This window comes from Myodes glareolus, chromosome 11, assembly GCF_982192425.1.
Source record: "Myodes glareolus chromosome 11, mMyoGla1.1, whole genome shotgun sequence".
Taxonomy (NCBI): domain Eukaryota; kingdom Metazoa; phylum Chordata; class Mammalia; order Rodentia; family Cricetidae; genus Myodes; species Myodes glareolus.
The window spans coordinates 49,406,819-49,688,272 of NC_142036.1; the positions used below are offsets into that span (position 1 = coordinate 49,406,819).

At 48.2% G+C, this 281,454-nt stretch overlaps 2 protein-coding genes and 2 long non-coding RNA genes across 20 annotated transcripts; 2 read left to right on the forward strand and 2 right to left on the reverse strand.

Annotated features, from left to right (window-relative positions):
- The first annotated feature begins 22,552 nt into the window (after positions 1-22,552).
- On the forward strand, positions 22,553-150,501 carry Sptb (spectrin beta, erythrocytic). Its single transcript, XM_087911741.1, has 36 exons — positions 22,553-22,715; positions 78,805-79,006; positions 97,648-97,799; positions 99,419-99,592; positions 100,348-100,439; positions 101,412-101,492; positions 101,817-101,932; positions 102,401-102,513; positions 103,534-103,721; positions 105,443-105,560; positions 106,088-106,246; positions 107,104-107,406; positions 107,996-108,146; positions 108,908-109,778; positions 111,183-111,320; positions 117,306-118,062; positions 118,422-118,624; positions 118,728-118,818; positions 119,995-120,141; positions 121,604-121,867; positions 122,185-122,391; positions 122,759-122,848; positions 124,847-125,125; positions 125,762-125,892; positions 126,791-126,995; positions 127,225-127,599; positions 128,996-129,240; positions 130,584-130,722; positions 131,136-131,220; positions 132,188-132,384; positions 132,653-132,702; positions 133,188-133,263; positions 143,867-144,126; positions 146,843-147,016; positions 147,321-147,363; positions 147,567-150,501. Exons 2-36 carry the CDS (start codon positions 78,859-78,861, stop codon positions 147,726-147,728), a joined length of 6,984 nt encoding a protein of 2,327 aa, XP_087767867.1. The 5' UTR covers positions 22,553-22,715; positions 78,805-78,858; the 3' UTR covers positions 147,729-150,501.
- Positions 150,502-152,044: 1,543 nt separating this feature from the next.
- On the reverse strand, positions 152,045-195,267 carry Plekhg3 (pleckstrin homology and RhoGEF domain containing G3). 17 transcript variants are annotated; one of them, XM_087911737.1, is made up of 19 exons: positions 194,977-195,267; positions 169,334-169,723; positions 167,734-167,831; positions 166,424-166,493; positions 166,105-166,151; positions 165,853-166,003; positions 165,632-165,763; positions 165,285-165,467; positions 165,034-165,126; positions 164,677-164,763; positions 164,440-164,473; positions 163,993-164,091; positions 159,880-159,969; positions 159,421-159,459; positions 159,014-159,036; positions 158,141-158,482; positions 157,527-157,640; positions 153,807-155,229; positions 152,045-153,422 (listed from the first exon to the last, which is right to left on the reverse strand). In XM_087911737.1, the coding sequence occupies exons 2-19, from the start codon at positions 169,682-169,684 to the stop codon at positions 152,677-152,679; spliced, it is 4,122 nt and encodes a 1,373-aa protein (XP_087767863.1). In that variant the 5' UTR covers positions 169,685-169,723; positions 194,977-195,267; the 3' UTR covers positions 152,045-152,676. The 17 variants fall into 17 exon arrangements, with proteins under 17 accessions (XP_087767863.1, XP_087767859.1, XP_087767866.1 ...); XM_087911733.1 differs by lacking the exon at positions 194,977-195,267 and adding an exon at positions 190,877-191,053; XM_087911740.1 differs by lacking the exon at positions 194,977-195,267 and adding an exon at positions 187,635-187,762.
- A 50,511-nt stretch (positions 195,268-245,778) lies between these two features.
- On the forward strand, positions 245,779-249,419 carry LOC146892364 (uncharacterized). The gene is made up of 2 exons (XR_015004421.2): positions 245,779-245,999; positions 247,565-249,419. It is a non-coding gene; the product is annotated as an uncharacterized LOC146892364 (long non-coding RNA).
- A 20,255-nt stretch (positions 249,420-269,674) lies between these two features.
- On the reverse strand, positions 269,675-277,584 carry LOC146892365 (uncharacterized). Its single transcript, XR_015004329.2, has 3 exons — positions 277,493-277,584; positions 270,890-270,973; positions 269,675-269,780 (listed from the first exon to the last, which is right to left on the reverse strand). It is a non-coding gene; the product is annotated as an uncharacterized LOC146892365 (long non-coding RNA).
- Between the last annotated feature and the right edge of the window lie 3,870 nt (positions 277,585-281,454).

A 281,454-nucleotide genomic window follows, 5' to 3' on the forward strand; every position in this document is an offset into this window, starting at 1 on the left:
CAAGGACCACAGACACTTAAAAGCCTGCTTTCTTCTTTTGCTCAGACTAACTGCCCACAATTAGCTCACTTTCACCTCAGAGCAGGTTCAAGCTAGACTAAAGGCATTTTGTAAACAGACCATAAGTTTAAAACCTTACAGCTGTGCACAAGGTCAGAGTCACAGATGTCCAACCTAGGCTGCTACACAAAGCACCCTAAGAAATCATGCCCATTCTTCACTTGCCAGTCTGTTGACAATAGACCTATGTCTCAAAGTTTGGCACTGAGCACTGTGCGCCCCCCTTCCCCCACTGTCTGGTCTTACTCTTACTCCTGTAACCTTGGAGCCCTGTGTTGCCATGGTGATGGCTCAGTTCCCTATCGTTTACCCTAGGAATGTGCTTTTGACCAGTAAGAGGTAACTCTTGTAATTTCTTCAAGGCTCCTGTAGGAGTTTTTAGGTGAGAGGAGAAGAAGAGAAGAAACTAGCAAGGGTTAGAACGAGGACAGGAGAATTCAAATAGAAGCAGAACAATAAAGAGACTGATTCAGAAAAGCACATGTGAGAGAGAGTTTGTTCACCCAAAGAAAAAGTCCTTTTCACTTGTTGTAGCTTCCAATCTGAACCCTAAAGTGAGTCTTGGGACTGGACCACAAAGGCTCTTGTTACAGTGCTGTAGCCTGTAGGAAGTGGGATCCAGACAGACATGGATGACAGGGAATGTGTGCCTGGATGATTCTGTGTGGGTGGATCCTGAGAGTGAGCACGTTGATACAATCCTGGAGAGAGCGAAAGAATAAAGAGCTGCTCTCCTCTAGAGCATGGCCCTGGAAAGGTTCCTCAGGGCCAGAAACAACAGAGACCCTTTGCAAATGCTACTTCACAATTGATCACAGATTCACAACAATGCTTCTGACTCTTTGAGTACCTTTCTCCTTGTGAACCAGAGGGAGTCATGGCCAGGTTTGCAAGAATTAAGGTATACAGTGGACATATATGTGGTGGACAGTGCCAAGAATCTAACAGTAGGTAGACATCTCAGTGCCCCACCACTTTAAAATCCCACAATTTCCCATTCTCTCAGGGTAAAGATAAAATTCCTTGGTACACATTTATAGGCTGTTAAGATGTGGCCAGTTGCCAGGTGATGGTGAATCATGCCTTTAATCCCAGCACTTGAGAGGTAGAGGCAGATGGATCTCTGTGAGTTCGAGGCCATCCTGGTTTACAAAATGAGTTTCAGGACAGCCAAGACGATTAGACAGAGAAATCCTGTCTCAAAAACCAAATTATAATAACAACAATAAAAACCAGAAAAGAAACAAGCCTTGGCCAGTCTACTTCTGCAGCCTCATGCCTTACTATTCTGCACTTCTGTGCCATTGCTGTGAAGAGACACCACAACCACAGTAACTCTTATAAAGGAAAACATTTAATTGATATGAGATTCACCTCTGTATGCTGTGAATGTTTTTATTACCATTGGTTAATAAAGAAGCTGATTTGGTCTATGGCAGGGCAGAATAAAATCAGGTGAGAAATTCAAACAGAAATATATATAGGGAGAGTATGAAGAATCAAAGAGATGTCATGTAGCTGCTGATGGAGAAAGACACCAGAACACCAGAGCCTTACTGGAAAACCACAGCCTTGTGGTGATACATAGATGACTAGAAATGGGTTAATTTAAGATGTAAGAGTTAGTTAAAAGAATCCTGAGCTAATAGACCAAACATTGTTGTAATTAATATAGTTTTTGTGTGAATATTCAGGTCTGGGCAGCTGGGAAATGAACAAACAGCCTCTGTTTATAAATGACACCCAATGTTTGGCAAGTACATCCACATAAAGCCTAAGAAAGCTTTAAAAAAAAAGTGCTTCTAGACCCACAAAAATAAGAGTCAATTGGAGCGTCCTGGTAGCCACATGTTTTTCAGATTGGCTCTGTCTGTTGTCAGTGAACAGGGCCACAGCTTCTTTAAAGAGATGGCTTCCTGACTCAAGCAGCAAAAACTGCTTGCTGGTTCATGCGGGTGGCAAGAATGGCTCTGAATCTTTCCGGAGGTTCTGCTTGAATGAGGTTTGTGGGCAGCATGGGCCAACTGCTTCCCAGATTTGAGGTGGTGAGTGTGACTGCCACCAGGTGGTACCAGAGCTGGTAGTGGCTACCTCTGCCAAGAGAGGCGGAGCCAGCATCAGGGCTGCCACAACCACACTGCTTTGAACTACATTATTTTAAAATGCTCATTGTCAGAAAAGAATTTCACTTGAGTCCAAATGGATCAAAGACCTCAACATAAAGCCAGCCACACCGAACCTTATAGAAGAGAAAGTGGGAAGTACACTTGAACGAATTGGGGACCACTTCCTAAATATTACCCCGGCAGTACAGACACTGAGAGAAACAATAAATGGGACCTCCCGAAACTGAAAACTTCTGTAAAGCAAAGGACATGGTCAACAAGACAAAATGACAGCCTACAGAATGGGAAAAGATCTTCACTAACCCCACATCAGACAGAGATCTGATCTCAAAAACATACAAAGAACTCAAGAAATTGGACACCAAAAGAATACATAATCCAATAAAAAATGGAGTACAGACCTAAACAGAGAACTCTCAACAGAGGAATTTAAAAATGAAAGACACTTAATGGCTGAAAGACACTTAAGGAAATGTTCAACATCCTTAGTCATCAGAGAAATGCAAATCAAAACAACTCTGAGATTCCATCTTACACCTGTAAGAATGGCCAAGATCAAAAACACTGATGACAACTTATGCTGGAGAGGTTGTGGGGAAAAGGGAACACTTCTGCGTTGCTGGTGGGAATGCAAGCTGGTACAACCCCTTTGGATATCAGTGTGGTGATTTCTCAGAAAATTAAGAAACAACCTTCCTCAAGACCCAGTAATACCACTTTTGGGTATATATCCAAAGGAAGCTCAATTGTGCTACAAGGACATGTGCTCAACTATGTTCATAGCAGCTTTGTTTGTCATAGCCAGAATCTGGAAACAACCTAATTGCCCCTCTACTGAAGAATGGATAAGGAAAATGTGGTACATTTACACAATGGAGTACTACACAGCAGAAAAAAATAACGACTGCTTGAATTTTGCAGGAAAATGGATGGAACTGGAAAACATTATTTAGAGGGAGGTAACCCAGACACAGAAAGACAATTATCACATGTACTCACTCATAGGTGGTCTTTAAACATGAAGCAAAGAAATCTGGCCTACAAACCAGAATACCAGAAAACTTAGACAACAATGAGGACACTAAGAGAGACGTACATAGATCTAATCTACATGGGAAGTAGAAAATAGAAAACGACAAGATCTCCTGAGTAAATTAGGAGTATGGGGGAGGGCTGAGCGGGGGAGAGGAGAGGCAGGGAGGGGAGCAGAGAAAAATGTAGAGCTCAATAAATATCAATTAAAAAAACTGAAAAAAAAGAATCCTGAGCTAATAGGCCAAGCAGTGTTGTAGTGATATAGTTTTGTGTGAATATTCAGGTCTGGACAGCCAGGAAACAAACCAGCAGTCTTGGCTTACATTTAATAGGGACTTGTGTTAATCCCATCAATTGAAAATCAAACCACTACCACAGCTTAAATCCAAATTTGAAGCAAGGTTTAATTAAATACTGGCCAAATGGATGGACTCTGACCAGGTCCATACCCAGGTTCCCGGGAAATGATCCAGAATCAAGTGTGGCAAGGTTTTCCTTAAGAAGGAAAACCCATAATTAATTGCATTTACCATCAAGTCCAACGAGGGGCAAGCATATATCCTGACACATTTCCTGTCTATGTCCCTCCTGCCCACATGTGATCAAGCACATCCGGTGCAGATAGGTCAAACAAATTTGTTTAGGGGCATGAAAACATGTGAATGAAAGGCCCAGGGCAGCTTGGTACATACCTGCCAAGACAGGCTCTATAGAGACCCACCAGAAAGTGGGCCTGAGTCTCAGTTTACCCTAAGGCAACACCTGATTCCAGGAAAGACCACCAACTGGGACGGCTCAGGCACCATCTCAGAACAGACCAATCAGCATCCAAAGGATTATACCCAACGTTCCAACAGTTGGAGATAGAATCATCTAATGTCCCTTACCCCATCTCCTTTTCTCCGGAGCACCCCTAGACAAATGTCAGCCAATTGGGTGTTCTGAACCTTAGAAACACCTCACCCCAACTACTATTATGAAATCTCTACTATTATGAAAGCCCCACCCCAGGTGAACTCAGGGTTCTCTGATAGTGCCAATGCATTAGACACATGGAGAGTTTGAGTTCAAACTTGAATAAGAATAAAAGCTCTTTGCTTTTACATACGGGACTCAGTCACCTGGTTGGTTTTGGGGGGACTCTGTGATCTGGGCATAACATGGCTTGCTATCTCCCATAAACAATAGCTTCTAGCGTTTCAGGAACTATATGTCCTTGGGCAAGGGGCTTGCAGATCAGAGGCATTTTTGTTTCATGGATCTCTAAGGTATAGTAATTAAAACTTACAATGTAACTTTGGCTCTCACACTTGCTTACAGTTTCAAAGGTTGAGTCCATTGTCAGCATGGCGACATGCAGACAGACTGGATCTACAGGAGGCAGGAAGGAGAGAGACACTGAGCCTGGCTTGAGCAGTTTTTTTTTTTTTAAGCATATCAAAGATTTATTAGGAAACACTCATGAATTACAACAAGGTAGAGAACTGTTGAGGTCTTCCATTTTGCCCTGGGGTGAATGGAAGCAGCGGTCTCTGACTACCATCCAAGAGAGTGTGTGAGACCTCTCCTCTTCCTTGTAAGAGAGTACATCTTCAGACAGAAGTCACGCTTAGGCTGGTACCCCAAAACTATTGATAGAATGAATTCCCACAATACTTCCCCATTTTGTCTAAATAAGGTTCTAAATCTAATACAAAACTATATATAACAAGAACACTTATCAAGTATTGTCAAGTAGAAAGAAATGGCAGTAACATACCCAAAAGTAGAACTATAACCAACAAGAACATCGGCTTGAGCATTTAAAACATCAAAGCCCTCCCATACTTTCTCCGACAAGGCCACACATCTCCCAAGAGTGCTGCTTCCTATGACCAAGCATTTGAATATGTGAGCCTATGGGGCTCTTCCTGTTCAAACCACCATACTCATTCTCAGCTTCTAGTCTAGCAAATTTTCTCACGGCCTTAACCACACCAAATGCTTACACGTCTCCTTTCCGGTCTTCTCTGCACTCTTCCCTCTGCACAGAACTCCTAGCCAGTCTCTCAGGCATGGCTCAGACGTCACCTCTTTTATATAGTTGGTGTTTGAGCATCCTAGTCATCCTGAGTGTGGAAACCAGACCCCAAAAGGCACATATGACCATAAGTGTGCCCTCCTATGTGATGTACAACACTTTGTCCTATTATGTCATCATGCTCACCGCTTAGATATAAACTAAGAATGGAAACTTGTCTCCAGCTCTCCCCATTATGTCTGAAACATACTGAGTGCTCTCTAACTATTCTTTCTCATTGTTTACCAGAGTTGAAAACAGCTTCACACCTCCTCCCGCCTTGTCTCAAACTCATAGCTGGCATTCCACCTGTCTCATTCAGACTTCACTCTAGGTCCTTGTTCTCAAAGTGAACTTGAATTTTAGAAGGAAAATAAATTTTAGAAAGCATTTAGATAATATGCATACATTCAAATATATATATATATATATATATATATATATATATATATATATATATATATATATATTGAGGGGACTGAGAGATGCCTCACTGGGTAAGGACATCAGTCATACAAACCCAATGACCCGTGTACAATTCCCAGAACCCACATAAAATTCAGGATCTGTAGCCGGGTGGTGGTGGCGCACGCCTTTAATCCCAGCACTGGGGAGGCAGAGGCAGGCAGATCTCTGTGAGTTCGAGGCCAGCCTGATCTACAAGGGCTAGTTCCAGGACAGGTTTCAAAGCTAGAGCGAAACCCTGTCTTGGAAGAAAAAAAAAATTGTGGATCTGTGGTATGAATCCATAATCCTAGCAATCCTCCAGTGAAATAGGAGGCAGAAACTGGAGAATCATCTGGAAGCCAGCCTGGACTACACAACAACCACAGAAGCAAGATGCACTGCCTCATGTAGAAGGCAAGGACTTTGGAAGGTTGAACTCCGACTCCTACGTATGTGCTACCCCACATGTGCACACACACAGCTAAATTTTATAAACTAAATAAAATATGTACTAAAACGCTTGAGCCAGGTGTTGGTGGCACATGTCTTTCATTTCAGCATTCTCCGGAAAGAGGTAGGTGGGTTTCTGCGTTCAAGGCCAGTCTACAGAGCGAGTTCCAGGACAGCCAGGGCTGTGTAGAAGCTCTGTCAGGCATGTGGGGGCGGGGGACAAAAAAACAAAAAAATAAACAAAGCAACAAAATGCTTGAGCTTGGCATAGTGGCTCATGCTTGTATTAGAACTTGGGGAACTGAGACATGGCTACAAACTGGAGGCTATCCAGAGTTACATAGTGAATTCCAGGCCAGCCTGAGCTATCTAGTCAGACCCCATCTCTAAAAATGTCTAGCAACAAAAGAATTAAAGTCCAATGAAACTTGAATAAGTTCACCGAGAATGAGAATTTATGGCTGCCCTGTCTTCATGGCAAGGGGAACAATGTGTTCTGATGTCACATGCTGTAACACCTTATCACTCTCTAGGAAGCGATCTATAAACCTGGAGTCTAGCTTGTCACCTCATTCCTGGAAGGTCAGCAACACCTCCTGATTTCACTTAGCCCCAGTGTGGCAGTGCTGAAAAGGTGGCAGAATGTGTAAGAAGTGAAGTCAGGCAGAAGGTAGGTCATTGGAGCATCGCCTTTGGAAGGCAGAGTTCCCGTGGGACCCCGCTAGCAGGGTGCTCCAAAACCGAGTGACCCTGGACCCTGCATCTCCGCTTTCCTGTGTTGTCATGGACTCTCCCTCTTACCTACATTCCCACAATGATGGCATCTGGCATGTTTTGATGTAGTCAAAAGGCCCACCATGGAAATGAATAGACAACCAGAGCCCTGTTCTTGGATCTCCAAATAAACTTCTTCTGTTTAAAGTACCCAAGCTTGGGTATTTTATTACAGCAACAGAAAACTAAGAAAAACCATTTATTGCTTTGAATGGAAGGAGCGTTGGTAACTCCCCCAACAGTAGCCTTTCCGTTCTCCCTGACCAACCAGTCCATATCCGAGACACAGTCACCAGAGAGCCTTCCATTTCAGAATAGATGGTATCTAAAACGCAAATATATATGGAAGAGGTAATATGACAGTATTAAAGCTCAGGGATTTAATCCATATGACTGGTGTTCTGGGTACTGTCTTCAAGACTCAGATTCTGGGGAAGGGGAGAAGACCCAGAGATCATAATATATAACAAAAAATATAGATTTGTTGTTGTTGTTGTTTTGTTTTTGGCTTCCTAAACAGGTTTCTTTGTATACCCCTGGCTGTCCTGGAACTCACTCTGCAGACCAGGCTGGCCTCAAACTTAATAGAGATCTGCCTGCCTCTGCCTCCCAACTGCTGGAACTAAAGGAGTGCGCCACCACTTGACTTAGGCAGAAATTTGAACATATCTTAGGTGAGCTTTGAATTCCCTATGTAGCCAAGGGTGACACTGAACTTCTTATTTTTTTGTTCTGTTTTGAAATTTTATGTGTGTTGGTGTTTCCCTGCTTTTAAATCTGGGCTTTGTGTGCCTACAATACCCACAGAGGCCAGAAGAGGGCAATGGATCCCTGGAACCAGAGTTAACAGTCGGTTGATTGTGTTCTTAATCTCTGAGCTATCGCTCCAGCCTGACCCTCACTTCCAATCTTCCTGCCTTAGCTGCCTACGTGCTGGAATTACACGCATGCACCACAACTACCAGTTTATATGGTGCTGAGGATTGAACCTGAAGATTTCTGCAAGCTAGGCAAGCAAGCACTCTACCATCAGAGCTGCAACCACAACCCTTAGACAGGAAAAAAAAAACAACCCATACATCTGTCACAGTAAAATCCAATGATATATATTACTTTAATACTCACCTTTTGAGAAGTGCCAGTAGAAAATACTTAATCATAGTTTGCTGTAATTAAGGAATCATATTTCAACGACAGAAAACTGTGTATGCAGTGGAGACGCTGCAGTCTTAAAAGTGCAGCGGTGTTTCAGGCAGCGTTGGTGCAAAGCATGCAGTGTGCATGCTGAGAACCAGTAAAGCAGTGAAGTCACATGACACATCACAGACAAACACGGTCGGCGACACCTCGGACTCATTACATGTTCGATTCTGAGTTAAGAGTTGCACCTGGGGGCTGGAGAGATGGCTCAGAGGCTAAGAGCACTGACTACTCTTCCAGAGGTCCTGAGTTCAATTCCCAGCAACCACATCGTGGCTCACAGCCATCTGTAATGAGATCTGGTGCCCTCTTCTGACCTGCAGACATACATGGAGGCAGAATGTGGTATATATAATAAATAAATAAATCTTTTTTTTAAAAAAAAAAAAGAGTTGCACCTGGCATACTCAGAAACCCTTCGCTGCTGCTGAGTCTTTCGTGACCCTCAACCTTGGTTCACACTGGGTCATACTCCACAGTTTAAGAGTCTGGTGCTTAGAATATTTGACTAGAGTCGTGTGTTTACTGAGCCTGCTGATGTCATGAGGCAGTTTACACCGAAATAAAAATATTGGGCCCGATGTTTACAGATGAAATCTCTCTGGGAACTGAAGTCCAGGGGAGTGGAAAGCAAACATCTGTCTGTCCTCCTTAGGAAAGGCAGATGAACGCTGCCAATGCTCCTTAGTTATCCGTTGACGGGGGACTGGAGGAAGCTGAGTAATTAGAACAAAACGATATTCCCTCCAAGAGTTGGGTCTTGGCTTACCTCATGTCAGATTTTGACCTGATGATTTTCTCATTTTCCATTGAGTATTTGCTCCTAGGACACGATTCTGTCCTAATTGTCTCTCTCCAGAGCTCCTCTTTTTCCTGGTTTGTGTTCTAGGCTATTTTCAGAGCCCATGCCACTCTGTCTGATGTCTTTTTCTGTTCGTCTCTCTCCTTCCTTCTCTGCTTACTGGTATTTCAGCAGGAATGACACTGAACAGGGGTCAGAGGTTAATTAGGCAAAATGAGCCAAACAAATCAAGACGTTCCAGTATTTGGTTTGGGGTTCAGTAGCTACACTAGCAGCGTTTCCTTAGATATGGGTTTATTTGGATGTGATTTACATAAGCCCCGGGTTGGAGCCTTCACCTATGGTCAGTGTGACAGCAACGCAAAGCGGTGCTGTTGAGACAGAGACCAAGGATATTACTAAGTGACAAAGCAGGGGGGCAGACCATGTGCTGGTCTGCATAAAAATGCCGAGGACAGCTTTTGTATTGGTGTTTCTAGGAACACAGGGGCTTTAACTTTCTACCAGCATGAGAACTGGGTGGTGAATTCACTGCTTCTGACAACTTATAACTCATGTTTTATTCCTAAATAACAGATTCAGAAATCACCATGTGAATGTTTTTAGTGTATCCTATGTGTAAGACACTGGCAGGGACTAGGTAGCAGGGAAAATACATGGACTGGTTTCAGATGATTTGTGGCCATGAAGAGGAAGGGTGTATGTAGTTACATACAAATACAAATACATACATGTATTTGGTTTAACAGACCAACAAAAACTGCCAATAATGCACTCGGAGTGGTAAATAAATACTACATTGGCAGGGTGATCATATGGCCCGTTTTGTCGTATTGCTCCAAGTTGATGGAAGTTTTGGATTAAGTATAATTGTGTCCCCTTCAACACTCAAACACCACCACCTAGGTGATACATCATGTGCTTACTGAGGGTGCAGATGTTACATTTAGAAACTTAAGGGTGAGGGTATTTCTCTGTGGTGAGGGGCACGTGGTGAAGAGTTTAGGGACCTGGTGGATCTTGAGTCAGTGCCTGAAGGAAGAGTTAGGGCATAAGCTAGAAAAAAGGAGAAGAAAAGAAAAAAGTAAGGATCAGGAATGGCTTACAGGGAGCTATTAAAAAGATATGTAGGTGCTGAGAGGAAAGGCTCAGTAAAGTTCTTGTTTGTAAGAATGAGACCTGAGTTCAACCCTCATGTGAAAATGACAGGTGTTGTAGCTCACGCTTGCAATTCCAACACTGGAGAACCAGGGTACTGAGGATCCTTGGGGTTCACTGGCACCCAGTTTAATCTCCATAAGCTCCAGGTCCAGGAGAGACACTGCCTTAAAGGAGTAAGTAGATTTCATTTCTAAGAACCATATCACCCAAGTTTGTCTTCTGGCCTCCATATGCCTGCATGTATTTATGCACACATTACACAGAAAAAAGGAGGAGGAGGAGGAAGAATATGGAGAGGAAGAGGAGGGAGAAGATGGAGGAGGAAAAGGAAGAAGAAGATGAGGTACGAAGAGGAAGAAGAAGATTGAGGAGGAAGAGGAAGATGGAGGAGGAAGAAGATGAAAGAGGAGGCACAGGTTACATCATGTCTTCTTGAGTGTAACCCTTAGGATTGTGTGACTGTGGACTGTAAGGGAGGCGGAGGCAGGCAGATCTCTGAGTTCGAGGCTAGTCTAGTCTACACAGCAAGTACCAGGTCATCCAGGGCTGTTACACAGAGAAACCCTGTCTCAAATATGCAAAAATAATTCATTTTTATTTTTCTATCTGTGTGTGATATGCATGTGTGAAGGGACATGTGAGTGCACACTCATGTCAAGGCCCGAGGCTACTGTCTGGATTTTTTTGTGTGTGCGTGGTGTGTGTGTGTGAAGACATGTGTGCGCATACACACATGTCAAGGCCCTAGGCTACTGTCCAGATTTTTCTATGTGTGTGTGTGTGTGTGTGTGTGTGTGTGGTGTACATGTGTGAAGGCATGGACATACACACATGTCAAGGCCATAGGCTCCTGTCCAGATTTTTCTATGTGTGTGTGTGGTGTACATGTGTGAAGGCACGTGTGAACATACACACATATCAAGGCCCAAAGCTACTGTTCAGAATCATTCTTTTTTTAAATATTTATTTATTATGTATACAATATTCTGTCTGTGTGTATGTCTGCAGACCAGAAGAGGGCACCAGACCCCATTACAGATGGTTGTGAGCCACCATGTGGTTGCCGGGAATTGAACTCAGGACCTTTGGAAGAGCAGGCAATGCTCTTAACCACTGAGCCATCTCTCCAGCCGCCCAGAATCATTCTTGATCTAGCTCCCACATTCCTCTTTGAGGCAGATTCTCTCAATAAAACCCAGAGCTCACAGGTATGGCTAGTCTTGCTAGAAGCTTGCCCTGGTGAGGCTCTGGGGCATTCTTTCCCTGTCTGTGGAAGCTGAGAATTACATACAGGCCACACAACCACCATTTATGTGGGTTCTGAATCAGAACTCCCATCCTCCTGATGGTGCAACAAATGTTTTAACTATTGACCTATCTCTGCAGAGCCAATGTTTTTATTTATTTAAGATTTATTTTTATGTTGGGTGGTGGTGGTGCACACCTTTAACCTCAGTACTTAGTAGGCAGTGGCAGGCAGATCTCTGTGAGTTCGAGGCCAACTTGGTCTGCAAGAGCTAGTACCAGAACAGCTAGAACTGTTAGATAGAGAAACCCTGTCTCAAAAAACCAATATACATATAAATTTTATTTGTATGAGTGTTTTGCCTGCAATGTAAGTAAGTGTGCTTCACAGGTGTGGTACTTGAGGAAACCATCAGATTCTCGGAACTGGAGTTACAGGTAGCTGTAAGGTAAAAAGTAAGTTTGGGGACCCAAACCCATGGAGGCCCTCTGCAGGAGCACCCAGGCTCTTGTTCTTAACTGTCAAACCATCTCTCCAGTCCCAAATGCTTTTATTTTTATTTTCTGTTTTATATATTCAACTGTCTGTGACTCCAGTCCCAGGGGATTTGATACTTTCCTACAGGCATACATGCAGGCAAAATACCAAAATACCAGAAAAATAGAAATAAATCATTAAAAAAGAAAGAAGACTATGTGTTAAAGTCCGTCACTGTGGCACGTTCCTTTAATCCAGTGCCTGGAAAGTTAGGGAGCGAGATTTGGTGTTCAAAACCAGCCTGGACTGTATAGCAAAATGAAACCAAAAGAATAAAGATAAAAACAAAACCAAAAATAAAAAAAAAAACAAAAAACAAAAAACCATTATGTGTTCACTACAGATTGCTAGGGGTAGGCTCTCTTCACCATTTAGCCTAGTTTATTGAGCACTCAATTCACAGATTTCTGTGCTTTTATGATCTTAATGCATGTTTACAGCAATGTTAATAAGTTCGTTTATAGCCCATTTTATCAATTGAGAGTTCTTAAGTAGCAAAGCACTGTAACTATATACAGTATAACTATTTACCTTCATATAAATATCCATCACCACGTCCCCACCCAGAGAGAGCATGGTGGAGAATGCTCCTAGCTTTCATCAGGTTCTCATGGTGTCTATCACTCAGAAAAGAACAATAGCTATTCATTTTTCCCTTCTTGAGACAGGGTCTCATAGCCCATATTGGCGTTGATGTGATGCCAACCCTACCCATCCTCCCAAATCCTGAGACTGCAGCACGGGCCACCAGCCTTGCCGTAGGTTTTTTTTTTTGTATCAATTTATTCTTTTTTTTGTTTTGTTTTGTTTTTTTGTTTTTTTGAAAGTAATTTTATTAAATTATAAAAGTTTCCGTTTCTGCCCCTCTTCCCAACACCCTCCCACTCCCCCCACTCCCTCTCCTCCTCCCTCTTCGTCCCTTAGGGCAGTCAGGGTTTCCTGCCCTGTGGGAAGTTCAAGTTCCTCCCCCCTCCCTCCAGGTCCAGGAAGGTGAGTATCCAAACAGACTGGATCCCAAAAATCCAGTATATGCAGAGGAAACAAGTCCCAGTGTCATAGTCAATGGCTTTTCAGAAAGACTCCGGGCCAGCCACATTCAGAGAATCCGGCCAAATTCCGAGAATCTGGTTAGATCACGTTCTCGTTCAGTCCCAGTCCAACTGGCTTTGGTAAACTCTCATTAGATCCGTCCCCTTGTATCAGTGGGTGATAGCATCCCTCGCAGTCCTTATTTCCTTTTTCATTTTCTTCGTCCTTCTGCTCCTCATTTGGACCTTGGGGGGCTCAGTCCGGTGCTCCAATGTGGGTTTCCGTCTGTATCGCCATCCTTCGCCAGATGAAGGATCTATGGTGATAAGCAAAATATTCATCAGTATGGTTATGGGCCAAGGCCGGTTCAGGCACCCTCTCCTCTGTCCAGAGAACAATCTGGGGATCTCTCCTTGGACCTGGGATCCCATATATAATCACTTGCCGTAGTTCTTGCGAATTCGTAAGGACACCTATGGAGCTGTTTCCACTTTGTGCTTACTGACTCCTTGGAAAGGATCTTTGAAAGTCTCAGCCGTTGTTCCACAGCGGGATCAGCCACAGATGTCCCTCTCGTGTCAAACCCTGCCTTTTGCTGGACAGAAGGACATCATGCAACAACAGCAAGAGAAGGGTGCCCAAAGGCCCCCGACTTCGCCGTCTGCTCTCTGCCATTTGACAGCCAAGGCCTCTGCTGATTGCGCAGGAGGCTTCTACCAGTATTCAGTCTCCAAATTCTGCAAAGAGCCCTGCTTTCTCTCACCAACACCCTGATGCCTCCCACAGTACGAGTCTGCCTTAGGAAAAATGACGTCATTTCCTGAAGGACAAATCCTGCAGGTCCAGCCCCTGGACCCGTTAGCTTTGGAAGTGAACTTCTAGCTTATTGCTCAACATTTCCTTTTCAGTTATGTGTCTGCAGACACGCTCTCGGTCTCCCTTGCTGATTAGTGATGATTTTTTTCTGCATCTTTCTATCTTATTCCCTTTGGAGTCAATCCTCCCTAGTGACTCAATTTAGTTAATGTTCTAATTATTGCGACTTCCACTCCTGCAGACTTCCCAAGCTTTCACATCAGTGCTTTTTCCATATGATAAAACCCCATGAACAGGACTCCGAATGGTCAGAAAAAGGAAACAGTCATTTAATGCAATGGGCGCTACCTCATTTGCCCCCTGTCCTTTTTGCTTCAACTTTCTTGGCTCCCCTGGAGCTTCCTCGGCGGTAATTTCATCAGCAAAGAATTAGAGCTGAGCTGTGGCACCAAGGCGCTGCCTGAAGAGGCTCGTCTTCTGATAGGCTCCATCATATCATCACAACAAATGAAAAAGACTTATACTAGGGAAAGCATCATCCCTTAGGGAGGAAAATAATGTCAATCTCCCAGTAGTGATTTGATTTGGCCTGATGGTCTTACCTTTTCCTCAAACCTTCAAAGTTTAGCTAGATGTGATTAGACATATGGTATAATCTACATTGCAGAATAAAAGAGTTAAGTGACCCACGATAGAGTATTTGACCTGACATTTTGAAGCAGTCATTCTCAGCCGTGACTGCACACAGGAGACCACGTGGAGGGCTTCCAAACACTTGGTGTGCCGGTCTTCCCACTAGAGGTTCTGATCTAACTGGTTTAACTGGCCGCTGGAGACTCTAAAAAGCGACTGTAGCTGTAGATAGGTTGGGGACCACCACACTAAGCAGCCATAGAACCAAGCGTCAAGCCGTAGAACCAGCCACTGTGAACAGCGTCATAATACTGTCAGAAGACAGTAGAGGGCAGAGTTGACTTAAATTTATATAGAGATAAATCGTCCTTGATAGGACATAGCTACTAGTTAGTAAGGTAATCTTCACAGTGTACTGAGCGTCTTTTTGTCATGAGTGTTTCTTTTATGACTAAAGTCAACTCACTTTCTACACATGAGAATTTCCTTGGGAGCCTCAGGGTGGCAGCTGATGAACAAGGTCATTAAATATGATATCACACGTCTGAGCGAAAGGCAACACTTAATGATTATGCTGGAATAGCAGAGGTAAGCCAGGATGGGCAAAGGGGATGTATGTCCACACTGTGGTCACTGCAACATGGCTTTGCTAAGAAACCTAGGATAAATAAAAGTAGCTACATAGAGGTGTTGCTGTTAAACTCTCCAGTGTTATCTTTCTGTGTGTCCGTCTATCACTGTTTCCCATCATACCAGACACTACAAGACATAGAGAAGAAATTCTTAAGTGTTAGATATTACATAAGTCAACTGAGAAAGTCAGTTTAGGATTTTACTCATAAATAAAAGGTACAAATTTTCCTTTAAAAGCTTTTCAGAGAGCAGGCTAGAGACACATCGTAAGCTAATAATGATCCTACCCTATATGTAGGCTGTCTTGGACTTAGACTGCCTTGGCTTTATTTCCTGCCATGATCAGTGCTTAGTATGCAGGGCCAGTAGTCTTCCTGAGAGGCTGAGCCTGAATCTTAGAGATTGCCCTTGTAGGCGTAGCTTCATCACCACGTGCTTTCTCTACCTCTGTATAACTGGTGAGCCCCAAAATGAATGAAGGAGTTTCTTCAGATACGGAAGGCATGGTGCGGCTTGTGGAGAGCGAACACCGTAGGACAGATAATTGAAGTCAGTCACAGAGGCATCCCTTGGAGCACATTAGACACTTAGCCACAGACCTTTCGTCCCACACAGAGACCTCCTGCCGGGTGTTGCAACCACGTGCCACAGTTTTTAAATGACAGCTCCAGGAGTAGCTATATTTAACTGTGTCCCAGACAGAATCTGTGTATGTGCACGCACACGCGCGTGTAATTATACACATGTGCATAGAGGCCAGGGAGGGTGTTGAAAGCCTTACAGCTGTTATCAGAGGCACGTGTGAGCTGTGGTTCACGGGTGCTGGGATCCAAACTCCGATTCTCATGACTGAGCAACAAATATTCTTAACCACTGAGGCATCTCTCCAGCTCCCACTTGGAGCCCTTTTTGAAAAGTTAATAACATATCATGACATTCCCCCTTTTAAGTGATTATGAAACTACACCCCCACTTAAATTAACATTTCTTTGTGTGCATACATGTCCCATAATTGGTTTTAAAAGGGAACTGTGTAGACCAATTAAATTTCAGTAGAGTTCATCGCTGCGAAACAAACAAAATTGGTCCTCAAATAAGGCAGCTCTAAGGACCAGGGAAGGTTCTGAGAATTCAGTCAACGCTGTTAGCCAGCAAGTACAGGGAAATGGAAGCGAGGCATAGAAAACAATTTACAGGCTACATCTTGGGCTCAGCCAGCTAGGTGCTTAGCTTAACTAATTTAGTCCTTCCCAGGCTTCCTGCCACCAGCCAAAGCTGATTTGCTGTGATTCAGCTCTCCGTTGGTTAGAATGCTGGGCCCAGTGCAGGTGTCTGCTCCAAGGTTCTGGACTCCCACATACTGTATTCAACATCATTTTAACCAATTTTGATCTCAATTTTTAAAAAAAATTCCATTTTGAAGAATATTAATATTGCTTGCCCTTTTTCATTATTATCAACAATTTCATGGATAAACATCTCATAAATTCTTAGTATAGGTGTAAAATACAGAAAGCTTGATCAAGCTGAGAGAGTCCTTAGAGTCTAAATAGTTCAATGTCTTGGTTTTGTGGCTGAGAAATTGAACCATCGAGAGCTTAAGGGGAGGCAGAGCCTTTTGAGTCTCCATCTACCTGTCTTTGGAGCCTATGCTGATACTGACTATAAAATGCTATTAAATGATAAGTATTGCTGAGTTTTCTTTCTTATTTTTATACCAAAACGTTGGACTTTAAAAGCTAACTCCTTCCCAAGGTCATTTGCCTCTAAGGGTTTGTTTTTAATCATGGAATAAAGTACTATCGTCTTTGGGATGCCAGCATCAGTTGTCCGCAGCACCTAAAGTCCTCTGAGGCAAATGTCTACTGACTTCTGGCAGTACTTGGTGGAGGGAAAGGGCAGTCAAGAAGATCGGCAGTGGTTGGATTAGTGATGGAATACCAATGCTTATTTACAGCCTCCCAGACATTCCAAGAGAAGGGTCACAGCTTTCAGTTGATGTGTCTGGAAGGCAAGGCTCTGGGTGCCAAATGAGACACATGTGGATCATTTCCATGGTGGTGGGACGATGCATGGAGCACGGAGCTGTTACTGTACACATGCTCGGTATAATTTAGGGCTAAATTCTTGAATGAACCGTTGACTTCAAGTAGGAGACAATAATATGAACCCTCTGAATTAAGTATCATGAGAACCTGCCTAAGACTCAAAGTCCCACTGTGACTCAGCATCTATACTCCTAGCAGGTTGGGAGCTGAGGCAGGAGGATTGCTGTGAATTCTGGGCCAGTCTGAATAACAGAGTGAAACTCTAAATAAAAATAAATCAATAAAGAAAGAGAGAAAAGAAGAAGAAAGGGAATAAGAGGAGCAAAAAGTGAATTACCACTTCCTGAAGAAATAACTCTAATAAGCATGAGTTTTGGAGTTCAGTTGTCTTTGGGAAGTTACTTAAATTTTAGTGTTCTTGACTCAACAGTGAAGATAATAATGGTAACTCGTGTTGAATACCATACCTATGAAAGCCAGCTCTTCTGAATTCTAGGAATTATACATTTTTGTATTATCTAAACTCCATATTTTATATCTATAACTTTTATAATTGTTAATCTATAATTATAATTGTTATTATAATTATAATCTATATAATTGTTATATATATATAAAACTTTAAAAAACACACAAAACAATTTATTTAATGAAAACAAAAACATTTGAGAAGGAAAATAACTTTTTAAAAATGGAACTTGCCAAATGGTGGTGGTGGTGAATGCCTTCAATCTTAGCACTGGGGAGACAGGTGGATTTCTATGAGCTCAAGGCTAGCCTGATCTACAGAGTGAGTTCCAGGACAGTTGGGGCTACACAGAGAAACTCTGTCTTGTAAAACAAAAACAAACAGACAAACAAATAAACAAAGAACTTGCTAAAGAAAAAGAAAAGAAATTAGGAGTTCAGGCAAGAACCAGCTATATCCTGTATGTATTCTATAAAATACACCATATTTAAGCTGAATTGTAGTTTCTTACAGACTTCAAAACATTGAGGAAGTACTCAGACAGAAGCTGAGCAGCTGTAGAAATAACCCACAGAATAGAAAGTGAAATTAATTTGCAGAGGTAATGGAGCTTTTTATGGCCGATTCTTTCCAAACTTTATTGAAATTTTCCCAAAGGTCTTGGTTAATATTATGAAATAAAAATACTGTGAGTTTGGTAATTGCTTACTTGCAAACAAAACAATTAACAAGACCATTTATGCTGGCAACAATTATCACACACACAGAAAATTGTTTAGTTAGTTGAATTGTTAGAACAGTAGGATAGCTCTCATTTTTTATTATAAACTCAATTGCAAATTCTTTAAATTTGTTTATTTTATGTGTATGAATGTTTTGCCTACGTGTATGACTATGCATGACTGGTGTTCTCAGGGCTCAGAAGAAGGCATTGGATCCCCTACAAGAGTAGTGAACCACTCACTATGTGGGTACAGGGAAGGAGGCCTGGGTCCTCTCTAAGAACAACATGGACTCTTACCTGCTGAGCCATCTCTCCAGCCACCCCAAAGTCAATTTTTAAATTATAGAAATTCTTCCTGTGGTCTGAGTTCCTGTTTGATAAATATTAATGAAGGATGAAAAACAGGTTTTGGGACCAGGCTCTCCTGATTATCCACATAGAGCGTATCTACTCTGTGAAATCCGCGAGATAGTCAATGCTAGAACATTAACTCCTTCCTTATAATGCATTTTGACCTATATTCCCGTGTGCTCAAGACCTAGCATGCTGGAGCGTGGGGATGAAGGGGTGACCGTCTGAGGGTTATGATTGGTACTAAGAGAGTAGAGCGATGAGAGACAAACGCCACCTGAACCATGGCTGCTCATTTGACCTTGCTATTCAGGAGGTACAAGAAGCTCACATAAGTGAGCTGGGTGGTAGTCATGAATGCAAGGACTCTTTCATTTCCCCTGTTCTCACCCACAGACAGTAGTTAGGCGTGGATTTGCCGAGGTGGGGGAGGGACCTGTAAAATTCAGCCGCAGTATTGTCAACTACATCTCAAAGAATGTGAATTCATTTAAGTAACCTTATTTGACATAAATAGAAAGGGAACATCATGAAAAAAAATCACATATAACACATAGATAAGCAGGGCAGGGAGAAGGCTTTTAATTACTTCTCTGGTTGGTCTTCAAGATCGCAACTTCTTTTACTTTCTTGATTTGTTCATTTATTCACCCATCGTATCTTTACTAGGTTTGTCTCATGTGTCAGGCACCATGCTAAGTGCTTGGAACTAGATCCTGAAAGTAACAATGGCTTGATCTGGTTTCCTTCTTAGAGTAGAATTTGCCTGTGGTGTGAAAGAAGAATTGAAGGAGAATGACCTGTGGGGAGCGGTCAGGAGACTACATAGGCAACCAGGATTTCTGATTGAGGCATCTGAAGGCAAAGGCCCAGTCCCCGGCCTCTCTTGGTTCTCAATGGTGTGAGTTTTGAATTAGCCTTACGGCTTCTTTGCCTTTGCAGATTGTGAAGGATGTGGAGTCCTTAGGTAATCCCAGATAGGAAAAGGAAAATCCAGTTTAGTCTCCTGAAATGCAGCTCAGGGAAAGTGCATGTTAGAATCATGAGTTTTTCAATTCCTTCAATATTGTTACTGAGGATTTGAATTGATCAGATTTGACTTGATATTTGCCTTTGAGTACCTTTCTAATATATCTGTTCATGTTTAATTCAAAGTGATTCATTTAAATAGCTTTGGTTTTGTGATTCAATAAAAGTAGACTGGGCAGCACAAATTAGTCTTAAAGGGTTGGGGGAGGACATGAAGTTGGGTAGGTAGGGAAAGGGGGGTGGATCTGAGAAGAGCTGAGGAGGGGATTGAATATGATCCAAACATGTTATAAGAAACTCTCAAAGAACTCAGAGAGAGAGGGAGAGGGTATGAATGATGGGTGAGAATAGCAGAAGTTTCCCTGTAGTTAGATGACTCTAGTGTCCTTACTTGTTACTTCCATCCTCTCCACCCCACCTATTGCTTTCAGCTAGAGCTGGCTACTCAGACTCCCTCCCACTCCTTGACTGACAGCTTCTACTACAGTCTTAAGTACACACATTCCCTTCAGTCCCAGAACTCTTCCAACGCTGTAGATTAACTGGGAAGCTTGGGAGGAGGTTCAAGGTGTCAACATGGGCAGGGACAGTCCCTTGACCAATAAGGATGAGTGTCCATCTTTCTCTCATGTGAATAATTCTCAAAGACACTCTGTAATCCTTGAAGTAGGTCCCTGAAGGCTCTCTTCCTCAAGCATGACCTTGATAGTGAACCAGTCTATTAGTGTTTCCTTTTCCCCCTTTCCACCATCCCTTTTGGGGCGATGCCCTTTTTCTCTGCACCTCTAGCCTTCCTTTCTCATTGGGCTCTGATTTATCCTTTCTCTGTAACTCTATTAGCTGGGATGCATTTGGGGATGTTGTCAGGATAACAGGATCTGCAGCAAATGAGGTTGTATTGAATTATTTATCATTCAGCAAAATGAAGATAGGCATGGTAGACGAGCTGGTTTGTAAAATCTTGGGGCAATCCTTCTGCTGCTTTGGAGCTTTCACGATCTTATTTTTTTTTCTTGTGGTTGAAAATTATAAATTTAAATGCATGTGCAACCATTCAGTTTTGAGCCACAAACCTGCAGCTAAGAATTATCTGTTTCCTGCAATATACAATTATGTAGCAGAAAGTCAGCAATTCTGGGATTCATAAATTTATTTAATAAGTTTAGTCACACGGGGTTTAAAAAACATAAATGCATAATTTCCTCTTTTTTTCCTTTCAAAAATAGATCATAGGATTTCTACTCGTGATATGCAAGTCTCAGCTTTTGAAGTTGGCCTGTATTTGTTTTTTGGTTTTGCCAGAATTTGGTTTTTTAAAAGACAGTTTTTAAGTCAGTAACAAGCAAAGCAGATTATTTGGGATGCTGTGGAATCCCAAGGCCTTTGGAGTGCTAAACGTGGGCTTTACTGAAGAGCTACAGTCCCAGCTCCCTACCAAGTACACTAGATGTCATCCAGCTGGGGGGAATCGGGAGGGAAATCACTGCTAACCTCTAGGATGACCAGATCCATTATATCATCTTCCTTATAATATCTGGGCCATTAGGGAATCTGGTACATAATAAGGACTCAGGCAAAAGGAGAGTGGAGTCCTGTGGCTTTGTAATACCTGTGGATTTTGTCCCATTTTGGATTTCTAACTGTCCAAATACCTACTCTCAAAAAGTGTGACTGCAGCAGGCAGTGAAATATCTTTTGCGTACCTTTAATAGGCAAACTAAGATTGAACATCTGGCAGTTGAAATCCTTTGCTGATGAATCCTAGAAAACAGCGTAATTATATACCCAAGCAAACAAGTCAAGAATAAGGCTGTTTCTTCTTAAGAATTCTTGGGAGCATCAAAATTAAAAACTCCCTTCTGCATCTACGCTCTTTATAATCGTCACTGCTGTCTCCATTACACCTGTGATTACCTCGGTTGATGGTCCGTGAGGGATCATCCCAGGCACAGTGTGTGGAAAAATAAATATGATGAGAGGCACAGCAAGGCGCACAGCAAACCTTACAGAGCAATGACCTTGTGTTGTTGAGAAGTCAAGGAAACAGCCTGCCCTGCAAGCCGCCCTTGCTTGTCTGTGTCACTCTCCCTAGTCGATCGGAGATGCCATAAGGTTCTTTCTAGGCATCTTTGGTTCTGGCCTACTGTACCCTACCCCACCAAAGCTAGCAGTTAGAAAGCCGAGCTCTGCCCTGAGACTCGGGCTCACCGGAAGGTGCAGGTGGGCTGGTGTGCCCACTTGCCTGTTGATTACGGCCGCTGCAATGTGCGCGCCACCAACCTGCATAGCCCGGTTCTCCCGGGCAGTACTAGGCTTGAAAGCTGGAACCGCGGCCTCGAGCCCGCAGGCTGGGGGCGGGGGCCTCGGCCCAGTGCCCACCCCCTGCGCTCCCAGCGTCTGCTCCTACTACCAGCGGGTTGTAGCCGGCCGGGAGCGCGCTTTCTAACGTAACCGGCCCACGGGAACAATCTGTCCCTTCCAACCGATCTCACGAGGGGCGCAAACTGCGCGGAAGCCCTCCTCACCTACCCTACGGCCTAAACGGGTCTTTCGATGTATATTCAAAACCAGATCATAATCTGCAGGGAAGCAGAGCGGGAAAGGCTGGGAGGACTCCTTTTCGCCGCCAGGCTTGCCGCTCCGGGCACATGAATTAGGCCCGAACTGCAGAGTCGAACCCTTTTCCCTAGGTTAGGGGCTCGGGGTGTGCAGGATCAGGGGAGGTGAGCAAGAACTGGGGCGCCCCTGGTCCCGGCGGCGGCGGCGCTAGCGGCTGGGCAGGTGCCCCCGGGCGCGCAGGCTGATTGGCAGGTGCAGGAGTGGGTGGGGAAGGCGGGCCTGGCGCTGCGGGAGGCTGCGGCCCCGCCTCCCCGCCCCCGCCGCGGGACTATCTGGTCCCGGCAGCAGCGATGTCCCCCGGCAGGAATGTCCCTCCTCAGATAATGTTATTTATATCTCTGGGCGGGTCCGCGGCTCCGCAGCACCAGGCGCCCGCCGGCCACTGTGCCAGGAGCCCCGTGCTGCCCTCCTCCCCCTGCGCCGCCGCCCCCGGGCTCGGGGTGGCCGCCGCTTCAGCCCCAGCGCAGGTGAGTCCCCGAGGGCCGCGAGGCGGGAGGGAGCTGGGTGCCCCGGAGCCAGCGCGGGGAGCACGGGGCCCAGGTGGCGGATGACGCGCCGGCCCTGTGGGGGGCCTGGCCCCGGGTGCCAAGCATGGAGCGGGAGGGGTGCGGAGCTCGGGAGGCCCTGGCGGCTGCGGCAGTCGTCACCCCGGGACGCGGGAATCCGCGTGGGCTTCGCAGGCGCTGGGCGAGCGGGGCGGTGCTAGCTTTGGGAAGCGGGCTAGTAGAGTGTTACCCTCGGACTCTGAGAGAGGGTTTGGGATGTGTGTGTGTGTTCTCGCCTCCCCCAGGACCCTCGCCTGGGAACATGGGGGGGGGTGCCTATCATCGGTCCGACGACTGCCCGCGCCTGTGCCTTCCGTTGGCTTCTCAACCTCCGGGCGTGTCGGATCCTCTTCTGGAACTTGGCTAGCTCGCTCTTGGCTGCCCAGCGCCAAGGCTGGGAGGACAGTTCAGGGCAGCAGAGGGGGCTGAGCCTCTGGACGTCGGGCAGTACGTGCAGGGTGGCCCTGTGTAGACCGAGAAGGGAAAGATCAAGTGTCCCAGAACTATACTTCAAGGACCCCCCGCCCCCATCCCATTCCGTTTGAGCTCCTATTCTCCAAGCGTCTACTGCCCACTCGTACCCTTCGTGCCAGTTCCAACAACTTGGCTCGAAGAAATAGCAGAAAGTGGAAGAAATAAGAGCTTTAACACAACCCTCAAATCCCACCAACTTACCCAGACTTCCCAAAGGGATAATAGCTGCGAGGCTTGAGTACAGTTTCCGTGACAACAAGCCTTAGGTAGGGCCTTGATTTATAGCCTATTAATATCCAAACCACTGTTTTCAGTGAGCAATTAGAGGTGCTAGGAGTTAATAACACCCTTAACTCACTGAAGAAGCATGGAAAGAAGCCACTGTTTTAGATGCATCCGGCGCGGTGGGATGGGATTATACAGTGACGGTCTCTTTTGCTGAGAACTTCAGTGGGGACAGGATATGGCTGTCACCTCCACGCTAGGAGGCAGCCACGCAAAACCCCTGCCTGTGGAAATCAGGATGTATATAGTTCGGTTTCCAAGGGAGGTTATTCAGGCAGCTCCAGAATGAGAGGAGTCTTCAGAGGGGATAAAAAAAGAGAGAGAGGCACATTATTTAAGCTGTCCTCCTAGGCTCCCCTTAGCTTGCACAGATCGCTCAGAATTTTATTCTAGAATTCCCTTTTTACTGTTCTATGACTATGACTCGGGGTAGTCATTTCCTATTTCAGGATCAGACTTGCATGCTTTTCCACTGAGCCCTGGGAAACTCTTACACCTGCAAAATGTTGCTTAATGTATGTGCTGGCTGGCTGCTCTGCACCCCCAGCGGCTGGGGAGCTAGCTAACAAAAGGGATAGTAAACTCAGAACAGAGAAGAGCCCACCGACCTTGAAATGAACTTACTCCAAAGGCCAGCCGTTTATTCAAAGTGTTTTCAAATTCCAGTGTGGAGTAAAACACAGTTGGAAAGAGTTGGAAGGAGATGGACCCCTTTGCTGTTGCGCCCCGGTTTATCAGTGGCCCAATAGCAGTGGCTGGGAACAAGCCAGCACTGTTAATCTTGAGTTCTCGGGAGACACAGAGTCCACTCATGGAATTGAAAGCACCCAAAACCTTCCAGGCATTCAGGCTGGGCCTTGTTGCACAGGCATATCAAGTTTTCCCGAGTGACTTGCCCAGTGGAGAGCTGGGATACCACCTTTTGCTCCAGTCATTGCTCCTTCCAAGTGTTCTGAAGGTGTCCCTTAGTAGAAACAATGCCTATTGGATTGTTAGCTTGGGGGTAAAGGCATAACCGGAGACTGACTCCCACCTGTGATCACATTTGACAAAATAAACATGACTATTTCAGGCAAACTAGGTGTGAGCGAAAGCTTTGAACTAAAGGCAGTCTGCCACAGTTTTGGGAAACAGTAGGTTTTCAGTTAAATAGAAAGAACAACAACTTTCGTTTTGCCTATCTTTTATGTATTTGTGGCTGGCTAGTAGTGGATTCTCAGCTAGTCTTTGACCAAATAAGAGAAGGAATGAATGACCAGAGATCTTTTTTATATCGTTGTATTAATTGTCAATTCTGCAAGGTTACTCATACTATCCTGTTTTAAAAAGTGAAGAGACAGGTCCAGTGCAATGGCTCAGTGGTAGAGGTGCTTACTCTACAAGCCTTGTGATGGTCCCCCCCAAAGTTGTCCTCCAGCCTCCACAAGTGTCCATGCACACGCGCGTACATACCATAATAATAAATTTTCTTAAAGTGAGGAAATAGGTTCAGGGAATTCAATAACTTGTTTGCATCACGTAGATAATGAAAGAAGAGGTGAGGCCAGGATTCGCGCTCCATTGCTGGCTCTGTTGTCTTTTTCAGATTAGACACTGCAGGGGATGTGGTATAGCTTGGGAAGATTGGCTGTAGCATTTTCCTTTAATTGTCGCGTTCTTCATTCCTTGACCCTCAAGCCTTAGCTGTGCTTATATCAGAGAAGTTTAAAATACATTGTCTCATGTCAGAATTGAGCATTTATTTGCTCAAAAGTTCTTTAGTCTGGCCTATTATTTTCAGGTCATTGTTTCAAGGACAGAATTATGATTTTGGCAATAGATCTAAAAAAACAAAACAAACCAGATTTCCTTTCAGTCCTGGAAGTGGCCAGAAGGGTTTGATGATGCGCAGGGCCAGTGTGACAGGACAGGGGATGACTATAAAAAATTCATGAGGCAGACAGGGATGGGGTTGGAAGGGACCTTGGAGGTCACTCACTCTAGCCTTCTGTTTATGTGATCGCTTGCTTAAAGACGAGACCTAGCTGCCGTTCGCCTTGTCATATTTATTCCTTCCTTCCTTTCTGTCACTCCAACCCATTTCTTCCCTGTAGTTCCTTCTCTCCCATGGCAAAAGAGGTTCGTTTCCTACAGTTCTGTCCATTCACACCACTGAGGTTTCATTCCTTTGGGGGAGAGGAACAAGAACATATTTTAATGTTCAATACTTACAGCTTAGTGAGATTCAAACCAGGAAAGAAAATGAAAAGGTACTGGGGTAGGAAAAGGAGAACGTGTTTGTGATAATTAAATGCTAAACTGCTCCCTAATTTCCCCATTGCTTGTTAACTCTCTCTCTCTCTCTCTCTCTCTCTCTCTCTCTCTCTCTCTCTCTCTACCTATCTATATATATATAAACCCCACAAAAAGGTATGGACATTCCATTACCTACAGACAAATATTAGTATGTAGCATTTCTGGAGGATGAGAAACAGCTATAGGGATTGTCAGGTACCTGTTTGGTTTTTTGTTTGTTAAAATTTTTTGTTTCTCATGCATGTGAATATTTAGCCTAAATATATATATATATATATATATATATATATACATATATGTGTACCACATGTGTGCCTAGTATTGTGTGGGTCCAGAAGAGAGTACTGGATCCTCTGGAACCGGAGTTAGACTCTTTGTGTGTGCTGGGAACAGAACCTGTGTCCTTTGCAAGAGCAGTATACACTCTTAGCTGCTGGGTCATCTCTCCAGTACTCAGATACCTATTCTAATCTAACCTAATCTCCAAATTGCTCATGAAGAATAAATTGTTTCAAACTCGAGAAACAATGTTTCAGATTGTGTCCAAAATCAAACCCTGCCCAAGACACCAAAGGCAGAAAATGTGACCAGGGGAAGTGTGGAGTATTATCAGATACCTTTGTTCATTGTCTATGTCTATGATGCTTTCTTCATCAACCCCGGGCTTCAGGTTAACACTTATCAATTGAGCTGGGAGCATCAGGAATGAAAATAGCTGTTATGTGGGCTTATGAGAAATTTGATTTTATAATGATGCTTGGCAGGAAAGTCCGTGGATACTGGACTCTGAAGCCACGCAGGCAGATGTGGTAAGACAAAAATAAGGATGAGGATACAGGCGCGTGGGTGTTTCATCTATAGAGCAGTTTGGACTTTTGGTCTTTAGGGGCAGATGTTTTGGGCTACTCTCTTGTAGGGAAGGAACATGGGAGGAAGAGCGCCTATGTGGGCCTGTGCCCTGGGTTGTAACTCCTAACTCTGTGTTTGTTGGGGTCATCAGACACGTGTCTCTCCTCTGACAGCCCCAGGAGGTGTGGGTCTCTTGAAAGATGGAGTTGGAGATCAAAGGAGAATTGAGGAAGCAGTCAGGGGCTTTCACTGCCAGATCTGCCTCCTCTCACTGAATAGTCAACTCCCGGTGGTAAATATTTAGAAAATGTCATAGCATGTTTCCTTTGGTTGCTCAGTTTATTTCTTAATTCACAGCCCAGCAGTCTGAGTTCTCCCATTTTCAGCCAGCCTTAGTCGAGCAACAAATCGCCAACAAATCACCAGCCTTGCAGCTCCCCGAGTTGAAAGGCTGAAGCGCAGTCACAGACAGAATGCTTTCTCAGTGAATTGTTTGGCTGGCTTCTGACATCCCCAGACCACCTCTCATTTCATTCTTCCCTCTTGGTTGCAGGAAGTATTACAATGCTGTCTTCTTGCTGCCTCAGCAAGGCCCTCCCAGGCTTTGCTATAATGTTTTATTTCCATTATATCGGTGCAGACCTGGCTGAAGGTATAATTAAAGGGCAATTAAAACTCAGACATATATCATGTTAACAGTGGGACAAAAGCAGGTTCCCTTTCTTTCATTTGAATGTAGCAAATGAGTAGAAATGGGGCTGGAAGAAAAGACTTTGCACTGAATTGGCCTGGGATCCTGCAGGATATTTATGAAAAGAGGAACAGGGCACCTTGACAGTCAAAGAACAATAATTGCTTTGAATTATAGTCAACTCTGAAGTTTTCACTATTGGGAAAGAAGCAGAAGCTTGGATAGTCTTGAAAATGAATAAGTTGAAAGTCTTTCTCTTTGTACCAGACATAAATATGAACGTGTCTCACGTGAGGATCCATAGCCTTTCAGATGAAGCCAGGTGCATTTAAAGTCTTAACTTGTGAGGATGGAAGAGCAGTCTGGGACCTCATCCTGTCCCCACACTCAGCTCTTGACTCTTTCCAGAAGACCCTTAGCGAAGAGTGGTGAACCAGCCTCCCTTTCCAGCTTGTTTCCTCGGGGACACAAAGACAAGACAAGACCTTTCCCAACCCTGAGTCAGAAGTCATGGAGGCTTCGCAGGAAAGATCTGAGAAAGCAATTGAAATCTATTGAAAGAGAACAATAGGGCAGGTACTGTGTACCTCGCCCTAGTCTATATGTTCCAGGACGCAGAAAGCGGGCAGATGGAGGTCCACTCACTACGGGGAGGTAGACCTGCAAACAGGCGATGGCGAGGTAGACTTGGGGAAAATGGTGTTCCCGGGCAAAGGGAGATCTGACTCAGGTCGGGGTGTTCAGGAAGGCTTTAAAAAGTGCCAAGGGCTGTAGGAAAAGGGAGCCTGGGAGAGGGCATGGTGCAGGGTTGTAAGTGTGTGGTGCCACACAGATGGGCAGTAGAGCACCATCACATTCCAGAATGAGTAGTTCCATGTGGCTGGAGTGTGGCCACACAATGAAGATGGTTTCGGGTTGCTTTGTTGAAGAACTTCAGACGTTCGTGTTGAAATCAGTGTATGCTTTCAACTGGAGACATGTGTGTCAGAGGGACCTGAGCAGATCCTTGTCGGGACAAAGCTCTTTAACAGTGGGAAGAGGAAGTGGATTAGAGTCTGGTACAAGGTGCACTTATCCTAAATCAAGGGAGTGATCACTCAGATAATGTTTAGCCGAAGGGCTTTTAGGATGTCTTTGTTATCACTTCATTTTATCTTAAAATGACCACACAAGATATCTCATTATCCTTCCTTTAGAGTTGGGGGACTGAGCTAGAAATGTCCCCAGGGTTGACATCTGAACTCTCTATCACCCTGTTTCCTAGCTCCATTGCTGGAGCCTTGTCTAGGTTCATTTCTTCCTATCGAATATTCTGGACTTTGTGGCCAAGAGTAATTTCTCTCTTCCTTCAGCAGAACTTTCCATCTGAGTTTATTGGTTTTGGAGAGAGGCATAGAGAAGCTGGTGGTAGCATTTACATTCTAACACAGGCACAAAACCTCAAGAATGGCCCTACAGAGTATGTTGTAATGGTGAGGCAAAGCACAAATTAATGGATTACCAGCAGATACCACAGATAATAAAATGATGGGTTTTTATGTTTATCGATGCTTTGACTTTTCCAATCCTTTATCCCAAGTTTGCTGTGCATCTTTATACTTCTGTCCCATCTGGGACCTCACAAATCTCTTGTTTTTCCCAGTGATGTCAGCTGCTTTTGGCTTGTACCTCCCTCAACCTCCAAAAGAATATTTAGTGAGTTCTTATTTACTTACCAACAGATTCTAGGCTCAGGATACCACAGTGAACGTGGGAGGGAAAAAAAAAGTCTGACATCATGGAGTGTATATCCTCATTGGGAGAGACAAGAATTATTTCACATCGCCAAGCAGCGAATGGACAGATCATAATATCGGGTGTGACGGGAAAATTAAGCACCATGAAGGACGGTGGTGGTGCACGCCTTTAATCCCAGAACTCAGGGAGACAGAGGCAGGTGGATCTCTGTGAGTTTGAGGCCAGTCTGGTCTACACAGAGAGATCCAGGACCACCAGGGTTACATAGAGAAACCCTGCTTGAAAAAACAAAGGAGAGGAGGGGGAAGGAGAAAAGGTTCTGTTGGATGGGGTGGTGATAAGGTTTCATCTCAGCAGAGATCCAGATGAAGGAAAAGGAGGTCATGAGGGTATTTGGGAGTGGAGATTCAGGTTTTAGCTTTAGTCCGAGGAAGATAAGAAGTCACTGAACGTTTTGGACAGAAAAATGACCTGTACAGGTTTGTATTTCAGGAGGTTCTATCTGGCATCCAGAGGACTGATTGTGGGGGACAAGGGTGGAAGCAGGGAGCTCAGTGAAAATGCCTGCTATCTAGGTGACAGACAAGGAAGGCATTGGGGTGAGGGAGGTGGTACTGTGTTGTTGGATTCTGGGTGTATTTGGAAGGTAGGACTGATGGGATTTGGATAAGGAGGGTAAGAAAGAAAAGAATAAATCAAGGATGATGCAATTGTTTTGGGTCTGAGCAAATGTCGAAATAAAAAGACATTGAGATAGTGATACTTTTTTTTTTTTTAAGTGTAGTCCAGGCTGGCCTCGAACCCCAGATCCTCCTGCCTCTGCCTCCTTTAGCAAATCCTACTGGCCTGTGCCACCAGAACTGGCTAAGGTGATACATTTTATCAAACATACATGAGTCTATTATTTCAGACTTCGAGTGGGGAGATCAGAGGACAACTTTTGGGAATCAGTTCTTTCTTTCCACCGTGGTGGGTCCTGTCAGTCTCGGTGGCAAGTGTTTGTTTCTTTAAGACTCATTATGCAGCCTAGGCTGGTCTTGAATTTGTGATCCTTCTGTCTCAGCTTCTCCTTTGCCGATACTGTAGTACTTGGCTGCTAAGAAATTCTGAAGAGAAGGAACTAAAGTAGGAATTGCAGCCCTGGGTCATGCTTTCCGACGTAGAACTTCCATTTGCGACTTCCAAACAATTGCCTATTTTATTTTTACCTTACAATTTTTGTAATTGATCTAAGTTGTTTTTTGCTTGCTTGTTTGTTTTGTTTTGTTTTTTGAGACAGGGCTTCTCTGTAGTTTTGGAACCTGTCCTGGAACTCGCTTTGTAGACCAGGCTGGCCTTAAACTCACAGTGGTCACCTGCCTCTGCCTCCCAAGTGCTGGAATTAAAGGCGTGCACCACCACTGCCCCGCTAACTGATCTAAGTTTTATACTGACTAGTCAATTTTTGTTGGTGGCTTGAGATGAGATCTCATTACGTAGTCCGGGGGCAGGTGGTCTCAAACTCACAATCTTCTTCCTTTGCCTCCTGTGTACTGGGGTCACAGATATGTGCAACCTTGTTCAGCTGCTTTCTAGTGTTGTCTGATAGACGGTGCTGGTATACAGAGTTAGATTAATGGAAAATAGCCAGGTGATAGCTAATCACAATGCTTCCTTTCTAGTGGGTTACAAAAGTGCCCTTTCCCAGGGCACTGGATATTGTTCCTTTAGTGGTTTTCAACCTGTGGGTCACGACCCCTTTAGGGACCAAATGACCCTTTCGTGGGGGGGGTGGGAGGGGGGAAATTGCTTATCAGACCTCCTGCATGTCGGGCGTTTACACTATGGTTCACAACAATAGCAAATTACAGTTATGAAGTAGCAAAGAAAATAATTTTATGGTTGGGGGCACCATGACATGAGGGACTGCATTAAAGGCTCACAGCGTTAGGAAGTCTGAGAACCTCTGCTCTAGATAAAGGACTTGCTGATATACCCCGATTCATGCTCTCCATCTCGTCAGTGGCCAGGATGGAACCCAGGGCTTCCTCCCTGTGAGGAAGAACAATTCTGCCCCTCAACCACACACATCCAAGGCACTATATCTGCTTGTCAGAAACAAAGGTTTGGCTTTTTGCCCCTGGATGATGAAGAATAGTTATTTCATGGGCATGGCAACCATGCAATTAAAATGTTTTTCTTCCTAAATGATGATAAATATGCTTGACATAAAGTTTGTTATTCAGATAACGTTTAAGTATACAGTTCAGTGGCAACATTGCATTCACATTGTTCTTCTGCCACCATCTCCATCCATCTCTAGAGCTTTTTCTCATCTTCCCAAACGCAAACACCATATCCACTAACTCCATTCTCTCTCCTCCCCATCCACAGACAGACGCTTGGGTCCCTTCCAACCTTTGCCTATTGTAAATTGCACTGCTGTGAACATGATATCACCGTGAAAAATGTATACATCTCCTCAAAATCCTGTTTTTCCTTTTGGCTATATATCTAGAAGCAGAGTTGCTGGATCATCATATATTCTATTTTTAAGGGCTCCAGCTATCCACTTTAATATTCCCTTCCTCTGTTTAATATCTGCAAAGGGAAGAGCGAAAAAAATGTATCAATATCATCACGTTGGTGGTCACACAGAACCTAAATATTATTTGAGATCACTGTCTTTGGGGAATAACTTGTCCAAGCTCCCAAATGTGTCCATAGATCAGTTTGTCTATTTTTAGGCTGAAGACACTTAGAGGACAGGTAAGTGTTTATTTTGCTTCACAGACCATATAGCCAAACTCAGGTAGGGAAGGTGTAAATATTATAGGAAGATGTACGTCAGCCAAGCAGTCTCCTTGAGCCAGGTGATGAGCATCTGGGCCGATTCCAGCTCTTTTCTCGTTCTGTTTGCCCTTGAGCAAGAGCTCCCTCTTTCTCTGACATTCCCAAGGTGTATGCGTGTGTCACCTTAATGTTTATCATTTCCCTCAAAATTTTCCGTACAGACTCTTTCAAGCTTACATATTGCCTCCTCTCGACCGCCTTGCTGGTGGCCCCTTCCCTTGCTAGGCCTCAGGGCAGCATCAGGTGCTTACCCCTCATTTCCAGGGTACTTTTCTCATTCCTTAGCTACAGGATGATCCATTTGCCATCTGTCAACTTGCCTTCTATACTATTTGGTCAGGTTTCTTGAGATAGCACATGAACTCTATCCTTCCTTCTTTCCTTTCTTCCTTTCTTCCTTCCTTCCTTTATTTTTTTCTAGTTAAAAAAAATATTCCTGGTACCTAAAGCACCTAAAACCATAGGTTGGCACAGAAGGGAGTGGTTCAAAAATTTTTATTGACAAAAAAAAAAGACTGAATATTTAACATTATGTGTATCTCTCTCTCTTTCTCTCTCTCTCTCTCTCTCTGTGTCAATTTTGTGTATATAAGTATTTTGCTTTCATTCATGTCTGTGTACCACATGTGTGCCTGGTGTCCGTGGAGTTTCAGACAGTGTGTGAGCCTCCTTGTGAGTGCTGGGAATTGAACCTGGGTCATCTGGAAAAGCGGCTAGTACTCTGAGCCAATCTTTCCACCACAAATTAATATATATTTTAATTTGGAAATGAATTTATAGTAACAATAAGTCAACATTCATTGAGAACGTATGTGCTAGTCTAGATAGTATGCTAAAAGTTTTCGTGTATCTATCTATCTATCTATCTATCTATCTATCTATCTATCTATCTATCTATCTTTTTAATCTATCTATTTTTGAGACAGAGTTTCTCTGTGTAGCTTTGGAGCCTAACCTGGAACTCTCTCTGTTTGTTAGGCTGGCCTCAAATTCACAGAGAGCCACATGACTCTGCATCCCGAGTAGTGGGATTAAAGATGTGCACCACCCACACCACCCAGTTCATATGTATTTATAATATCATATATGTACTATTATTATCCTAATTCAACAGATTAAAAAAAATCAAGGAGAGAAGTTAATTTACCCACTAAAGTTAAAGCCAGACTTGAACTTACATATATTTATTCCAAAGGACTGGCTTTGAACCATTGTGCTTAACCAATGTGGAGGCTAACATTGCAAGACTCTCAATTTCAAGGATTCTTTGCTTTAAAGTCCTGCATTTTTAATAGCCTCGAATTAGATAGGTAATTAATTGCACACTTCCACATGCTGCTTTATATTTGCAAGGATTTAACCTCATAGGCTTGAATCCCTTTGTTAGCCTTTAATAAATAATTGATGTTCTGAGTCCTACTTCCGATGTGGTCCTTTGACATCTGAGGATAGAGATGTTGATTAGTAGGGTGCAATCTACCCGTGGTTGTGAGGCAGCTGCAGTAAAGCTGCTTTAAGAAAAGTCAGAATTATTGTTCAGGCAGTGGCTCCCACGACGCCCAATAATCCACGAGCATGCTCAGTCTGAAACTGGGCCCTGCCTTGGACTCTGCCACCTGGGTTCCCTGTTCCTCTCTTATTATCTTATTATGCTTTCTAAAATTTCTTCCTTCCTTCCTTCCTTTCTTTTTTTTTTTTTTTTTTTTTTTTTTTTTCCGTGACAGGGTTTCTCTGTGTAGCTCTGGCTGTCCTGGAACTCACCCTGTAGACCAGGCTGGCCTCAAACTCACAGAGATTCACCTGCCTCTGCCTCGGAGTACTGGGATTAAAGGCGTGCGCCACCACTGCCCAGCTATCATACTTACTCTTACATTTTTCTCGGCCTATCCCTTTCTATGAGCTATTAATTGTCGGGGTTGCCAGCATCTGCAGCCTGACCTGGCCTCCGCCTCCTTTCTCAGCCCAGGTGTGCCCCACAACCTTCTGGCTGTCGCCTTTCTCCCTGCTGTCTGCATTTGTTGGTGGCTCCTGTTCTCCCATGTCCCCAGATGAAGACCTCGGCAGCATTTTCTTTTCAAGCTTTCGCATCCACCTGGCCTCCAACTTCTGTTCAGTTTTTCTTGCAGACTTTCCAAATTAGTTTCTGTCTCTCCGTGTCCACCATTACATTACGTTTGCATAACTGGTTTTCCATCTTTGCCTCCTCAATCCATTCCACACCTCACCTTGGAATTATTCTTTGAACTATGAGTCTGATCAAGGCATTTTACCACTTTTGTTTGGCTAAACTTGGTTTTTCAAGACAGGATTTCTCTATGTAATAACCCTGGTTGTCCTGGCACTCACTGTGGAGACCAGGCTGGCCTTGAACTCACAGAGATCTGCCTATCTCTGCCTCCCAAGTGCTGGGATTAAAAGTGTTCACCACGACCATCCGGCCATCTTACTGTTTTATAGTTCTTAAGTTCTCCATTGCCCCCAAGCACAATATAGAGAGGAAAGGCTATGGCATAACCCAGTGATAGAGACTTACCTAACTTGAGTTCAGCTCCCATTGAGGAAATAGAGTTCAGCGGAACAGCAGAGCCCTTCCCGGTCTGTGCCTATCTTTCCCAGACCCATCTCCTCTTCTTTTCCCACTCTGGAGGCCTGTGACTTTGCTCAGCTTGAGATATATTCTCATACCTCTGTGCCTGTGTTTCTCCTGCAGTTTGTCTAGTCCTGGGATGTCCGCCCATCTTTGTTAGCCACAGACTCTGTGTGTTGTGCACCTGAAGACACCACCCAGATAAAACCCTCAGTTCAGACTGTGAAAATTTCCTGAAATCTCTCTCTCTCTGCCCTAACTTGGGAGACATGTTTTTCTTCTCTGTTGGTTCTTAACACTGCTCGGTCATGTGTAAGACTCTGCTAGGTTACGAGTTCCTTTGTAGAGTGGACAAGTGTCTTGTTCCCATGGAGACTCCAGTGCCTGGTTCATTCCCGGCTCATGGGTGATAGTCTAGACCTGCTGACTGAATTGGGTAATGGAGGAGCTTTCTAGAATCTTCAGCTCTGCGCTAAACCAAAATAGGCACCCGCAGCGGTCTCTGAAGACAGGCCAATGGAAGATGCTAGCTGTTCATGAATGAGGCCGAGGGTGAGGACTGTTGACGCTGTCAGTGGAGGCTCTTCCCACCTCTGCCTCCTCCAGCTGCTCTCCCCGCATTGGAAGGAAAAGGAACAGCTGGTTCTAACAGGCATGCATCATCAGAACATGTCTATTGCTAGAAAATTGATTCATCCAGCATACAGTCCCTCTTACCTCATTTTTCAGTGGATGCGTGGTGCTGACCCCCCAGACTGCAGTGGTGAAAGGCTCTTTGATGATTGCTTCAGATGCAACCTTATCATGTTGGTCTTAGAAGGGGAAAGAGTTAAGAGAAGCATTTCAGGAAAAAGCCAACAATTCTCCTCCAACATGCCTGTATAGAATTTTTGATTTTTCTGGGTCCATGGAACCTGCTTGGCTGTTTGCTCGTCTGTAGACACAAAGTGGGAGCTGTGTTGTATTGGTATAGTGCTTACTTGGTTGCTTTTATTCTGCTCTTTCTGCCTTCCCCATACAAAGTGAGTTTCGCCAGTGGCTGGGCTCACTAGCATTCCGCTGGCTCAGGCCTTTGAGTGTGTTTTGTTTCTTTTAACAAAACTCTCGGTCATGGGCACACTCCTACTCTCGCCCCATTCTGTGCCCTGTGACAGATAGGAGCTGGCGTTTGAATGCCAAAGTCAGTGAGTGGAGTTAGGAGTCCTTTGTAAATATGTGTAGGGTCTGAGATGAACTGGTCAGCAGAAGACCCTCCAAGACTTTGCAAAGATGTCCTCGGGATAAAGAAAAACAGAGGACAAAGTCAGACTTTGTGATGGAGTCTTGGGGGCAGAGAGGTAAAGAAGGGGCTCAGCCAGGGTAGTTGGCTAGAATCTCATTGCGTTCTGAGGGGCGTAATAGTGAGGCCAGTGGTAGATAGCAGCCAACACCCTTGACAGGGGGAGAGTAGACTAAGCTGCAAATAGCTTCTTGAAGATCTAGAAAGCCATGAAAAACAGTGATCGTCCTGTTGGGACACGAGGAGCCACAACAGGGGTCACTGGTGATAGTCTGGCTGCTGATGTCTCGGCTGCATGCCATTTGAAGGACCAGTCCTGTGTATGTTTGGAAATGGTTTCTATTGTAGTGTTCTGGTTGCTCTCTGGTCTCATGTCTCGTATAAATTCTGGGCTCCTACATAGACAGCTGGTATATCAAGTTTGCCTTTCTGTATGTGCTGACTGAAACGGCTGGGCTGGAAGAGGGTCCTTCGCTATGTGGAGTTCTGAGAAGAATGGAGGTGTTTACAGGTGCGGGGAGTGAGGTACCATCCTAGGACCCGCACCAAGAACCCTGGGAGAGGAAGTAAGTATCCTCCAAGACAGAAACCCATACCTACGAGGACAAACCAGGTCATTTGCATTGCAAAACTGGGTGAAGTCACTTTGCCCAGAGACTGGAAAAATACTCAGCTGGTCTAGTCCAGCTGGGCTCTTCTTGCTGGGGCTACGTGAGCTCAGGGGGTGTGTACCGTACGCAAGTTAACACGGTTCGGCACTCTCAATGTAGCAATTCCTCTGGCAGCCTGGGCTCGGCTGCTCTCACTGCTTCTGACCCAGAAAACATTCGGAAAATGACTGCAGTGAAGCTCTCGGCTCAAGGTGAAGCTCCCAGTCCAGGTGGGGGAGGGATGCAGACTTGCTCCCCAGTGTGGAATGCTTCCTGCCTCTGCTGGGAGCCAGCTTTGTTTATACTGTGACCCAGAGGAAGTCATTTTACATCTCACCCTGCTTCCACCAGCGAAGAGCGCCTACTGCTTGTTTTGCATAAGCCTTGCGCCTCCTCTGCAGAAGAGACGCGGAATGAACCCGGAGCTAACAACTCCTGGCAGTCGTATGTCTTTGCAAACGGCAGAGTCTAGTGAGCAGTGCCTTTGGATGGCAAGTGATCATTTCAAACTACACTCGGTTTCTGTCTATAAAACAGCAGGGAGGCTTTTTCATTGAATTGCCAAGAGGATGGAGAGGAAGTTGCATCTGCATTGCTTCTTTCAAAACCTGATGCTTTGAGGTGTCAGAACTCCTCAAAGAAAGAAGTAGGTGGATACAATGTACGCAAAGCACCTTGTCCACATATCAATAACCTCAGAACCCTCCCTGGGAACATCTGATTCCACTCTTTAGGTTCTTTTTGTTTGTTTGTTTTGTGTGCATTTTTTTAAGTTTTATATTTTTTACACACACACACACACAGACACAGGGTTTCTCTGTGTAGCCCTGGCTATCCTGGAACTCACTCTGTAGACCAGGCTGGCCTCTCACAGAGATCCACCTGCCTCTGCCTCCTGAGTGCTGGGATTAAAGGTGTGCACCACCACCGCCCAGCACAAACTTATTCTTTTTAATTTTATTTGTATGGGTGTCTCACCTGCACGTGTGCCTGTATATATACTACGTGTGTGCCTGGTGCCCATGGAGTCCGGAGGAGGGCATCCACTCTCCTGGAACTGGAGTTCCAGATGGCTTTAAGCTGCCATGTGGTTGCTGAAAATTGAGCCTGAGTCCTCTGCAAGAACAACAAGTCCTCCTAACTGCTGAGCCATTTTTGGCCTCTTAATGTAAAATATTTAATAAGAAGGGAGGTAATTTGACTGAAATCGCCAAACACGTAGAACTCTTTTTGTTTTATTTATTTTTGTTTTTGTTTTTCGTTTGTTTTTGTTTTTGGAGACAGGGTTTCTTGTGAAACCCTGGCTCTTCTGGAACTTGCTTTGTAGAGCAGGCTGGCCTCGAACTCACAGAGATCTGCCTGCCTCTGCCTCCCATGCTGGGATTAAAGGCATGTGCTACCACCATCCAGCAATTGTAGGACTCCTAAGTGAAACCCAGGTTCTCTGATTCATGCCCTACACCTAGGCCCTTCCTCCTCCTCTGCTCTTCTGCCCTTTTCCTTCTTTGTCTTTACCATTCTTTTATTGTTTGTTTTTTTTTTTGTCTGTTTGGTTTTTTTTTTTTTCAAGAGTGGGTTTCATTGTGTAGCTCTGGTTGTACTGGTACTCGCTTTGTAGACTAGGCTGGCCTCAAACTAACATCCATCTGCCTCTGCCTCCTGAGTGCTGGAATTAAAGGCGTGCATCACCATTGTCCGCTTGTCTTAACAATTTTTAACATTTGTTTGTTCATTGGTGTGTGTGTGTGTGTGTGTTGGGTGTGTGTGTGTATGTGTTGGGGGTGTGTGTGTGTGTGTATGTGTTGAGTGTGTGTGTGTGTGTTGGGTGTGTGTGTGTGTATGTGTTGAGTGTGTGTGTGTGTGTTGGGTGTGTGTGTGTGTATGTGTTGAGTGTGTGTGTGTGTGTTGGGTGTGTGTGTGTGTGTTGGGTGTGTGTGTGTATGTGTTGGGTGTGTGTGTGTGTGTGTGTTGGGTGTGTGTGTGTGTGTGTTGGGTGTGTGTGTGTGTCTGTGTGTGTGTATGTGGTGTGTGTGTGTGTGTGTGTGTGTGTGTGTGTGTGTGTGTTGGGGTGTTGCTCATACCACTGTGCTCATGTGGAGGTTGGAGGACAACTTGTATGACTTACTTCTCGCTCTCTGTTCTGTGGCTCCAGGAACTGAACCCAGATGGTCAGTCTTGGTAGCAAGTGACTTTCTTTACCTGTCAGTCCATCTCTCGGGCCCTGTGTCAGACCCTGCCTTTACTAGTTTGCTTTTTTTAAAAACTAGCTTTTTTTGTTTATTTTTTATTTTTTAGAAATTATAACATGAGCAGATGCCCATGATGAAAAGAAATCAAACAGAACGACGACCACTACCAGCAAATTCTTCTATTTCCTTGCTAAGCATATGCTTATAGCTATAGATCTGTGAATATTTGTGTAGGTGGATGTCTGTGTGCACACAAATGTGTGTGTGTGCATGTGTGTTTGTGCACGTGTATGCATGCGTGCTTGTATACATACTCATTCTTTTTTTTTTTTTTTTTTTTTTTTTGTGAGACAGGATCTCACTGTGTAGCCCTGACTGGCTGGAACTCATTCTGTAAACCAGGATGGCTTTGAACTCACAGAGATCTGCCTACTTGGCCTCCTGGGATTAAAAGCATGTGCCACTCCTGGCCCTATGTATTCATTCTTAACAGTCCATAGTATGTTAAGATCCTTCTATCTCTTCGTGATAAATTTTTGTCCCGTAAGCAGGACTCTAGAATCTGAGTCCTAGATTATTGATGTTGAAGTAAGAATCTCTCTTTTTAACAGTATCCAAGAAGGAAGCCTCTGACAAGGTCATGTGGCCCACACGGTTGGAGAATTCTGAATTTCTGCTTTCCTTTGTTTCTGCCGCTAACTCCTAGCTCACTAACTCCTGCTCCTGGGGCCTGCTAGGAGCTTCAAGTGCCTTGACTCCTCAGTTTGCAAGACAGTTAGAGAATGAGGTATCCTCATTTCCGCTTTGCTGATGGAGAAACTGAGTCTAGGTTAAGCCAAGTCTACTTGAGGTCACACAGTCAGTTGAATGCCAGACTCCTGATATGTAAAGAGCAAAGCATTAAAAATCTAGTTCCTCAGCACTGGTTGTTTTAAACATAGCTAGTAGTTCACCATGAACACAGCCATGACATGGAGAGCAACATAGCAATGGAGCTGAGACAGACATGATGGTTAGAGCCTGTGAGACAAACAGCCACTCTTCAGACGTGTGCTCCTCTGGTGTGTGCTAGGCCGTGTGGGAAGGACAGAGGTGGCTGAGGTACAGTCCTGGCTCTTGAGAGGCTTGTGTCAGATACAAAGCAGAGTCAGGCAAGCACTGTGGCGGGGCTGCAGCGCACTCCACGGTGCCAGGAAGCCAAGCCTGGTTTGGGCTAGGGACTCAGAGAAGGCAGACTTTGCCAAAGAGAAGCCATCTGCATTGGCCTGAGAAACAAGTAGGGGAGCTGGCATTTAATGGGTCAAATGGAATCTGGTTAGTACGGGAGACACTGGCCAAGGATGAATGGGAAAATATCTTGATGGAGGAATGCGAAGGTCTATAGCAGTCCTTGACTTCGGGACTGACCATGAAAGAGTGAAAGAGATTATAGGTCCTTGGGATAGCATCAGGATTTGGATTTTTATTTTTATTTTTATTTTTGAGACAGATTTTCTCTGTAGCTTTCTTTGGAGCCTGTCCTGGAACTCACTCTATAGACCAGGGTGGCCTCGACCTCTCGGAGATCCGCCTGCCTCTGCCTCCCGAGTGCTGGGATTAAAGGCGTGCGCCACCACCGCCTGACTAGCGTCAGAATTTTATAGAGCTTATTTTTGAGGCTTTAGTAGAGCAGCACAGCCACTCATACACCCTTGACCAAAGAGCGAACCTCCTCTAGCAGGGATGTCATCCTTTTCTGAGCCTGTGAGGGAGGAAGGAGACACGGCATAGCCAGCCAGAGCCACCGAATCAACCCTGATGGTCAATTGAGTGACAGAGGCCACGGTCAGATCACCTTCGCATCCGCTGTGGAGTTTTTAACAGGAGTTGGGTGTGTGCTAGGATGTCATGGAGAAATATAATGAGGGCCCAAGAGACTTAAACTGGGGCAGAAGGACTGGCACAGAAGAAGTGAACACAAGCTCCTGACGAGCAAGTGTCTGGACTTTCTGTTGGGGGTAGGTCCCAGTGTCCGTCTTTATAGTCTTCATTGCGTAAAGGACCAAAGGGTACAAGCTAGAAGTGTCTTTTATTAAGCGTGTATTGCCATCCAAAAATATCTGAAAGAACTGGGCATAGCGGCGCACACCTGTAATCCCGGCACTAGGGAACGGAAACAATAGGATCAGGAGTTCAAGGCTAGCCTGTGCTCATCTTTAAAAACCCAAACAAAACAAAACAAAAAGTTTTTTTGGAAAAGATTTTCAAATTTTTCTTAATTTTGATTTTGCAATATTCATTTTGCTGTCAAGGGAGTCTGTCCCGATCCTTCTAAAAATACATGAAAAGCAGGTTTTTTTATTTTTACTAGTGTAGGGTCACTTTAGAAGGGGATCAGAGGAGAACATGAGCCTCGAGGAAGGCCTGAGCTTGTTGCCGCACAGCTGGTGGCGAGGCGGTGGGAGAGCAGCTGAATGCTCAGTCTTCTAGCTATGGTTTCCAAGAGCTTGGCATTGCTAACTTCTGCAGGTTTAAGTCTAAAAAGAGTCAGTAGCTCTGGGCATGGGGAGAGGATACAAAGACAGAATACACCGTTGACGTGTTTGGTGGGAAATCTCAACAGTGTGTGCCTGGGGAACGCTACCTGTGAGTCTGGAGTTAGGGAGAGGTTGGGACGGGCTGGGGTGTCAATTTAACAGCCCTTAGCCTGGAGAAGAGGATGGGACCACATGAGCAGGGACCTTGATTTTGAGTAATGCCTCCATTTGGCATCTTAGTTGAGGCAGAAGACCCAGTAAATGTGACTGTGACAAACCAATACTGCGAGGATGAACACCTAGGAAGATCAGAACGCTGGAAATCCAACTTCAAGAAATGGAGGCTCATGCAGGTGAAAGGTCACCCCGTTAGCTTTACAAGAGCCTGCGGTGACCTTCGAGAAGGCAGCGGAGAAGGATCTACGTTTGATTATTAGGAATTCCAGAGTAAAAGCCAGAGGGATTCCCACCTGCTTTTCTGTAAACCTGATGGAGGAAGATCCTGTGAGACAGGTCAAGGGGAGTTCTGTGTGTGGGGGGCGAGCAAATGAGGTGGAAAGACTATAGCCTCAGGGACAGGGTCAGTGAACAGCGCTGGGGGGCGTGGGCGTGGAAAGCAGCAGCGGTGAGGAAGCTCACAATATACAGCTCTGCTGCAGACGGAGCCCCTACCGCTTGGCAGGTGGCACCGTAGTAGGAACAGCGTGTGGTGGGTACCATGGTTGGTAGCACAATATCGTGTACTCTTACATAGACACTCAAGGGCAGAGACTTTTTGTTCCTTGCTTGTTCTTCATGGCCAGAGGCTATGTTTGTCAACAGACCAATGGGCATCCTGAGGAGGATTTCTTTTTTTCTTTTTTTCTTTGTTTTTTCTTTTGAGGGCTCCATTGTGAGGCATTTGAAAAAGAAGGTAATGTGTTAAGATTCAAAACACAGTTAGCCGGCGAAGAACCATTTTCTCTATCACATATCTGCACCTACCTAGGCATTCGCCCCACCCCCTTCCACGATCCCTGGCTTCCAGCTGTTTCTCCTGAAACTACAGGCATGTAGGCTTTTACTGGGGCTCATCCTGAGCTGCTCAGTGTTCTGTAAGCGGGATGAACATATGATGATCCTTTAGGGGAAACAAAGGGGCTCATTCAACGAGTCGGTGAAAGATGAGTCTCCTGGTGGTTGGCGATAAGAGAGATCCTGTTTCCTGCGAGCTCTCTGGGTGTGAATCCACTTTCTTTGCTTGGTCCTGTCGCTGAAGGAGTTCCCTCTTGCCTAATGAACAGGGGGGCTCTCTGTTAAGAAGCCCAGCTCCTAGGAGCCACCCCAAATTCTGTTCTGGGGTAGGAGAGGAACCCAAGTATCAGGCCATAGTCAATATAGTTATCTTTAGTTTCTAGGAGTTGAAAATATTTTGTTTGTGGGGAACATTAATTCCTTTACGCTTGAGGCTATTTTATCCTTTTCTCTTTAAGATGAGACAGAAATCACCTTTTTATTGGTGGCTTTTTCAGGAATCCTTCTTTTGACTACTAATATGACACTACGTTTTACTAATGTAAAATACACTAGAAACTACATATATAGAAATCATTAACAAACAAAAATTGGCATCTTTTACCTTCCCTATCCCTAAATTATTATTATTGTCAGTACTATTTTTCTTTTTCTTTCTTTTCTTCTTGTTTGCTTTGTTTTTGTTTGCGACAAGATTTCTCTGTATAACAGCCCTGGCTATCTTAGAACTCACTTTTTAGACCAGTCTGGCCTCAAACTTGGCAGAGATATGCCCACCTCTGCCTTCTGAGTGCTGGGATTGAAGGTGTGTGCTACTACCACCCGATACATTATTTTACTTATCATTGCATTTCTACCTATGTGTAACTGTGGGTCTGCTTTCTACCTGATGGTTCTGCTGTGTAGAAGAGCCGAGCTTCATCAGCCCATGCTGATGTGATGTCTACTTGGGTCGCTTTAGTTTCCTTTTGGTTTGGTTTTAACGAGTAATATGGAGCAGGTCTTTGATTGATAGGGATGGGCATGGCTTGTCTTGGCTAGGAGGGCTTAGTAAAATGTTTTATTGAGGAAGGAGAAAGCTGATCTGTACAATCCCGCTGTTCTGTCCCCACAGGCAAATTAAAAAAAGACTTTTCCTGGGGCCCAGGGGAGTCCCTGCCCCTTCTCCCAGGCAGGAGCCAGGCCTGAACTTATTCTTATAAAGCTTCCTTAGTCCAGGTGACCTCATTTTGCCTGGCTTTCCTGCCTTCCCTTCTACCTGCTCTTGCTGACTTGGTGTCCCCTTACTCTCTAGCTCCTTCCTCATCCCCTGCTCACCTGTGGGTGCCTGGGTTTGGCTTACCTGTCCATCCCTCATGAGGCCTCCGGCTGCCTCCTTTCCATCTCTTTTTTACCTCTGCCTGTATTTCTTGATTTCTCCAGAGGGTGCCCTTGTTAGAAACTGGTGACTTCTCCTGCAGTCTGCTCTGTAAAAACACATTGAACCGCTGCTTCCCCACATCACCTGCCCTGCCTGCCTTTTAAAAGATTTAAATAAAAGTCCAGCTTAAGGCAGCTGCCCACGTGAGCAGCCTCCTTGTCTGCTGTCACCCAGCACTCCTTGCCCTCTGTCTGTGGAGCAGTGAGTAGTAAATTTCCATTCTTCCCGTGATGGCTTATTTCTAGTAGGAGCTCCTGCCTTGTGGCATGGCAGAAAATGTCCTGTGTTGGCTACAGTCTTAACTGCCTTTGAATTGGGGTTCTGGCACTTGCTAGCTGAGTGGCCACAGCAGGCCATGTGATCTTTGAAAGCTTCATTGTCCTCCTAAGTCAACTGGGGAATAACACTGTCCACCTGACTGATAGGTGTGTGCCGCGGTATGGACAGAAATGTGTGTCAGATGCCTGCCTGGCATGTGGCCAGTGAGCCACAAATGCTAGTTGCTGGTGTCCCTGTAGCTTGGATTTTCTTTATCAAATTTGCTAGTGTGGAGCTGATGTCCTCCTGTGTTGTAAAGGATCAATGTGTCCAAGGTTCTTGGAGCATAAACATTTTGACAGCTAATGCTTCTCTTATTTTTGGCAACAGTCAATAAAATGGTTAATAAAACAAAAATCTAAGATGGGAATTCTAGGATGGGAATTCAGATATCTGAAGTTCCCTGTCTCTCTGTGGTTTTTTTTTTTTTTTTTTTAATCTCTAGACAGTTATACTATGTAGCCCTGGTTGGCCTGGAACTCACTATGCAGTCTGGGGTTAGCTTCAGACCACCTTCAAGGTGGTCCTCCTGCCTCTGCTTCCACAGTGCTGGAATTATATACAGGTGTGAGCCACCACGCCCAGCAATAATTTGTAATGTCCAGAGATTAGCTTTTGCTTTCACACTCAGTGGCTCCCAGGATTTGAGCTGGACTTTTTGGTTTTTGTTTTCTTGTTTCTCTTTCTAAAATCCTACAGTTGTTAGAAGATGTTCTTTGTGACTTAATTATGGACACAAATGTGCACCATGGAGCGTCTCGGCCATGACTTTGCTGGCTCGTTCAAGGCTTTGTCCTAGATTAGTACAGCAGCAGCGGTGTGTGCCCTGGTTGCTTGCAGGAGACGTGCTGCATGCTGGGGTTTCATGCTGGGTGCTCTGAGTTCCTTGGCTGGAGGTCCAGTGTTGGTTCACTGGCTGCAGAAATGAAGAGCTTTGTTCCCTACGCACAGTTGTCAACATGTCAACAGCAGCTGCGGCTTGCGTGCAGTGTTCGAGTCAGTGACCTCTGACTGTAGCTCTGCAGTGCTTGAGAATAAGTCGTCCCTCCTCCGTGTATGTGTGAGTGTGTGAGTGAGTGTGGTGTGTGTGTGAGTGAGTGTGCATGTGTGAGTGTGTGAGTGAGTGTGGTGTGTGTGTGAGTGAGTGTGCATGTGTGAGTGGTGTGTGAGTGTGTGTTATGTGTTAGAGTGTGTGCATGTGTGAGTGGTGTGTGATATTACTGTGTGTGACTGTGTGTGTGTGTGTGCATGTGTGACTGTGTGTATGTGACTGTGTGTATATGTGTATTTTTATTGTGTGTGTATGTATGTATATATATACATATATATGCATATGTACAAATATGCTTACCTATACAGGTATGTAGCGGCCGGAGGTTGATGTCGGAATGTTTTCTTCCGTTACGTCTCTGCCTTATTATTTGGGGAACTTGGAGCTCACCATTTCAGCTGGATGGGCTGACCCCCAGCCCCTGGGATGTGCCTGTTTCTACCCCTCTTCCACATTGCTGGGGTTAGAGGCAGGTTCTGCCATGTCCAGCTTTTTATGTGGGGGCTAAGGGTCTGAACTTGGATTTTCATCCTTGGACAATAAACAGTTTGCTCACTGAGACGTCTCCCCAGCCACACAGACCCTCTTCAGAAACAGGGTCTCATGTAGTTCATGCAGGCCTGGAACTTGCTGTATAGCTGAGGATGACTTTGTTTATGTTGTTTTTATTTTCTGATTTGCTGTGTAGCTTTGGAGCCTGTCCTGGAACTAGCTCTTGTAGACCAGGCTGGCCTCGAACTCACAGAGATCTGCCTACTTCTGCCTTCTGAGTGCTGGGATTAAAGGTGTGCGCCACCACCGCCTGGCCTAAGGATGACTTTGAAGTGTTGGTCCTCCTGCTTCTGTATCCCAGGTGCTGAGATCACAGGGGTACGGTGACGATAGGGATTGTACCCAGAACTTGCTGCATGCTAGGCAAACATTGCACCAGCTGAGCGACATCTAAACATCTGCTTTTAAAAGAGCCCATCTCATTGGTCAGTCTGCCTCATCCCCCCAGTATTGGAGATTGAACCCAGGATTTTGCATAAGCCAGGCAAGCACTCTACCACTGAACTACACCCCTCACTGCTGGAGGCATCTTGAATCCCTGGTCATGGTGGGCATTCTGTGGGATAGGTAATTGTCCAGCATGGAGAATGTATTTTGCTTGGGAGGTGATGGTAACCTCAAGGCATATGGCTTGCAAAGTCTGCTTCTGCTAATAGTTTGGGGGCAAACTGGGTAGTAGGGTCCCTTTCTTCTCAAATAGACAACTTTGTGAGTGTGTGAAGCGATTTGCCCAGGGAATGGATCCCAAAGTTGTTGACTAGTCTGAATTTTCCCTTCAGAATCTTGGAGCTCTTGCTTCCTGGCTGCACCTGGCAAGGCCACACGGGTAACCCTATGTTTGTGCTGTAAAAGTTGGACTTCTCATGAAAGGGAAGGAACTTGGCTGTGGTCGGGTCGGCAGGATGTTCCCTCTCAGGTGGCAGGCAGCTGGAAAGCGTCCTGGCAAGGGAGGGTCAGGAAGGACTCTTGGTCTGACCTTGTAGACTTGTGAGTGTCAGAAGCTTCCTTCCCTAGGACAGAGCTTCCCACCGAAACCACAGCAGTGCTGTCTCCTGAGCGAGATACTCGGAGAGCCAGTCAGCCTTCTGCTTTCACTCGGTTTTCTTTCCCACTCCAGCCGGTGGAGCTACAGAACCTAGCATAAGTGCACTCCGTTTTCTTTTTGGAAATGTCTATTCTTTTCTTCACCGCTTTCCCTCTCATTTCTTTTCTTTCATGAACCAAGCAAGGAGGCTCCAAGGCCAGCTGGGGCGTGTGTGTCCTTGCCATCTGCCAGACCTCCCTCCTCGGGTTGGGGCCTGGGTGGTGGCCAGTGTTCCTGCGGCTCTGTGTCCCAGCCTGTGAGCCTTTCTCAGTGCACTGAGCAGGTGTCCTCCTGGGGGGCCTGGCCTCCTGAGATCAGCCCCTGCTGCAGTGCTTCAGGAGGCACTGGGGAACTCCAGGAGACCCCCTCCCCCAACCAGAGAGAATAAGCAAATATCATGTCTCCTCTGTGGGTGCCCAGACATACCCTTCCACTCCTTTATTGAATATTTGGTTGCATGGATTTCGTGACCCCCCAAATAGCTCCAAGAATTGTGTGGAAGAATTCAAGTCTGGAGGCCACCGAGAAGGGTTTTCATTTTGCTGCAGGCAATTGTGTTGAGCCAGAGCTCAGGAGACTCTATCTGGGACCTGGTGAGAGAAGTATTTCATCTAATCCTGCCTAACACCCTCTTCTCTCGCTCCAAACCCCAAAGAGTAACTAGTTAGTGGAGGTTAGTAGGGTTGGAGATATAGTTCAGCTGGTGGAGTGCTTGCTTGGCATGTATACCACCATGGGTTTGATCCCTAGCAGTGAAATATAAGCGTGTGTGTGTGTGTGCGTACACACATACACACATATTCACACACGGATTAGAGCCTTAGTTCCATATTTCACAAGAAATTGTATTAGAATGTATTTTCCTCTGGTACTGGACCAAGATCTTGATGCTGGCGCCATCTTTCTTTCTTCTTTGTATAGATGCATTGTTGATCTTCTTTCTCCCTTTTATTTGCTCTCTTTTTTCGCCTTTCTAAGATTTTGCCTCCTCTGTTGACTCCAAAGCCCTTTACCCGATAGGTAGGTAGAGTGTTGCTTCCCCTTCTCCTTCCTAGAGCCAACTGGTTCCAGGTGTCCCTGCTGTCATTTGACCAGAGTGGTTGTAAAGGGCACCTGCTTTCTGGAGAGTTGCCCTAAGTTAAGGGCAAGGGACCCAAGGATGATCTCATTCAGGTGCCTCTTTCGGAAGAGATGGTGGAGGAGCCAACTCTGTCCTGGGGACACCAGCAACCCTTGCAGCCAGCCTCTGTGTGGGCACAGGCATGTTGTTTCCTTACCAGGAAATTGTAGCGCCTGCACTACAGGATGGTACACGAGCTGGGAACTAAACTGGAGACTTAAAAACACACACACACAGACAGACAGGGACACGGGTCATCCTTGATACAAGAATGCCAACTTTATTGTGCTCAAGGCAGCTTATATAGTGTTCTGGCCACGCCCCAGCTCTCGGGATCTTTCAGCTGCAGACCCATCAGAAATCACTCCCCTGCCATCAGGGTCTCGTGCTCAGAGCAGCTGTAGGCTGCTCAGAGCAGAGGAAAACAAGTTGTTGACAAGAAATTCAGGGTCTGGTGGTCTGCAGTCCCCAACAGGAAATGGTACCAAATGTCTCGATTTCCCTTTTAATGACACACAAAGCTGTTGTCAGGTTGAGCTGGAGTGAGGTTGAGCCTCCCAGCATCCTGGAGAATGGGCTGTGGAAGAATTTCAAGAGATACCCTCTTGTCTGTGTGACTTTTTGTTAATTCTACAAATGCCAACTGAAGCATCACTGAGAGCTGTACCCTCTGCACCACTATGACATGGTTTTGCCCAGACTTTACATTTTCTTAAGTACCCACTCTTGGGTAGTAGACATAGGAACTGCCTACCAACTCTTCAGACCTGGTATACAGGTCTCCAGTCTTTCCCTCTAACTTGCTATTTTCCTCTAGTCTTTAGACAAGGCTGGTTTCATTGTTTTTGCTGATGCTGGGGTTGTTTTTCCCTCTGATAGAAGCATCATTTGTCCCTGGGTCACTGTCTAGTCACCCCCCCATACTTCCACCTGATGTTTTGAAGGAATGGGCTGTGTTCACTAGTCGATTGTTACTTAAGTCACTGGGCATCTATCCCCTCTGTTTGCCACCGTTACTGTGGTTCCAGTTGGGAACAGATCAGATTCTCTGGGACGGTAGACACTGTTGTTCGCCCCCTGGTGCTGGCAGTTTCTTTTTTGATAATCGCATCTCCTGCTTTGTTCTTGTATGGATTTTTTTGGCATAGCCTAAGGGAGGGGTTCCCAGAGGTCACACTCAGTTCCCATCCTGGGCATCCTGTACCTCTTGTGAGGTGATATTGCCTACTCTGGGTGTTTCTGCTACCACCTTAGCGACAGGTGACTGACTCTACTTTCTCTAGTCTTCAGCCATCTCTCTAGGCACTAAGACTTGGACAGCTGGCTGCAGGCTCAACGTTTCTACGCAGACATCCCCCAGGATGCCCGCGATGGCAGTTGTGCACCTGACACAAGCCCTTTCCCCCTTCTTTGTCTGTCCGACTCTTACTGATTCCACAGGACTCCATTTAAAGGCTACTTGTCCAGGAAAGCCGCCTCTGCCCCAGGCGAGGGGAGGATCTTCAGTTAGCATCCTCCTAATAGCTGTGCCTGTCTGCAGCACTTTGCAATTGGTAAATTACCAATTATTTCTAATAATTCACTGTCTGCTAATCTCCCTCACTGGACAGAAAGCACCACAAAAACAAAGAGCCTTCATATTCTGCCCCATTGCTCTGTTGCCAGCACCCAATTCTCCTGCTCACACAGATCCATTTTACGCGCCATCCCTTCTAGTAAATGTCTTCTTTTCCTGTCATTTCCACACTGGTGATGGAGCCCCTCCCCCATCTCCCCATCCCACTACTTAGTCCCCCAAGTGGATGAGTCCTTTGTCACTCTCCCCTGCCATTCCCAGCTACCCACTAATATTCTCAGCAGTTTTGTTATCAGCCCTCACCTTGTCTTGCCCGTACCACCTGATCTCGATGATCACACTTTTTGTTTGTTTGTTGGAGACACGGTTTTTCTGTGCAGCCCTGGCTGTCCTGGAACTCACTCTGTAGCCCAGGCTGGCCTCAAACTCACAGAGATCCACCTGCCTCTGCCTCCTGAGTGCTGGGACTAAAGATGTGTGCCACCTACCACCCGGTTCACATTTCCCTTAATTACTTCCCTTGCCTCTACTCTTGGCCATTTCCCGTTTAAATCAACCTCTGTCTCTACCTACCAAAGCAGTTTTCTCAGAAACCAAGCCTTCCCTTAGCATTTCACTTCCAGCCCTCCATGTTATTCGTCTGTTTCTCCCTGTTCGTGTCTTGGCCCTCACCACGCTGCTGGCTGCTTCCAACTTCTGTGAGTCACACTGCTCCTTCCTTCCGCCAGGGTTTCTGTTGCTTTGACTTCCTTTTCCTTGAGATGCCCTCATCTAGTTTGCCTCTTCTCTTTCTCCATCGTTGACTCCTTCCTTTTTTTCCTTCCTTTTTTTTTCAAGCCAGGTTCCATGTAGCCCAGGGTGGCCTCAAATGCACTCTGCATCTAAACAGTGACCTCCCGATCCTCCTACATTCACCCCCTGAGAGCTGGAGCTACGTTCCTGTTCCTGTACCAGCACACCAGGTTTATGCAGAGCAGGGGATCCATCAGACCCCGGGCCCCACGTTTCTATTCTTCCTTCTTGAAGACTCTGACTCCACCTACCATCCATACCTTCTGCATGTTCTGCTATGCTGCACAGACCCTGGGTATTTCTCTATTCTTGTCTTATCTTGTGATTTCCAAGACTAATCTGTTTTTACAACTGTCTCAAGCACAGGAACATAGTTTTTACTTGTTGGCTGGTTGGTTAGTTAGTTGGTTGGTTTGTTTTTCAAGACAGGATTTCTCTGTATACTCCTGGCTGTCCTGGAACTCGCTCTTTAGACCAGGCTTTCCTTGGACTCAGAGATCTTCCTACTGCTGCTTCCTGAGTGCTGGAATTAAAAGTGTGCACCACCACCACTCAACTAGGAGCTTGGTTTAAAAAAAAATTTTTTTTTGGAGCAGGGTAGGGGGAGGAGACAATATCTGTAGGTCAGAAGGCACTGGGTTATAATAATCTTTGTAACTCCCGTGCCTAGCAACACGCATCACCCTTTTAAAGAATGAGTGAGTGAACCCCCAGCAATGGGATCAAGGTGTAGACTCATGCAATGACTACTGTTGACATTAACAGGTATTTTTTACTCTTTCCAGGTCTCAGGCATTATTTTAGGCTAGGCATTTACATATATGAAGTGTTTAATCTTCACAACAGTCCCATAGAGTGGGTGATCTTCATAGTCTCATCTCATAGATGAGATGAAATTGCATTCTTTTGTCTAAGCTCTTATAGCTGATAAGGGACAGAGCTGGGATTTGAACCTCATAATCTACACTGAGCATTGACTCTTGGTCCTTGCACATGCGCCCTGGCACAAACACGCCTACCCACCCATACACACCGCACATCCCCCCACAATAATAATTTTTAAATTAAAAATAGGAATTAAAAAGCGCAGACATTGTCTACTATTCCGCTTCTTCTAAGAACCGGCTGTTCACGGGAGGGTGGAGGACTAGTGCCCTAGCTCGGGTCATGAGCACAGTACAGGTTCTGCCTGCGACAGAAGCTCAGGGTTGGGAGGGCGCCCTTGGGAAGGGCCTGAAACTTAAAGAAATCTGCAGGTGCTTCTCTGCTGACATAATGGGGTGAAAGGTACTGTAAAAAAAAGGGGGGGGCGTTTAAAAATAGCTCTGAGGTCAAGTCAACCAGCTCTGGGATCAGGTCAGAGAGTTCCTAGCTGGGATTCCAAGGAAGCCATCGTGCGGCGGGGTGTCTGAAGAGGACCTTCTCTGGAATCACTGTCTACCCATCTGATGCCCCCTCTCTCTGTGCCGCTGGTGGTGAACCATGTAAGCAGTCAGTTTCTCACCCTCCATAAACTTCAAACAGGTACAGAAGCGGGGGGTAGCAGGCCGTTCCGGCAAAGGGCCGGAGAGTACAGGCCACATGTGGTCTCTGCCAAACACTCTTGTTTATTTTACAGTCCCTTAAAAACCTAGAATCTGGGCATGGAGAGATTAATAGCATTTGTTGCTCTTGCAGAAGACCCAAATTCGGTCCTAGCCATGTGTGATGGGGAACCCTTGTTGACCAATTATCTTTAAGAGGTGGGACCAAGTTAGGGTGTAGTTTCTGGGACCCAGAGAAAAACATCAAAACAGCATGTGACCCAGGTGCGCTTCCTCTGTGTGGTTCCCTCGCAGCACAGCTGACCTTGGACTTCTCGTTCCTGTTTTGTGAGTTTGCTCCTTATCATAAATAAAAATATTATTGTTTTATCTTTTAGCTAGCCAGGTTATTTCCCGAATCGAGGTAACTTCTACACATGTGATGTGTCACAATCATCCATAACTCTTCTAGTTCCGGTGGAACTTAACACCAGGAAGACATACAGTACACATCCACATAGATGGGCAAACCCTTATGCACATAAAATAAAATAAACATAACAAAAATAAAAATCTAGACCCCACTGTGTGCTGTGGGCTGTAGCGAAGCAGGCTGGGCACTGCTGCTGGGTGATTCTGATTTCAAAGCCATCCTTCCAGCTGCAGCTTTGGGCTCCACCATGAGCAAAGTAAGGTACCCAGTCTGGCTTGTGCTGCACTTTTGTGTTAAATACCATGCACATCCCACATGTGACATGAGAAAGGCGTGTGTCAAATCTGGAGCCCAGGAACATCTGGCTACACTTGAGGTGGACACAGCCCCTTTTCTAGACCTCTTGTCTGTAGTGGATACAAAGGTTGAGAATAGAAGATATTCTTCCTTTATTCCAAGGATGCGTCCTCTGTGGCTGTTAAACAACTAGCCCTTATCTTCCTTACCACTTTTAACTGAAAAAAGTATATGTGTATGTATATATATTCATATATATGAATATGCAAACACACATAGATAAATAGATGACTAATAGGTAGATGATAGCTGAATAGATAGATAGATAGATAGATAGATAGATAGATAGATAGATAGATAGACAGATAGACAGGTAGATTGATTGTCGGGGGCTTAGATAGATGACTCAGCTTTCTGCCAAGTCTGAAAACCTCAATTCAATCCTTCTGGCCCAAAAAAATAAATAAATGTAATAAAAATGTATAAAAAGAAAATGTTGGAACTTCTCTATAGCGTGTAACTAAGCCAAAACCCAACTTTGATGGATCATAGATTGGAGCATGGCAAATAAATTAAAAACAACTGGACTCCACGTGCTGGTAAGTGAAGGAACGGTAGGCTAGTCCCATCATTGTAAGGTGCATAATAACTGACCTAGAGATACCGATGAAAATCAGAAAAGGGGCTTTTGTGTCTTACATCTAACCGCTTATTTAAACCAGCAGACAGCCAAGTGGTGTGATGGATGGTGTTGAAAATGATCCCTCAGGAAGAGAGGGACAGTGGTCATCCTCTCAGAGCATCTGGCCTGCTCCCTGCATGGACCGCTCTCATTAGAGAGCTCTTGCTCGAGGGAAATGAGGGGAATTAGGAGCTGGCATTAAGAAGAGTGGAGAAAATGAGTGTGTCTCTTTGTAATGGGATCCACAGTAAAAATCTAAGGCGTATGAGGGGGGAAACAGAAAAAGTCAGAAAAGATTCCGACTTTCATTGAAGGTAAAATAGGAGGAACCATCTCTCTCTGTCTCTCTCTCTCTATCTGGTTTAAATGGCAGGGAAGAAATGAAAGCCAAATATAAAACATTAATGTGAGGGCTGTGAGTCACTCGGAGAGATTATCAAAGGGAAGCATGGGCTCCTCTATTCTCAGACTATATTTAAAAGTGACCTTGGATGATTGATCAGTGTAAATATCAGGAGACGCAAGGGAGAACAGCGCTGCAGAGTTGATCGCCTGGCTCTGCTGCCTGTGGATTGTGGAGGGAGTGGGGGGGGGGGCGCCTTCCCTCACTACAGAGTGCTGGGGTTGGGGGTGATGAGAAAGGGGGAAAAGCTTCACCGCAGCGAAGGGAGGGTAGCTCCACTCGCCATGGACTCCGCAGTCAGTTTCAAGTGGTTTATTTAGAATCTGCCCGGAAAAGAAGGGATACAAGTCAGCATTTCCCACCAGCTGGCCTGCTGTCTCAGGGTGGTAAACGCTCTCATCTCAGACAGAGGTTTCTGCTGTTCCGCTTGCTGGTTGGGCTGAGGGGAGGCGACCACTGAACTTCTCAGCCAGCTACCCTCATGTGTCAATCTAGAGGTCTGAGGCACGGTCACTGTGGCTTGAGAGGGTAGCAGCCAGCCTTGGGAGTCTTTCCATTTGTCTACTGGGGTTGTCATGGCCTGAGGGCTCTTCTGTGCTTGAGAGAGACTGTGGATACTGACTGCCCATGGGACACATGCTCTCATGTGGCTAGGATTTTGGACTTGAGGACTTTTAGGAGGAAGAATCAGCAGCCCAGTTAGGCCTCCTCACTGGCCTGCCACACAACGGTTTCCTACTGAAATTTCGTTTTCTGGAGCTTTGAGGATTAAATGCTCAACCCAGACCTGATTAGGCCTCATGCCGCCAGGCGCGGGAGAAGTGGGAGGAACCACATCCTGAAGCAACTATACATACAGACTAATGATTTTTTGATTGCTAAACAATATTAAGGAGACGGACTGGAGAGATGGCTCAGTGATTAGAAACATTTGCTGCTCTTGCAGAGAACCCGAGTTGGGGTCTCAGCATCCACATCAGGTGACTCATAGCTGTCTATAAATCTTGGATCTGATGCCTCTGGCCACCAAGGACACGTGCATACATGTGGCATGCACACATACCCATAATTAAAATTAATTAAATATATTTTAAAAGTGAAAAAAAATGCAGATATCCCGGCATGGTGGTGTACCTGTAATCCCAGCACTTAGGAGGTTGAGACAGGCAGAAAGTAAGTTCTAGGATAGCCTGGACTATTATACAGAAAATTCTAAGAAACCTTGGAGTACATAGCAAGACCCTGTCTCAAAACATGTACAAACACATGTCAAAAACACGAAGATCAAAATCAAAAATGAAGAATGGAGCCGTATAGGTGGGCGTTTGGCTCCTGGTAGCTCAGTGGACTGTCCGCAGACCTTAACATACATGCTGCCCCATGCCCTCCCCCTCCTGCTCTGAGGCTGTGGGGAATCCCTGATGTCCCTTTCACCTTGTCAGCAGAACTGCAGACCAGATCGGGATCAGCTAGTTGAGCTGACTTCTTCCTGTTGTCACTGTGCAAGAACGTGTAGGGTCAGTGGAACCACGCCCACCTCGGATATAGGTTTAGACCCAGTTGGAAGGATCGTGAGTATGGCTCACACGGGACCTGAAGAGACTCAGCCATAGGCTCTCCCTGCTGTTGTCGTTTTATAATGTGACTGTGGGTGTATGAGGGCATGGGATACTGTCTACTTTTGCCCATAGCATTCAGCCCTGAACTTCACAGGTGCTCAATAAATATTAATTTAATTCATCAGCTGCTACAAGGCAGGTGCACCCTTTCCTCTGCTTTGCGTTTTTCATCCAGTTACACATTCTGAAGAGCTGCACCTTGCAGGAACCTGGGTCCTGCTCTTGGTGGAGCTGCACGGTTAATGCCGCCGCGTATTGTCTGCTGCAGAGTATGAGAGCCCCTTAGCCTTGTACAGATAGCCTTGGTTTTGAGGGGGCTTGCTACTCCTCCTGACTCTCCCACCTCTGATGTTTGCTGACTCTTTGACTGGAGAATGAGGTCCACTCCCCGCTCCACTTCTGGGCCAGGGTGTTTAATTACTGTGTAGTCTTTGTTCTGTGGTTGAGATCAGGCTTCTCTGTGTCGGGAGAAGGGAATTCCAGTCCGCCTGCTGCATTATAGTCGGGTTACTTACCACAAGTCAGGAGTAACAGTTCTCTGCTTTCATTCTGATCGCAGGTGATACAGGGACGTAGCCTCTAGTGTTTCACGAGGGACCTTAGGCTGTGCCTGCAAGCATGCTTCACGGTGGGTGGCTTTCAATCTCTTAATGATCAGGAAGGCATTACATGTTTTCTCTGCATTCCGTGGTCTACCTACTTTATGCATAAAATGTGAAGCATCTTTTAAAAAATCAATATTGGCCCCAATGTCTAACCGTGGGTATTTAATAAATAATTTGCATGCATTAAAAATATAAGTGATAATTTTAAAAAAGACTCAGAAGCCAAGAAAGTAGATGAACCCGGGGCAAGTTTATCATTTCACAATGTCAGAAACACATGTGAGAACTTTTAAGCCTTAAAAAATATCATTTCATGTTGTCAAAGCCTGCTGCAGCTCGGCAAGGCTATGAGCTCAGAGATCCTGCTGTCTCCTAGTGCTGGTGTCACCAAAGGGCCATAGGACGCCTTTGGTTTCATCTCTAGAACCCTACAGTTTGGCAAAAACATCCTATGTGGAAATTCAACACAGTGCTTAGAGGATATTTATGGAATGAATTAATATTACTGGAAGCCTAGCAAGCTCTGTTTTTGTTTTCTAGGTGTGGGGCATGAGGGGAATGGCAGGCATTTTCAGGGCATGGGTAGGACGGTAGCTTCGTGAGTCGGTTGGCTGCATCCAAAGCCTCTGCTGCTCTGCGGTCAGCGTGGACTCAGGACCTACCAGCCGTGCGTCTGTTCACAACGTATGTGCCAATAGGCAGACACAGAATTATCAGTCTTTTGGCGGGCTACATAGCCGCTCGTGTTCAAAAGCACCAACTAACTCTCTGGATATTTCCTGATAAAGATGTGTACAGGCAGTGAGCGTAGAAAGCAGTGTGGGGCAGGAAGAGATAAGCAGGGGAGCGGGCCAGTTCTGCCACACCTAGATAATGGCAAGGACTCAGAGAGGCGTACTACATGGCGGCTGCCCCAGTCTGTCTTGGTTAGTGATGTGGCCAGGAATGACTTGGAGCTCCCCCTGTCATATGTGCTTTCTGTCACTGTGTCCCTTTAACAAGGGGCGTGCGGTATGAGAACAACAGTTCAAGGACACAGACTCTGGGTATTATGTCTGTTGGGCTAGTAACGCGAATCACCCAGGTTCTTTAGGAACAACAGATTCCACTCCGTTTCTGAAGCAGCATCCTGTGGTCACCAAAGGAACTGGGCACCTTTCCCGCTGCAGAGATCAGGTGGAGCCCCTGGGTATTGTTTGGATGGGTATATTTTAGAAACATTTGGTTATTTTTGACAGAAATAGTGTTGGGGCAGGGGAGGAGAGTAAGTCTGACTCTTCCACATGGGAGGTATTTACAGCAAGCACCAGCATCCCCTTTCCAGTTCTTGACTCTGAAAGCCCTCCTAAGTGTTACTGTGAGTTATCGGGCTGTCAGTAAAACTGAAATTTATCAGCAGAGTCAGTTCATTCCCAGATGATCCTGTGAGGCCCACAGCAGGTGGGTGGAGGTCAAACTTCACCCTTTCCTTCTTTTCTTCATGTGGCCTTGGGCAACATCCTTCCCTGCTCTAAGTCTCTCCGGGTATGAAGTAGAGCAAGTGAAAGACACTCGTAGGGGCTGACATGTGACTTGGTTGATGGAGTGCTTGTCTAACGTGCATGAAGACCTAGATTTGATCCCAAGACTGACTTAATTAACTAGGTGTGGGGCAGTGCACATCTGTCCTCGCAACACTCAAGGAGGTGAGGCAGGAGGATCAGAAGCTGAAGGTCGTTCTCAGTTACATAATGAGTTTGAAACTAGCCTTGGCTACATGAGACTCTGTCTCCAGATCAGACAAAAGTCACTCAAAAGAGTGCATCACTAGTAAAAAGAAAGTGTGTTAGGCATTTAGGGTCGTTTTACCCAGATACTACATATGAATAGTATTGCTTTCAGAGATGTAATCTATAGCTGTCTGTTATTGGAGATCAACTTCCTGTTGTGTATTGGGGCTTGATCCCTTTATGCCTATGTGGATAGTTTATGACAGGGATAATGGCATAATAAATGACATCCGTTTATTGGCAGTAAAATTGGCAAGTGTAACTAGAAAGACACAGTGGGTTTTATAGCTGGTCATGTTTATGCCATGACTCTGGCCAAGCAGTTCTTAGGGAGAAGGACCATCTCTTGCTATCCATCATGCGGATTCTCTCCTCAACTGGGAGGCACGATTCTGAGTGTGGATAGAGCCCACTATTGTTGGATCTCAGCTGCAGTCTTTTTGATCGGGGTTTTCAAAGGGCTTGGCATACACCACATTGATGATTAAAAACGATCTAATAAAATAAATTAGGTTGGCAGGAAGGAGACACGTCAAATTGACTGTCCCTGTATAAACACAGGCTAAACAGTTCTGTTCTGGAACAGTGGCCTGGTGGTGAGAGCTATGTATAGAGTCCTAGCAAGACTAGGAAGCCTGGGGTTTTTGTTGTTTGTTTGTTCTGTTTATTTTATTTTATTTTATTTTATTTTGAGACAAAGGCTCAACATGTAGTCCAGGTTGGCCTCATACTCAGGACCCTCCTACCTGACCTCCAGGACACTGGGGTTTATAGATGAGAATGGGCAGCTTCTAAATGGAGCATGGAATGGTTTGGGTCAAAGCCCATGAGTTGATGCCAAGGAGAACAATGGTGGTTTCTCTGGGCCTGTCAGCTGGGTGATGGGTGTGCTGCTGAGGTGAGCCAGGCAGCATTCCTCCCTGCAAACCCCATCCTCCCTCTCAGCCCAGCTTTCATGGTGGACTTGGTCTGAAGGGAGCCATCAAGCCAAGCCTGAAGCCTGGACTAACAGGACGTCACAACTGGCCTTCCTGAGCCTCAGAGGCCATGCAGTGAAACAGGCATGGAGCTGTCCTGGTGCCGTGACCACAGAGACATGAAGAGACAAGGATGGGGAGGCTTTCCTGTGAAGAATTGTGGCAAACATTTGGATACTGTTTCTCTTTCCTTCTAGTGTACTAAAACCATGCTTTCTTTTGTCAGACGGGAAATGGGGTTGGTAACAGTCTTACAATTCCTGAGGGCTAACTACAGTACTCTAGGAGCTTTCCACAAGATCTCTTTTAGAGACCATCCTGGCGCCAGGCCATCCTGCCTCATGCCTGTTCCCAGCACCACAAAACCATGAGACGTGCAAACAGATAGACGACCCACTTAACAGGAACCTGGCATCTCGCATTAGGGGCCCTGCATAGACACCCAGACAGGGCAGGGTGGCACAGCCTATGCACGCACCATGTGAACACGGGATAATAGACTTCTGGTGACTAAAGAAAGAGCGAAAGACCACTTCTGTACGCTTCCTCTTTTAAAGTGTCACGAACAGAGGGAGGACTGGTTACTAGATGGAGACTCTGTGGCACTAAGGGGCCGACACTTTGTTCTGAGACAGAGCCTTATTAGCCCACTCGTGTTGCCAGGCACTCGGGAACTCCATCAAGGACTCTAACACATCGTCTCATTTGATCTGGCAGCAGTGCTGGCTGATGAGGCCTGTTATTAACTCCACTTTATAGACCAAGAATGAGAGGCTTATGGAGTTTAAGCAGCCTAACAGTTAATACACAGCTGTGTCCAGCTCCCTCTAGGCCATCTGTGTCCAGATGTGCCTGCCCTGCACAAAATACTGCCTGGTTCACAACACTGGGCCAGAGTCACCTTTGTCTAGTGTTTCTGGTCCTAAATCCCGCCTATGCTACCCTCTGGCTCTTTCTGGAAACTAGTTCAAGCCCTTCCTGAATGAAAGATTCCTGTTGCCTTGTGTTAGAGCACACTGAGGCTTGGCTGGTGTTTTGGGGTTGCTTGTACACTGTTTTAGCAGGACACACTCATTTCTCCACACTTTGCAAATGAGCTGGCCTGGCTTACGTGTCCACCATTCTGGCCACACCCGCGTGACTCCCAGGAACAGGTGGCCCTCTGTTGTCTTGCAACCATTGCTCCCTGGGAGCTATTTAGAATCAGGCCCCTTTAAGAGAAGAATGTGATCTTGGTGACTCAGGAGGCAGCTCAGCCTGATTATGTGATGGGAGAGGTGCTGACGTGAAGTCCAGGGCAGGAGTTTCTGGGGAACCCATGTACAGTGCTTAGAATTAGGGGGAGTCTTGCTCCCGCTGCTTCCAGATGATAAGATTTGCCGCGTTCTTAAACAGATACGGGGAAACCGGTATCAAGCCACAACACCTTGCGAAGCCTTCTACTAGAAGCCTCTTGTCTGGCACACACTGGGGTTTCCCTCCTGCAGATAGGTGGATGAGGTCCATGCTAAAGGAAGCCTCTGAGAACACAAGGTGGGGCTTCAGATGGGAGCCCTGGGACTGGCTGCCATCGTTTCCCTTCTGCCTTGGTTTCTTTTCTGTCCCAGAATGCTCTCTCTTGTTGTCTGTGAGTGAGCAGGGGCGGGGGGTCGGGGGAGGGCAGTAAAAGTAGTTGAGGATCTTATGAAACATCGATCTGGTGCAGGCTAGAGGCCCGGTGTGTTTGTGTTCTGAAATACCAGGGTGGATTAGCTGTGACCCGAAGAGGCCTCTTGGGCCTTCCTGTGAAGATCATCTTTCTTTCCTGTTGCCTTTCTGGAAGTTCTTGTTGCCTGGTGTTGAGTTGGATGTGAAAGAATTCATCTCTGATGCTTTTAAAATTGTTTATACCTTCCCAGCCCCTTTGATCTCCATATTCCTTCCTGCATAGGGCTGGGGTCAGGTTGGGCCAATGAAGCGGTGAGCACAGTGGATAAGGGTGGAGGCTTGAGCCAGACTGCCAGGGTTTGAATCCTAGCTCCGTCCCTCGCAGGCTGATTGACTGGAACAAGTCGCTGATCCTCTAAGCCCCATTTCCTGACCTATCTATCAAATGGGGATTAAGGGAATGGCTGCCTCTTGGGGCTGTTCTGAGGTTTACATGTGATGGTGTTTTCAAAACCCCGTGCCTAGCACAAGGCAAATTGCCAATAAATATCTGATGGTCCCAGCTTCATAGCAGGAGAATTTGGCTCCCGGTTAGCCAGGTGGAGCAGAGACAGGCGGAGCATTTCCAGCTCTGTCTGTAAGGGACGTTTCAGTCCGTGCTGACTTACTCCTTGGGGACAAAGACAGGCCACCTTCTTATAAACATCCGTTTAGTACCCACTCAGGAAATAGGTGATATTCATCACAGTATTACCCTAAATCATTTTGCTATTGGTGGTCAAAAAGATGTATCTCACAGCAGAAGGTGTAGGTTGTAGGCGTCATTCCTCTGGTGCAGTGGCTTCTACAGCAGAGAAGGACTGCTCTGGCTCTTACCTCCCTTCTGCTTAGAGTTGGGCATCTGGACAGGTTTCAGCAGCAGGAGCTCAGTGTGTGAGCATCCAGTGTGGGCAAGAATGGTACCAAGGGTTATGTGCGTTACAGCTCAGGCAGGTGAGCCCTGGGAACCTGTGCTGTCCTTAGTCCCATAGTCACAAGGAGGTTCTTTTTTGGAAACTGATCTCTCCCAAGAGTAAACACAGCTTTCTGAATTTGCACCAGAGTCTAGGGTTGGATATTAAACAATGACCGGATATGCCTGTTACCTTGCATTTGAGAAAGTCAGTATCACCCTTGTGACTTTCAAGGCTTTTTCTTTTGTATTTATAAAAGATTGTTTGAAACATTTAAACTGTAATATAACCAGTTACCTCAGAAAACCTCTGCTGTGGGCTGAGGAGTTGGTTCTGTCTGTAAAGGGCTTGCACAAGCTTGAGTTCCTAACACCCCAGGACCAACATAACATAATGTAACAAACATAACATAACATATCATAATGTAATGTAACGTAACTTCACATAATAGCCAGCCATGCCTGTAATCCCATTGCTCTGGGTTGGGGATATTGGGGGACGATCCTGGTGCCTACTGGCTAGGCAGTCTAGAATAACTGGGGAGCCCCAGGTTCAGAGAGAGACCAGGTCTCAAAATAAAAGATAGACAAGAAGGCAGGGTGCCTAGTGGGTAAAGGCTTGCCGCACAAACCTGATGGATCCTGACCACGAGTTCACTTCCCGGAACCCACATTGTAAGGGAAGACCCACTTTCCAGAAGTCATCCTCTAACCTCCATGTGCACACATCTCTCTCTCCTTTTCCTCTCTCTCTGTCTCTCTCTTATACACACCCTTCACTCTGTTGGCTCTCTCATTCATATTAGATAAAGACACAAACAAGCAAGCCGGACGATGGTGGCTTATACCTTTAATCTCAGCACTAGGGAGGAAGAGGCAGGTTGATCTCTGTGAGTTCGAGACCAGCCTGGTCTACAAAGCAAGTTCCAGGACAGGCTCCAAAGCTACGAGAAACCCTGTTTCAAAAAATCAAAAAAAAAAAAAAAAAAGACTAAACCAAGCATGTTGGACTTATGAGACACTATCAAGGGCCAGGAAAGCAAGGGGCAGCTGGCTCTCATGAAGGACCCCGAGATGGCAGTGGCCCATCAACAGTCCCAGCCTGTCTTAAGAGTTTTTCTTGAAGCAGGCATGCTGTGGACAGAAAACAAACCTGAAAAGTTTTTGTGGCCCAATAAACCTCTCTGCCGATGCAATAATCCAAATCAGATCAAATCAACCTGAATTAGAAAAAGCCCAGGTTTAATGAATACTAGTGCTCCTGGGTGACCCTTCAGGCCCTCAGAGAGAGAGATGAAGAAGGAAAACTGGGAAACCACTTGTTTGCTGGGAAGGGGGGAGGAGTTTAGATAGCCTGTGGGGGTGGTCTTGAGCATCTCTGGGGAGGGATCAGCGTTTGTCAGCGTTTGGTGGGCTTTCTCAGGGGTGGAGTCTGGACACAGGCAACACCCAGGTGAGGAGATTGGAATGGGACTTTGTACCCAAACATTTGAATGCCAGGGGCTGGGGTGAGGCTTTCAACCAAACAAAACCAAGCTCTCTCTGAAGTCCTGCATTCAGACATTGGCTCCATTATCCCAAGTCTTAAGTAGAGAATTTGATTTCCAACTCCTGATTTTTCTAGCTGCGCTGAGATTAATAGTGTGTCCTCGGCTATATTACAAACATATTAAGATGACCGGAGAGAGATGGCTTGAGAAAACTTTCTGATAAATATTGTTTACATTGAACAATAAAAATGAACACTCTGTCTCAGCTGTTTCTTCTAAAAGATTTTTCTCTCTTTAAACATTCTTTCCTACCTCTGAAATCCCACTTGTTGCCACATATTCTATCATTATTTATACTATATTTTAGATAACATGGGCATGGAGAATTTTTTTTAATGATTTATTTAATTTTTTTGTTGTTGTTTTTGTTTTTCAAGACAGGGTTTCTCTGTAGCGTTGGAGCCTACCCTAGAACTAGTTCTTGTAGGTCAGGCTGGCCTCAAACTCACAGAGATCCGCCTGCCTCTGCCTCCCAAGTGATGGGATTAAGGGTGTGCACCACCACCGCCCAGCAAGATTTATTTAATTTTTTAAATGTGTGTGTGCGCATGTATGTGTGTTTGTCTATGTGTGTGCAGCTCAAGTTATAATAAGTCCCTGCCCCCATGTGTGTGTTGGGAATCAAACCCTGGTCCTTTACAAAAGCAGTGAGTGCCTTAACCCATGAGCCATCCCTCCCACCCCTGGGATTCTTCCCTATACATATTCACATTTCAGTATCTTGCTCAAAAAAAAAACCTTCTACATAAAAATTAATTGTAGTAATTATTCTAAATTATTGTTTTCAGGGCTATTAATAATAGTGGGACTGCAAGTAGTAAGTATTCCATAAATGTGTTAAGCCTTTTATGTTTATTTATAATTTAGCTTCATTATTTTATTTTTACGTTTATTCAGGTATCATTTACACCCACTTTCTTAATTTGGGGTTATGATTCTATAGGTTTGGTGGCTATGCATGGTTGTGTAACTACTACCACAGTCACACCCCCTCAGCGTTCACGTCTGCTTATTTGTTACCAGCCTCCTGTCCTAACTCTACTCTGCCTCCGTCATCGATTTGCTTCTGTCCCTATAGTTGTGTTATTTCCAAAATGTCACATACATCAAATTATATAGCACCAAGCCTTCTGGTTCTTTTTTTTTTACTTAGCATAATGCATTCGTGACTCATCAATGCTGTGTGTATATCAATTTTTTTTTAATCACTGAGTAATATTCTACTTTGTGGATGTCCCAGTTGGCTTAGCCATTCTTCAGCTGATAAGCATTTAGGTTGTTTCCAATTTCTGGTTGAGAAAAGTCACTATAAATATTTGCATAGAAGTTTTCGTGTGAGCAGAAGTTTTCACTGCTCTTGGGCAGATGCCTAGGCGTGGGATTGCTGGGTCGTGTGGTAAATGCATGTTTAATCTCTGTCACTGTTTTCTATAGTTGCTGTACAATTCTGCATCTCACAAGCGGCATGTGGGAGTCTCAGTGTCGGCATCCTGATCAGTCAATGGCTTATTTTATATACACATGCATATACATATATATATGTATGTATGTATATATTATGTGCTATGTATGTATATATTATGTGTGTATGTATGTATATATTATGTGCTATTTGAATAAGCATAAACTGCTGTCTTATTGTGGATTTGATTTGCATCTCCCTGTCAGGTTAAGCACATTTTCTTGTGCTTGATTTACTATCCACATTGCTTTTTCTAGAGAAGCATCTTTAGAAACCTTTTGCTTTCTCATGAGGGTTTTTTTTATATTATTATTATTAATGGGTTTTGAGAGTTCTTTATGTTTCTGGATGGAATTCCTTATCAAATGTGTGTTTTGCAAACATTTCTTCCCAGTCTACTGCTCTTGTTTTCACTCTTGGCAGCGCCTTTTGAGGAGCAGATGATTTTAATTTGAGTGGTCAGATTTATCAAACTTCCCTTTTATATCTTGTCTCTTACGGATTATGCTGTTGATATGTTTAAATTATTATTATTTTTTGCTTAGTCTAATGTCCCTAAGATTTCTTTTTGCTAGAAGTTTTATAGTTGTAGGCTTGAAAGTTAAATTATATAACTCATCTCAAGTTGGTTTTTGAACGTTCTGTTTCGAGTTATGGGCCACAGTTCACAGTTTTGCATCTGAATGTATAGCTGTTCCAGCACCATTTGTTGTAAAACAGACAAACTATCCTTTCTCTTTTAAGTTGCTCTTGCAGCTTTGTCAAAAATTAGTTGAGAGTCTGGGAGAGGTGGCTGAGTGGTTAAGAGCACTTGCTGCTCTTGCAGAGGACCCAGGTTCAGTTTGCAGCATCCACATGGTGACTCACAACCATCCATAACTCCAGTTCCAAGTGATGCAACCTTTTCTTCTGACCTCTGAGAGCACCAGATATGTATTGATACACAGACATACACAAAGGCAAAACACTCATAAAATAAAATAAATAAAGCTAAAAACAGAATTGGTGCATATGCCCATCTACTTTCGGACTTTGTTCTATTTCATCGGCATGCATGGCCGGCTTTGTACCATACTTTACTATCCTGGAGCTCACTATGTAGACCAGGCTGGCGTCAAACTCAGAGAGATCTGCTACCCTCTGCCTCCTGAATCTTGGGACTAAAGGTGTGCATCAACCATGTCTGGACGTTTTTGCTATCTTGATGACTGTAGTTTTATGGAAAATTTGAAATGGGTGGTATGCGTTTTCTTTGTCTCAAAGTTTTCGTTTTTTTTTTCTTTTTTCTAACCTATCTTTCCATTGAAATTTTAAAACCAGCTTGTTGATTTCTACCAAAAAGGTCCTATCAGGATTTTATCTGGTATTATGTTGAGTTTGTAGATCAGTTTTTGGAGACTCGGCGTCTTGGCAACATTGACTCTTCTAACCTTTAAGCACAATACTTCTCTCTGTAAATCTAGACCTTTGTTCCATTAGTACTTTATAGCTTTCCTTCTAAAAATTTCATGTGTTTTTGTATATTTGTGGCTGAGTAATAGATTTGGGGGTTCTGTAGTTCATGGCTCTTTGTTGAATTCATGAATAAGCCATTGTAGCCAACTTGTGAGTGCTTGTCTTGATTCTGTAATAAAATACAAGATGCTAGAGTAGGATTGGGAAGCTCATCCACTCTCTTGTTTATAAGTCACCAGCGAGGCTCAGCAACCTGAGTGTAGCTCCAAGAGACAAGAGCGCTAGCCTTCATGTTGGCACCCTCCCAGCCACATAAACCTCGGACAACTCCTACTCCCTGACCAGGGTCTTCCTCTGTGATGACCAACCTTTATTGTCAACTTGATTGAACTTAGAACCACCATGGAATCTGGCAGTGGTGGCACATGCCTTTAACCCCAGCAGAGTCAGATGGATCTCTGAATTAGAGACCAGCCTGGTCTACAGAAACCCTATCTTGAGGGGGAGGAGGGAGACACAGAGAGAGAAGAAGGAGGAGGAATCACCATGGAAACAAATCTCTGGTTCCGTTTGAAGATTGTTCACATTAGGTTCACTGAGGTGGGAAGACTCACCCTGAACGTGGGCAGTACCGCCCCATGGGCCACTGTCTGGGCTGAAAACACAGGAAAAAATGAGTTAAGCTTAAACGTTCTACCAGCTTTGCTCCTGTTACAGGCGCAGCATAACCAGCTGCTTTGGGCTGCTGCCGCCAGGCCTTCCCCGGCTCAATAGACTGTGCTTTGCTTGCTTGTTTGTTTTGTTTTTCCAAGACAGGGTTTCCCTGTGTGGTCCTGGCTGTCCTGGAACTCACCCTGCACACCAGGCTAGTCTCGAACCCACAAAAGCTTGAGTCACCGTGCCCAGCCCTGAAGTTGTTATTATCGGGGTGATGGGAAAAGTAGCCAGAACAGAGTTCTAACACTGTCTATTGAGAAGTCCACCTCTTCCTGGGGCAGGCAGGATGGAGCTGGTTTTCTCCACAGGTACCATAGACAGCTGCCTCCCTTCATTGAGAGAAGGTGAGGGAGTAGCTTGTCTGACCAGCCCTTTGTCACCCATTGACGGGTTTGGCTCTGAACCTGCCTCTTTGACACTCCCACCTCTGAGTCTTCCCAGTGACGTGAAAACAGCTCCCTTGGTTTTGAGAAGTCCGCAGTTGTAGGAACTTAGGTTGACGTGGTTGTGGTCTCATTTGGCAGTGGGAAGGTGAGTGGGTCTGAGGAAGGAGGAAGGGCTGGCCTACTCAGTGGAGTGGCATTGAGGCAGTTTAGGACAGAGTGTGAAGCGCGAATAATAAAATCTCAGGGTCAGAAATCGGGGTTCAACCTGAAGATCCAAAAAGCAAAACAGCCAGCCACTGGCTCTTACCTCGACCTCAGTCCGAAAATGACGATTCTATCTCCAGGAATCTTGGAAGGAGACTGTCTAAGAGCTGTGTCATCGTCCGTCTATCTCTCCCCCAATATTCCTCTCTAGGGTTGGGATTAAAGGCATGTACCACCCAATTCCTATGGCAACTGGGGTGGCTACTGGGATTAAAGGTGTGTGTTGCCATAACCTGGCCTGTAAGGCTGACCAGTGGGACTATTGTACTCTCAGATCTTCAGGCAGTCTGTATTTATTAAAATCCAGTTGAAATGCCACTACAAGTGTGACTCCACGAAGAAGGGCTAAGGGAAAGTGGTCTCAGGAAGAACAATGGGATGGCAGTAAGCTCTACGTCCTGTGTCCCTTTCTTTTCTCCATGAGGACACCCTGACCACAGTCACAGACTTGAAGCTGAGATACACTGTGTAGTTTTTGCAAACAGCAGCTTGGGCCCTTTGGCGGCAGTTTCCACATCACAGACAGACAGCTTCATAGCATCTCTTCAAGTGTACATGGGGGGACTGGAGGAAACCGCAAACATAGCTTTGTTTCTCTCTCGTGGTGCTGGTGAGGAAAGTGATTTGCTCCTAGGAGGAAGTCTTACTCCATGGCCATCTAGGAAGGCAGGTTCCGCCCTTCTGTGACCCTGATTCTAGGAACATAGGGGCCAGGATCAGAGGACGCTGGGAAGGGTTTTGTGGCTTGAAGAGATGCCGGTCACTTCTGTGTAGTCCCTGGCCTCACCTAGGCAGAAAGGTGCCTGGAAACTGGGCGGGGGGGTGGGGAGGGGCAGAAAATGGAGCATCGAGCGATGGGTAGGCTGAGTAGTTGTGCTGAAACACCTCAGGGAAACTGAGGCACAGAGTGGGTAAGTGACTAGAAGAAGGATGCACAACTACTAGGAACGGAAGTTAGGGTGTCAAGCGAGGTCTTTCACCCCAGCAGAATGGGATGACAGCCATAGTAATGACAGTGCGGTTTAACAGTTGGCTCAGGCGAGCGCATTAAGTGGGGTGGTATACACTGAAGTCTTAATGATTCTGGGTTCCCTTCTGTGATGGTTGTGTTGATTGTCATCTTGACAGGCTCTGGGACCACCTGGGAGGCCAGCCTCCCGACACACGTGTGAAGGATTTTCTAGATTAGGTCAGCCTCTGGCCACACCTGTGAGGGAGTATCTTGTTTAGGTTAACTAAGGTGGGTGACACCATTTTCTGAGGTTGGGTCCTGGACCAAATACAAAGGGGAGCATCAGTACCTGCCCCCCCCACTCCGCCCTGCTTCTTGACCACGGATGCAGTATAACTGCTGCCTCAAACTCTTGCCACCGTGACAGACTACCCCCAAACTATGAGCCAGAATAAACCCATCCTTCACTGACTTGTTCGGGGAAGGGGGGTTATCATAGCAACAGGCAAGGTAGTAGCTAGAACATTCCTAGCCCCAGGCTCTGCCTCACAATCATCCAAAGCTCAATATTGTCCCTGAGGAGAGTGGCCTGCACTGTGCCTTTTATAAGCTGGTGGCTGGTGCTTCCCTCCTGCAGAACTCAGACAGGTGCTGAGGAGCCAAGCAGCCTCGTGCTCCTGCGAAGGACTGGGATACTGGGTGTAGCAGGAACTGGTGCCAGGCCTCGAGAAGTTGCAGTTACCTCTGCTTGAGACTGGAGCTGCCTCTTGCAGATAACTTCCTAAATGTCCCCAGAGGATGGCCCCATGAAGTCAGGCTCAGTGCCCTGGCCAGGGATGGGAAAACCCCTTGGCCAGCACCTGTTCCCTCAGGAGGCCGAGATACTGTTCAAAGATGAGCTTTAATTGAATTACTGTAAGAGCTCCAACATGAGTGAGTAAATTGGCACCCATAACTTATACATTATTTAAAAGTCAGTCTTTTAAAATAGCTGCTTTTGTTTGCGTGGTGGAGATGTTGGGGTTGAAATCAGTCCGTGACTGGCATTTCTGTGGCATGATGAAGGAGACATGAAAGACTTCTGCATGGGATGGGGAGGGCATTCCTGTCTGGAAGCATCTGGAGAGGCGGCTGCTCTTCTTTCCTGTGAATGAGGACACTGAGTGGGGGTTGGGGCAGAGGCTTTAAGATGTACAGAGACTTGTAGGAGCCTGGGCTCCAATGTCGCCGTCCGTCCCTTCAACCACACTGCCCAGCAGCAGAAGAGGTGCTGAGAGTGTGTGGCTGAGGCGGCAGGAGCAACGGTGATTCAATCAATGAATTAAGTGGATATTAATGACTCTTCAGGATGATCGCATGTGTCATGTTTCCAGCCCCCAGGCTCCTTGACCCTCAAATAGTATGTCTCCTATAGATGTCTCTTGTTCTCTTAAGACCATTTCTCAGCCTTGTGCATTTGTTCAGCAGATGCCGTCTAGGCCATTTGGTGTGTCTGGTATTATGCCGGGCCGGTTCATACATCCCTTAGTAGCATCATTCTACATTATCATCCGCACCTGGCATTCTCTAGCTTGCTAAGTTTGCCTTCACCTCCTCGTTTTCATATACATGTCTCCATTCTGAGAGGTTTGGCTGTCTCTTGGCTGTGTCTTAGCCTCCTGGGTTTCTGTTTATGTCAGTTACCTGTTTATGCCCTTGGTAACTTTGTCAAGAAGTTTGGTTATGAAAGGGAGGAGGAGGGTGGCAAAGAATTTTGCTAAAGACGGCAAAGACTCGAGCATGCTAAAGTGAAGGTGGGAGGAGTTGCCTATTGTTGCTGTAATTGACACCATGACCAAAACTCACAGGGAGGAAAGAGTTTATTTCACCTTACAGTTTATAGGTCACAGTCTACCACTGAGGGAAGTCAGGGCAGAAACTCAAACAAGAATCTGGAGGCAGGAACTGAAGCAGAGGCTATGAAGGAGGGATGCTCACTGGCTTGCTTTCTGTGGTTTGCTCAGCCTGCTTTCCTACACAGCCCAGGACCACTTGCTCAGGGATGGCCTTGACCAAAGTGGGCTGGCCCTACCATATCAGTCATTAATCAAGAGGATCCCCCCAGACACGCCCTCAGGACAATCTGATGGAGGCAGTTCTTTAATTGAGGTTCTCTTAGGGCAATCTGATGGAGGCAGTTCTTTAATTGAGGTTCTCTCTTCTCGGTTGACTCTTTTTTTGTGTCAAGTTGACCAAAAGCTAAGTACTACACCACTCCTCCCTGGGCTTGAGGGATGGGCTGTAGGGAGGACTGTGTGAATCCAGACTTACTAGCCATGGCAATTGAGGCTGAGGAGAGGGAGTAAGGCTGGGGAGTAAAGTCAGTGTCTCGGCTCCCACCAGTTTCCTTACCCCTTTCCACTGCCCCTTCCACTTGGGCCTAGAGGCAGTGGAGGACCCAGGACAGTGGGTAGGAGGGAAAAGGTAGCCCCAGGTAGCCCCAGTTAAATTCTAAGAAACTGCTCTATGCTGTGTTTCTAAATGAAATGATGTATTCATTGTAAAACAAACAAACAAACAACGCTGACAACCAAGCAGGAGGAGAGACGCTGAATTTCAGTGTATGGGATGGGGCACGTGTAATGTGGAAGCTCAGGATACACTGGACAGAGTCAGCACAGGGAGACCCCAGTCCCACTCCCAGATGCCATAGTTTCGGATCATACTGTATTGTTGGAAGCTTCCAGAGATGGGTGTGCCCTTATAGGGGAGTAGGTTGAAAGGCCTAAGCTTAGGAAGAAAGAGAACGTTTTCCAAAGCCAGGGAAGACGTGGTGACAGCCTGAAGTGAAGAGGAAGCTTTGGAAGTGAAGGAATGGTAAACGAAAGGTGCTCTCCAGAGGCATAACATCTGGACTTAGTGGTAATAGATAGTAGTGAGTGCTTAGTGCTCGTAAGTGGATAACTGGGGAAATGAGTACACAGGGTAAGGAGTGTGGTGGAGGTGGGGGAGAGGGCTCCAGAATGAGAGCAGGTCTCTAAGGTGATATTATTTATTGAGTACCTGCTTGCGTCCCAGGTACATCGCTGAGTACTAGGATCCAGTGAGTAACATGGACACGGCTGCTGCCTGCCTACATGGAGCCTACCGCGTAGGCAAGGAGAGAGAAAGTGGGAAGAAAGTCAACAGTGTGAGTGCAGTTCTTAAGGTCGCAGGGAGGACTCACCTTGGGAGGAATGCTCAGGGAGGACTCACTTTGGGAGGAATGCTCAGGGAGGACTCACCTTGGGAGGAATGCTCAGGGAGGACTCACCTAAGGAGGAATGCTCAGGGAGGACTCACCTTAGGAGGAAGCTCGGAGAGGACTCACCTTAGGAGGAATGCTCAGGGAGGACTCACCTTAGGAGGAATGCTCGGAGAGGACTCACCTTAGGAGGAATGCTCAGGGAGGACTCACCTTAGGAGGAATGCTCAGGAAGGACTCACCTTAGGAGGAATGCTCAGGGAGGACCGCCACAGGAAGTGATGCCCACAAAGAGTCTTGGGAAACGGGAAAGAGATAGATATGCATGGTTGCTCCGAAAGTGTCTGGTACAGGCCAGAATACACAGGCCCCAGGGGGTTTCAGACAAGACACGTTTGAGAAGATGAAGGAAGGCTTGGAGAATACATGCCATGCAGACGGAAGATGAGCTCAGAAGGGGAGGTAGAAGCTGACAGGCTGTGCCGGACTAAGGCCGCGCTCATGTTGCCTCAGGCTTGTGACCGCTAGGCAGTTCTCCCCTCAATGCCAGTGGGTGCAGCAAGCTGAGAGTAGTAAGTGGAAACACTTTAGAAATAAATCTGCAAGCTTTAGACTGCATACTGTTTCTAAGTAGCAGGATGGCATCTTGCACCTCCTACTCCAACATGAATCATTCCATTATTCTTTTTCTTTTTTGGTTTTTCAAGACAGAGTTTCTCTGTGTAACAGTCTTGGCTGTCCTGGAACTCACACTCTATAGACCAGGCTGGCTTCGAACTCCCTGAGATCCACCTGTCTCTGCCTCCCAAGTGCTGGGATTAAAGGTGTGTGCGCCACCACCTCCTGGCCTCATTCTATTATTCTTATTTGACATATCCATGCTACCCACCCACCACTCACTTAGGACCCCTTTCTCGTATCAGGCTGACTTTCAAAAAATTATAGTTTAGAATTTAAGTAACTTATTTTACCCAGTGTAACCAATGTACAAGAGTAGTGGTGCTGGAAATTGTATTAAACTGTAGAGTTATAGTTGTTTTATTCTATTATGAGTTGTGTTGATCTCCTGTGTCTAATTTATAAACTTTATTATGGATTTATATGTATAGAGAAAAAACTCATATATATATACATACATATATATATGTATGTATATATATATATATATATATAGAGAGAGAGAGAGAGAGAGAGAGAGAAAGTTCAGAACTAGCTGTTCTTAAGTATCTACTTGAGGATCTAGGACTATATCTCTTATGAAAGATAGATTGTTATATTTTATAAAGTTAATGTAAAATTAAGTATAAACTTTATTAAAAACCTTTTTTATTTGCTTTTTAACAGAGTCTCACTGTGTAGCCCAGGCTGGGCTGACACTTATTGTGGCCTTGAACTCATGGCGATCCTCCTGCCTCAGCTTCCTGAATGCTGGGATGGCATGAGCTATCATAGCTAGCAGCAAAATTTTAATACATTTTGAATATTTAAATATTTTAAAAAATAGTTAGCTTACAAGAATTTTCTTGTAGAAGCAGGGGAATGGTATCACAGATCCTCATTTGTATCTCGCCCCAAGTCAGTTGCTAGCGGTTTCTCATTTGTTTCCTGTTTCCTGCTTTCCTAAAACAGGGTTAAGCAAATTCCAGATCTCATGTCTTGCTTGCCACGGTGTTCTGCAGCATCATTAAAATACACAGGAGGTTTATGGCTTGTCTAGGGCTTCTGTTGCTGTGAAGAGACATCATGATCATGGCAACTCTTTTGAAGGAAAACATTTCATTGGAACTGGCATACAGTTCAGAGGTTTGGTCCATTGTCATCATGATGGGAAGCGTGGTAGCATGCAGGCAGACATGGTGCTTGGAGAGGTAGCTGAGAATTCTTTGTCCAGATCTGCAGACAGCAAGAAGAGAGAGACAGAGAGAGAAAGAGAGAGAGAGAGAGACAGAGAGAGGCAGAGAGAAGAGAGAGAGAGGCAGAGAGAGAGAAAGACAGAGAGAGAGAGAGAGAGAGAGAGAGAGAGAGAGAGAGAGAGAGAGACTGGCTGGGCCTGGCTTGAGCATTTGAAACCTCAAAGCCCACCTCCAGTGACACACTTCCTCCAACAAGGCCACACCCATACCAATAAGGACACACCTCCTCATAGTACCGCTCTCTAAGAGCCTATGGGGGCCATTTCCATTCAAACCACGACAGCTTAGTTTTCTTACATAATCATAGCGTCATTATCACATCTATTACTGTTGACTAGAATTCCTGGTTATCATCCAAAACTAAACCTGTAATTCAAATAGCTTTGATTGCCCTAAGATCCAAAACAGTGTGTACATTGTGTTTGCTCGGTACATCTTCTGAGTCTCTTTTGATCCAACAGTTCCACTTCCTTCTTCTTTAAAACAAGCAAGCAAACAAACAAACCCACCTTGTTTCAGTGATGTGAAGAAGATACTGAGTCAGTTGTTTGCAGGATGCCCAGAGCTCCAGATTTCTCTCTTTGCTTCCTTGTCTTTTGATTTTCTGCAAATCCTGAAAACGCGAAGTCAGTTCTAAAGACTGGATTCTGAGGCTCCACAGTTTTGACAAGAAAGTCACAGGTCAGAGGGTCCTTCGTGTTGCGCACTAGGTCTAGTCCCAGTCTCAGTGATACTAAGAGTCCTTTAATTTGATCCGTCTTGGATCATTTATTTTATTAGAAATAATCAATCGAATTTCATTACTTCAGTCTCTTCTCACCATTTCTTCTGTCGAAGCCTCGCTACTTCATCAGCTCCGGCTCTCTTCAGATAAATGACTTTTTTTTTTTTTTTGGTTGGGGGTGTCCTAGTGAAAGAAGAAAAGTGTACATTTATTTACCTTTTCAATTCACCTACTACTTTCCCCAATAAAATAAATTAATATTGATCTTAACAGAAAATGAGCCTGCAGAAGAAGTAGGGTTGCATGGTTTTAGTTTTCTGTAACTGTCGCTGTCGAGCACGGACACTCCAGTCTTTGAAGGTTCTGTGCTGGTTGTGGGGCCTGAAGTACTTTTGGTTTTTTATCTTTTTGGTGATTTTTGGAATGTTTGTATATACATAACAAAATTTCTAAGGGTTCCCAAGTCTACTTATGAAATCCATATAAACTTCATGTACATCTTACCTACATAATCCTAGGTAATTTTACGTCATATTTTCAGTGATCCTGACTGTGGGTTGTGACCCAACTGTGGAATTTTCCACTTGCAATATCATGTCAAAGCTGAAAAGACTTCAGAGTTTGGAGCATTACTGACTAGAGATGCTCACCCTTCATACAAGAGTCTCCTTTTTGCCCTCTAACTGTCCCCAGAGGAGCAGGACGTGAGAGTGCTCATCGACACTGCTTTTAAAAGCCAATCCCCATACAGGGCTAAGCAGCACCTGTTCCCGGCCAAATCCCTATAAGGACAGGCAGGGCTGAGTTCTCACCACCCCGCCCCTGCTCCAGCAGCTGCGGGATGACCAGAGACAGTTCTTAATAGATTTTTCCGTGATGATCTCAGGCAAGTTGTAACATGTGGGTCTGAAGTCCCTGCCTAGTGACAGAAACTGCCCAGCAGGGCCTTCGAAAGGCCTCACCAAACAGTGACAGTCAAGTACAGCCTGGGGACCCTTGATGCTGGCAACTGCAGACAGTCTTGGAGCTCCAAGATGTCACTGTGGCCAGGCGGTGTTGGCATGTGAACTACATGGTGTGGCAAGACAGAGAGTGCTCTGGAATGAGACGTGGTGGTGGTTTTCACCTGCATGAAAGGCCACTCGCAGGTGGCATTTACCCAGGCCTCCCTATGTCCCCACGATGCTGATGTGCTCCCATGTTCTGTGTGCTGAGAGCTCTACACAGTCGCAGCCGTATCGAGACTGAGCTGTATTACGTAGGTGGAGATGTCAGGTTGACAGTGGGGGTGCCTGGAGTCTGCAATGGCGTCTCATTGGTTCTCATTCTGTGCCAGTGAGCGTGCGCTTATGTACTTGACTTTTCTTTAAGGTGTCTGTGCGTATGCAATCCAGTTATGAGCTGGGGGTGGGGTGGGTAGAAGGGCACCTTCCCTCATTGGCGATGCATTCGAAGAAAAGTAACCAAGGGAACTGCAGGATGTAATCTCCTGACCTGGGTTGCCATAGTACCAAATAGGTTAAAAGCAGGTTGGCGCAGCATCAGCAACAGCACAGACAAGAAAACATGTAAGGGCAGACCGTACAATTAGACAAGACAAACCTCAAGTGTTCACTCCTATTTAAGGAAGTCATTGTCTGAAGGACTGCATGGGTCACCCCCTCGGCCCCACCGAGGAAGAGCGGCATTACCTGGTGTGGCCCCGTTTCCCAGCCCTGAAGTGGCTCGGCACTTTGTGGCTTCAAGGGACCTGGAGAAGCAGAGGGAGGGCTGGTGACTACGTTGAGAGACTGGGGTGGGGGGGTTAGAGGGAGATGCATTCTCTCTGCCGAGGGATGGTGGAGAGCTGACATAAAGCACAACCCAGACCCTCAGGGAGAGCACTGTAGCCCCTGGCACTGCCTGGGCTCCACTGATGAACAAAGCCCACGAGAGGCTGGGATTCTGAGGCCTCACACTCGCTCTAGGTTCAGGTCTGGGGGAGAGGTGGCCGTGAGTGGCCGTGCAATACATTTTTGAGTAAACGCGTTCCTTCAGCGAGCAAGCACTCCATGTTCTGTTATCGTCATGTGGGCTTTTCAGTGCTGAGCTGTAAATGGACGCTTCTTAGGACCTGTCTACCAATATCTCCTGGAGACAGGGGATGCCGTTGTCAGATACGGGTGACTCTGGACACGGGACAGGGAAGACCCACCTGTACTTTGGTAAGAGGTTTGGTGACTTAAAAAGGCCTTTGGGGTGAACCAGGAAGTGTGGATGCACGAGGGACTACCCGTGTGACCCTGTTTGCTGGAAAGGGCGTGCGGTGCAAGTTTGGGCCTGTATCAGTGCCCTCCGTGCGTCACGGAAGACCCTCTCTATGTACAGATGACCTACATCGCTGGATCTACGGTCACATAATGCCTTTTCTAAGCTCCCCTCAGATAGCAGCTTGAATGCCATTTCTGTGGTTCCTCACGATTGGGTGTTCCCCTGTGAGACCTCAACACACGCTATCCTCTTTAGCCACCGTGGCTCCTTTTCCCCAGGCCTTTGAAGGGTCATGGTGATACTAACCGGAGGAGACGTGGGTGACACCGAGAAAGCACCGGGTCGAATTTGGTTTCAGGCTCATTGCCTTGGCCTGGGGTGAGGGGTGCTGTTTATTTCTGGAATAACCGCAGGTGACCTTCCTACTCTCTTCCTGTGTGCTCCTACACCCGATTCTCCGAGACCATCCTTACCTGGGCATGTGGGCACACCTCACCACCCCTCGACTCTGGTGAAATGCCACCCGGGCAGGGGCTAGTGGCAGAGGGGAGAGGCCTCATTCTCATTTCTTTGGTGCTATCTCATATTCTTTTGGTGGTATCCCCAGGGAGCTGATCCTCCTGTTAGCAAGCAAACACACACACACACACACACACACACACACACACACCTCATGCACTCAGAAACACACATGTATTTTCCCACATTCCCGGCAGAGCCACCGTCTGGCCGCTGTTTTCTGCGAGCTGCGGTCCCAGGGAGGATGGCGTTTTTAAGCAGGATGAATTGCGTTGTGTCGCTGCTCTCCTGCACCCAGGGCTATCAATCTTGTCGTGCACACTGGTCCTGCTGGTCTGCCTGCTTGGGCTCATCTTTCTGGGACAGACTTATTTACGGAGCCATAGCGAAGGTAATCTCACTCCCCAGCCCCGCAGCCTGGGCCTCTCTCCGCCACTCTTAAAAATAGCCCAGGATGAAGAGAGCGAGCAAGGGTCTGGTTACCTCTAGTGCTCAGGGCAAATCTTACCTCACGTCCGTGTCTGGCAGCCCTTCTCGGGGGGCTGCTGGGTGAGTTGTGGCCCCTCAGGTGATGGTCACCCCGTCAGCCTCTGAAGGAGGTGGGGAAGACATAAGGAGCAGGAAATCCTTCCCAGCTATCTTTGCTCAGACAATTGAGAGAGAAATCTCAGTCCTAGAAGCAGCTGGTTCATTATGGAGACCAGGCTGTTCAAAGCGACAGAAGTGGGCTTGAACGCAGGCCCGGGCATAATGGGGTATACTGCGTTCAGGATAATGATTGACTTTCCCACTTTGCATAGTCTCCTTCCCCTGGGTGGCAGATACCTTTGTTTAGCCCTAGCAGCCAGAGCGCACTGTCCCCGTGGGCCGAGTTCTCCATCCATGTGCATCCCTAAGGCCGGTCCAGTCAAGGGTGACAAACAGAGCTACAGTTTGACGTTTGGTCTAAACCTCCGCAGTAGTTCCGTGTCGATGACCTTGGGGAGGCCTCATCCTGTGCCTTTTTTTCCCCTTCTGCTCTTAGGGTGGTTAATTCTGGCTTCTGTCTTACCTCAAAGGGATGTGGTGGGATTGATTTTTCAGCCTGGGAGACAAGAGTCTGAAAAGTAAGGCCCAGAGCACTGAGTCATGCTCAGAGTGGTGAGCGTGCGTTGTTGCTTCCTGCCTGCGTGCGCCTTCTGGGGAATGTGTCAGGGGTGTGAGCCCATGTGTTGGGATAGGTGAGACTATGATGCATAGTTCGATACTTACTGACATTTGACATTTGACTGCCTCCCTTGCCTCCAAAACCCCTCCTCCCACTGTTGCTCTCCTGAATTTCAAGGCGCTGAGCCCCCATTCTGAAATACAGACTTGAATGTGAACTGTCCTCCGTTGCCAGGGAGATGCCTGATGCCAAGCACAGATGAGAGAAAACAGTCATTTTCCAAAGGCCAGGGACATTGATTACCAAGATGGCCTCTCCAGCCTCCTATCTCACTTTTCTCCCTGACCTCTCCCATCCTCCAATTACCCGCTGGCTCCCTCATTCTTGCTGGTCGCTTCTTATCTTTGTTTTTAATATTGCCCCCGTTCCTTTTCCCTTTTGTTTGGGCTCTCATCCCTTTCCACTGGTCCTTCCATGAGTACCTCCAAACTTCCTTGGAAACTGTTCACCAATCACAGTGAGCTTCCTTTTTCCTTGGCACTCAGTCCCTAACAAACCCAATTCTCTCTCTTGTGACATCCAGCGCCTGGTGCAGCCAGCCTGAATGGGGCAACAGGCTCCTTTGGGCTGCTTGGCCTGGTTAGGGATTCAACAGGAGACCTTACACCAGCAGCTACACACACTTTCAAGCAGTGGCTTGGCTTTCCAGTTGTGGGGACCAGAGTCGCTGTGGTAGCATGATGGTCTCCATAAGTCAGACTCGGTGGACTTTCAAGTTCTCTTCTCTCTTTGCCTGGCCTGTCTCCACTGCCAGACAGGCTTCCGATCTCAATTCAGGAGTGGGGTTTCTCTTGCTTGTTTGCTCACCCCACACCCCCCATCCTCTGGCTCCCAGGAGAGCTGTCTTTCAAGCTGTTCTCCAGAGCCCTGGTAGCTGCAGGTTTGAAGGAAACAGGCTGGCTGGGACTTATGTCTCCACCTGCTGGCCATCCTGACCCTGCAGCAAGCAGCTCTCAGTCTCTGTCCCTGACTCTCACTGCTGCTGCCGTAACTCCTGCTGCAGTATCTCAGGACCCTGAGAGCCCAGGGGAAGAAATATGCCCTGACAGGCAGCACAGTGCGTGCGTGGCTCCTGTAGGATCTCTTCTGTTGGATTCCCCTCATACGTTACCACTGAGAAAACGAGCAAGGGACGTGGAAGCTAACCCTCTGCTGTGTTGCTGTCCCCTAGGGACCTTTCCATGAAGACTGAGACAGGCACAGCTGCTAAGAAGAGCCTGCTGACATGACATCGGCCACAGAGTTTGAAAACGTAGGCAACCAGCCGCCATACAGCCGGATCAACGCCCGCTGGGATGCCCCGGATGATGAGCTGGATAATGACAACAGCTCAGCCAGGCTCTTTGAGAGGTCCCGGATCAAGGCCTTGGCAGGTACCACTTGGGGCCATGGGGGTCAGAAGGTCACACTCACAGTCCGCATCAGGTCCATGTCCCTTCTTGCCATGGCGGAGCCTCTGTATGTGAGTCCTGGTATGGCAGTAACCGAACACCTTTGCCAAGTTCAGAGAGCACCCCTTCCCCGGGGAGTACAGGCTTCAGCAGCTTGTCCCAGAACCCCCCACTTCTTCCTAAGTGTCTGAGAGGCAGGGAAGTGCTGACATTGGCGGTGGGTGGGTTCTGCCATCTGTCAGAAGTCAGAAGTGTGAGGACACTCTGGGTGAAGGAGTGCCGGAGGGGCCACACAGGCACAAGTTCAAGAGATGTCCTGTGCACCTAGTGCTCTGCCTGTGCATGGAGAGAGGAATCAGCTTCCTTGTCTCTGTGGTCCAGATGAAAAGCGGATATTGGAAGCGGAGCACCTCCTCTCCTTTCCAATCTGCTTTAGGAAGGAGAGTTTGCTGCGTGGAGCCACTCATCGTTGAACTGGGATTAGATTTGTGCTTAGCAGGCTCATGAGACTCCCCCCTCGTTTGTGTGTGTGTGTGTGTAGTGGGGGGAATATCTTACATTTTTAGTAAAAATGGCTTGTCTCCCTGCTGTCTGAGATCTGAATCTTTGGGAAATACCTCTTAAACAGCCCCCCCCTTTTGACAAACTGTTTCTTTTGTCCCCCTGGAACTTGACTCTGGGGAAGTATACTCTGAGAAACTTTGAGCTATATAGACAGAGTGCGGTGTGTATGGGGTGGAACTGGCCTTTACCTGGTTGGACCTGAACACCATCATTGGTTGCTGCCATCTTCTACCTTGCAAGAAAGTCTCAGCTCTTCCCATAGTGCATCCTGGGGGTAATCCTCTGTCCTACAGTCCTGCTTGAGGTGTCTTCCTCCTTTCCTCCCTCCACTCTATTCCAGATACCTTGGTTCCTGGGAAACCTAGGCCCCTTAGTAATGGCTTCTCACTCCAGACAGGAACTGTGGCATCTCAATCTCCTTTGTCATCATAGGACTTGACCGTCTCCACTTGTGTCCTGTATATTGTAGGAAACACTTTCCCCCTCATCTTTTCATCTTCCCTAACTCTATAAAATCCTTCTTTGGTTTTCCTTGGGGGTTATAGAATAGCAGTGCCCCTTTCCTTTTGCTTAAGCAATTTTAACTTCTTCAAATAACCAAATCAACTTGAAATACTAGCCTTGTCCCTCTGGGGCTTTGCCTCTATCTCCATGAATGCTACATTTGATTGCAATGGCGCTAGTGATGTCTAGGGAAAGGGTAACCATGTTCCATATGTACCATAATCTTTCTAAAGGATGGAATGAGAGGTGAGACTGACCTGTGCAGAGTTTTTTATATGTTTCACAGATAATGCGTGTGCATCTTTGTATACACACATACACACACAACCTAGGTAAATTTCACCTTAATAATTACTTATTGTATGCCCACAAAGTTTAAATCTACCCCTCCCCGTTAGATATGAAAGGAGAGTGGGAAACCACGGAGATAAATTCAATATAGCATCTGTCTCTAAGGACTTTATAATCTATTAGGGGAAAATGAACTGTGCTCACAATTAATTAGCATGAGCAGAACTGGAGAACTGTGGGGAAGGCACATAAATTAAACAGCAATGAGAGCACAAAGGAGACAATGCATAGAGAATCAGGATAGTTTGTGGGGGCATTAGCCATGAGCTGGGGGTTTAAGACTGAGTAAAATTTAGGAAATCAGAAGGGTGTGGGGTGTCTCCAGTTAGCCTGGGGGAGTACTGGCAAGCAGTTAGTTCTGGCAAGCCAGCGGACAAGTGGTAGAGATGTGTTAAAGAGGCAAAAAGGAGAAGGCATCACATGAGAAACTTCATAGTCAGCCCTAGTTGATCAGGAAACAGCCTTCCCTAGTGCTGACTGTGCCTGGGTAAGTCTGTTATTACCTTCCAAGGGATGGGAACGCTCCCCATGGGGTGGGAACACTGCCCTCCCAGAGTGGAGGATCCCAGGCCTGGACCTTCACTCAGAAACCTGGTTACCAAGTAAACATGTCAACCGGGGATCTTTGCATCACCTCTACAGATCACCTAAGACATTTGCTGCCTTTCTTCTGAGAGGTGATGCAGTGTGATCTCTGCTAGAAGCTAGGGCTTTGGGACGGTCCGTTCTGCTGGATGGACAGAGGAGAGAGAGGAGCGTGGCAGATTTCTTCAGTTTTTACTTCTTGAAATTTTCATCTTCAGTGTTCTTTGAAGCCATCTTAGCAGGACAGGCAGGGGTCACCTTTTCTAGTGGGGTCTCAGGAAGTGGAAGCTATGATTGATGCCGTCATATCACATGGACATCACCATATCACATGCCATCATATCACATGGACATCACTGGACACCACCTGTTAGAATGCTAAGGCCAGAAGGCTTGGGCCCCGTGCTTCTTCATGCTGGCGACAGGCACACATGTGGGGTTTTAAATATACTGGGTTGCCATTTTCTTTATGCTGTTAAAGGCCTGGAGTACAGGAAATGTCACAAGATTCAGACTGGAATCCCTATTCTCCCTCTGTTGATATGCCATGGGAGAGCGCTAGCCCTTCATCCCAGTCTCCAAAGTGGTGGCGGTACTTTCCCAGGGTTGTGAAGATCAAATAGGATAAAGTTTATGAAAAATCAATAATAAAAACGTGAGTGAACGGTAGATTTTATTGGTCTCAAGAAAGCTCTCTATAAATACTTTCTGTCCTTTCTCAGCCTCCAGTGCCCACGATCATCTCTCAGGACCCATTCCTTCCTCCTTGATTACCCCTCCCCTACACACACACACACACACACACACACACACACACACACACACACTCTACCTGGGGAAGCTGAAGTTGGAAGAAAAAACTGACAGGCTCCTAGGATCTCCTAGAAACACCCTCACTGTCTCTCAGAATCTCGTGCCCTCTCCCACTTTCCAGGTAGCCCAGGATCGCAGAAATTAGCCTCAAGCTTGGGTGTGGAGGCTGCCTCTCCCCATGAGGTCATCTAGTTCAAGACTTTTGCTTTTCTTCCAGCCCTTGGGGGCCCACGATCAGACTGTAATAGGCTTGGTCAGGTCCCTCCCCAGCATGGCAGACCCTCTTGGTCCTCCTCCACCTAGTGACCCTCAGGTTAACAGACTCATCATGGTTCTGTCTCTTAAGTGCACTGCCTGTCAGGGTTAGAGAACACGTTCCCTCTTCTATTTTTTGTATCATTGTTGGCTCTTCCACCAGGCTTAGCTTGAAACAAGCTATCTGGTTGATTGTCTTGCCCTTATGTATAAAGCCATCTGGTTGGTTATCTTGCCCTTAGGTATAAAATCCTGAGCTCGCTCTAGACTAAGTGATTTTTGATTTGAAATATTTGATTAAAGTGAAGGGAGAGATGGGGAGAAAACTTGCAGAGGTGATGCATTTGACCTTGGTGAGGGTGGGGGCGGGGAGTGGGAGGTGGGCATGTAGTGCTGGGGTCCAGAAGGAATATTTCCCTTAGGTCTGTAAGTATACTTTGACTTCTTAGCTTCAGTCTCTGGCTGGCCGCATTTGCCAGGCTAAGTGGTGGGTAGCCGGGAGGCTTCCTTCTGACCCATCTTTGACAGCTGTCTCTGGTGTAGCTGTATTTCTCTCTCTGGGGTCTGCTTTAAGGGTTAGAAGAAGGGAACAGATGAAAAAGCCAAAATCCCTATCCTTTCCAAGACTCCAGCCTTCATGTTTCAGACGGCAGACTCCCGGGGTCTCCTAGAGCCAAACCTCACAGTCATCCGGATGTTCTCCCACTGTTTGGGTTAGAAACCACACGTGTGGTCGTCTGAACGAGAGGCAAAGTGCTGAGGATGGCAGAGAATTCCAACAGCTAGGATGCTGACCCCTGTACTCTCTCCTCACCACCTCTGCCTGCCCACACACCCTTCCCTGCACTTGGCTGTGCACCCCCAGGGAGAATGCCTGGTGACAGATGTGGCCCAGGTGGAAGAGGAGGGCCAGAAAGAAAACAACACAAAGATGTCCCCAGAAGATAACCCAGTATAGTGCCTCCGTCCCCTCCCTGCTCCGTCTTCCCACACCCTTCCTCCTTCCCACTCCCCCTGTCTTACAGGCACACAGCTTGGCGTCCCGCACCCCATATGCCGCTCGCTGCCTGATTTATGTGATGTACGGTTGGTCCTTCCATGCACACAGATGCAGCTCGAAGGTTGCAGCACAGAGAACAGTCCAGTCCCCTGAGGGACCTGTGAGGAAGAGAGGCTGACATGTTCTGTCTCCATCTTCCTATGTGTTGCCCAGTGAAACAGTTCCTCAAGGAGAAACTAGACAGAGCCCCTCCTTTCAAACAAGGGCTTGACATTATGCAGCTGGCTTTGCTTTGCCTTTGAGGCGGACCTCCAGGATGCTTCAGAAGGGAGGCAGGCTTCCTTTTGGGCTCCCTTTGTAGTCTTCTTCCTGACAGCGGGATGAAGCCGAGCAGTGAGAGTGAATGAGGACAATTTAGAGACTAGAACGGGGACCATGACGAAGGCAGGGGCAGTGCTGGCCCTGAGGTTAAACTCTGTAACTAGCTGGTATTCCCTCCTAATCTCATGTGGCAGCCCTCAGGGTCCAGTGCTCCTGGCTCCTCCGTGGATGTCTCAGGACTCCCCCAAAGAGGGCAGGCAGCATGGCTTTGTTCTGACCTTGGTAGCCAATGGCCTTCAAAGTCTCCTTAAGAGATGCCTGAAGATCTTTCCCTCCGGCTGCTTTCCCTACTGGTGCCAGGATCCTGTTGTCCCTACTGACCCAGAAAGGGTTTCGTGTCTAGAGGGTGTTTGATCTCCCCCAGGGAGCAGGATTTTACCTAAGTGGGTGGGCAACCACTACTTCACCACGACAGTTTGTTGATGGATTCGGAAGAAGCAACTGCCGCCACCAAGACATCAACTCTTTGTGGTCACAGCATCTCTCCAGCTCCTTGTGAGCACAGAGGCTGGGACACTAATGGCAGGTTTTGATGTTTGGAGTTTTGTTTTGTTTTTGTTGTCTCAGATTTCAAAACATCTAGAAAATATATATTAGGAAAACATTGTTCAGAGAAGTGTCTATTCCTTGGCAGTCATTTTAATGTACTGTCAGTGGCAGAAAAATAATTGAATCAACGGCTTCTTCTTGGAGGTGGGCAGTTGTGAAACTGAACCCGACCCCAGGCCTCTGCAGACATGAAGTTGCTGTTCCTGTGCAGGAAGCCCAGAAGAGAGAGCAACATGTTGCCTGAACTGTGTGGTCCCAGGAAGAATCCCCTGCCCAGGATAGGATGATACTTCCTCCCATTGTCTCCTCTTCGTGTGTGTGTGTGTGTGTGTGTGTGTGTGTGTGTGTGTACAGTTGCTTGTGTGTGTGCAGGGATGTGTAAAGGTCATAAGTCTGCGTTGAGTGGTTTTAATTATTTTATTTGCATTAATGTTTTGCCTGCATGTATGATTGTGTGAGGGTGTCAGCTCTTGGAGTTATAGTTGTGAGCTGCCATGTGGGTGCTGGGAATTGAACTCTAGCCCTCTGCAAGAGCAGTCAGTGCTCTTAATCACTGAGCTATCTCTCCAGTCCATGTGACATTTTTAAAATGCTGTCCACCTGGTTTTTTGAGTCAGGGTCTCTCACCTGGCCTGGGACTCACCATTTAAACTAGACTGACTAGCCACTGCATGCCACCATGCCTTACTTCTTTACACAGGCTCCAGAGATCCGACTCAGGACTTCATATTAATACAGCAAGCCCTTCTCTGACTGAGCTGTCTCCCAGAACCCTCTCTTCTCTTGATGAAAGCTGTTCATCCTTTCTGAGCCTCTTACAGACGCAGGCTGTTTCTCTCATGTGGGTAACTACTATCTATCATTGTGAAGAAGCTTTATCAAATATTAATGCACTGAGGTTAATAATAAAATTCTGCTCCCTCCCTGTGCCGTGCAGTCTCCGTGAGCCACATTAATAGCCTCCTCCATCTTTGGGACATTCCTGTGGGTTGTCAGCCTCATTCCCAAGGGCAGGCTCCTGCGCCAGGCCTCCTAGGAGCAGCCGTATCCCCACCCCTGGTTCCCCCAGGGCTCCCTCATATGCTGCCTGGCTGAAGAGGTGCCAAGAGTGTTGTTTTCAGAGCATCTGTTCATTTTGTTCATTTTTCTCTTTTTATCATGTCAGTAAGAGAGAGTGCTAGGGAGGCTTCTGGCAGAAGTCTGGGAGTTCTTCTCATCCCAGCACTGGCTTTCAGATACTGGAAACTGGGTCTGCCAGGATATCTCACCTTACAGTCAAGTGAGAGAGGATCAAATAAGCATACACACTCCCGACACACACACAACACACACCATACTGGGAAGGTTTCCTGTAAGCATCCCCCATAGCTTTTAACTCACCCATTAAGCTTGCTTCAGTTCAAGTATGATTTAATAGTAGAGGAAGGAGGAGGGCATGTAGCAATCAGCTCCTAGAGGACCTTAGAGGCCATAGAAAAATCCTGGAAGGAAACAAAACCTCAAAAAAGGTGGTGAAGGAGACTGTTTGCAACAAGAATGGCAGTTGAGCGGTCAAAGGGAGAGCCTGTTAGCCGAGAGAGCTCCGTGGTCTCAGGACAGGAGGTGGTTGTTTTGACTTCATGGGGACAGCAGGTATGGGGAAGCCATGCAGAAGTCTCGGAAGAGCAGATAGCTGCTTGAGCTAGGGGACCACCGTATGCGGGGAGAAAGTAATGCATGCTGGCCGGAGTGTTCTGTCCTGATGTTGTAGTCGAGGGACCTTCGTCTGCCGCTTTTCCGCTCCTCCGACCTCTGGTTCCTCACCTGAATACTAGGAGCTTGAATCAGATGATGATCCAGGCTCTTCCAGTTCCACCCACATGATAAGTCACTTACGGGGCATCATCAACAAAGGTCAGAGTGCCGCTTTATCCTGATTGATGGAGCTTTGGGTCCTGGTTTGGAGAAAGGGAATTTAACCTTTTTAACAAATCATGAGGTCCTCAGAAATTCTTGCCTAGACCACCTTGACTTCTGTAGTCTTGCATCCCAGTGAGTGTATGCTACATGCTAATAGCACATGGCACCTGTGAGTCTGTGTCCACATGCTTTATCTAGGTTGACTCCACAACCCCGCAAGTACCCCGTGAAGTAGGCAAACAGAGCTGTTCTACCCACCCTTTGCAGAAAGCTCCCGAGTAGTGTTGTTCATCACTGTGCTAAGTCCTCCGGCCGCCTTGCATACTCCTGAGTCATGATCTGTCTCTGCCCTCCATGATCTTAGCTTTACACCCCACTCCAGATGCCTATTCTTGTTTTTCCTATCACCCGCAGCCTCTTGAGACTCTCTGATCAAAACCTTGAGCTCACCACTGTCCTTCAGCCTCAGAATACTCTCACCTGCCAGGAACAACGAACCTCTGATCCATAGAATTTCCCAGAGGAACACATGTTGTTTTACATCCAGACCTTTCATGTCACCCCATGTAGAGGCGTCTGTCACCGACTCTGAATCGATTTCCCTACTCAAGTCACTCTGGGTCCACTTAGAATCATTGTCCTCCAACACATTTGTAGGGCTGCCCTTCTTTACCTTGGAACCACCAAGCTCTTCATCCAGAGTACCAAATTCAAATTCTTCTTTAGCTTTTGCTCTGGATCAGTTCCCTGCTTTACATCCCAACCCCCAAACATGCACACACTTGGACACACTTGCTGCTTGTGAATGAACTGAGGACATGGCTGCTCTAAGGCATGGTTGAGGAGAAGGTTTTTATTGTAGACATGAGGGAGCAAACAGACAGAGGCATCTGGAAGAGTCTAGAGCAAGGAGAGAAAATAGTAGACTGAACATGACCAGCAGACTAAACCAGGCCATGAGTAGAAGGGGAGGCGCAAAGAAGATCAAGAAAGATGACCAACACTTGGAAAGCAGAGGTAGACGGATCTCAGTGGATTGGAGGTTAGCTGGTCTTCAAAGTGAGTTCCAGGACAGCCAGGGCTGTTACATAGAGAAGCCCTGTCTCAAAAGAGAGAGGGAGGGAGGGAGGGAGGGAGGGAGGGAGGGAGAGAGAGAGAGAGAGAGAGAGAGAGAGAGAGAGAGAGAGAGAACAAGAGGATCATGACCCAAGAGCGGAGGGTTAAGAGAGAGCCAAAAGAGCAAAGAGGACTCATGCCCAAAATGACAGGGTTATATAGAAATGAGATGCTGGGGGAAGGGGCCCATGGGTTGGAGAAGTTCAGTATAGGGGCGTGCTGAGAGGATTCCTCCTAGGGACTCTGTAACTGGTACTTGGAATGCTAAGCAAACCTGGAGGTCAGCAGGCACTTGACAGTTGCCCCCTGGATTAGTCAGGGTTCTTTAGAGGACCAGAACTTACTGAACGAATCTCTGTACATAAAGGAAATTTATTAGAATGACTTATAGGCTGTAAGTAGGACTAGTACTAGCCGTCTACCAACAGAAAGTTCAAGAATCCAGTACTTGTTCAGCCTGTGAGGCTCCACACCTTGACTGATCTTCAGTATACAACACAATCCCAAAGAAGTAGGCTATAATACCAGCAAAGGTATGGACTTGCCAGTGAGGGTGAGAGACAGCAGGCAGAGATCAAGCTTCCTTCTTCCATGTCTTTATATGTTCTGCCAGCAGGAGTGGCCCAGATTAAAGATGGATCTTCTACCTCAAAGAACTGGTTCTTTGATTAGAAGTGGTTCTTTGAGAATCTTCCCACTTCAAATGATTTAATTAAGGAAAAAATCTCTCACAAGTGGGCCCATCCATTGGGGTTTTAGTTAACTGCAGTTGTAGTCAAGTTGCAACCAAGTATAGCTATCATATGCATGTGCATGCGCACATGTACATACACAATCACACATACATGCACACACGCACACACACACATGCATACATGCACACCCTTCCCACTCAAGGAACTTTAGAGCAGAATCTCCTTTTCTTCCCAGCATCCTAAAGGCGACATCATCTTCAGCCCTCAGATCAAAGCTAGCCTTCAAAAACAAAAACGTTTTGATGTAAGCTGATTTATAATAAACTGGTTTCTTTTACAGTGGCAGAGAACTCCAGGACAATTACTTTTGTATATTTTGAGCACTTTATTAACCAGAATATATTTTAGCATATAATAGATAAAAAATAAAAAAAACTAAAGACATTGTTAATGTCTCGTAAGCGATTTCCATGCCTATAGATCTGGCCCAGGTGCATGCTCAACGAGCCAATCACGGGCCTCGCTTGTCTCTCACAGGCCAATCACAGGCCTCCTCTCACTGTCTCTTATCCGCTTGTCTTCCTCGCTAATTTTGGCTAGTGCATTAGGCTGTCACCTGTTAAAATGCAGATTCCTTCAGAAAGGCTGCCCTTTTCTGACTTTTATTGTTTATCCCTTGGGATTTATGAACTTTTACTCTATTCCCTGTGACATCTGTTGTTTCTTATTATTAAAAGTAATATATACTGGGAGCTGGAGACATGACTCAGCGGTTCAGAGCTGTGGGTGCGCTTTCACAGGACCTGGATTTGATTTCCCAGAACCCCCATGGCAGCTCACGACCATCTGTGACCTCTGTTCCAGGGGATCCAACACCTTCACATGGGGATACATGTAGGCAAAACACCAATGTACATAATTTAAAAAGTAATATATATGCTCTTATCAGAAATTTTCTTTTTTACATTTTTTGTCACTGTAGAAACTATGTGACCAATTAAGAAGAAAACAAATACCACCCATAGTCTTACCACCCAGCTTTATTTTTTTATTTATAAAATCGTATTTTGCACATGGCTTGACAGCCTGAATTTTCCCTTAAAATACATCTTACCCTTTCTTATCGTTAAAACGTCTTATGTAACACTCTCGATATTCTCATTAATGTAACCAAAATAACAGATTATCCCGTTGTTGATTTTGTGAGCTGTCATTCCCTACTTTTTCTCGTTTCTTTTGGAACTAGAGATGAACCCTCAGGCCTCCTGCAAGATAGGCAGCTCCCTACTACTGGGCTCTACCCCAGCCCACCATTCTTTGTTCTAAGATGTTTCAAACAGAGAAAATGGAGAAAGTCATCAAGCACTCGTGGAATTTTGTGGGCATAGGAGGAATAAATAGGTGGCCCACAGAGTTAACTACATCTTCTGTATCTTTCCCAGAATATTTTATGCATATTTAAACACACAGTCTATATTGGTTTTTCATAAAATTTTTTTTTAATTTTTGCACAGCTCTACACACTTGCACCCAGTGTTTCTTGAAATAAACACACAAAAGTCTCTACATTCTGTTTGCAGTTAAATAATTTTCCATTGTAAGAACATGTAATCTTAATGTAACAAGTCCCCCAATTGCATATATTTAGGTTATTTCCAATCTTTAACTGTTTGTAAAACTACAGTGACTAACCCTGAACCCGCTTGATGGTGTAGATGTCTGAGGGTGCCTTGTGCCTGAGGGGTAAGTTCCTAGTAATGGAGTCACTAGGAGAAGTATGTGTGCATTTGAGATCATCCTTACCAAATTGCCTTTCCCAGAGGCCGGCCTCGTTAGCTTTTCCCAGCAGCGTGTGAATGCTGCGTCCTCCGCATTCCTGAAAGAACTCGTATTTTGTCACACTTGCAATCTTTTTTCATCTGACGAGTAAAACATTCATGTCTTCACATGGCTTCCTTTGGCTTTCTTACTTTTAGCATGAGAAATTCCAAACATGAAAATATCAGAGGTGAAGAGAAAATAAACCATCGTCCAAACTTAGTGTTATCGATATGTCTGTGTGTTGGGGACTGAACTGTTTTGAAGTAAAGTAAAGACCATCGTGAGAGTTTCCCCTAATCCCTGTTGTCTGTGTCTTTGATAAACAAGAGCATTTCCCACTTAAACTTTTTACCACTCTTGCCGGGTGGCGGTGGCCCACGGCTTTCATCCCAGCACTCGGGAGGCAGAGGCAGGCAGATCTCTGTGAGTTCAAGGCCAGCTTGGTCTACAGAGTGAGTTCCAGGACAGTCAGAGTTGTTACACAAAGAAACCTTGTCTCAGAAACAAACAAACAAACAAACAAACAACCATTGTACCACTCTTATACCTGACACAATTAGTAACAATTCCCTGATAATCAAAATCTGAGAGAACCATTTTCCCAGTTGTCTCACAGTTGCCTTTTCCAATAAGAACAGTTCGTTTTTATATTTGTGTGTGCTTGTGTGTGTGTTTTAATTTAGTTCTAGATTTATTTTATATTTATAAATGTTTTCCCTGCCTGTGCATTTGTGCACCATATGTGTGCCTGGTACCCATGGAGGTCTGAAGAGAACACTGGATTCTTTGGAACCAGAGTTAAAGAGGGTTGTGGGCCACCATGGAAGTGCTGGGAATCAATTCAGGTCTTCTGCAAGAGCAGCAGTGCTGCTAACTGCTGAGCCAACCCTTCGGCATCATGCATGTGCTTTTGATGTGTGCTTCCACGAGCATCATGGAGAGCTTTTTATATATTTGAAGGACGTGTGTGTGTGTGTGTGTGTGTGTGTGTGTGTGTGTGTGTGTAACAATTTGGCGAGGTGATGTGTCACAGTGAAAACAAAGAGAAGGTCAGAGCTACTGAGTTCACAGCCGAGATACAGGCATGCGTGCAAGGAGGTAGGAAGACAGGATGCAGACTAACCCCCATTTCGAGATTGTTGTGTTTCTACTGCTGTGATAAGACACTGAACCAAGGCAACTTATAGAAGAAAGGGTCTATTGGGAAGGCCTAGAGTCCTTGACCATCATGGTGGGGAGCATGGTGGCAGGGAGGCAGGGAGGCGTGGTGCTGGGCAGTAGCTGAGTGTTTGCATCCTCATCCTCAGGTAGGAGGCAGAGAGAGCTAACGGGGAATGCTGTGGGCTTTTGAAACTTCAAAGCCTAGTCCATGTGACACACCTCCTTCAACAAGGCCACCTCCCCTTAATATTTCCAAATAGTCACCAACGAGGGACCAAGAATTCAAATATGGCAGCCATCCTCATTTAATCCACTGAATGTCCTACTCCCTTGAAGACCTCCTGCTGGGCCCCACATCTTAAAGTTTCCACTGCCTTCAGGAGCAGCAAGTTTTAGACCATATAGAGCCTCTATTACACGGACATTTGGGGACCATTCCTGGTCCAAACTCTAGCAGTAGTTTTTTACATATTAACAAATTAATCATCTCTATTAGACACTCGATGGCATTTCTCCTCATTAGTTTCCCCTTGCTCATAATGTTCTACACACACACACACACACACCCCTTTTTTAATGCATTTGAGCTTTCAATCTTTCATTTTCTGGCTTTTGGATTTGGTGTCATACTGCCCCTCCATAGTCACCTGGCTTCTCTGTGTCCCTGGCTAGTTCCTGGAACTAGCTCTTGTAGACCAGGCTGGCCTCGAACTCACTGAGCTCCACCTGCCTCTGCCTCCCGAGTGCTGGGGTTAAAGGAGTGCGCCTCCACTGCCCAGCTTCCATTAGTCTTATTTTAAACAGCTATCCTACCATCACTGATGATTGTATTTTCATTGTTTCATTTTGTGCATTTCAATTTTTTCTTCAACTAAATTTGGGTCAAAAATTGAATAAAAAAAATTCAAGTAAATTTGATTCCAAACATCTTGCTGAAATATGAAGTACAGACTTATTTTTTTTCTGAGTGGCTATCTACTTTTGCAAAAACTTTTACTGAAAAGTTCTCTCTTTTTCTTACGTATTTGAAACGTGCTTTTATGAGCTGTCTGTATGTCGGAGGACTGTTTCCTCTTCATTGCTGTGTCCGCCTTTCATATGATAATATGGTCCAGTTTAATCGTAAGGTTGTACTTGAAGACCGTGTGATCCATTTGCTCAAAATTTCTTTTGTAGGCCTCGGAGATCTTTTTAGATTGTCTCTAGGTAGATTTTTAAATACTTATTTTAAGATGTAGCATGAATCATTTTGTCTCTTTGTTATCACTAGGGGCCTTGAAAATTAGTATTTTGGGATGACCCTGTCACACCCTTCCTGGTTCCTTTGTCTCTAGAATTAAATGTAAGTGTTAAAATATATCCCTTCCCATTCGTGCTCCAGCCCCTTCCCTGCCTTCTCGGTAGCTGGGAACTGAACCCAGGACCTTTTAGTCTGTCTGTGTGTCTGTCTTTCTTTTTAGAGATTTTTGTTTATTTTTATGTGTGTTGCTGTTCTGCCTGCATGCATGTCAGTGTGAAAATGCCGTATTCACTAGAATTGAAGGTATAGACAGTTGTGAGTTGTCTTGCAGGTGCTGGGAATTGAACCCAGATCCTCTGGAAGAGCAGCCAGTGCTCTTAACTGTTGAGCCATCTCTCCAGCCCTTAGTCTGTATTTCTAAGCCTCTCATTCCAGAGATTTCCATGTCCATCTTAAAGCCTGTTTTCTACACATGTTCTGCTAACCGTAGCTAGCGCGTGGCCTGTGGACAACCCCCACACCTGTCTGCTTGGGCTCAGTCCATCTCCCCCCTGCCCTTCCAAAGTGCTTTCCTTCATGGAGATCTTCTTGACAACTCCAGTTGTCAACATGGCCTCCTTCCACATTGGCTACATGAACACCTATTATAGGTTTTACTCATCTGGTAGCTAATTCAGTACTACTTTGTGCAGCATGCATGTTTGTATTTGTCAGCGTTATTTAATTCTCTGATGCTGTGGTTCTCAACCTTCCTGATGCTGCAACCCCTTAATACAGTTCCTCATGTGGTGGTGACCCCCAACTGCACAATTATCTTTGTTGCTGCTTCATAATGGTAATTTTGCTACTGTTATGAATCATAATATAAATATCTGCTATGCAGACGGTTTTGGGTGACCCCTGTGAAAGAGCTGTTTGACCCCCTGGGGGTCACAACCCACAGGTTGAGAATCACTGCTCTAAAGGAACAGACCTAATAGAATTGTGTGTGTGTGTGTGTGTGTGTGTGTGTGTATGCGCATGCTTGTGGGCATGCTTGCAAGCCATTTGTTAGAGTGACTCATAGACTGTAGTCTGTTTGGGTAGTCCAACAATGACTGTCTCCTGACAGAAGGCCAATAGCTCAATAGTTGTTCAGCCCATGGCCTGAAGGTCAGCAGTCCCAATCTGGTGCTGGAGTCTTGGAGGATTCCTCGAGAGTGTCTGTCTGCATTGAAATCCTGAAGTAGTTCTTAAGACCAACACAGTAAAGCCTCACAACAGAATAGATTACCTGGCTAGGGAGAGTGAGAGTAAGCAGGAGAAAGGCAAAGGCTCCCTTCTTCCATGTCCTTTCATGTGGGCTGCCACCAGTAGGTGTGGCCCAGATTTAGAGTAGCTCACCTAACCTCAAATGAGCCCATCGAGAAAGTCCCTCACAGCTGGGCAGTGCACACCTTAATCCCAGCACTCGGGAGGCAGAGGCAGGTGGATCTCTGAGTTCTAGGCCAGCTTGATCTACAGAGAGCTGTTACACAGAGAAACTGGCTTGTAATACACCCCCCCAAAAAAAAAGTCCTTCCCAGACATGCCCAGCTGCATGGGCTCCAGCTGATTGCAGGTGTGCTCAGGTTGGTCACCACGATCAGCCATCGCAGAAAATGAACTTTATTTTAAGCCTCTCATCCCAGACATCTTGGCCACAAAATGAACTGTTAGTGAGTTTGTGTATTTTCTTGAACCAGATCCTTACTGAGGGAGTGTGAGCCATTTGTCTGTGTCCCAACAGCCTCTGGGACAGGTCCGGGGATATAGTGCCGGTGGCGGAAGGACGGCACCTTCTGTGTGCCGGCTCTTCTCATACACAGCCATGCTCGTCAGTGGGTGGCTCTTTGAGGGTTTCAGTATCGTGGGTATATTTGACTTTTGCAGGAAGCAGGGAGTGGGTATGGCCCCGGCTTGAGAAGGAGTGAGAAAGGAGGAGGAACGGAGGAGCATGGAGAGGCCGTGCTTTATGCTACAGAGACACATAGTTAGAGTTTCTATTCTTCTATTGCTGTGAAGGGACACTGTGACCATGGCAACTCTTTTGGTTTTTCGAGATAGGGTTTCTCTGTAGCTCTGACTGTCCTGGAATTCACTCTGTAGACCAGGCTGACATTGAGCTCAGGAGTTCCGCCTGCCTCTGCCTCCCTGAGTGCTGGGATTAAAGGCAAAGGCGTGTGCCACCACTGCCTGGTGGCAACCATGGCAACTCTTATAAAGGAAAGCATTTAGTTGGGCAGTCTACAGTTCAAAGATTTAGTCCGTTATCATCATAGTGAGACATGGTGCTGGAGAGGTAGCTGAGAGTTCTGTATCTTGCCAGACAACAGGAACTGAACTGAGACACTGGGCATGGCTTCAGCATATATGAGACCTCAAAGCCCACCCCTGCAGTGACACACTTCCTCCAACAAGTCCATGTCTACTCCAACAAAGCCACACCTCCTAATAGTACCACTCCCTCCGAGCTTATAGGGGCCAATTACATCCAAACTACAACAATATCCACGTCCCTCCCCGCATTGCCGTGTGGGCAAGGCCGGGGCTCTATAAACAAGCACTGGCTTCTGCAGGGGCTTACTGAAGCTTTCTTCTTCTTCAGGCTCGATGTTAAGATTGCTGGGTCTCTTGTGAGCAGCAGGCCTCATGCACAGTCCCCTCTTCCTGCTCATATGACCGTGGTCCAACCAGCAGCTGGCTCAAGCCCACTGGCCTCCCCTGCACTCAGACGACTCCCGAGGAGCGTCTAGGTCTTAAGGGAGGAATGTGCTGAGCATGCCAGTGTGTTGCAGCTGAGTGAGCAGCTAATGGAAACTACCCCCACCCCTGGGCCCTTCCTCTGCTTGTGATCATTGTTAGCCTCTCAGAATCTTTCCCAGGCAACATGGGAAAGTGTTTCACAGTGCTAGGGATTCTGGGTAATCTCCCTCCTCAAATGAAGGCAGCCGAGAGGCCATCTGCTGTGATCCAAGCCTGCAACTCCAGCATCATCGTGTATTGAAAACTGAGGAGGGCCCAGGGTGCTTTATGAGATTTCTGTACCAGTGTTTACGCCAGCCCAGCAGCCTGGAGTTAGATTCTGTGGCCCCGGCTAGAAGCAGGTCCTTATTCTTGGTCAGGCACAAATAAATAGGGGTGAGCACCATGTAGTGAACTCACAGAGATCCACCTGCCTCTGCCTCCCGAGTACTAAGATTAAAGACCACCTTGCAAAACCTTTGGATTTTTAAGCAGGAAACTTAGGAAACAAAAAGAAGGTGTTAGTTTCTGAGGACACTCACCTCTAGAGTGGCCAAACTCTAGTCCTTGGTCAAAGTTTTCACCTCTGATTTAAGGAACAAGTCTAGGGAAGGCCTTGGGGTGGGGGGTGGGGGCTCCAGCTGGCTCTGCTCAAGCCCAGTATACGCGGAGTAAATACCATTGCATTCCATCCTGCATGTCATCTAAACTTCACTTACATTTTTGCTAAAGCAGCCCGTAAAACCAAGAAAACATTTTAATTTGCTGTTGACGGAAGGGTACGCTGGGGATTTTCTTGGCCCAGAGGCCCAGAATGAGTGAATGCCGCTTAAGTTTTCCACTTATTTAAGATCAGCACAGTTCCCCTCCTCTTTGTGGAGATCTTCTGTAAGTGGCTGCCTTAGAAGTGTTTAGATGTGGCTCGCACACCCATCGCCTTGCTCACAGAGTCTGTCTGCTCAGGGTAGGAACCTTCCGGCTCGCCCTTGTGTTCCCTGCAACCTCCACTCAGTGCTGAACACCTTACGGTGGTACAGTAAGCATTTGCTGAATGGGTGAACAGACGAATAAAGAGGCTGAGTTCTTACCACTGAAATAGCCATGAAGTAGGAAGGAGTCTGATGGCGTGAGCCTCGGGAGCGGCCAGCATCGTACCCTGGGGGCAGCACCAGCTCAGTTCCTCTTGTGTTATGTCAAGCCTGACATTTAATCATCTAAAAAGCCCACCCTTCCTCTGTTTGGACTCAGCTGAGCGCACATCCAGCCCTCCTCTCCCAGTGTTGGCATTCCCTCCTGGATGGGATACCCGTGTGTGCCCCGGCTGTGACCCACACTCACACGCACTCTGCCCGGGCATCCTGCAGGCACCCAGACCCAGACATGCTCCCAGGTCAGCTCCACAGGTGCTGTTCACAAACCACACTGTCTTCTCTCCTGCTGTTTCTGTCGTATTTTTCCCTCCCTTGCTGCTCCTCTCTGCCATTCTCTCCCTTTTGTTTGTGCTGTCCAGTGTCTCTTCTCTCAGGCCCTAGCCTGGATGCCTCAGCAGTATTTATTTGCACAAAGTTGCCTATTGGTGCCCATCTGAACTAGTTTAACACCGGCTAGGGGCTTGGTTTGCTCATTCATTGTGGAGGTGCCTTGTCACCATCCCAGGGCTGAAAGTCAGCATCCCTTGCCTGCCATTCAGGGGTGAGATGGCATCATATGCACCGACGGCTTCCAGCCCAAGCCTTTGTTCCCTTTGATCTCCTGTGGATCAGCGGTCTGCACATCTCGACTCTTCTTGTCATTTTATGCCTAGCAGGAGCTGACTGCTTGAGAGCACACAGGGTGCCATTAGACCCGGCACAGGCCTGCCACATAACGGAACCGAATGAACGCTTCGCGAGTCCCCCGCGATACAGCTATGGAGTGCCTACTGGGTAGCAAGCTTCAGGGCCCGAGACTGGAGAGGCAAATGAGACAGACTACTATGGGCCCCATGAGCCACAGTCCTGTAGGAAAGACATATATTTAACTAATCCTTCACAACAAGAATTCAGGAATCATAGGCGCCCACAGAGGGAGTCAAGAAAAGCCCTCCTGAGAAGTCCGTTTGCCCTGACTTTCAAGGACAAGTAGGAATTAAGTGCAGGGCATGTGGGAAAATGCTAAGAGCATTCTAGGGCAGAAGGAATGGATGGGTGGAGGTTGTTGGAGAGGAGGCCGCTTGTTTGTTCCCGGCTGCTCAGCCCTAAAATAATCACACAGAAACTGTATTAATTAAATCACTGCTTAGCCCATTAACTCTAGCTTCTTATTGGCTAACTCTTACATATTAATTTAACCCATTTCTATTAATCTGTGTATCGCCATGTGACTGTGGCTTACCGGCAAAGATTCCAACCTGCGTCTCTCTCAGGCGGCTCCATGGCTTCTCTCTGATTCTGCCCTTCTTCCTCCCAGCATTCAGCTTAGTTTTCCCCGCCTAGCTAAGTTCTGCCCTGCTATAGGTCCAAAGCAGTTTCTTTATTCATTAATGGTAATCACAGCACACAGGGGGAAATCCCACATCAGGAGGTAGGGAAAGTGAGATGATGGATGGATTGAGAGATGGATCGAGCTGGTATTAAAATCTAAATTCAATGGTAGAGTAGTGCGGAATATTCTGCCTGACATCAGGAAACAGGAGGCTGAATCAGGTGTCTTGTTACAGTGCGTAGGTGGTGGAGGTGGAGGTGGTGGTGATTGCTCCACTGCCTTGGTTCCGAAGGTTCCAAGCTGCCAAGGTTGGCATATACTCCCAGAAATGAGGTGGAATGAATGCAGCAGCCTCCTCTGCCAGGCAAGGATGACCCTAGAATTACGGTAAAACTCTTCAGCTCCGTGGTACACCAGCCCTCCCGACCCCGGGCAGCTCACCCAAGGCTCTTCTCCTCACCAGATGAGCGGGAAGTTGTTCAGAAGAAGACCTTTACAAAATGGGTCAACTCCCACCTGGCTCGAGTGTCCTGCCGCATCAGTGATCTCTACAAGGACCTGCGGGATGGGCGCATGCTCATCAAGCTGCTGGAGGTGCTCTCCGGAGAGATGCTGGTAAGGCCCCTCCCAGCCTGTGGCTGATGCTGTCAACCCTTCTTCAGGAAAGGCATTTGCTGGAGCGCAGAGGGTGCCCTCGGCCTGCCAGGGTTTCTCCCTGTTCCTCTCCCAGGCTCCAGACTTACAATGTCAAGGGTCTAGGGTTGTCTGGGTTCTCTGACTCCTTCCCAGATTGTCCTGCCCCCTTCTGACCACTCCCACCCCTTCGGGCTCATTTCCAGAAGCTGTGCAGAGCTTTGCCGTTCTCACTGGGGTCTCTGGGCAATCTGGAGCTGGGATGCTGCTGGAGAGATTTGCGTTCCTCTTGGAACCAAGGGGAAAGGATGGGAGAAAGTTTGCTGTGTACTTTGCCACAGGTCAAAGTGGAGCCTGTTAGGGGGCCTCTTGGTGGTCCCTGCCCAGCACTGTGGTGGTGAGGGTGTTTACTTTGCTCCGTCACTTCCTTTGTGACCTTGGGCAATCCGGTAGGATCTTCCTTGCCTCCACCTCCTCCAGGTATAGAATGAGGTATTGTGAGATCCTCGGGGTCTGAGTGAAAAGCTGCCGTGTTCTACCTTTTCCATTCCAGGCTGCAGTTCTTGCCTCTTTAGCCCACACTGAAATTCCATGGGAAAGAGTTGCCCCAGGACCCCTTCAAAAGACAGTTAGGAGCGGTAGGCCAAGAGTGCTCGAGGACCTGAGTCTGACCCCAGGATGCACATAGGAAAGCTGGGCATGGTGGTATGTTGGGCTTTTATAATCCCAGCACCAGGAAGATAGAGATAGGGCAATTCCTGGGACTCCCCTGTGCAGCCGATCCAGCCTCCTTGGCAAGTTCCAGATCAGTAAGAGACTGTCTCAAAGAATCAAAACAAAAATGGTGAGCAGTGATGGAAGAATGTCACCCAGCGCTGTCCTCTGACCTCCACACACACCTACATATCTGTACACACATGCACCGATACCCACACACTAGCGTTAATAATAATCTCCTTGGGTTTCCACTGAGGTATTCAGGGGAGGAAGATTTGGTGGGGATGTGGACATTGTCAGTCACCAATCTGAAAAAACATTCTTACTACTGACTAGCAGAGAGTGGTTCTTAGAACTGTGCCTGGTACGTGGCAAGTATTCAGTACACTGCTGTGTTCCGGAGTTTGATTGTCATTTAGCGCCCAGTCAGAAGGCTGGGTCAGCCCCAGAAGGGCTCTTAGGAAGCCTGGTTGAGTGCTTGAGACAGGAACCTTCTGAATTTTGATAAAGGAAGGAGGTGCTGGAGAGATTGCCCATTCAGTTAAGCCCTGGCTACTCTTTCAGAGGACCTAGTTTCAATTCCCAGTACTCGGATGGCATCCTATAACTCCAGTTCCAGGGTATCTAATGCCCTCTTCTGGACTCTGTGGATGCTGCATGCATATGGTGCGCTGACATATATACAGGCAAAACACCCATAAACATAAAAGTGAAAATAAATGAATAAATGTAAAAAACTGTAAGGTGTCAGGAGCGACGGTAGAACCTGGAATTTGCAGGAAGATGAAGGGTAGAGCTGGTGGCATCAGCTGATACAGGTCACGGCCACCTCTGGTGTGACCGTGACGTCCCTTCATGCCCACGAGGCCACTGTTGTTCCTTAGCCAAGGCCCACCAAGGGCAAGATGCGCATCCACTGCCTGGAGAATGTGGACAAAGCCTTGCAGTTCCTCAAGGAGCAGCGTGTGCACCTGGAGAATATGGGCTCCCATGATATCGTGGATGGCAACCACCGCCTGGTCCTAGGCCTCATCTGGACCATCATCCTCCGATTCCAGGTAGGTTCCGCTCCGGCACCGAGAACCTTGCAAAATGCTGACTAGAGCATGTTTATGAATCTCTAGGGAGACTAAAAGTGATCATGGGATGGAGGAGCTACCTTCCAAAGTGCTACAGCTCAGGACAGCTGCCCGGCTGCAGTCTTTCGAGGGGCTGGAAATAGAAGTTGACTCGTATCTAAGTTGCAATGTTGTCCCCTCACCCTTTGTGTGTAACTTCTTCGTGTTTGAAATAATATGACTCAGAAATTGCAAAAATAGTACAGAAAAAAAAACACCATCCTTTTATACTTTTAAAACTACACACGTTTTCCCATCTAAAACTCAAGGCTCTCTCCTTGGTCCTTGGCCTCCACCTTAGGAGGGTGATGCTGTCCACATTCAAGGTGTGTCTTCTTCCCACAGCTAACCACAGACACACCCAGAAGTGTGCTTCACTGATCTGCTAGCCAGAGCTCAGTACTCCCGTGTTAGCAATCCACCCAACATCCGTGTTGTTGTGCCACCCTGTGAGGCATTGTACCTCCGGGGAAGGTGTCAGGGCATCTTGTTGTTCTCAAACTCCTGCTCTAGAGGTATCTGTGTTGCCTCTGACTGAGGCAAACAAGTCAGCAACTAGGACCCAAGACCTTAGGGGGCTGTAGGAATGAGTGCTACAGAGACTTGGAGGGGCAAAGGGAAAGAGGCTCCCCGGGAAAGCGGGAAGGCATAGAGCCAGACACACAGTCTTCTCTTTCTTATTCTGCCCCTCCCAGATTCAGGACATCGTTGTCCAAACTCAGGAAGGTCGTGAGACGCGCTCAGCTAAGGACGCGCTGCTCCTCTGGTGCCAGATGAAGACGGCGGGGTGTGTATGCCCTGCCGACCTGCCATTGCTGTGTCCCCTACTAGCCCCTTGCTTCCACTAGGGCAGTGGTTCTCAACCTTCCTAACGCTGCGACCCTTTAATACAGTTCCTCATGTTGTGGGGACCCCAACCATAAAGCTATTTTTGTTGTCACTTCATAACTATAATTTTGCTACTGTTATGAATTGTAATGTAAATATCTGATATGCAGGATATCTGATATGTGAAAGGGTTGTTTGACCCTCCCCACAAACTTCTGCCCTCAGGGCTGCCATTCCCCAAGAGGCACTGGTTCCTCAGAACTATAGCAGCTTTGGTACAATTGATTCAAATCTGCCCTGACCTGATTCTTCTGAAACTCAAGATTCCTTTCCAGAGTCACCACGGTCAAACTGTGGAACCTGTTGAGTTATGAGCCACAGTTCATGGTGGGGGAGGTGTCTTTGTGTGGCTTAGCTGTATGAAGCATGATTAATAAAAACTCAGAGAAATTGGGGTTCAACCTGAAGGTCAGAAAAGCAAAACAACCAGCTACTGACTCTTACCTCTACCTCAGTCCAAAATGGCGACCCTGTCTCCAGGAATCTCAGAATGAGACTGTGTCTGTGAGCTGTCTCTCCAGTCTTATGTTCCTCAATCGTTCTGGGAGTAAAGACATGCACCCCTGGGATTAAAGGCATGCACCACCGCCCAGTTTCTGTGGCAAACTAGTGTGGCTGCTGGGATTAAAAGTGTGTGCTAGCACTGCCTGGTCGGTAAAACAGCCTGACCAGTAGAGCTATTTTGCTCTCTGATCTTCAGGCAAGCTTTATTTATTAAAATACAAATGAAATGTCACTACAGCTGTGTGTTCTTATGTTGAAGCAGTTCAAGGTGGGGCAGCTCTCCTGGCATATGGACTCTTGGGTCAGATGCTTGTCTGGGACCTCAGAAGGATGTGTTTCTTAGTTTTAATGTCTCTCTTGACTACAGCTACCCTCATGTCAACGTTACCAACTTCACCTCCAGCTGGAAAGACGGCCTGGCCTTCAATGCCCTAATACATAAACACCGGTAAGGGGAGCCCTGGTACTGAGGGAGGATTTGACACCCTGCACTTAACCAGAGGTCGGGGGTAGGGGTTGCCTCTGCGGCTGCTCCTTTCATCCTTGGCCTTCCTTAGTGCTCCTGCTTCCCTCAACTTCCGGTCCTGCTGCTGCCTGTTTCCTTCCAAACTGGTGTTCACGGTTCCCCTGTCTCTTGGTCTTGTGTCTCATTTCTCCCGCCTGCCTTCCCAACTCCCTACGTTTGTCTAGCGTCCTTACTTCATGCTGCAACTGTCCTGTGTGTGGGACCACCATGGCCACGCCATCTTAACAGTTCAGCCCTTGTCCCCAGGCCTGACCTCATCGACTTTGACAAGCTAAAAGATTCCAATGCCCGGCATAACTTGGAGCACGCATTTGATGTGGCCGAGCGCCAGCTGGGCATCATCCCACTCCTTGACCCCGAAGGTGAGTTCCCCCCCCATTTCACTCCCTCCCAGGGCTGGTCCAGGTGCCTAGGAAGCTACAGGCATGGGGATATTGAGACCAAGTCAGGGCCCTGCTCTGCTCCTCAGTGACAAGTAGGTTTTCAGCAGACACCTGGCTTATGGGAAGGGTCTTCAAGGCCTTAGATCCTCCTTCATTCTCTTTTGTAGCTCATGGTTCTAATGTGGGTCTCATCATTGTCTGAGATAAAAGGCCCCTACTCAGTTTTTTGCTTCTTCTGGAACTCACTGTGTATCTGAAGCTGTCCTTGAACTGATGCTCGTACCTCTGACTCTGTATCTAGTTACTCCTCCATTTCGTGCCCTGTTGACTGTCATTTGATGCCTATGATTGAACTTCATGATGGAGAAAGTGAGGCTAAATGCCAGAAACATGGCCTTCCTGGGCTCTAGTTTTGGGACTCAAGAATGTACCGTCTCCCTCTTACAGATGTCTTCACGGAAAACCCAGACGAGAAATCCATCATCACCTATGTGGTGGCCTTTTATCACTACTTCTCCAAGATGAAGGTGTTGGCGGTGGAGGGCAAGCGAGTCGGCAAGGTATCAGACTGTTAGTTTGCTGTCCCCAGTCTTGAGTGTGAGTTCCCTGTCCATCCTAAAAGCTTCGTGTTTGGGCCCCTAGCTGTAGTTTGGTGTGTAGAACACCTGCTCTCCAGTTCCTCTAAAGTCCCCTTGGAAACCCTCAACCTTGACTCCAAAGAATGCTGTGTCTGTCCTGCTGGGCGACAGCCCCAGGTCTGAATCTGTATTTTACCCGGAGGCCCGTGTTTCCCAGATGTCCCTAGGAAGCAACACAGGCTCTTAATCTCTTCTGCTGATTGTAGCGTCAGACCTTGCAGGCTCCCACAGTGTACCAGGAGCACAGCCCTTGGTTCCTTTCACTGCTGGTTCTTCAGCTCCTCAAGATAGACTGGTCCCTATCCTTCTCCATGTGCCTCGTGTGTCACAAAGGCTGCCTGGATGATTTTGATTCCTAATAAACAGTTAGAAATAAACAAGCGCTCAGGGGCTCCTGCCCAGACAGTTGTAGCCGAAACAGCAGGCTTCAGGTTCAGTGAAGAGATTCTATCTTAAAACCTAGGCTGGAAAGTGCTTGAGGAAGATACTAACCTCGAGAGGCTGGTATCCTGACTCAACAAGCTTATTGATTTTCTATAGCAGTGGTTCTCAACCTTTCTAATGCTGTGACCCGTTAATACAGTTCCTCATGTTGTGCTGACCCCCAACCATAAAATTATTTTCGTTGCTGCTTCATAACTGTAATTTAGCTGCTGATAGGAGTCATAATGTAAATATCTGATATGTGATTCCAAGGGGTCACAACCCACAGGTTGAGAACCACCATTCTGTAGGATTAAAGGAGGGGGATGCGACCACTGAATTTCAACACAGTCAGTGCAGGAGAGGAGATCTTGGGGGAACAAACCAACCTAGAATACTAACAGAGCTTGAGAGACGCAGGAGCCCCAGTGTAGTTCACACCAATGGTAGGTCTCATTGCATCATTGATGGCATTTCCCTTCTGATGAGAGTGAGTAAGTAACAAGGCGAACTCCCTAGGTCATTGACCATGCCATTGAGACCGAGAAGATGATCGAAAAGTACAGCGGGCTAGCCTCAGACCTGCTCACCTGGATTGAGCAAACCATTAATGTCCTGAACAGCCGCAAGTTTGCCAACTCGTTGAGTGGTGTCCAACAGCAGCTACAGGCCTTCAGCACCTACCGTACTGTGGAGAAGCCACCCAAGTAAGGCCCTGACACATAGGAGGGTGGTCGGTCCTCGGGAGCTGAAAAAGTCGAGAGCTGGGGGTTGGGCCCTAAGAAGAATATCTACAAGACCCGTCCTTAAGTTCCATAGCTGGACATCTATCTACGTGGCCACCCCCTTCCATGCCACCCAGCTTCACTGACACTGATGAGTGACTCTTGCTTATAGACAAAGGAAGTGCTTTTCTAGACTCTCAGGGCCAGCAGAGGGGCCCTTTCAGGCTTCTCTGGCGAGCCAGTGCCGGATAGCTCCTTGTAGTGCGTCTGTTCCCTGAGCTGTGAGTTTCTTTTCAGGTAACGGCCATTGTGTCATCCGTCCCCCAGCACCCTGTGCTGGTCCTTGTGATCATCGCGTCTATCCATCCTTCTCCATCCCACCTCTTATTGTTCATCAGCAAAGCGCTAAGCCAGCTTCCTGGGAGCTCTGCCCCACCCTACCACATGCGTGCACACACAGCCACACATGCGCATGTATAACCATGCACACAATTGTGCGTGCATGTATAATGAACATAAGCATGCACATACACAACCACACACACAGCTATGCAGACGCATACAGATGCAGCTATGTACATATGTATATACGCACTCACAACCACACAATGCATGTACGTGAACACATGCCCACACATGTGGGTACTCAGAGGTATGCAGGTGCGTCACACATGTCCACACATGTGGGTACTCAGAGGTATGCAGGTGCGCACACACGTCAATGTGCATTTCAAATATGCACATATGTAAACATGCGCACACACCTATACACATCAGGAATTGCAGGCTCTCTGCTGGTAACTTGTCTAGCTCTGAAGAGACGCTTCTAGTTCGTCAGTGATGCCCTCTGTTTCTTCCTCCCGTCTCATCTCACACTCACCATTCAAGTCTCTCAGAGAGGGGGAAAGGAGACACTAAGCCCAGGATGTTCTGTAACTCTGGATCTGATTTCTGGTCTGACACTAACCCACTTTTAAAGCCCTAAATTCAATCCTGATACCATGAGGCCCAGTATACAAAGGTGATGCCTCTCACCTGTGCCCACAGGGCTCCAGGGTCTCAGGCTTCCTGAGTCCTCAATGCTGTGTTCAGAGGGGAGAAGTGGTGAACTCAGTAGTTCAGGGTAGACTCTTGATGCATGAGGAAGAGTGAAAGCGAACCATTATTACCTGGACCTTGTCCTCTACACCCACAAAACCAAGCTCTTCCTGGCCCCTTGAACATATCTGGCCTATTGGATTTGGGAGATCCGGCTAACAGACTGGGGTAAAAGTTACCAGTACTGTGTTCTTGAGGGATAATGGTGCTTCTGAGGTTTTATTGACTGAAAAATATTTGTCTGAAAAGCCTTCATCTGTGAGACAGAAAAGGGTTCCTTTGTGTGGGTTGGTAAAACTTGGTATTGATTGGACTTACCAGAATATTCCAGTTAGTTAGTCCCTACGGAGGCAAATGAATACTCTGATAGTCATTGCATTTTCTCTGAATTGAGCTGTAAAGACGCACATTCTTATCTGATCTCTGCCAGTGAGGGTGACGGAGGTCTTAGCAGGTAAGCAGACCTATCTTGTGCCTTTCCTTCTTTGTTGCTAAAGCAAATAGGCTTTGCCTTCCAAGATCCAGGCGGTCAGGGTTCCCATACCGACAGCAGCAAACAACTGTAGGGACTTCAATACTAGCACCCCTACTTCTGTTCCCCACAGGTTTCAGGAGAAGGGAAATCTGGAAGTCCTCCTGTTCACTATCCAATCCCGGATGAGAGCCAACAATCAGAAAGTGTACACGCCGCACGACGGGAAGCTAGTGTCTGACATCAACCGGGTACTGTGGCTGTGTCAATTGCCCTTCTGAGTTCCTGAGGATGATTTGCGCAGTGGCCACTGAGCAAGGCTAGACCAGGCCACTTTCTTTGGCATTAATTACTTGCTGGCTATTTAGGAGAGTCATTTGAACGTGTCTGTAAGCGTTCATACTCTGCTCCCTGCCCCTCACATTCACTCTTTTTAGGGACCCAGAATTGCTCTTTGGGGCCATTTTTGGTAGCCTGTCCTCTAACGAACCTTGAGCTTGTCTTGGAGTCTAAAATGTTAATTACTTACGACAGAGGGCAAGTGCTGTGTGATGTGTCAGGGGTTTGGAGACTCAGTACCGTCTGGAAGCTCTAATAGAATGGAGGTGGATACTCAGTTCACGAGAATTTGCTGAGCATCTACAGAGGTGCGACCACCTCGCCCCATAGTGGCAGGGTCTCCCTGAATCCATACAGTCATCCAGTATCAAGTGAAAAAGACAACCCCAAGCCCGCATATTCTTCTTGTTCCCCAAGAATTCTCCTCTGCCCCATGCAGGCCTGGGAGAGCCTAGAGGAAGCAGAATACCAAAGGGAGCTGGCCCTGAGGAGCGAGCTCATTCGACAGGAGAAACTGGAACAGCTGGCGAGACGTTTCGACCGAAAGGCTGCCATGAGAGAGACGTGGCTCAATGAAAACCAGCGCCTCGTGACCCAGGTGAGGGAGCACACTGTGGCAGGAGAGGGGAAGTGCTTTAGATCACTAATCTTGATGGAACTGGAGCCCAAGCCAGCCTCAGCAGCAGCCAGATAAGCCCTTCCTCAGCCTCACAGGTGTCTGGCTGGATCAAACCAGCAAGTGTCCCACCACTGAGATACACTCCCAGCCCATATTAAGTCTCCATTTTAGAACAGAGCCTCACAGACTAGAACGGGCCCCCAGAGTATCTTGTGTTGACTGTAGCATCAATAGACCCAGGAGACAGAGTTGACACTGATGATTCTTCTCTGCAAGCAGGGCTAACCCAGAGTGTGCCTTTGGTTCCTGGCCTCCAGGACCGGGACATATTTCACTGGCAAACCGCGAACCCCGGGGCTGATTCTCCATCAGAGCATCTGTTCCCTCCCACTTAGAGCTTAGAATCAAATTAAATTCTGTCTGTTAAGAGGATAGCGAGTGTTCTAAGAGCATTGGGGAGTGTACGTGCGCCCCAGATAGTGTGTGGGTAAACCTTCTGTTTGCATCCATGTGACATACGCCCTGCCTGCCCGGAAATGGAGAGATCCTCTCAAGGCAGGGTGGGAAGTACCAGCGGGCCACCAGAGGATTCTGGAATGAACACACAGCCTCACCTGCATGTGTGGCACAGAGAGTAAAGCCGGGGGCTTTTAGAGGTACCGGTGAGACATTTAGAAGCCGCTCTGATAAGACAGGCAGCAGGGACGCAGAGATAACGCGGAACTGTGCTCCTCCCGTCTGGCAGCTGCACTCCAGCGACCCATTGCTTCTGCGCCCAGGGGAGTCCAACTGAGTTACTGTTTCCTTTGTTGTTGTTTTTTCCTTCTTCGGAGCAGGATAACTTCGGGTATGACCTGGCAGCTGTGGAGGCCGCCAAGAAGAAGCACGAAGCCATTGAGACCGACACAGCCGCCTATGAGGAGCGGGTAAAGGCCCTGGAAGACCTGGCCCAGGAGCTCGAGAAAGAGAATTACCATGACCAGAAACGCATCATGGCCCGGAAGGACAATATACTCCGCCTGTGGAGCTACCTGCAGGAGCTGCTGCGGTCTCGGCGCCAGAGGCTCGAGGCCACCCTGGCGCTGCAGAAGCTCTTCCAGGACATGCTGCACAGTATCGACTGGATGGATGAGATCAAGGTGGGCCTGCGCCTGCCTGCCCCATGCCCCATGTCTTTCTTACATGCCTGCCCTCTGGTCGCATCTCTGAGTCATCAGAGAGAAAGGAAAAAGATGTCGCTAGCCCATGTTCACAATATCCCCAATAACCAAGGAATCCTGGGTTAGTGGTTGCACAAGCACCACCCTACAGGAATTAGAAGAGATAAGTGTTAACGAGAAACCCAGAGAATCTAGCTCCAAGTAATTGGGGTTTGACTCTGGTTAGAATCCAGACCCTTCTGCATGGGGAAACCAAAGAAATATGAATTCTCACTCTCTGTCTGCTCCAGGAGGTCTTGGGTGAAAGTAAGCAGAAAATTGACCAGAGGCTTTCTAAAAATAAACATGCACGCGCTCCAGACCTTAAAAAGGATGATATAGATAAGCGTGAAACTTGAGATTTTGAAGGACATTCCATGGAAGATTCCAGAGGGCACCCTTTTATAGGAAATCCTGCTCTGTGGCTTCTCCTGTCCCAAGGAGCAGGCATCCACTTCCCCTGGCTAAGATGCATCCAAACACCCTCTGGAAGCGTCCTTTCTCCTCACTTGCCCTTGTCCGTTGCCAGGCTCACATCTTGTCGGCTGAATTTGGGAAGCATTTATTAGAGGTTGAAGACCTGCTTCAGAAGCACAAGCTAATGGAGGCCGACATTGCCATCCAAGGGGACAAAGTGAAGGCTATCACAGCAGCCACCCTGGAGTTCACTGAGGGGAAAGGTGAGGCCAAGACCGCCCCCTCTGTTGAGGCCACTGATGCTAGACCCCATCCTCTGGCCCCTACCCCCCTTGGGTAAATCTAGAACCACTTTTAGAACACAAAACTTGAAGGGTAACAGGGCTCGCCTGAGGGCCAGCTGTTTCAGCAGCCCATCACCAGAAAGACATCCATAAGCACAGTAAAATATCATCTGTCTGCTGTTCCTTTTGCTAGTGTCTGAGACTGTTTGTGTTTCTAGTTTCTTATCTTAAAGAAGAGAGTTCAGGGGCTGGAGAGATGGCTCAGCGGTTAAGAGCACTGACTGCTCTTCCAGAGGACCCGGGTTCAATTCCCAGCACCCACATGGCAGTTCACAACTGTCTAAAAATCCGGTTCTGGGGGATCTGACACCTTCACACCAATGCACATAAAATAAAGTTAAATAAACCATAAAAATATTAAAAAAAAAGAAGAAGAGAGTTCATTACCTTCCGGGAATCTCATGTCATGTTGTACATTTCTAAGAACCGTCTCAACTTTTAACCTCCCTCATTCCTGAAGTTCAGTGAGAACCAGTTACGTAATGCAGCCTGTCCTCTGAGGAACTGAGACTCCACGCATCCAATCACAAAGGACGTCAAAGTCATAGCGCAACAGTAGAGCTTGTGCCTACCACACACAAGGTCCCCAAGACCCTGAGAGATGGAAGCTACAGGACATGTGGTTCTGAGCTGAAACTTGCCAATAAATGAGTCTTGTCTTCCTCCTCCTATCCCTCCAGGGTACCAGCCTTGTGACCCCCAGGTCATCCAGGACCGCGTCAGTCACCTCGAGCAGTGCTTCAGTGAGCTAAGCAACATGGCGGCTGGACGGAAGGCGCAGCTGGAGCAATCCAAGAGACTCTGGAAGTTCTTCTGGGAGATGGACGAGGCCGAAAGCTGGATCAAGGAAAAGGAGCAGATCTACTCCTCCCTGGACTATGGCAAGGATCTGACCAGCGTTCTCATCTTACAGCGCAAGCACAAGGCCTTCGAGGACGAGCTCCGTGGGCTGGATGCCCACCTGAAGCAGATCTTCCAGGAAGCTGAGGGTATGGTTGCCCAAAAGCAGTTTGGACACCCACAGATCGAGAACCGGGTCAAGGAGGTCTCGGCCCAGTGGGACCACCTGAAAGAGCTGGCTGCCCTTCGGAAGAAGGACCTGCAGAATGCGGAGGGCTTCTTCCAGTTCCAGGGTGATGCGGACGACCTGAAGGCGTGGCTGCAAGATGCCCACCGGTTGCTCTCCGGTGAAGACGTAGGGCAAGACGAAGGCGCCACGAGAGCCTTGGGGAAGAAGCACAAGGATTTCCTAGAGGAGCTGGAGGAGAGCCGCGGGGTGATGGAGCACTTAGAGCACCAAGCCCAGGGTTTCCCCGAGGAGTTCCGAGATGCCCCGGATGTCACGAGCCGGTTACAGACCCTCCGGAAGCTCTACCAGCAGGTGTTGGCTCAGGCAGAATTGCGTGGACAGAGGCTGCAGGATGCCCTGGACTTGTACACGGTGTTCGGGGAGTCAGACGCCTGTGAGCTGTGGATGAGCGAGAAGGAGAAGTGGCTGAACCAGATGGACATCCCGAGCACCCTGGAGGACCTGGAGGCTGTGCAGCGCAGGTCAGAGAGGCTCAGCCTTCGCTCATCTCCCGCCTCTAGACCCAGCAGGGGTCTATTTGAGAGACCAGTACTTAACGCCCGGGCATCAGGAGTTGAGTTCTCTTTTGGTTGGGGGTCAGGGTACCTCAATACTTCACCCACCTCTTTGTTACTGACACCAAGGGGATTTTTCTTTATTCAGTTGCTTCTCAGCTGTAGCAGCCTTTGCTCAGATGAATTCTGAGCATGGAACCCAGGGGAAATGGAGGTGCTGTGTACATGGGGGCTGGGAGGCTGGCACTTTGTCATCTCTAACTCTCTACCTTAGTCCCTAAGCCAGAGCACTCCAGGGGGCCACAGACGCCAGTCTGTAAACCACAGGTGTCTGAGGCTGCTTTCACTTCTAGTAGTCTGATTCCATCAGCACCAGGGATAGGGCAGGGGCAAGTTCATCTTGTGGGAGGGGGTGATCTTGCTCGGTAGAGGGTGGCATGTCCAGGCTGAGGGGGGTGCTCCCCGCTATGACAAGGGGACACGCTCAGGCTGTAGATGAACGGGGTGGGTGTTCAGGCTATGCAGGGGTCTGTGGATGGGGGAATGGTCAGGTGATGGAGAGGAAGTGTGTTCCAGCTGTGGATGGGGGCAGGCGTGCAGGCTGCGCAGCATCGCAGCTGCCTAGCACGTGAGTGGTTCAAGAGTCACAGAGCGGGAGGAGCTGCTCCCTGGATGATGTCAGGGTGTTCGTGCACTAACGCCAGAGCAGTGGTGCTCAGTCTTCCTAACGCGGTGCTCCTTTGATACAGTTCCTCATGTTATGGTGACCCCCAATTATAAAGTGATTTTTGCTGCTACTTCATAACTGTAATTTTGCTACTGTTGTGAATTGTGAAAGGGTTGTTTGAGCCCCCCCCCCCCCCCGGCCAGGAGTCTCGGCCCACAGGTTGAGAACCACTGTGCTAGAGGGTGCTGGACTCCTGCCAGGAAAAGTTGACCTTCTTCGCTGAGGAGCCCTCCCTTACCCGTCCTGGGAGTGAACCGTCAGACTTGCGGGGGTTGTGGGTGGGGGGAGGGGGAGGCTTCAGCCAACATTTCTGGGCAGCAGAATTAGGGTAGAACAGAAACTAAGACAATGGAAGTGTGGCAGATGGTCCTTGGGGTGACTGACTCCCAGCACTGTAGCCCTGCTTCACACTTTCCTGGGGGGGCTGTTACCTGTATAGTAAAGAACCATCCCCTAACTTGGTCCAGAAATGCCAAGACGTGAAACTGAACTATCGAACCAAAACTTTGCTAGCCTGTCTGCCTCCTTTCCTCCCTTGCCTAGACAAAACACTCAGGATGTGGAGTGAGGGAGCAAGGGCTACTCATCTGGAACCCGGTGGTTCCGCTGCCATTCACAGCTCCCGTGTTCTCCGTCCATATCAGGTTTGACATCCTGGACCAGGAAATGAAGACTTTGATGACTCAGATCGACGGCGTGAACCTTGCTGCCAACAACCTGGTGGAGAGTGGCCACCCACGCAGTGGGGAAGTAAAACAGTATCAGGATCGCCTGAACAAGAGGTGGGGAGTGGGCAGGGCTGTGACAGCAAGGGGGAAGCCTATGCTGCTGTCAGCATCATGGAGATGAGTGCTGTCTTGGGGGGGGGGGGGGCGGATGTCTGTGCACCTGTGATGAAAGGGCCATTCTGAGTGTGCAGACAGTTAGTAAGTCACGTGGTTCTTTGCCATATTTCCCCAGACATTCCTGGACACGGGAAATTGCTTTCTGAGAGTTCTTAAGTACTGTCCATAGAAGAATGTCCCTGCCTGTGCCAAAATGCAGCATCAATAATAAGACTGGCTTGAGCGAAGAGAATTAGCCGGGAGCCTTGAGCAAGCTTCATGGCTGGAACGGAAAGCAGGCCCCGAGGAGCCTTTAGAGAGGGGCTGCTTTCAGAGCAGGGCATAATTGCTCATTAGTTCCTGGAGGATCTTTGAGGACAGAGCAGATGCTTGCATCCTCTGCCTTTCCCTCGACCCCGCACGTGCAATGCCACATGCTCACTCCCCCTTCCTAATGCTGGCTGGCCCCTTCCATGGACGTGTGCAGGAGCTTTATTCTGTGCCTAAGGCAGTTCAGAAGGTAGACTTGGGACAGTCAGTTGCAAAGAAACAGTGGGGACCGTTGAGAGCCTGTTGGGAACCCCAAGCTGAAAGAGATGGTCTATCTCAGCATTCCACAGGCTGGGACCTGCAAGTCTAATGATAATTCAAAGAAGGAAGCCTCTTTATTAGGCTTATAGGTACTCTATGTGTGAGAGTGGGAGGGGCGGGGGGTTTTTTGGAGTTGCTTTTTTAAGTGAAGCAGTTAGATCAGTTTAAACCAGAGAAGCTTCTAGGCAGGGAGAACTTGCCAGCTGCGCAATGCATGGTGGTCTCAGTATGCTGACGGTTACAAAGGCTAAGCTGCACCCTGCCCCCTCAACGGATGGCAGTTGCAATTCTCAGGTTGGAGAAGAGCTGAGGCGCAGAGCGATGAGGTAGTTTCCATTAAGTGTAAGAGTGGAGAGGCCTGAAAAGCCATTCAGTACAGCAGAAAAGGGAAGTCTACCTCTTTCCCATGGAGCTCACCCTACTTGGGACCAGCTCCTTCGGTTAGAATGTTTGGACTGATGTTGAATAGTGGAAATTCTCTCCTCAGAATCTTGACATGTTTGTTCTGGCTCAGCTTCCTCAGAGATGCCCTGATTCATCTCACGTTCGTTCTGCACCCCACCACAGGGCCACTTCCCCACCTCTGTTCCTCTTTACCCATGTGATTATTCTTCCAACTACAGATTCCAAATCCTGGCCGTGCTTAACCCAGGTTCATTTGCCAGTTGAAAAATAGCCCTGCCTTCCTTCTCACTAGTTCTGAGCTTTGCATCCTACCTTGTGTTTAAAGATTCATTCCTATCTGTGTGTGTATGAGCCTGTGTGTATGTATATATGTATACCATATTCACACCTCCTCCCTCAGAGGTCAGAAGAGGGAATTCTGTCCCGTGGAACTGGAATTCGAAATGGTTGTTGGCTGCCATGTGGGTGCTGGGAACCAGACCCAAGTCTTCTGCAAGAGCAGCAAGAGCTCCTAACTGCCGAGGCCTGTCTCCAGCCCCTCTTACCTTGTGTTTATAACGTACAGTTCTGAAATGCTTACTACCAGGAATACCGTATTGGAAATGCGTCATTAGGCAGTTTTGTCACTGTGTGGACATCATAGAAGGTACTGACATAACCTCAGGGGCATAACCTCCTGCACGCCTGGGCTAGATGGTAACTATTCCGTTGCTTCAAGAGCATAGTGAACAAAATAACATGAGATAGCTGGGGAAGTAGGTTAGCGGTACAGTGTACTTAGCATGCACAAGGATCTGGAATCAATCCCAGGGCCAACACTAAAACACTAGATCCAGATTAGGTCCAGCAGGAAAGTGATGCAGCAAAATAACACGATTAACATATAACATATATGAAGCAGGGTCTGGCAAGCATAGCATGCTGTTTACAGAAAAACGTGTTAAATGGAATGTACACCCAGTGTCCTCATTCACCATCCTCAAGCACAATAGAGAGAGCAAACAGGAAGTCGCAAGAGCTCCAAAGGCTCCCCAGCCTCCCCAGACAGCGCCACCAGCTGGGGACCAAGTGTTCAGCCGCCCAAGTCTGTGAGGGGCATTTCTCATTCAAACCACCACATCCCACTCCCTGACCCCAGAGGCTCATGCCATACACATCATGATGCAAAATGCATTCATTTCCACTTCCAGAGTCCCCATAGTCTCTGAGTGTCAACACTGTTTTAAAGACCAAAGTCTCTTCAGAGACTCAAGGCAAGACCTTAACTGTAAGCCCCTGATAAAGCAAAAGTCAAATTCTATAATTCCAACATATACTGGCACAGAATATGCATTTCCATTCCAAAAGAGTGGAGTGGGGGTATAATGAAGAAATACTGGACAAAGTAAAGCCCAGGAGGGCAAACTCCAAATCCTATAGCTCCAGGTCCCATGTCAAAGGCTTAGATGGTTCCACCTCTCTGGCTTTGATGCCTGCAGCATACTTTTCTCTCTCGGGCTTGCTCCACTTCCTGTGTGTAGCTCTTGGCATCTCCAACAACCTGGAGTTTCCATGGCAACCCGACTTCACTTTCTCAGCTTCATGCCATGACCTCTCAAACCTCTTGCCCTTTCAGGGTCTTCACGTAGGGTTTCTCCTATCACCTGCTGCCTGGCGTCGGTGGCTTTTTGAAATGATGGAGGAAGAACCCATGACCCCTTCACTCTTACGTCCATCATGCCTCTAAAGTCAGCGCCATGTGGGTGACACTTCCAAGTTAGACTAGCAGCTTGGGCTGGACCCTGATTGCCTTGAACTGCATTAGCAGCGGCTTTTGATTGCAATTAGGAGATCACACACACACACACACACACACACACACACACACACACACACGCTTTATGCTCCTTGCTCTCTTTCACAAGCTGGGGACTTAGTTGGATGGGGTCTTGCCCCGAGGGCACACTTACCTTTATCCCAGTCCAGAAAAGTCCTCCACTTAATGGCACCAGTCTCCGTGACAACGTCTTCCAGCACATGCCTCAGCCAGAACATAAAGCTTCAGGGTGTTCCCTTTCCCTCGGGACCACGCATTTTATATTTCCTTCTGCCCCACTTGCTTTCTTCCATTGAAATCCTGCATAAGCACCATCAGTAATACGTACGTTAGGCCACAGACTGCACAAACATTACGTAGTCTTGAAATTTCCTTCACCAAGGAAACTAGGTCATTACTTTTAAATTTAGCCTCAAGCAAGTTCTCACGACATGGGCATTTGCCAGAATCTTACAGGAATGGTCTCTAAGCCAACTGCTGTTAATGGTCTTGCTCTCCTCTGAAAGCTCTTGAGTTGGGCCCCTAAGGTCCTCAGTGCTCTCGGCACGCCTGTCCTCCAGGCTCCTACTAGAGTGGCCTGTTAAACTCGGCTTACAATATTCAACTGCTTTTCTAGCCCCGAATTCCAAAGTCTTCTCTATTCCTCCAGAAAACATGGTCAGGTTCTTCTGAGGAACAGGAGTCTCTGCTATCAGCCTCTCCGTTAATTTCCATTCAACTGCGGTGGCCGATGCCCTGACCAAGGCAGCGTGTAAAAGGGAGGGTTTCTGGGTCCAGGCAGATAAAAAGGAGGGGTATGGCAGGAAGAAATAAAAGCATGGCAGCAGGGGCAGGAAGCTGAGAACTCAGATGCTAAACCCTAAGTACAAAGCAGAAAGAATGAACAAGAAATACAGCAACCCTATAAACAGTCAAACTCCGTCCAAAGTAATGTACTTCCTCAAACAAGGCTCTGCCTCCTAATGATTCCATAGTTCCCCCAGACAGTGCCACCAGCTGGGGACCAAGTGTCCAAATACCTGAGCTTAGGAGGGACATTTCTCATCCAAACTACCACATACGCATTTAGTTTACTCTTGTGTGCTAAGGATTTTTCTGCTGTGAGGTGGGTAAGCGTGGACTCAGTGGTCTGCTTGGCTGCTGGACAGCTCTTCTAAAGAGGTGCTTCAGACTCGCTGAAGGACTCCAGGACATTTGCCAGACCCTGGCATATCTCCCATTTCATGGCCGTGTCGCACCTGAAGACTGACATTGCTGCACATGTCATCACAGTCCGAGCTGGAGTCTTCCTCTCCTCTCTTTCCTTCTCTTCTCTTTTCATCGGGCCTCTTTCATTTTTGTTTTCAGGCCCTAGGGCACTTTGAATGTAGCCTTGGGCATTTTCAGACTTCTCTGAAGGGAAGCTGAGAACTGTCCTGAAGCATTCTTGAAGTTAATACTGTGAGCTTTCTAGATATTTCCAACGTTTTTTAAACTCTAGGGAAATTGTATGCAGATGCTCTTTGACTTGCGATGGAGTTACAACCCCATAAACCCATTGTACGTTGTCCGTATCATAAGTAGAAAATGCATTTGCAGGGGGCAAGTGGGTGTCAGAGCTCGCTATGCAAGCAAGAGGACCCGAGTTCAAACCCCCAACACTCACATAAAAGCCAGGGAATATAAGTGTAATTGTATTCCCAGCATGGGGATGGGGTGGGACAGAGACAGGCAGCTGGCTGTGTCAGCCAGCTAACCTAGCCAAAACTCCTTCAGGTCTCGTGTGGAACTGTCTCAAAAAATAAGATGGGGGAGGGGAAAACACCTGACATCATCCTGTGGCCTTCACATATGCACACAGGGGCGCATGTCCCCATACACACATGCACACATACACCCCCCCACATACACACGGTCATGCATTGTGGCACTAGTCTTAGCTGCTCTGGAAACTAAAATAGGAGGCCCATTGTACCAAGAGTCAGAGACCAGTCTTGGCAGCTCAAAGTTGCCAGTCACCTAGCTTAGCAACCTGGCAGTCTGTAGTGTTGGTTGTTAACCTGTAGTCACATGACTGATTGAGAGCAGCAGCCTGCTGCCCCTGCCCACTACCACCACAGTACTATACCTGATTGGAGCGAGAATAATAAAAACCCAGAGATAGATATTGGGGGGGGGGTTCAACCTGAAGATCAGAAAAGCACATCAGCCAAGTCACTCACTAGAGAGCTCTTACCTCTATGAAATCTTCAGACTGAAAGAGAGCGAGTTCCTGTCTCATCCCACCTTATATTCCTCTCTAGTGCTGGGATTAAAGGTGAGCACCACCACTGCACAGCCTCTATGGCTGACTAGTGTGGCTGCTGGGGTTAAAGGTGTATGCCAACACTGCCTGGCCTGTATGGCTGACTAGCATTGACTAGTGTGGCTGTTTGGCATTCTGATCTTCAGGCAAGCATTATTTATTAAAATACAAATGAAATATCACTACATGTGATGCTTCCAGCTCAGGCAAAGGGCAACATTCAAAGCACAGTTCCTACTAAATGCATATTGCCTTCACACTAGTCAAGAGCCTAACCATCGCAGATCCAAGGGCATTCATGTTTACCTAAAGTCTAGTTGAACATTACATATGGCTAGGATCATATCATTGTTTGACTCTTGAGAATCAAGGAAATCTGGTTCTCTGCTAGATATATTCTTGCCAGAAATGGGTCCAAGAATCACAGGCTAACTCCAAAATAAACCAATTATATTTTCTTTATTATAAGGGGCAAACTCACAAAACAGGAACGAGAAGTCCAACCTCAGTTGTGTAGCGTGGGAACCACAGAGAGAGAGCAAACCCTGGGCGGGCTGGCGTTTTTGTTTTTTTTTTTTTTTTTTTTCTGGGTACCCAACAGGTCACGCCCTAACCTGGTCCCACCTCTTAAAGATCATTGGCTGACAGAGATTCATCAATACATCTTGAGTAAAATTAGACAAGTTATTTTTGTTTACCCACAATTAGGTAGATACGTTTTGGGGGATGGCAGGTAACAGGAGGCCTGCGGGGAAGGCTCGTGAGAAATGTGGGAAAGGGGCTTTTGTGGGAAGAGTTAAAGGCAGCATGGTATCTGGGTCCCCTTGGCCTTTGTCTCCTTTGGCAGATGGCAGGACTTCCAGGCAGTGGTGTCGGAGCAGAGAGAGGCTGTGGACTCGGCTCTTCGAGTGAACAACTACTGTGTGGATTGTGAGGAGACCAGCAAGTGGATCGTGGACAAGACGAAAGTTGTGGAGTCTATCAAGGACCTGGGGCAGGACCTGGTGGGGGTCATTTCCATCCAACGGAAGTTGTCAGGGCTGGAGCGGGATAAGCTGGCCATCCAGGACCGTGTGAGTGCGCTGCAGCGTGAGTCACAGCATTTGATGGAGTCACACCCTGAACAGAAAGAGGACATTGGCCAGCGGCAAGCAGGTGTTGAGAAGCTGTGGAAGGGCCTGCAAGATGCCTTGCAAGATCAGGAGCTCTCCTTAGGTGAGGCCAGCAAGCTGCAGGCTTTCCTGCAGGAGTTGGATGACTTCCAGGCCTGGCTGTCGATGGCCCAAAAGGCAGTGGCCTCTGAGGACATGCCTGAATCACTCCCGGAGGTTGAGCAGCTCCTACAGCAGCATGCAGCCATTAAGGAAGAGATTGATGCGCATAAAGACAATTACCACCAGGTCAAGGCTTCGGGGGAGAAGGTGATCGAAGGCCAGAGGGACCCAGAGTACCAGCTTCTGGGTCAGCGGCTAGAGGGCCTAGATACCGGCTGGGATGCTCTGCGCCGGATGTGGGAGAGCCGAGGGCACTCCCTTACCCAGTGCCTGGGCTTCCAAGAGTTCCAGAAAGATGCCAAGCAGGCTGAAGCCATCCTCAGCAACCAGGTAGGGAGAAGCATACAGGGCTTGGGCACAGGAGTCCCTCAGGAGACTTACTAGTGGTGAAGCCTTCATGGTCACCAGTTAAAGGAAATCCTCTCTGTTCCTTCCTCTTCCTGTCACTTTCTGGTCGTATATCCCAAGCTGTCTTGTTTTGAGGTCATTCTGAAGCTAGAGAAGTGAACCTCGCCCTGCCTTCACTACTGCCCATGCGCCCCGCCTCGGGTGGGAGTGGGAGGCCACGCTTGGGGGGTAGAACACTCTATTTGCCCTGCTCTCAGGGTGCACTGCAGCCTGCCCAAGCCGCCTGTGGTGCTCTTGCTTAGCCCATCCTCAGGCCTCCTCTGGAAACCTTGCTTTAACAGGAATACACCCTGGCTCATTTAGAGCCCCCAGATTCCCTGGCAGCAGCGGAGGCTGGGATCCGAAAGTTTGAAGACTTCTTAGGGTCTATGGAAAACAACCGCCATAAGGTCTTGAGTCCTGTGGACTCTGGAAACAAGCTGGTGGCTGAGGGCAACCTGTATGCGGACAAGATCAAAGAGAAGGTGCAGCTGATTGAAGACAGGTACTCCTAACCCTGAGGACCACGAGGTCCGGAGCTCCTGGGGTTGGGGTGCCAGGCAAGGACGCCAGACTTGGTGCTAGTGTGACTTCCCTTGGCTTCCCAGGCACAAGAAGAACAATGAGAAGGCCCAGGAGGTTACGGTTCTCCTAAAAGACAACCTGGAGTTACAGAACTTCCTCCAGAACTGCAAGGAGGTGAGGCCAACAGTTGGGGTGCCTCTTTGATTTCAGTCTGAAGGGCTCAGAAGAACGAGGCCATAGGATTCCTGTCTCACCCAGGACTAGTGACATCTCATGAGCTGGGGACTCGGGGTACTCAGCTTGACATTCCTTGAAGCCTTCCATTCCACAGTTCTTCTCTGCCCTCAACCCCCAAGTCTGAAGTCACCCTTCTATTTACCCGATCTAGGACCAGGTTCTCCAAGAGTGGTCTGAGAACATTCTGGGTTGGAACTACCTAGGGTCTAGATAGGGCTACGTGCAAAGATGTCTGATCCATGTTTTCGTCCACACAGCATCCCCCAAAGGACCCTATCATAATGCCCTGGTGATGCTGACTTGACATCTGTTAATACTTTCGAGCATCTTCATTTTGTCCTGGGTCCTTAAATTATGGACCACTTCTGGGCCCCGGGGACAAACAGATTGTTGCCCCCCGCCGAGGGCAGATTGATAAGAACCTTAAGGAGAAAGTCTACTGATGGAACTCCCCACATGCAATGAGTCTGTCTTTGGCACCCTACTTGCTCTCATCTTAGGACTTCCTCTCAATCCATATAACTTTATTTCCATTTACCTTTGACCTTGGTACAAGCCATCTTGAAAATACTGCACACACAATTTTCCCTTCCCCTTATTAATTGTCGTTGCTGTTAACCTCTTCCTGATGTAATATCTTCTTGGTGGTTATTAATTATTTATCACCCACTGTCAGGATGGATGTATCCACCTATCTATCTAGTAAGAATATGCTGAGTTGTTGCAGTATCTCAGGCCTTGTCCTAGGGCCTGGAACTATGGAAAAAGCAAACTGTCTCACAACCATACACTCTAGTGAGGAAGACATGGGTATCCCCTTGACCTCCATCTGCAGCAAGCGGTGGGAGACCCTGCAGCTAGCAGTGGGAGACCCTGCAGCTAGCGGTGGGAGACCCTGCAGCAAGTGGTGGGAGACCCTGCAGCAAGCCGTGGGAGACCCTGCAGCTAGCCGTGGGAGACCCTGCAGCTAGCCGTGGGAGACCCTGCAGCAAGCCGTGGGAGACCCTGCAGCAAGCCGTGGGAGACCCTGCAGCAAGCGGTAGGAGACTCACGATCCTGCCTTGCCAAAGCGGCACACTCAGAAAACATAGGGCTCACCGTTTTTGCCCACAGCTTACTCTCTGGATCAATGACAAGCTGCTGACATCGCCTGATGTCTCCTATGACGAAGCACGCAACCTTCACAACAAATGGATGAAGCACCAGGCATTTGTGGCAGAACTGGCTTCGCATCAAGGGTGGCTTGAGAACATTGATGCAGTAAGTAGAGGAATGAGCTCAGATGTGCTCCGGCGACTGGGGCCTCATTCATGACACAGACAGTCCCGAAGCTTGCTGTACTGTGTAGAACTAGGCAGTGAAAATAAAACAACCTCCTCTAAACAGTAATGAAAACTTTAGTGTTCCTGCTGTAGCTAGACTCGTTAAACCCGGTGAGAACAATTAGGGTTCAGTAGCCAGTAACCAGGGGGCAGTCATTTCTGCTAGCCTTCCAGCACTGTGTTCCCTGTTGTTTGGATGGGCAAAACCACCAGGAAGCAGCTATTCACTGCTCTTGCAGATGAAAGCACAGGGCCTCTCTGTATTGGGCTTTCCAGTGGCACAGGCCAGAGTGTGGCAGGACTTACACCTGGGAATGGCCCTTTGCTCTCCCTGCTGTGGCTGTCTAGGAAGAAATAGGCCCAGTGTCTGCGTGAAGCCAAGTGGTTAGGGCACAGCCTCGGGAGCCAGACTGGCTTCTCCTCTCTGCCCCTAGCTCTCCTCTCTGAAATGGGGACAATAACTCTTAACAACTGAGCTGTGGGCGTTGCGTGCTTGCAGACAGATACAGCACTTAAGATAGTGTTTGGCAATTGTGAGGTCATTGATAATATTGACCACTATTGATAGAATATTTGCCTAGAGCCAAGTTCTATTCTACTCTCCACACCCAAACCCCAGACATTTATACAGGGAAACACGGTCAGGCAGCCCCAATGACCAACTTATTCCTGAGGCAAAAACACTACTTCTGGAACTTGTAAGGGGTTCCCATGCTATGGCTACCTGGATCTGATTTATTTGTTAGTTTATTCATTATTATTATTGTTTTATGAGACAAGGGTTTGCTCTGTAGCCCAGGATAGCCTTGAACTCATGACCTTCCCCGCTTCAGCCTAAGTTGACAGATTACTGCTGTGTACCGCTATACCTGACTCCTGGATGGATTTTGATATTCTTCTTTTCTTTTTTCTTTTCTTTACTTTTCTTTCCTAGGGGAGGGATAACCAGGAATTAAACCTCTACCATACAGCTAGATTCTCTCCCCCCCATTGCTGTTTTGTTGTTGTTGTTGTTGTTTTGAGACAGGGTCTCACTAAGTTGCCAGAGTTAGACTTTAGTTCATTTTGTACATCAGGCTGGCCTTCAGCTCACTATCCTCCTGCCTCAGCCTTCCGGGCGCTCGAGTGTTAGCAGGCTTGCCTCCTAAATGAATCTTGAATTTTTCTTTGAGTATCAGTCCCCTTTACTGGGATCCTTCTGAGTCCTTTGCCGAAACACTGCTCTCCCTGTCCCACACCCTCTTGCAGAGTCAAAGGGTGTTTGGGTGGCGCCTCACCCAAGGTCTGTGTCAATTCCTGGCCTTATCAACCTCCCTTCAGGATTTCTCTTGCAACCACCTGGAGTGAGGCCCCTCAAAGGCCACTGAAACTAAGAGTGAGCTCTCCTCCTTCCCCCACAGGAAGGAAGGCAGCTGATGGAAGAGAAGCCCCAGTTCAAGGATGTGGTGTCAGAAAGGCTGGATGCCCTGCACAAGCTCTGGGATGAGCTGCAGACGACCACGAAGGCGAAGACTGAACAACTCTCGGCTGCCCGGAGCTCCGACCTGCGCTTGCAGACCCATGCAGACCTTAACAAATGGATCGGCGCCATGGAGGACCAGCTACGATCAGACGACTTGGGCAAGGATCTGACCACTGTCAACCGGATGCTGGCTAAGTTGAAGGCATGTGAAGAGGCGGTAGACTCAGAGTGTTGGAGTAGAAGGGATCTTAGGGAGCCAACCTGAAGCCTTAAAGTAAGCGCTCCTTCTGTGGGAATTCTGCAAAAATGCCTCCTGATTCGGAAGCCGGCTCCTACCCTTTTGCAATGGATAGGGCAGGAATTTAGTAAAAAGATGCATGTGAAATAGAAGGGGGAGGCAGCCATGGAAACTGCTTGGAGGAGGCTGCACTTTAAAAGGGCCTTCAAGGATGGGTGGGTGAAGGGACAGCCCCTGTCCAGGTGTCACAGACAGTACTGACACTGGTCCCCGTGTCCCAGAGAGTGGAGGACCAAGTGAACTTGCGGAAGGAGGAGCTGGAGGATCTTTTTGCCGAGGCACCCTCGCTGGGAGCAGAGGCAGGAGACACAGACATGAGCATCGAGAAGCGGTTCCTAGATCTCCTAGAACCTCTGGGAAGGAGGAAGAAGCAGCTGGAATTATCCAAAGCCAAGCTACAGATCAGCCGGGACTTGGAGGATGAGACGGTACGTGGACTGCAGCCTCTCTCCCCCCAGAGCTGAGGTGCCAGCTGCCACGGGGCTAGCTGGTGTTGCCCAGAGCAATCTTGCCCCTTACCTTGTAGGGTTGCTTTGGAGATTGCACTAAATAGAAAAATCAGGACAGGTACTTTTTGAATGACTTACAAGTCATTGTTAGTACTGACCAGTCAAGATCCCACTTTGGGAAAGGGAGCAGGTTATTTGGAAACCTAGTTTGAAACATCTGTCTTCAAAATGGGGGTGTTGGGAAGAGCCAGGCAGCGCCTTGTCTGGCTCTTTGTGGGTGTTCGGGAAAGGGAAAGCTGTCTGGTAATATTATCTCAGCTGTCTTCCTGCCTTCTGGTCTCTGCAGCTCTGGGTGGAAGAGAGGCTGCCACTGGCTCAGTCCGCTGACTATGGCACTAATCTGCAAACTGTGCAGCTGTTCATGAAGAAGAACCAGGTGAGTCTCACCTCACCAGTGCATCCGTCCCTGCTTGTTCCAGCCTGGCCCCCAGGGGGTCAGCCTAGCTCTGCTGTGCAGAAGGCTGGTGACAGCAGATTATTGCTCCTGATGGTTGCTTTCAGTCCCCTAACTTCATGGGAAGTTGCAATGCAGAAAGGGCAATGCTTAAAGTGGCTGCAGAGTGGATTCTGGGAGCATCACAGAGGAAGGAAGCATCATGTTACTTGGGAATTTGGAACCACCAGACTCTATTAGGCTCAAATGAGTGCCTGGCTTGCGGAGGGTGGGATCAATGTGCTGCCATCGTCCTATTTTGGGTAGCCTCCCAAGAGGATGCCACCAGCACTGAAGCACTGCCTAGCCCCCTCCTGGGGCTAAACTTGGCATATGTAGTATCCTTAGAGTATATAGACCCAGTTCTTCTGGACACGTGACCATCCCTGTGAGGCTCAACCTCTTGAGCCACTGAATTTCGACTCTTGAGTCCCAGAAGCGAGCATCTACTGATTCACTCTCTTAGAACAGATTAGGTACTTCCAGCTGAAATCCTGAATTATAGGCAGGCACTAAACCCTTCCCGTCGGGGCTGCAGAGGGAGCCTAAATCCTAAGAAAGCCATCTGTGTGGGATCACAGTGGCTTCTTGCCTGGGCTGGGGTTAGCCCCAGACCTATAACTAGGAAGCAAGACACTGAGTGTAAAGTACGATACACGCTCCAGTCATACTCCTTGTGCGCATTGTTTATTTGTGTATGTTTAAGCATGGAAGTTGGTGATCTGTCCTCAGGGCTCCTCCTTTAGATGATTTTAAAGGGTTTGAGGAGATTGTCAAGAGGGAGGAAAAAGGTCTAAGGAACCTAGAAGTATACACAGAAGCTACAGCTAGCCAGGGCCTCTAGGATCCAGAGAGGGGATCAAGTATCAGGGCCTCCTGAAGAAAACAGTAACCCAGTTACCGGACAGCAAGGAAAGGGCCATTTGGGCTCAGACAAGAAATAATAATACACAGTTCAGATTTGAGCTATAGAAATGGAGAGAAATAAAAACCAAAGCTTTCCCCGAGGGGTGACCATCAGCTTCTTCTTTCACCTGGGACCCCCCCCCCCAAAAAAAAAGCTAACACCAGCACTTGGCCAGTTTGAAGTTGTTCTCCTTTCCCCCAGCACAGAGACCTGGAATCTAGCTCCGGGATGCAGATAGGGGGTGGTCAAGAGCAAAGTTTAGCCTGCAGATGCAGCTATAGGGAGTGATTCAGAGCACTGGTTAGCCTGAGGATGCGGCTATAAGGAGTGGTCCAGAGCATGGTTTAGCCTGAGGATGTAACTATAGGGAGTGATCCAGAGCAAGGCTTAGCCTGGGGATGCAGCATAGATGGTAGAACTTCGCCTAGCATGTGCAAAGCCATGAGTCAGCTCCACATACACCGAGCATGTGGTGAATACCTGTAACCCCAGTTTCTGAGCATGGTGGAGGCAGAAGGATCATGCTTTCAAGACCAGTCCAGGGCTACAGAAGACCCTTCACAAAAAGTGTGGGGCTAGGGTTGGGGGAGGGTGGACTGAAGGGAGAGGTGACTGGTGGTTAAGAGCACTTACTGCCCTCCTAAAGAACCTGAGTTCAGTTCCCAGCACCTCCATCAGACAGCTCACAACTATTTGTATTTCCCATTCAAGGGAATCCAGTGCCCTCTTCTGGCCTTCATGGGTATCTGTACACATGTGGCATACACCCAGACACATACAAACACACAAGTAAAAAATAAATAAATGAAAATCTCTTTTAGATTTTTTTTTCCAAAACACAAAGATTGTGGAATCAGCAAGATTTGTGCTTTAGTCTCAGCCCTGTCTTCACTGCAGCTTCTCAGGAACAGTGTTAAGGCTATCATTTGCTCTGCTCTGGTAGGAGGGAGAGGGAGGGGTCTCCCGCTGTCAGTAGACTTGGCCTCCTCCTCTGGGGAGAAGGCTCTGCCTCTGAGTCCTTCCTCTGGTCGCAGACCCTGCAGAATGAGATTCTGGGCCATGCCCCACGGGTGGAGGACGTGCTACAACGAGGGCAGCAGCTGGTGAAGGCAGCAGAGATCGACTGCCAAGACGTCGAGGAGCGCCTGGGGCATCTGCAGGGCTCGTGGGACACACTGCGGGAGGCGGCAGCTGGCCGGCTGCAGCGCCTGCGGGATGCCCACGAGGCACAGCAGTACTACCTGGATGCTGGCGAGGCGGAAGCCTGGATCGGCGAGCAGGAGCTCTATGTGTTCTCTGACGAGCCCCCTAAGGTATGCTGGGATGGCAGAATCTGCCAGCCAGAGTGCTGAGCGGTAGGCAGAGCTGGGGTGGGCAGGCACTTGGGGAGCCTGCCAGTCCAGGTGTATGAGAAGAAAACACAAGTTACAGGTGTGTAGGGAACCTACAGACTCCTGCTGTCCTGTGATATCCCTTAGGGCATCCCACCTCATTAAGAACATCCTACAGGTCTGTCACTTGCCGCCAGTAGGTGTTCCACCCAAGGGCTCTTCATAGTATATTGTAGCCATGCTACCAGACTGGGTGACAAAGGATATAAAGGGGTCTCTCAAGACTGTAACAACCCAGTTATTTCCCCAGAGAAGCCATTGTCATTTTGGGAGACTCAGAGGAATAGGTTTCCTCCTCTGAGCCAGCTTTCCAGGACCTAGGATGTTTTCCCAGGGACAGATTATTGGAGTTGGGCTTGAAAGGCAGGGCAGATACCAAACAAGACTCTAAGGAGTTGAGAGAGGAGCCGAGAACAGCCCTCCTAGGAGTCACAGGAACAGGAAGGGAAGGTATGGAGGTTTTCCTCTCAGCTGGGCTTCCCAGAGCTCGGCCTTAGCTTTCCAAAGGACGGAGTCAGGTGGGGCAGCGCTCTGGTGCTGACCACTGCTGCCTGGCAGGATGAAGAGGGCGCCATCGTCATGCTCAAGCGGCACCTGCGGCAGCAGCGCACCGTGGAGGAGTATGGGCGGAATATCAAGCATCTGGCTGGCCGCGCCCAGAACCTGCTGTCTGCAGGCCACCCTGAGGGGTATGTGTGCCTCCTGGGCTGGTCCGGCCGGGTGTGGGAATCAAACCAGGGTCCCTTCAGGTCTAAGGGGGGAGAAATAGGACCGGTTTCAGCAGAACTAGAGGTTTCTGAACTACTGGTTGTCTCTATTTCATTTTATTCTTTGGGTTGTGCACAGAAGTCATACAAGGTAGGCCCCCGAGACTGCATTTATAGAAAGGTCAGAGTCAGAGTGCCCCTGGTGAACTGGGAGCACCACTCTTTTGAAGAGTTAGCCTGTCCTAAGAGGCCTGAAGGTCTTGCAGCAAATCCTTAGGTAGGAGTAAGGTAACTAACTACTGGCCACAGGCTGCTTCAGCCATGACCCTCTCCTCAGCTACCATTAGGGCACACCTCCCAACATGCACTGTGTTTCCTTGGTAGTCACCCCACATATCTCCCAGGGAACCCCAAGAAGTGAATCTCTGGTTCTGCCCTTTTCTGAAGAGCTAATTGGAATCACTCCTGCTGAAGCTCCATCCATGGTCCATGCTTTGTACTTGAATCTGTTACACAGAGAGAGAGAGAGAGAGAGAGAGAGAGAGAGAGAGAGAGAGAGAGAGAGAGAGAGAGGCGGGGAGGGGGAGGGCACTGTGAACAGAATTTCAAAACAATCCTGCTATCTCCTGAGGGCAGGGGGTTGAGGGCTTCCTTTTCTCTCCAGTTCTTTTCCTGGAAAAATGGTTGTAATTTCTGGGGTCTGGAGAAGAGTAGGTTGTCACCTCTAAGCCCACTACTCTGGGTTCTTCTATTGTATTTTGTTTCATTGTACTGAGGATGGAGCCTGTGATCTCACAACCTGCTAGGCAAGAAGGCTCCCCCAGGCCATGCTTCAGGTCTTGGTTACCTTCTTTAAAGCATTTCTTGGTTTGGCTCCCAGGGAACAGATCATCAGGCTTCAGGGACAAGTAGATAAACAGTACGCGGGGCTGAAGGACATGGCTGAGGAGCGCAGGCGGAAGCTGGAGAACATGTACCACCTGTTCCAGCTGAAGAGAGAGGCTGACGACCTGGAGCAGTGGATTACAGAGAAAGAGATGGTGGCCTCATCCCAGGAAATGGGGCAAGACTTTGACCACGTGACCGTGAGTACCAACAGCTCTTACTTTCTTTGCCTTCCTCTAACATGTCCCACTCCCCTGCCAAGTGGAAGAAACTGCAGAGATGTGGTCATGCCACTGGGGGGTAACTGAAAGACAGTCGACCCTGGAGAGCATGACAGCCAACTCCAGGTGGCCACAGTGGCAACCTGACAAAGTGACCGCCACGTGCCCTTGCGCTCAGCTAACCACATTCTGTCTACCCCGCGTTCAGATGCTCCGTGACAAGTTCCGAGACTTCGCCCGGGAGACCGGGGCGATTGGGCAGGAGCGGGTAGACAACGTGAATGCTATCATCGAGCGGCTCATCGACGCGGGCCACAGCGAGGCAGCCACCATTGCCGAGTGGAAGGATGGGCTGAACGACATGTGGGCCGACCTGCTGGAGCTCATTGACACCCGCATGCAGCTGCTGGCTGCCTCCTACGACCGGCACCGCTACTTCTACACAGGCACTGAGATCCTGGGCCTTATAGATGAGAAGCACAGAGAGCTGCCGGAGGATGTGGGGCTGGACGCCAGCACGGCCGAGTCTTTCCACCGGGTCCACACCGCCTTCGAGCGGGAGCTCCACCTCCTGGGTGTGCAGGTACCTTCCCCCCACTTCCTACCTGTGGGCATTTCAACCACCTTCTCCTGGTTTCTCTTCCTTGGACAACCCAGCAGCTCTCGGGAATTTATTAGCTTCAGGAGTAGTGCTGCAAGCTGTGGTCTTCTGGCTGTGTACTGTTTACTAGCGAAAACAGCAGTACCCGTCAGTACTAGGTATGATTTTAAGTGATGTGCGCAGTTGCTGGATCTCCACAGCCACCTCTGAGGAGGCACTCGCGTTGTGTTTGCAGACTAAGACAAAGCGTAGAGAGGGTCACTGTTGCCTGGAAAATAAAGGATACCAAGTGGAGCCAGAAGGCAGGCCCTAGTGCCCTGGCTCAAGACCCTTCACGTTTAGTTAACTTTCAGATAGGGCTGCCTTTCATGGGGTTCTAGAGTCCCTAAGATCTGCCTGAATCGTCAGGTGGTGGTGGCGCACGCCTTTAATCCTAGCAGCTGGGAGGTAGAGACAGGTGGATATCTGTGAGTTCAAGAACAGCCTTGTCTCTTGAGTGAGTTCCAGGACAGGCTCCAAAGTTACAGAGAAAATCTATCTCGAATAATGAAAAAAAGAAAAAAGGTTCTGCCTAAATCCACTCTCTGATCGCTGGAGCAAACCCTGAGGAACCTCTGTAGACTCTCTAGATTTCTCTGAGCTTGACTGAGTAGATTAAATGAGGGACTCCAGCTGTCAGCTCCCCAGGCTTCCAGTGGAGTAGGGAGAGTTGGACTGCTGTATAGTCTTAAGCTGGCTCTGCGGGGTTCAGGGAGGGAGCACCGAGAAAGCTGGACACCTGGTTTATCTTAGGGATTTGTCCTCCTGCTGAAGGTGAGGTCTGGTATGTAACTGTTGTATCTGGGGCATCAGAGCTACTGAGACAGGTATAGCTGCACTGAGGATTGAGGAGAGAGGCTTCACTGTCCCTGAGTGGTCCCCAGTCGAAGGATTTTGGGTAGGCCTATCTTTGAAGAGGGAGTATGGGAGGTGAATAAGAACCAGGGACCCGAGTGTACAGGTCCCGTCCCAGCTGTCCCTGTGATTAGTGGGAGGAACCTGGAGTTGCCCTCTTAGCATCCCTGTGCCTTGGTTCCCGCATCACAGAAGCAGGGATGTAGTAGTACCTCTGGATGGGTTGCCATAAAGAGGAGGGGAGCTAATTACATTTCTAGGACCGTGCTTGCTCAGTAGTTACTCTCATTGTTGCATTGCTGAGGAGGCCAAGAGAAATTGAGACAGACCCTCCTAGTCTCAAATCCTGGGCCAGAGACCAGCACATGCCCTGGGCAGGCAGAGGTGCTAGAACAGAGGACCCCCTATCCTGTAGCATCCTGCTTTCCAGTAGCACCCTGAGGAGGACTCTGACGGAGACGGTTGCACTTCCAATAACACACAGGTGCAGCAGTTCCAGGATGTGGCCACCCGACTGCAGACAGCATATGCAGGGGAGAATGCAGATGCCATCCAGAGCAAGGAGCAGGAGGTGTCCGCAGCCTGGCAGGCACTACTTGATGCCTGCGCCGGGCGCCGGGCTCAGCTGGTGGACACAGCAGACAAGTTCCGCTTCTTCAGCATGGTTCGCGACCTCCTCTCCTGGATGGAGAGCATCATCCGGCAGATCGAGACCCAGGAGAGACCCAGGTGAGGGGTGTGTCCTCAGGGATGCTCAAGTACCATGGTTCTCAACCTCCCTGACGCTGCGACCCTTTAATACAGTTCCTCATGCCGTGGTGGCCCTGACCATAGCATTATTTTTGTTGCTATTTCATTACTGTAATTTTGCTACTGTTATGAATCATAATGTAAGTATCTGTGTTTTCCGATGGCCATAGTCAACCCCTGTGAAAAGGTCATTTGACCCCCCCCCCCCGGTGGGTTGTGACCCACAGGTTGAGAACCATTGGCTCTAGGACATCCTAAGAGAGTCAAGGCTCCTCCCCCAAGGGATGGTCCCCGTGAATGGAAGTTCCTGAGGGGTACCAGAGACCTGATTGGGTTCGGATGGAAGCACAGTGGTTTATCGTCTACTGGGAGGACTGACCTTTTCAAAGTAAAAGGTCATATAGATTCTCCAAGGGGACCATGACCACTATCAGTGAAAACAGGTGACTCATATAGGCAGAGCTGGACAGGCTCAAGATCATTCTTCCTCAGCACTGGGATGTCATGGTCACACCCCTAAAACTCAATATAAAGTTGACTGTCCATACGAGGCCAGGTCAGACTCACGGGCAGTTGAAAACCAGTGGGGCTGGACCTCTACCTCAGCAAGTATTGGAGACCTCTCTCTGTCCCTCTGTCCCCCTCCACCATACACATTAACATTTTCAGAGATATAATTCATATGCCATCCTTGACAGTGTATTATCCTGTGGTGTTCATATATTCCCAATTATGCGATCATTGCCCCCAGTCTAAGTTAATATATTTCATCATCACCATACACATGCATGTACACACACACACACACATACACGATCGTACGCATGCACGTGCACACACGTGTATATGTGCGCACACAAAACCACTCCCATGCATAGTCAGTCATTGTGCTCCCTGACTCTGGCCCCTGGGGCAGCTGCTTTTCTACTTTCTGTCTCTCTAGGTTGACCTGTTCTCTAAGTTTTATATAAATGGTGTCAGATAGTACATTATCTCCTGTGACTGGTTTCTTTCCTTCGCCTGTTTCTTTGAAACATGATTCATCCATGTAAACATGATTCATCCATGTAAACATGATTCAGTACTTTATTCCTTTTTACCATCATCATATTCCCAGGCTTCCCTGGGGTACCTCTTCACCTTGCTGAGCCACTGAGCAATGAAGACACTAAAATGCCAGTGTCACTGCTGGGACTGAGACAGAAGAGGAATTCCAGGCTAGCTAAAGAGAAGAAAGAATAGGGACCGACTCCTTGAGGCAGGTCTGAGTGACCCATTTTGTCTCTCCGACTGCATCTCTGCCCTGGTCCTCCTGTCCCCAGGGATGTCTCCTCTGTGGAACTGCTCTTGAAGTATCACCAGGGCATCAAAGCTGAGATCAACACCAGAGCCAAGAACTTTAGCACCTGCCTAGAACTCGGGGAGTCCCTGCTTCAGCGGCAACACCAGGCCTCAGATGAGGTGAGTCCCTCATTGTCCCTGTCACCATTCTTGCTGGCCAAGCAGCTTCAGGGAGCAGAGCGGGGAAGAGGGGATGCTTCCAAGGAGCGGAGGTGCCTTCAGGCCGGAAATTGGAGCCATAGGAGCCTGTCCCCTGCCTTGGGGAGGTGGATGCTCACTGAAGGAGAGCAGGCCTGTACCTACCCAGTACCCACATGTCCATGTACTTCCGAGTTGTTGACCCCACTTCACAGGTGAGACACCTCACAGGTGCCTCGGAAGGATGAAGTCATTTCCCCAAAGCCACACACAGCAGAGCCGAGACTTGAATCTAGGACTGTGTGACCAAGCTTGCTCTTGGAAGCTGTCTGTGGCTGCCTCGGACAGTAGGGAGCATCGCTAAAGCCTGGGCTCTCCCCCTTTCCGCCCCACAGATCCGGGAGAAATTGCAGCAGGTGGTGTCCAGGAGGCAGGAGATGAATGACAAGTGGGAGGCCCGCTCTGACAGGCTCCACATGTGTGAGTATAGCTCAGGGCTGAGGAACCGGAGACCCCTACTGGAGGTAGCGGGTACCACACCTTGCCTGGAGGAAACTCCATGGCGGTACAACGCTCTAGGCCCCTGCCCACCCCTCTTGTCACCCACTGCCGCCCTGACTGTGCCCAGGATGGTTCCCCTGCTGAGCTGTGGCTTGCTGAAAGGGGTAAGGCATCACTAGTTTCTCCCGGGTATTTGACCGTCTTGTTCTATGGAGGTGAGGTGCTCTGTCCTCCAGCAGCTAGAGGCTGAGGAGAGAGAGAAGAAAAATCTTACCTCCCAGGTAAGTTATGAACAAGGATAAAGCCAGGACTAGTTGATCCCCATGCAGGCTCGTCTGTGACTGTGTAAGATGGACGAGAACAAGAATTTGAGGCAGGGGATTGCTCCCTAAAGCAAGATGATGTGAGCCACAATGGAGTTGGTCCCGATGGCTGCTTTAAAACTATGACTGTGACTGTGCGTGGTGGCTCACACCATTAATCTTAACACTTTGCGGGGGATGGGGGGGATGGAGGCAGGAGGACTGAGAGTCTGAGGCTAGCCTAGACTGCACACTGAGACCTGTCCCAAAAGCTAAGGGCTAGGGATGAAATTCAATGATAGAGTATTTATTTAGTATGCATGTAGGCCTGAGTTTGACCCCCAGCACCACCATACAAAATAAAAAATTTATATATATAGACATATATAGAGAGACATTTATGTAAATAAAATTATATACATGTAAATTTTTATGTAGCCATTGGTAGAGATGGGGTGGGAGATACATGTAAATTTTTATGTAGCCATGTAGCCATTGGTAGAGATGGGGTGGGCCTCTAGTGTGGGGATAGAATGGCTTACATAGAAATTCACCACTGAGCAAAGTACCCATATAGTTGAGGGATACCTGAGTGCTAACTGACCCTGGGGCCTTGTGGGTGGGTTTGTGGCTTCTCCTGGCAGTGCTGGAAGTGTGCCAGTTCTCGAGGGACGCCTCTGTGGCCGAGGCATGGCTGATTGCTCAGGAGCCCTATCTGGCCAGTCGGGACTTTGGACACACGGTGGACAGCGTGGAAAAGCTCATCAAGAGGCACGAGGCTTTTGAGAAATCCACAGCGAGCTGGGCAGAGCGCTTTGCTGCCCTGGAGAAGCCCACCACGGTGAGCAGAGGTCGTCTGGGGGAGCGAGAAGGCCACAGCTATTGGGATGGGCTGTTACAAGGTACTCTCAGTAAGCTGTCGTGTACATGGGCTGGTGTCAGAGGGTAAACAGATACAAGAAAGTACTGCTGCATGAACACCAGAGACAAAGGCTGTGACTCGGGTGCAGATATTAGGGCATGTTGGGGTTCAGGGCCAAACTGAGATCATCTGAGAATGTAGCTCCCCTATGTGACTGCTCTGACCACTTTACCTTTTCCTCCCCTAGCTGGAGCTTAAGGAACGCCAGATTCCAGAAAGACCCCTAGAGGAACCTGGGTGAGTATCAGCACTGTGTGCCTATATACAGGAATCCAAGCATGCTGTAAAGGGGGTGGCTGGGGAGGAGGGAAAGGAAGCTCCTGACCAGCAGCTGCCATGTGAACAAAAACGTTTGACCTCTCCTCCTGGGTGTCCTGTCAACACAATGCAGAATGTATGGAGCTTAAGAGTTGTGTTGCACTGGGTCCAGAAGCCTGAAGCCCAGTACAGAAAGGAAGGGGTGGCTAGCAGTTGCTGTTACTAAACCAACCTCTTCCTTAGGAACCCCCAGACACTGCCCTTAAGCTGTCTCACATGGAATTCATCCACTTCTCAAGTGTTTGTCTTCACTTTTCCCATGAAACCTTGGGGCATGTCCTTGCTGAGCACCTCTGGGAAGGAGAGCCAAGGATAATGCGCTATACACGCTCTGAGCTCCCCAGTGGGTAGAGAGCCAGAGAAAACCAGGCACCTGCCACTAAAGAGGGTTGTGTCTTCCGTAGGCCTCAAGAGGAGGAAGGCGAGACAGCTGGCGAGGCTCCCCAGGTCCACCGCGCGGCCACTGAGCGAACATCCCCGGTCAGTTTCATGTCCCGCCTGTCTAGTTCCTGGGAGTCGCTGCTGCCAGAGCCTGGCCACCCCTTCTAGGCTCAGCCAGGGCAGAAGGAAGGCGAGGACAGGGTGGGCTGCCTAGTCCCCACCCTCATCCTGCCCCTCTAAGGAGCCTTCTTTAGATCAGTCTACTTTTGTATTAGATTTTAATTCTTAAATAAGTCCTCTCCTTCCAACCCAGACACCAACCCACCAACATGGTTCTACAAGTTTGGTTTTATCTAGCCTAGTAAGTTTTATGGGACTGCTACATCCCCAGCAGAACAGGGATAACACTTTATACAGAGGCAGTTCCTCTCGGTACATGGTCTCCCCATTTTCCTTCAAACTCTGTCCTTAACACGGTGCCCCCTTCATATACATGCTGGCACATACATGTACAGAGGCGCATGGACCAACAGACTGCTTCATCCTGTGAGCCACCCACAGGCATTCCATGCAGTAAAGTGTGAATGTCCACCCTTCTAGAAGATTTCTTCTTTCTCGGCAGAGCCCATCCCCCATGGCTATGGGTCATAGCGTTTGACTATGGGGATGGTTCTGAGACAAGATTAGACTTGAATCCTGCAAGTGCAGAGGAGAGCCCCAGAGATTTTAGCCCTTCGGGGAAACCCCAGTTTATAGAACAGTGAGCCAGAACCTTATCTGAGCAGTTTAAAGAAAAATGGCTTCCAGAGGCCCAGGACATACAGCCTTATGCTGTTACCCCAGAGCGGGTTCTTTTGGACCCTGGGAGTCTGTTCAGGAAGCCCAGGCAGCTCTGACTCAGGTTGGGAAGATGCCGTGGGGAATAGCTGGCTGAGAAGAAAGCAAGAGTCCATAAGTGATTCACACTAGTGCATGGATCTCTGTGGCGTGTGGCTTTGGGGCTCACAGGAGCAGCAGATACTTAGTGTCCCCCTCCCAGAGCCCAAGTTAGCATGAGTGACCTGAGATGGGATTTAGAAAGATTAGCATCCTCGGTGGGAACTTCTGCTACATGGGCTACCCCAAGAGATATGCAAAATCCATATCCCTATGCAAAATCCCTGTACACACACACACACACACACACACACACACACACACACACACACGTGCGCGCGCTACCCTGAGAAAGATGCATGTATCTTCCTGTGCAAAATCCCTGTACACACAGACACACACGCTACCCTGAGAAAGATGCATGTATCTCCCTGTGCAAAATCCCTGTACACACACACACACACCCATGTGCACATGCACACTCACACACACACCCTCAGGTCCTTTGGTCTCCTTCTCTGAGATGTAGTAGCTCATCCTGGTCAGCAGAGGGCACTGTTGGGCTCTGCTGGAAGACCTATCTCTGAAGATCCTGCTGCTGGCCCCATCACCCTGTCTGTGGTAAACTGTCATCCAGCTCCCTTTTCCCAGCACCGACTCCCCTGACCCCATCCCCACCTCGCCCCACTCCCACCAGAGGGAGAGAGAACTCCAGGGGCTGATATGGACTGTGGACAAGGGCTGGAGCTGTCCCTGCCTCCTGCCTCCACCTTCTGCGCTTCTGCCCTGCATCCCTGTGTGTCTGCATGCCGTGGTGTCCCCGGTGTGCGGGCTTCATGACCACCTGAGCATCTCGACACCATTGTCTGTCGTGTACGTGTACGTCTGTGCCAGTGTAACTACGTGTGCACCCGAGCCACCTCCATCCAACACCTGAATATCACTGGGTTGGGAGGAATAAAATTTGCTTAAATCTGAGTGTTTCTCTGGGGGAGGAGTGAGCCCCTACGGGAGGCCCTTGCTGAGGAACCAGCTACTCACCAGATGGGAAAAGCAGCCCATGTCTATACCAGAAAGCAGCCAGATGGCTAATCAAATGAACACCAGACCAGGGCCTCCTGGAGACAGATTTCCTGCTGCAGCTCTTTCCGAGCCTTTAAGATGCTTGGGGAGGAGCTAACTCCAAATCATCTTTAGTATGAGAAAGAGGATGGAGCCCATACTGGCGGAGAACCCAACCCAGTTTCACAGAGCTCCTCCCACGCCCTGTTTCGCTGCCCTTCACGGAACCTCTGGCCCATCACAGGAAGGCTCAGCTGTCTGCTGCGCCTTCTCATGAACAGGCCTGGGGTGCCATGGCTCTCCCGCTGGTCCTATCTGTACAGTCTGGTGTCGGGTCCTGTAGTATAGACACATGCCACATTGCTTCGTGTGAAAGCCGTTACTAATGCATGCCGCTTCCTGCTGGAGTTACGAACGGGAGTGGATCAAGCGCCCTTGCCCTGTCTGGATAGTGCATCTCTCAGGGCAGCACCCTGCAGGCCCCAATCCAGTCTTCCCCTTCCTGTGTGTGTACATGCAATGAGTGAGCTGCCAAACCATCACTGCAATGCCACTGCTGCCCCTCGCCTCTGCATGTTAGAGCTCATTCTGGTTAAAAAAAAAAAAAAAAAAAAAAAAAAAAAAAAAAAAAAAAAAGCCAGGCCCTCCCCACAGGTAAGTGTGAAGGCAGGCCAAAGACAAGGTATCATGAGGAGCAGGACTTGAAGTCAGAATGTCTGGGGTCTGGTCTTTGGTTCTGTTGGAACATTGTGTGGGTTTGGAGCCCTCCCCTCCCCCTCCAAGTCCATTGCCTCATAAAGGTCCCTTTGTAGGGTCGCAGAAAGCCTCCATTCCCATGTGTCAGCAATGCAGCCTTTCAAGGGAGGGATTGGAAGAAATGGCTTTCCCACCATCTGCTCCTAACTCTGAGGCCCCACCAGATATTGTGACGCCAGGACAGGGAAGAAGAGGTCACGGGCTAGGTCATTGGCCCTTGTCCCTGTTTGGGGAAAGGGCTGGGGGACCTGGTAGCTTCGCCGTGTGTCTGCCCAGAGTGTAATGCATGAGAACATTCTGGCAAGTGGCAGACACCCTCTCTGCCTTAGGTACCTTCCCTTCTCCTTGGAAAGGACTGGGAGCCTGGCGGAGTGTTCTTCATCTTCCAGGCCAGAGTGGTGTTTGTGGGAAGATGTTTTCTCCAGGAGGGAGGAAAGTGGGCTCTCTTGGTATTAAAGCGGGTGTGAGTTTCCCCAGGCTCAAGACCTCTTCCTACACGCTGTTCTTGCACTGCCCCTGCGGGGCTACTGCGATGATGTGAGTGACATTTTAAAGACACGGATCCTCAGGGGCTGTAACAACAAGCAGTCTCCTGCTTGGAACCAACATACCCTTCTGCCTCCAGGTCCCCAGACTAGACCCCAGTGCGCAGTGCAGGAAGACCCTGGAAACAAAGACCACTCCTGAGAGTGGCATTGTGGGTACCACTTATAGTGAAGCTTCCACAGGCTGTCAGGGAGGAATCTTTCCCGAGGACAGTTCACAAACACCGCTTTTAAGTGAAACCTTCCAAGACTGGCAGCACAGCCAGCTTCCCTGGGGAGTGGGGCCCGAGCATCACAGTCGCAGCTGATGGACTGATCTGGATCTCTCTGATCCTTGTCTCTTCCTTCCGTTGTCTCTGAGGCTTTGGGGAAATAGCCAGCACTTGCAAATGAGAGGAGCAGTACCCCAGGAACTATGGGGGCACTAGGATCTGAGTCCATGGCCACGTTTGTGCAAAGGGTGCTAGCCCCAGCCTCTGTTGCCCCCAGGAACAACCTCCCCATCAGCCCGGAGCTTTAATCAGCAGCCGGCAGTGAGACTCTGACGTTGGTGGGCGCTGTGGGTGTGGAGCAGCAGCTGTGTTTCTTCTTGCCTGAACAGCTTTTCCCAGTCTTTGCCCCTCCCCACCCCCCGAACAGCGGCTTTTTCAGACATTCTGCAGCGAATGCAAATCCTGTTTGTTCCAAATGGGCAGTCTCAGCCTGGAACAAACGTCAGCTTTGCCCCAAACTTGGGCGTGTTTCTGTCTCCCCAGGATGCCTGAGTCAGCGTGGCAAGGGCGTGTCTGCCTGCAGTCTGGCACCGTGCCCTGGCTCCCTGGAGAAACCTGCTCTCCTTCTGGACATTTACCCACAGCTGGGTGTGCCCAGCTTTCTCTTTGCGATGCCAGATGCCGACGCCTGGCCGCTCTGCTGCAAAGTCTCCTGAAATTCCTTGTTTCAAGCTATGTCTCCCAGTGTCCCAGATACTGGTGGGCTCAGGATGAGACCCCGTTAACATTTGGAAATGCCTCAGAGTGGGTGAGAGGCTGGTTATCTGGACTCTAGTGCCTTAGTGCTGAGGACCAGGTCGCTAAGGAACTCAGCAGCCATCAGCTCCTCTAATGTCAACACAGGTGAAAGGCCTGGTGAAGGTGACCCCTGAAGAAGCCTTGCTCTCCTCTGGAGGCAGTGGACCAGATCTCCTTTTCCTGTGTCCACGAGGAGCCAGCAAACAATCTTCCCACCTACCTTTGCTTTGTCCTATGGCCTGTGCCGCATTCCCTCCATCTTGCCTGAGCTCCACAGTAGCTATCTCAGAGCGCTGAGTCCTGGGGTATAGCATTGAGCTCTTCTGCTCCGTAAACCCCACTTCTCCTGAGAGCCCCTGACCATCTCCTGGCCTGCCATCCATGGGGCTGCTGGCTCACTGCCCCCAGCTTGCCTTTTCTTCCCCATCCCTACATTTCCTGTCCAGCACAACCTCTCCTTTTTCCTCTGGGGTAGCCATTCCTGCCCAACCCAAGTTTCCATTTCTTTGGCTACTTTCAACTCAACAAACTGGTTCTTTTTCTTCTCTGGCATCAGCTGTCTTCATACAGCCCTTACAAACTGTTTAGATAACCCTTCTTCCCCAGAGCCTGGGAGCCAAGACATCAGACACTGGGGAGAGCAAATATCCTGAACAGGTGGCTCTGCTTGCCCTGCTGTCACCTGGTACCATTTGGTTGCCTAAGGCACCTAGCAGTGAAGCTTACGTAGCACAAACCCTGTTTCCAGCCCCTTCCAGTGTAGCCTGGATGTGGTCATACCACCTTAACAGATTGGCCACATGTAAGCTGGGCACGTCTCACTTAGACTGGAAACCCCACCAGGTGATATTTTCTTCAGGAGTCATAGTATTATACACACGTAAACACACTGGGACTGAGTAGAGAGAGCCTTATGTTCGGAGCCAGGCAGCCCTGTGTCTTCCACCTTCCATTGTTAGATCTGGCTCTCCTGGTCAGTAAAACGAGAAAGCTGAGAAGCTTGCAAGAGAGAACGTACATGGAGAATCTGGCACTTAGCCTATGGCCATTTAAGTCCCGTCATCCTCACCCCAGCCCTCCATCTTTTAGAAGAATTGTCCCTCGTATGAACTGTGACGTTGCCAAGGACTTAGACACCAACCAGCCTGCTCCATCCCTGAGACTCCATCTCCATTTGTCCCAGGCTCCTGTCCCAGTACTTGTTACCCTGCTGATGTCCAGCTGTCTGTTCTGAGGTCCATCCCTGCACCCTGGTTCTCACCAACATTAACTGTAGGGAGAAAACTGTCAGTCGAGGTGTCTTTGCTTATGGGGTACATCTTAATTCACTGAGCATCTTCAGAACTTTGGGAAGATCCTGTGTTCCTGAAGCAGACTACTTTGGCCTGTTGTATTAATGGTCTGTGTGCAGCCCCCCACACCACCTGCTGGTGGATCCTGGAAATTCATCTTCAAGTCGGTCCCCAGAAGAAATTTAACCCTTTCTGGCCACTTTCCCACTTCTCAACATCAGTGAGGAAGCTCCTCACTCCCTCGTTTACTTCCCCCACCGGACCAAGCTTCCCGGCGGGGCAGTGTGCTTAAAAGTCAAGCTTGTGTGACTTTCTTGGCTTTGCAAGGCTCTGTCAAGATTCCAAGACTCAGGTGGTTATCCCCCTTGTATCAGGAACCTGGGGTCTCTCCTTGGTTTGGTTTTAATCCTCCGAGGTCCCACAAGGCTCTTCTGAGTACCTTTTCTTCCCATAATGCCCCTTGATCAGCAGGCAATGCCTTTCTTTCTCTGATATCCCAGCAGGTGATTCGCTGATCAGCAAACCAAACCAGCCTCCATCACAGGTGGTGCCTCTTCATATGGCAGCCCGACACCCAGAATTCCCTCCAGGTAGCTCAGGCATTCTCCTTCAGGCTGTCTTCAGCTCCTCTGGGTGATGTCCTAAGATAGACACCCCTCAGTGAGGCGGAACTGAGTTTTCCTGACAACCAAGGCCGGCTGGGCTGGCTGAATGCAGAAAGGGTGCTGGGGGCTCTGCTCACCTCCTCCATCTAGTGCCTATGCAGAACCTGCCTGTCCTGTGCTGGATGCAGAGCAACCCTGAGCCATGACCTCCTTCTCCTTCTCTAGACACTTCCTGCCAGATTCCTCTGCCTGACAGGTACAAAGGATCTCTCCCAGTCCATACACACCCAGGGAGAACAGAGAATGGCCACCTCTTCCTGTCTCTTTCCTAGTTTATTTACTCTTAGGACCTAGGCAAGATTGGTCCTTCTGCCCCAGCTATCCACCAACCTGACCTCTAGTTTCACTATTGGATGGGTCATGGTCCAGCTGTTTGCTGGGAAATCCTGGATGCATCACCCATCCTAGAAAGGGGCAGTAACTCATTCAGCAACACTGCCGGCCTCAAACTCATTCATGGCAGGTTTGGAGCTAGGCCCAGGCAGCCCAGGCAGTGGGTGGGTCTCTGGCCAGAGACTCCTTTGGTTCCCTGACCACCTGCCTGCCTAGGCCTAGCCCAGGGTCCTGTGCTGCCTACCTTTCAAATTTGCAAGGCATTTTTTTCGGGCAGAGAAGCAATACTGTGGACCCTTGCCTTTACTCCACTAGCATGCTAGGTGACCCCAGATCCTGCCAGGACTTTCTGGAACCCAGTTTTCCAATCTCTGGTAGGACCGGCTGATTCAATCATTCCCCAAGACCCCTTTTCAGCCTCAAAAAGCCTTAAGAATGTCTTCTCACCTCCCATGGGGGCTCCATCTGTCCCTGCCACCTCCAGCTTTCTCCAGTGGGACTTGCCTTCCTAATAAGGCCTTCATTGCTGACTCTACCTACATGCCCCTCCTCCCGAGGCACAGCTGCAAGTAAAAAGCCCCAGGGGAAATTCCTAATCTCTTATGAATTCCAAAGTAAAGACTTCTACAACCATGCTCTTCTTTTAGGCACACTATGAGCAGGACTGACCTTAAGCTAGGAGGCAGCCCTTCTAAGCACTGCCTTTACTTCTGACCACGGATATATAAGGCTAGGTAGAGTGTCCCTCGTAGACTTCTTTGCCAAGTTGTGAGATCTTTGGAAAACTCCGAAGGTGAATTACCAGATCCTTCCATTCATTGTTGACCTCTCTTCGAAGGAGGCACCTTCTCACCTTCATCTTTAAGCTCTGTGAGCTTCAGGACGAATCGGAGCTGCCCTGAAAGGCTTTACTACTTCACCACCGTGTCCCTGTTCCTGTCTGGAGCCTTGGGGTAGCCCAGCTGAAAACAGCGGAGGAGTAGCGGGTAGGACCTGGCCTGCCAGCATGCAGTCAGGATTCCCCATGGAGGCGCCACTCAGGCATCCTGAGAATCCCATACTTGAGACAAAAGAGTGTTTGAGGCGGTCTCTCACTGACCACACAGACACTGGCCACAACAGTTCAGCGGAGCCGGGAGATGGGTCTGGAGGACTTGGGATCATAACAGCCAACATTTGCAGATACTCTCTTACCCTGCGGGGCTTCAGATCACCCATTAAAGTGGACGCAGGCACTACCCTACAAACAGACAGTATCAAGAAGGCTTGGTGACTTGCTGAGTCTTCTCCTGTTCCTTATGGATGCCTAGGGACTTAGCCCCAGGTCTGTCTGACCCAGCATGTGGGCCTTGGGCACTAGAAAAAGTGCGGTGTACCATGAGACATAGTTTGATGGAGAAAAGGTGGGCTACTATAGAAGGGGTGTTCTTTTCTTTTTCCTCATCCTCCCCTACTCCTCCAGAAGTTGGCCAGATTTCCTTGGGAGCTGAAGAGATGGAAAGTCCCTGGGGCCTGTCCATCCTCTCTGCCCTCCCCTGCATCCACCTTCCTTCCTCAGTGTATCTCCCAGATCCAGGAGGGAACTGAGGACTCCCCAAATCAAGCCCTCCACCCCGCCGTCATTTTTGGTTCCTCCCTCTCAGGTCTTGACCTTTGTGTGTTGTTGGAGGCAGGATGTGCTAAAAATCCACTCCAAAAGCAAGACCAGAGAAGAAACCTTTGCATACACTGGAAACCCCCAGGTTTCCTAGCTAACTTGTAACCCAGCCAAGTATGTTCAAAACACTCCAGCTCCAGCCTTGGCTAGTCCCTGCCCAGGATGCAACAGGAAGGAGTCAGCCCTAGCTAAATCTACCTTGGTTTTCAAAGGCCAATTGCTCAAAGGCTGGGAAAGGAGTGGATTTAAAGCATAGGAAGCAACTGCAATAGGGCAGAGGCTGGGAGAGGGGTAGGGAGAAGGGCAGCCGAATGCAGTCGTGTAACAGACTGGTGGCCTTCCTCCTTGTACTGGGGTGGCATCTTCTCCCAGACTTCAGCTTCCTCCTGACCTATCTCTAGGAGAGGTAGAGATAAGAAAGTGCGAGGTATTGGGCACTTTCTATCCTCTGGACAGAGTCCCCTCTGGGGGATAAGAAAGCCCCACTAGACTTGAGTCTGGGGCTGAAAGGCAGGCAATTGCCTCCATAACTTTCTATCCAAGGAAGGAGGTAGGCTGCACTGGGGCCACAGGACCCCAAACTGAGGTTTCAGGTCCCATCCCTGCCGTTCCTCACTAGAAAATAGCAATGCAGGCATTTCGGGGCCTCAGAGCTTTGGGGCCGACACAGGGCACACACTCTGAGCTAGAAACTCTTCAGCATACAGAGAAGAGTGGCCTCGCCACAACCCTCATGGGACCCTAACAAAGGAAGGAAATGGAATAAAATGCAGGCTTGCCTGATTCTGGAGTAGAGTTTCCTAATTACTTTGTATACCCATTAGCTATATGACATCCCAAATGTCATTAACCTCTGAGCTTTGCTTTTCTCATTATCTCTAAAAGTGTTTGGTCAGTGGTTTCCAAATGCTTCCAGCCAGGTTTCCCTTCCTTTGAATGAAATGTTACCGGACCCCTACTTAAGCGCTTGTTTAAAGTGATGGGTACACACACAGCTTCTCCAGTCTTCTCCCATTTGGCATTCCACAGCGCCACCTCAGGCAAAGCCCCGTCATTGCAGCTGCTAAAAGTACCCAGTTTCAGTGTGTGGTACCCATACCCTTGACCTTCTGCTTCAGAACAGGGAAAGGCTAAGCTCCCAATGAAAGGAACATGACCTGCTCTTTCCTGACTCCTCCCTGCTCCTCCCCAATGTTCTTCTGAGCCTCCAGTCAGTTCCTGGTGCAGGTCAGACAGAGCCAACTCCAGAGTGGTCCCTTTACTGCTTGGGTAGCTCTGGTCCTCCAGGGCTCCTCAGGCTTCCACATGTGCCTTCTAGGGACACCTTCCCACCTTCTCCTGAGGTGAGCGGCAGTCAGCCACAGGGACAATGCACTAGCCCCATGTAAAACCACCTTGTTTGGTACCCATTCAGAAGACCCTCCTAGGGGCTGGAGAGATGGCTCAGAGGTTAAGAGCATTGCCTGCTCTTCCAAAGGTCCTGAGTTCAATTCCCAGCAACCACATGGTGGCTCACAACCATCTGTAATGGGGTCTGATGCCCTCTTCTGGCCTGCAGGCATATACACACAGAGAGAATATTGTATATATAATAAATAAATATAAAAAAAAGAAGACCCTCTTATTGGTCTTGCCTCACTTGGCAATGGAAGGGTAGCTGTCCCCACATTCTGCTGCCTTTAGTACAAGGGCAGGTCAAAGAGACCCTGTAGGAGCTGTCCAGCTAGGAAACGGGATGCCCTCCTCTCTTTACCGGCACCCGATACCTCCATCAAGGAGCTGCTTCCCTCGCTTGGCTTGGTCTGCAGGGACCCCACACAGAGGTAAATACCACAGCCCTTCCACAAGACAAGCAGCCAGTGATGGTTAGGAACCCTGCCCTTTCTAACAAGTTCCCACCCGGTGACAGGAGAGGACTTGCCAGAGCCAGAAGAGACTCCATTTGTTTTATAATAAGGTGAGGGGATCACGCCTCAACTTTTGGGCTAAGATCCAGCATAGTGTAAGACGAGGGAGACTTGGGGCTTTGGTTACAATGTGAAGGCTACGGAAGAGTACCCAGGCAACACTCTTGTCCAGCTGGCTTGTAATGTGTCCACACGGCAGGCCCTTTCTGCAGAGGAAGTCTTTCTAGAGCCCCATGGTGTCTTGAAGTTGGAAATATCTGGAGGAAGCCGGGTTGGAGCCTGGAGCAGGCCTTAGAGAGCTTGGCCACAGCCCCAAAACCCACTCATGATGCGTTAATCACCAGACCCTTCCATCTCTTCTAACAACCCTCTTTTGCCAGTGAAGAAGGGGATGGGTTTGCGCTACTGTGAGGTCAGGGAAACGGAGCCAGAGTCCAGTGAAATGAGTAGGTACCCATCACAAGCATCACAGGAGAGCTGGGGTCGGTCCAGCAGTTTGCGGTAGAAGAGAAGTAGGTTCAGGAGGAAAGCACCAAAGGAAAGCTACCCCTGGCCTGAACCCTCATGAAGGCACGCTCCTCTCTTGTGCCCCTGAGCAGGGGGAAGAAAGAGGAACATGGCCTCAGGATCTGCAGCCACCACCCCTGCCAGGACACCACCAGGATGAGCAGGAGAAATCCGTTGGGGAGGAGAGGCCTGCCACAGAGCCCCTCTTTAAGGTCCTGGACACGCCCCTGAGTGAGGGTGACGAGCCCACGACGCTGCCAGCCCAGCGGGACCTCGGGCACACTGTGCAGATGGAGGGCTACCTGGGCAGAAAGCACGACCTAGAGGGGCCCAACAAGAAGGCCTCGAACAGGTGTGTTGGGGAAGGCCACTGGGGAGGCTGAGCAGCTCCAGGGGCCAAGCCACCAGCAAGCAGAGCTTTGAGGTCACAGGCATATGCTGGGGAGAGCAGCCACGATGTGTATTATTATTGGGCCTGGTAGGAAACGGCTATCTCGACTTTGGTTCTGAGTTCAAACACTATGGCTTCATCAAAGATTACCCAACTCCCCTATGAGGTTCCCCATTTTTAAATGGGGTGAGGATGGATGGTGGTCACAGCTGGCCTTTTCAGAATGGGTGCTGGGTCTGGCACACGGCAGGCTCATGGTGTGATAACTGGCCAGTTATCACAGGAAGCCTTGGTGCTGACAACATGGTCATGATCCAGGCCTCGCCTTCACCCATCTGGATCTCCCTTTCCTTGCTGTAATCTGGGAGATGATCAGGACACATGAATGCTGTAGATGCCTGTCACAGGACCCCTCCAGGGCCAGTGCATACCACAGAGCCAGATATGTTCTGCCCCTGCCTGGCTTCCTTGGGGTCTTTTCCCTTTTAGCAGCATTATGGGGTCTGAGCCAGCAGGCTGTGGCAGAAGAGAAGTGGCCTCAGGTGGAGAGTGCCAAAGATAGAGAAATGGGGCAGCATTGGGAGGTGGAAAGCCAGTGTCTGCCCTAGGGGACTCAACAAAGCTACTTCAAATGTAAAAAAGGAACAGCCATGTGGGGGACCCAAAGCCCTGAAGAGTTTCACTGTGTAAGTGCAGAGTCCAGGGAAAAGGGGGAACTACCATTTACAGGGCACCAGGGCACCTCCTGTGTGCTTGGCATTCTAGGAGGCCTGATCAGATCTTTACATCTGCAATGGGACACTGCAGCTTCCATTTTCCAGACGGGAAAACAGTACCTCAGGGAGGTTAAGTCATTTGCTCGAGGTAAGACTGTCACTTAGTAGCCACTGCCTTTCGGCAGGCAGAAGGACCCTGGGTTCCAGCAGAGACCAGGACTTTAGGGAAAGCGCTCTGCAGCCACTCTGCCTGAATCAAGCTCTCTCTCTGGCCAGATGGTACTTCTTCCCTCTGAGCCTTCCCAGCTCCCCATCTGCCTTCAAAAGACAGACAGAGGGAGGAGGACCAGAGGCAGGAAAGCTGAGTGCTTCTCAGTGCTCCTTACCATCAAAACGCAGCAACATGCCTCCCATTGTCTGTGCAGGAGCTCAGGCAAGCCTGCCGTGAGCTCGGGAGCTTCGTGTTCTCCAAACACAAGCATGGAGACGAGCCTAGATTTGCAGAAATCTGGTGTTTGAGGGTTTTTTGTTTCTTTTTTTTTTTTCTTAAATGATAGACAGAATCAGACATGCCTCTACTATCAACCTCAAGACCAGTCTACGCTACAGACTTGAGATCCTGGCTCAAAAAACCAAACAAAAAACAAAAGGGGAGGGGGCTAGAGCAGTATACTGAGTACAATATATACATGTACACACACATACATATTAATCAAAATAAAAAGTCTAATTCTCCACACTGATGTATAAATATGCAAAGAAACTTCAAGAAACAATCAGAATCATAGCATTTGTCTAGCATAGGTTTAGTCCCCAGCACTGTAAAATTTAAATTATGAAATAAACAGTGGCTTAGAGGTGTAACTCTTAAGTAGAGCATTTGTCTAGCATGTGCAAGGCTCTGAATTCTAACTCAAGGGACCTTGGAGAGACGGCTTGCAGTTAAGAACTCAAGATTACTTCCTGGCACCTGCACTCCCGGGGATCTGATGCCCTCTTCTGGCCTCCAAGGGCACCTGCAGTCGTGAACACAAACCACATGCAGACATGGAGACACACACATAAGTGGCGCTCGCCTTTAAGGCAAAAGTGGTGTTATCTTTGTGAGTTTGAAGCATGCTTGGTCTACTTGGTCTACATAGTGAGTTCCAGACCAGCTGAGATGACAGAGTAAGATCCTGTCTCAAAATAAATAAATTAATTAATTAAAAAGTTTTACACCTTAGAAAGAAAAACAAACACTAGAATTATTAGCAACAAACTGTGCATTGGAATGTTTGGAGCTAAGGGTGGGGCTATAGCGCAATACTTGTCTAGTGCTTGCCTGTAGCCCCGGGTTCAACTCCCAGTATCACCAAAAAGAAATGCAATCTCCCACTGTGTTAAAGAAACATTCTCAGTAAATGTAGTTTCTTAAGCCTAAAAAAAAGAAAAGGGAATATTCATCACATTACTAATACATAAGTTTTCCACTATTATAAGACCTACCAATAATAGGTTACCATACAGCTATGCAAAATTATTTTTAAATAGTATTGAGATTATGAAGAAATACCCGTTATGCCTAAAAGCCTAATATAAAATTGAATATGGAAGACTGGGCATGTAGCTCAGTGATAGATGTTCAGGACCTGGGCTCAGTTCCCAGGGGGGGGAGAGAGAGAAAGAGAGAGAAAAAGAGAGAACAATATACAATATAATCTAATTTTAGTTATCTCTGTGAGTAGAAAAATGTGAACAGAACAGAGTCCAGGAGGACACAGTATGGACACAATAGTTACCTTCTGGTGGTGAAATTACGTGCAGATGGTTTTTAATCTCCCCTCTTCTTTAAACAACAGAATCTGGTACTGTTTATCCATGAAAAAAAAAAAGTGCACTACAAACAAGCTGCAAGGCTATAGGGTCTGAGAGTTGCTGTGTCAGGACCGCAGGTGACCTGCCTGTCCACATTGTTGCAGGTCCTGGAACAACCTGTACTGTGTGCTCAGGAACAACCAACTGACCTTCTACAAGGATGCTAAAAACCTGGCCCTCGGGGTGCCCTACCACGGCGAGGAGCCCCTGGCCCTGAGGCATGCCATCTGTGAGATTGCTGCCAACTATAAAAAGAAGAAGCATGTATTTAAGCTGAGGTGAGCTTTGGTGCCTGCACCTCGGCCTGACCCGTGTGCCTTTTGAACCTTTATGCTGATGGCTTGATTAGGCGATAATGGTAGAGACCCACTGTAGCCCAGTTCCAAGCTGGTGCTGTTCCTAGAGTGTTTTTTAAATGAAAAGACTCACGGTCTCATTGACTTTGAGCTTTCTGGGATGGCCTGCTACCCTAGAGGGGGGTAAGGAAATCCTACACAGAGGCTGTAGGATAGTGGCTAGCTCTCGGCCCAGGCAAAGACTTTCAGAGACAGTACCCCAACCCCGAACCCTTTGTCTTCCCAGGTTAAGCAATGGCAGTGAGTGGCTCTTTCATGGCAAGGATGAGGTAAGTACAGGTGACCTAACTCAGAGGAGGCTAACAAAGCAGTGGAGTGGGTGGAAACCTGACACTGGATCCCAGCACTCCCTCGGAAGGGAGCGGAAGGGAGCGGAAGGGAGCGGAAGGGAGCGGTCAGAAGCGCAGGCCTCCCTTCATGGCCTCAGGAGGGCTATGCTCCTCTAGACTCCCTGCCATGTCCACGCCCACAGGAGGAGATGCTGCTCTGGCTACAGAGCATGAGCACTGCCATCAACGAGTCCCAAAGCATCCGTGTCAAAGCACAGAGCCTGCCTCTGCCTTCCCTTGCGGGTCCTGATGCCAACCTCGGCAAGAAGGAGAAGAGGTTTAGCTTCTTCCCCAAGAAGAAGTAGCAGTTGGAGGCCCCCGTGGGCGGGGCCAGCCAGGCAGCACTGCGTGCATCGGGACGTGTAAGGACCAGGAGCCCACGGCCTCGATCTCCACAGCGGCCAGTCCTCCTCCTGCCTGCCACCCACTGCCTGCAGCCTGCCTGTTCAAGTTGCTGGGCCGGCCCCAGGGCCCACACTGCGCCGCGATAGCTGCCTTGCCTGCCTGGCCTCCCCGGCCTTCCCAATGCCTGCCAATAGCCCTCCACCTCCCCCACGCCAAGCAGCTGGCTGGGCTCCAGGGACAGAAGGTCCAGTCCCTTTGGGGCTAGAGACGGTTCGGGGTTCTGTAAGGCATATACTCTCCTCTTCCTGCCCCCAACAAGCTGGGAAGCCTGATGGGGTTCCTCCAGCACTGCCCGCGACCACAGCAACTGCCCCTAGGGGGTCACTGACCACAGTCAGCCAGGAAAAAGGGATACTGGCAATGGTTGCCCTGCTTCTCAGGGGCAGGAGAAAGGGCCTTCAGAGCCCCAGCTCTGGGCTTGGTATACCAGCTGGTGAGGTACCAAGGGGGCAATAAGGGGTGTCAAACTTTGAGTACTGCCAGCCTCCTAGCCGCTGGGCTCCCTCAGAAATGGGGCTCTCTCCTCAGGGCTAGCATGTCCCTTCTTTTTTCCTTCTCACACCGCTAAGAGTTTTGGTGAGTCCTGAGTGAATGAGCCTCCTGCCCTTCCTCCTAAGGCACCCTTTGTTCCTCCTAGCATCAGGGGAGTGTTGGGATCAGAAGCCCTCACACCACTCCTTTGGAAACCCTGGCTAGAGCCTATTAGGACTCAGGCCTCTGCTGCAGGAGGGACAGAAAGGTCCCTGCTTAAGATTCTGCCTCTATACTGCGGCTCTTTTTCCCAGTTGCAACCAAACCAGCAATATTGTGGCCAGGGCTGGTGCCAGATACAAGCTGAATACCCAGGTCCTGCAGTAAAGTACCACAAAGCTAAATGCCCACTGTGTCCTCCCATCCCACCCCATACGGTTGGTACCCGGTCAGTGGCTGGACACAGAGCTCTGATTATGACCGAGGGGTGACAAATGCAGGCACGGGACACAATTACCCCTGGAACATAGGGATGGATGTTGGAAACATAGTCATACAGGTATGACCCCTGCTGATTTGCTTCTGCAGGCCTAGTCTTAGATTCTGGGGGCTCACATGGTATAAAGGTCTCCAAACACCTACCATCCCTCTCCAAGCATCAAAGGGGCTCTGCTGCCCATCCCTAGGGAGCGATTCCCCGTGCCTGTGGGAGAACAGGACCACTGGTCCTGAAGACATTCTCTGCTACAGAACTGGAAACCACACAGCTCCAGCTCAGCCTGGCAGCTGGAATTAGGTGGAGTCGAGGCAACAGGCCTTTTCACCTCGGAGACCACCCATGTCCCCAGAGATCACAGCCAGTTTCTACTGCCTTCCCCGTGGGTAAGGCTCAATGAGAAGCACCCAGTTCCTAGGCCTCCCCAGAACCCCTCCTTGTCGACCAGGCAGGTATAACTCAGAGATCAGGTGCACCTTGTGACCCCCCCAACACGTGAGTATGAATGCAACTCCAGTAGACGACAGCCACTGAGGCCAGCGTGGCTGTTGGGCCCTGATTTTCTCATCTCCGCAGCGTCTTTACTTGGCCTGGGTGTACAGGACCCTATAGTCCTCCCCTTCTATGGGGAACACAGTGGGCACCATTCGCCAGCCTCTTCTTACAGCTGGAGAAACCAAAGCAGCAGACAGGGAGGCACGTGCACCCCTGACATTAAAAAGTGCCATGGTGCACTGGAGAGAAGGCACGTCTATCTCTGGGCTCCGGGCTGAAGCATTAGGTGGCAAGCAGCTTCCTCAGGCACTTTCCTTGGTCTAGTCTCTGGGGGAAGGGGACATCAAGGGAGGGGGGTCTGCATTTCCCCTCGACAGGTACCCACACGACAGGTACCCACACGTAGCACCTGAAGTGAGAAATTCCGCAAAGCCAAAAAAGGGAGGCTCCCATGGAGGAGCTAGGATCTCATCTCAGAGGATCACACATGCTAGTCAACTGCACCCCCACTTCCACTTCTCACCCACATCATTCAGGCCCCAAGGCACAGAACTGACTCTGCAGGTGGCCAACTTTGGGAGAATTCTGAGTTCCAGGGCTAGGCCCTCCCAGTGCCCTGGCAGGCTGATTTTTCTCCTGGTATTTTCTACTTTGCGGTCTTCCTTGACAGTACTCCCAAACTGGGTTAACACAGCTACCGTCCACACCAGCATAACAGGCTTCCTCCCCGGGGTAGTTGGAGGAAGCTCTCTGGGCTCGGTCAGACAAGTTCCCTTTCCCTGTCCCTTTGTCCTGGGCCATGGCAGACGGGCTGAGGAGGAACAGAGAGGGTCCCAGGACCCTCCCACCCCACCTCCACTGGTACTAACAGAAGTCTGTGTAGGCACTCCCCCTCACCCCCACCTCTCCTTCCTACCTATTGGAGGGCAACAGGTCCCCTAGGCTGGCCCTGGATCTCCCTCCTCTCAGCAAGAGGAAGCAGATTCAGAGGAGGCAGCCAGCAGGCCACATGGCTTGGCCCCTTGGACAAGCAAGCTCAGGGAGGACATAAGAGGAGGTGACTCTAGAGGAATGCAACCCTGTTGGGCACAGATCATGCCATCTGGGGCTGGTCCTGGGGCTGGCTGGGCCTTGTCCTCCACCTGCTCAAATGTGCTTCCACAACCAGAGGAATCCCATTTACTAGTTTTTCTAATAAATCAATAATACTCCGTGTTTGTTTGTTTATTTGACTAGTCTCGTCTTCCTTTGAACTGGACTTCAGAGGGCAGGTACCATGGAAACAGAGGGACCGCTAGACTTTGGTTTGTTCCTGAGAGGGTTACGGGCTGACTCTGTTGGCATCCAGGCCCTAAACCCACTCTGAGACCCCGAGGAAGCTTGCTCACTCATGAATTCAATCAACTCTAGATCAAAGTCATTCCGCAGCAACCACTGTTCATGCTGTTCACTACAGGGTGCAGGAGCCTGATCCTAATCTGTTTGGGGATCCATCTCAGGGTTGTTTGGCCTGGGTGGGATACAAGACCGCCGGGTTTCAGAGGCCCCTCAGATATTCTGATTGGTACCAGTGAAAGCAATGATCCCTGTCCAAGGTTCCCAGGCACACCTAGACACTGAGTGTGAGGAGCATTCGAAAGACATTAAGCAACAACTGCTGAGACTCCATGCCTGGGTGGCATCATTGAGTCTGAGAAACAGTGACTCATGCAGCCTTCAATCCGTAGGTGAGGAAAGCACACAGCTGGGTGTCCCAGCTAGCTGCAAGAGGTTTGAGTCATCTCTCCAGGGCTTTTACGACTGCTATCAGGTGTCACATCCTGGGATGGGCCTGCTCAAAACCGGTAGCTGTCTTCTCAGTGACTATCAAACGGCCATGGAAGACTCAAAGCAACTAATAGGGCATGGGCTAATGCGGTCTTGCTCTGCTCATGCCCAGGAGGCCACCACTCACCTGACAGCGGGGGGGGGGGGGGGGACCGACTAGATGGACCCAGGTTCAGATTTAATCCATCCTCCTAGGTTGGAAGATTCCCCAGGTCTTAATTCTATAGACTTGCAGACACACTCAAGAGACTGACCTCTCTATCAACCACCAGGGCCCTACAGTCCCCTCCTTTCTGGTCCCAGACAGAACAAACCAGATGAAATAAGGCTGGTCTTCATGGAGAAAAGGGTCCACCCAGAAATGGGGCATTCCCGGTCCTCTGCAACTGGACAGTTCTATGGATGCTGCAAAAACAGGATCCACCCTAACAAAATGCCAGTGCATTCCCACAATACTGCAAACCACCGCAGGACATTTCTAAGCCTCGGCCCTAGGATCCCTGCTTCTAGGAGCTGGAGAGGGAGAGAAGAGGAAACGGCACTGGGCACCAGAAACTTGCTTATCTGAGGGGTTCTGCTTGCCCCTCGCAACTCCAACGTTGTGTTAGTACAATTTTGTCTTTGGGAGAAGAGCTAAAGGCTCATATGTGGGATTCCCACCCCAGACAGGATGCTGGGCCGTGGGGTGGACAGAGCAGTGAACAGTCTCAGACAGGATGCTAGTCGTGGGGTGGACAGAGCAGTGCACAGAAGTAGGCATGGCAGAGACAAAGTTTCCATCTCAAACTCTGTACCCCGCCGGACCTGGGAGCACCCTGGTGTCTCCTGCTTCCTGTGCTTAGACACTGAGTGAGCATTCCATGTCCCTTGACCCGTGAATAATCCTCCCCAGAGCGGTCCCCAATAAGGAGGCCACACACAGGTTGGTTGGATGGCGCCAGCAGTGGTTACTGCACCATTGGCAAATAATGAAATGTGTATTCATCAGCAACAACCACGGGGCCAGCAAGACAACCTTCAAGAGTACCTGAACTAAGTTCGTTACATTCTTTACAGGACATATGCGCGCATGTGCATGCACGCTCACACTCACACACATACATACACGCTCACACACATGCATGCACGCACCCCATAGGATTGAAAGCAATAAATTATTGGCCTCATTCCCGCCTAGGTCCTAAGACAAGGCAGGTAAAGAGCAGAGTCTGCCCAGGCTGCTTCCTAGGTTTCCCCTTGGATCCTCAGCCAGGCAGTGGCCAGCCAGTAAGGGAAGCCAGGACAGTACTTGCTCTCCTTGGGCAGAGTAAGCTTAAATAAAATATTTGGCTTCTTATCAGAGAAGTATTTACAAGGTAAGTGGCTCATCTGGGCCTAAGAAAAGTTCTCATAGGACCTCCCTGGGGAGGCGGGGATGTGCCAACACAGGTAGCAGGTGAGTTCACACACGCTCCCCAAACCGGTTACTCTTCCAGATGAATGGAGGCACAGCCTTAGTGAGCCAGGCCTGGTGAAGCATGCCAGTCCTCGACATGGCCGTTCTCTCCTTCAGGGGTCAGTCAACCCACAGAGTTCAAGGCCTGGAATTTCTCCCTCAGGTTTCTCACTCTACCCTGCTTGTTTGTGTCTGTTGGGTCCCTGGAACCTTCTTCCTTGGACTGGTACTCTGTAGACTCCAGGAAACCTTGGCCCTGCCCTTTCAGAGCTACTGGTGAACTCGGTTCCTTCCCGCTGCCTTCCTCCAGCCCCACAGAGGAGCTGGGATGGGGCCCCTTCTCCATGACAATCACTCGCTGGTTGTTCTCCAGGGTAAGGTCTGCAGTGATATACAGGGATTCCTCTCCATTCAGCCTGCTTTGGGGAGGAGACTCAGGAGGTGGCGGCTGGGAAGCCTCCCCATCTTCCCCCTGGTGCCTCTTTGTGTTCATACTGCTGCAGCGGCCCACCTTGCCAGATACAGGAGGCTCTACTATGTTCTCAGGCAAGGAGCGGCTCCGGTTGACCAGCAGGCCACGCGGCCAGCTGCTCTCGGCTTGGGCAGCCTTGTCGTGGGATGTATACTTCGAGCAGAGCTCTCGGACATCAGGCCAGTTGAAGGTCTCAGTGTCGAAGGGGCTGAGGGGGCTCCGAGTGGAGGGCCGAGACCCAGAGGAGGTGCTTCTTGGGCTGAACGCAGAAGGGCTGAGGGAGAACCGGCGCGGGGAGGTCTCCGCAGCACCAGCAGCAGAGGAAGTCTTGGAGGTGCCCTGTTCCTGAGCCATCAGCTGCTCATAGCTAAGGAGGGATAGCACAGGCTTCCTCCTGGCTGCAGAGAGAGAGAAAGAGCAAGCTACGTGAATCACTGTGGAGGGAGAGAAGGAACCGGGAGGGGAGAGATGGGTGAGAACTGGAGTGTGCAGGAAGAAACCCCACTTTCCCGTCTGCTCTCTCCTTGTAAGGAATGAAGCCCTGGTCATTTCTCCAAGCTTTCTCTGCTCAACTTGAAGAGCTGAGGAGGGGGCAGACTAAGGCTTCAATCAGGAGAGCAGGATGGGTCAGAGTGTAAAACAGACTGCCCAGGCTCACTGCATACCTCATGGACCTCTATAGAGGTCCAGCACGGCCTCTATAGAGGTTATTCTCTCAACCCCACAAAAACACTGGATTCTAATTGGTTTTCCTACTCTTAATCCTCCTGCCCCCACCATACCTTTGCCCCCCGACAGCTCTCCAGCTTCCTTGGGTTGGCCAGAGATGGCGGGGATCTGCTCATCCCTGTCAGGAGATGCTTTGTCCCATGGCAGAGGTGGCCTAGCTGCCTTGATGTTCTTAATTCGGAGGCTGTACTGGCGGGCCAGTTGGTAGACCTTGTTCTTGACACGCTCACTCATATGGCCGTCCATCACGTGGGAGAGCTGCATGATTCGGGGGTGCAGTGGGGTGACCAGCTCCCCCTGAACACTGCTGCTCAGCTCTCTCACCAGCTCTTTCAGCTCCCGGGCCAGGTGGGCTGGGTTGGGCTGCTCCGTGGGAGAGGCACTTTCCGGAGAGGCCACGGCAGACTCCTCGGTGATAGCCCCCAGCTCGTGGTCCTCCAGGATGAACAGCGGCTCTTGGAGCTCAAAGCCGTTGGCCTGGCTCTGGCCGGGCCCTGGCCGTGGGCTTCTCTCTGAAGACTCCATCCTCTCCCATATCTTCACAATTTCCGAAGACGGGCGGAACTCAGCATCCGTGATGGGAGCTGGGTCCCCTGGGCCTGACTGGCTGGGTCCTGGGAGGTCAAACAAGGCCCACGAGGCTGGCCGAGAACTCCCTGGCCTCCTGTACCCAATTGGAGCTGCTGGCTCTGGATCTGGCTTGGGGAGGCTGTTGAACCTGGACACCGAGCTCCGCACCAGTCCTTTCGGGATGTAGGAGAGGCTCTCCCGCCGCCGGATGCTGAAGCCTGCATCGTGGTGCTCTGCATTTTCATAGTACTTCTTGATTTTGTCCAGCAACTGCCGGTCTCGGGTGGACAACGCTGATTCCTTCTTCTTGCAGGAAGACTTGTCCGGTTCTGCGGGGCAGCCAGAGCCTGAATTTGGAGATTCCGTTCCATTGACAGAAGGGCCATTGTCTGTGACCACGTCTGCACTGATGACTACTTCTGGGGTAGGGGGGTTGCTGAGGGAGTCCCCAGTGCTGATCCATTGGGCTAGGCCCTTCTCACTGCCCTCCAGGCTAAGCACACTGCTGCTCCGGCTGATCAGTCGCGGTGTCCCAAGGCTACTGGACTTCCCATCCTCCATCGCCAGGCTGCTCCGCCGAGAGAAGCTACTGGCAAACCTCTCGGCGATGACACTGGCCTGGTCCAGCACTGAGGGTGGCAGCAGGCTCTCGGGCTCCTGGGGAGCTCCCAGTTCCTCCTCTTCCTCCTCCTCGCTACTCAGGGCCTTAAGGTCCTCAGTGCCCTCAGGCTCCACAAAGTCTGCCACATCAACTGGATCATCTACCTGCAGCAACCCCTTGGGGACATGGAGCTGTGTGTCCAGAACTTCTGGAGATTCTGGCTCTGAAGGCATCTCCTCAGTGCTAGGACCTTCCAAGGCAGTCAAGGCCTCCTGCTCAGCCCCAGGCTCAGGATCTGTCTCAACCTGGGAGGCAACAGGGAACATATTAGGGGTGGGGGTGAAGCTCCTTCATGAGGCTTGGGGGACAAGATGGCACAGTCTGCTCTCAGGCCAGGTGGAGGTTCTGCATCTTAGGACAATCAGAATGAGCAGGACTCAAAAGGTCCATTTATTTCTCTAGCTACCCTGCAGCTGGAGGACAGGCCCATGTCCTCACGCCCAAGAAAAACACCAGAAATGAAGCAGCGTGGCAGCCTCTCTCAGTGGCAGCCTGCATGGGGACTACAGGCACAGTGTGGAAACAGACGACATGGATTAGTGTCCGGACACTAATCCAGTTTCCCAGGGAGGCCACATAGGCAAGAAGTATCTTGGAGATTCCCCTGCCTGATGTCAAGGAAGCTTGGGAGTCTAGAAATCAAATCCAGGAATGAGCAATTATGAATGGATATTCAATGAGCAATTATGAATGAATATCCCAACTTCCCCAAGGGACCAAAGATTCCATGGGGCCAGGGGCCAGAGAGCAATTCAACTGTGTCCTAGATCACTGTTGGAGGTGAGCTCAATCCCCAGATCCCACAGTGGAAAGAGAGACCCGACTTCTAAGATGTGTTCACTGATAGGCACATGGCCACACCAGCACTTACACTTGTAAAACTCTCTCTCCCCCTGCCCCCCTCCTCCCCACAGTAATAAAGGTGAGGGCAAGGATTTGGCTTCTCTCAGCCAACCTGTCTTAGCACCTGTGAGCCCAGTGTCTCTGCATATGCCCAACAGATGGGCAAGGAGAAAGCAAACAGGAGAGTTCCCTCCTGACCAGCTGGTCACTGGGACCGTAAGCTGCTGGCACAGGCAGCCTCTCAGAGCAGCCAGTCCTCCGGGAGAAGATGGTACAGAAACAAAATTCGGAAGCACCAGAGCGACTCCATAATCTGTAGAGCCGCACCCATGATCTAGAGCCGCGCCGACCACCACACTAGCCTCCAGCCATTCTAGTTGAGCATCTGAGATGAGGCCAACCTAAATCAAGACCTGCTGGGAGGGTAAGATACATCCAGATTTGGAAGGCTCTGTATAAAATATAGGCTGGCTTTAAAGTGTCAGATCCTATTGCCTCTGCTTCCTGGGTACTAAGATTATAAGCAGGTACTATCCTGCCCAGCTTCTCTCTCTCTCTCTCTCTGTTTTTTGTTTTTGTTTTTTGAGACAGGGTTTCTCCGTGTAGCTCTGACTGTTCTGGAACTCACTCTGTAGACTTCGAACTCACAGAGATTCAACTGCCTCTGCCTCCCCGAGTGCTGGGATTAAAGGCGTGTGCCCCCACCACCCGGCTTCTTTTTATTTCTTAACACGGTTACTAGAAAATTTGGTGGGCTGGTGGCATAATGGAAACACGTATGACTAGATTCTAAACAATTTCAGTTCCACATAGGGCCCACCACATTCTAGCATTCCTAGACAGTACAATCGCCATGGTCTGAATCTATTGTGGTATCCCAGAAGACTCCTGTTAGAACTCGCTGTCCTCTGTGAGAGCATGAACAAGTAGGGTCTTCAGGAAGTGACTCCATCATAAGGGCTCCATACTCACACCTCATAAAAGAGGCTAAAGAAGTGTCCTTGCTGTGAGGACACAGAAGGATGTAACTGAAGCAGAGAGAGGATGCTCATCAAAGAGTGAACCGGCTGATGGTGCCTTCATCTTGGACTTGGCAGCCTCACTTCTCTGAATGACACGCTTTCATTGTTTACAAGCTCTTGGTCTAAGATATGTTGTTACAGCAGCTTAAGTAGACAGTTATATTTCTATCTAGGGCCATCTAGATTCTCAGCTCTGTCCTAGCTGAGGCTCAACCTGGGGTCTAGCTCATGACTTCATTCTTTTAACTTTGAGAAAGCGAAGGAGTTAGGTCCACCGCCCCCCTCAGACGCCGCCTGGAGTGTACCCTGTCAAGCGGTCTTTCCAAGCCTCTTCTCTTTCTGGAGCAGTGGTGGGGTACCCAATGGATATACACAGTCTATCCCTTTGCCCAGGTGGCCACAGCCAGGACTAAGGCATCTTGCATATTTTTCAGGGCATGCTTACGTCCCCTCCAGGCAGCCTGTCCGAGGGTGCCCAGGGAAGGTCACCTTTGTTTAATTCATAGAAACAGGTTGGCTGCTAGCCAAACCACACACCCCGAGGCTGGCCAGGCCTCTGGAAGGGGTAAGGGTCAGGAAGTAGAGAGTTCCTTTGCTCAAGACACCCTGCCTGTAGACCCAGAGATATGGACATCAGGTCTCCTGAACTATCTCCGTCCCATCTGCTTGCTGCTCACCTCCGGCAGGGAGGAAACAGACTCGAAGCTCATGCGTTTCTCTGCGCTGGTTGGAGACCGGTCGCTGGGCCTTCTGCAGCTTTTAGAGTCTTTAGACTCCCGGTGTCTCTTCCCCTGCAGCAAGCAGAAAGAAGTTGTTGACAACCGAGACCTGGTCCCTTCTGCATTCCATTCCAACATGGACAGTGGTACAGTCCCCAGAGGTACAGGAAGTACCCTATGCCCAAGCCATTCCAAACAACCTGAACTGCAGGTCCGGGGCCACAGAAATCCTTACAAAGTGTGCAGTTTTATTAAAAAAAAAAAAAAAAATCCCACTTTCCCTTCCAGATGCAGTGAGTTGACCTTCTCACTTAACAGACGCCAGTTTCCCCTCCCCCAACCCTGTTAGTCCTGCTCAGTGGGTAGTATACCAGTGGGTACCCGGTCCTAGACCGGTGCATGCCAGGGGCTCACCAGAGCGTGACAGTGAGTGAGTTAAGAAGTTGCTGACAGCTGGGGGGAAAGGGACGGGGTGGGGCAGGGTGGGAAGGACACAGGCAGGGACTCTCAGAAGGACATGCACATGCCAGGCTAACATGCAAAGAAGAAGGGAGATCAAAGAGACACCTCACCATAGCACCCCGGGAGAAAAGTAAAGCGTTGGCCCGATAGTGCCAGCAGTGGAGGGCAGCCAGCAGGGAGCTGGCAAAGTCAGCTACCTGCTCAGCCACTGCTAGACTCTCCTCCTCCTCCTCCTCCGAGCCCGGGAGCTCTGGCCCAGGCACCTTCTCACTGCCTTCATGCCCTGCCAAGTCTTCCAGGGAGACTGGGAAGGTCTGCTGCTGCTCTTCCTCCTCCACTATCTCCTCCTCTTCCTCAAGCTCCTCCGTGGCAGCCCCCTCAGCCTCTGGTTGCAGATCCCGTGCAGCCGGTAGCTGCCCAAAGTCCAGGAGGGCTCCGGCACTGCCTGCATGCTGTTCAGAGCACAAGAGCCCCCTGTGACCTGCCCTGTGGGCAAACCCCCTCCTGTAGGTCGCCAGAGATGGCTTCACATAAAAATCTACTCCTGCTAGGTGGTGGTGGTACAGTGCCTTTAATGCCAGCACTCGGAAAGCCAGAGGCAGGCAGAGCTCTGTGAGTTCGAGGCCAGCCTGATCTACAGAGCTAGTTCCAGAACAGCCAAGGCTACATAGAGAGACCCTATCTCAATAAATAAATATTTAAAAAAAAAAAAAGAAAACTACTCCTAGGTGTCCAATGCTGGCCTCCTCTGGAATGGAGCATTTTACGTGGCAAGGGCTAAGATCTAGCTGGGAATAAAGTGTCTCCAAACGAGCTTATATATCCCAAGAGAGGAAAAATAAGAGGACACAGGCCAGGCAGGCACCACAGGGTGCTGCTGTAGGAGGAAGACGGGGAAGGGTCCCTAAGGGCTGATCTGGGCAGTGCCATCCACACTCCCTCCTTCCAGCCCCCTTCTCTGGCCTCTGAGGCCCAGTACTCACCTTCATTCCTGCTGCTCTGGCTGCTGACACCACCACAGGGTCCAAGCACATGGTGGGAGGAGCATGGAAGAAGACACCAGTAAATAAAAGAGAGGGCCTCTTTAGAGAGACGAAGTCCCTGGGGGAAGTCTCACACTCCCTACACTCCTGAACCCCTCCCCTAGTCCTGGCTTTCAAAGGGATGGCTGAGAGCTCAGAAGCTCCGCAAGCTGCTAGGCTCCCACTGCAGCAAAAGGAAGGGCACGGTGTATGGGCAGGGGAGCCGAGACTCTCTGCAGACATCAGGGGTGAAGAATGAAGCCATAGTCCCTCTAGCTTATTCTCCATAATCTTCAGCCAGCTTACTCCCTGCTTTCACCCTCCCACCCCACCTAGAGAGCCCTGACTGCCCTTCCACACACACTCACCTTTGTCATTCAGTTGCCTGAGCAGGTGTCTGGTCGGCTCTGAAGAACACAAACGGGCAGTTAACACAAGCCAAGAAACAGCTACACCTGACCTGGGTCCCAAGCTCACAGTGCCACCAGCCCATCACCGCCAGCCCAAAGTCCACCCTAGCTGGCCCCCCAGCCACCCTAGGCCTCGGGGAGGTTTTCTTCACCGTGTTACTGAGGCCCCAGATGAAGCCTGAGCCACTTCTCTGCAGCACACAGTGAACTGCTCAGTCCTTGTATTAGTATGCCAGGCAAGGCCTTGGTTATGGAGTCATCTGAAGGGATCGGCTCCATGCTACCCACTTCAGACCAGCTAGCCACTAGCCCACATTTCCATCTCAAGCCCCTCTACCTCTACTACAGCCATCAGCACACAGCTACGCCCCACACCAAGCCCCTCATAGCGTGCAAGCCGGGAAGCAGGGGTCGCACCCGACTTTCTACGGCCCTTAAGGCCTGGCATCTCCAATCCTTGCTGCCTGCTGGGAAGTGATGCCCTGCTGAACAGGGTATAACCAGGCTCTGGGGACACAAAACACAACTATTAGGCTAATAGTGTCATTACATTGTACCCCAGCCTTTCTGGGGACAGACTGGAAACAGGAGGGGAAGGATCAGAGGACTCAGCCCACCCCTAACCTGCCTGGTAAAAACGTGACAGCTTAGGACTGATTCTCTATAAACTTACGAGTCACAGAAAAGTCTACAGAGGTCTCCGAGCTGACCATCACAGAGCACCCACTGAGACAAACACAACAGGCACATTCCTGATCCACACCCATAAGTAATCCTAATTGTTTTTCTAGAAGACAAAGTCTCATGTAGCTGGCCTCAGCTGTGATATGTAGCCAAGGATACCCCTGAACTTTTGACTCCTGTGTCCCCACCTCCTGAGCGCTAGGATTCCAAGAGTGCAACACCACGCCTGTTTTACATGGTGCTGGGGTTGAACCCAGGGATTCTCATACGCTGGGCAAACACTCTACCAACAGAGCCACATCCTCCATCTCCTGATTGCATTTTTGTTGTTCTGTGTTCATACACACAAGGACATTTAGAGGTTAATGTCAGATTCTTTCTCAGTAGCTCCTCACCTTATTTTTTCGAGGCAGGGTCTCTCACTAAACCTAGAGCTTACCAATCAGCCAGACTGACTATCCAAAAAGCTTCGGATGGGCTGGAGAGATGGCTCGGTGGTTAAGAGCACTGGTTGCTCTTCCAGAGGACCCAAGTTCAATTCCCAGCACCCACATGGCATCTCACAACCATCTGTAACTCTAGGTCCAGGGGATCCAACACCCTCACACCATTGTACATAAAATGAAGTTAAATAAATTATTTTTTAAAAAAAAAAGAAAGTAAAACAGAAAGCAAGCAAGCCCCAGAGACCCTCCTGCCTCTAACTCCCCAACAATGGATCAGACACATACAACTATAGATAGCTAACTATTAATGTGAGCACCGGAGATCCGATTCAGGTCTCATTCCTATGTGGCGAGCATATCAACTAAACTATCTCCCCACCACCCTCAGCTGATGTTAAAATGAGAAAGACGGTTCATCAGGCTGGGCACCTGCTGCTGAGCCAGACGGCCCGAGTCTGATCCCAGAGCACACAGGGTGGAAGTAAAGGACCGACTTCCCAAAGTTGTCCTCTGACCTCACACACATGCCACCACCCTTGAATACACATATTAGGCACACACAGAGAAATGTGTGTAATGAAAATGAAAGATTTTAAAATGTAACAAAGCGAGAAATAGAAATATTCTTTTCTTTCTGTTGAAAGCTTATAACAAGAATATTTAGGAGTTTAAAAGTCATGACAGATCTTACTAATCCCAAAGTGGACTTGTCTGCCTGACACAGCTGTCTGTATCAAAGACTCGAAGGCTCCGCCTGGGCACCTAGGCTGTACAGCATGTGGTCTGAGTCCTTTCCTCATACAATGCTTGCAAATCCATCAACTGATCTCTCCCACACAGGAGGAAGAAGAGCCGCTATAGGGAACGTGCTAGGAGTAAGAGGATGAATACTCCTTGGTGTCATGGAAGGAATATCATGATGAACATAAACCTGAGATGCAGGCCATCGCCATGGCAACCCGCAGTGCTGCCACCACCACATCTGGCAGCTCCCACACCATCAACGGCACTGAAGCATCAGTTCCAGAAAAGGAAAAGGGCAACTGTGGTCAGCGCCCTCTTCTAGAAGGCTCCAGAAGATGAGGCACGTCTCAGGAAAGTTAATGAGTCTTTAAAAAGCCAACTCTCTTAGTATTCACAGGCTAAACTCTCTGTCACATGGAAACTTCAGCCTTGCCCGTTTGCTCATTTCCTGACCACCCTGGATGGCTCAAGTCTTGAGGTGGAGAGGCAACAGTTTTACTGAGCTGTAATTCACACACCAGACATGTCACCTGTGTATAAAGTACACACTTCAACAGCTTTAAGGGCCTTCACATAGCTGTACCTCAGTGGTGTGTGTATGTGTGTGTGTGTGTCTGTGTGTGTGTAGGGGTGCTTTTCTGGGTTGAGGCGTCTGTTGTGGTACTGAAGACTTGAACCTAGGGCATCGGCATGTTGGCCAAGTGCCCTGCCATTGAGCTATATCCCTATCTCCCAGGGCTAAAGTTCTGATGCTGATGTCAGGACAAACCGTAGCATTAATACCATGACTGTCCTAGTTAGCACTAATTGTCAGCTTGTCACAGCCTAGAATCATCTGGAAGTCTCAAATGAGTAACTGCCTTTATCGGGTTGGCCTGTGGGCATGTCTGCAATAGATTTTCTTGATGGACCCAGCCCACTGTGGAGGATGCCGTTCCCTGGGCAGTATAAAAAAGCATTCTGGGCATGAGCCTTAGTACGTCAGCTAACAAGCAGCAGCCTCCACGGCTCCTGCTCTATGTCTTGGCTGGAAAGTGAGCTCCGTGGTCACAGGTAATGTATGGAATAGCAAGCAGATCTACCTTAAGTTCCTGCCTTGACTTCCCTCAGCAATGGACTATGACCTAGAAGTGTGAGCTGAATGAATCCTTTCCTCTAAAGTGAGAGCATTTCATCCCAACACCAGAAAAGAAACTGTAATAATTACCACTGCCACTTGAATACTTCCATGAGCCAGACTCTCTCAGTGCCAAGCTACGGCAAGCTAAGAGGGGACGATCAAGAAAAGGGGAGAGAATTATAGAAAGGAAGAGAATTACAGATGGCCAGAGACCAAGAAAACAACACCCTAGTTTGAGGCTTTTAGCTATAAAATTTATAGACCCAAACCAGGTTAGCCTAGAAAGAAGCCACCTGGAAAAATAGCAAACACTGCAAACCTGAAAACTCTCCAGAGACCACCTGGCTCCACCTTCCAGAAGGTCAAAGTTCAGGTATCAATCACAAGTGTTCAAGGACCCTGCAGGTGATGGCCAACCAATCAGGACCCAATGCACTTGTGACTACAGCCAAAACAAGAGTCTCAATCTAAAATCATTTGCTCTAAGCTACTGATGCATGGGTTTCGCTTCCAGACTCCACCATAGATTAATCCAGGTCTGTCCCTGGGCCTCAGACTTATTGGTAAACGAGAGAAAAGTGTAGCAAAAAAGGGAAAATCAGCCACAGGAACACCCACACCACCACAGCAGAGCTAAGACTGAAAAAGCAAGGTTTTCTCTTTCTAAACAGACACTTCATTCTAATAACTCCAAGAGCACATTAGCAAATCCCGTCATGGAAGAAAACCCAGGAGAGGAAAATGGTACGACCCAAAATAAATATTTCCTGTCTGGATTTGGTGCCACTTGGTCTAAGCAATTTTCCTCCCACCCAGCCTCTGCTCTGTCACTCCAGAACTATCCATGATGCCCAAGTGCTACTCCCGGCTGGGCAGCAACGCAAGGAGGTCTGGGTGGCTAAGAAGAGACTCCAAGTCCTGAATAACAAATACCCCCATGGTGCGGGAGAATTGTCTGTATTCTGCCAATCATGTATTTTAATAAAACGTTGATTGGCCAGGCAGGAAGTAGAGGCGGGTCAACCAGACAGGAAGTAGAGGCGGGGCAATGAGAATAGGAGAAGGCTAGAGAGGAGAAAGCTCCCTCCGCCATTCCTGCGCAGACCACTGAAGAGACAACATGTAACCTGCCCAGGTGAAAACGGTACTGAGCTGTGTGGCTAACATAGATAAGGATAATGGGGTAATATATGTTATTAGCGCTAATAAGTAGCCAGAGCTATGGGCCAATCAGTTTATAATCTTATGGAGTCTTGTGAGTGATTTTCTTTGGGGTATGCCGGTTGTGGGGTACCGGGTAGGACAGAAACTCCAACAAGCCAGCCCTCATGTTACACCCCCAGGCCCCTGAACAGGTGGACAGCCCCAGTGAGCAGAGGCCCAGGAAGCATCTGGTGGAGGGCAGCATGGGTCCACAGACCACCCTCCTATCTCCCCCAGTTTTCTGAAAAGAGTAACACCCCACTATGCAGACGATCCCCAGCCTGGGCCAGGATCCTATGGAGAAAGTTCCTGTCCACAAAGCCCTTCTCTTACCAGACTGCCGGCGTCCTTGGCGCACGTGGGTAGATACCTCATCCTGGGATGACCACGCCTTCTTCAGCCGCTCTGGGCTGCAGCGATACCGACTGGGATCTGTAGCCAGGAGAGAAACAATCAGGCCTCTCGCTTCCCCAGCGGCCTACCAAGATGTTGCCCACACAGCACCACACGTCTTCCACCCGCACCCGCCTCAGATGGTCCTGGATGCCTCTGGAGGTCCCCCATCTTCTCTCTTCTTGCAACTGGGGGCTTTAGCCATTGAGAGTCCAGCTGTTCTAGCAGGCACGTGTTATTAGTCACACAACTGATCCCCACCCAGCCTTGACAGATAGAGTCCCCCATTCCTAGTTCCTGTTCCTAGACAGAAATATCAAACAAGATATTGTCTGACCTAACGATGTACACAATCAAGAACACAGGCAGAAAAGGGTGGTGACTTACAGTAAGAGTCCATTTCCAAGATGGCTTCCTTGGCCTAGAAGGGAAGGAGACCCACATAGTTACCACCTGATTGAGCCTCGCCTGCCCACCAGAGGACTCACACGGGGTCGTGCCATGACGTGTACCAATACCCGCTGTTCACCAGAGCCAGGAAGGGAAGCTCTAACAGATTCTTGGGAACTGGGTGAGAGGACGTGCTCCCCCTGAAGCCCATCTGAGAGAACCCTAGGAGCCAACCTTCTGGGGGATGGTGGCATGGTGGTTTTCCAAGATGAGTCTCTTGATGTGGTGAGTCCAGCTCCGTTTCTCCTCCACTGTCTTGGCCTAGGAGGGCACAAGGAGAAGGAACAGGGTTTATTATTTCAGGTCAAAACTGCCTAAGCACATCCAGGACTTCTGCGGTGGGGGGGAGGGGGAGAGGCAGGGGGAGTAAGAAGGGCTATGGTAGGGTGTCTGTGTACACCTCAGAGAGGTGCCTGTGATGATCTCACCCTTAGAGATGGAGACACTAGGGCATGGGGACAGTCAGGGAACAGGGAACCACATGCAAGTGTGCTTAGAAGTTCCCCAGTCTCTGTGTAGGCCTCTTCTTACCTGGATGCTATATTGCTGCTTGCTGTGCTTATAGTGGGTAACGGTGAAGCAGAGGGAGTCTCTGGTGCTTTCGATCAGCATCAGTGAGGAGCACTGGGGGGCAGAGAACAAGATAATTCAGCAGGAGGGAAAAGGACCCCAGCCCTTGAGACAGTCTCAGAAGTCGGCACCAGAGCCCGGTGAAGCCAGAGGGAAGCTGAGGAGCCAGGGTCTGTAGGGAAGGGAGGCATAAGTGAGGACAGCTTCGTTACCGGAATGTGACCCTTGTAGACAAAGTGATCGCCCCGCTTCTTGGTGATGAGCAGTATCTTGTCAAAGAGGAAGAAAGTCCTCTCGTTGCGCACGCGGTGTACGCGGAAGGTGGCTTCCAGGACCAGTTCTCCATAGGTGGTCAGGTCTGGCCCCTTCCAGTTAATGAGCAATGACTGGATCTCCTGCAACAGAGCAGCCCGGCACCCAGAGTCAGGCCTCACTGTCCCCGGGGAGGTCACCAAGCCCTCTCACCCCAAAGGCTTCCGTGGACACCACCCTTCCACTCCGTTAAGCACAGTGACAGTATTCCTTCTCCCAAGCCTTGCCACCTCCCAGCCCAGGGCACCTGCAGCCGAACCGCATGCTCATGTCTCCTCTTCATGTCATTGATGTACCAGGCCACGCACGTCATTGTGTCGATGGCATCCTCTACCACCTCGAAGCCATCCTCTTCTTCATCAAAATGTTTGGCAATTTCCTAGACCAAAGACAAGTGTCTGGGAAAAACCGGCTCCCGGGCTCTGCCGGGTACCCCAGCATAGATCCTGGGCAGGAGCCCTGCGCTACCTGGAGCAGGAGGTGGTACTTGAGGATGCGCTGAACGGGCTTCAGCAGGTAGGAGCCCAGAGGCAGGGAGTGCTGCAGCAGCGCCTGCCGGTCTCGGAAGAACTTGGCCTGCTGCTTGTCCTGCATGCACTCCGTCAGGGCTGCCACTGAGCTGGGAGAGGGCAGGGTAAGAGTTACCGCCTGGGGGACGTCTGGGGAGCAGGCAGGAGCCCCACACTCATCAAATGACCCCCCCTCCCCAAAGTCACTCACTTGGGGTAGTTGTTGCAATACTGAGTGTAGATATCAAACTCTTGGCTCTAAGGAAAGACGGGGGAAAAAAGAAAACAAAAATGATTTCAGGGAGATGCTCATCTGACTAGAAAACATAGGGAGACCAAAGGACAGGCTCCTGACCCCCTGAGCACACACTGTCATCTCTGAGAAGCTGCAGAGCCATCTTAGCATCTGTCTGGGATATCTCATCCACCCAAAGCCTTGGACAGGGAGCCCCAGGACTCAATGTCATCTTACATTGGGAACGTCTATCCCAGAAACACAGGACAAGGAGCAAGGAGCTGGTCCTTCTTACCCTTTCCACGAAGCAGCTGGCCACAGCCACAGGGTCACTATTGCAGCTGTCCAGGTCTCTGAGAAGCTGGCTGGGTGAAGGGAGAGAGGCCATTAGACCCCCAACGTCTGTAGCCACCTCTGCAGCTACACACCCCCCCACCCACTCCCTCATACACAGATCATGGCTGGCCCTGGTGTCGCACTGAGTCGCAGCTTCCACCCTGACTAAACCTTGCCCCAGACGGCAACCACAGAAAGAATCCAGCATGCCACAAAAACAGGGAGACACACGTTTTCAGCAAATAACAGTGGAAAAGGAGCTACCAGTACCCACCTCTGAAGGGGACACAGCTCCTCTGTAGGCAGGAGTCAAACACACAAAAGCAGAGATTAAAGGAGGGTAAGGACAGGAAAGAGTGTTCCCAGACGGGAGGGTGCAGGGAACAGAGAGGGACGGGCAGGACTGAGCACTCCGATCTTGGAAAGGAGGACTGCGGATATACTGGAGACAGCACTCCCTGCCTCCTCCATCTGCTTCCCTCCTCTCTCCCGAGCTGCCTCCTCCACACCTTCCTGAGTCCTGTCTGCACCCTCCCCTCCTACACACTGCCCAGACTCCCCCAGCTGCAAGGGGACCTGAGGGAAGAGTCCTCCTGTCTCGTCAACACTGCTCTCTAAACTGTTTCTCTTGACAGGACCCCGTCTAACTGTGGTCCCACAGCAGCAGATTCAACCTTCACAGACTCGCACAAGCCTGTTTTGCCTGGCCTGTGTGATACACTAACATAGAGGCTCTCAACCTTCCCAACGCTGCAACCCTTTAATGCAGGTCCTGTGACCCTTTAGGACGGTCACAATTATAAAATTATTTTTGTTGCTACTTCATAACTAATTCTGTTACCGTTATGAATCGTAATGTAAATATTTTTTTGGAGATAGGGGTTTGCTGAAGAGGTTGCAACCCACAGGTTGAGAACTGCTATCATGGGTCAGCCCTCCAGGGAATCCTTACTTCCCTTGGGATCAGTGGGAAAGAGAAGAAATAAACTACAAGATATGCGAAACGATATAGAAGGAAGAGAACAAGTGTGCAAGGCCTAGCAGAGTGCACAAGACCCAGAAGGTGCTGGAACCAGCAAACACATGACTTCAAATCAGAACTCCCTAGAAAGGTCAACTGAGGCCCTCTTTCGGCACAGCACTTTGATCTTGAGCAAGGGTAGCCTTCAATTCCTCGTCTCTGCAGTCATGCCTGCGGGTCACAGCCATGTGTCCAGTCATCCAGGGATTGTCCCCAGGCTCTCACGCGTGACCCAGGCCAAAACATACCTGTTCAGCGCATAGATGCTCTCTATGTTCCCAAAGAGGGCACTGACTTGCTCTGGCTTCAGGAGCCCGGGAGTATCAATGATCTTCAAGAGGTAGTCCTACATGGAGAGAGGTATGAGGACCCCGCACCTCTTGGTTTGGTCACCTAACCCCCCTAGTTACACCTTAATCCATACTGTATTGTGTGGCTATGACACCATTTCACAGGCAGTGTGCACTGTCCTGAGCCACGGCACGGGTATTTACTCAAAAATTCAAGTCTACTTGGCAACTTGGAATGCAACCTTATTTGGAAACAGGGTCTTCGTAGATGTCATTAGTGAAACCTCTCAAGATGACATCATTTGATATTTAAGGAGGCTCCAACGGTTGATTTCCTTCTAAGAGAAAGGGGCACAGGCATAAGCCAGGTGTTGGTTAGGAGCTAGGATAACGCAGTCCCAGGCTAAAGGACAACAGAGAAAATTAGCTCTGGCTTTCTGCAATCCCAGTACTTGGGAGACAGAGTCAGGAGAACTGCCTTGAGTTAAAGGCCAGCCTGGGATACACAGCAAAATCCTATCTCAGAAGAAACCAAACCAGGAGGCTGGTGAGCTGGAAAAGGTACTTGCCTAGTGACCTGAGTTCAACCCCTAGAGCCATGTAAAGATGGACGGAGAGAAGTGACTCCACAAAGCTGTCTTTTGACCTCCAGATGGGCACTGTGCAACACACACACACACACACACACACACACACACATACCCCACTTCCTCTGCCTCCTGAGTGCTGGAATTAAAGGCTTTGGCCACCATACCCAGCTTTTAGAGTTATTTATCCTTGTATTTTATGTATACGAGTGCTCTATCTTCATGCAGGCCAGAAGGGAGCAACAGATCCCATTACAGATGGCTGTGAGCTACCATGTGGGTGCTGGGACTTGAACCCAGGACCTCTGGAAGAGCAGCTGAGTGCTTTTAACCACTGAGCCATCTCTCCAGTCCACACTTCTTTTTTCCTTACTAAAAACAAACAGTCCGAAAGAGAATTCATTTCTGCTTTAAGCCAGGAGGTTTGTGGTAATTTGCGGCATAGCCTTAATGGACTCCCAGCCTGCTCCTCACCAGGTAGAGGGATCCTCACTGGCAGGTACGTGTCACCTTTCCCTGTGTGCCTTACAGTGTGGAGCACTGTACTTTTGCCAGCCCTATTCATTCTGCAGGCAAGGAACCTGGGCCCATGCCCAAGGCTCCACAGCCAGGAAACAGCAGAGTGGGGACCCTGGATGAACCTGCCCAGGTTTAATCCCTGCAGAACATCTAGGTCCCCCCAGTCAGGCTAAAGCCTCTCTCTTTGCTATCACAGTGCCCATTTCCCAAGCACCTACAAGAAATTCAATTACCCTACTTGTGTGATGGAAGGTGGCTCGGGGTCATAAGGAAGCACGAGAGGCCACAGTTCCCACCAGGCAGGTCCCCAAAGCTTCCTCCTGGCCTCACGGGAGGCAGATATACAGAACAGAGAGAGATGTCCAGGGGGAGCCTTCCATCCTGGGGCAGAGTCAGGTTGTACTAAAGAGTTGGGCCACTGGAGGCCAGCCCCTCCCGGTCTCAGCACTCACCTCCACGATACTCCGCAGGTCCTGTACGTACATGCGCTCTGTCTCCACAATCTCTCGCACCACCCGGCCCAGGTAGCTGAGCTTGTGGTGGGCAGGACCTGTCCCTGCACGGCCATTGAAAGGGGAGAGGGGCCCCTTCATGTTCAGCCAGCTGCTGGAGTTGTTGTTGCTATTGGGAACGTGCCGGCCCCAAGGGGAGCCTGTCCCATTCTGGGCTGAAGCCTCAGAGCTGGTGGGCTCCTCCATGGCACTGTGGCTGTCACGGGAGGAGCCAGATGAGGAAGTGGTGGACATTAGGCTGGGTGGACGCTCCTGGCTGCCATCTTGGTGGAGGGCAGTGGAGACGGGCATCCTGGCATCGCTGCCCGGGATTGTCACCTCGGGGAGATTCTGGAATAAAACAGACAGATGGAGGGTCACATTCTGAGTAGCTACAGAATCCGAAAGAGGAAGGGAGGCTGCTGGAGACGGGACGTGTGATAGCAGTAGAGTCCAGTTTGAGAAGATGAAAATAGCTCCAGAACGGACAGCGATGTGGGGACAACATGAAGGGACTCAATGTCACTGAACCACATTTACAAATAGCTAAGATGGTAAACATTAACTCATATATTTTACCACAACTTTTAAAAATAAGGTCAGTGAGATGATGTAGCAAGTAGAGGCACCTGCCACCAGGTCTGGCAACCTGAGCTCCGTGCCTGAGACACACAAGGTGAGAAAAGAGAACCGACACCCTGCAAGGTGACCTCTGACCTCCAAATCTGTGCCACGGTATGTGTACCACCTCCCAAATAAATAAATGAATGTAATTTAACAAATAATACCAAAAAAATAAAAAATAATAAAAGAAAGAATGTCTAAACGCCGAGAAAAGCCATTCCCTCAAAATAGGAATACTGACTGGCAAGGATGCTCAAGCTACATCCTTTCTGGATCTCAGCAGCTCAGCCTGTCCTCCTCAGGGTGGAGATACATGGTCTACACTAGGAGACAGTAAGTTCTCAGAAACTTGAGGCTCCAGAAGTGCAGAGAGGGTCTAGGGTACCTTCTAAAGAATTCAAAACGCAGTTCTAGGGACTGAGAACATGGCTCAGTTGATAACGCGCTCACCTAGCATGTACAAGGCCGTTAAGTTCAAGTCTTAGCATCACAAAAAACGAGGTATGGCTGGGTAGTGGTGTCGCATGCCTTTAATCTCAGCACTCGGGAGGCGGAGGCAGGTGGATATCTATGAGTCTGAGGCCAACCTGGTCTACAGAGTTACAGGACAGCCAGAGCTAGACAGAGAAACCCTGTCTCGAAAACAAAAAACAACCTATTGGCATGGTGGCCCACACCTGTCATCCCAGTACTAGGGAAGTAGAGGTAAGAGCATCAGAAGTTCAAAGCCATTCTCAGCCATCCAGTGAGTTCCAGGTTAGCCACAGCTTCATATCTAAAATCTATCATAAAAAAAATGCAGAAAGGAAACTAGACAAACAAGCATTGCCACTTGGGCAAAGTGCTTGGCCTCTCGGGGCTTTACCTATAACAGTGTACCCCAGAGCTGTGCCTTCAAGGTGATGCAACCTGCTGCCTGTCCTCGGAGCCCGGTGCACGGCACAGTGACTATCCCACAAATCATCAGTACAGGGTGATAAGGGCAGCTATCAGAATGTGCATCCCACGTGCCTGCCTGTCGATGCTGGCAGTCATTGCAGAGGGATGAGCCAAAAGCTGTTTTTTGGGTTTTTCTTTTTTTGTTTGTTTGTTTGTTTTGTTTTTTGAGACAGGGTTTCTCTGTAGCTTTGGAGCCTGTCCTGGAACTAGCTCTTGTAGACCAGGCTGGCCTCAAACTCGCAGAGATCTGCCTGCCTCTGCCTCCCGAGTGCTGCAAAAGCTGTCTTAAAAAAATGTTATTTATGTATTTATGTTTGTGTGTGTGTATGCGTGCATGTGGAGGTCGGAGGACAACCTGTGGAAGTTGGTTCTCTCCTTCTGCCATTAATTTCACGTCTTCAGGCTTGGCACTTTTCACCCACAGAGTGTTCCACCAGCGCAGGGCTCTTAACAGTGTTACACCAGCATGTAACACTCTCTGAAAAATTGCTACATCTTGGAGCACCAGTGGCTCCACCTGTACTGAGAGGGAAGAGAAGGGACGGCAAAGAACAAGCTAGTTTTACCCCTTGCCCCACTCCCAGGTACCGGGTGTAGGCAGGCCCCTGACTCAGCCACACCAGGAAATTCCCCAGGGCTGAGCAACAGCTGAGTCTTCTCTCAGCCCGGCTGGGCAAAGCGGCATAGAAGGCAGGAAGCTGCACCCAGGTGAGGCAAACACAGTCACAGGTGAACTTTATTCCCTGAGCAGATGGTACTGCTCGCAACCCACTCCAGAGAGAACACCTCATGCCTACCCACGGGACCAAAGCTGCCAGAACCCTCCATGGCTGGCTATTTCCTCAGGGGAGGAGCAGGGAGAAGAGGAGAAGCCTGAATCACTGGGACCAGTTTGGTGAGGAGGTGGGGACCCCAAGGACCTCTCTCACCGCTACTGTCCCTAGGACTCAGAGGCTGCCAGGCCAGACTTGGCCAACAGGATCCATACATAACATGTGGTCGCCACTCCAGCTCTTTTCCTGTGTCTCTACCCTAACGTGGAAACCAGGGCCTGTGCTCTGCCTTTTGTACATGTTGCTGTCTCTGCCCGCCATGGACTCCTCCGTACCTACTCCACGTCGTTCTCGACCTTCCCGCCTTAGGCTAGACGTTCTCTCTCTAGGAACCTCCCCATAAGCAGCAGACCTGGAGGCCTCTGCTGTGCATTCTTGTTGCCTCAGGCTTTCTCTGCTATTAACTCACTGTGTGACTGGGAATAGCTTGAGACCCTCTGCCCGGGGCTAACGGTTACACAAGCAGGGATCATCAGGGCCATCTGGAGAGTAGCAATGGCAAATAAGTTGACTTTTTTTTTTTTTTTTTGGCAAGGTTTTTTTTTTCTCCCTTTTGTGGCAGGGTCTCTAATACCCAAGACTGGCTTCCAACTCCCAAGGATGTTCCTCCTGCCTGCCTCTCCGGATTCCTGGGATTACAGGAACAAGTCACCAATCTAACTTATGGGGTGCTGGGGCTCAAAACCCGAGGCTTTGTGAACGCTAGGCAAGTAGTCTACCGACAGAACCATATTCCCAGACTAAAAGTTGAGCGTGTTCAGACCCACTTATAGTTCAACACTAATCCAGTCAGGCCCTTCTCACAGTCAGCATTTTGGCCCTGTGTCTCAGCTAAGGGATTTTAGGCAGAGCAAGGTGCCTATCACGTGACAGGTGACAGGCCAAGGGTAGCTCTAGGATTGGTGCTGGTGTTTGCCTCTGCCTACAACACAGGAAGCTAACTAAGCCTTATGGGGACCACTCAGGAGCCCTGTGCTGCCACTGCTGCCTCCGGCCCTCAAAGACTTCATGCTAACCAGCTGCACCCTTCTGCACAGAGACTGGGCCCAAACTCTACCCTGACCTTGACCTCTAGTCCCATAGGTCCCAGCTGGAAAAACAACCAGGCAAAGACTTGTGGCCTGAGATCTTTCCCAGATTAGCCCTGGGGTCATGTCAGCTCCTTTGGGGAGGCTAAACGGAAGAGACCCAAGTCCCCAAAGAATGTCACAGCCAGTCAGGTCATAAGCTTTACAGCAAAAGAGTCCCTACAGTCCTACCTTAACCCCCCCACACACCATAAGGGGGTTACTGTATGAAAAAAAACCTTCTGGGAGCCACTTTTAGGGACCCCACTTCTCTAGTTAAATACAGCTACCTGTTCACAAAGCCAGCGGTCCTGTTGAAAGCAGAGAGGACCTGTCTGAATCCCCCAGAGCCGAAACAAAACAGATCAGTCACTTGCTCAGTGGTCTAAGAGCTGCAAGGCGCTGAGTCTCACCTAACACCGAGCACTGGGCGCTATTCTGAGTGCCCTTGTACAGATGCACTAAGTGTGGAGCCCACCAGACTTGGGCACGTGGACTCCAGCCCCCGTACTCTCACAGCTGCTACCTCCCCTAGAGGACCTCACACCTGTCAGGGCCATAACCGATGCATTAGTCATGGCCCCTGGTTCCCAGTGCTTTGATGTAGGATACGCTACGAGGGCATCGTGACCATCCAAAGGGCCGAGAAGGCTTGTCTGGATCTGCACCATGTGGTTGGCCTCTGACAATCACTCTAGCATTGGGACAATACAGACTCTGGATCAAGGGGTCATGGGCCACAGGCAGGCAGTGATCAAAGGATTCCCAGGGTCAGAAGTTCCATGTCTCAGGTGATACTAGTAACCTAGGGTCCTACGCATGATAAAAAGTCCCCTCTTCTAGGCAGGAGGCCACAAAGGGTTCAAAGAACCCTGAGTGGTGGTGAGTATGTTAGAGCAGGATTCAAGAGTGGATGGTTAGGCCACCCCACGTCACTGCTGTGTGTATGGTGCAGACTCCTATGCCAAATCTTACCCACATGTTCCCTTTGGCAGGGCAACCTGTCCTTCCTTCCTACCCGATGAGCAGCACCCACCATGCAAGATTCATCCTAAACCAGGACAAGAATTTGGTTCTTCAACCTTGTCTGTTATGTTTTTGTTTTTTGAGACAGGGTTTCTCTATGTAGTCCTGGAACTCATTCTGTAGACCAGGCTGGCCTCAAACTTAGTGATCCGCCTGCCTCTGCCTCCCAAGTGTTGGGATTAAAGGTGTGCAGCACCACTGCCAGGCTTAAACTAAACTTGCCTCTGAAGAAGGCAGCAGTCAAGAGTCAAGCCCATCTATCCACAGCCAAGCCTCCAGATGTCTCCTGCAGAGGCCAAGTTCATCTTTCCGCACGACTCAACCCTGTCCGTTATCAATCCTTAAAACAACCTTCTAGAGAACTGACTCTCAAAACCTACACTATGAAGCTCTTGAGACGTTCCCCCAAAGAATCCAGGGACAGGAAGAGAATCCCACCCTCTTCCCCTTCCTTCCACTTCCTCCCCTCCTTCTCTATCTAAATTAAAATGTATCTACTCCCTTCCTCCATGCACACATGTGTAAAGTGTATTCTCCACCTCCCAAGGACCTTCCCCGGCCTCCCCAGGCAAGGAGGCAGGCAGGCTGCAACAAGTCCTTGGATTCCCAGCAGTAGATTGGAGCCAAGTCCCACACCTTTCCCTTCCAACTATGCCTCAGTACTGTGCCCTCAATTTGACCCAAAGGGGGATACCCCCAGGTCCCCAGACACAGCCAGTGTCTGTGTTGCCCTCAGGCCTCTCACTGAGGGAATTAAGACCTACTCTTCCCTCCACAAAAGATCCCCCAAAGAACCCTCTGGAGCCTTCTGGAACTCTCTTGTTGAAGGTCCTTAGCCCATCTCTGGCAGGTAAGCGGAGAAGGCAAAGAGCATGCTTGGCACAAACCCCAAGTCTGGCAGGTGGAGAGGTTGGAGACTCCTTGAAAATATTCTGGCTCCAAAAGGCTAACCTCACCCTTTCACCTATTGCCCTTCACCCAACACCCAAGAGCTGAAGCCCCACAGCACCACGCCTACTCAGCAGCCCAGAGAAAAGGGGTGGGGGTGAGGTTCCAAAGGTAACTGGTCCCTGCCCCCCCCCTTGCACACAGATGGCAGTCCTTCCCCAGAGATGACAATAGAGCCTCCATCCACTGGCCTTCTTGGCCTCCCATCCCAAACTCTCAAGACTGGGGTAGCCACAGGACTTTTGATCTACCCCAATTCCACTTTCAGAACTTCCCTAGAGAGGGTGTCAGGAGGAAGCCACAGAGAACAGGCACAACTTTTCCATTCAAACAGGCCGAGAAGCAACGTGAACTTCCTCAGAGATCTCAAGCGAGCTTCACAAACCGCTGGGCTGGGCTCTCCCCACAGCGCAGCATACCCCAGCATCATACTTACTTCCTAAGTGTTCCCAGAAGCCTCGCTTTTGCCGGTCTGTTCTTAAAGCTACACACACTCCTCCAAGGTCCTCGAGGGAGGGAGGGAGGGAGGGCTCTGAGGAGGTGTGGCTCTCTGCCACTATCCCCAGTGTATTGCTCATGGGTCCATTCCCCGCCTCCGAGAGATTCAAGAGCCCCAAGTCCCCGAGACACTCTGACACTCTCTGGGGAGTGATTGTGTTCAATGTGAGCAATGTGTTCTGGAGAGGTTGTGTGAACAGTGTGACCGGGGTTTCTGGGCCACCCAAACCCAGCCCAGCTGGCTCAAACTCATTTTCCCACCACCCAAGAGCAGCAGCAGTCCTTGGCTGAGTGAGAGGCAGCAAGACCATGGTTGCTAGGAAGGACAGGATTGGTCACCATGTCAGTGGGGTACTCCCACCTGAATTCCAGAGGAGGCCTGTCTGGGCCTCCTGATGGGAGTCCAGAAAACTCAGCTTGGTCTTGGAAAGGAAGGAAAGCCCCTGGCACCGGGCTTCAGAGGGAGGAACACTCTCCTACTTCCTACTCCCCCTCCCCCCACAACCTAAGCCTGTGTTTATGATGCTTTTTCTCAAACTGGGAAGTCCCCCAGACCCCCTCCCTCTCCATTAGGCCAACCATTGCTTGCTTTCAGAATCACTCTGCTTCAACCATTTCCAATCCCTCCAACCTAATGTACTTTCTACTGTTGGCCAAATACTGTCCCCCACCAAAGACACCCTCATCCCAATCCGTGGAACCTGCAGCACCTAAAGGTACTTCATACCGTGATCAAATAAAGGATTCTGAGGAAGGGAGACGATCTTGGATTATCTGAGAGAGCCCTGCATAATCATAAAAGGCACACGCAGCAGAAGCCCGAGTCAGAAGTCTGACTCGGCAGCAGCTCCGAACACTCATGGGCCCAGAGTAAATTCTATCCTCCCTAACTTGAAGATTGGAGAGATAGTTCAGTGGTTAAGAGGACCCAAGTTTGGTTCCCAGCACCCGTTTGGTGACCTCATACATACAATCAGGCAAAACCCTCATACACATAAAAAGAAAAAATCTAAAGTGTGTTACAATAGCAAAAGGAGGAAGCTATTGTACTTCTTTCCACTCTAATGATCCTGGGTATCACTTGACACATTGATCTATGAGGTTGACACACGCAAGCGTTTCTTCTGGACTGAGTCTGAATGCCCACTCATAGGGAGAGCTGCAAGACCAGACCTAGAACACCTCTCACCGTTCCCACAGTTAAGAAGCAGCTACACTGCGCTTGAGATTGAGACCTAAGCTAGTTCCTCCTGGAAGGACTCAACATTAGTCACTGCCAGCGAGAGTCCCAGGAGCCAAGACACAGCCAGCACCAGTGACTGACGGTTCACCCCGGCAATCTCGTCATACTTGGCCCGGCAGAGGCTGCCCTGCCATGACACAGACTCGGCGATCAGTCATAAAAGACTCATAAAAGACTGGAGGAAAGGCGAGAGCAGTCAAGTCTAGACACAGGACTGCAATGATAAGGCCTCCCTATAAATATCCCCCTTCCAAAAAAAATAAATAAGTAAAAGCAACCTACCAAGACATTTCACTTCCCAGAGGAAGGTAGGTACTTTTGCTCACTGCTGGGGTTAGTCAGTTACAGTTTCTAGCAAATTTTGCCACTTACAGAAAAAGATACAAAGTAGCTGGAGGGGAAGCGGGCAAGGCCTTGGAAGCAGCCAAGGTCCCAGAAGTCCGTGCTGGAGGCAACTGCAAACCTACTTAAAGTGCTCGGAAGCCACCACTTCTCTCATCTCTAGGTTTAAACAAAAATCTCTAGGTTTTTTGTTGTTGTTGTTGTTGTTATTGTTGTTTTGTATTTTGATTTTATGTGTATGTGTGTTTTGCCTGAATGTATGTGTACCACCTGCGTAAGTCCAGAAAAGGGCATTGGATCCCCTGAAACTAGGGTTACAGATGGTTGTGAGCCACCATGTGGGTGCTGGAAACTGAACCCAAGTCAGCAGTTCTTAACCACTGAGGTTCTCTCCCACCCTTCATCTCTAGATTTAAAGGGATCAGGCGGGGCTGAGGATGTCGCTAATTGGTAGAGCGTTTGCCTAACATGTACTAACTGGGTTCAATCTCTAGTATCTAGTACTTACACACACACACACACACACACACACACACACACACACACACAGCACTCAAGTACAACCAGTACTACTTATTAGCAAACTTCAAGGTCATGACTCCAAAGTCCGTCCTGAAAAATTACCCATGTTATTACTCGTTGTGCCCCCCACCTAACCCCCATTTGGGGAGCTGCTTGCTTTGAGTTGCTTTGAGGCCTAGAATAGGCCGATGGGGAGCTAACAACAAAAGGAGAAAAGGAACCACACCTTCAGAGCTATAGCATCTGTTCCTGAGAGAGCTTCAAAGGCACAGGAGACAGCGGGAATCTATTGTGGCCTGCAGAGTTCTCAGCAGCAAAGAGATGATGTGTGCATGAAACAGGTTAAAACGCATTGAATTTATACCACGGGTCTTGGAACCGGGTAGACCTGATTTGAAGTCTAGGTCCTCTACTTTCCCACAACTACATGTGGCCTTCAGCTTCAAGTTGTCCAGCAGCAAAGTGGTTACAATACTGTCAACCTCACCGACTGTCACCAAGACTGGAGTATACATGCAACCTGCACAGTCAGCATATAGGAGCCCAACCAAGAACCCAAGGGAAACCGCGAGCCCCAAAAGCACCAGGATGAAATATTTTTCTGCCTTAGACCTTATTTTTTACCCACCCATATCTCAAGCTATGTCTCAGCAGGTAAAGGCTTTGCCACCAAGCCAAATGACAGTGAGTTCAATCCCTGGAACACACATGTGCGTGCAAAATAAATAAATGTAAAATAAGAACAATAAAGGTTTACGTCAAACTCGGTGAATCAGCCTGTGCTATCCCTTCCCACTAAACCAGTGCTTATCCATTTAGGGTCCCAACACAGTTTGGACCATGATCTCATAACCTCGCAAGAGCAGTTTGACTGATAGCCAGCACCAGCAAGCACAGGTCAGGGAAAGTCCCAGGGCTATCGTAGCAGGACACATTCCTCAGCATTCCATAGGGTGAGACGGCTGGGTCCTGGGGAACCACCAGTCCAACAGGACAGTCAAAGCATTGTAGGAGCAAAGGCACAAATAAGCGACCAACCAATCCCACCCTTCACGCTAGTCCCTGGGTTTTAAGTACAGCTTCAGGGGGAGCTTTAGGACAGGGGACAAAAGTCAACATAGCAAAGAAGCCAGCCAGTGTTCCTGAGTCACAGGGAATATCAAACAGAAAAAACAGTACAAAAGAGCCCAGGACTGTCGCCAGCTGCAGTGGTTTGGGTGAGATCGGCCCCCAGAGACTCAGACAGTGAATGTTTGGTTCACAGTTGGTACATTTGTTTACGAAGGATTAGGAGGTGTGGCCTTTGTTGGAGGAGGTGTGTTGCTGGGGGTGGGCTTTGAGGTTCAAAAACCCAGGCCAGCTCCAGCCTTTCCCCTATCCCACCTCTGACCTATAAATCACAAGTAAGCGCTCAGCTTCCACCTAGTGCCCCGCCTGCCTGCCTGCCTGCCTACTGCGGTGTTCTCAGCCATATGGTCAGGGACTCACCCTCTGGAACTGTAAGTCAGTCCCCAATTAAATGCTTCTCTACTATAAGCTGTGTTGGGTATGGTGTCTCTTCACAACAACAGAACAGTAACTAAGACGCCTCTGAAGGGGCCCTAACTGTGTCCCCAACACACTGGATGTACCTCCAAGATGACCCTCCTCAGAGATAAGGAGAGCCGCCCTTCCTTCCTAAGCTCTGAGCTTCAGAATTCTCTCGCTCACCAAGTATTTATTCAGTACCTACTGTAACAATGTATCACACACAGACCCAACTCACAAGAGCTCCTTCTATTACCAAAAGAGGGTAAAGCGGCAGCATGGGCTAGGGGACAGCTAGATGGAGGGTTTGCTAGCATGCTCCAGGTCTCAGGTTCAAGGCCTTGTATCATGAAGACAAAACAAAAATCCAGAGAGTGGAGTTTATGAGCTGCCGAAGAGCTCCAGAAGTCCTCCAGCTTAGGAACCCAACACTCCTCAGTGTGATGCTAGGCCCTGGAGACACTAAAATGAATGCCACACGACCCTGTCTTTGAAGAACTTGGACTCTAGAAGGAGAAAAGGCATGTGTGCAGATTATCTACATAACAATGCCTTGAGAGCTAGCGCAGAAATGAACAATGAATGCACAAAAGATGCTTAGAGAAGGCCAAGTGTGCCTGGGACCCGCAAGCTTTGCAGGAAAAGGTGACACTCTGGCTGAGTCACAACCGATGAGTAAGCCAGATGAAGAGGTCAACGAAAGAGAAAGGCCCGGGATCCTGTGCGTCCTGGGGGCATCTGGATTGTTTTGTGGGAAAGGACTACTAGGGCAGGTCTGGAAGATCAAACACCGGGACAGGTGGAAACAGGTTCCGGGAGCCGAGGCGTGAGAACGTGCATTTTAAAAAAAACACCATCTGGGATGTAGACTGCAGCTACAGGTGTCCCAGGAACAAGAAGGGTCTCCGAAAAGAATGCAGAGACCCAGGAGGACCTGCTGACTTTCCACAGCAGATTTCTAGAAGAAAGCGAAGGAGGAGGGGGGATGGCAGAGAGAGCAGTGTCTAAAAAGGAGCAAGAAATATTCGCATGCATGCAGCGGGGGAAGACGTGTGATCTAAGATCAAGGTGGCATGATGCAAGGCGTAAATTAGGTGTTCCCGAAAGCAGGAAGAAGGGCTAGGATGTAGCTCAGTGCTCAATGGCTTGTCTGTCAGGAAAGCCTGGGTTTGAGATGGAGCAACACATAAAACCAGAGGTGGGAGCAGGAAGATAGGAAGTCCAAAGCTATCCTTAGCTACATAGGGAGCTTGAGTCTAGATTGGGCTATGAGACCCTATCTCAAAGAGGATGGACTACAAAGGGACTGTATCGTCTGACACAATCCCTTACAACCTGAGGCCACTACCAAAGGGGACAGGCCACTGAGATTTCAGGTAGTAGCTGGGAGGGAGTCTCCCTCAAGGGAGTAGAGGTCCAGAGCCCTCATCTGGGCTGAGGAAGGGTCCGTATGAATCTTAACATCTGGAGGGTCACCCCCCACCACGCGCCACCTTCCTTTCCCACATGTCAGAACAGGGGGTAAGGCTGCCAGCTGTTAATCTCCCCCAGTCTCGGCTCCTTCCAAAGTCTAAGCATGAGCTTTCAGGAACGGAAGCAAACTCCTTCCAGGGTGATGCAGTTAGTTAAACCATCCACTTCCTCACCCTGGCTTCTCCACAACCCACCCTCTTCCATTGCCTGGGCTTCCACCAGGGGCCTCAGGAGCCTAGCACAGGGTTAGGGGAGTGGCTTTTCCAAGGCCTTAGGGACTCACACACAAGTGTGAATCCTCACGGGGCGGCTAGCTCTTCAGACCGGGGACCTCACACACTGTCCTACCACGCAGAGCAGCAGCCCCAGACGAACCCCTCCACTCCCATCCCCCAGTCCCTCACATCCTGGCTAAGAGGCCTCAGCCAGAGAGGACTAAGGGAACTCATCCAACCAGTTTCCAGTCTGAGAGAGGAGCCTTCTCCCTTAGTAAAGAACACACAAAGACCAGAATTTCGACAGCTCCCTTACCTGTCACCAAACCCCAGAGGCTATGCAGGACACTGGGCAAGGAGAGGCACAGCCCTGTGGCTGTCTACTCCATGAAGAGACAGGCCTTGATACCCAAGGGGTAGAGATCCTGATGTCCAACCTAGGGTCTCTACCCCAGCTCCCTGCACCTGCTGCCCAGAGCTATTATGCAAACGAGGTGTTGTCCCATCCAGGCCTGGTACCCTTTAGGGTATCTAGGACCCACTTCTCACCTCCTCTACTAATGGTGCCACTTGATTTCATGCAAAATAAACCACCTCCCTGTGGATTCTGGGCAAAGGAAACTTCAGGAAATGAGGAATTAGCTATGCTTTTCCCTGTATGCATGTTATGTGTACGGGTATGAGGGCGGTGGGATCACCCAAGATCTCGAGCACATCCCTCCCACCAACTGTGAATGTTTGGAGAAAGTCCCCAAGTAAAGCACTCCAAGCACCGCAGGATTGTCTGCCTGTTTCCCGGTCACAAGACCAAACCTACTGGAAGCACCCAGGGCAAGGTAAGGAGAGGCCACTCATCTACCCCTGAATCAGGTAGGGCCCTTCATTTCTGAACCTCCGGGGGAGACTCTGCCTTGTGTCCCAAACCTGTGGCTGTTCACATTCCCCAGAGGTTGCCAGGCAAGGCTTAGATTCATTCCCAGAGTCCCACCTGCAGCCCACTCGGATCCCCTTGGCCTGGCCCCAGAGGGTACCTACCGCTTTCCTCAAAAGGGCTCCCATCCCAACACAAAGAGAAGCACTGGGAAGGTGGCCAGGGGCTAGGGAGCTGCATTCTCTCCGGGAGTACGGCAGTCCAGCAGTTAACAGGCTCCGACTGGGCGAGCAGCAAATTGCCACCAACAGCCTTGGGAATTAAAGTGCCCGCTGCCTCCCGTGAAACCTCTTCAATAAACGTCCTATTCAGAACCAGTTCCGCGTGTGGGTCATACTTGCTACATTTCTCTCATTCCTGATTGCTGGGTGGGGAGGAGCCACCAAGGAAATGCAGCTTCCCACTACAACTCAGCAGGTTCCCAATGGGTGAGGACCCGGGCCACAGCCCCAGGGGGTAAGCACCATGCAGCCGAGGGCCACAAATATCTCCAGAGACTAAGCACATGGGATACTAAAATGCAGGAAGTCAAACACTGAAGACTCAAACAAAGCCAGATCAGTCACCAACACAACAATGCTCCATTTATGGGGCACCTTCCCCCACTCAGGCCGTCACAGCCCAAGGCTATTAACCCTCTGTCCTCACAACAGAAAGCTGGAGGGTGGAAGAGAAGGCGCCAATATTATCCAGGTCAGGAAAACTGAGGTGCGGGCTGTTCCCAGACACCGAGCTAAAATCTCAGGCGACCGACGCTTTCTGAGGGCGTACAGGCATTGCTCTCTGACACATTCGCTACGCCCCACAACACTCCTCCACTCAAGACCATGCAGCTAGGGAAGTGGGGAGCTGGGGTTTGCTGGACTCCAGATCCCTGGGCAATCCATTCACAAGCAACACACGCCTCCCCCTCCTCATACACAGGACCCAGGAGACAGAGCCTAAAAGGAATGCGGGTAGACCATCATGGCCCTCAGGTCCCCCCACGGGATATTTTTTTTTTCCTGCTCCTTTTAAAAGTTTTCATTTTACTGGGGGAAAGTTCCCACACGGTGTGACAACCCCAGAAAGAGGGTCACCTGGGAATTCATAACTCACCCATAGACGCTTCCAGAAAGAAAGCAGTTGTGAGACCAGCAGAAGATCAAACACAAAAGAGTGTCTGTCGTTCTTCTGCCCACACACTCTGTGGTTGGGGGTGGGGGGGGGTGATCTGCAAGAATCCTGAGGTGCTTCTGCATGCAGCCTGCTATATGAAACCACAGATGGCAAGTCTGGGTCTTCCAGGTTTGCACCCTGCATGTTCTCCAGATCTTGTCAATTGTTCTGGCAGCTGTGTAAGGAATTGCCAGAAGGTGGCTGACGTGTGTGGGCAATGTGGAGAGGGATGGCATTTTGTGGGTGACTGTGGTGAAGAAAGGAAAGAGGGGTCCTCCTGGTGGAGGAGATAGGCTTGGGAAGGCGGGCGGGGTGGGCGTGTAGCTCACTTGCCTGCTGCCTGGCCATACTCAGCCCAGCTGATGCTACAGAATCAAGGCTGAAATACCTCCCAGTAGGAGAATGCTTGCCTGGCGTGTGGGAGGCCCAGGAATCAGTGCCCCCAACAACAAAGGTAGGGGATCCCTCATGTCTGATCACAGAATAAATCATATGCTAGTGCTGGCGACAGCAACCAGCAACACAAAGCTTCGTGAAGAACTCAGGTACAGTGGGGCAGATGGCCATACCAGTAAACAGTTAATAGATTTCAGGATAGTCCTAAGTGCCAGGCAGAAGAAAAAACCAGGAAAAACAGATGGGATCTTTGCCAGGTAGAGGGGTGTAGATGAGGTGTCTCCGAGGTGACTGTTGAGACATACACAGTAAACTGTAGGCAGACAGGTGAAGCCTTCTGGTCTTTTCCTTTACCCCACCTCAACCATCCACTTCCACTCATGAGACGCCCAGACCTAATCACCACCAGTAAATACAGACTGTAAAATTATCTTGCTTTGAAGTGCCCATCTCTCAGCATCCCGTGACTGCAAGGGGCTGGCAGGATGGCCCCATGAGTAAAGGCATTTTCTGCTAAAGCCCAATGGCCCGCGCTTATCTCTGGGACCCGCATAGCTGCAGAAGAACCAACTCCTGGAAGCTGTCTTCAGAATTCCATATGCAGGCCACAGCATGAGCGTCACCCCCAACACACACACCATAAACAAATAAATAAGTGTAAAAAAGTAAATACAAGCCTGGCTTACAGAATAAATTCCAAGCCAGCCAGGTCTACAGTGAAATCCTGACTCAAAAAAACAAAACAAAAACAAAACAAAACCAAAAAAAAAAAAGGGAGGAAAAAGTATAAGAAAGTATGGACAACTCCTCTATGCCAATGAATAAAATAGTATATAAACAATGCAAATTCCAGAACAACACAAACTACTGATGGGTCCAGGAGGAACAGACTCTGACAAGACAGATAGCAATTTGTAATTTTAAAAATTAAAATGCAAGTCCAGGACGAGAGGGCTTCAATGGTAAATTGTGGCAAACATTTAAAGAAACCATACCAATTATTTACAAACGTCAAAAAAAAAAATAGGGAAGGGACCAACACTCCCCAAGTTATTCTGATTCAGTTGAACTGTGCTATCAAGGTCAAACATAAATAAGAAAGACCCAAACTGTAAAAAGTCAAATTATCTCTTTTTGGATGGCATGATACACAAAGTTCAGTAAAAGATATCAACAATGTAACAGGACACAAAATCAATTCTAATAATCCCAACACTTAGGAGGCAGCAGTGGCCGGGGGTGGGGGTGGGGGGGAGACTGTGCTGAAAAACAATCTGTGCTACAGAGTAAATCCCAGGCCAGCCTGGGCGACACAGCAAGACCTTGTTCTAAAATCTACAAAGGATCTGAGTGAAGGCTCAGTGGTTAAGAGCACTTCCTGGTCATACAGAGGACCTGAGTTTAGTCCCAGCACTCAGCATGGGCAGCCATCTGCAGGGGATCTGACACCCTCTTCTGGCCTCCACAGACACCCAACACATGGCACACAATAAGATCTGTTCCTACACAATAATAATGAAAAATCTGGAAACGTAAAAAGACAACAACCCAAGGTAGAGAGATGGCTCAACACACAAACCTGACGGATATCAGAGTTCAGTTCCCAGGACCCTCTGGAGAAGGAGGGAATGTCGGTTGTCCTCTGACCTCAAGCAGCCCAATAAACAAGTAAATATTTTTTTTAGATTTATTGGTGTATGTATTTTAAGTGTATGGATGTTGTGTCTACATGTATGAACACCCAAAGAGGGCACTGGTTTCCATGAGACTATAGTTATAGGCGGCTGTGAGTTGCCATGAGGGTGCTAGAAACTGAACTCAGAAGCTCTGGAAGGGCAGTCAGGAGGTCTCTTAACCACTGAGCCATATCTCCAGCCCCACAAATAAATAAACGTTCTTTAAATGGTGTGTGTGTGTGTGTGTGTGTGTGTGTGTGCACATCTTTAACCCCAGAAGCAGGAAGATCTCTCTAAGTTCAAGGCCATCCTGGTCTACATAGTGAGTTCCAGGACAGTCAGAGCTATGTGGAGAGACCTTGTCTCAAGAAATAAAAAAATAATAAATTAATAAATACTAAAAATACAAAAGAAAAAGTACAAGACTGATACACAAACTAGAATATTGTTGAAAGAAATTAAAGAGCTGAGCAGTGGCACTCGGGGGCAGAGGCAGGTCTCTAAATTCGAGACCAGCCTGATCTACAGAGCAAAGGCCGAGACAGCCAGGACTACACAGAGAAATCCTGTCTCACAAAAAAAAAAAAAAAAAAGAAATTAGGAGCATCAAATGAACAGAGAGCCATTCATATTCTAGCCATATTGAGCATTTAACACTGTTAAAAATGGCAGTTCTCTTTTTTGGCAACTTCTGACAAACTTATCTGCAGATTCAGCTCTCCCGATCCGGGCTCCCTCGAAAGCACAGCCGTCTGTGTTACGCTCACATAAAAAGACATGAGCCAGAAGCACAGAATAGAGAGGACAGAAATAAAACTCCATTTACAATCAATGGGTTTTTAACAAGATAATTCCGTTTAATTGGTGGGGTCCTGTTAGAGAAAGCAGGTCACAGTGAAGCAGAGGCAGGCGAATTCCCAGGAACACACAGGACAGTTCAGTGTGGACAGCAGTGCACAAGGGACCCTTTCTTAAGCAAGGTCAAAGACAGGGAACCACATTCAAGTTTGTTGTCTGACCTCCACACACTCACACACATGAACATGTGCGCGCACACATACACATACGCACACTCATACACAAAGGTTTTTTTAACCAAACACGGGGTTAACATATGACCCAACAATCCTACTCTTTGGTAAATCATTAACATATGCCCACACCAAGATGGCTCTGCATTACATAATCTAATGTCCACAGCAGCATTATTCACTTTTAAAATATACTGACTTATTGGCAATGCCAGGGGTCAAACCCAGGGGCCCTGTGCATCTACTGAGTCCCACTGAGCTATGGCAACAGCAGTACTCATAACAGCTAAAGAGCTGAAACAGCCTCATAAATAAATGTTTTTTAAATGGGGAGGGCCACACGTCGAGGACACCAGGGAGTGGTGGCGCACGCCTTTAATCCCAGCACGGGAGGCAGAGGCAGGCGGATCTCGGTGAGTTCGAGGCCAGCCTGTTCTACAGAGTGAGTTCCAGAACAGCCAGGACTACACAGAGAAACCCTGTCTCAAAAAAACAAAAACAAAAAAAATGAAGCAGAAATGTCCAACAGATGGTTAACAAATAGACAAAACGTAATATATCCACCTAATACCGAGTTACTTAGCAATAAAAAATGAATTACTTTCTACAACAGGGCACATGTTAGGAGACACTGATGAAGTGGAAGTCCAGCGAAGGAAAGTCTGTCATAAAGACAGATCGTATAAAACTCCACTTATACAACATGCCCAGAATAGGCAACTCTAGAGAAACAGGAAGTACTCCAGTGGCCGCCTGGAGCTGGGGGCTGGTGAAAACGGGAAATGACTGCTAATGGGGACAGGTCTTTTCTGGAAGTAATAATAATGTTATAAAATTAGATAGCAACGGTTGCACAACTCTGCTGACGATACTAAAAAACAATGAATTATATACACTGTGTATGGGTGACTTTTAATAATATATGTGAACGAAATACACCTCAATGAAACCCTAAATAATAAAGAAAGAAAAAAAACATGAAGGACAAGTCAGTAGTGTAGACCATCCAATAAGCAATGGAGGGCGGGCCATGGGGAGGGGGAGTTGGCTAGTGTTGAAAAAAAAAATCATTTGCATCTTCCAAGGTTAATCATGGTTACAGACAAGGTTCTTGAAGCAGTCTGCGACCATGATGTGATCCAGAGCAAAGTTTAGGCATCAGTGCACAGGCTAAAGCTGTTTCTTGTACTGCCAGGGCCAAAAACCAGCAATCAGAAAATACATTCCAGGTATATTTAACATGGGAGTAGAGGGGGTAAAATCTGTATCATCTTATTCCTATAGGAAATGAGAAGCCAGGCAGTGGTGGCGCACACCTTTAATCCCAGTGCTTGGGAGACAGAGACAAGCGGATCTCCGTGAGTTTGAGGCCAGCCTGGTCTACAGGAGCTAGCTCCAGGACAGGCACCAAAGCTACAGGAAACATGTCTTGAAACCCACCCACCCCCAAAAAAAAGAAAAGAAAAAAAAGATGAGAGAAATAAGTATGACAACTTACTATGCAAGATCATAGGCGCCAAGACCACACAGTTCAGCCTCCTCAGCAGAGCTCAGAACCCACACAAAGGAGTGAATTCCTGTGGACAGTTGAGAGGACAGTTCCTCCCTGCCATTTTCCAGCCTCAGAAAATACCAGTAGGTGCAGAAGACGCCTGGGAAGCATGCTTGTCTTGACAAAGGCAAGCACCACCCCGGGATACCTGGCAGTCTGTCTTTGTGGGACTGATGTGAGGACCCATTCCAACTAGACAGAACCCAAACCCGGGCCCCAGCCCCACAAAGAAGCACGGAGAACAATCCAAAAAAACCACACCTGCAGCTTCAAAACGCTGAGAGCTCCAGGTTGGGAGTCACTAGGAAGTTCAAATCCTGAGCTGGGGTGTGGCCGAGATGATAGCTTTCCCAGCAGGCAGAGGACCCTGGGCTCATTTCCAATGCCACCAAAAAAAAGAAAAGAAAAGAAAAAGGGTTTAAAGGGTAAGGAAAGTTCAAATTTGATCTTTGTGAAGTGTCAGCACAGCGATCCTGGGCAATGCACCAGACCTTGGAAGGGCTTGGGGGCTGTGAGATCACTACCCAGTTCTCAGCATCTCTTAAGATCCTAACCAATCTGACTGGGAATATATTTTTTTTAAAAAAAAATAGTTTATTTTTATTGTATTTGCACTGGTATTTTCCCTGCATGTCTATCTGTGTGTGGAGTCAGAGACAGCTCTTAGCTGCCATATATGGGTGCTGAGAACAGAACCCCAGTCCTCTGGAAGAGCAGCAGTCAGTGTTCTTAACGGCTGAGCCATCTCTCCAGCCCCCCCGACTGGGGATCTTCCTTGCCTCTCCTAACCGTAGGCAGGGTTAAGGGCGCACAGCTTCGCCTTTTCTTCATGAGTCAGGGTCCCAGCTGCTAGCCAAGCATCCATCACCCCGCTAATGAGCCCCAGGTGGAAGGTGTGTCAAGCCATTCCCTGTAAACAAATGACCCTGGGTCTTTCCGCTAGCCCCGGGCCTTTCCTGGTGTTTCTGTTTCAGCCTGCTTTCATTGCCAACTCGCTGCCCCACAGTTGCTTCCCTTTCTCTTCCGGCTTCCTCACGGCTCTTCACTGCTTGCTATCTATTTGCGAGGGGCTCAGACAGAAGACACAGGTTATGGGGAGAAGTGAAACGGGCTCCGGGGAGGCTGCTGTGGATTTCACAGGCATCTCAACCCCTGGCTACGAGCAGATGAGCAGGACTGTGAGGGAGGTTGCCAAGCAGCTGGGCGGGCATGGTGTTAGGGGATATTATGGGACACATATTCAAAGCTATAAGCACACCCTGCTGTCCTCTTCCGGCCCAATTTGCATGGCGGTAAATTCAGCAGCAGGCCTGGGAATCTGGGTCCCAGCGACTCCAGGTTCCCTTTGCTTTGCAAGCTGCAAGAATTACCAGGCTGCCTGCATTACTGCCTTGCCAGGTTAAAATTAGAATCCTAGGTCCTGATCACTCACTTGAAGCCAAGAATGGATCATTTGTAAACCAGGCATAGTGGCTGACATCTGTAATCCCAACACTTACTTGGTGGATGAGGCAGGAAGACTGTGAGTTCAAGGCCAGACTGGAGATCAGAGAAACACAAACAAAAGTGAAGGTGAAACCTCCATTCCTGAGGTTTAGCACAGAGCAGCATAAAGCTTATCTGACAAATATTTACTGTGATCCTACCATCCGCAGACACTGGGGATGTAGCAATGACCCACATAGAGGCTGCAAGAACACTGGTTCCCCTTTCCCTACAATAAATATTTGTCATCTGTTGCTCAAGTCTCTGGTTTATACACACACACACACACACACACACACACACACAAGAGAAAGACAAGACAGAGACAGCAAGAGACAGAGAGAGGGAAAGAGGAGTGGGAGAGAAAGGGAGGGAGGAGTGTCTTCATAGCCTTAAGAGTAAAAGCTATGAGTTTTTGTTTTTTTTTTTTTTAAAAAAAGTTCATTTATTTTTGTCATGTGTACAGGTGCTCTGCCTGCACGTACATCTGTGCATCACAGGTGTGCAGCACCTGTGGAGGCCAGAAGAGGGTATCCGATCCCCCGCAACTGGAGTTGTGTACAGTTGCTAGCCACCAAAACAGGAATCAAACCCAGGTCCTCTGAAAGAACAGCTGGTGCTCTTAGTCACTGAGCCGTCTCTCCAGCCCCTAGCTTAAAAAAAAAAAAAATAGGCCAGGCAGTGGTGGCGCACACCTTTAATCCCAGCACTCGGGAGGCAGAGGCAGGCGAACCTCTGTGAGTTCAAGATCAGCCTGGTCTACAAGAGCTAGTTCCAGGACAGGCTCAAAAGCTACAGAGAAACCCTGTCTCGAAAAACCAATAATAATAATAATAATAATAATAATAAATAGATACGATAAATAAAAGTCATCCTGACTATATAGAAACATCCTGTCTCAAAAATTTTAAAGAGGGTAGGAGAGCCAGAGTTGTGACTCAGTCGGCAGAGTGCTTGCCCAGCATTCATGACGCCGAGTGTTCAATCCCTAGCATAGCATATAAACCAGACGTGGTGCCAGATGTCTGTAGTCAAGGCATGGGGGAAGTGGAGAAAGACCTGAAGCTCACGGTTATCTCGTCATATGTGGAGGTCCCATGTTAGCCTGGGATTAAAAAACAACAGAGTCAATTTTAAAACATAAGAATTTTTAAGCAGTCCTAGTAGCCTGCTGAATTCATATACAAAGAGAGCCCAGGACCCTTGGGGTCAAGAGTATAATAAAACAAGTGTCCCACTGGGTAAAGGCACCTGCCACCAAACCGGACAACGTGCGTTCAATTCCTAGGCCCTACACGGTAAAGAACTCTCACAAGCTGTCCTCTGAACACACACACACATGCACATGTGCGCATGCGCACACCAAAAATGTGACTTTTTTTCCTCCGTCCACTCCTCTCTCCCATCTCAACTCCGACTCCAGCAGCCATCAGGGAAATTCCCAGGATTCTCACTCTGTGTCTAAAGACAGCCGCATGTACCCAGCACCTTCTAGAACCCTGTTCAGTTTCTACGTTCAGCTCTCGAGGCTGTTCATCATGGGATAGGAGGCCTTCCTAGTCCTTGACATTAAATGCAAGCATCCTCTCCAAATGCCAGCCAGAACAGCTAGCAAGCTACTGGTCTCCTTTCCATTTGCTTCCTCAGACAGCAACAGCTCACCCAGCGAGGACTCCACCCCTGCTTTCTTCACGGTCCTGGGGCAGATGAGACCACCAAGCCAGGATTCCTTTCAGATGGAGCCCGAGCACCAGTCAGTCAGGCCCCATAGGTCCTGTTTTCTGCTATTCCCAGTTCTGTATGAGGACAAGGATAAGCGAAGCCCTACCCCAGCTCTCAGAGAGCTTCTAATCAAAACAAGTCAACAAGGCCAGGCATGACGGCACAAACCTCAGCGCTTGGGACGCAAAGGGAAGTGGATCACTGCAAGTTTAAGATGAAAATGCTCTAGGGGGGTAAAGAAAAGAGTTCTGGGTCCGTCAGATCCGGTTTCAAAGGAGGAAAAGAACCCAACAAACCATATCCAGTTAGCAAGACATGCGGGTCCTCAGACATCAGAGGAATGGTTAGCATCTCCAGGATAGCCTCTTGTGGATCCCTGGACCTTCTTTCTGACTTCAAGGTACCAAAGTCACAAACATGCTTGGGGCTATGCAGGGCCCTCTTTCTAACTTCCTCTGAGGCTCTCTACCAACTGACAGTCTCCCAAAGTTCCTTCATCACAGGGCGGGCCCGGCTGTGCATGTGTGTGCCTGCAGCGGCCTGGGAGGAGTGGTCTGGCTGACAACCACTTCCCTGGGCCTGGCCCCTCCGCAGCCCATCTTCCACTTCCTGCACAGAAGCAGGGCCCCCAGGAAACCGCTGGCCACAAGCTTTGGCAACAGCATTTTAGATTAAACCTCTCTGGAGGAGGGTGGTGGTTCTAGCAGAGAGGGGAAGAGACGCATCACATGGGTTGGGCGGAGACGGCTTAGATCTGCACGCGCCTGACCCTGGGCTTCTCTGCAGTCCAGCCAGTTGCAATTCTGGGAGTTGAGATTCCTGGAGCCCGGAAGAGAGAAGGCAGCCTACATAACACCACAAGGCTCTGGTAATTTCTGGGCCAACAAAATGCCTCAGTGAATAAAGGCATTTTCCACCAATCCCGATGGACTAAGTTTGATCCACAGGACCCTCCTGGTAGAAGGACTCCCATAAGTTGACCTCTACATTTTTAACTCATTGTGGTCCCTGGGGAGCCCTTATCAAAGTCTTTGCAGGGTGCCTCAGAACCTCTATCTTGTCCTGCCATCCTTGCACATTCTCCTTGAACAGCCTGCTCACAATGTATGCTCTCTCCTTCCACTCCCTAACCCCCCCATTCTTAACCCACCCCACCCCCGTATAACATATCTATGCCGTGAAGGAAGATGAAGACAGATGGAGAACCTCCAGGACCGAGGCCAAGTGAAGAGGCTAGGGACAAAGGTGTGATTCATCAGCTGATTGGATGCAGGGGGAATTCCAGAGCAAGGCAGGCCAGGGCTGCCCTAAGCCACCCTATCTATCTGAAGGACAGTGGCCAGCACACATCCAATAGGAGTCCTGCATCCCCAACCGGCTGCCGTCCAGGGTCGCATAAGGGACTAGATCGACTCAAGATTTCTAGTTACCCTCCTTTTGATTTTCCGTCCATCCCAGCACTTAAAGTGCAAATACACAGCTTTCCACCCAGGGTGAGTGCACTGGCAGGAAACACCGCTGCTACCTCTGTCTGTGGAATTCAGCAAGAGACAGAACCAGCGGCATAGCTCCACAGGGCTCGCTGAACACCGCAGGCGCCTTATCTCATTGCTCTCATTCTCACGATGCCGCATGTGGTAGGCGCGATGACTAACTCCGCTTTACAGGTGAGAAACAGACTCGAAGGAGTTAGTCCCCAGACTGCTGCAGGGTTAGGAAGTTGCCAAGCTAACGTTTAAATCTAGGTCCGTCCAACTGCAAACGCCCGATCTTAAATGTCACATCAGGACGTTGACCTGGGTTTCAAGGGACAGACGTCCAGAGTGCGTAGCAAATGTCTCCCAAGTCCCTTTCTTAGGGAACAACTGTCTCCTGCCTTCCATGACAATTCACATTGACTTTCTCTAAGATGCTTCCAAGGACACACCTTGTTTTCTGTCAGCTGCCCCTAGTAGAATCCAGCTCCACCAGATCAACAATTACTGAAAACCATACTTCATTCACTGCTGTGTCCCCAATGACCAGTATTCACACTTAGAAGATGCTAATAACAATGGGTGAATGCATAAAGTAGATATAAGACACTTGAGTGTAAGGAGGGACAGTTGAGGAAGGAGAGTGAAGGAGTGTGTACCGGGCAGTGATGGAGGTCCCAGGATGAGCCTGCCCGGTCTGTCAGACCCTGGGGACTCCGGAAGGGTTTTTCCACTGTCAGTTGTAATTCTTCGCCGCCAAACCCCCTGCCTGAAGGCTTCTAGAAACTGGGGAGGACAGTAATGAGTGGGGCGGGCTATAGCTCTTGAACAAAGGCCTGTGGACACGCAGCTGGCCAGAGAGGCGGGACAGGGCAGTGGCCTGGGCCGGTGGGACTGCCCGGGATGGCTGGGCTGAAGTCAGCCCTCAGTGCAGCTGCAGAAGCAGCGCCTCCCATCACCACAGCCCCTCCACCCCAGCACAAGAGAGACTGACTTCACAATTAACCCTCCAGGGCCTGTCACAGCTTGCAGCACCCTCCCCGTCTGGGGACCAAAGCCTGCATGGGGCTCTCAGGGCGGGGTGGGAGTAGTGAGCAGGCCTCACATCTGGGACCCACACCTTCTCCCCGCCCAGGACTGGTCATCTCGCAGGCCATGGCCTTTGGCCTGTTCTGGTGTAAACACAGTGACCCTGAGATAGCAGTGGGGTTGGTAAGGCCAATGTTTACTCTGAGACTAAGATACTGTGAGCCAGAGAGTAAGCTCCAGCCACCGGCGCCTGATGTCCTGTGTTATGTATGGGGCCTATCCAGCAAACACCTACCGGGCCCCTTGTAGCCACTAGACAGCGTTTCTTTTTTTATGGTAATATATGGTGTACTTCTCACACTGGCACCTTCTTTTGATTGATACCACATCCCCTATAAGGAAAAACAGGTACTCTGTATGGAAACTGAGTCAGAAAAGATAAATGAACCTAGAAGAGAGTGGAATCTGACCATGGGCAAATTATGGATGCAAAAAGCCTCAGACACTATGCATCTTCGCTGTAACTCAATAGGGCCAGCATTAAACCTCCGGCAAAAAGTCTCTGGACTCTCAGTCCAGTGGGGCTCCCATTCTCCTGGCTGGGCCACCGCTCTACAACAGACAGCCCACCCTGATCAGCTCAGACTAAGTGGAGGGATGAGAAAGGCCCCTACTTCATTCCCAATTCCCAGCATCATGTGGATAAGCCTAGCAGGGGAGGGCCAGCAGAGGCAGCAAGCATGTGAAAAGCACACGTACAAATGGGAGATGAGGTCTAAGCCCAGAACCATACAGGAATAACAGTAACAGAGGAGTTGACTTTCTGGTGTTTAGTCCCTAGGTTTTTACGCTGAGCTTTCATGACCCAAGATTCCAGTCTAGCAAAGGAGGGAGAGAAAGGAACTCTCCGGAAGGCCAGACACGGCAGGAAACATCTTCCCTCTCTCAGGACTGTCATTATCCTCCATGCTAATTATTTCTTGAGCAAGGGCCATGTGACTGGAATGTGTGAAGAGGCACGGCTTGGGAGACTGGGAACCCCAAGACTAAGGTTCTCCATAAGGTGCTACGGTGCCAGTCGTTTCTGGGGGGCCCTCAGAGAAGCCTAACAGCCCCTACATCTACCAAGAGTTTAGTGAGTGCCTGAGACGAATGCTCTTATCCAATCTTCAGCACCACCCCGCAAAGCCGCTTTTTTCTACCCTACAACCATTCCATGGCTCGTTCCGGGTTTTTTCCCCTTTGTTTTCAAAAGTAGCTCCAGAGTAAACGCTGCCACCGAAGCAGCATCTTGAACAACTTGCAAGCCTGGCCCGAGCTTCCCAAATCCAAGGTCTGGGAGCAGGGTGCAAATACCCAAACCAGTTGAACGTGTGGGAGGGCTAGGCTGTTAGGGGCAGCCAGAGAGGGGCTCTAGGCTTGCAGGTCCTGGACTCTCCGTTTCTGGCACCCACTCTAATCCGCCCAGATAGGCAACTGAGATTCCCAGGAGCAAGCACCGTGTGGCACCAACCCGGAACAGGCTGAATGCCTACGCACTCCTGGGCTCACGGGACCAGAGGCGAATCCTTCTAGAAGGTCCCACAGTCCCGGGCAAGCACTAGCCCACTGGCGCCAGTGCACTCAAGGGGAATGGAGTGGCGGGAACGTCGAGAGCTGCCCGGATTTCAAACTCGGCGAAGCCACCTCAAGCCTTTGCTGTTTTGGTTTCCGGGGTGGGGACAAAAAGTGACTCCCCTTTACGACCTTCCCGCGCTCCAACCTCCTCCGAGTGCGTCCGAGGGAGCCCTGGACCAGGTCCTCATCCCACAGAAGGCTAGCCTGGGGCACCCCAAAGAGTGCCACCGATTGAGCACGGGCAAAGGGAGAGGGGCAAACCCGGGGACACTTACCGAGCGGTGGCCGCCCCGCCGGCTCGCCGGCTCGCGACGCGCAGGGAACGCGGGGCTGCCCAGGTGGCGCCGCAAAGCGGGCGCGAGTTTGAAAGTCGCTCTCGGAAGCGACTGGAGCAGCTGGCCACTCCCGCCCACGGCTGGCCGTCCCGTGGTCCCAGCCTCTTCCCACTCCGAGCACCGAACTTCGGGGGTCCCCGAAACGCGCGCAGTTCCCCAGCACTCGGCAGGAAGTTGCGGCCGAACGGAGCCCAGGCAGCCGCGGGAGGGAGGGATTGAGGGAGGCAAGGAGGGAGGGAGCCAGGGAGGGGCGGACCAGGAATGTTTCCAGTGGGTGGAGACTGTGCGCTCGCGGCTGCGGTCCTGCAATTGGCGGCTCAGTGCGGGCACCGGGAACCTTCCTGGCGCGGCGTGCGAGCTGGGGTTCGGGCTGGAGGCAGCAGTCCGTGTGGCTAATGATTAACACGCGGGGCCGGCCGTGTGGGTCCCGCTGGCCGCTCCCCATCCCCCGTCACCTGGAGCTCCAGGATTCCAAGGCGCACGTGGTGGGGTTACCCTAGTGCCAGCAGCCTGACCTCACGCCGAGAGGGCAGCCCACACCTCCGGACTGGGTTCCGACTAGGGAGGACACCTGTTCAGCCCCCTGGACTTTCCCAGGAGAAACACCTGGCTAGATGAAGGACGTCCTGGTCCTTACTGGAGCAGGTCACCATGGCCACTGAGTCAGAAAGGCACGTCTCGAATTCCTCACCGAAACTAGGTCTCGGCGGCTCTTTACAGCTGTAAAAAAATCTTACCTTCTGACGAGAAAGAGATAAGAAGTGCATAACTTGGGGCTGGGTGGGGCGCGCAGCGGGACTGTTAGTGAGAAAAGCAGATTGAGGAACCTGAGTGACAGAGGACCCCATTTGGAATGTGATCTGGGTATCAACAAAAGGCAAGCGCTGGGAAAAAGGGGAGGTGAAGGCAGCACAAGGACATAGAATATGGACGAGAAAGGTTTTGAACAAGAACATAAATCTTTGTGTTTATTGGTTTTTGTGTTTGGTTTTTTTTTGGGGGGGGTGTTGAAGCAGGATCTCAGTTATCAAGGAGACTGATGGAAGATTTTTTTGTTTTGTTTTGGTTTAGCTTTTGTTGTTGTTGTTTTTCAAAATAGGATTTCTCAGTGTAGCCTTGGCTGTCCTGGAACACGTTCTGTGGACCAGACTGGCCACAGAGACCCGCCTGTCTCAATCTCCTGCATGCTGGGATTAAAAGCGTGGGCCACCACCCACCAGCCCTGGAGGGTGATCTAGAACCAACTGATTCTCCTACCTTCACCTGGGATTACTGGTGTGCACCACCATGCCCTAATTACTGTTTTTATTTTTTTGACTTGAGATAGGGCCACACTTTGTAGCCAAGGCTAGCCCTGAACTGTAGGCGCTCCGCCAGAGTGCTGCAATTACAGGTGTGTGTGACTACGCCCTGAGAAGCATAAACCTGAGGTTAGATTCAGTCCCAACACCCACCTTGAAGAGGGGTAGGAGATGAGAGCCCAGGATGAGACCACAGAAGAGGTAGGACTCCCTGGTTAGATGCAGACAAGCACGGGGTCCTTGGAACAGGAATGGGGCTTCTACACCAGCATTTAGAAGGCCAGGTGTAGACAAGTGGGAATCCTAAACCATCCTTTAAAAAAACTACCACCCTTTAAAAAAAAAAAAGTGCTGCTCCAGGGAAAACACCTAGTGATTTACTGGAGGGGCGGGGCGGGGCAGCGTGAGAGGAAATGGCTTTCAGGTGACTTTGAAACGGGATCCCTGCGGAGGGTAAGGTAAGGTGTACACAAGTCGGTATCCTTTGCTCCCAACTGCAGAAGGCGCCCCTCCTGGCGGGCCCAGAAAATTAGGCCCACGTTACTTAGTCTGCAGGTTAGGCCTGAAGAGGGGCAAGCTAGAAGGCAGCGCAGGTGAGAGCCAAGATCGCCAGAAAGGGACGGAGGAGATAAAACTACAGGGTGGAAAAGTGAGATGTCCCTCCTTCCCGCCTTACACCTTCCTGGGTTTCTGGTTTCTTCTCTTATCTCTTAAATCTTGCCAGTCATTTCCTACTTATCTTAAACTCCAACTTCCAAAGACGGCCATCCCCACCCCCTTTCACCACGCGACTTAAATTTTTGGATGTACCCCTCACTTCTAGGTCAGGCTACTTTATAGCCCCCAAGGTAGGAATACACTTACTCCCATTTTTCAGGAAGAATACTGAGGCTCCAAGGATGGAGCAGGCTGGCCTAGATCACGTGGTCAGCCAAAACCTAGTCTGACACAGGAGGAGCGTTTAATGTGTTAGCCTTACTTAGAGAATTTTACAAGAACAATTGCGGTCACAGAAGGAGAAACTGAGGCTTGGTCACACAGCTGGTGGGCGGTAGAGCTGGGAGTCATTAACAGGGAAAACAGCATTTAACCAGTTCTTCCTTCACTTCCTTCTAGACTCCTGTTCTGTCCTGCACTTGAGTCTAACGCCCCATGTTGTTTCTAATTGCTTTAATTTATATGCCGGTTTCCTGAAAAGATCGTAATCTCACTTATGTAGGAAGCAGAATTTATGTCGGAAGCATTCAATAAGGCTATGCTGAAAGTCGGATGAAACAACCCAGGGTTTATGAGAAACTAGAGTTTCCTGCCTCCGAACCCGAGAGTCAGTGTCTGGACCAGGATCTCAAGCAGCCCCCTTCCCAGCTGCAGCTTTGAGCCTCTGCCTTCCCACCCAGCTCTTGCTTCAACAGCCTCACCCTGCTATTAAATCATTTATTATTATAATAACACCTTGAGTCTCGGTAATGCTTTTAATCTAAGGTCTCAAAGTGTCTAACAAATACAAATTAATTCGTCTTCACGGCCCCTCCGCTAGGATGGGAGAATGGAACTGTGCTCCCTAGTTTATGGGTGAGAAAACCAAACAACCTAGAGTCAAGATGACTCACGAGGAACCATGCAGGGCTCCTCATCCCTTCCCTACCTCCTTCTGAATGAAAACTTCAAATCCCAGAGACAAAGGCCATTGAGTTCTCACAATAAAGGACATTTCCAAACTGTCATTTCAGCGGCTCTATTGTGGACTTCAGGAAAGGGAGGGGTGTAAACACAGGAGATAGGTCCCCAGGGGCCATATTCCCTGGCTTTGAGAAGGAGCCAAGGCCTGCTGCTGCTGACAGAGAATTTATCCCCAAACATGGAAGAAATCCCTCTCCATAGCCTATTACATTATCTGGGTGGCTTCAATGTTGCAAGTTGACTTTCGGTAATGTCTCTCAAAGTGTGGTAGAGCCTAGTATGGACAAGGCTCTGGGTTTGAAGCCCAGAACCACAGAAAACAAGCAAGAAAAAGTCTAAGTTGCATGCAACAAAAGAGGGGGAAAAAATAAAAACCTCACAGCTTCAAACTTTTATGTATTAAAGGGTGAAGATCTAGGGTTGCGGCAGGTTGCTTAGGTAACATGTATGAGGGTCTGGGACTGGTACTGAAAAAAAAAAAAGTCAGGCATAGTAGTCCTGGCAGCCAGGACTACATAGTGACTTCTAGTCCAGACTGTAGAATGAGACATTGTCTTTTAAAAAAGAAAAAAGCCAGCATGGTAGTGCACGCCTTTAATCCCAGCACTCTGGAGGCAGAGGCAGGCTGATCTCTGGAGGTCAAGGCCAGCCTGGTCTATGGAGTGTGTTTCAGGACATCCAGGGTTAAGTAGCAAGACCCAGGGATGAGAGAGAGAGAGAGAGAGAGAGAGAGAGAGTTTGAGTTTATGGAAAGGTAGCTTTAAAAATGGGAGAGCTGAGCATTGAAGTGCACACCTTTAATCCCAGCACTCTGGAGGCAGAGGCAGGTGGATCTCTATGGATTCGATTCAAGGCCAGCCTGGTCTACAAGAACTAGTTCCAGGAAAGGCTCCAAAGCTACAGAGAAACCCTGTCTTGAAAAAATAAAAAAAATAAAAATGGGAGAAACTTTCTGCAAAAGTTTATGTTATCTTACTAAGGAACTTCATTGTAATCCACAAAAAAAAAACCTACAACTCAATAAAAAGACAACCCATTTTTTAAACATGCAAAGGATCTGAATAAACATCTCCCCAGAGAAGCTGTGTAGATGGCCAGCAAACACATGCTAACAACACTAGCCAAGACCAAGCAAAAAAAAAAAAAAAAAACAGGTGAAATACTGCTTTGTCCACTAGGATGCTTGCACAGGACAGTAAGTGTCCGTGAGGACGGGGAGAAGCTGTGAAGCTGTAACCCTCTCACACTGCTGGTACACCCATTTTGCAGAACAGTCTGGCCATTCTTCAAAGGTTAAACATAGATTTGCTTTATGACCACAATTCCAGTCCCAGGAATGTACCTAGAGAAACAAGAACGCCTGCCCACACATAACCATGGACATAAATGTCCAACACAGCATTATTCCTATCAGTAGAAACTCAAAAGGCCCTCAGCTGCTGACAGTAAACAGAATGGCACATAGAATACAATAGAATGAAGTTCCAGCTCGTGGGTGAGCTTGAAAGCCTATTGCTGAGAAACCAGTCATAAGAGACCAAATATTGTATTGCCCCATTTATAAGAGCTGTTCAGAACAGGAAGTAGGAGGAAATGAGGAGGAACTACAAACCAGTCCAGGACTATAAATTGTTGTGAAAATGGCACTAGTTATTATAACTGTTGAGTTGCAATTTTGTTCGTGTTGGGAATTGCACCCAGGCTAAACATGGGTTCTCTCACTGAGTTACACACTAGCCAGAATTACAGATTTTAAACTACAATTTAACCAGATGGGTCAGGCTTGTTTTGGGGGGAGAGCGTGTTTTGTTGTCAAAGTTGTCGTTTGTTTATGTTGGACACTGTGACCCTTTAATACAGTTCCTCATGTTGTGGTGACCCCCAATCATAAAATTATTTTTGTTGCTACTTCATAACTGTAATTTTGCTACTGTTATGCATCATAATACCTGTGTTTTTGACGCTCTTAGGTGACCCCTGAGAAAGGGTTGTTTAACTCCAAAGGGATCGTGATCCACAGGTTGAGAACTGATGCTTTAGAGTAAAAGAGCTTATAGACTGAACCTCTTTCTATAAATAAAAACGGGATTTATGGGCTGGAGAGATGCCTCCGTGATTAAGAGTATTGCCTGTTCTTCCAAAGGTCCTGAGTTCAATTCCCAACAACCACAAGGTGGCTCACAACCATCTGTGATGAGGTCTGGTGCCCTCTTCTGTCCTGCAGGCATGCAAGCAGACAGAATACTGTATACATAATAAATAAATATTTTAAAAAATGGGATTTAGAATTACTTACAGGTTGTAATCCAATAATAGCTGACTGTGAACAGAAAGTCCAAGAATTCAGTAGTTGCTCAGTCCACAACGCTGAATGTCTCAGCTGGCTTTCCACCTGTGCTGGAATCCCGAAGACGTGGGCTCTCATGCCAGCAAACTTGCTAGCAAGTTGAGGGCAAGCAAAGAGCAAAAGCTCCCCTCTTCCGTGTCCTTATATAGGCTTCCATTAGAAAGTGTGGCCCAGATTAGATCTGGATTAAAGGCAGGTCTTTTCCCAGCTCAAAAGATCTGGATTAAGGCATGTCTTCCTCTCTCAAAGGTCTAGATTAGAAGTGGATCTTTCTGGCGCTGGAGAAATGGCTCAGAAATTAAAGAGCATTGACTGCTTTTCTGGAGGTCCTGAGTTCAAATCCCAGCAACCACATGGTGTCTTACAACCATCTGTAATGAGATCTGATGCACTCTTCTGGTGTGCAGGCAAACATGCTGTATATATAAAATAAATAAATCTTTTTTTTAAAAAGTGGATCTTTTCAAAGGCTACACAGAGAAATCCTGCCTCAAAAAATCAGGAAAAAAAAAGTGGCTCTTCCTACTTCAAATTAAGCAAACATTCCTCACAGGTGTGTCCTCCATTGGGGTTCCAGATATACTCAAGCTGACAACCAAGAATAGTCATCACAGTCTCCTAGCAAGCAGCTGAGACTAAAGGTTTGCACCCGCACATCCAGTCGGATTGTGTATTTTTAACGGGTAAACTGGGGACTGGAAATATGGTTCAGGGATTAAACCATCTTTTAATGACTGCTCTTCCGGAGAATCCAGGTTTGAATCCCAGCACCGGCATGGCAACTCACAATCAGAGGTAACTCCAGCTCCAGGGGCTCTGATGCCCTCGTCTGGCCTCCACAGATACCAGGCATGCGTGTGCTGCCGAGCATCCATGCAAGCAAAACACCCAAACATATAAAATAAATTGACTGATTTTTTTTTAAAAAATGTCATCAGGGTATTTTTTTTTTTTTTAATGAAACAGGTAACATTTTAGGACATACGAGTTTGAAGTCAACCAGGGCCATAGAGAGGGACCCGGTCTCAAACAAACAAACAAAACTATGTGAACATATCAGCATCTTAGGATGCCCAGTGAGTGGGGGCAGGGCAAGCTCAATTCCACATCTCAGCACAGAATTCTGTATGAAGCAATAGGTTCACTGTAATTTGCTGCCTTAAAACAATAATTCAAAGTCTTGTGGCCCCACGCTTCCCCCAAAACAACTGGAAAGGAAGGTTTATAATTAACTCTTAGAGAGGGCTGCGGCTTCTTGGGGGGAAATGGTCCCCTCCTTTATTGATAGCTTCCTCTGTTCTTGGTGTCAGAAAAATGTGACATCAGAAAGGGGAAGAGGCGTGGGGGAAGGGAGAGGATGCCGGTCCCATGTCCAGCTCTACAGCTGGCTGCCACCCCAGGAGCAGTCTGAAGGAAGTGCCCTGCTGTTTGACTTTGTGTCTGCCACACAAGCGGTTGCCAATCACTTGCGGTTTTTCAAGAAGCGGGGAGCCCGTGTGAACCATTTCTGGAGATCACTTATGTTCACTTCCTTATCAGGAGATAAAAGGGCCCCGTCAGCACTCACAACACCTGAGATGGAGTTGGCACTCACACATCAGCCTTGCAGGCGCTGGGTTTGCTTTACACGCAGCTTGCTGGGCATTTCCTGGCTTCTGTCTGCGTGACTGTGTAGAGCCAGACAAGCTGCACCCTGCCCCATAACAAAGTGCATGGGCGTTTGGGGTAGACTTACTGGGTGAAATGGTATTTTGAGTTATTTTGAGTTATTTGAGTTATCTGGATTCTTCTGTACCTGAGCTTTTCAGGCATGGGATTCTGAAGAGTCACTGGAAGGTTTCTAAGTCAGGGCTTATGTGGATCTGCACTCTTTCTGTTGCTTTGTTGATGTTTGATAAGTCTCATGTAGCCAAGGCTAGCCTTGAGTCCCTGATCCTCCTGTACTTTCTGAGATCTGAGATTACAGGCATGCATGTCACACTCAGCTTTAGAATGAATATTCTTTGTTTATTTGATTAGGTTTTTTTTTTTTTGAGATGGTCCCTGTGTAGGTCTGGCTGACCTGCATCTTGCTCTGTAGACCAGGCTGACCTCAAAATCAGAGACCTACCTTCCTTTGTCTCCTGAATGCTGAGACTAAGGTGTGTGCCACCATGCCTGACTCGGTATGTACACTCTTAAAAAAAAAATAGGCTTTTTAAAAAATTATGTATTGTGTATGATTGTGTAGGGGCATGCACATTTGAGTACAGAGCACCCATGGAGGCCAGAGGAGAGTGTCAGATTCCCCTGGAGCTGAAGTTACAGGTGTTTGTGGTCTTCTCCATGTGGGAGCAGGGAATGAAACTCTGTCCTCTGCAAAAGCAGTAATGCTCTTAACTGCTGAGCCACCTCTCTAGCCCCATACAAATTTTTATTACATTTGCTTGCTTATTTATTTTGTGGATGTGCACGTGTGTGCTGTTCACACACACTTACAATCCCCCCGAACCCATACACTTGTGAGGCCTTCTGACTTTGGAGTAAGACTGTCTGTTATAGTAAACAAGGTAGAGATGTTTCCCCAGGATCCATATGCAGTTCTCAGTCTTCAACACCTTGCTGAGCAGCAGGGTAGGGCAGGGCTTCCAGGGACTCCACTGTATCCTTCCAAAACAATGAACAAGAACTTCATTAGTAGGTAATTGCCCGGTTGCTTACAGAGGGAGGCAGGTCTCATTGACTTTAATTGGGGCTGTGTTTTCCTCATTGGCCTGTGAGTTCTCAGCCCTGGCTCTCTCCTCTTCCTTTACAGAGATGACTGTGCAGCGGTTGAGCCTACAAACCTGTGAAACTCACTCTGTGTACCCCTCCCTTGGTTTCTGCACCAGACTGGACAGAAAACCTGAGTTAGTTATAACTGCTTTAGTAACTGTGGCCCAGCCCCTAGTGTCTCTAGGATCAGCAGCAGCTTGCCTAGGAGAGTGGGGAGCTAACACAAGCATCATTGGCAAAGCTGAGCATTTCCATCTGCACAGTGACAAGACTCCAGGCTGTCCTATCCTTGGCTGCCAGGTGCTCCTACCAGAGCCTACAGCTACTTCATGTGGGATTGATGGCCTTGCCTTTGCCACCTCTTGTCACCCTCCTGTGTGTAACGAGGCTATTTTCGTCTCATCCTTACAGAAATTCCAGGTTCTCTTGCAATCTGGAAAACCTTGTATTCTGTCCTATTACAACAAAGCAAAGCCTAGGGTTGTGGGTGTGGCTCAGTTAGTAGAGGTGCCTATATCATGCAAGAAGCTCTGGGTTTTGTCCGCAGCACCACAGAAACCAGGCTGTAATTCCAGCACCTAGGAGATAGAGGTAGGAGACAGGAGGATTAGAAGTTCAATGTCATCCTTGAATTTTCGGTCATCTGGGCTATGTGAAACTGTCTAGAAGGAAAGAGAGAGAGAAAGAGAAGGAGAGAGAGAGAGAAAGAGAGAGAAGAAAAAGAAGGAAAAAAGGGAAGGAAGAAAGAAAGGGAAGGAAGGAAGGGCGAGCCAGGTTGTTGTGGTGCACACCTTTAATCTCAGTACTCAGGAGGCAGAGGCAGGCAGAGCTCTGTGAGTTTGAGGCCAGCCTGGTCTACAGAGCTAGTTCCAGGACAGGCTCCAAAGCTACACAGAGAACCATGTCTCAAAAAACGAAACAAAGAAGGAAAGAAGGAAGGAAGGAAGGAAGGAAGGAAGGAAGGGAGGGAGGGAGGGAGGGAGGGAGGGAGGGAGGGAGGGAGGGAGAGAGAGAAAGAGAGAGAGAGAGAGAGAGAGAAGGAGGAAAGAGAACAAACATGGAATCTAGAGGGTCAGGTCACATGTCCCAAATGTCACATGATCCTTGATGGCAGGTCACATAAGACATGAACCCAGGCCTCTCTGCAGCTTAAACCTGTGCTCTTAGCCACCAAAACTGCCTACCCCGACCTGCAACAGCCAGCAGCTAGGCCAGAGCAGGGGAAGTGGAAACAAACTTCAATGAATTAAATCCCAGAACCCTTATTCTGCTCTGTCCAATTAGTGGCGTTTGAGTACCTCTGTCCCAAACCAGGAGTAACAAACTTGTCATGGGGCTTGGTAAATGAGTGACAAATGGGGAATGAAGAATGTGAACAGAGTCATAAAGCTCAGGAGAAGGGAAGAAGAAGCAAAAAGTCTCCGAACACATGTGAGGCTCCCAAGTCAGCCACAGCTCTGTCCCCCAGAAGTCCTGCTGAGGGAACTTGAAGAATGTCTTGATAGAACAAAGCTGAGGGTACCAGGCACCATGAACAGAGTGGGCTTCCTGCTGGTCTTAGAGACTCCTGCAGATCCCTGAAATTGTTCATGGACTCTTCCTCAGCCCCAGCCAGTTAAGGACCCCTCTCTCCGGAGAGTCTTGCTACTCCAGTACCTCGCTCCTTTCACCTCCCTGTGGTCCAAAGGGCCTGTTTTCTCTGCAGGGCTTTTCAGTCTCCCTGGAAGGTCGAAGCATCAATACACAGATGAGAGCCACAGAGGACTTGATTTTTGTTTTCTTCGGGTTTATTTTTATTTTTGTGCATGAATGTTTTGCCTTCACGTATGTATGTGTACCAGGAGCATGCCTGGTGCCCTCAGAGGTCAGAAGAGGACAACAGATCCCTGAGCTTGAAGCTATAAGTGTTTATGAGTCATTGTGTGGGTGCCAGGAATTGAACCTGGGTCCTTTGGAAGAGCAAGTGCTCTTAACCCTGAGCCATCCCTCCACCCTCCACCTCTGCAGATTCTTTTTAAAGTTTTGTTTTGCTTTGTGAGGTATAAGTATTAGGTCCCAAAGAAACTCGAGGGATAAATGGCTGAGGTGCCTATTAACATATTAAGGTCGATCAATGCTGGTGTGCATGCTCCCTCAGCATCCCAAATACGCGGTATGGAGTTCTGGCTCCTCTAAAATTTCTCATACACACCCCCACCTCCTACTCTAAACCCCTGAGCTTCCCTTCCCCAGCTTTCTCCTATGTAATCCAGCTATCTCCGCTATGTGCTCTCTTGGTTTCTCACTTGGTCCACTTGCTATCTTTCCTTTCTTTCTCCTCTCTCTCTCTCTCTCTCTCTCTCTCTCTCTCTCTCTCTCTCTCTCTCCCTCTCTCTCTCTCTCTCTCTCTCCTCTCATGGCCCGTTCTATTCTGCTGATCATCTTCAGTCTGGACTCTTCCAGTTACACTGGGCTATGTTCTCCCTCATGTCTACAGTAAACCTTCTCACCCACACCTAGGAGGGGTCATATCCTCATTTTCACTCAGTAAGAATCAAGTCCAGGGCCTCATACAGGCAAGCATGATGCTTCTAAGCTAAATCCTCTGCCTCTTCTCATTTTGTTTTTGAAACATGGTCTTTGCTAAACTAGACCTTGAACGTGGACTTCTCCTGCTTCAGCTTCTTGCGCCCCCATCCCCTGCTAGCACCACCCCTTGAGGGATCCACTTAAGTTCTCGGTACCTCAGTTTGAGAGAGAAAACATTGGTTAAGCATTTAGCATCAGTTCCTAACGCACAGAGCTAGCTAATAACGGTTTGCTGTTGCTATTTTTTGGTTTTCTTTTTAAATTTCAGATCATAAGTGCTGGGTTTCCAAGCCCAACCACAATATCCTAGTCTCCTATTGCCACATCGAGTCAGAGATTTGAATAGCCAGAAGATATCCTCCTCCAACTCAGTTAGTAGGTGTGACTTTCCTGGGGAAACTTCCTTTCCAAGCTATGTATTTACCCAGCCACACACCCATCGATCCATCGATGCATCCAATAGTCATTTGTCAGCCGTTTTGATTACCAGGACTTGCAAATTTAGTCTAAGACATGGTATTGCTCCGGGGGGGAAAGCAAGTACCAAACCAAATCATAAACTCCAAACAAATAAAAAACATTTGCCGGTCTCTATTTTCCAAACTGTATTTTCTGTGTGACCATTTATTATTGGACCTGAGGGGAAGAAAGATATTCCAGTCCGCCCCCAGGTTTAACAGCGACTCAGAAGTATGCATTTGGTTTTCAAAGAACAAGGTATGCGCTTATCTCCAGGGTCTTCTCACCATTCAAGAGACTTTTAAATTATTTTTGATAACACAAATGTTGTTAAATCCCGGAGGATGTGTGGGAAATGGCTGACTGTCATTCAGTCTCCCATCCGGTGGGAGAAGCCCTGTAGGGAAATTAATTCTAAATGAGACGCTTAAGGAATTCAAGGTGATTCTGTCAGCATTCAACACCTGGCAGGGCATGACATCACCGGAGCCTGGGTTCAGAGCACACTCTGGGGCCTCATGTTGCTAGTGCCCAGACACCATGCCAGGCTCGCAGACTGTGTGCTGTGAGCTGCAGGGCTTCTACAAAGCATTCTGCTCTCCTGGAAACATGAGAATTTAACAGTGGAAAAGAAAGACCTTTACTATTTTCTCACCCTCCTCCTTCAGCGCAAAGTATCAACTTCGGATTTTATCGTGTGTGAAGGATTGATTTTAAAAACTGCTGTCTGAACACTGGAGATGCAACTTGGTGATAAAGCACTTTTCTGGCGTTTGTGAGGTCAAAGGTTCAATTCCCAGTACCGCAAAACAAAACAACCACAGAATTATTGTTTGAGTAACTGGCATGAGTTTCACCCCCCCCCAAAATAAATTAATTAATGGGGAAAGCTGGAGTGGTGGCTCAGCTGTTAAGAACACTTACGGCTCTTCCAGAAGACCCATGTTCAGTTCCTGGAACACACATGGCAGCTCACAACTATCCATAACTCTAGTTCCAGGGAACTGACCCCCTCTTCTGACCTCTTAGGACACACTTGGTACACATACAAACATAAAATAAAAATAAATAAAACTTTGCGGGGAGGGGTTTCGAGACAAGGTTTCTCTATGTAGACCCGGCTGTCCTGGAACTCGCTCTGTAGACCAGACTGGACTCAAACTGAGAGATCCACCTGCCTCTGCCTCCTGTGTGCTGAGATTAAAGGCATGCACCACCACTCGCTGGCTAAAAATAAATAAAACTTTGAAGTAGAGGCAGGTGGATGGATCTCAGAGGCCAGCCTGGTCTACAGAGTGAGTTCTAGGATTGCCAGGGCTACACAGAAGAAACCCTATGTCAATAAATAAATCAATCAATAAATAAAATTAAAGGAAAAAAATTTAATCATTAAATGCGTTTGGCTTGGGAGTAGGACAAAATGTCTAACGATTTCACGGGACAGTGGTGGCGCACGCCTTTAATCCCAGCACTCTGGAGGCAGAGGCAGGCGGATCTCTGTGAGTTTGAAGCCAGCTCCAGGACAGGCTAAAACGCTACAGAGAAACCCTGTCTCAGATAAAAAAAAATTCTAACGATTTCTGAAATAGCCCTAAACATACGTCTGCCATTTTGTACCACCTAGTCATGAAAAGTAGCATTCTCAGAAATGATGATTATAAAGTCAGAATATTGACGCATTTTGAAAAATGTTGATGTTCTAGTTACTGAAATTGCAGCTACTCAGCCAAGCTAAAAACTCTCGGGGCTGGGGCTCTGGCTCAGTTGGTCGAGTGCTTGCCTCGTGCGCACAAAGACCTGAGTCCCGAGCACCAAATAAGAGGCCACTGCGCACTTGGGAGGCGGAAGCAGGGGGAAATCAGGCGTTCAAGGTCATCTTTAGCTGTGTGACTTTTGTTTCTCTGGCAGGTTCAAAGCTAGTTTGAGCTACATAAGACATGAAACTTTCCCTTATCCTCCCTCAAATTATTTTTTTCTGGGTGTGCTGGCACACACCTTTGATTTCAGAGTTTAGGAGGCAGAAACAGGTAGATCTCCCTGAGTTCAAGGCAAAGCTTGCTCTATTTGCAAGTTCAAAGCCAGCCCGGGTATACAGAGTGGGAACCTGCCTTAAAAAGTTACTTTAAAAATAAGAGAGCACAGCCATCTCATTAGTATGGAATTTTCCATCATCTTTAATAAGTGTGAAAATTGTGTGTGTATCAAAGAATTATTTTAAAATCAATTTCTCCATCGTTTATCTTTAGAAAATTATTTGTGGGGGCTGGAGAGATGGCTCAGTGGTTAAGAACACTGGTTGCTCTCCCAGAGGTCCTGAGTTCAATTCCCAGCAACCCAGCAACCACATGGTGGCTCACAGCCATCTATAATGAGATCTGGTGCCTTCTTCTGGCCTGCAGGCACACACGGAAGGAATGTTGTATACATAATAAATAGAAAAATCTTTAAAAAAAAGAAAATGATTTGTGTATCTATTTTATGTACCAATATATCTAAAGTCGCGTAAAAATTTCCTAGGTGAAATGGAGTCACAAGTGGGAAAAATTAAGAAGCCCAATGTAGAGAAACATTGACCCTGATCAAGAAGTGTCAGCGGGACTGTGACACCCAAGTCCCCGGTCGGGAGCACAGCTCTGAGCTCCAAAGGGCTGAGTTCAGCACCCTGCCCTTCCTATCTTGTGGCTCCTTCCCTACCTCGCCTTCATTCTCTGATATGGGTCCTGGCACGGGGCCAGCAGATGGCTTTAACACAGGAGTGCATCTGATTGTCATCGGCCCTTGGATAGCATGCTTGTCTTTCATCTAAAGGGAGCTGGAAGCAACTTGTCACAGCTCCCACGCTGTGACACTCCAGCTGTTTTCTAGCTTAAAATCACAAATTTTCTGATCCCCAAACATTTTTCGAGGTCTGTTAGGTGTGAATGGAGTTGGATCATCTCAGTCAGCAGCCTTGAAGCTGTTCTGAATGCTGGATCACCTGGGCCATTTTTATTGGTGTCTGGTCCCCTTGTTCTGAAAATATATAAACTTTTAAAGGTAACATACATATCTGTATTAATACAAATATAAACTGTACGTTGTACACCAGTCAGTCAAAGATGATTTGTTATGTGTTTGAGCAGGTAAAATATTCATTGCATGTCTTCAGTTACTTTAGGTTATTTTCCCACGTATGTGGTCATCAGAGGGTCTTCCTCTATCGAATCTGATTTTCTTTAACCTAGAATGAATCCACAGCCTTTTAATTTCCTGTGGAAGTAAAAACATAACCTCTCCCCCAAAGTAACATATCTTTTTACTTAAATTTTGATGATTTATTTATTTTTACTTTATGTGCATTGATATCTTGTGAGTGTCAGATCCCCTGGAGGTAGAGTTACAAGTAGTTGTGAGCTGCCATGTGAGAGCTGGGAATTGAATCCGGGTCCTCTGGAAGAACTGCCAGTGCTCAAAATCACTGAGCCATCTCTCCAGCCCCTTGACTTAAATTTTGAAGTCAAGATACTTTTAAAATATATAAGTTGGTTTAATCTAGCAGTTTTTATCATCAGATGCCTCTTAGCAGTTATTATTTGCTTATTGATGGTCAAACAATCTAAAGACAACACAATAAAATAGAATCTAGACTTTCTGTGTATTTCCTATCTTCTTTTTTTTTTAAAGATTTATTTATTTACTATGTGTATAGTGTTCTGTCTGCATGTATGCCTGCAGGCCAGAAGAGGGCAACAGATCTCATCACAGATGGTTGTGAGCCACCATGTGGTTGCTGGGAATTGATCTGAAAGAGCAGGCAGTGCTCTTAACCTCTGAGCCATCTCTCCAACCCTGTATCTCCTATCTTTATGTGACTTATAGTTTTCTTATTATGCTCTTCACTTTTTAAGAACTTTATTATTTTTTAAATCATTTTTTAAAAATCTTTGACTGTTTCTACCCTCTCTCTTCTCTCTCCCAAGCCTGTGCACATTCTTCCAAACACACTGTGCTCCATTCAGAGGGCTTTTGTCTGAATCTGTCCTCACTGCATATCTCTAACCCTTTCTGTCCATATGAACAAACACCCTAAATCCACCACAAAGTGCACAGCTGGGAGACACCTCTCTGGGAGACCCTCTCTGTATCACAGCCCATGTGAGGCTGCGGGAATCCACCATGTTGCAGCTCAAGCCCATGCGTCGCAGCCAGAGGACATGTCTTTGTACTGTGACCCGCACGAGAGACATGAACCATGAAGTCACTCTTGGCTCCATTTTGTGTGTCTAGATGTGGATGTATGTTGGGCACCATAAGTAAATGGAGGTGAAATTTCTGTCCAATCACCTGGTCCCAAATAAACACACAGAAGCATATATTAATTACAGAATGCTCACCTGATAGCTCAGATTTATCACTAACTAAATCTAAACTAGGTAACTAGTTTTTACCTTTAAATTAACCCATTTTTATTCATCTGTATATTGCCATGTGGTTCATGGCTTTACCAGTCCCCTAGCATCTTGCTTCTTAGGTAGCTCACTGGCATCTCTTGACTCCACCCTTCTTCATCTGAGTCTTCAGCTTGATTGTCCCACTTAATTTGCTATTGGCCAATCTGCTTTATTATTATTAATATATATGATATATTAATATGAGAGTAATATATCTTTACAGCATACAGAAGGATTATCCCAGAACAGTTATGTGTCAGACATTACACTGACTTCCTATCAGGGTATTGTGTGATGAAACTTTCCCTGGGAAGAAGCAACACACATGTCTACTCACCCCGGGTAGGGAGCCCACGACCAACCAAAGTATCATGAAAGTCCGACTTGGTCAACCATGGAGTCTTACTGGGGTTACTTAGAGGAATAGGAGTGAGAAGTTACTTATAAGAGCAGAAATGATACAAGGACAGCTGCATCGCCAAAGCCCATCCCAGCACAGGTGACAGATGACAAAAGCTAGGAACCGGAAGCACACTGCAGGTCGTTCAACAGGCTGGAGAGTGTCCATTCCGAGTGCCTCTAGTCTAAACCTTTTCCAGGCAGTTCACGTTGATTTCCTTTTCGTCCAGGCAGCTCACCCTCTCTCAGAGTCTTTGCAGCTTGACTTGTTTATTCTGGGAGGGAGGAGCTAATGAATCTGGTCAATTTCAGGGACTTCCTGAAGCTGTTCCTTGTAGGGTCCATGGGTCTACCCCTCCTCCTGGGGTTCATCTTGAGGACAGTTTCTGGCCAGACATTTTGTTGCATTTTCCAGCTATCCTGTGCTCCCTCTGCCCCGCCTGGTGATCAGCTATAGGGCACTGCTTACTCCACCTTGGGTGTGGTAATTTCCCACCTGCCTGGGGGAAATTCCATTGTGCAGCCGCTAGGTGTATAAGGATTTTCCTAAACTTGAATAAACAGGCATTTGGCAGATAACCTTTCAAATGACCCAGGTCTCTTGTGTGTTCTTTCAATCTCCAGGTCCTTGCCGGGCTCATGGCGCAGAAACTGTACCATAGAAAGTAACACAGGCATTACAGTTCCTGCTTGAGGAGTTTCCCTGTAGGTTGAAATGTTTCAGTCTCAGAGGAAACTGTTACACAACACAGAAACAAAACAGCATTAAGCTCTATCTCTGACATTGACCCTGTGGATTTTACTGCCAACAGCAAAGTCTTTTAAGTTTCATTCTAGACAAGGGAAGCAGATGTCTGTGATAATTGAACTAGAGGGCAGAGGGTAGGGAACTCACTGCGTACATGATCAGAAAAGCCTTCAGAGGCAAAGGGCTCTAAACAGGTTATTGCTTTGTTTGCTCTTTTAGAGTTTTAAAAATTATTTTATGCTAGGCAATAGTGGTGCACGCATTTAATCCCAGCACTTGGGAGGCAGAGGCAGTTGGGTATCTGAGTTCAAGGTCAGCCTGGTCTACAGAATGTGTTCCAAGACAGCCAGGACTACAAAGAGAACCCCTGTAAACGGACGTTTCCTGTCCCTACCACCTGCTCCTAAATAACCTACCCAGAGGCTGAATATGAATTATAATTGTTCGGTCAATAGCTCAGGCTTATTACTAGCTAATTCTTACACTTAACTCATACATTTATTTATGCTTTGCCACATGGCTCATAACATTTTACCTTATTTTTTACACATCCTACTTGCTAGATGACTGGCTGGCATCTCTACTGACTCTGTCTTCCTTCTTCCCAGAGTCCTTTGTGTTTGGCTGTCCTGCTTGTATTTCCTGCCCAGCTACCAGCCTGCCAGCTTTTTATTTACCAATGAGAATAGTACATGTAATGGTTTAAGTAAAATGTTGCAGGATCCCTGGAGGCTACAGAGGCAGAAACACTGCAGGTCTCCAAGCGACGACAATGGGCCATTGGCATCAGGCAGCCAACAGCGGGTCCCAAGAGCAGCCAGTCCCAGGCAGGGATGGTGCAGTTCTCTGAGTGGCTGCATCAGGCCATGAGGAGAGACAGACAGATGGGCACACCACGAGACCACTCCACAGGTCTCCAAAGGCGACTGGTCCTGTGAGAGACAGATGGATAGGCATGCCATGCAGAGTGAGGTTGTATATTTATTTAGTGGGTTATAGAGGGGAAAAGGAGAAGAGGAGAAGAGCAGAGAGGCAGAGAGGGGAGAGACAGAATGGGGGAAGGGGAGAAGTGGGGAGAAGGGACAGACAAAACCTGCCTCCTTGAGAGGGAGATGGAAAAGGAAGGGATTCAGGCTAGAAGCTGAAGATCAGCTTGCCTCAGCAGATGGGGGGGGATGGGGGTGTGTGGCTTTTCTCTTAAAGAGACAGGACAGACCCTTGCAGTACATATTCACAGTGTAGAAAATATTGTTCCACAGCAAAATCCTGTCTTGAAAAAAATAATTTATGTGTATGAGTATGTTATCTGATGCCCTCATAGGTTAAAAGAGGGTGTTAGATACCCTTGCGACTGGAGTTACCAAAAGTTGTGAGCCACCATGCTGGCACTTGGAACTGAACCCAGGTCCTCTGGAAGAGCAGCAGGTACTCTTTAGTTGTTGAGCCAACTCTCCAGCACCTAGCTAGGGCTTTTACAGTCCTGGGATTTAGTAAACTGAAGAGGAAAAGAATTACCAGGAACAGAAGATATCAGTAGGAAGGCAAATCTATGATCAATAGTAGTAGTCTCTGGATCATACATTTCCATCTGCTCATTCCTTACCAGTTGTGGTAGTGTGAATGAGAATGGTCCCCATAGGCTCATGTTTGAATGATTGGTCCCTAGTTAGTAGAACTGTTTAGGAAGGATTAAGAGGACCTTGTTCAAGGAAGTGTATCATGGGGATGGAGGAGAGTCTTAGGGTCTCAAAAGCCTGTGCCATGCCCAGTGCCCCCCACCAGCTCGTGAACCAGCTACCTACCACCTGCACCATCCCTATCTGTAGGCTGCCCTGCTTCCCCCAATGACGGTCCTGGACTCACCCTCTGAAGCTGTAAGCAAGCCCCCATTAAATGCTTTCTTTTACAAGTAACCTTGGTCATGGTGTCTCTTCACAGCAATAGAACAGTAACTACAACACAGATCTTTTGACAATGACTTGAACGTGGTCTCTAAGCAAAGGCTTCCTCTCCCATCATCCCCCAGCCTGATGACTGTATGAAGGTTTGTTTGGTTACAAGTGACAGGGGCTCAACTCAAACTAAACCAAGAAGGAACTTGTCCAAGTGTGAAGGTACTGTCACATGCAGTTAGGCACAACGGGTGCTGGAGTCTCTGAGACAAGGCAAGGCTCTCCTGTCTCCATTTTCCCACTCTATTGAGACTCACTCCTTAAGCTGGCTTTGACTGAGAGGTAAGGACGACAAGTCTTACCTTTCATTTTAGTAACCCCAGCAGGACAAGGAGAAGCTCCCCTCTGGCTTCCAAGACTGACTGCTGGAGTTGGAGAGATGGCTCGGTTGCTCAGAGTGCTTACTGCTCTTCCAAAGAACTGAGCGCAGGTCCCAGCGCCCACATGGCAACTCACAACCACTTGTAACTCCAGCTGCAGAGAAGCCGATGCCTGCAGGGATCCAATAGTCTCTGAGCTTCATGCCCACCTGGAAGGCTCACACATGGTGCACACCAAGTCATGCAAGCATGTACACACATAAATAACAAGAAATCTTTTCAAGAAAAAGCTTATTACCAACTTGACAGGATGTAGAATCTTCTGGGAGACAAACTTCTGGGCACATCTGTAAGGGGGTTTCACATCCGTAAGGGAGTTTCTTGATTGGGTTAGCTGAGTTTAGGGGCCCCAGACTAAGGAAAACTGAGAAAGCAAGGGGAATACTGCCTGCAGAAGCCATGTGGCTGCTGTCTGAAATTGCTGCCATCGTGACAGTTTTTCCCACTGTACCTCAAACTGTGAATCCAAATAAACCCGTCATGAGTTTCTTTGATCAGGTACCATCACAGCTGTGAGAAGCACCTAAAACAGCAGGCTGAACAGATTCCCGTCTGAAGTCTGAACAGATTCCCGTCTGAAGTCCCAAAGCTGTCTGTCCTGTGGAGTCCTGCTGAGTTGTTCTGGAACTTCATCCCTGTTACAGATCCTGTAGATAGACGCTGGTCCCTGCTTCCTCGACAACCTGGTGGCCAGATGTTCTCCTTTTAGGGAAACATTGAATTGCAGGACAACCTAGGAACCTGTCCTAGGCCACGGCAGGAGGGTTAGTGTATGGACCAGCATCCGAGGAGATGTGGTATCAGGGTAGGCATCAGATGAGAAGGGCAGGTAAGACTGATAGATTGCAAAAATCCATTGAACGGGTTTGGTGATCAGCCAATAAGCAGAGCTTCCCACCAGCCAGAATTCACTTAGAAGATCCGGAGGCTTCTGGACTGCACGTGTCACTCTCAGAACCTAGGATGCCCGGGGCTCATCCTGACTGACAGGTGAGGTGTTTTTCAGCTCTTCGCCTCTGCTTTTGAATCGCAATGGAGAGTGAACGCTGGGCCAGGACTGGCTGGGTGACGAGGGTGGCCACTCTCAAACGCTTCAGGCAGCGCTGCAGAGGAAAGCACGGAGCACCTGCTGACAAGCACGTCCTGTGGATCTTCAGTGCAGCAGGAGTGTTCGTTTTTCTGCAGTGTTCATTACAGTAGCCACCAGCCGCATGCGGCTATTGGACAGTTAAGTGTGGGCTCAGGCCAGGCAGGAGGGTCTCTGTGAGTTCGAGGCCAGCATGGTCTACAGAGCGAGTTCCAGGACAGGCTCCAAAAGCTACTCAGAGAAACCCTGTCTCGTAAAAAACCAAAGTTAATTAATTAATTTAATTAAATAAAATGTGGACTCAGCCGGGCAGTGGTGGCACACATCTCTAATCACATCACTCAGGAGGCAGAGGCAGGTGGATCTCTGTGAGTCTGGGCCCAGCCTGGTCTACATTCCAGGACAGCCAAGGCTACATAGTGAAACCCTATCTTGAAAAGAATTTAGTAAATAATAATAATAATAGATTCAAGGTCAGCCTCGGCTTACTAATTTGAGTCCAGTCTGGGTTTCTTATAAAAAGGCCTTGTCTTAAAAAAACTAAAACCTAAACAAATAAACACACACAAACGCATGTACACACACAAATCATGCGCACAAGTGCACGCATGCACACACACAGAAATATGATCAGTACAACTAAGGAACTGAATTTATCTTCCTATTTAATTGAAATGAATAGCCATACTCCATGTGGCTTCTGTAGTACATAGTAGGCACTCAATCTCAGGCAATGTCCTTCTGCCATTCGCCTCTGGACCTGGGGCCGGGGTGCAGGGTGGGGAAAGAAGGATAAATTGAAACACGGCATCCTCACCAGCGGCTGCTGACAGGAAAGCAGGTGGTGTAGACTGGAAACGAGGAAGACCCCTGGTGTTAACTTCCTTCCTAGTCACAGACACCAGCTGCAGAGTCCTGGCAACTGTCACCCAGCTCCGAGAGCCACTGCCTATGAAAAGGACTTCACCAAAAGTCATCTGAGGCTACCAGGTGGCCGTGAAGCTGAAGCCACTGTCCGGTGAGGAAGGAAGGAAATCCCACCCCTCCCCAAAGCCCCAGAAGGGACACAACCCTCCGCCCACCATGAGCGTGGAGACCCCACATCCTATACTCGACCCTCACAGTGGAAAGAATCTTCTGTGGCGTTGGAGAACCTCGGGTCACGCGTCCATTAAGTCCCTGCAGGATGTCAGTTTCACAAGTGTTGATTGCATGCTTTCCAGGTCATCGGAGAAAAAGTGGAACTTATATAATTTCCTGTCCAAGAGCAAGCTGTCACCTCACACAGTGGGAAGCTATCCAGCCAGAGAGCTATCAGGGTGAGGGTGGGAGGGACTTCATGACCTAGCTCACGGGGGACTTCACACAAGTTCTAGGCTCTTGGAATGTTGTTGCTGGTGTTTGGTTTGCTTTGTTTTGAAATTTTTTACTCATTTTACATACCAACTACAGTTCCCCCCCCCCTCCACTGTTTGTTTTGTTTTCTGTACAGAATCTCACTATTTGACCCAGACTAGCTTTGATCCCTTTGATTCTGTCATCTGAGTGCTTCCATGACATGCTACCACATTTGAGTTAGTTTTTTTCTAAAGAATTATTCATTTATGTGTGTTTGTGTAAGTATTTGCCCAAAGGTACAATCCAGTAAACAGGGCTTCTATCTCTGTCCTCCTCTGTCTCTTCATCTATTTCTTTTTTAAAAAATATTTATTTATTATATATACAGTATTCTGTATACATACTAAATATATACATAATACATGTATACAGTATTCTGTCTGTGTGTATGCTGGCAGGCCAGAAGAAGGCACCAGACCTCATTACAGATGGTTGTGAGCCACCATATGGTTGCTGGGAATTGAACTCAGGACCTTTGGAAGAGCAGGCAATGCTCTTAACCGCTGAGCCATTTCCCCAGCTCCCATCTATTTCTTTAAGCCAAGGTCTCTTCATGTTTTCTTGGTTGGCAGGAAGCAAGCTAGCTCCAGCAGTCCTATCTCTTGGAGCTGGCGTTACAGGCGTTTGCAAAATGTTCAGATGTGGTGTGGGTGTTAGTGGTGTGGGTGTTAGGATCTGGTCTCTGGCCTTGTAATCAGGCAGCGTCCTTTTAACAGGCGGAGTTATCTCTCCAGATAAGTTCCCACCACTTTGTTTGTTTTAAATGGGGTCTCATGGAGGGAAGGCTGATCTCAAACTCCTGCTGTAGCTGAGGATAACCTTGAACTTCTGACCCTCCCGCCTCCATCTCCACAGTGCCTAGATCACAGGTGTGTGCCACAACACCAGGTCTATACGGTGCTGGGGCTTCCTGTCTGCCAGTTAAGCTAAACCCCCAGCCCCCGAGTGCTGTTTTAGAACAGCGCACTGAGCTTGCTCACCAACACACGATAGCGTTCACAACAGCCCAGAGCAGGAGACAATCCAATCACAGCGGTGTGTACAATGGAATATCCATCCTGTTGAAATGAAGAAAATCCTGTGGTTTCAACATGGGTGAACCTTGGGGACATTGGGGACATTTTACGAAGTGAAACAAGCTAGTCACCAAAGACAAATACTGCGGGACTCCACCGCATGCGGTATGGAAAGCAGTCTAATGCAGAGAAACAGAAAGTGGGGTGGCTTCCCAGAGTTGCTGGGAGGTGGAGATGGGAAATTAGCCCTCCGTGAGTTCAGAGTTCCAGGAGTTGGTTGTTTTATCAAGACAGGGTTTCTCTGTGTCACCCTGGCTGTCCTGGAACTTGCCCTGTAGACCAAGCTGGCCTTGAAGTCATAGAGATCCACCTGCCTCTGCCTTCCAGTTGCTGGGATTAAAGACATGCACTACCTTGCCCAGCCCCCAAAATGTATCTATTAAAACATTTTACAAGGGGGCTGGAGAGATGGCTCAGTGGTTAAGAGCATTGCCTGCTCTTCCAAAGGTCCTGAGTTCAATTCCCAGCAACCACATGGTGGCTCACAACCATCTGTAGTAAGGTCTAGTGACCTCTTCTGGCCTTCAGGCATACATGCAGAAAGGATATTGTATACATAATAAATAAATAAATATTTAAAAAAATAAAACATTTTACAAGTATATGAGGATTTCCCTACTTGTGTGTCTGTGTCACGTGAGCAGCTGGTACCTGCAGGTGCTGGAAGGCAGCAGATGCCCTGCAAGTGGAGTTATAGACCATTGAGAGCCACCATGTGGACGCTGGGCACCAAACCCAGGTCCTCTGGAAGGACAAGTGCTTTTACACTCCGAGTCATCTCTCCAGCCCCAATCTTTTGTTTTTAGTGATTATAATTCTTTAATCATTTGATGGTTTGCCATTGGAATTGTAAGTAGTGTGCCCACACCACACTGGAAAGTGTTTGGATCCCTTGTCTACAGCCTCCTCACTTGTAGAAGGAGAGCACTTAGCTCCCCCTCCCAAGTGCTAGGATTACTGGCATGAGCAACCAAGCCCCGTTTATGCACTTCTGAGGCTCGAACCCAGGGTTTCCTGCGTTGTAGGCAAACCCTGGACCACTGACTGCAGTCAGCTCAATATCGACATTTATTACAGCTGATAACATTTGATTCCATCTACCTGGTGGACAGTAGGTGACTTTTAGAAACTGAAAAGCATAGTGTATACCCAAGAGTGACCCTGGCAATGTTGTTCCCTCTCCACGGGTTCAGGGCCAGGACCTGTCCTTCGAGCAGGTGCAGGGAGCAGCTGGCTCCTCAAGTGCTTGATGAAAGCCAGGGGCGGGTGTTTCGTTTACATGGATTCCTCACAGTGAAAACAACAATAAAATCGAGCCTGCGATTATAGACAAGCCCTTCCTGAACAAGACGAAGCGCTGCGGTGTGGACGGTCCCTTGTGATCCACCCAAACAGAACTTCACCATCTTTCTGCCTCTTTAATTAGCAGGTCCCTCCTTTGCTGTTCCCGGGAGGGCCACCTGTTTTTATCAGATCTCTGTCTTCCTGTGTGCCAGGAAGGGAGAGCCTGCTCAGAAGCACAGAACACGGGGAACGCCGGGCAGGCGGAAGCACCAAGGACAGAAAGGGGAGGCAGCTCTCCCCTGGTTTCCCAGCTCTCCCGACAGCCACTCTGGGAAGGGTGGCAGGTGGTCATCAGCCTTCCCTTATCCCTTTGCTGCCACTCCCATCAGCGCCAGCGCAGCTCTGCAGCACTAGCTGCGGCTGACATCAGGCAGCAGCGGCAAATCCTGAAATGCCACTGTGTTTCCAGGCGTGCCGTGGGTAGCAGCATCTCTCCTACTGGCCTCCACCTGCCCAGAGCCAGGGAGGGAGGAGGGTGAATGGTGGAAAGAGAAGCAAGAAGACCTCAAGAGTCAAGGCGGGTGCTCTCATCTGCTTCTAAATTCTGAGGTCGACTAAACCCGGGCAGTGTTTGTTCTGTGTTGCTTTTTTTCACGGCTGCTCGTATCCTGTGTAAAGGCTTCACTCTGGGTCTCTATGCCCGAAGGCTTCCTAAGGGTAGGACCTGTTTGCTGGTCTCCGCTATGCCCTCACTGCCAGCGCTGCCCACAACAGGCCTATGTGTCTAGTGATATTTGAAACTAAATGAGACCCAGGGCTCAGATGACAGCTCTTGGGTTTGCCAATGTCTCTCTCTTCAGCAGCCCGGTAACTATTCCCAACCTTCACGTCCAGATAGTCATAGCTCACTGAATCCAATGGAACAGTTGTCCCTTCTGCCAAACCAAGAGTCTTTGGGTTGGTTTTGAGGACTAGGACACCCTGCTGCCCCCCAATATATGGAGTCATGCCCCTCGTACTCCTGGATATCTGAGATTGTAGAAATTAAACTCAAAGGATCCAGAAACAGAAAGCTGATACCAGATGGTGGGATCTCGGGGCCTGGACACAGTAGGAACAAGGTCAAATCACACATTACAAACATGCCTGGTCAGTCTCATCTATGGATTCTTCAACTGTAGCAGGTCCCTCAAATCAAGCGGCACTAAGCAAAAACAACCAGGTTGTGGGCTTGCCAAGAGGAACCACAGATTTTTATCAGTTTTCTGAGGGGGATAAAGTTTGACAACCGCCATGAGTCATAGCCCTGGTTTTAAAAGATCTTGGTGAGCTGATGGTGGACGTGACAACCCAGGATCTTAGGTCCCACCTGTGGCTCTTCTACCAAAAGACTCAGAGTTTGTCAGAGACAAACTCCCCCCCTGCTGGCATCATAACTGGCCTCATGGTTTGGTTTGTGTCTTAGAATAAGACTGAGGAACGGTGGGTTGTCGAGCAGTCAGGTGTAAACAACCCCTATGACCGCCACAAATCAGCTTCAGTGCACAGCAGGCCAACTTAGCCCTGTATTACAACTTTGGTCCAAATAGTTCTCAAACGATCAACATGTCTTTGTGCAGAGCCCAGCAGAGTCTATCTCAGAGGTAACCCGGGCAATAATCATAACCCACACCTTGTTTTGAAATGACTAAAAAATCAGAAATTTGTACCTTAGTTAGCTTTGGGGCCTCCAAAATCCATGATTTTTAACTTAGCTGAATAAGACCGAAACCAGAGTTTCTGTTTGTGTTTGGTGATGTTTGTCACTTGTGTGGCCACCTTGAACCCCAGGAGTTTGGGTTTCGCTTAATCATAAGGGGCTTCTACTTTGAAACCATTTTGACTTGGTGATGTAATGTTGGTTTTTATGACAAAGTTGTTGAGAGGAACAGGTAACACATTAGGGGTCTAGAGTTTGTCTTCTGGACCCCTTGAGTGGTCACTGCCTGCGTAAGCATCCACTTATGATAGCATTAATGGGCAAAATCACATTGTCCGGGAATATCTATTTAAAAAACTGTCACTGCTTTGTTTGAAACAGCAAAAAATAAAAAAATCGCCTACATGTGTTTGTTACCTGATGAGAACTGGTTATGTAAATGATGTATGTGCTTCCAGGCAATAAAATCCAATGTGGCCATAAAACAGTGAGGAAGTCCATTGGTCCTGCTGGTAAGAATCATTCTCCAAAAATCATGATTAATGGTGGGGGAGTAAGGCGAAGGATAGTTTCTAGAGTACATAGCCATCTCTGGAAAAAGGAAGAACAGTGTCTGTCTTGTATATGTGAAAATATCTCCTACTAGAAATACAAAACTCTGAGTTGGAGAGATGGCTCAGTGGGTAAACATGGCTGCCACCAAGCCTGAGATCCTGTGTTTGAGTTCCTTACCCACATGATAGAAAGAGATAGCCATCTCCTGAAAGTTGTCCAAGACCTCCACACATGTACTGTGACATGTGCTTGCTCACCCACTTGTGCGCGCACACACACACACACACATGTAAATAAGTTCAAGAAATTAGAAAGGGTAGTGGTGGCTGGAGAAACAGGTCAGTGATTAACAGCACTAACTGTTCCTGCAGAAGACTTGGGTTCAGTTTCCAGCACCCACGTGTTGACCAACAACCGTCTGTAACTCCAGTTCCAGGAGATCCAACACTCTCTTATATCCTCCTTAGACACCAGGTATGCACATGGTGCATGTACATACATGCAGGAAAAATACCTACATACATTATCATTATCAGCATCGTTATAATCATCATCATCCCAAGAAGACGAAGAAGGAGAAGAAGGAGGAGGAGGAGGAGGAAGAGGAGGAGGAGGAGAAGGAGAAGAAGAGGAGGAGGAGGAGGAGAAGGAGGAGGTGGAGGAAGAGGAGGAGGAAGAGAAATACAAGAGCTGAGCATTAGTGGTACAAGCCTATAATCCCAGCACTTGGGAGGCTATAAGATGCGGATCTCTATAAATTCAAGGCTAGCCTAGTCTACAGAGCAAGGGCTACACAGAGAAATGCTGTCAAAAAAAAAAAAAAAAAAAAAAAGGAAAGAGGAAGAAAAAAAGAAGAAAATAAATAAATACAAGAATCTGAACTGGGGTGGTGGCACAGGCCTGTAATCATGGCATAGGAAGGCGAAGGCAGAAACTGGACATTTCAGACCCTGTGTTAGGCATGCATATGTTGACTGTGTGTATTAGGCATGCATATGTTGACTGTGTGTATTAGGCATGCATATGTTGACTGTGTGTATTAGGCATGCATATGTTGACTGTGTGTATTAGGCATGCATATGTTGACTGTGTGTATTAGGCATGCATATGTTGACTGTGTGTATTAGGCATGCATATGTTGACTGTGTGTATTAGGCATGCATATGTTGACTGTGTGTATTAGGCATGCATATGTTGACTGTGTGTATTAGGCATGCATATGTTGACTGTGTGTATTAGGCATGCATATGTTGACTGTGTGTATTAGGCATGCATATGTTGACTGTGTGTATTAGGCATGCATATGTTGACTGTGTGTATTAGGCATGCATATGTTGACTGTGTGTATTAGGCATGCATATGTTGACTGTGCGGGTTGCTAAAACAGCACCTGTGATCAAGCTATGACGAAAACTCCCATTGTTGATGACAGATCCACCCTAGTCTCCACAGCTTTTCCACCGTGTGGACTGTACCCTCTGAACCTTGAGTCAAAATGTACCCCTCTTCCCGTAAAGCACACGTCTGAGTACGAAGCCCCGGGAAAGTGTTATGAGTGTGACTGTGTTAAAGTACAGATGCTCCCTGGTTAGGATGGAATTACATCCTGCTACGCCACGGTAAACTGAAAATGTCATAAAGTCAAACGTCTTCTAGTGCCCTAGTCTCGACCCTCACACTTAGCAGCATAGCCTATGGTACAGGGCACTGATTGCTTCCCCTGGTGGCCCTGGCTGACTGGAGCTGTGGCTCAGTGCCACTGCCCAACTCCACGAGAGAGATTACAGTACTGCGTGTACTTAAAATATATTTCAAGGGCCGTTTCCTAGGAACCTGGGTATGGACCTGCCCAGAACCCACCCATCTGACCAGTATTTAATTAAGGCTTGTTTCGAATTTGGCTTTAAAAAATATTTTGGAGGGGGCTGGAGAGATGGCTCAGCGGTTAAGAGCACTGACTGCTCTTCCAGAGGACCTGGGTTCAATTCCCAGCACCCACATGGCAGCTCACAACTGTCTGAAAATCCAGTTCCAGGGGATCTGACACCTTCACACCAATGCACATAAAATAAAAGATAAATAAATCATAAAAAAAATTAAAAAAAATATTTTGGAACTGGAGGAATAGCTAAGCAATTAAGAGTGTTTACTGCTCAGTTCCCAGAATCCACATGTTGCTCACAACTGTCTGTAACTCCAGTCCCAGACACACTCTGACACACTCTTCTGGCCTCTGAGGCCACTGTACACACATGACATACAGACATAAAGGCAAGCAAAACACCCATACTCATAAAATAAAAACAGATTAAAAATCCCTTAAAAATTATTATCTGACAGCTTCATACATGTGTATAATGTCCTGTGGTCATTTTCACCTTCACTACTCTACCTCACTCCCCTCCCACTCCCACTGAACCCCCACTTCCCAGCAAGCTCCCACCTACTCTCATGTCCTTTGTTTAATTGTGCTGTGACTCACTGTGTTTAATCAGGATTGCTTACATTAGCATGGGTGGGAGGTTGTTAAGCAAGGGCGACTTACCAGTGGCTACACCACTGAAGAAATTGATTGCCCCTCCTCAGCAACCATTAACTGCCAATAGCTCCTTAGGGAGGGTCTGGGCCTCATGAGTCCCTTCTTCTTCCATGGATGTTGACAGGGTTGATCATGGGCAGATCTCTTGCTGGTAACCATAGCAGCTACGAACTCATTAGCACAATAACGACATCCTATCTAGAACACCTGTCGCAACACTATCCCCATCCCCCAGATCTTATGTTTTCCTGCCCCCCATTTTCGAAGGGTGTCTTAGTTACTTTTCTACTGCTATGAAGAGACACCTTGACTGAGGCAACTTATAATAAGGGAGAGTTTATTAGGAGTTTACGGTTTCAGAACGTTAATGTTCATGATCACCCTGGCAGGAAGCATGGCAGCAGGCAAGCAGGCAGGAATGATGTTAGAGCAGTAGCTAAGAGCTTACAACCTGAGACACAGCCACAGGGCAGGAGAGAGGGACCAGAATGTTGCGAGTCTTTAGAAACCTCAAAGTTCACCCCTAGCTACACCACCTCCTCCAGCAAAACATTCGGATCCTTCCTAAACAGTTCCACCAACAGGGGACCAAGTATCCAGCCAATTATTTGACTCTATGGGGTCCATTCTCCCTCAGACCATGATAGAGGGTGATATCGATGTTCTGCGTAGGGTTAAACAGTCAACAGTTACCAATTCTCAGTGATCTGACCAGCACATGTATTTGCGTTAACTGTCACCCAGGGCAAAGAGAAGCTTTCCTGGCCAAGGCTGAATGCAGCCCTAATCTGTGGGTCTAGTAAATATTTAGAGGGCAACTTGACAGCGTATCCATTTAGCAGAACAAAGTCGTAGGGCCTCTCCCGACACAGAGCTGAGGACCTCCCAAGCCTTTGGACAGGTTTGCAGTAGCACATTTCTCAGTTTAGATTTTCCTCAAAGAGCTTCCTTTTTGTACCATTGTAAAACCGGGAGCCCCAAGTTGAACCTTCAAAAGCCAGAGGCCAGCTGGAGTTGTATTTCAGTGGTAAATAGTTTGCTAGTCTGTGTGGGGCCCTGGGTTCTAAACCCAGCACACACACACACACACACACACACACACACACAAAGACTGTCTATAAAGTACACGTGAACAATGGAATGTAAAGCCTCATGAACAGAGCATGTCTATGCTCTGAGGCCTCGGGAGGTCTGCCTGGAGAAAGCCGACCACAGGGGTGAAGAGAGGATATGACAGAAAGTTGTATGGGAGCCTGTGTGGGTCATAAAAGAAGGCTGGTCATGTGTGGGATGGAGCTAAGCTTGGATGCCTGGAGAGAAGGCCAGAGGCTCGAAGCAGCTGGACGGGCAGTCCTGCCTCCACCTGGCACTGCTGGCATTGGTATGCCTCAGGCATAGGCTCAACAACTTTCCCATGCCCAGGTAAGGTCTCCCTCAGCTTTCTAGACCAGAAGAGTTGGGTATTGGTTGGTGAGGGCCATCAGTATGCCAGCAAATACCTGGGATCAGGCCAGGGAAATGTTCTTTCACATACTCAGAAGGACTTACCCACATCTCATCTTTGATACTGAACTTCTGCCATCTGGTTCTACAAGACAGTCAAATCAACCGCTGTAAGCACCCTGGGTTTGCAGTCTAGGAAAGCAGTGGAGATATTAGAATATCATTTTAAAAAATTGTATTCTGAGCTTCACTCGGGCTCAACCGCTTGGCCTTGCCATTAAGTTCCAGACCTCCTGTTCATTCTCGGCATATCCAGTCACAGGGAGCTGAACTGTGGGACTATTGGGAGCATCTGGCTACGTGCCAGCTCATACTGAGGATTTAATAACCCATGCCAGGGTTGTTACTAAGAACAAAGCCATTTTCAGGGTCTCTGTCAAAATTCCTGATGACCAAATTCCTCCAACTGACAGAGTCCAAACTGGAGATGCCAGGAGGGGAAAAGGGAAAAGAAAGGTCATACCAGGGAGAGCCTATTGGGCTAGGCACCACAGTGTTCTCTCTCGGGGAATTTAGATACTAGCCTCCAAAAAGGTTGAAGATGGGCAGAGAGATGGCTCAGTGGTTAGGAGCACTTCAGAGGACCCAAGATCTATACATCCCAGTATTCATGTTGGGTGGGTGACAACTACCGTCAGCTTCAAGAGATTCAATGCCCTTTTCTGGCCTCCTTGGGCACCCAAACATGTGTGGCACACACAGATACACAGATACACACACACACACACACACACACTAAAAACACATCTTATTTTGTTTTGTTTTCCTTCAAGACAGGGTTCTCTTTGTGTAGCCCTGGCTGTCCTTGAACTTGCTCTGTAGGCTAGGTTGGCCTCAAACTCACAGAGACCCCTGCCTCTGCCTCCCGAGTGCTGGGGTTAAAGGCCTGCACCACCATCACCTGGCATAAAAAAAAAATTTCTTTAAAAAACAAAAAGACTGAGGCTAGAGAGCCGGTGAAGAGTACTTGCCACTCCTGCAGAGGACCAGGTTTGGTTCTCAGCAGCCACACAGACCCTATAAGCACCTGTAACTCCAGTTCTAGAGGATCTGGCGCCCTCTTCTGGCCTCTGAAGGCATTCCATACATGTGATACACAGACATACATACAGTCAAAACCACCCTTAGACATAAAATAAAAACAAATCTCTAAAAAACAAAAAGCCTGAAGAGAATGAGATGTGGTCCAGGGAGAAGGACCTGCTGGTGAGAACGAAGGAGAAGGAGACCCGTCTGAGCGGGAAGGACACCCTGAGCCGCTAAGACTGTCCCTGCCAGGCCTCTCGCCCTTAAGTCCTGGCTAGGGAGGTACCTCTAGGGGGATGTGCCGACCATAAACATCTCAGTCGGTGCAGCCGGAGTCACCAGACCTGCAATAATACGCCTTTCTGCTCTGGTGGAGAGAGGGACTATTGTGTCTGTCAGCTGTGTCCTGAGACTTGTGGCCTAGCTCGCCTCTCAGAAAGGCTTGATTGTCCCGGGCAACCTCCACAGCCTGGGGCTTCCACCCAGTACATGACAGCAAACTTACAGTCACTCTCAGGGGACAGGGCCCCTCTAACCCTCCAGCCTCAGCTGCCTTGAGGAGTCAAGGCAGCAACAAGAAGCAGGCTGAGGCAGACGCTTTGGGGAAACTTGGATAAGTCAGAACTGTGGGACCAATCCAGCGCTGTGGAGAGACTCCCAAACCCACACCCAGAATGTCGGGGCCTGGGTTAAAGTCTTCCCCCGGGGCAGTTACTACTAAATGACTTAGGGCAGAGCTCAAGATAAGGCATAGCTTCCCTCACGCAAAGACAGGGCGGTTTGGAGACTGAGGACATTGATATCTATCTTGTCTGGAGTCTGTAACTGCTCCACATGTGGGAAGAAAAGCAAAACAGGGCAGTGGTTCTCAATCCATGGGTCGTGACCCCTGCGGGTGCCACATTTCAGATATTTACGTTGTGATTCATAACAGTAGCAAAATTGCCATTATGATGTAGCAATGAAAATAGTTATGCTGGGGTCACCACAACATGAAGAACTACAGGAAGGGATCACAGTGTCAGGAAGGTTGAGAACCACTGGCCTAGAGGGAGATCTGTACCTCGTCATTACTAAAGGTATCCTGTACCGGGCTCTGATCTTCTATTTAATGAATCAGTTTTCGTCGTTGCTGTTGGTTTTGTTGGTTTTGTTTAGTTTGGTTTTTCGAGACAGGGTTTCTCTGTAGCTTTGCGGCCTGTTCTGGAACTTGCTCTGTAGACCAGGAGGGCCTGGAAATCACAGCAACCTGCCTGCCTCTGCCTCCCGAGTGCTGGAATGAAAGGTGCGCGGCACCATCACTGGGCTCAATCAACCAGCTTTAGGAGGCGAGGCGAGAACCCTCTTCCATAGAGGAACCCTCTCTCCAGCAGGAATCCCCACCAGGAGATAAAGATTCTTGATGCACTGCCTAAAATCATTCAAGGCAATGGCCCTGTCACTTTATTTATTTATTTTTTCCTCCTAGGAATTGTCCCTTGGTCACTCTCTGTCGCTGGGAGAGGGTCATGAAGTGTACACAAGGACCTGCCTCCCACTTTGCCTCCCAGAGTTCTCTCTGAGCCTCTGCCTGGCCCAGTTCTCTGGAGACTCTCTTCCCACTACCTCCCGTCTAGGCGTCTGGGAGAGCCAACTCCCTCATCCCAGTCATCAACCAAATGAGCTTCCAAAAGCCCTGGGAAGCCAGGCACAGCCTCTCCCTCCCGCGGCTCCAGGCCCTGCAGGAATTGGGAGGGAATGTGCCTGCTGGGCTCCTGCCCAGTCCTGAGCCAGGCTGGGCCAAGAGCCGCTCCTTACCCCCTCCCCCACAGACACACAGGGCTTTATAGTCCGATGATGCCATGGAAACTATGTGCTCGGCCTGCCCTGTTCACATGGCCTCCGAAGAAAAAATAACAGCGCCTCCTCGCTCTGCCGAGCCCCGCAGTCCTAGCAGACACTGCTTACCAAAGCGGGTCTCCTATGAGAAACAGGTCCTTGTGAGAATCTCAGGAGGACCTGTCTGAGGGGTACCTCAAATCGCTCCCCATCTCCGGCCCCCTGACATCCGTCTCCCTCTCCTCAGCAATTGGAGGGTCCAGGCGCCAGGAGTTTGCTGCCTTATATGGACAGTGGTATCTCCCTCTCCTGTCCTCCACCGATAGCCATGCCCCTCCCCATCCGTGGAGCCAGCAAGGATCCGGCTGTGCCGGGTAGAGACCACCACCATCTTCTAGATGCCATTGTCTTCTGCGGTAACCAGATGTTTAACCAAATGTTAAACATTTAAATCAAAATTAAGTTCCAGATGATCACAGTGCTATATACCTATAGTTTCTGCTACCTGGGAGGCTGAGGTAAGAGGATCGCTTCAGGAAACAGTTCAGTTTCAGTCAGGGGAGTGTAGCGAGACTGTATCTCAGTACGCAAAAGAATCTATTTGTTCATTAATTTCCTCAGGTGCCTTAACCAAATGTCAGGTGACTGCTAGTGACTACTACGCTGGGAATCAAAGAAAGAGAACTCTTCCAGCACTGTAGGATAGCACTGACCTGGACCAATACCCAGAATTCCCTGCAAAAGGGCCTAGTTTTCTTGGATCTGTGATGCTGTCTGATTTAGGCCTAAGTTCCGAGGGCCATGCCCCATGGTTAGGGTACACACTCCTAGACCACATGGTGGCAGAGGGGGGTCTGCGAATGGACCAAGGACTTGTGACTTAGAGTCCATTGGCTCCCTCAAGGTGTCCTGGGGACAGATGGGAAGGGAAACAAAGGAGTCTGCCTGTGTTGTCCATGATCTGTAGGACTCCACCAATGCTAAAACTCTAACTTCAAGCCTAGCGTTCACGAGGGTTAGAAAAAAAAATACTTTTTGTTTGCTTGTTTTTTTGTTTTGTTTTGTTTTCAGACAGGGTTTCTCTGTAGCTTTGGAGCCTATCCAGGAACTAGCTCTTGTAGACCAGGCTGACCTCGAACTCACAGAGATTAGCCTGCCTCTGCCTACCAAGTGCTGGGATTAAAGGCATATGCCACTGCCCAGCAGGAAAGAATGCTTTTTAAGATAGGAAGAAAAAAATATATTTTACTTATTACTCGACTATTAATTGATCACTTAATTTGAGACAGAGTCTCACCTGATAGCTCAGGCTATCCTAAAGTTCACTTCACTGTGTAGCCTAAACTGGTTTTGAACTTGAGGTGATCCTCCTGCCTCACCTTCCTGATTGCTGGAATTACACGTATGATCTTCCTTGCCTGGCTCAAACTTTTAAGAAGCTTTTTGTTGTTGTTGTTGTTTAAAGATTTATTTACTATGTATGTATACAGTGTTATTTACTATGTATACAGTGCTCTGCCTGCATGCTTGGACACCAGAAGAGGGCACCAGATCTCATTACAGATGGTTGTGAGACACCATGTGGTTGCTGGAAATTGAACTCAGGACCTCAGGAAAAGCAGCCAGAGCTCTTAACCTCTGAGCCATCTCTTCAGCCCCTTTTAAGAAATCTGTTTAGTTCATTTGGGTGGGGATGGGAAGTCACTTACATCAGGTGGTCCTCTGACCATACACTCGGAGTTCTAGCCCCGGAGTAGGTGAAAGAGCGTGGTAGAGCAGGGGCCAGCCTCCAAATCTAGAACAAAAGCCAGAAGTCTGCTGATGATTAAACAGCACAGGAACAGCAAAGGTCCATGTAGACCCAGATCCTAGGTCTCTTCAAAACCGTTCACCAGTGACATTCAGGGGCTGGCCCCTGCTTTCCACCTGCTGGAACTCTTGAGTGTGTGGCCAGAGGGTCCGAGGACCAGCTGCAGAAACTGCTCTGTGCTCCCATGTGAGGCCTAAGGATGGAACTCAGGTCACCAGGCTTAGCGGCAAGCATGTTACCCTTTGCGCCATCTCGCCAGCCCCGAACTTTCAAATTTATAAACAATTTTTTGAGAACTAATCTATATACTGTCTAGTTCACCCCCTTCAAGTATGTAAGGCTGTGGTTTTTAGAGTAGTCAGAGTCGCGTGGCGAACCTGGTCAATCAAGAGCGTCTTCACCACCACAGGAGGAAACCTCACATTCTTTCCTCACCCCTGATGTCTGGACATTAATACAGAAAGAGACAGGATATTCTGGGGCGTTGGCCTGCAAGTGTGAACATGCGCTTGTCTATCCCTGCCCTCTGTGGTCAGCTCCACGGGACCAGGTACGGGACCTGTGTCCCCATGCTGCCCACAGTGGGCACACAGTGGTGCTCCCTAGATAGTTCTGGCTTTCCGTCTGACGTGGGAGGAGACAGGTCATCCTGGACAGGATGAGCAGGACGGGAATGCTGTGAGCCTGGAGGAGCTGGTGGCTGAAGTGGATGGGCTAACAGGGCAAGCATAGCATTATACAGTAAAGAGACTGGACACATGGGGCCAAAGTTCCAGAAGCCACATTCCTGGCCCCAGGGTATGGGGCAATGGTGAGGCAAGGCTATCTAGAACACAGACACCCTCAAGCCAGTAAGGGAGTGAACTCTGGGTTTTGTATGTCTGGGATCCTGGGCTTCGAGCTGTCTGTCACTGGTGGGAGGTTTTGAAGAGACACAGGATCCAGAGCTGCAGATTTTGCGGTCTCTGTGTTCGGTTTATCACCAGCAGGATTCTGGCTCCTGTTTTTCTACACTGAGGGTCTGACCCCTGCTCTGCCTCTGTCCCTTTCACCTGTTCCAGGACCAGAGCTTCTCGGAGCCTGGGATTGGGGGTGGGGTGGGGAGGAGTGGAGGTGGGGATAGAGGGTTGAGGATGGGCAGAGGGGGGTGGGAAATGGGGGGAGAGGGAGGGAGGGAGGCTGGGGAGGAGTGGAGGTAGGGGTGGAGAGTAGGGGACAGGGTGGGGGTGTTGCAGACAGACTCAGAGGGTGACTGAAGCTGGCTTGCACGGCTGGGACTCTAGGGAGTAAGCTGAGACAAGGGAACAGAAGAGCTATTCCAACAAGTCCAAACAGGCCTCAGGGAGGATGCAGGAACCATGGCCCAGGTTCACAGTGTTGAATGAACAAAGCTCTTGGCATTGAGCCAAGCAGGAAACCATGTTGTCCTGAACCTGCCTGGATTGGGTTTGTATTTGATCTTTCCCGAGGTGTTGCTCGTTGGGATGGAGGACAAGGAGGATGAGGGCAGGAAGAGTGGGCTTGATGGAAGGGGTCAAAGGGAGCGGCCGTCTGATGTCTCCAACGACCAGGAGAAAGTGACCTTGTGTCTTGGGTAGTACAGAGGAGAGGAACAGTGAGCTCCCTCTGGAAGTGGGGAGAAGGAGGGAATTCACCCAGCGTTTCTATGCTCCTGCTAATGTCCAGGTGCCACACAGACACTAGGAACCCTACAAGGTCACACATCTTGCAAGGAGCAGAACAAGAATTAGAACCCGGCTCTGGGGCTCCTGGCCCAGGTTCTCCCTGTCTGCAGCCAGTGCTCTCGTGTTTGTGATTATTCCCAAGGCAGTCGAGAGGAACAGGGAGGTGGTGTCTCTTCTGGGTGCTTAGGACAGTCACATAGCCTGTCCGCAGCACATCTCACTGCCAGGGCTCAGTCTTCACCTGTGTGACTCCAGAATGTCTCTGTCCCTCCATGCTCATGTTGCTAGAGGTCAGAGGGTAAGACAGATGTAATCAGAGCATCTGCTTTCTAGATCACAAAACACATCTTGTTTGAAAGAAACCAAACCGCGAGACGTTCCCTGTGTTGTCGGGAATGACAGCAGGCTGTGTAAATCGACTTGCATTTACCTTGTAGGAACCGGCAGTGAGTGGGGCCTGTATTTACATGAACTCCACTCATTGGTATTGTAGCTCCAGGTGTGAGCGACTCGTGCTGACCCTGGGTACATCATTAGATGCGCACAGGTGGACAGTCATAAGGGGTTTCACAAAAAGCCCATTGTGGACTTGACCCATTTTCCTGCAGGAGACTAAGTGAAACCCAGGCTCTGAGTTAAGTTTCTGCCTCTAGAGCCTTCTCACTGACCCTGCGCACACCTGGCCAGCATACCCAGCTCCCTCTGACCTACCTGGCCCCCTCTTTGTGTCTAATGGCCCCGGGGAGCAGTGAGACGTCTCCGGCATCCGAAGACCAGACCTAGTTACGTCACCACTTATGATGTGAGGATGACCAAGTGAATTTCTCAGAGTCCTGAAAACCACACAGAACCCAGCCATATCGAAGTCTCTTCTAACTCCTGGGCTGGTGCTCGTCATCACTCAATGGACCCGCTGTGCCCCCTGCTAGGAAAACTAAGGTACCCACTGCCTGTGACTGGCTCCAAGCAATTCTGGGGCAAGTGTCCAGCGGTGCCAAGTTGATACGGAGCTGACCAGAGGTGGAGTTCTTGCTGGGGGGTTAGAAAGAAATTGCAGAGTGAATATTGACTGACAGGAAGGCAAGAAGGGACATCAGAGACAAAGGGACCAGCATGCATGTAGAGGGGGTTACATTGGGAAATTGTCGTGTGCTGTTTAAGCCTGTTGAGAGCAGACTCTGGGAGCAAGGAAAGTTTCCCTGTCTCCTCGAAAACCCAGGTTCTGGGTCAGGCTGCCCCATTCCCACCTCACCCCACTCCATTCCACCCCCACTCTGTCACTGAGAGAGGGAAAAAGGACAAGTAGCTAACTAAGGGTATCAACAACACGGCATTCCTGAGAACAGAAAGGTGGTACTCTATTGTTTACCCCGTGGTATAAAAATGTCTACGGTGGGAACCGGAAGTCAGAAGTTTAACCATGGAGAGAAAGCTCAATTAGGAACTCCAGCTGACTGCCTCGACTTCCCCAGTCAGTTTCTGCTGGACGTTGTAAGCACCATCTCTGTTACTGTCTGTCAGACTACTCTAGTCGCGTTTGCGGGATGTTTACAGCGCATGATTTGGGGCTGTTTGGCTGTCTGTTTGCGACTTGTTATTCATTCTCTTCTTTGTGTTTGTTGTGCACTTAGTAAACTCACTCATCCCCAACCAGGAGTGTGGCTCTCATCATTCTTTGGACTGCACAGACAGAGCAAAGGACCAGCAGGCTATATCAGGCATCTGGAAGTCAACCAAGGTGGGTGGAGCAGAGACTGTGCATGAAGGAGAAAGAGAGGGACTTTTAAAGGCAGACAGAGCCCCTGTCACACAGGTACGGGGACCTCTAGACCCAGAGAGGGTTTAAGCAGAACATTCTGCTGTGAATTTGGAAACATCACTCTGGTTGGTCGAAGGTGGAGTGTTAGGAAGCAAGACAGCCTCTCTGGAGACAGAAAGACCCATTAGAAAATTATCTCAGCCACCCAGCTCTCTCACCAGAGGGACTGAAGTGTCAGCTAAGGGGGTGGGGAGGAGAAGAGGCCACACAAGACTTCTGTGCCTACCCGGTAATGGTGGCGCACACCTTTAATCCCAGCACTAAGGAGGCAGAGGCAGGTGGATCTCTGTGAGTTCGAGGCCAGTCTGGTCTTTACAGGGAGTTCCAGCATAGCCAAGGCTACACAGAGAAACCCTCTTTTGAGAAAGAGAGAGAGAGAGAGAGAGAGAGAGAGAGAGAGAGAGAGAGAGACTTCTAGTGTTGGTAGTTTAGATAAGAACGGAGAGTGGACCCCATAGGCTCTGAGATCTGAATGCTTAGTATCAGAGAGTGGCACTGTTTGAAAGGATTAAAGGGACTAGGAGGTGTGGCCTTGTTGGAGGAAGTGTGTCACTGGGAGTGGCCTTTGCAAGCTCAGAGTGAGCCCCCCCCCCTCTTTCTTTCCCTCCCTCTCTCTCTCCCTACAGTCAGGATGTAGCTCTTGGCTCCTGCTCCAGTGTTTGCACGCTGCTCTGCTTCCTGCATGATGATAATAGACTAAACTTCTGAAACTGTAAGCCAGCTCCAGTTTAAACGCTTTCTCTTATAATGTTGCCTTGGTCATGGTGTCTCTTCACAGACGTAGAACAGTGACTGAAATATTGTGTGAGGAGAAATAACCAGGGACAGATGAGGCGCGAAAGGTAAATTTAGACAAGGGAGTCCATGAAGGGTCTCAACTTCTTCTTTTTGCTTTTGGTTTTTCAAGACAGGGTTTCTCTGTGTAACAAACAGTCCTGGCTGTCCTGGAACTTTCTTTGTAGACCAGGCTGTGCCAGAACTCTCTGAGATCCACCTACCTCTGCCTCCCGAGGGCTGGAATTAAAGGTGTGGGCCACCACTGCCCAGACTCAACTTATTTTTTAGGGGGTATTTTATTTTGCTTTGAGACAGGTCTTGCTATGTAGCCCAGGCTGACCCTGACCTTTCATAGGTAGTTCAGGATCGCCCCAAGCTCACGGTGATTCTAGGTTTGAGAACGTGTACTGCCACTCCTAGCTCAGGGCTCCCAGCTTCTGGCTTGGGTGCTTTGGGTGGATTTGAAACATAGAGGAGGCACAGGCTTGGGGAAGACAAAGTGGAGGGAGATTCGTTAACTAAAGGGAGGAGAATTCCAGCTTGGGAACCAAGTGCTGTTTTAGAGCCCATTCCTTAACAGGCCAACTCAAACACCCTCTTGGAAGGGCTATCTCATTTTTTTTCCCCTTAGTGGTTTTTTGTTTTGTTTTGTTTTGTTTTTAAAGGCAGGGTCTCTTTATAGACCCGACTGTCCTGGAACTTCCTAAGTAGATAGGTTGACCTCAAACTCACAGAACTCCACCTGCCTCTGTGTCCCAAGTGCAGGGATTAAAGGCGTGCGCTATCATGCCCAGCTATCATTCTTAAAGCCTGAGGTAAGGGAAAAACTCTCTGAGTCCCTCTCAAGGGCCTGGTCATCATCAGTAAGCTATGCCTTCTCAGGGCTACGGTCCTCGGCAAAGAGAAAGGTAGACAAAATAACAGAAGGAAGAAGCTGAAAGGCAGAGGATGAACAGACCCCCTGGGGCTGGGAGGGAGCTGGGAGATAAGGCACGGGTGATCAGCCAGATCTTCTCACACCCGGAGCGGTTGGAGAAGAGCCGAAACCTCCACAGAGGTTGACAGCCTTCTAAGACAAAAGCTGTTTGTGCCGCTCTTATAGAGTCACAGAACAGTCACGCCCCTTGTGAATGCATTTTTGCCGCCCCCCCCCAGAGTCGATGCACCAAGTGTAACCAGTCTGGGAGAAAGACGTTAGAAGTCCTCAGATCACACCCGAATTTCCTCTGGCCCTGGAGAAACCCGAAAGCCCCTAATTGTCCCTAGAGATACAGAGGTGGATGCGAGTCAACAGCTGGAACCTGTCAAGAGCTCAAGCCTGGAGGGGGGTGGAAAGTGAGCAGGACCTCAACCAGGTTCAGTCTGCAGAACTAACACAGGACGCAGGAGCCAGGTGAGCCACCTGGAGCCCCCAGCCCCTGTGGGTACCAATAGAGCAGGTGTGAGGAAGGACACCTCATGGATGTCACTGAGGTCAGGAGGAGAACAAACCTGGCACCTCCTCCACTGCCCAGGGTTAAACCCAGGAAGGGCAAGCCAGAGAGGAAAGACAGAGTAGTCCAGGCAGAGGTCTAGTTATCTGTCCAGAAGAGCAGGACTTCTGAGCCAACTTACAGTGGAAAAGACTGGTTCTCTTTCATCTCAAGCTTAAACTCTCCCAGTAAAGGCCTGGTGTGTTAGGACACACACCCTCACTCCCAGCATTTAGGGAACGAAAGCAGGAAGATTAGGAGTACAAGGTCACCCTCAGCTTTGTAGTGAGGTGAAGGCTGGTCCAGACTACAGATGACCTCGTCTAAAAAACTAACACACAGTTGGTGCTGGTGGCACACGTCTTTAATCTTAACACTTGTGAGGGTGCTGTGAGTTCGAGGCCAGCCTGGTTTACAAAACAAATTCCAGGACAGCCAGGATTATTACACAAAGGAACCCTATCTCAAAATACCTGCTCCCCCAAATACAAAAAGAAAACCAGCAAAAACCACATGTGTGTTAATATAAGATATATTTTATTCATTATGACATCCAAGGAATTAGTTAAGGTATTATATTAAGCAAATGTATGCACATTTCTCCCACTTTACCACATGTAAAGACATCCATGTGAAGTTTGCATCCATTCCAGAGGTTAAAGAGCGCTCACTCTTCAGAAACAGCTTAGTTCTGGCATGTGAAGTTGGGCAACTCCTGCAATTTTACTTTAAGTTGCGTTTATGAGTTATAATTTACATACAGTAAAACCCTTTCAAAGTGCCTACTTGAATGTGTTTTGACAAGTGTGTGCACTTGGATAACCATCCCCCCAAGTAACATCTGAACTAGTTTCATCACCCAAAAGGCACCCATTTTAAGTGGTTGGGATTGCCGCAGCCACCCAATCCGCAGGCCACTGATCTGATTTCTGATGCAGTCATTTGCTTTTTTCCAGGATGTGATGGACCTGAAATCGTAGATTATGGAGCTCTTTACACTAAATATTTAAACACACTTCCTTAACTACCTCAACTTCCTCCTCTTTTTCCACCTAGCCTTCTCTGCCAATTACTTTATATGGACAAGTCCTGGGTCAGGGGCAGCCCCCCCGAAGCCCTGTCTAGTCCTATTTGTATGATGACAGTCCCCAAGGTCTCCTCTCTTCCTCCTCCTACTCTTCTTTTTCTTCTTCCTTCTCCTCTTTTTCTTCTCTTCTGGGACAGGACCGCATATAGCCCAGGCTGGCCTCCAACTCATTAAACAGCAGAAGATGACCTTGAACTTCTGATTCCCCCCTAGCTCCTACTCCTGAGTGTTCATACTTCAGTCACATTCATCATGCCCAGTTTTATGGGATGCTGTGGGATCCAGCTCAGGACCTTTTGCGTGCAACTAAGAAACATGCCTAGTCCCATGTTTTCTTTCCTTCTGGAGGTATTTCCCTTCATTTCAGGGAACACAAAAACTCTGCCTTCAACTCCTGATACATGGCCACTTCTCCCCACAACTCACCTGCCCCAGTAGCCTCATGCCTAAGGAACCCAATCCATGCATGCCACTTGCTCCCACCGAGCTTCAAGCACGCCCTCTTGTTTGCTCACGTGTTGCTTGCTCATCCTTCACTGTCTGTCATCTTGGTGTCTGTGCCCTGAAACATCTTGTGGTTTTGGGTTTTGTTTTTGTTTTCTGAGTCAGGGCTTCTCTGTGTAGCCCCGACTGTCTTGGAACTAGCTCTGTGGACCAGGTTGACCTCGAACTCAGAGGTTACCTGCCTCTGCCTCCTGAATGCTGGGAACAAAGGCGTGTGCAACCTCTACCTGGCTATATCTTGAGATCTTTATTGGCTATAGATCCACCTTGCTGCTGTCCATCAGCCTCCAGCATCGTTTGGTCAGTCGGTCTGGGGTTTGATGTTGGTTGAGTTTTTTCTCTCCTTGGTGAGGAAGAAGCAAGAAGCCTCAGCTTTGCAAGAAAGAAGCACTGATAGATTTCTGCATCTTCAGGACAAGGAATGGGTCATATGAACACACACATACACATACACACACACACATACACACATATACACACATGCACACACACATACACACATATACACACATGCACACACTCATATACACACATGCACACACACATATATACACACCACACGCACATACACACACATGCACATACACACATACACACACACACACCCCAGCAAGTGTTGCCTCCACAATGGTAAATAAATAAAGAGGAGAGATAAGACAGCAGGAAACAGTCTGTGCTGAGGGGCAAGGCACAGCTGGACTCATGAGGACCTCGAAGGGATCTGCCTTGCTAGACATGTTAAACATCTGTAATCTGACTGTTCCACGGGAGTTACATGATCTTTCTCCATCTACCGTAGGCATTTCAAAGGGCCACACTCCAGGAACAGGTCTCCTTGGGTTTCTGGTAGAGAGGCAACTTGGTCTAGGAGAAGAGCAGAGGCCCAGGGGAGGGAGCAGCGAAGGGTAGAGGATACAGTTTAGTTCTCAGGGCTATTGACTTCTTGACAGAGAGATCTTAGGCCAGCGGTTCTCAACCTCTCTAATGCTGTGACCCTTTAATACAGGTCCTCATCTTGTGCTGATCCCCAACCACAAAATTATTTTTGTTGCTACTTCATAACTGTAATTTTGCTACTGTTATGAATCATAATGTAAATATCTGATAGGCAGATGGTCTTAGGTGAGCTCTGTGAAAGGGTTGTTCAGCTCCCAAAGGGATCATGATTCACAGGTTGAGAACCATTGCCTTAGGCTATTTAAGCTATGTTCAATCTTTCTTTCTTTCTTTCTTTTCTTTTCTTTTTCTTTCTTTCCTTTTTCTTTCTTGCTTTTCTGAGATGACAAAGACAGAAAGCATCCCTCTGACACTTGTTTGACATTGGGGACTGAATTTGGAGCCTAAGTTCCAACCAATAGTTTGTCTCTGAAAGGTCTCTCTCTCTCTCTCTCTTTCTTCTTTTTGAGACAGGGTCTCACTGTGTCACTGCATTGCTCTGGCTGGCTTGGAACTACAGTATACACCAGGCTAGTCTCATATCCACAGAGATCTGCCTACTTTTGTCTTCCAAGTACTGAGATTAAATGTATGCACTACCACACCCAGCCCTAGAACATGTTGTTTTTATTTCTTACTCATTTTATTTATTAATTTTGTCAGGGATGGGGCACACACGTGCCAACCAGCACAGTGAAGGTTAGAGGATAACTCGTCAATTCTCTCCTTTCTCTGTGTGGGGCCCAGGAATGGAACTCAGGTTTGTCCGGCTGGAAAGCAGGTGCCTTTCCCCTCTGAGGCATCTCTCTGGCTCTTAGATCATATGTCAATTGAAAAAGAAAGCATGTGCTCATTCTGCTTTTCTGGTTGCCTCTGGATGTTTGTTTTTTTACAAAAGTTTGGGCCAGTCTCAAGGATCAGCCCCAAAGAATGGAGAAGTGGCTTGCTTCTGCCCCCTAGAGGACACTGAGAAAGAAGCTGGGGAGCTAAATATGTTCTCAGAGATTCCTTACAGAAACAAGAATAAAAGCCCTTAATATAAAGAGACCATCATATATTTCAGGAAAGAGGTAGGCGGAGGTTGTCTGGACCAAAAGTAAGAACATCACATCAGGGTAGATCCATAGCCAGACAGGAAACACTCTATTTCTTTTCTTTTCTTTTCTTTTGTTTTTTTTTGTTTTGTTTTGTTTTTTGTTTGTTTCTCTGTGCAGCCCTGGCTGTCCTGGAACTAGTTCTGTAGACCAGGCTGGCCTCGGACTCACAGAAGTCAGCCTGGTTCTACCTCCCGAGCACTGGGATTAAAGGAATGTGTGTCACCCCCCCCACCCCCCGTACTCATCTTAATACAAGGCCCAGATGGTTCCTTCTTTTTCCTTTTAAAATTATTTTATTTCATGTGTTTCAGGGCTTTGCATATGCACCGTGTGTGTGTGGCACCCACAGAGGTCAAAAGAGGGTTTGGAATCTCTTGGAACAGGAGTTAAGAAAGGTGGTTTGAGTTATTGTGTAGGTACAAGGACGTGAGCCCTGGTCCTCCCCAAGAGTAGCAGGCTCTCTTAACCCCGAGCCACCTCTCCATCTCTCCATGTTCTCTGTGCTCCAACACTTCTATACCAGGGCAAACATGGGAAACACACATCCTTCATTCATCCTACGAGAGCTACAAGAACACCTCTCATCTATACATTTACGGTAGGCTGTGTTGTGTCCAAGGGAGCTGGGTCTAAGTCCCTGCTCCAGTGAGGATGGGTCAGTCACATTACCTCCTTTGAGAGACTCGGCTTACTAATTGAGAAAAGAGCCCATTTTCAAGATGGTGTGAGGAGCCAGCTGCCACGCTGTGCTTGCAGACACGACTTTACTCGCTGTCTGTTCAGACCTAGTTTCTTCAGCTGGAATACCAGATAGTGTATGTACCCCTCTAAGCCCCCTTACCACTCTGATCAAATCTCTATCTGCAGACCTAAGCCCCTCCCCTCCCCTAGGGAGGCCTCAGGGAAACTTGTCCAGGTGACCTGCCTGGGATGCTGGTGACCCGCCTCGAGACCCGCCTCGGATGCTGGTGACCTGCCGCGGATGCTGGTGACCTGCCACGGATGCTGGTGACCTGCCTCGGATGCTGGTGACCTGCCTCGGATGCTGGTGACCTGCCTCGGATGCTGAACTCCAAACCTTTGGCCTCCCTGCCCCCTAGGCTCAACGTTTTAGGTGTCTGTCTCGTTAGCATTTCCATCCATGCTGTAGGAATCTTCTTTTCTTTGCTGTCTGGGATGGAACGTAGGCTTTCATTTCAGAGGAGCCCTGGGGAGAAAGTTGAATTAACTGAAAAAGGAAAATTTCAGGCAGGGGTGGAGTGCGCATTTAATCTCGGAAGGCAGAGGCAGAACTCTGTGAGTTTGAAATCAGCCTGGTAAAGAGTGGGTTCCAGTGTCAAAAGCCAGCTTTGACAAAACTCATACATTCCAGGGTAGGAGTGTGAGGATTAGAATTATTAGGCAGAAAGGAACAGAGATATGAGAGAAATAAGAGACAGAGACAGAAACACAGAACAGTATCGTGAGAGACATTCAGAGAATACTGAATTTGCCTCTTAAACACTTTGTTCCTAAAGGTGAGGGGGGAAGCAACAGATTTTATTGACATGGTGTAAGGAAAAGACTTGAATTCTCCAACCTTTGGTCCAGGTGAAGCAGATCCACCTCTATACCCAAAATATGAATTAACCACACCCTAGGTCAGAATCGCTCATTTGTAGCCACACCTGTGGTCAACAACTTTGAAAACAAAAATAAGCTCAAACTCTCTGCCCTCCAGCCAAGGTAGAACAGGCTCACAGCTCTGTGGGCCCTCACATCCCAGGAGTACTTGGTCTTGAAAAACAAAACAAAAAGGGGAAATTTCTAGATTCTAGAAATCTTGAGATCTGAAGTTCATCAGGTCAGGCTTCAAACCCTGGCTGTTATTTAATACCCATGTGCTTTGGAACAAGTTAACTACTCTGAGCTTGGTTTCCTCATCTACAGGATGGGTGTAAGAACAATGTCTGGGTGCTGTGGGAACAAGGGCACCCCACATGGTGCTTGCAGAGTGGTTTTACTTATTCTTTCCAGTCCTGGGTTGTCTTTTTGTCTGTAATAACCAGAGAATGTGGGCACACTCTCCCAAGCTTCCTTTTTGCTCAGATTCCAAGTGTCTATTTGTAGGCCCCTAACGCCCACCTCTCCCACCAGCATTTGGGAGACAAAAGCAGGGGGAGACATGGGAGTTTGAAGTAATCCTGGGTTACATAACAAGAACCTGTCTCAAATCACCACACCCTCACACACTCGTACTCACATGTAAACACCCACAAATACACACTCAGTCACAAACACACTTGCACCGTGGAGGTTTCAAAGAAAATGGCCCCCAAAGGGAGTGGCACTGTTAGGAGGTGTGGCCTTGTTGGAGGAAGTGTGTCGGTGTGGGAGAAGGGCCTCAAGGTCTCCTTTGCTCAAGCTACACTTAGTGTGGTAGACAGTTCACTTCCTGTTGCCTGGATCAAGATGTAGAACTCTCAGCTCCTTCTCCAGCACCATGTCTGCCTCCTTGTCACCAAGTCCCACTGTGATGATAATAGACTAAACCTCTGAAACTGTAAGCCACCCAATTAAAGGTTTTTCTTTATAAGAGTTGCCGTGGTCATGGTGTCTCTGCACAGCAATAGAAACCTAACACACACACACACACATATGCTCACAAATACTCTCTCTCTCTCTCTCTCTCTCTCTCACACACACACACACACACATCAGAGGACAACTTGTGTGGAAATTGGTTCTTTCCTTCTACCACGAGGGTCCAAGGATGGAACTCCTTAGGCTTATAGACAGGTGCCTTTATCTGCTGAGTCATCTCAAAGGTCCCTGGCTGTCTTTTCCCTAAGATTCTTTCATGACTTCTTTGCTTCTGTGGTGTGGATACATACCTCAGATTCATCTTCTCCACTCTGCCTCAGAGCAGAGACATTCAAATAGGTAAGCCCTAAAAGTGTCATTTCTAAAGCCAGCCAAACAAGGCCCTCTGAACACATCCACATGGGAGTGTCTGCCCCCACCCTTACATCCGTACTTCCAGGCCTGGAACTGTACACAGTTGTTTGGTTGGGCATGCTTGGTTGCCTAGGGCAGAAAGTACTAGAATATTTCCTTTAGCTTCTTAGGTAAACATGTGAAGGAAGACTCCCGTAAAGTAAATCAAAATTCTGAGACTTGTAACACACACACACACACACACTTATGCATGCACACACACACATACACACACACTCATGCATGCACACACACATACTCATGCATGGCCACACACACACACACAGACACACACAGGTTATGCAAGGTCTTTTTGTTAGCCTGACACTCCCAGAAGCCATTTTTAGGGTGGGGGTGGCCATCTTCACCTCTGACTTCCTCTCTGAAGGTTAATAAAAGTGTCAGTGATGACCAAATCCAGGGGGTGCTGGCAGCCCTTCCAGGGGCACAGATAAGGCACAGCCACGCCCCTTTCTCACACCAGGTGCCAACACTGCAACCTTTAAAGCAAACTTTACTCATGAGCCAGAGCTAGCAGGAGAATCCAGAAAGGCTGGGAGTGGATCCAGAGCAGCTGATTTGCTATCTCTTCCAGAGATGAGTCACTCCTCCCGCATCCAATATATACAAACATATGGCAGTGTTTCGGTTTGTTTTCTTTTTTTTCCTAACTAGGAGACAATCCATAGAATGTAAAATTCGTCATTTTAAAGTTTACAAGTCACTGTTTGGAATATGCTCGGCCGGTAGCGCCACATCTCCACCCTCAGGTTCTTAAGCATTTCCATCATCACAAGGAGACCAGCAGCCGCTGCAATCACTCCCTGCTCCCTCCTGTCTCTCCCTGGTACCTCCCTCCCCCAGGCTCCGGCAGCCAGTACTCTACTTTCCGTCTTTATAGAGCTGCGTGTTTGGAAGGTGCATGCAAATGCAATCATAAAATACGTGATCTTAGCCGGACTGTGGTGGTGCACACCTTTAATGCCAGTACGCAGCAGGCAGAGGCAGGAGGATTTCTGTGAGTGAGGACCAGGCCATCAAGGTCTACAGAGCAAGTTCCAGGACAGCCAGAGCTATACAGAGAAAACTTGTTTCAAAAGAGAGAGAGAGAGATGGGGCTGGAGAGATGGCTCAGAGGTTAAGAGCATTGCCTGCTCTTCCAAAGGTCTTGAGTTCAATTTTCAGCAACCACATGGTGGCTCACAACCATCTGTAAGGGGATCTGGTGCCCTCTTCTGGCCTGCAGGCATACACACAGAAAGAATATTGTATACATAATAAATAAATATTTAAGAGAGAGAGAGAGAGAGAGAGAGAGAGAGAGAGAGAGGGAATAAAGAAAGGAATCTTTTGTATCTGGCTTATTTTCCTTAGCATAACATGTCAAAGGTCGTTCATGTCAGTGGTATGGACTAGCACCCTGCATCCATACCCCACATTTTATTTATCCATTCATCAGCTGGTGGACACATGGGCTGTTTCTGCTCTTCAGCTTTTGTGGACTAGGCTGAGATGCGCATGCCCGCGAGAGTGTTTGCGTGGACATGCTTCCAGTTCTCTTGGACACTGACTTAGTCGCTGCTCTGCTGTGAAGAGTCACCAAGACCAGGGCACCTCTTCTAACAGAAAACATCTAACTGGGGCCTCGCCTACAGTTTTAGAGGGTTAGTCCGTGATCGTCATGGGGAGAAGCAGACGAGCACACGACTGGGGCAGGAGCTGAGAGCTTCACGTCCTGATCTGAAGAGAGAGACTGGGCCTGGCTCAGTCATGAGGAGGCTGCTAGGGGCTTTGATGGGAGGGATTGGACAGCTGAGTCCTTCTGCAATAGTTAGGAGAGCTCTGCAAGAATTCCCCTGTGGTATTTGTGTATCTAACTATGATGTGCCGGGCCTGAAAATCAAACTCCACATTCCCCACACAAACACTGCTTCTTGCCCAGCTCTGGTAGGAATGCAAACACCGTGGAGACGGAGGGAGCACTGACCTCATCTTGTGAAGGATGTTGCAGTAATCAGTTTGGCAGGGGTGGGGGTGGATGGAGGGGTGGGGAGCGGGGAGGGGGGTGCTCCTCCAGGCCACAGCAGTTCCTCAGCAGTCTAGACTCACAGTGCTCTCATTCGACGTGACCCTGTGGATAGCCATGGGATCTCCAGCGGCTCCCCCCTTATTTCATGTGCAGCCTGACTGGACACTTACATTGAAAGATTTAATGTTGTGGATCTCTGTGAGTTCAAGGTGGGCCTGGTCTACAAAAAGAGTACCTTTACCACCAGCGCTACACAAGAAACCCTATCTCAAAAAAAGAAAAGAAAAGAAAAGACTTAATATTTCATTATAAACATTTTCTTTCTTTCTTTCTTTCTTTCTTTCTTTCTTTCTTTCTTTCTTTCTCTCTTTCTTCTTTCTTTCTCTTTTTGGTTTTTCAAGACTGGGGACAGGGTTTCACTGTATAACAGCCCTAGCTGTTCTGGAACTAGCTCTTGTAGACCAGGCTGGGCTCGCCTACCTCTGTCTCTTGAGTGCTGGGATTAAAGGCGTTCGCCACCACTGCCTGCTATAAACATTTTCTTATGCCGCAGCTGGGCATGGGTGACAGATTGCACTTCCCAGCTATGTTGCACCATTGTGTGCCCCGTTATGCGTTGCTCATTACCACGTGATCCTGCCGTTCCTGCTTTGAGAGAAGAATCTATCTATACCCTCTCTCCCAAATGCTGAGTGGACCTTTATGGTTGCCCCGGCAACAGAAATTGGCACTGTTATGAAACCAGGTGAAATAGTTAATTTTACAGATGGACAGCTTCCATGAGGGTGTTTTGAGGTCACTGACATCTGCAGACTTTTAAGTAAAGCAGATTCATTTGGGTGGGCCTGCTGAGGACTGTTAGTGACTTTGCCTGTCTAAAACACCGGATTGGTGCAATAAAGACCTGAACGGCCAATAGCTAGGCAGGAGAGAGAAGCAGGTGGGGCTGCCAGGCAGAGAGAAGAAATGAGAGAAGAGGAAGGAGCGAGAAAAGGAGGAGAGGACACCAGCAACCAGCCACCCAGTCACACAGACAGCCATGGAGTAAGAAGGAAAGAAAGAAATACAGAACAGGGAACGGTAAAAGCCCAGAGGCAAAAGGGAGACAAGATAATTTAAGAAAAGCTGGCTAGAAATAAGACAAGCTAAGGCTGGGATTCAAAAGTAATAATACAGCTCCGTGTATTTATTTGGGAGGTGAGTGGGGAAAAGCAAAAGTCAACTACCTGAGTCTCATCTCTCTTCCATTCTGTCAATGGTAGGAACAAACGAAAACTGACCACCTCCCCCCAAAAGTCTGATCCTGCTAACTGTCTGAGACTTGAGCAGCAAGATCAGGCCTTTGAGTCTCCTGCCTGCAAGCTCACAAGGAAGGTCTGTGGATTCCCCAGCCTTCAGAACAGCGTGAATCAGTTCCTTAAAGTAAATTTTGCTCTTGTTCCGTCTCCCCTCTCTTTTCCTCCCTGCCCCATCCAGCCCCTGCTCTTACCCCTCCCCCTTCTCTTTTGGTTTTGTTTCTCTGACTAATACACACAGGTCATAAAAGGCAACCCAGCCTCCTCCTACTTCTTTCTTTCTGGCTATATACTTCCTGAAACAACGTGGGCCCCCAGCTGGAAACATCAGTCTCTGGACTTGTAGGAGCCGTAGACTCAATCATCAGCCTCCATCGGCCTCTGCCACTTGAAGCCCCAGACATCGTGGAGCAGAGAACAGTCAGCCCTCCTTGATGTGTGGTCCCACCCGACAGAGGCCGAATCACAGATGAGTAAGTGTTGTGTTCCAAGTCTCACTTCAGTTTGCTTTTCTTTTGGAGCTAGCATCTCACTCTGTTGCCCGGGTTGATCTTGAATTCACAGCAATCCTCCTGCCTCAACGTCTCCCGTACTGAGAGTACAGGTGTGTAACACCACACCCCACCTTTCTTGAACTTGTGGTAAATCAGGCAGAGGAGGGCCCAAACCATATCCCTCTGGCTTGGACAGGATGTCACTTTCCTTCTCCATAGTGACATACTTCTGGGGTCTAGCCCATAACATCTTGAAAGAAACAGAAAGGCCAACTTTGAGGGAGAAGATGGCCTGGCATTGTTGGCTGCCTCCCAGCTCTTTTCAAATGAGGAGGCTGAAAAAGACCACATCTGGCTCGATTAAGCTAAAGTCACAAGGAACCAGAAGCCCACACTGGGAATGAAGTCCCCACCTCGGACCGGGAATTTCCTTCACGCTTCAGTGCTTTAGTCTAGGATTTCCTTTGAAATCATTTCAGCCAATGACTGTTTCCAGAGACGATGGTCATTGTGATGGTGATATATCCTCAAACCAAACAACATGTAGGAACCTGCAGGAATCTCAACCACAGAGCTGGGAAGCTTCTTTATGTATTGTACAGGTAAAAAAGATGCCAAGAGGCAGAGGAGCCCTTGCTCTCTTGGCTGAGCCTTTTTTTTTTTTAATTTATTTATTTATTATGTATACAATATTCTGTCTGCGTGTATGCCTGCAGGCCAGAAGAGGGCACCAGACCTCATTACAGATGGTTGTGAGTCACCATGTGATTGCCGGGAATTGAACTCAGGACCTTTGGAAGAGCAGACAATGCTCTTAACCGCTGAGCCATCTCTCATGAGCCCCTCGGCTGAGCCTTTTACATAAATCATCTCACAGACTTTTTTAAAAAAATCATGTTTATTGTGTTCTGCCTACATGTATCCCTGCAGGCCAGAGCAGGGTACTGATCTCATTACAGATGGTTGTGAGTCACCATGTAGATGCTGGGAATTGAACTTAGGACCTCTGGAAGAGCAGGCAGTGTTCTTAACTTCTGAGCCATCTCTCCAGCCCTCACAGAACTCTTAAACCATCTCCTGAAGTGGTACAGGATGAACTCCACCTCACAGATGAAACAGCTTTGGCCTTCAACGCTGGTCCAAGTTCCGTGGGTTTCAAAGCCTGTTCTCCTGCCTCCCTCAGCCATATCCCAGGCTCAGAGGACATGCTGACACTAATCTGTGTCCGTGACATCCCAGATACAAAAACCTGTTCCCACTCAGCCGCAGCACAATCACCACAGCATGTAATTGATGGTGCGTCAAACATACCCCCTAACCCATAAACCGCATTCCCGAGCCAGTGTTCATATAGCTCCAGCTTTCTAGCTGGGATCCCAGGTTGCAGCCTGCAGCTAACTGCAGCTGCCTTTGGTCCCCCTCAGTTAGAACAGCCCCTCAGGCTTTCCTGTCTTCCACGACCTTGACATTCTGCAGAGCACAGGGCTTGTGCCCCAGTTTGAGTTCATCTAATAGCTCTCTCATGAATTTTGTATTTTTGGCAGGAATGCTGCAGAAGCGTGCTGCCGTCTGCCTTGGGGATGTGTCGTGTTCTAAGCTGGTGACATCTCCTAGGATCATTACTGGTAGATGCTGGGGAACTTTAAACCAAGCACTTGGGGTTATCAAGAAAGAAAACTGCAACTGCTGGGAACTCTGCCCCTCAACAAATCCTTTAAGACTATGGGTAGCGGTCCAGCTCGACAGAGGCCAGAGGCCAGTGTACAAGGGGAGCCACAGTTGCTCTGGTTGCTCTGGAAATGCAACAGGCAGAAAAGGCCCGTGTTTTGTGACCTTCTCTTGATGTGGGATTTCCCTCTGTACGCTGTGAATACCATTGGTTAATAAAGAAACTGTCTTGGGCCTGCGCAGGGAATAGGGATAGGTAGGAAAAACTAAACTGAATGCTGGGAGAAAGGAGACAGAGTCAGAGAGGAGTCATGTAGCCCCACCGGAGATAGCCACCAGAACTTTACCGGTAAGCCACAGCCAATGTGGCAATACACAGATAACTAGAATTGGGTCAAGTTAAGATGTAAAAGTTAGCCAATAAGAATCTAGAGCTAATGGGACAAGCAGTGTTATTTATTAACTAATACAGTTTCTGTGTGATTATTTTGGGGCTGAGCATCCAAGAACCAACAAGCAGACATTCTCGCAGGAGTGGCCTTGAGCAGTTAGAAGGAGTTCCTCAGTTAGCCACTCTGAGAGGAGGGAAGGCCTGACAGGATGTTCTCAAGTAGGCGGGAGACCGAGGAGCTGGGTGGTGGGTGAGAAAAGATGACACAGGTGCATCAGACAGATCAGAGTGCAATCATAGACAAGAGAACGATGGGAAAAAATAGCGGCGGCTACACAGGCAGAAAGACTGAGCGTCCCAAGCCAACCTGTGACCGTGACTCAAAAACCAAAACCGAGCAACTCACAATTCCTGTTTTAAAAGTTGTGATAAAGCCGGGTGCTGGTGGTGCTCATCTTTAATTCCAGCACTTGGGAAGCAGAGGCAGGTGAATCTCTATGAGTTTGAGGGCAGCCTGGTCTACAGAGTGAATTCTAGGACAGCCAAGGCTATCCAGAGAAATTCTGTTTCAAAAATAAAAAATAAAATAAATAAACAAATAAATAAAAGCAAAAAGTACAAGACAGCTACACTGATGAAAACCAAAATACTGCTGAAAGCAATTAAAGAAGGCCAAGTGAACAGATAGTCGTTCATAATCTAGCCATATTGAGTACTTAACACTGTTAAAAATGACGATTCTTTTTTGGCAACTCCTGACAAACTTATCTGCAGATTTAGCTCTTCCTCTCCCTGCCCATCTGCTGCCACGGTTCTGAAGACTGCACTTTACAGGCAGAAACAGGAGGATACCTATGAGTTCAAGGCCAGCCTGTTCAGCGTGGGGGCCAGCCTCGAGAAGCTAAGTATGCGCAGGTCACCCAAAGGAAGTTCTTTACTTCCAACCAATATCACCTGCCAGAGTAGGACTCGGCCATCAGTAAATTTAAACGGAATTTATATGGAGGCCTGAGTCTTAGAAGTTTACTCTGAAGCAATACCTGGTTGCAGGAAGAGCCACAAGATGAGATCACCCGACCCCCACCCAAGAACAGACCATTCAAAGGAAATGCCTAACGTTCCAACTACTGTAGATGGGACCACCTGCTAACACACACTCACCAGGACACCAGACAAATGTCAGTCAATCCGGGGTCCTGAACTCAGAAACCCCTCACCACCACTACTATAAAAACCCAATTCTAACTGAGCTCGGGGCTCTCCGTTTATTCCAATACGTTGGATATACGGAGAGACCAAGTTTGCAAACTTGCTTAAAATAAAGGATCTTTGCTTTTACATACGGGACTCCTTGTTCACTTTTGCGGGGGACTTCATGGATTTGGGCATAACATTACTGAGCAAGTTCCAGAACAGTCAAGGCTACACAGAGAAACACTGTCTTGAAAAAAAAAATACACAAAACAAACAAACAAAAAAAGCTGTGACAAATGCCAGGAGTGGAGGAGTGGCGGCACAGGTCTGAAATCCCAGTGCTCAGGGAGCATCCTGAGGTGAGAGGCTCAACAGGAGTCCCAAGCCAGCTCGGAATAAACAAGCAAATACATGCAATTGTGGTAAAAACAACATAGCAGTGCATTTATTATTTTAATCATTCATAGGTGCACAATTCATGACCATTAAATATGTTCACCATGTTTTGTAATCGGTATGTTTATGTATACCTAAAACCTTTTATTATCACCCAACAAAGATTCCATATCCATTAGAGGATGCCCCACACTCACACACACTGTCTCCAGAGTCTGGTGACCCCTCCCCATCCTGCTTCCTGCCACTCTGAGCTGACGCTTGGAGCAGCTCATCAGTTACACCCACGTCCAGAGCAGAGAGAAACACATGCATGCACGTATGTTTCTTGTGCTCAACCCCGCCTCTACACTTACACGGTTCAGGACCCAAATCCGGAGACTGGCGATGTGCACGATGAAAGGGTCATCCCACTTTAATTAATTTAATTGTAATCAAGACAATCCTGACAGCAGAGCCATTGGCCAACATGATCTGCTGCTCTGAGACTCTCTCCTGGATGATCTGAGACTGGGTCAAGTTGCTGATTAAAAGTAGCCATCACAGCAGCCGGGCAGTGGTGGTGCACACCTTTAATCCCAGCACTAGGAGGCAGAAGTAGGTGGATCTCTGTGAGTTCGAGGCCAGCCTGGTCTACGAGAGCTAGTTCCAGGACTATGTGTAGCTAGGACTGTTACACAGAGAAACCCTGTCTTGAAAAATAAGAACAAAAAAACAAACAACAACAAAAAGTAGCCATCACAGCTGTTATGGATGTGTGTGAAGAGATGTCTGAGTCTTTGTTGTTGTTCTCTTAGGTCTACCCATGGATATATAATTCCTGCCAGCCTCTGGTTGCCTTGGGTGGGGAGCTCTGCTTTGGGGGTTTTATTCGTTTTGTTTTTACTTTAAATATTTATTTTATTTTTGTCTGTGCGCTTGTGTGTCTGTCTGTGTGAATGTAGCCCCATGTGTGCAGGTACCCTCAGAGTTAGAGAGAATCAGATCCCCTGGAGCTGGAGTGCTGGGAACCGAACTTAGGATCTTTTCTGTCCTGTGTTTAGTCGAACTGATCCAACCCACCAGTCCACCAGAACCCAAGTTCATTCGGCTAATGCCTTCCACGGGTTGCTTCCTCTCCCACTTCTTCTGTTCAACCATCAGCCACATTGCCTCTCCAGAGAGAACACTTCTCACGGGCCTTGCCGTACTTGAACCAAGTGGAAGCGGCACCCTGACCTCAGCCCGATAGCATTTCTCCCAGACTCAAGCCTCCAACCAGGCAGCCCATAGACGCTTCTAGGGCAACCTTCTCAATTTCCAGAACAGAAAAGTAAGACTCTAAGAGGTTAAATGCCCTGTGGAAAGTCATGAACGTGTACACAGCAGTCTGAAATTCAAACCACTGGGTCCTCATATCAGCCCCTCTTTCTTTCTGAGTCCTACAGCCCGTATTTCCATAACATGTCTCCCTCTGTCTCAGCTGGGCAGACTTTGTTTGGGAAACACACTGGCCGCATAAGAACATTTTTTTTTTTAAGTGTTTTAGTAGTTACTCAGCCTTGTGCTCCCGCAGGCTGAAAGTACTATTTCGTGCTATTGAACAAGGGGGGGCCATCAGCTGTGACGGGCAGAAATGTCACGAATCCCGCTGCTGAAGCCCTGCGGCTTATTTTAGAAAGTCTCCCATTAGCTGCTTCCTCAGAGAGAAGCGCTGCTTCCTGGTTGCCCTGGATGAGTTTTGAAGTTCTGTTTAAGGATTTAGAACCCAGAGGAGTCTATGTGATTCCAGCACAGCCAGGCTTGGGGTGGGGGTGAGCACAGTATTAGCAACCTGTGACAGAGCCTGCATTCTCCAAAGATGTACCCAGCTCCGGGCCTTGTAGACTGAGGCAGATCTACAGGCTGCTGCAGCTGGCCTTCTGTTTGTGTGAATACAGCTGCTCGCCTTTATTTAGTTAAATTGCTGGGGTTTTTGTTTGTTTGCTTTGTTTTGTTTTTTGGTTTTTCAAGACAGGGTTTCTCTGTAGCTTTGAAGCCTGTCCTGGAACTCACTCTGTAGACCAGGCTGGTCTGGAACTCACAGAAATCCACCTGCCTCTGCCTTCTGAGTGCTGGGATTAAAGGTGTGGGCTACCACTGCCTGGCTGCCTTTTTATTTTTTTCCCCTGCAATATTTTGCCTTTTCCTAAGTCAGCCCCCTCAAAGACTCAGCCGCTCCCCAGTCGTCCCTCCTGAGCTCCTTCTGTGAGTCACTTAGATGTGCACTGGAGGTTTGCAGGGCTTCCTCAGTGTTTGCCGTGTGTGTGTGTGTGTGTGTGTGTGTGTGTGTGTCTGCCGCTCACCAACAGAACCTCCCTAGAAGCAGACTGACAGACCAATCATATGCTTTACTATTTTTATTTCAAATTTTACATTTATTGATTGATACATGATATACATATGCGTGTGGGCACATGTGTGCCATGGTACTTGTGTGGAGGTCAAAGGACACCTTGCAAAAACTGGTTCTCTTTGCTGGGCAGCGGTGGCGCACTCCTTTAATTCCAGCACTGGGGAGGCAGAAGCAGGCGGATCCCTGTGAGTCAGAGGCCAGTCTGGTCTACAGAGTGAGGTCCAGGACAGCCAGGGCTGCACAGAGAAACCCTGTCTCGAAAAACAACTGGTGGGCTGGAGACTGAACTTAGAACTCTAGGTTTAAAAGTAAGTTTAGTTTAGTTAGTGTGTATGTGTGTGTATTCACCATGGTGTGTGTATATATATGTGTATGTGCTCATCATGTTTGTTTGTGTGTCTGTGTGTGCACCATGGTGTGTGTGTGTGTGTGTGTGTGTATGCATGTGTATGTACTCATCATGGCATGTGTGTGTTCACCATAGCACTTGTATACATATGTGCTTACTGTGACATGTGTGTCTGTGTGTGTGTTTGTCTGTATCTGTGTGCTCACCATGGTGTGTGTGTCTATGTGTGTGCTCACCATGGTATGTGTGTGTCTGTGTCTGTGTGCTCACCAGTGTGTGTCTGTGTTTGTGTGTGTGTGTGCTCACCAGTGTGTGTGTGTGTGTGTGTGTGAGCTCACCATGGTATGTGTGTCTGTGTGTGAGCTCACCATGGTGTGTGTGTCTGTGTGTGTGTGTGTGCTCACCAAGGTGTGTGTGAACACCTTATGAGAGGCCTTGCTTTCCTTCCATTGTGTGGATCTCAGGAATCAAGGCCATCAGCCTCAGCCTCAAGCGCCTTTACGCTCTGAGCCATGAGGATCCACTTCATGATTCCACTCACACGCAAGGCAAGTTCTGCTGGCTGTGGTGGGAGGCTCAGGACCTCCTGAGTCTCCTTACAACACAGCGACTGACTTACCTCAGAGCGTGTGATCCAGTAAACCGCAGTGGGGGTCACAATGAGGGGCAATTGCTGTGAGGAGTGGGGACTGGGGTCACTGCAGATATGGGTCACTTAAGAAGCTTCACTGGGCTCTCTGCAGGGTAATTCCTTATTCCCCTACCTCATCTAGAGAATTCTATAAAACCTCTGTTTTTGCTCTAGATATTAGGCTGTTATTTCCTTTGAGAGCAATACCACACTAAGACTATTTGACAACCAGCATCTAAAAACATCTTGATGACTCTTGCTTGCCAACGTCACATTCTCACACACTATCCCCTCTGCAGTGAACTGGGAGGCTGTGTCCTGCAAGTGTTTGCAGGAAAGGGGTGGGGGGACTTCTGAGGCTGTTACCCTCATCACCTGCTCTCAGGGGACTCTGTTGCTGTGTTTGTTTTGTTTGTTTTGTTTGTGTGGCAGGGTTTCTCTGTAGCTTTGGAACCTTTCCTGGAACTTGCTCTGTAAACCAGCCTGGCCTCGAACTTGCAGAGATCTGCCTGCCTCTGCTCCAGAGCGCTGGGATTAAAGCTGTGTGCCACCACTGTCCGGTTGCTGCTGTGTTTTAAGGAGACTCGAATGGCCTTATGAAGGTGTCCGCGCTGTAGCAAGCAAGCCTCCCGCCACAGCCGGAGGAGCTTGACAAGTCTGCGATGACATTCTTTGGCCCCAGCCAAGAAGAGGCTCCTAACTGCCTTAATTGACATCCTGTTGTAACATCCTGGCACACTTGAGCCAGAACTGCTGGACTGAGCCACTCCCAAAGAGCCAGCATCGTGTGAGATGACCAATGCTTACTCTTCTTGTAAACCTCTAAGTTTTAGAGTCATTCACTATGCCCTGGGCATCACATGGCCAACTTCATTGAGGTTACACAGATGTAGCCACATCATCTCAGCCCTGGGTACAATAAGGACACAGCAATGCCCAGGATTCACTGGCTCTTGATTCTAATGCCAAAGCAAGATCTGCCTGGCACTTGTGTGAGGTAAGACTGCCATCCCCTCCAAAGGGATGCTGGGAAAGTAAAAAGCGCTTGTGAACCGGAGGAAGGGAAATGGGTGTATTTAGGAGCTGATTATGCTCTCAGAGGACTGGGTTTTTTCTCAATGAGTATTGCTTATGATTTTTGAAATGCTACCGCCTCCTGCAGGCACCGCTGCTGTTGCTGGGGTCCAGTGCCCCTGCAGGCACTGCTGCTGTCGTTGGGGTCCAGTGCCCCTGCAGGCATTGCTGCTGTCGCTGGGGTCCAGTGTCCCTGCAGTCTCCTTCCTCCCCTCCAGGTATTTTCCCTGAAGAACGCGCTGGCCCAAAGCCAGGAACTGTCCCTGTGACGGGTGACAGGATGACACTCCCGCCTCTTGGGAGCAGTAGCTGTGCCTTGGGGTGTAGATGTCCCTTCTAAGTCATAGGTGTGTGCCTCTAGTCACAGTTCCTCCGGAGGCTAAGGCAGAAAGAAAACTGAGACCAAGGAGTCCGGGAACAGCCTAGGCAGCATAACTGGTCTCTTTAAAATGATTTTTTTTAAAAAAAAATTAAATTGCATTGTGACCATGTTGAAGAAATAGTGAGAACACAGTCATATTCCAATTAGAGTTCTGTAGAAACGGTCCAGCTTCTTCAAGACAAAGAGAAAGCAAAGGCCAGGCAGGTATTGTGCGGTATGTGCCTAAAACCCCAGCGCTTGGTAGGCTAAGGAGTACTGTTAGTTCAAGGTTGGCCTAGACCATCTGTAGCAAGACCCTGTCGCAAAACCAAGGGCTGGACAAACGGCTCAGAGAGAGAGCACTTACCAAGTGCTTTCAAAGGCCCGGGTTTGGTCCTCAGCACCGAGAAAAGAGAAGGGGAAAGAAAAGAGAGGGTGTTCAGGAGATGTAACTGGATTAAGATATACTGAAGATATGTTAATTGAGCAGGATATGTGGGCCTTATTTAGATCAACGTATGGCAAAGCTGACTGTGAGAATGTATTTTCCCGTGGGAACTGAATCTTAAAAACAGATTTGATATTAGATGTAACTCTACATTTTGTTGAGTATTAGTTCTTCAAGCCCTTCTCTGTTAGAGACCGATGCTGAAACACTCGTTTGTTAGACGATATCGTGCCCACCAGTCACTTTAAAATTCTAAGGTAGGAGGTGACAAGCTTTTTCTGGAGAGGGCCACATGATTTGTCACAGTTCTTCAGCCTTGCGGTGGTCGTGCAAAAGCAGATATAGATAGTATGCACATGAGTGGACGTGGCTGTATTCCAATAAAACTTTATTTATAAAACAGGGAGCAGACTGCATTTGGCCCATGGAATTAGGGGTTGCCAATGCCTGCTCTATTGAAAAAAGAAAACAAACCAGGAGTGGGGAGACATGGACACAATGGGTAAAATACTGATAACCGTCCAAACTGGGTGACAGGTGGTGGTGGTTTGGAGCACTTTTTTCTCTATCATTCCCTCACATCCTTGACTTTTGTGCACACATACTTTCATGTCAAGTTGGTGTTTAATTGGAATCGGCCTCCCAGAAGCTGGAGCCAGCAGCAGATCCCTGTGGTCGGTCCTTTCCTTTCAGTGGGGTCTTAGTATTTCCCAGGAGACTCTCAGGCGCATTTCCTTCCAGAGCCTCACGCCCTGGTACACAGTTTTCCTAAAATGGAGATTCCAGCACTCAGGGATGGAGCTCACCGCCCTCACCCTGAGAAGCAGTGTTGTTTTCTCATTTCTCAGTGGGAAATTGGAATGTCCTGGGGAGGACAAGAAATTCACCAGGAGCTCTGGGAAGTCCTGGGAACTCAGGAAGTTGGAATCTGGTCAGAACATCTGGGAGTTTAAAAGGGGAAAAAAACGTGAAGCTATTCATCCGGCCCCATAAATTCTCTCAGAAGCAGATACTGTAATTATACAGAGAAGAGACATTGAGCCATGTTGTCAGCAGACAGGAATCACACATCTACACCGAAACTGCCCTGAATGAAAGGTTGAGGTCTTACCTAAATTTGGATCATGGGTGGCAGATCTTTTATTTTGAGAAAGGAATTGGTCTTTTTCACAGCACCCGTGGAAGCTGCTGGCCCTTGTCATCTGCCCGCCGCAGGAGTCACGCAGTTTGTCCTCCACCAGCGTCAGCCCCCCGCCTCTGTGCCGCGGCAGGCTCTCAATCATGAAGCTATAGCAACCCTACCCACCGTTCAAACTCCAGCCTCAGCTAGTAAGCTTTTCCTGCCTCCTACAGCTTTACCCACTGATCCATGCAACTGTGTAGGGCCCTGGGTGTGACCGAGGGTAACTGACGCTGGTGCCATCCACCTGAGAGACTGGATGGCTCAGTGGTCAGGAACACTGGCTGCTCTACCAGACCTGGGTTCGATTCCCAGCACCCACATGGCAGGTTCCAAGCATCTGTTAACTCCAGTTTCAGATCTGATGCCCTCTCTGGCTTCCGAGGGCACCAGACACAGATGTGGTGCACACACGGACATGCAGGCAGTCTCTCTGAGTTTGAGGCTAGCCTGTCTACAGAGGGAGCTCCAAGACTGTAAAGGCTACACAGAGAAACCCTGTCTTGAAAAATAAACAACAACAACAAAAACCCAACCCACCAAAAACCCCAAACCAAAAAAAACAAAACAAAACAAAACAAAAAAACAAAACAAAACAAAACAAAAAAACAACCAACACAAAAATTCAAAATACAGGATGTTACTTCAATTTTTAAAAAAGGCTGCCCTAAATTTTCAGTGGCTTAGCATAATAAAAATTGTTTTCACTCATGTCATAACAGAGCAGGTAATCATCCCATGTGTTCATAAGGACTGATGCTAAGCTTTTTCCAACTTATGACTCCACTTTAATGGAGTCATTTTATTATTTTTAAATGTTATTATTTATTAGTATTAATTATCATCATCATTATTATTAGTGTGTGTGTGTGCATGTGCACTCCCGACAGATGAAGAAAGAAGGCCTGAGGAAGGCTATTATATTATATTATATTATATTATATAAATTATACTTCGGCGAAAATAAATTGCATCTGTGAAATCCATCCAGGCTGTGATTTGATGTGGCTTCTCCATTCTCTTTAGTGGCTGGAAACAGCCCATTGTATGACCAGTCTGCTTAGCCTTGCTGTTCACAATGCGCATTGTACTGTTTTCACTTTGGGGTAGAATCAATAAAAGGTGATTTTGAGACAGGCAGTGGTGGTGCACGCCTTTAATCCCAGCACCCAGGAGGCAGAGGCAGGCAAATCTCTGTGAGTTCAAAGACAGATCTACAGAACGAGTTCCAGGACAGCCAGGTCAACACAGAGAAACCGTGTCCTGAAAAGCCAAAAAAAAAAAAAAAAAAAAAAAAAAAAAAAAAAAAATGATTGTAAACACATCGTTTGGTTAATCTCTGTGTACGTTTCTATTTCTAAACTGGTCATATGGTCATAGACGCCAACACGTGGTGCAGTGATAGTCCATGTGGTTTAGTTTGCCTATCCCTGTTTACTAAAGCCTCTGGTCACTGGCCACTTGGACATTCTGTCTTGAAACGTCCCCTGTCCAAGTCATTGCCTGTGTTCTTTTGGAGCAGGTGCCCTTTTTCTCATTGACTTGAAGAAAGTATGTGTACATTATGCTGTTTCGGTGCAGCTGTATTCTTACATCTGATAGATCTCCTTTTACTTCTCTTAAAGGTATTTTTGGCCTGACGATGGTGGCACACACCTTTAATTCCATCACTCAGGAGATAGAAGCAGGTGGAACTCTGTGAGTTCGAGGCCAGCCTGGCTTATACAACAAGTTCCAGGACAGACAGGGTTACACAGAAAAACCTGCCTCCTCCCACACACACAAAGAAAAAAGGAGAAAAAAAAGAGAATTTGAAAACCTGGGACATACAATGAGACCCTGCCTTCCAAAAGAAAAAAAAAGAAGGAAAGGAAGAAAGAAGCCAACAATGGTGGCATATGCTTTTAATCCCCGACCTTGGAAGGAATCAGAGGTAAGTGGATCTCTGAGTTCAAGACCAGTTTGGTCTACAGAGGGAGTTCCAGGCTACACAGAGAAATCCTGTCTTGAAAATCAGTCTACCAAACAACTAAACAAAAAACTTCTATTAATGAAAAAAATCTTTGTTTATTTATTTACTTACTTAGTTACTTATTCTGGCTTTTCCAGTGCTGGGGTTAAAGGTGTGAGCCACCACCACCTGGCAGTTAACAGAAGTTTACAATTTAATGAACTATGCAATATTTTTTTTTGTCTTTACTCTTTGTGCACTGGCTCTTCCAAGCTCGTGGAGATGGTTCATGGTATCTTATAGATGTCCTAGGATTTCATTTTCTACCTTTAGGTCTGTGACTGATCTGGACTGGATTTTTGCACTCAGAGTGATGCAAGGAACATGTGAATATGCAGGGGATCGGCACCGTGTGTTGACAGGGTCTGATTTCTTCCCAACACGTGGCATGGGACCTTGGCTGTAAGTCAGGTGACTATCTATGCGTGGGGCTATCTAGGGACATCTTATTTACCTGCGTTTCCGCTGACATGGCACGTTTTTAATTGTGGTAGTTTAAAAGCCGGTAATTTAGTGGGGTGTGGCGGCACACACCTGTAATCCTAGGACTCAGGAGAGTCTGGGGCAAGAGGATGCAGACCTAGAGGCCAGCCTGACTACGCAGTGAAATCCTTGTCGGTCACGCCCCAGGGGATGAGCCCGCACCTGGGAGTGTATGCACAGTGCAAATTAGACCCCGTGGATTGGTTTTTAAAGTTAGGGGATTAGTGGGATGATCGGTGGATCTGGGTTAAGGGGAGGAGTTAGGAGTAGGTACCAAAATACAGTGTGTGAAATTCTCAAAGAATTAATAAAAATATCTTTTGAAAAGGGAACCAGGGCCTTCCTTGATGCCTCACAATACTGCAAGGAGCTGTAAAGTTTACCAGGTCAAGAACCAGCGTCCGTTCCTCTAGAAGACTTTCTTTGGAAAATACCGCATTAGAAGTCAACCTGATACCACGATCTGTATTGTGGAATATTGCTCTGCAGCAGAATAAGTGAGCTGTGAAGACATGAAAAGACACGGAGGAAGTGGGTGACGGCACATTCGGAGGCAGGAGCATGACCAATAGGAGCCTGCCTAGGCTCTTTCCCAAATCTCAATCTATTATGTGTATAGTGCTCTGCCTGCTTGTAGGCCTGAGCTGCAGACCAGAAGAAGGCACCAGAACACAGTGTAGACTGCCGTGAGTCACCGTGTGGGTGCTGGGAATTGAACTCAGGATCTCTGGAAGAGTAGCCTCTGAGCCATTTCTCCAGCCCAGCTAAAAGTCAATCTAAAAAAACGATAAGACAGGTCATTAAGGATGAGAGAGAAGCAAGGAGTCAGAGCACTAAGGGTTTTCAGGCCAGGAAAGTTCTGGTTTGTTTGGTTTTGTTATTAATTATTTAGTTTGTGTTCTCACAGGTTCCTCTGTCAAAGCTCTTGACTGCCCTAGAACATGCTCAGTAGACCAGGTTGGCTTCGAACCACCAACCTCCCACCTCTACCTCCCAAGTGCTGGGGATTATAGATGTGTACTATCACACAAGCCTCCAAACTATTCTGTGTGATATTGTGATGGTGGACATGTGTGTTGTAAATTTGTCGCAAGTCATATAATATCAGTGAGCCAGCAGATGGCTCCGTAGGTAAAGCCACTTGTTACCAAGTCTGATGACCCAAAACCCGGGGACTCACATGGAGGAAGGAGAATGTCCTCTGATCTCCACACTGGAGCTGTGGCCTGTGTGCGCGCACGCACGCATGCGTACACACACACACTAACTAAATAAATGCCGATGTAAACTGTGGTCATTAGTGACAAGGTTGCGTGTTTGAGGTCCACTACTTGGAATTAATGCCTGTGCCTTTCTGGTAGAGAATGTGCGTGACGGAGAAGCTGCGCTTGCTGGGCCAGGGGCACAAGGGAACTCCCTGTGCTCTGTACTCTGTTTTACCGTGAATCTAAAACTGCTGTTTAACTGAAGTCTGTATCCTGCTTCTAAGGCTCAGGGAGCACTGGGGAAGAGGGGGTGGAAAGACAGCCAGAGTCCGAGGATCAGCGAGCGAGCCGTGAGATTGTGTCTCCTACAGGTGTCAGAGAAACTCCATCCATGAGGTCTCATCACCATGGCTGCCTAAACATGATCTGAACAAGGACAATACCAACAGACATGCTAACATGGGATGGCAGAAGCTCACGAGGCCACAACACTAAAGGAAGAGCTCCAGGCAACCAAGGAATGCTGGGCTTTGGAGAAACAGTCTTCCCAGGGAAGAGCTCAAAAGTGGGTTATCCAGTACCAAATGGTCAACCCTGAGAACATATACACACAAGTAACATTATACATACAAGTAACATTATACATACAAGTAACATTCTAAAGCTGAGCACCTTGCATTTATATATTTAAGAACACACACACACACACACACCTCCACCACCAACAACAAATTAAGGAAAAAGATACCATCAATTTGAAAGAGAACAAGAGGGCAAATGAGCCGAGGTGGAGGGAGGAAAAGGAAGGGGGAAATAATATAAGTATATAATAATTTCAAAAAAATAAAAGTTATCCTATAAATGAGATTGCTTGTACATTTCTAAAAATTGAAGTCTTTAAAAATAATATAAAAAAAATCTGTCACTCTGGATAATTGTCTGGTCCCTAGGTCATTAGAAACACATATACTATATCACCTTGGAGTTCTGCCCTAGGATTGTACCCATCGTGGTCAGGAAACTGACCCAGATTTATGCTGTGCTTCTTTGGGTTTTAGTCTAGCATGGACAAGCAGAACACAGCGCACGCTGGGAGACCCAGCAGTCACGCGCTCTACCCAGAGTCACTTCTCGTTTCACGGTAACCCCCAAAGCCAACCACACACACTGCAACCCACCCAGACCCCGCTGCCACCAGCTGCCTCGCGTTTTAAAAGGCACAGTTAAGGGTTTTTGCTCTCTCAATGTTTCCATCTAGGTTTTATTTAGTTGCTGTTACCAAACACCAGCAATCCACTTTCTAGATTGATCCAATTTTCTTATAAAGCAGCGGCAGACAGGCCCCTGGTGCCGCTGCTGAACGTAGATTCCCTGTCTTGAGTACAGCTCTGACTGGCCGCCTTTGAGGGCGACTTTCAGTCTTGCAACAATGCCCATTTATGAGCATACAAAACACAGCCAGCTGTTCGGGTAGTGCTCAGATTGCCCTGTTTTCTGTTTTACACAGGCCCTGATTATATTTGGGTCGATGCCTGTGGTGTTTGTTTCCACGGCTTCCAGAACTGGAATATTCCAGAATGAAATGTCTTTTCGCCCAACATCTGGAACACCTGTGTCCACTGCGTTCTGTGGAAACTGTGCTTCTGCAGACAAAGGGAAAGTTGAGTGTGAATGTTCTCACGTCAAGGCCAGATGTCCGGGTGCAAGCTTGCATCTGGAACAGAGTGGTCCATTGTCTGAACCTCACAGGAGGCCTGAGTCTTCAAGTCCAGCACAGAGAGGGGACAGAGGAAGATGGGGGGCTTCCTGGGGAACTCCCCTCTCCTTTCTCCCAGCTCTCCCCATCTCCAGCCTCCTTTTCACTTTGGATGTCTTCTTGGCAGCTGCACTGAGCTGCTAACCGGAGTCCCCCCTCCCTACTGTCAGGCCTGACTCCCGAGAGTGGTCACTGGGACCCACATGGCTGAAGGAGAGAACTGAGTCCCCAGGCCTCTCCACTTCCCCACCCCCCGCAATCCCGGTGCCCAGTCTAATTCCTGTTTGGCCGGCTCTGTTTCTCTCTCTGTCTTTCCCTCACCGGCTGCAGAACCACATCTGAGCTTTAATCAGTGGCCTAAACCAAATTCTTAGGCCAGAAATGGAAGCACTGAAGGCACTGGTTTCCAAGGGTCCAAGAAGAAAAAAAAATCCTGGTGGCGGTTCTCCTTCCCAGCTGTCCTGTTGTGGTTCCTCCAGGTACACACATCCTGGTCAGAATTCTTAGCGGGTGCAGTTGTTTTGTTTGTTTTCAGGAAGCCAAGGGTGGTGGAAGCCATGGTTGTTCTAGAATAACAGGTAAGGTCTGACTGGAACAGATTCCCATGATCTGTACCTCTCTCAGGACTGGACCCCCTATCAGGGAGAGCAAAGGGGCTTATCTGGGCTCTTAATGGGTCAATGTGTTACCAAGCTTTAGATTTCGGAGAATTTTAGAACCGAGTTAAGAATTAGAGCAGTCACTTATCAAGCACTCACGTGCCGCAGGCTTTAAGTCCTTCCAACAACGTGCGGTGAATGTTCCTGCTAAATTAAGGCTTGCCCATGTCCTAGGGCCGTCAAGGAGAAATCTAAGAAAACGTTTTACTCATTGAATCTAATGGTCTCTTGTTGACTGCATTTGTTTCTTTTTGAAACAGATTTATTAAGGCCAGGTGGTGGTGGCACATGCCTTTAATCCCAGCACTCGGGAGACAGAGGCAGGCAGATCTCTGTGTTCGAGGCCAGTCTCATGCCTTTAATCCCAGCACTCGGGAGACAGAGGCAGGCAGATCTCTGTGTTCGAGGCCAGCCTGGTCCACAAAGCGAGTACCAGGACAGCCTCCAAAGCTACAAAGAAAACCTGTTTTGAAAAACCAAAAGAAAAAAGAAGATTTATTGATTTTATTTACATGTAAGTCTTCATGTATCATGTGCACGTGCCTGGGGATACCCAAGGAGGCAGAAGAGGGCACTGGAACCTCTGGAATTATGAGCAATTGTGAGCCACACGTGTGGGCTGGGAAACATACTCATGGCCCCTGTAAGAGCCGACTACCTTAACCATTGAGTGCCATCTCTCCAGCCCTGTCTCTGTGTCTTTGAGATAGTCTTGGCCCTGTGGTCCTCCTGAGATTCCAGACGTGTGCCATCACTCCGCAGTTGTCGCTCCGCAGTTGTCGCCTTCGTTTCTCTGGAGGTAATGTAACTGTAAGACAAAAAAAAAAAAAAAAAAAACAAACAAAAAAAACGGTAATCTTGCCGGGGTGGGGGGTGGGGGGAGGGGTGGCGGTACCCGTCTTTAATCCCAGCATTCGGGTGGCAGAGGCAGTGAGTTCGAGGCCAGCCTGTCCTACAGAGCAAGTTGCAGGACAGCTAAGGCTACACCTTAAGCACACCCCCCCCCCCGCCCCGTCTCGAAAAACCAAACAAAAACAAACCAAAACCAACCAAACAAACAAACAAGAAAAACCACCAAGAAACAGTAATCTCTAACGCTGAAATTAACTTCTGATTGAATATATACACGTTCTGGTTGCTGAAGAGCTTCTGGAAGCTGCTGTGAAAATCAGCCTTTAGATCTTGAGTACTGCGAGTCTCTTGCTCGGTGGTGGAGGGGAAGAGTGGTTGTTTTGGGAACAGAGTTTGCTGACGTTATAAAGAGGTCCAGCAGGTGGCAGTGTTTCCCACAGGCGCCGCAGAGTCCACCAAGCTCTACACAGACGCCTGGCGACGGGAAATCAAATTAATGGGAGTGGAAGGCCGTCGCAGCTGCCCGCGTTTTCTGCATGTGCTGGGAATTGAACACATGACTTTGTGGATATTAGGTAAACACTCGACCGCTGAGATACACCCTCAGTCTTCGGTTTAAAATTTTTGTCCATTTTACATATGATTTTATTTTTATTTGCTTGTTGGGTTTTTTTGTTGTTGTTGTCTTTTTTTTCCAATTTTTTGAGACGGAGTCTCTCTATGTAGCCCTACCTGTCCCGGAACTCACTACATAGACCAGGTTGACCTTCAACTCACAAAGATCTGCATACTCCTGTTTCCTGAGTACTGTGGTTAGAGACATTCAGACAACCACTACCAGGCCCACCTACACATGATTTTTTTTTCTTTTTTCTTTTTCTTTCTTTTTTTTTTTTTTTTTTTTTTTTTTTAGCATTTTGGTAAAAAACAAATCATGGTAGACCTTGGTGAAAACGCCAAAGGCAGGAGCTGGCGCCTCCTTCCTTGACTGCCAGCTGCCCAAACTCCCATGTGATGCTCCCCCAGATCTGCTCATCCAGAAATACCCCCAGGACAGTTATTCAACCCCATCCACCTGCCCCATCACTATGCGCCAGTCTCCTCCTCCCCTGCCTGGAAGACCATCACTGCACACATCTGGCGGCTGGTCCAGCCTGGGCCTGTCCATCTCTGCTTACAGTTCTCATGAAATGAACCAATCACTCTTCTGGAGAGGACAGTCCTGGCAATAACAGTAAAGGTAACCGTTATCGGTTGTGAGAAAGACATTTCAGGGCCGAGAGAGGTTTCGCCAGGTCCGAGCCTGAGGTCCGATCGGCAGCTATAGCCAGCTCAGCTACAAGTGAAAAGTGTGTTCCTTCCAAAGACAAGCTTTAGAGAAATACTTATTTCTACTGTCTCTCAGGCCACCTGGAGTCCTAGGGTGGGCAATATACTCTTTTAATTTAGAAGACAATCAGGTATTAGAGAACTTCCTACTGTAAATGTAAATGTGACAGCAGGCATTGAAACTGAATAATACCATGGAAACTGTAACCATGGTAATTGTGTATAGTGCCATGGAAACTGTATAATACCATGGAAACTGTGTAAATACCATGGAAACAAGGGAGTGAGTTAGGAGATGCTGGGACTCCTGAGAGGATATTACTATGACGAGGAACTGTCTGATGATTTTTCTAATGATACCCCCAACAGTTTATATGCAAATCTTATACTAATTAATTAGTTAATTAACTGTGTTTTGTTTGCTGTCTTAATTAATGCTCTATTGCTGTGAGAGAGGCATCATGACTACGGCAACTCTTATAAAGGAAAACATTTAACTGGGGCTGGCTTACAGTTTCAGAGGTTTAGTCCATTATCAGCATAATAGGAAGCATGGTGGCATGCCTGGCAGACATGGTGCTGGAGAAGCTGAGAGTTCTACATCCAGATTCACAAGCACCAGGGAGAGAGAAAAAGAGAGAGAGAGAGAGAGAGAGAGAGAGAGAGAGAGAGAGAGAGAGAGAGAGAGCGCCACTCTGGCTTGGGCTTTTGAAACCCCAAAGCCCACCCCCAGTGACACACTTCCTCTATCAAGGCCACATCTACTCCAACAAGGCCACACCTCCTAAGGCCACTCCCTAAGCTGATCTTATTCAAACCACCACATTTGCTGAGACAGGGTCTCTCCAATATAGCCCAGGATAGGCTTGAGCTATCGCCTCTCCTTCCTCTCCCACACCTTAATTAATTAACCCCATATTAATTTTAAATTAGAATGTTACACATGTCTGGGTAGTTATTTTTTTTCCAGTCAGGTACCTTCAGTTGTTCCTCTGAGTTACTGGTTGATGGGGCAGGCAGGCAGAAGATGCTCTGCAATGCTGGAGGAGACTATTTTAGGAAGCCTCTGCTTTGCTGTCAGCTAGCTTTATTCAACACTCCGGAATTCGACACATCTTGTATCAGACCCTAACTTGTCCAAAGTCCCCCCATGAACAGTTACTAGGAACCAACAATTTGCTCCTTCTCCTTGGCCACACTGCGGTTACTGCCAGAACAAACCCACGTAATAGACCTTGGGTAAGTGACTAGTTACTGAACTTTCCAAAGGCCCCTAAGTTTTGTCCAAAGTCTTTACCGAAATGCAAGAACAGGGTCATGTATTCTATTCCCTGGCTGTCCTGGGTTCTCAGAGATCTTGTGTGAGCAATGCTGTACTTACAAGGATGCCTTAGTCTGAATCTACCCACAGTCGGGACTACTGTTCTGACATGAGGACTTCCGGGCAGACTGGCGGGGTGACACTATGTGAGAATGGGGGGGGTCGTCTGATCAAACATGGGGGATGCATGATCATCACAGCTAAACCCCTATTTGGATTGCACTTTCTTGTTTGTTCTTGGTATGCAGAATCCAGCATTTTGCCTTGTACTGCAAGCGGCTCCTGGCTCCCCTTGCAAGTTTGGCATCCATCTTCCTCTCTCGTTGACAAGGACACGCCAGCCTGGGCTGAAGCTCCAAGTAGGGTAGGGAATGACAAGCATTAACATGTCGGTGTTCCGATGAGAGCAGAGAACAAGCTATGCATGCCTGCAGAGAGGCAGGGTGTCTGCTCCCAGGCCTGGAAAAAAGGGCCAGTCCATTATGTCTGGTTGCCACAGAGTGGGCATGATGCTTCAGAATACACCGTACTGGTGTATTTTTCTTTCCATTGACATCAGGGTGCTCTGTGGTGCTCCACCCATTTCAGGAACAGGTTTCTGTGCTTTAGGGTAAGGGACGTGTCGTTGTGAATAACTAGGTCATTGCTCTATTTCAGATTACAAATTCCTCTACAGAAAAAGGTCTTTGTTAGAACACAGTGGTGGGAAGTGGTCTTCAAAGTGGGGTGTATCCTGGACAGCACAAACGGGCGCAGGACAAAACCGGCACTACTTCTACCTTTTCATTTCTCCCTTTACAATGTCTATCTGTGGGCATCTATTTTATGTGACATGGACCATTAGTATATTAATAAAGGTATATTGCTTTGGAACCATATCATATACATATATATGTAAACCATCACCACACATACATGTCATAGACACATGCTTGGATATCTACGGTTGGCATTCCGTATCTGAGTTCTCAAAAACATTCAGGAAAAAGAGCATTTATACAGTCCAGATGACCAGAGGGGCCAAGGTCCTAAGAGAACAACATAGATAGGCTGGGTGGTGGTAGGGCACGCCTGTAATCTCAGCACTCAGGAGGCAGAGGCAGGCGGATCTCTGGGAATTTGAGGCCAACCTGGTCTACAAAGTGAGTTCCAGCACAGTCAGAACTGTTACACAGAGAAACCCTGCCTCAAACACATACACACACACACACACACACACACACACACACACACACACAGAGAGAGAGAGAGAGAGAGAGAGAGAGAGAGAAAGAAAGCAACAAAGCGAGGTAAGACTGTTCTCACTTGAGTGAGTGCTCGGCAGAATCAGGGCATTTAGAGACAAGAGCACCTGAGACTCGGTGAGCAAAGCCTGCGGGTCTTCCATCTCATAGGGACACAGCACATCACTTTCCGGATTCACACAGCCAGGTACCCTGTGCTAATGGCTTGGATCATGCCACTTACTCCCTTTTCATATGCCAATTCTCTAGCCTTAATTAAGATGAGGTCATCCTAGTGTGACCCTTGCTCCCGTATGAGCTGTGTCCTTCTAAAGGGTTGGGACTGTATCACAGTTGGTAGAGTGGCCTGCCTTGCATACATGAAGCCCTGGGCTCCATCCCCAGCACCACGTAAAGTAGTGGTGGTAGCACTCGCTATAATGCCTGCAATTGGGATGGGGTGGGGAAACGATCATGAGTTCAAGACCATCCTCAGCTACAGAGCAAGTTCAAGATCAGTTAGGAGACCATTCCTCATGGGAGGAGTCATTGCAGACAGACAGCATGATCTGAAAAGACAGAGCAGGTAGATAGCCTTCTGCAAGTCAAGGAAAGCAGCCTGGAGCAGAGCCCATCCTCCCAGGCCAAGGAGGAAACCAGCTCACTGACAACCTGAACTCGGATTTCTAGCCTTTAGAGTCCCGAAACGACACATGTATGTTGTCCCGAAACGATACATGTATGTTGTTAAACTGCTCAGTTCATGGGACTTTGTTACAGCGACATTAACACACCAGTCTACCATCTGTGCTAAGACAGTTATGTGGATGGGGAGAAAATTGAAAAACGGGGATTTGTATTTAAAGATCTGGGATCTTCCAGGCTGGGATAATTTGGAAGAGACCATTCTAAATGGGAGAAAATGAGTTGGTCTCCTTACCCTTTTCAGACAGGTTGAAGTCCTCTGTCCGGTCAGAGGTAACAGAGGTCAGAGGAAGGTAAGAAACTCCTCCCACTTTCTGTTGCTATGGCAGAATATTAAAGACTGGGTTATTTATGAATAAGTTTAATTGGCACACAGTTCTGGAGGCTAAGACTTCTGGGGCATGGCATTAGCACCTGTTCAGCATCTGGGGAGGCTTTTCCTGCCTCACTGGGCAAGAGAACTGAGGGGGAGAAGCATGTGTGTACAGTAACAACCTGCTCTTGAGAGGATGAGGGCGCGCCCAGGAGCGCTAACTCACTCCTGGGAAAATGACATTTAACTGTGAAAATGACATTAATCCAGAAGGATGGAGGCATCGTCACCTAAACATCTGCCGTTAGTTCAACCTCCCAATCCCATCCCCCTGGATAGCAGACTCCTAGCGCATGGATTTGGGACATACCTCTCAATTAGAGCAATGAGACAGTCACAGGCAGACCAAGAACCGGGCCACCCCTTGTGCGTCTGGATTGAACAGAATTTTATCCTAATGATACTTGCATCTGAGCCAGATGTGGTGGTGTGTGCCTATAATCACAGCACTTGGAGGGTGGAGGCAGGAGAATCAGGAGTTCAAAGCCGGCTTCAGTTGTCTACCAAGGTTGAGGCCAGCTTAGGCTGCGTGAGACCCTGTGTGGTGTCTAGTCTTGGCTGTCAACTTGACTGGACCTGGAATTAACTAGAAGGCAGGTCGCTGGGCACACCTGTGAGGGCCTCTCTTGATTGGATTAGTTAAGGTGGGAAGATCCACCTTAAATGTGGACAGCACCTTCCGGTGGCAGCTCAGACTAAAGGACATGGAAGAAGGACATCTTTGCTCTTTGCCCGCGTGCCTTTATGCTTCCTGGCAAGCTCTTCTTTCTGTTGATGCAATGGCAGCTTTCCTTTCCTAATACCAAAACCAGCTTCTCCAGGCTTCCAATATAGACTGAAGATCAGCAACTCTAAAAAAAACCTCCAGATCAGGACTGCTGAGACATCCCGCCACGTGGACCGAGCAGCTAGCAGGTTCTGAGCCTCTCTGGTGTTAATCAGACTACTCAGACAATCTAATAGTCTCCCTTCCCTTTCATGAGACAGGATCTCATTATCTAACCTTAATATACCTGGAACTCTGTGTGTACACCTCAAACTCACAGAGATCCATCTGTTTGTGCCTCCCAAGTGCTGGGATTCAAAGTGTGGAATACAATGCCTAACAATAAATATCCTTTAAAAATATATCCACTCTACCGTTTCTGTTCCTCTATAGAACATTGACTACTATGTCATACCTTAACAAACAACAAACAAACAAGCAACAAAAACAACAAAAGGACACCGAGACAACAAACCCCACCCTGTAACTCCCCAAAACACAAGTCTTAAATCTCCTAGAGGACTTGTCTTGGGCAGGCAGCTCTCTCCTTGTGACCAGAGCCCACATTTTACCATTTCCAGGCTAGTCACTGCCTTCCGACCTGTCTCCCCTCCTCATTAGCTCTAGCAGCAGGCTGCTATGGCAAACACAGGAGCAGTGGAATGCTGGAGCTCGTGGGTGTCCGCTCTTGAGAGCTGGCTATGGAATCTAAACATTTGGGAGCCAGTTGTCAAACGAGGTCACAATTAAAAGTGAAATTATAGAGGCTGGGGTAGCTCAGAAGTAGAGTACATGCTTGGTGTGTGTGAGGCCCCACATGCAAACTCAAGGACTAAAGGATAAAGACAAACACACAACCTTTTGTCTTTTTTTTTAATAAAAATATTTATTTATTTATTTATGTATACAGTATTCTGTCTGTGTGTATGTCTGCAGGCCAGAAGAGGGCACCAGATGTCATTATAGATGCTCGTGATCCACCATGTGGTTGCCGGGAATTGAACTCAGGACCTTTGGAAGAGCAGAAAATGCTCTTAACCACTGAGCCATCTCTCCAGCCCCCCCCCCTTTTTTTTGAAGAGGGAAATTAGACAGACTAATTTATATATCCCATACTAGCCTCAAGCTTGCTATTGACTTCCACCTTGTGATTCTCCTGCTTCTGTCTCACAAGGGCTGAGTCACAAGTATGTGTCACTGTGCCTAGTTTTCAAGCAATGAATACTAACATATTCATTGCTTCCTAATTGCCTTAGTATATTTTCCTTTTGCCTACACTTCAAGGCTATTTCTGTCTGCAGCATCCACCAGTGGGAAAACTGGATCATGCTCCTCTATGCACCTCTCTTCTTGACTCGCTGCTCAGTGAAGTCAGGCTGGTTTCTGGAAATCATCTACAATGAAAGTGCTCAACCCAGAGAAACTGGTGGGCGTGGTGTTGTCAGGCCCAAGGACAGCCCCTTGTTAAGCATTCCCAGCATACCATTCTGCGGATCTTAGCACGGACTGTGGACTCCGTGTTCTGAAAAAATAGGATAACTGAAAGGCTTGAGAGGCGAGTATTTCAGTGGGGACCAGATCTGATGTGGAATTTAAACCACCAATGAGCATTGAGAACAAATCCAGGCCTTCACAATGTCACAGAGAGGGGGACAAGGAGGTGGTACCCCAAGACTTGCCCTGTCTTCCCCCTCACTTCAATGCCTTTAGTGTGTTTCATTACTATGGGGTAACAGTACTGAAGAGGAAACCTTGGAGCTGGCTTTCCCCTAACAATCCCATTAAATACCGTAAATAAATACACTAAGGGACTCTTTCAGAATACCGTAAATACACTAGAGGGACTCTTTCAGCCCTGCTCTAGGCAGCAAGAGGATAGAACTCAAACGGCTCAGACTTCTAGCGCTCTGCAACCCATGTGTAAGTCTCTCTTCAGAACCAGATAACAGGTGTTCGGATCCCTAACACAGTTCAGCTCTCGGGGCAGCAGCTCACTGTATATAGTAACAGTTATAAAAATAGCAGGTGACCCCACTTCCACAAGAGGAGCCAGGATAAATGTTTCCAGGCCTTGGAGATTACACCGTGTGCTGTAGAGGTTTGAGGGACTTGAGACTGACCCGAGGTTGTAGTCAACTCTTCCATTCACCCACTGTGGCCTGGGCAAGGTATGGCTTTCTCAAGCCTCCATCCTGTCCTTCGCACTGCAGAGGAACAAGAGAAATTGTCTGAAGCTGAATGGCAGAAGGGGAGAAGTGCAGGAAGCAGTGAGAGAAAGGACGAACGAGAGCAAAGTGTCAGGCCACCTGCAGATGAAAATGCCATGATGAGCCCGCTCCTTCGCGTATTGACTTAAGGTAAATGAGCAGAGACTTGAGTGTGTGTGTGTGTGTGTGTTTCAAAGTTACGGTGTTTACTGATATAATAAGCAGAAAGATGCTAATTCAACCACCAAGAAATTGAGATAAGGCTGTGGCTCACTTGGTACCACTCCTTGGGGTTCAATTCCAGAGCACCACAGGAAAACCGAACATGGCGGTGTATGCCTGTAATTTCACCATGCAGAAGAGAGAAGCAGGAAGATCCAGGGGTTCAAGACTGTCTTCAGACACAGTAAATCTGAGGTTACCCTGGACTCCATGAGACCCTGCCTCGAAAAAAGAAAGGAAGAAAAAGAAGAAAGGAAAGAGAAAGAAAGAAAGGGAAGAAGAGATGGGGTTGGTCACATGGGTGATAAAAATTAAGCATATTATTTAACGGTGGTACTAACAGAACAAAGAAGCTCGCCTTAAAGATTCAGGTGTGGTGGCACACGCCTTTAGTCCAGCACTCAAGAGGCAGATATGCGTGGAACTCTGTGAGTGCGAGGCCAGTCTAGTCTACATAGTCCAGGACAGCTAGGCCTAGGTAGTGAGACCCTGTCTCAAAAAACAACCACACCAAACCGCAACAACAACAACAAATAAGTTAACCATAAAGGGCTTGGGGGAGAGACGTGACTTTTTCTGTCAGGCTTTTCATTTAAAGCTTTTGTTCTTTGCGTGTTTTGGCTGAGTGTGTGTGTGTGTGTGTGTATGTGTATGTGCACGTGCGTGCCACACAAATGCCAGAAGAGGGCACCAGACTCCCTGGAACTGGAGTTGCCGACGGTTGTGAGCAATGCGGGCGCTGGGAACGAACTCAGATCTTCTGAGAGAACAGTAAACACTCTTTACCACTGAGCCATCCTTCCAGTCCCATTTGCTTCTCTTTAAATAGACAATATAATTACGGTCACCTGCACACGATCAAGTCATGAAACGGCAGTCAGTGTCTCAGCAGACAGCACTAGTTGGACTCAGTGTGTATGGGGGCATAGGAAGGAGGGAAGGAAACTTGTCAGGAGGTGTGGGAGATGGGGGTACATGGGATATGAGCAAGACACATTGTATACATAAATGATATTGCCATAGAGTATAGACAAGATTGGTAAAGAGAGATTGAAAAGAAGTACGCTGTGTATCCTGTGGCTTGGTTTGTAATCCGCCTCTGCCATGAGCAGTTGTTGATTTCAATCTGTTCTTTTTTCTGAAGTTGAGTTTACATCCCTCCGTTAGGGACACTGGAAACTGTCTGTATTTATAGCCCCCTGTCTCTAGGACTCTGCAGCTCCTTTAGGTCTGTTTTGAGTGTCTCCTGATTTATACTATGCTGGCGAATCCTTCCCAATAAAGCCTTTCTTTTCTTGGGAAAAAAAATGTAAAGAAATAGGAAAGGATGATTTAGAGCTAGAGGGAGCGCATTCGTCTCTGCAGAGCTGGCGGAGGAAACTCAGGAAACAGTTGTGCTCGGCGGAGCCCGGTCCTGGCCTCCTGGCCTCTCTTGGCTTTTCTTGGCCTTACTGTCAGACTGTCCTACGCAGGCCAGCTTCCCTCTTCAGACTCAGCCACAGCTGGAAACCCGGGGTTCTTTCTCTCTAAGTGCTCAAACCTGTTGTGGACTCCAGGGGACCCACAGACCAGAGAATTACATATGCAAGTATTTACTTTTCTGGAGAAGGGTTCTGGACAGTTTTCAGACTCCAATCTCCTCAGTCCCAGAACTGAAATGGCCCAGCTTTAGGTAGGTTTCCAATACTCCTGACAGGGCAAATTTAAGTGGCTTTTGTATCTAGGGACACAATAAAGCTGTGCTGTGCTCCCTGTTGCCTTGTCAAGATTCTAAATGTGTGGTGATGATGGAACAACCGTGGACCAAGCTGCCTTTACCACCTCCTAGCAGTGGGACCTCTTGGGGGCAATCATTGGACCTCTTGCTGCTCTTACTTCCTAACTATAAAACGGGACAGATCAAAGTACCTGCAAGTTGGCCTGTCTGGTAAATAAGTTAACATGAGGGAAGCACCTAGAACACAGCCTGGCACTGGTGCGGTGATACCTGGTCTCTGGCCCTTCACTCTGCAGCATGAGGACTCACAGAGGTCGCATTTAGTCACTAAACTGTGGGAGTATTTTCTGCGGTGGGGAGCTATAGCATTTCAAAGGGCCTTGTATGCTTAGATGACACTGTAGGAATGCCAGAGAGCAAGACCTTCTAGTGGCGTGTATGTGTGTGTGTGTGTGTGTGTGTGTGTGTGTGTGTGTGTGTGTATACCTCCTTCTCGTCCCTTTTTCACTCATCCAATGTCCTAGGCAGGCCTGTGCCACAAGCTGATGTCAGCTTAGGGAAATCATCACAGAAGAAAGCTGGAGAGAGGAGACAAAAGCTGGCTCAGGTTCAGCAGTGACTCAGACACTCAAGATCAAATGCAAACACAGCAGAGACTTGGGACTGCCCAGGGAATAACTGTCACAAAGCTTACACGTGCTCCTTCTATCGTTTTCCTTCTATGCACAGGTTGTGCGTGTGTGTGTGTGTGTGTGTGTGTGTGTGCGTGTGCACGTTGGGGATTGAACCTAGAGTCTCAAGTGTCTTAAGGGCCTCCTATACCCTTGAGCTAAAGCTCAGCCCTGTCTCTGCCCATTTTAAATTTGGTTATTTTTCTTTCCCCCTGTGGTTTTCAGGCATCTCAACGTAAATCTCATTCTGCATTTATTTTGCAAATATTTTCTTTGTTTCTATTGGCTGTCTTCAAATTTTATTGATATCCATTTTAAAGTACATCAAATGATTCTATGTTTGTATTTGTGGGATTCCTGTGCCGTGGCTCAGGGATGAGGTCAGAGGACAGCCTGTAGGAGTGGGTTCTCTCCTTCCCCCGTATGGGTCCTGGGGATCTAACTCAACTGATCAGGCTTGGCTGCAAACACTTCTGTTTCTGCTCCATCTTGCTAGTAATTACCCAAAGACACCAATGGTACCCTTTTAAACACACACACGTGCACACACATACACACACACACACATACACACATTGTTACTTTGTTTGTTTTCTTGTTTGTTTGTTTGTTTTGAGATGTGTAGCCCTGACTGACCTGGAACTCACTAGGTAGACCAGGCTGGCCTCAAAAAATTATTTGGATCAGGCCTCGGGTTTTTTGTTGTTTTTGTTGTTTATTCATTTTTTTGGTTACTTGTGCTTCAGAATCATATCATAGGAATAATTAATACATAAACCAAAATCAGAAAAATTTATAACTGTTTCCTTCTATGGAATTCCTAATTTCCGACATTGCATTTAGATTCACAATATGCATGTGGTTGTTAGCTTCGTCATTTTGACAGACTGTGAACTCACCTGGGAGATGGGCCTGGACTTGTCTGTGTGGGATTATATTGATTTTGCTAATTGAGGTGGGATGACCTGCCCACTGTGGGTGGCACCATTCCCTCAGCAGAGGATCCTGGATTGTGCAAGAGGGGAGACGGCAAACTCATGCCAGCATGCTTCCATTGCTCTCCCCCGCCTGCCGACATGCCGTGACCAGGTGCCTCGGGTTCCTACTGCCTTGAATTTCCAGACAAGATGGCTGATGCCTCAAGCTGGGGATGGGAATGAACAGTCTCTCCCTGTCCATTGCTCACTTGAGAGTGCTTTATCACAGGATCAGAAAGATACCAAGACCGGGCTTTAATTCTGCTGTGTTGTGTGAAGTAGAAATCTAAGTTCTCTCTCTTATATGTTGGCATCCAGTTGTTTCTTGGCTCAATGACTGTGTGGACTCACTCCTTCCCGACTGAACTGTCATGACAATCTTATCAAAATCCACTGACATCGGCGTGAAGGTTTGTTTCAAGTTCTGCTTTCCCTCTCTACCACGGTATTACACGGTATTACCATGGGTTTTCCCGGCACCATGCTTCACATACATCCCTTCTGGTGCTGCCAGCGAGTGCCAGGTCCACCACGTGATAGCTGTGCCTGTGTGACGGGCAGCTAACTGGCTGCAGCTCAGGGAACTACACCAAGTATTCCTCCCCTAGTTTCTATTTGTTTTGTTCTTTCAAATTTGTTAGCAACCATGTAGGTCCTGGGAATGAAATCCAGGTCTCCTGCAGAAACAGCATATCTGAGCCATCTCTCCAGAGTCCTGCCCCCGCTTCTTGACCGTGTCTCACGTAGCCAATGATGGTTTTGAACTCATGATCCTCCTGCCTCTGCCTCCCATGTACTGAGATTACAGGGTTAATGACACATCATACCTTGTTCATTTGCTATTTTAAAAAATATATATGTGTATGTCCTGGATCTAGCTCTTGTAGACCAGGCTGGCCTCGAACTCACAGAGATCCACCTGCCTCTAGTTCCTGAGTGCTGAGTTTAAAGGTGTGTGCCACCACCACCCGGCTAAAAATATTTTTTACTTTATGTTAATTATGCATGAGAAGGTATGGGCGTGGTGATGAAGGATGTGAATATGTATAGGCCCATATTTCTTTATGGTGTAGCAGCCAGGCTCGGAAGCCATTGGGCCATCTGAAGTGATCATGTAGTCCTGCAGACAGGCCGTCTCTGCCTGACAAAGGTCAGGATGTTGGCTGCTCCCTTTCTTTGTAATTTAGAGGATGCCTTATAGAGATGCTAATTCAAGCCTACGTGACAGCTAGCAGACAGGTAGATGCGGATGTGACAAAAGGCCATTCACCTGGTTGCCTAGGTGACAGAATGATGATGTATTTTCCCGCCCAGTTTATGTATTGGTATAAAAGATGTTTGGAGAATAAAGGGGAGATCTTCAGGAGGAAGAAGCCTGAGTTGCCCTTTTCCGCAATAATGGTGTAAGCTGTGTCTGGTTATTCCTTGCGCCTCCATACCAGTCCAGTTAGGGAAAATAGATATTTGTATTGGAGCCACATGGGCTCCAACAAATATGTGCACGTGAGTGTAGGTGCTGGCAAAACCCGTGAGGGTACCGGATGCCCTGGAGCTGGAAAGTGAGCCATCTACCGTGGGTGCTGGGAAGCACTCTGGCCCTCTTGGAGAGCAGTGCACACTCTTCACCACTGAACCATCTTCCCAGCCCTTCAGCTGCCATCCTTTACTCTTCCCTCCGAGCAGATCTGAGCTGTGTTTCCTACAGTGTCAGCTTCCCTCAGCTCTAATCTGAGAGTCAAGCCAGGCTCTCACAAAGCCCTGGAGCTGTTTCCACTTACGGATTTTCTACCACTCTTTGGATTATTTCATGTTATGTGCGTGAGTGCTTCACCTGCATGGATGTGTGTGCGCTATGTGCATGCCCGGTGCCCACAGAGTTCGGAATGGATGTAAAGGGGACTTCAGATCTCCTGAAGCTGAAGTCACGGATAGTTGTGAGTCATCATGTGGGTGCTGGAATCCAAACTTGGATTCTACTCTCTCTGCAAGAGCAATATGTGTTCTTAACCAATGAGCCATCTCTCTGGTCCCCCACCCTCCAGTTTTTCAGTATGAAACCTCACATTGCTGAGGCGGTATGGGAAGGTACAGTGTGCTAATTCAAAGAACTCAGGCTGGGGAATGCCGCAGTTAGATTCAGAATGTCCCAAGTCCTGTGGTTAAAAAGTTGGTCCTCAGGACGAGTGAGGTATTGAGCTGGTAAAGGGATTTGCTGCCAAAGCTGACAACCTAGGCTCAGCCCCCAGGCCTCACAAAGTAGAAAGAGAGAACAATTCTTAGATGTCTTGTAACCTCCAAAGCATGCACGTTCCCACTTTCACACACACACACACACACACACACACACACAAATCAAATGTTTGGTTAGGCATATATACAAATGTAAAAAAAAAAAACCGGTTTGGCATTATTTGAAGATACTTGAATCATTTAGGAAGTGGGGGTAGTGGGGAGATTTAAGGCACTGAGAACAGGGAACCACACTGTCAGGGCTCGCACCCCTCTCTTGTTTATATGCCCAGTTCTGGAGTCTTATCCCATGCACCAAAGCCACGGGGTTGGAACTGAATGCTCCAAAACTGTGAGCCCAATCCAACATATCCCCTTTCTATGTTATCTCGCTGTAACAAACACTGTTACCATGCTGTGAGCTAGCACTGAGTTACAGCTCCTGATTCATTCCTTCCAGCTGCTTACCCTTGCCTGACAAACAGCGATCTCGCCTGACCCTCACACCAGCCGCACGCTGATCACCGATCCTTGGCTGCTATCCAGGTCTCTCCTACCTTACTCCTTCCCTTCTGACTCGCTTTGGGCTCTGTGCCCGCCCCACTCCGACCAATGCATTCAGCCAGTCTGAGTTCCGTGCCTGTTCGTGCATGCCCGGGGTGGGGGCAAGGGCGATGATGAAATTTAAAGGTTTCTTTACCTGTGGAGTCTAGAACTGCTCTTGGAGCTCTACAGCCTGACGAGACTGTCTTCCTTGGTTTAACGAGCTGAGGGAGAGTCTGGAAGAACCCCGGAAGTAAAGGAGGGGTGCCAGCAGTAGGGCCTGGGAGTGGTCAGCATGCCCGCGCCTTTACGAAGCACGAGCAGCGCTACCGTCTCCTGTCCCTTCCACCTAAATACCTCATCACTGATTGGGTCGTTTTTGGTCAACTTGACACAAACCAGAGACATCTTCAAAGAGAGAACTTCAGTTGAGATTGGCCAGCCTGAGATACAAAACGACACGGATGTGGGGGATGGGGTGGGGATGGTAGGGGTCAGCTGAACGGCCCTCTTCATTTTGTTCCCCTGCAATGGCCTTGAGTCATTGAATATGTGACAGATTCAATTTACCACGTGCCTCCTCCTGGGGTGAGTGTTGTCCTCTTCCGTACAGCTGTGCACCACAGTCGAGGGGTCTGCCCTGGGAGCAGAGGGCAGCCTCCACCCTGCGAACTGCCATGGCCTCTTGGCGTCTTCATCACCAAGGCAGTAGGCCTTTGCTTGCTTGCCAACAGTGGAAATTGGCTCCTTCATCTGATTCGTTTTCCTGATAAGGCAGGATGGAGGTGGCACACTGGGAAGGAGCCCGTGCTTCGTCTGTTCTTTCCTGACCTTGGTGTTTCAGTAAATCCGGGGCTGACTAGAAGCTAGGAGGAATAGAAATTACAGGGAACGCCCACTTAGAGGCCTATGCTCGGAAGCGAGGCCAGAACATCAGCCTCACCTACATCTCCAGCTCAAACCACAAAACAGAGGAGGCAAGTGAGGCCTGTAATTAGGGCCGAGGTGAGCCAACAGAGGTCTCCTCAGGCCCAGGAAAACCTCATCAGAGGAAGTTGGCCTCAAGGATAAAGGCTCCTCGGTTTGTTTTGGAAGAAGGGACCGGGAATTATGTCCTGGCTCCTCCGAGAGACCTGGCACTGGACTGAACCACCCAAATATTAAAACACTACTTGCGTGTTGTGGGGAGGGCAGGTTTGGTTTTCCAGGGTCACTTCCTGTGCTGGGCGGCCGTGTTACACAAAGCAGAAAGGCCGAGTTTGCTCAACTTTCTCTCCGGGAGTAGGCAAATTAGAAGTCAGAAGGCAGGGCCGACCTACACAGAGCAACTCAAACTGTCACCCTCAAGCCCGTTGGGGCTAGGTTTCACCCAGAATGGCCATCTTTAATGGACAGGGAGCCAAGCTGTAGATCTTGTGATGGTGGTAGAACCGGTTTGTGGAAAGTAGTCTCAGGTGGGAACTCACAAGGAGGCACCTATGTGGACATGACCAGGAAATACCTGGGCCGACTACACTGTCTTTCTCCAGGCGTTCGCAGGAGCTTCAGATCATGTATGGACACTCACATATTGGGGTCCCGGCCCCAGCCCTCCCCTGTAGCCTTGGCACCGTAGCCTGTTGAGGGAGATGGAGTCTCTCCTTCCCCCAGGAAATCAGCTGAATAAGATGGAAGATTGTAGCAATAGCAGCCACCAGGGACCTTCGCATACAGACCTATGGAGAGGGGACCGGATCAAAGAGGAGGAAGCTGTGGTCACCATGGTTTCAGAACTTAGGGAAGGAGAAGGCCTTTGGGAATGCTGCTTTGGAGTGCATTGTCCCGGTGATGCCAGCAAGGAGTGGTGCCCTGGGCTCCATGTCTCCTTCTGCACTTGTGATTTGGGGGGGTTGAGAAAGTGGCCCTCACAGAGTTCCTTTGAAGTCTGGGGCCCCAAAGGAACCACCCCAGAGGTCTCTTTTGCTTCACTACCCTGAAAGTTCTAGAAAAGGACCCTATTCACAGCAAGGGCCCAGCCATCCCTGCGGTGATGTGCAAAATGGGCTTATGTCATGTAAACCTCACTAAACCCACATACTGTGAGGTGTTTCTGAGCACCGTAGAAACATTTCTCACCTTTTGGGTTTAGTGTGGGCCCCCACACTGCCCTGGGGAAGAGAGACTCCAGCCAGCTGGAAAACAGTGTGCCTGTCCCTGTCTATATGGGCACACGTCGCCAGATTCGGAACCTTTATGGAGATTGGGAGAGCATATTTAAACACCCTGAGTCATAATGGAAACAATTCTATTAAGGTTGCCTTTGCAAATACAATGTTTCTTCATGGGGGGGGGGAGGTCAGAATTTGTTTATCTTTTAGATTTTTGAGGCAGAGTCTTGCTATGTCATGGAAGCTACCTTCAAACTGGCAACCCTGTTCTGGGATTGCTGGTGAGCACCCCCACATATGGCTTAAAATAATTTCAAAAGGAGGGATGGTCCCGCAGCTAAGAGTGCTTGCTGCTCTTCTAGAGATTCAAGTCTGGCTCCTGGCACCATGTTACCGCGTGTAACTGCAGCTTCAGGGGCCTTGACACCCTCCTCTGGCCTCCCCAGGTACCTGTGCATGCATGAGGTGCACATACAGATACATAAATAAAATAGACTGTAAGTTTTTTTGTTTTTGTTTTTGGGGGTTTTTTGAGAAAGGGTTTCTCTGTGTAACAGTCCTGGTTGTTCTGGAACTCGCTTTGCAAACCAGGCTGTCTCTGCCTCTCAAGTGCTGGAATTAAAAGTGTATGCCATCTTGTCTGATCACCTTAAGTAATAAAAAAAAAACTCTTATAACTATACAAACTAGCTGCTTTTCAGTAAATATTGCTTATATTTTTTTTCTGTTTCACCTTTTATTCAACCCTTCCAAGGGTTCCAAGGACGGCATTCAGACCATGAGACTTGCATGCAAAAAGCCTTTAGAGCCATTTCCTTAGTCCTTCTTAGTTTTTGAGATAGAGTGTCATGTAACCAAAGTTAATTTGAACTCCTTGATTTCCCTGCCGCTGCCTCCTGAGTGCTGGGATTACAAACCTGTGTCACCATGCCCAGCTATACATGCCTTTTATTTAGTCATACTATAAACAGTGGCAACAAATATGTCTTCACACACTCACAGAGCCACCACTGGTGGCAGAGGTCTAGGCCAGTGACTTTTCAGGCTCTAGGCATCTTATTCAAGAATGAAGTAAAGAGGCACAGGAATTTCAGAGTAACAAGAATACTTTGCTCAGCGCAAAGCAATAATACATGTTAGAAAAGAAGACACTGTCAAGTTTGACACATGAATCACACAAGACTGATACAAGTGGAACACAGGAATGAAGTACTCCAGTGACCAACTTGCAGCCCGTTCCATGTGAGGGTTGCCTCACCTGCAGGTCCATACTGCCTACTGTGAGTCTGGCAACCTTCTGAGCTTCTAGAGCCTTCTAAGTCTTCTCAGCTCCCTAAATTTTATGAGCTTCTCCTGTCAGGAGGAGAGAACATTTAATTTGGAGTACATAGTTTCGTAACCGTATGCTTAAATTAACGTTCAGTGTGAACTTATTCAAGATTGCATACCAGGTGAACTGTCTCCTCCAAGCTAAGCACACTATTGTTTTATTTGTTTGAGGCAGGATTCTTTAGGAGTTCACCTGGGCCTGTTCCACAAAGAGCACAGTTGGACTTGTTGACTGCAGTGGTAGTTTGGATGAGAATACCCCCATAGGCTCATATGTTTAAATACTTGATCCCCAGTTAGTGGAAATGTTTGTGAAGGATTGGGAGGGAGGTGGGGCCTTGTTGGAGAAGGTGGAGCCTTGTTGGAGAAGATGGGGCCTTGTTGGAGGAGGTGGACCTTTATTTGTAATGCCCCAGTTCAAGGTGAAATACGGCTGTGCCTGAGACATAGCATAAACAGAACACAAGGAGATGCCAAGGCTCAGTCCATTCACTGTCAGGAAAGGATGCATGAGAACCATTTCTGCCCAGCCTCCTGACTTTTAGTTACTCTTGGAATGGGTTGGCACAAGCAGCTCCATCTCTTCAGATGTTCAAGATCTCAAGGGTATCTGTTCTGACCCTGGACATTTTTGTTCACCCCC

What these genes read in the sequence shown, in the direction of transcription:
- Plekhg3 (XM_087911732.1), bottom strand. Translation starts at nt 181,688, where the DNA reads ATGGGAGCCCTTTTGAGGAAAGCG. An exon ending in AGCAGCAATATAGCATCCAG is followed by an intron (nt 164,764 to 165,033) that starts GTAAGAAGAGGC and finishes GTGCCCTCCTAG; the next exon opens with GCCAAGACAGTGGAGGAGAA. An exon ending in TTTTCTCCCGGGGTGCTATG is followed by an intron (nt 157,641 to 158,140) that starts GTGAGGTGTCTC and finishes TGCTTGCTGCAG; the next exon opens with GGGAAGAGACACCGGGAGTC.
- Sptb (XM_087911741.1), top strand. Translation starts at nt 78,859, where the DNA reads ATGACATCGGCCACAGAGTTTGAAAACGTAGGCAACCAGCCGCCATAC. An exon ending in TGCTCTCCGGAGAGATGCTG is followed by an intron (nt 97,800 to 99,418) that starts GTAAGGCCCCTC and finishes GTTGTTCCTTAG; the next exon opens with CCAAGGCCCACCAAGGGCAA. An exon ending in GGATGCTGGCTAAGTTGAAG is followed by an intron (nt 121,868 to 122,184) that starts GCATGTGAAGAG and finishes CCCGTGTCCCAG; the next exon opens with AGAGTGGAGGACCAAGTGAA.